Source organism: Macrosteles quadrilineatus, unplaced genomic scaffold (genome assembly GCF_028750875.1).
Source record: "Macrosteles quadrilineatus isolate MER2022 unplaced genomic scaffold, UCM_ALF_1.0 Scaffold_3__2_contigs__length_128488019, whole genome shotgun sequence".
Taxonomy (NCBI): domain Eukaryota; kingdom Metazoa; phylum Arthropoda; class Insecta; order Hemiptera; family Cicadellidae; genus Macrosteles; species Macrosteles quadrilineatus.
Window position 1 is genome coordinate 93,899,550 of NW_026542596.1, and position 277,705 is coordinate 94,177,254.

Below are 277,705 nucleotides of genomic sequence, written 5' to 3' on the forward strand. Positions count from 1 at the left end.
AACTGCCTAACTGTCAAAACTCCTAATTCTGCAAATAGGTCGTCAGTTGAATATCTAAAGTGTTTTTTAAAAGCAACTTTTAAAATTGTTTTCTGCATTACAAAAAGAGGCTGCAAGATAGTTTTGTAAGCACCACCAAAAGCAATAATTCCAAATGATAACAATGATTGAACGTATGCGTAGTAAGCAATTTTAATTTCTCGCTCTTCGAGAACATCACTAAGTTGTCTGAATGCATAAATGTATTTACGTAGTTTATTTTTTAGATATTCAACATGTTCCGACCACTTCATCCTTGAATCAAAAACAATACCAAGGTATTTATATGAGTCAACTCTTTCAATTTCGCTGCAAAAACACAAGTTGTTGAAATGACTTCCACAGACATGAATTGTTAGGTTTTCAAGTTTGTATTCGGTAGACTTACGTAATGAGATCGGCATGAATTTAGTTTTTGATATGTTGAGAGATAATATATTTTGGTCAAGCCATTTTTTAAGTAAAAATAGGTCTGATTCTGCCTTGTTTTTCACCTCCTCCCAGGATGTTCCAGTTACGAATAATAAAGTATCATCAGCAAATAAAATTAATTTTCCATTTGTTTGAATTTTAGAAATATTATTGATGTAAATGAGGAATAGAACAGGGCCAAGATTCGATCCCTGGACGACACCATACTCCACTGGTAGCACATCACTTGACACTTCACCAAGTGAGACAGTCTGTAGCCTATCAGAGAGGTAGCTGCTGAACCAAGCGAGCGAGGTGCCGCGCACCCCGACAAGCTCTAGTTTTTGCAACAAACGCTTTCTGTCTACTGAGTCAAATGCTTTTTTTAAGTCTAAGAATATTAACATACTTCGTTTATTGCTGTATACTGCTTCGTTTATGCTTTTATTGATATCAAATAACGCGTCAGATATATTTTTGTCACTCCTAAACCCATATTGATTTTCACTTAAAATGTTGCACTGGTGGAGGTAAGAAACAAGTTGGTCTTTAACAATTTTCTCTAAAATCTTAGCGATTACACTTAATAAAGATATCGGACGATAATTATTCATGTCTGTGAAATCATTAGATTTATGTAATGGAATAATTTTTGCTAACTTTAGCATGTTTGGGAATATACCAGATGCCAGGCTAAGATTGACAATGTGCAGGAGAGGAGCACATAGAGCGTGGATGTTTTCCTTAAGAACAAAGGCCGAGATGCCATCATGGCCAGGCGCAGACCCTCCGCGCAGACCCTGGACGTAATGTAATATGTCGGTGTGTAGTAATGTTCGTAAAGTTGTACTCGAAAAAATAACGATGTTTTAAGCCACAAGCAATATTCCTCAATTAAACAGCTGTTCAACAATACTGTGAAAACTGCAACGTTAAAACATGTGGTAATAACCTAAAAGTAATTTGTGTAGTAATTAAATAGGTCAAATTACCATTATGCCACAATGCCTAACTTAGTTAATAGCCACAGTTAGTAAAGGGCAAGACGAAGCCAGTTATATATTGCACGAGTAAAATGCGCATTTTCTTGGATTTTTTCAACCATATTAGTGCATATTATTTGCGTTATTTGTGGTAACACAAAGATTAGTTTAGAAAAATGGTTCTACGCTGGTCTCTTTGAAAACCTTGTTTTAAGTTTAAAATTGTAAACAAACTAGTTCAGTTAGCATTTTTTCATTATTGATAAAATGTCAGACCTCATTTAGAGGAGGGGCACGCACGCAACAGCATCACTTTAAGTACCCAGGGTCAGAGCCCCGAGGAATTTCGGGAACAGGAATCAAACAAAAACCTTCCACTATTTCCCAAGGTTTCGCCGTGATCAGATGAACAGTTTAATTTGTTACATAACTAAACAAGATGAAAACAGAACCAGAAAAGCCATGAATTGTTCGAACAAAAATCATATTTCCATATAATTTGTTGGGAGAGGGGATTTTTATTAATTTTAAGGTTGATTTTACTAAAAATCATGTGTGTTAGGCCGATGTTATAAACATTGTGAACGCAAATATTTTTGAAAGGGTTTGTACGTATTTAAAATAACTAGATGTCGTCCAGTGGTTGAAAACTCGAACAAAAATATGTTATTGTACACACTTCTCCAATTTCACCCCACGCTGTAAGTAAAACATTTGATTGGAATTTCTTCCATTTGTTTTGATTTTTGTTTATATTTCGTTGTTATTCCGTCACCCATAACCCCATCACCCATCACCCATTCCGTCATAGTAAACCATAAGCCCCATGTTAATTTTTTTAAATTTAAAATTAATTTTTTGAGATTACTTTTAGTCTTTTTTCATTTATAAAGGGATTCTGTACATCTACAGGAAAATATCTTTCTAACATGCGTAGATTTTCCCTGCAATGCACACGAGCTGAGAAAAAGGTTTTCAAGAAACACGCTTGCCCATTATACATGAAATAACTATAGTTTCCTCGAAGCAAAGCTCGCCCACCAGGTGTCGAGTGGCCAACACGGGCCAACACCACCTAGGAGGAAGATAACGCAATCAATAATATTTGCCGTCCATCGCACGGTGTACATTGACCGTCTGTTGATGTTTAAGGTCAGATTGCGAACACAAAACACACAAGACTAAGTAAGGACAAAACGCTTCCTGTCATTATCAAACAATACAAAACTGATCACACAATCTCTGGTTGATATTACACTGTAGTTCGTATACTTTTGGGTGGAAATTCAATCTGTGTACGACATTGTACAGTTCCACATTCTCATAATAGGTGTAAATGCATAACAGTACCAATAAAAAGTCACCGGTTCGATTCCGAGGATAGTACAGTATGTAGTTTGATGTTTTGAAACTGAACCCAGCTGTCCAAGATAATTTAATAAATTTACCTGACTAAATAAACAGCTGATCTTAGTCAGCAACAAAGCAACAAGTCTAGGCATCCTATCAATTATATTATTAGCACGATACATTCCAATTTATGAAAACACTTAAGGCCTTTAATGAAAAAGCTATGAAACAGCTTATTTAATGAAACAGCTGGTCAATGCAATTAACCATTTTTTGTGTTTGTTTATTTGCTCGAAAAAGATTTTTTGTGATGCTTTATTTAAATTGAGGAAATACATGGGTTATTTAGTAAGTATTTTTCTAGTATTCGTGGTAAGAGGGTTATGCTTGGTTAAAGAAAGGTAGTACACGTTTTTTAGAGTATTGCTCACAGTGTTAATTGTAATTTTTATAGTAAGCTACGTTTAAAGAGGTTTGACTAAAATTGAAGAATTGTGGTAAAACATATCATTTATGAAGCATCAATATTAAGTAATTGATGTTATTGCTACACTAAGGTATGTAGTCATATTCCTTTGGATCTATATCAATAGTAGGGCTTTGAAAGTAAGTAGGTTTACAAATTAAATGATAGAGTTGCTGTATTTTTAAACACACGTTAATTTTGTCAAATACGTCTATTACAATTTCAAAATATTATTCCAGTTTATGAAGCGTATTTTTACCAAGTCTCTAAGAATAGGTATGCTTCAACAACATATTAGATTTGTTTGTTTCTCAAGTCCTGATAAGCGCCTAATCTACGATGAACAAAAATCTACACTATTAATTACGACTTTTTACTACATTTTACTGCCCCTGCCTATTGTCAATTTTGTAGCACGCTGCTCTTTTGAAATCAGATAGGTTTTGTATTCTACTTTCACTCGACTCAGGTAATAGGGAAGATCGTAATACGAGTGAACAATACGACATACGCCCACCAGGGATCATTGATCAGGTTCTATCACATTTAACTACCATTGGAAACTGTAGGTCTAATTAGGCAATAGTGGGAAGCGGGGTTTTCAAAGTTTGAAAAATAAACGTATACTTCGGCCTATGTAGCATGTTGCAAATCATGAAATAAAAACAACTATACAGTTACTGAAGCCGAAAATTAATCTTAGAAGGCAAATAATATATGTTAGGGTAAATGTACTGATTTTCGTGATTATTGTTACCTAATAATGCTGAAATTCTGCTAAGAAAACAATAGGGAAATGTTATTCATTGGCATAATGCAAAACCATTTACGTTCAGTCGTTGTTTTCAAGACATGCTTATTCTTCTGCTCGTTTAAAACATTTCGTATTCGTATGTATATTTTGTTATTTCAAGTCATTCCAATATTAGCCAAGTCTCAATAATATGTTTTCAAAATGGATTAATGCATCTGCAATACTAAAACTGCTTTCAGAGTAAACTAAAGATTTTCCCCGAGCAAAGCTCGGTCCTCAGGTACTTGTAGTAATTTGAGCAGTTACTGTATAAAGTTCACGGGAGAGTAAAAAGCAATTACTCTCTGCATTACCTAACACAAGATGTTGCTGGTTTTGGCGGCAATGTAGTGTCAGCAAGCTGAGTAAGTTGTGGATTTGCACTGCAGAATGCGCTGATACACCACAACAATGAATGTAGGCCATTCGGTCAGGGCACTACAACATTACTGAACTCTACACCTCCACTGTAAATTTGATTTTTGGATTTATTTCATCTAATAGTTTATCAGTTATTATCATGAATCACTAAAACGTAATTTGTGATCTACTTCAATACGTTATTACGTAACAGTAATTAATAATTACGTGCTTATACTTAATTACGTATTGTATTTAAAATTACTTTTTGTGACTGAATTAGGATTAAAAGTTAAATTGAAGATGGCCAGTGTAGCTGGTCCACCTATGTTACAAAGACCAAACCAACTGTTCCTGATCATTGGGCTATAATGATCATGTTTCTTACCATCTCGCGAGTATTCGATTTAATTGCATTTATAAAACAGATGGTTAGTTTAGTACAACTACTTGCATTTTGTTTCTTTTTATTATAGTTTAATTCTCCGCGGGTTGCCTCGGAGCTCGAACTAACTATAAAATATGATACAAACACGTTTTGTGTCTCCTCACTCGTCTCAAACTTATTTGACCTCTTTTATACGCAGGTAGTTTAGTTTCGACTTACTTTTTGCAAACAAATGAGATCAATAAGAAAACAATAATGGGAGGTCCCAATTTGTTCAATCCAACAAACGGCACATTTTTAAGGGTAAAATCCTTAATATTCATAATAAATATTTACACTCTGTGTATAGTCAAGTATGATAACAGAAATTGGGAGGAACCACAAAATGTGCATTGAGATTTGAAAAAAAAAACCTGGAATACTAATTTGAATACTGTACTAGCAAACCTTAGACCACAGACAATTTCCTTAGACAATGCTTAGACCCTTGGATGGTATTTATAACATGAAAAGTGTACTAAAAAGTGCCGGAGGTATTTAAAAACGGATTTAAAATAGTAACCCCAATGAATTTGTTTCTATTAAAACAGTTTATTTCCTAGGTGAATCAGAAAGTAGTTCATAATAGCAACTTTAGGATTTCGTTTCAATATTTATCAAAATCTTAGTTTATTATTTATACGCAAACTACCAAAACGTTTTCAACGTTGTCTTTAAAACCCCGCTTACAGTCTTGACAGGCAATTAATTTTAAAATCAGATGATATTGACGTTTTTTGAAAATAAAGGAAAGTAGAATGTTTTTGTAGAGTGGAGCGCTTTCGATGACGTCACGTAACAATTGGGAGGGGGAGGGGGATGAATGACCACGTGACCTACAAAGCTTACTGGGGCAAGCACGTGCCTGCCTCTACCACCCCGGAACAGGAAGAAGAAGTTTTCATCCGAAGAGCAGTGCACTCTATATCTACAAATGTCAGTACATTACTGTACATTAATTTTCAGTCTAAAATAAACTTATTCGTTGTATGTAGGAGAATTAAAATTCGAAAATGCAGTATATGAGTGGTGGAATTTAATTTCTTTATTGTGTACGAATTTTTACAGCAATGATGCAGCACCAAAACTAAAGGGGTAAAAGTTAATGGAATTAGAATACTACGCTTCATTGGTTCTTTTGGTTGTTTTTTAATGTATTGAATGTATGAACTAACTTGGGTAAAATATGGATTAAGATTTGATACTAATGGAACTATTTCTTCCTCTTTATATCCTAGGAAAAATGATGCTTTCTTAAATATACGGCCATTGCATATTAAAAGTGTATTAAATAAACAGGCATTAATCTTTTAGGGTAGCGGAATTTTATCCCTCTGGAATTTTACCACCGGCCTCGAACTTTTGAGTTTATGGTACTTTATGGGGGTTTCTAATTATTAAAATGCTTGCATGATAGGGACTAACTGCAAACAATGCAATTTAAATGTTTTGACTATTTTCCTCCGTTATGATTTTACCCGCGAAACTCAAATCAGCCTAGCACAATTCATTAAAGTATTCATTGAGACTAGACTAATCAACTTAAATTCCCTGATTTCTCCCCCCCCCCCCCCCCGGGGAAATTTTTAGGCCAAAATATCTTTCGCCTAATCGCCTGTGTTACAGTTACCTCAAAAATACAAATCAACTAAGATGCTTTACTTTAAAGGTAATCTACTTAAATACCCTGACTCTACGCAGCATTATTTGAATCTCTAAATCAACTGCGTAAGCTATTCGTTTTTCCCTTTCGATACAGTGTACCCTACTATACTTCAAAAATACAGATTTTTTAATGTCATATTTTAAATTCTTTACTTGAAAAGTTTATCTACTTTAATTCCACGATTTTATCCTGGATTATTTTAACACTTAAATCAGTTTCAGAAGGGAGTAACTTATGTTTTATCTATGGTATCAGTTTCGCCTGTGTAAACTTTATCGCTGCCCCCTGTCAATAATATATTTCTAATATATTTACAAATTTTTAAATACCTCAAAATCCTTACATATATCCATTGTCTTTAAAGATAAAGTCAATGATATATCGTAGGCAATATACTTTCCCTGATATCAGAGTTATTTTTAGCCCAAATCAGTTTAGCCTGTGTAAACCGTTCGTTGTACCCTGTCAATACAGTTCACCCCCTACCCCCGCGGCCCCTTGCCCAGCCAGCATCAATGACTGCTAGGCACGTGCCTGCCCCAGATACCCTGGTCACGTGACCAACCATTCATGACGCCAGGAACAGCTCTGACGTCATACCGGGGGCTGTGCCTCCTTTATTGATAAAACCCTGTACAGGCTCACCCCTGTAACGCACTTCCTTTGATAAAAGTCGTTGATAAAAATTGTTCGGGAAACAGTAGTTTCACAATCAAGTTAATTGTTGAATTTACTTTGATAGGAATTAGGAATACAATGTTTTGACAACTAGCAGGGTAGTTGATAGTGCTCGCCTGGTAATCAAAAGGTCGCCGGTTCGATCCTGAGAGTAGTGTTTTGATGGTTCAAAACTGGACCCAGCTGTCCTTGATCATTGTGTTTTTAAATGGTCTTGGCTAATGAAACAGCTGATCTTAGTCAGTAACGAAGCTACACAAGGCATCTCACTCCATTCTACAATAAAAGAGATCGATGTTCTACACTCATCCTTCAATCATATTTGGGTTAAAATACGCACCTAAGTGGCGCCCCCATCCCAACTAGTAATTGCAATACAGATCTTGCAGTTTAAGCATTTCATCGTCCATTCACGATACCGTATGCGTTATGGAATTGTGAAGCAATATAGGTTAAAGGTGTGCGTTTAATTGGTTTTTTTACGCCTTTACTCTCATAAAACAATATACATGCATCTGCTTGCGTCCTCATCTTAAAATGCAAATTTGAACTTTTGATCGTTTGAATCAGTTAAGTTCAAGATGCTTTTTTACTCAATCAAAAATCATAAATTTGTTTAATTCTCGGATATGATACTTATTTAAACGCTTGCGGAGCAGCATGGTCCTCGAGTTTCAAGGTATTTTAAGTAACTAGATTTGACTATAACAACTAGTCATATATAAGCTAGTGCGGAATGTCTTGTCACCTCAATTGAAAGTTTTCAACACGAATGATCAGTTATTATTTACAAACAAACGAACATGGAATTGAATAAAACTAACATTCAACAGATGTATCAAATGTGTAGCAAAGATACATATTTGATATGTAAGAAAATTAGATGATGAGAACAACACAGCGTTTATTAAAAACATTTAACAAATTCTAGATATAATACAACAAAAAATTGAACAATTCATTCTTTCTAAATAAAATCCAGGCTTATATTTTCAAAGGTTGACCCGAGTGTAGATTTCATATCCATTCTCTCTACAGTACTTCGACAGCTTGAATTTCACTACGATTTCTCCAACAACAAAACAACGCTAGGCCTATCGTGTTTATATTATGTTAGACAGTTACCAATCTTAGTTAGCATGCACCAATGTTTTATAGCTTATTCTAAAGTATGCAATATGTAATACAACAGTAATACAATGTAAGTAGACACTTGCGTTACATCGTTGTGCAACAATGAAAACAGCTGATTTAAATCATTAAAATAAACCTAACAAAACACTAGCGCACGTAGTGGGTAAATGGAGAACTAATTGAGAGCGAAGGAAAGTAAATATAGTGCGAGGGAAAATCAGCTGATTGTTTTCCCTCGCTCTAAATTAGAGTATGGAAAACAACTACTTTCTTTGATATCAGTTGTTATCGAATGTAGTTACTTTCGGTAAGGAGAATAAAAAGGATGATAAAATAGTTATTTGTGCAACTAGTGAGAAAAGTGAGCAATTGACTCACTCGAGAGAAATCCTTACTCACGAGGAATGGTTTCTCGAGTGAGGCAATTGTACTTTGAACTCGAGTTGCACATTATACTTTTCCTACAGTTACCATAAAACAAATAAATTGGTGAAGAAACATAACCTATTTTTACACAGAAGTGAACTTTTAATATAACATTTAATGTGAAGTGACAAATACAACAGTACAACAGCTGACCAGCTGATTTACAGCCAGTGCTGCCAACGTATTTCACGCGCATACGACTTTGCCTGCATGTTACGCGCTCACTATTTCGTGCCTTCACGTTGCAAATCTGGAGTGAGACAAAGTAATTAGAGTGAGACAATATTAACATTGTCTCACTGATAAGCGAATTGGCCACTTTGCTTTCTCAAATCAGTGAGAGAACATGTACATTGTTAGGTAACTGTAGGAAAAGAACATTTCCTCATTCCTCGTTATAAAACCCAACACTCCTTCCGCCATCATTGGAGTGATACATTATCAATGTCCATATTGTTTACACCTACTTAGGTGCATAAGCATTGTTAAAAAGAGAGAATAACAATTGAATTTTATTTATAGTGTATTTTTCATTATAATCAATGTTTCTTTTTCTAATCAGTGTTTCTAGACACTACTAATTCCTTTAGAAAACGAAACTTACACTATTAGAAAAAAATATCTATTAAATAACATTAAATTGGTGAGTTAATTTTATCATGGGGGAGAGGAAGTTGTAACTAGAAGAATAACGATGACAACAACTATTCAATGGTGACGAAATCGCAGCCTTAAAGTATTAGAACAAGGTTCTTCAAAGCTCGTTATGAATAACAATTATTTGTGTGCCTTCAAAATGCACGAGGCAGCACGGAAAACACGACAGTGTAGGTAGTAGCGTTGCTTCAGTTGAAGGAGTAACAGATTTATAAAGACAGTTAATCTGATTAAGTTAGATGACACTGGACTGATTAGATTTTCTCTAAACTATTTCCTAAAATATTTCAAATTTGTTCTATATTTAAGTAACATTAGGTTTTACAAGAACTCGAGGTTTCTGCTGCAGAAACCTAAAAAGATGTGTTATCAGTGAGGTGTTAATAGCTCCGTAATAAACAATTTGGCCAAATTTGATCAAAATATATCCAAATTACAACCTATTCTTTATCTATATACTATTATAAAAAAGAGGTGGTTGCTGTATGTATGGGAAAAGTAAACGCGAAAAATACTGGTCGGATTGGGCTGAAATTTGGCATGATGATAGCTCACATTCCCGATTAACATATAGGCATATTCTTATTTCAAAAATCCTTTCAGGGCTCCGCCCCAGTGGCTCTGGAGTTTCCCATGTTAACCTTATGAGAAATGAAATTATTGAATCTTAACAGCTGTTTCAATTAAACAAGTTGGTTCTGTTCTGTGATGTTCAATAGCATTAAAGTTACAAGGATTACCAACAGGGTGCAGCACTAGCACTATTATTTCTTTTACATTTATGACAACAGCTAATTTGCAACCAAAAGGTGAGTGAGCGTAGCGAACGAACTTCAACCTGGAGGCGAGTGAGCGTAGCGAACGAGCTAACCTGAAGGCAAGTGAGCGCAGCGAACGAGCTCCAACCTAAAGGTGAGTGAGCGTAGCGAACGAGCTCCAACCTAAAGGTGAGTGAGCGTAGCGAACGAGCTCCAACCTAAGGGTGAGTGAGCGTAGCGAACAAACTTCAACCAGGACGTGATTGAGCCATGCGAACGAGATAATCTTGAAAATTAAGAAGTTAAACGGGGCAAAGCCCGCGGGTTACAGCTAGTTCTTTATAAAAATAACACGGGAAATTTAAACGTACTGCTTTTCTTTACTTCCTTGTAACCATTAAGCGCGCAGCAACACTTCAGTATTCTAAAATATTTGTTTTAAGCATTACAAAACTATTTGGAAAGAAATCGCAAAATGTTATGTGTTAAAGGTTAAAATGGGGAAAACTAATTTTACCAGATAAAGTCTTCCATTCAGTCGGTGTTGTTGTTGTTATATCAATACTAATGCATTCAACCCAACCCCTACGAAGAACGGGCACACAGCTAGTCTAAAAAAGGGAGTATGTTTTATCTATGTCTATACATAATTTCAATACATGCAATTGTACAATTGAAGTGTACAAAGTTTAAAACAGCTGACTTTTAAAGAGCGACTTTTGAGTTAAAAACCCACAACGCATGCATTTAAAAACGGTAGTTTTTACTGCAGCATGACGAAAAAAGAATTCCCCTAAAATACGTCGAATGATTACACACACACACACATTCCAACGCGTTCACGGATATCCTCGCATGTTAGAATTTCGTCGGTGAATCAAAATGAAAATAACGTGACTAGTGTGGAGTTACGTCATCAATGCCCATGACGTTGATATCATCAACTACAAACCATTCATGATTCTGCATGGTTGGTTGTCAATGTTATGCTTACTTTACCAATCACTCTAGGGTAACACACATCAGAACATTAGCCCACTATCCAGTAAAAAAACCTAAAACCTTGCCTTTAGAAGAATGATTTCCTTACAGTTCCAGGAAGCGAAGGCTGCGCTGGTGCGCTACTTGAGGACTTGAGCCTAGTTATAAGGACCTACCCCTGTGTCAGTTACGTCACACTTCTTGCTGCATTACTCCATAGCAATGACAATACATTTCACTGGTTAGGGCCGGTACACACACACCGACTTGGACGCATGTGAGTACGACTGTTCGTGTCATGCTGGCATACGACAAAGTCGTGTTACCTCACGACAGATGTCGTATCGGTATACGACTCAGCAAACACAACAGCGATCTCTGGCTTTAGGACTACAACCCAGGCATACAGGCATACAACCATGTATAAACAGAATGAATGTGTATGGAAAGTTTAGCCGTTGCTATGTAAAAAAACTTGTTTTGAAACACTTTGCAAAAATAAACAAGAATTTATGTAATGCCATTTATGTACATTTCATTATACATCCTTAATACGTCTAATTATATGTGTTATCAGTCAATAAGTTACCATTACAATAAGTTATTTTTGTAAATGTACATACAAAGGACTCTCTAGTTCAGCCACCTCGGGACCGGACCACCGGCCGGACTACAAAATGGCCGGACTATCCGGATGTACTGTCAACATTTATAATACCTCATGTAACGCATCACCTGTGGTTAAAAATCAACAAAGACGTTGTTTAGTGTTGAACTATTTGAAAAATTACAATCATTCACCTATTTTGAAGTAGCCTACATAAATTTAATAATACTTTATTTAACCTCTCACAACCGTTGCCATGATAACATCTTGGAAAACGTCTAAAATCGCAAAAAAAGTTGGTTTTTGATTTTTTGTAATTTAACAATTAAGTGTCGTAGACCAGTTTTAAATAGCTAAAAACCCAGCGTGGCGCCCCACAGTCGTGTCCCGAGACGCACTAGTGTGTATACACTGACGCGACAGCCGTATAACGCCATGTACCGCTACGACTCAAAACAGTCGCGAGCCCATACGACACGACTTGCCTGTCGGACCCCCAGTCGGTGTAGGGCGCGACTGGAAATTTGTCGTCCACGACTTTGACACCACTACGACTGCTGTCGCACTAGTGTGTATACCCCCATGCGACTTCCATTGCCTACCTTGTTTCTCTACTTGTCGTGCAGATATGCGATTTCTTGAGTCGTACTGGGGCACGACAAAAGTCGGTGTGTGTGTACCGGCCCTTACAAAAGGACGAAGGCATTTTTGTCAAAGATATTTTTCAGGTCCAGAAGAATATTTTGTCAGTAGTATAAGATTATGTACTGTATAAGATCCATCAATGGGAATTTAGATGATTTCAGTATTCCAAATATATTGTATTTGCATATAGTTATTTCTAATCTTTGTTACATGTCAGTCTTTATTAATACAGTCATGAGTGATGTATTTTTTCACTAGACTTTAACCCGGGATTGTGTTTCAAATTACTTCAGGCTAAGTCTAGAAAGTTGCGGCATAATCATTTAGATAACATCTATTGGCGATTGGCGGGATTTGAACCCGGTACCTTGGGGACCGAAAGCTCGCGCTAAACCAATCAGCACGTTCCACGGGCGTAATGAGATGCTTGTAAATGACTAACATTATTTCATTGAAATTATACGTACATTTCAAGAGTATCGATTACCGATTTCTGTAACCTAACGTATTGGACTCTTTCACAAACTCTTCTCTTTGAAAAATCATGTAAACCATCATCTTCATCTATATACTCAAAACAATAAGGGGTTTATCTTAAACGACCATTTCGCCCGTCTTTTTTAACAATGTTTACGATTTTAGGGTTATTTTTAGCTTAAGATCTAGCGGATTAAATGTAAAAGGGTATTGCATTATTTGTGTCTCGGGGAAAGAAGTTTAACTCTATTAAAATGCTCTATTAGTCCTCTCGTTCCATTTTAACCAATTATACATCTCAAAAATTATATCAAAATAAAGCTGTAAAATTCAATTCAAAGTATGAACATCAAGTAACCATTAACCATTTACACTTGCTGTAAACATTTCTGCACTTTATACGTTATAACATTGATTGATGAAATATTTGATCTGAGATGACGAGGCAAAGAATCACCGTTTCCTGACGCACTAACCATTCATTCTTATCAGTGTCGTTCAATCAAGGAAATAGCAGAGACAAAATGCTATCATAATTGTAGATATAGATAAAGAGATAGACTTTGAAACGTAGCTCGTTTCTATGACTCGATAGACGGATTTAGTTTGAATTGTACTATTGTGTTAAGTCTGTGACTATTGGTAGATTTATCAATAGACTAGACATTCTATTCCCATATAGCAAGTGCTAAGTTTTACAATTAATTATCAATCAATGAATTATCAATTATCAATTATTTAAGATGGGGACGCCACTATGTGCGTATTAACCCAAATATGAGTGAAGGATGAGTGTAGAATGAGTGGCGCGATCTTGTAGTCTTGTTAGTGACTAAGGCCGACATATTCCTTAGACACAGCTGTTAATTAATAGCCCATACAGCTAATGGCAACTAAGGGACCTACAGTTTATAGTGGAATCCGAACCACATTTTTCCTTGTAATTAACGAATTGGTCTAATTATCAGGGTAGTACTGCGGATAGTCGTAGTACTCACTAGAGGGGACGTTAATCCACACCAGGGAGCATCGCATCAACAGTGGAAATAAGTGTAGTTTGAGCCTCAAATGTAGTGGGTTGATGTCAGTTTACTGATTTGTGTCAAATTCAGTAATTTTTTCCTGAGCCAAGCTTAAACAAACCTATAATAAGCACTGTATCTTTAATTCCACATGAATTTTGAATGAATTGGGCAATAAAAGGGAATTTAGTCACAAAACTATGTTGTGATTTGTAAAAAAAGGTTATACACCCAGTTCATAAACATGGCATGTTTACTTCAGTATCCAATATATGTATATATATTCTGGTGATTCCGTGAAAACAACTAAGAAAACGAAAGTGACGATGCAGCATTTTTATGTACTCTCAATCAGATAGCACATTAGACAAACCCATTGGAATAAAATCCCTGACTTTTTCAATTTATTTATTACCACTACACAAAAAAGTTTAACACTCCTGAGTTGAATTATAACCTGAGTTTGCTAGAATTTCAAAGATTTAAATTTAAAATTTTTAAATTTAATTAAAATTCCACCCTAAATATTTTGAACCTCATTATTTACTCCACAGCCGATTCCCTTCAAATTTGTTCATCCTTCACATACTGCGTTTACCGGGTGCTATTCATCCCTCTCGCCCTTCGCGCCAAAACGGGTCCCATTTCCCGCCGGAACGGAAAGGATGTCGCTGTATGAATGGGCGGAGGAAACATAGAGTAGGCAAAGCTGTGAATGAGTCATTCATTATGGATTAGTGGCTCTGTATAGACCAGGACGAGTTGTCAACTTCCAGCGGAAGTGCGGGATCGATCCCGGATATACTTCCGGTCGCGGGAAACATATGAGTGGCCGGACTGTTGTGAGTGGTTCCGGCCAAGGTGCGAACTCGGACGTCTTTGACAGGTGGGGGGGGGGGGGGGAGAAGAGACGTTGAAAACGAGAAAAGAAAAACTTTGTCTTTAGCCGATTTTTCAACCGTATGAGCTTTTAATTTATTGGATAGATTTATCACTGCGAAATTAGACAGTTGGGTCTAAAGTAAATTTGTTTCGCCTCTTATGTGATCTTTATGGATATTTTTATAAATCGAGCTAATAACGGTATCCACTAAATCCTGGCACAGATACAGAATTAATTTACAGTATTACTGTTTCTCTGTCATACGGAGCAGTTCCATGACCATAGATAAATCAGCAATCAGTTAAAAATTTTGTAAAAATAGTGCCTTTAGCTTCCATAACAAATAAGATACTATCCATATCATAATGAATTTCCACAGTATTTTTAGTTCAACAATCTCATAAATAGAAAGCGTATTCCAAAGTACCAGTCACATAAAGTTTACTTCTACCATAGATGAAGTAATGCCTATAATTATATTATATTACTTGAATTAAATAACTTCATCTATGCTTCTACGCTTGAAATGTTAGTATAATCATCGACTATACACAGTGTAGACTTCATATCCAATGTAAAAATTTAAAGCAAAAAAACGTGGTGCAATCTATTGTGATGGTCTATCAACCAATGGCAATCTGTGTCACGTGTCAATAATTAATCAGCTGTTGGCATGGGTGTATATTTAATTATATAATTTATATAAGGTGGTTTTAAAGTTTTTTTTAAATATATGAATATACAGTACTTGAAAATTGTGTAGTTAATTATTTGTTAAGTGATAATTTACATGAACCGTTTATATTTGTTCTACTCCCTCTATGGATTTAATTTTATTGTAAATTAGCATTCAAAATTGTTTACTTGAAACGAAATGCTTCACGTAATTGATGCTATACGTTAGGAAAGGAGTTTTCCATTAGCAGTTGTATATTAGCATTATTACGAACATTCTCCGATCATTTCGATCATAAGAACTACGAACATTTGATAGATTTTGAAAACATTTCCAACCACTAGCCACTGCAAGTACTAAAGCCGTTGAAATAGACACAGGAAGCCGTTAAGGTCCTCGTATAATTGCAGTTTAATAAAATATTTCCGGGAGATCAGGGGAAATTTCCGTAGGGGTGTTGGTAGCAGTGGCAGTGAGTCCGATTCAACATTGATCGTCGTAGTCTTCTATCCTAGGCCTAAACATTTCTATGAGAATACAGTCGTGTTTGAGAAATAATAACACATATAACTGCCCAAGTCAACGATCAATAATTAAAAGTTGAAATTTTTATTTGACGCCTGATGACAATTTATGGACAACAGCATAAGTATTTAAAAATATACGATTATACATAGCACTTTAAATTTGCATATAAATTTTCCTTTAAAATCAATAATAACACAACAAAAGTTGTTAGGACATTTGACTCCAATAGTCAATGGTTAGGACTCTTTTTTTGTTTAAACAATATATTGCATTTAATTTCGTTTGGATACTAAAACGATATTGGTAGTGTGAATATTACGTATTAACAAAATGATTATGATACATAGTGAGTTTAGTAAAATATAAAAGTACTGTAGTTTTGTTTATATAGGTAGCAAAAATTTTAAAAAAACCAGAGTAAATGTAAAAATAGTATCACCCGGGTAGAACCATATGTCTCAAATTCTGTTTTATATTTTTAGTGATCATGTTTAACTGACTATTTAAAAACTCATATTATTTCTGAATCCAAACAATTGTCACTATCTTTTAATACAATTTTTAAGAAATTCGGTTCTCTTATAACCGAACAATTTTTTTTATGAACAAATCAACAAGAGAACTCACAATTTATTATGTACATCCATCAATAATTGGCATTCTAGAGATCATTTCCCAAGACAAAACTCAAAACTTTGGAACGAAAACGCAAACTGTTAAAACAAGGGGGGTAAAGAGGGGCCTGGCATGGAGGGGGGGGGGGGGGTATTGAGTCATCGGAAAGACAAGTTTGTTTATGACCAGTCTATAAACTGCCTATTTCTGGAATCTGAAGTCTAAATAAGCCGGAACATCTCTACCGTGTTCAACTATTCAACTACACTCGGCTCTGAAGTGTGTGAACTGCGTAAATGCTCATAAGTATTATTAGTTTTTTTATTTTAACATTTTGGCTATTACGTCATATTGTCCAAACAACAACTAATTAATAGTTATACGAATCGAATTTTTCAAATAATTAATTGGACGCCTCTCTAGTCCTTTGTTATTGTTTTTTTTTTGTTTTTTTTACGAAGGTCTCCTTGATAAAATATCAATGATTATTTACCTATTGAAAATATTTCAAGTAATTAATCGTCACATTTTATTTAAATACCCCCCACCGAAGCAAACCTGCAGACTAAGCGAATTTCCATTAGCCCGATTGGATTTTCAATTAAATCTATTTAAATATACAACGTTATGTTTAACAAGTACCTAGGTTTGCTGCTACAGGGAGGGTAATAAAGTGGGTTTTTCAGAAGAATATCAAATAGATTAGTGTAAAATAAGTTAATTTGCCAAGTCTGATCATATATCCGTAAACAAGCAAACTACAACACTTTATTATCCATAAGAATAGCATAGTAATTTTTAATTTACGATTTTTGAATTTTTCCGTGACCAATAACCGTAAAAAAGCCTTCAATATACTTAATTATTTGCTTTTAAGTTCTAAAAAATATTAATAAGAGAAATTAGGAATTCTTTGTTTCGAGGGTCAAAAATGAGAAAACCCAATTTTTACCCCATAATACCCCGTCCCATAGTCCGATCATGCTGGTTCGCGAACTCATTCAAGTTTTAGTTACTTCGCTATTAATTTGCTAAAAGGAACATTGAGCATGACCTGAAATCACGTTATCACGACAATCTGATGAGGAAACACGTAAACCTCGTTAGCATTATACCTGAGATTCAAAACAAATTGTCAATTTGTAGTAAAGACCAAAGACCACCAAGGTTTCTACATGAAAAAATCTGCGTTCCGTAGTTAAAAATTTTTTATATTGTATTTTAACATCGTAAAACTGTTTCCAACTATTTTGACTACCTTAATTTCCTATTTAGCATGGTCAGCTGTCTAAATACGTTTTATTTCATTAGCTAACAATGGGAAGCAAACTATTTTTTCTGAGCTTTAAGAACTTAGACAAACTATGATCTACAAATCCTCTTTTTAGTACTACAAATAAGCTCTCCGACATAATTTACTGTCATGACTTAAAACTAATTTAACACACAATTCGCATTTCAACCTGAACATTTCCCAGCTACTAAGGGATTGAACTATTGCAGTAGGGGATGGGGCACAGGCGATGCGCCGCTCATTCACAACGGCGGGGAAATTGGAGGGAGAGGTGACAGTTTGCGCGCGCCTCCGTGCCCCATTCACCCACAGCCATTCAGTTTAGTTTCCACTTCCCTAGAGCGCAGCCGATCGATCCGGGGTTGCTAGTCCGATTCTAGCTTCTGACTAGATTATTATCTCGTACAACAAATCAACGCTTGATTACCAAAACAATTTTTCACGTCTTGCGTGAAAATTTTGTGTGTGTGTGTTTTTTATGGACGTTTTTGAAATAGGGTATATGTTTAGTGAAAGCGATTTTCGTAGTTTTTATACGTTTTGATATTAGTTTTAGTGAAGTTTTATATAAATTTATATGTAAAGAGTTTCTGCGCCGGCGTGAAGTCGTCATGATTGACAGATCACGTTCATTCAATACCGCTGGAAAATCGTTCAAAACAACGCGGAACGATTTCGAGCTCAGGTCTGTAGCTTTTTGTTTACCTTTTGTTGTTTTGGATTAATTTTGCTATAAAATTGAGATGGTTGTTTTAAAACTATCGTTTTGTGGGAAATACTTACAGTTTAAGGAAAATTTCTTATTTTATAATGTATAAACTTATTTATTTTACTATGATTGTTGATTAGATTCTCATTGTGTTTAGTAATGCACTTCATCAATGTAATGCTTTAAGTAGCATTATTCATACCACATAATACGTTATACATAAGTACCACCTCAGAGTAAATGTAAAATAATAGTAATAATAAATTTACGAGTAATAATACATTCAAAGTATTTACTCTGTGCTACCACATATAACATGTATTCTTGGCCACGTATGCGGACATGTGAATCATTATATTCACGTAAAAAAAGATTTTGCAAAGAATTAAATTCAAGTTTGAAGGTGTAAAGTTTTAAGCACTGATTTTAATATGTTATTAGTTTGATTATTACTTGCACTCAACTTACAAGCGTAGATAAATTATGCAATGTATACAGATTGATTAAGCATTCCGTATGAATATGGTAAAAGCCGCTTGTATGGTTTATCCGTGTCAATACATTAATTATACATCTTTATACTTACTAGAGGTCGTCCAGTGGTCGAAAACTCGACCAAAAATATGTCATCTGATGTAATGTAGAGACTTCTCTATTTTCACCCACGCTGTAAATAAAACATGTGATAGGAGTTTCTTCCATTCATTTTTATTTTCTGTTTATATTTCGTTGTTATTTCGTCACTAGCATGGCCACCCATAAGGCCCATGTTAATTTTTTTTTCTAATTTAAAATTCCTGTTTTGTGCTTTTTTTATCCTATTTAAATTTATAAAGGGGTTCTGCACATCCACTGCAAAATATCTTTCTACAGTGCGTGTAGATTTTCCCTGCGGTGCACACGAGGTGAGAAAAAAGGTATGAAAGAAACATGCTTGCCTATTAATATTTAATAAATAGATTGTTTGTTAATTTTTACCTTTTTCCTTGATTTACTTTCAAAATATAACTCAAATACATTACATTCTACATGCAGTACCCAAAAACATACTCGGACAATAGCTCCTCCTCGTAAACTGGTTTAATTCAATAGAATGCATCACAAAATATTATGGCTTTGCAGGTGAAATTCTTTAGTAATCTAGTTGGGAATCTGGCAGGGTATAGTGTTTATTCCTTAACAAACCCATGCGTTATTTCACGATTATAGAAATTTAAAACTACGCAATTCAACCAGTAACGAAATTGTGTTACCTAGTGCGTTTAAAATTTTTTTTTATATAATGCGAAAATAATTATTACTTAATATTTTTTAAAGCTTTAGAATTAGGGTTTAGATGAATATCTAACAATTCATAAAGCATCAAACGTGTTAGAAGCCAGCCATCAAATTTGGAAATATGAATAGCTGAGTCCTTTAGAACAAGAGCTCATGAACAGGCAATAGAATTATGACTCAAATCATATGACTTGGTTAATATTGTTATGTACTATGTAAGTTGTTTTAGGTTTTATGATCTCTGCGCTAACATGTGATAAAAATGGACGCATGTAACCACGTTAGGGATATACTAGTACTACTCACATCTCTAGCCCTGACTACTCACAATGATAAAGCCTATTTCATTATACATGGTCATACTATTTATCTCAATCACCATAAACTATTCAACTACGCAACCTAAGTGTGGGATGGCAGCATTGGTAATGACTAAAACAGCTGATTGGCTACAAAGAGTAATTTAAAACCTCAACAATCAAATACAATTTTGTACCTACCTTAGCCACTGACTTTCATCAACAACTCATTGCATCTGTAAGAAACATATAAAAATGTGCTGCCGAAAAATATAATAGGTGTCAAAACCAAAATAAAAAATCTCAAGATTTTGCAAATGTTTGTGAACAAAATCAAGCACTTTATCTCCTTAGTCATATCCTCTCGAAGGCTACCAAAAAGATCATTTGAAGCAGGATGGTTTCTTGGTGTTGAGGATAATTTTCATCCATCAAATAAGGAGGCAATAAAAAAGTAGCATGCGATTTTACAGAAATCGAAACCAATTGATTTATGAAAAAAATCAATATGGCTCTAGTAATCTGATTAAAGTTAAGTTGAAAACATGATATTTTTGCGGCGATGAAGGCTCTTGAATCAGGAAGTCTTTCTGAGTTGTTTTTTTTTCGAATTAGGACACTACTTGTGATCTATAGATTTATACTGATTAATTAAAAGTTATACTCATCAGAATATTAGAGTAAGGCAACTGTATATTTTCTCTTGCCCTTTCCTTTGGAACAGAAAATAGTTTGTGGATATCTGGGTGTACCCGACCCTTTACCTTTACCTCATTTCGAGTCATGACAACATACTGTATTGTGTATTGTGTTGTTTCCCCAGTGCTCCGTTCTCGAACAATCTGGAGGTCGACGATTGGCTTACAACATATATAAATATAAGATTAATATACTGATACATACTTAACTAATTTATCACATTCACAAATAATAAATGTTTCAGCAGCATTCAGCACAGCACAGCATAAATCGTTACCAACTGACATTTCTATTTTTACTAAAGCTAAATTTTCCCCTTCGTGTGTACATGATCTTATAATGTTGTGTTTTGTGGTTTTTATGTAATCGACACAATAGCTTGTCCATAATGATTGTTGATCAACAGCCGTACATTTGATAACAGTTGTGTCTAAGGAATGTCGGCCTTAGTCACTAACAAGACTACAAGATCGCGCCACTCATCTTACACTCATCTTCATTCATACTTGGCTTAAAATACCTACATTGTATGGTCGCCATTGCATAAGAAAGTATTAAGTATTAATAGGATTAGGCCTAAAGCAAAATCCAATAAAAATCACAGAAAAACTTATTGTATGGAAGTATGAACTTACGCCAAATCTTAATAAAATTTAACATTTCGGAGATATGTAGTTCATAATAATATATTATTTCTACAAACGAAAATCCTTTTCGATAGGAAAAAAACGACATCTTGTATAATCATAAAAATACCAAACGTCAACATGTTGTAACAACTTAAAAGTGAACATTTCCAGCGACATTTTGCAAAAAGTATACCAGATGTTTTTCGAAGTAATTATATTGCATTGAAACAAGGCCACACCGTCAGCTGCTAAACTTAAAAAAAAACCTTGATTCCTGCTGAAAATCATAAACACAAAGTACAAGTACAGCTTTGATATTTGATTAAACTCAAAATGATCTACCTTTTTAACATAAGAACCATGAAAATACGTCAAGTTGTTGACTATATACAAATACAAAAAATAGTATCACATTTTATTATACTAGAAGTACGCTTATTCTGCACGTAACGGGAAGAGGAAACTAAGAATAAGCTCTATTAAAACCATTTTCTATTTTTTATGTACCTGTTTGTTTCTTTTATTTGTATATTTGAAAATATTTTTGGGCAAATATTTAGTAAGGTTTAGCATTATTTTCACTAAATTACTGAACATTAATAAAAACGAGCATTCTGGTTTGCTGCTTCGGTTGAAGTAGTAAAGTATTTTTATAGAAATCATAAGAGCGTACGGTAAAATACAATAAACTAACCTAAAAAAAATACACCACTAAGCAAGCAACCTACAACGGTTTTTTCCATTTTTTCATAAGAATAATGTGGACAATTTTTATTGGGAAGAGTTATTTCTACTGCATAATACCATAAAACTCCGTTCCCATAGCTAACACGCTGTTCAACATTCGTAAATTAGACCGACATTAGTAACAGTTTGTTTAATATCCGCTAGATAGCCCTTACATCGTCGTTCGCAATAGTACGTCTATTTACCGCTAGATGACACTACAGTGGAACTCTCAATCTATCGTAGTAGAGCTTATGTTATTAATAATTTAATATTGTATTAATTACACTAAACATACTTGACTTCAATCAAACAAATATTTAAGTTAATTGTTTCAAACCAATTCACAAAATTTGGGTATAAAACTGTGGGAGTACTGTAAATTAGTCGTTTTACTGTTTGACACTCACAGTGATCTTTGAGTATATCTTGCATCAAGTAGTCAAAACTAACATGTAAAAACTTATCTATTTATTGTCATTTGTCTCGTTCTTTTTTATTTTAAATATTTTAAAAGCCGAGAGTTGTACCTCATTCTGCTGAGGTTGACGATTGGCTTACAAGCACTTATTGTATTATAACTTAAGCCTATATTAGACTAGTAGAGTACACGTCCTTCGTACGGGGCTGGCTTAAGTGTAAAAAGCCTATTCCAGTGTTGATAGTCAAGCACTCAAGCTTTGTGTTTTCTCGAACCTATAGGCCTACAGTTCCTTTTCTTCACTCTGTTCTGTATCAATGTGTACAACACATCAAGTGGTCCCCAGATTGCAGTGATTGCACAGAGTTGCTTTGGATAAGTGTGGAGGAGATTATAGGTTAATATATCTTTCATTGAATCCAACCACCCAAGCAATGGCAGAGATTTCACAAAAACACTGAGCTGCTTCTTTTTTCAATCCGTAAATTGACTGTGTGTGTGGATTTGCCTGATGGCAAATTATACATTAATTAAACATCGTTCCTTGTATTTCCAATGGGTCATTGTTAAAAGAGGGTGTACCCGTTTATAGGCTCCTTATCAAGTCAATAAATAAGCCATGCACTTTTGCAAGTGCATTAATGTTCGTTGTACTGTTGAGTGTTGACTGAGCCAATATGTCAATGTAAACTGAAAAATTCTAATCCGCTGCTAGCACTGGTTTAGTGTTAAATTAAGTCGTCTATGCCTATACAGGAAGTCTCGTTCATCTAATGACTGGAAATTATGAGTCAGAAGAGAATTTCCGGACTGACTGAGTCAATCTTAGGCCTATCGTGTAACACGCAATACGCGTGTTGTTGTGAAATAGACTTGAACACGCACAACGGAACAATAATGTCATACAAACCGAGTGGTAAGGTAGGGGAGTACAGATGTTCTGGTGACGTCATTGGAGTGTTGAAGGGAAATGCAGTGTTTTGGTTGGACGTTGTGTACCATTGTACGTTACTCTGGTCTGGTGAGTTGGTACCGTCGAATGTTACCACTTATATGTTGCATATAGTTATTGAATTTTATATTATTTGTATAAGCCCACCGTGGGCAACGGTGTAGTAATATTTCTATCGGTACCTATTTTAAAAGAATCTAGCTAATTCTAGAAGCAAACATGTTCCACGATCTTTTAGTTCATAGTTTGTTAACACTGAAAAGCGGTTGGTTGAGCAAAGCATTTTATAAATCTTAAAACGTGATAACTGTTTCGAAGAATTACCTATGAATGAGGGCGGAAACAAGTTTAAAATATGTCAAAATGCTGTTAACATCGCTTTTTCACCGCACACCCTTTTAGTTTCAGACTGTTCAACATAGTAACCAACGCATTGGCAAAATCAATGATTTATTCTGTTATTGTAGATCGCCGAAAGCATTTTTCTACTGTTGTATGGTAAATATTTTGTTAAATTTGTCGGTATATAAGTGACATACCAAGACACTAATTGATAATAGTTATTCTCATCTTGCACTATATTGTTGTTCTTCTCTTTCCCAGAATACTGTATATTTGACATTTGAACCGTAATTAAAAAATGTTTGTTTAAGTACACATATGAGTATTCCTGCGCCAACACCATACTTATTCCTGCGGTTAACTCAAATCCAACTTGATTTTTGGCTTCACCAACAAATTGCCTCCAGACTCCTGTCCTCTATCCTCAGTCCTTCCATGAACACTTCTCCTCCAATTCTTTTTACATCTTCAGTAACTTGTTCTCTCCATCTTAATCTTGGTCTTCCTTCCTACACACCACACTTCTTATTGTTGCATCCTCCTTTATTCTTCTCGCATTACTGAGCCACCTAATTTCTGATGATTTATCATCCCATAATATTTTTATGGTCTGTGGGGATTTGCGAAATTGATCTATATAATGATCTAGGTAGGTAATGGATAGGATGAAGGGTAGTAGACTGAGTAGTCAAGGATGGAATAAGGATACAGAGATCAATCTTTAAGCACCAAAAAAGACTTTTAAGCCCAATATATCGGCCATCATAATTAAACAATGAAACATTAACTTAGAGCTATGCTAGCATAACTTAAAATTATAGGCTGAAAACATGTGCTGCATCTTTGAGACAAGATTTAACAGCTGATCTATAGCTATAGAGCGTTGGCAGGCCCATAGTAGTTGGTGAATAGCTCCCTGGCCCCTGGGCTGTAATTGGCTTGGGCTCCTCCTTCTCCTTATCTGGGGGTTTAAGGTCGGTCCTTCAGAATTTTTTTTAAATTAAAGTAGCTGAAAACAAGTCCTATCGCCATCTGGAGGTTAAAATACATATTGTAATTTGTGAGTTTGTATGTTTTTAAGCAAACAAAACAATATTTTGGAAATTTGGCGTCCCTAAATTTTGGCGCTCTTGGCTGTAGCCCCCCGTCGTCCCATTCAAAGTGGGGACACATACAGCTAGCTGTTCATTGAATTTACCTGTAATTTAAGTGCGGTACACACAGTGGTGTAGTAGTAAATTTTCCAATCCAGGAACGCTCAACATTGTGCAAAAATACAGACTGCTTACAAATATATATGTTCTTTAATTGGTAAAACCAGAGTGGGAACATTGCTTTCATGTGTTCCCGACCCGACTCACTACACCATTGGGTGGACAGCTCAGGTTAGAGACAACATTCAACATTGTAGATTTGAGGGCTCAATTCTGCCTTGGTTAGGTCTTCTGTGCGACTTAGTACTGTAGAGCTCCTTGAGTGAGACCCATCTAAAATAAACTGGATGGTGAATGGCGGGGTGGAAGTTAATTTAACATGTCGAATGAGTGGATGGATTCTTGTGAATTGCACCTTTGCTTTAGTTTTTTATTGTAAAATACTAAAAATTATTGTAAAATACATTACCAATTCACATTAAAATAAATAAATAATCCTTGGCCCAAATGTGAAATCTAAGTTATATGTTGCACATAGGTAGGCCTACAGTGTACCAAAATTGTATGTTTACCCTATACCTAAGGTCAATTATTCAGTAACAATCTTGGAGATAAGCTGCTTGTCTATGGCCAATTACTGAGATGTTAAGAGTTGCATCTCTTAATCTAATAGATCTGTATGTAGCCTATACTTTAACTATATAAGTAAGAAACTAACCTATGAAATCAGTGAATACCCATGTCTTGTATCAGGGTATGGCACTATACACCCTGCACTTTTCCACTTGCCAAAAAATGTATGATCAAGTTTCTTAGTTTCCGTTCCCTAACTCCTAACTGTATATTCTGGTGTTATATTTGAGTGATCCTGGGGCAATGTTATACATATTTGGTTTTAAAATCAACTAATTTCTATCTTGTATATTTATAAATCAATTGTTAGGATGTAAAAGAGGTCCCAAATATTGCTAAAAGTTAGTTGGTGGGTCTTAGGTCACAGACAATATAATACTTTAATGTTTCCATTGTCTGTGCTTAGGTCTTATAGATCAGATGAACACATGCTAATTCATCAAATTGAATGTAATAGGGATCGATTGTGTCATTCTGTTGAAACTTAGATACCATATTTTCCACCTCATTTTAATAGGCAAGCATGTTTCTTGAAAACCTTTTTTCACAGCTCGTGTGCATCACAGGGAAATTCTACGCATACTGTAAGACAGATAGTTTCCTGTAGATGTGCAGAATCCCTTTATAAAATAAAAGAAGCAATAAGATCAATAATAAGCACACAAAAAATAAATTAAAATTTGAAAATAATTATCATGGACCCTATTGGTTGCCATGCTGGTGACAAATTAAAAATTAACATGAAACATAAACAGAAAATAAAAACAAATTAAATAAATTCCAATCTTATGTTTTATTTTACAACGTGGGGTGAAAATAGGTAAGTTTTCATAATGCATATTTTTGGTCAAATTTTCGACCACTGGCCACTGGCCTACCTCTAGTTCTCAATATTCTGCCAGGAGCTGCATATAACATCCATCTCCTTGTAAGGAGAGGAATTAAACAATTTGAGAGTATAGCTTTGAAGTCTCTTGATCCTTATTAACAAGGCCATTGAATAAAGAGCATAAACAAATTTATTCTTTGAAAGAGACTGATTCTAGACCCAGTTCCACTTTTTATTGGATTAAATTTAATAATACTCAAACAACATGCTAGCTTCATTTGAATATTTAAAATAATATGGTTTCATCCATGCCCTACAGGTTTAAAATAATTCCAAAGGTATTTATTGATAAAAGTGTATTTAGTATGCAATAGTCAATGGCAAGCCTATATTTGGCCTTCATCTCCACACCTCATATTTTTTTTCTTTCTATAGCCAGTAAACCTACCATTTAATATATCTGGGTAGTTTTAGAGTAAGATAGTAAATAATATGGCCAATATGTACATTTTTCTTTTAGGCTTTCAAATGTATAGCCAAGACTCACAATAAGTGTAGTGATTTTTACAGTCCCCATTTAGCCCAACAAAACATTGTCATTGATGATTTTCAGATTTAGTAACCATTATTGTTTTATAGGCTAGTTTGATTTTTATGCTGTTTTGCCTGGATCTTGTTTACAATTACAAATTACCGCACTTATTTAGGTCGAACACCTCTAATGTCACTTTTATTATTTAAACTAGCTGTGTACCCGTTCTACGCACGGGGATCTTATAATATTCAGTTGAAACCTTCTTATATAACGAACAGCAGTTGGTTTGCATATTTTAAGATATGCTGGCCAAACTATTATACATAGCTTCATTTTATGTTGTTTTTTGTTGTTCCGGATCGGTATGACAATCAATAAAAGGTTAAATTACCTCTGTGTCTGCCGGTCGATCCTATAACGGTAGGCTTACTTTTATTTTTACTATCTGATCTCGTTTGCATGGCTCAATCACGTCCTGGTTGAAGTTCGTTCGCTACGCTCACTCACCTGTATGTTGGAGCTCGTTCGCTGCGCTCACTTTCCTTCAGGTTAGCTCGTTCGCTACGCTCACTTGCCTTCAGGTTAGCTCGTTCGCTACGCTCACTCGCCTCCAGGTTGCAAATTAGCTGTTGTCATAAATGTAAAAGAAATAATAGTGCTAGTGCTGCACCCTGTTGGTAATCCTTGTAACTTTAATGCTATTGAACATCACAGAACAGAACCAACTTGTTTAATTGAAACAGCTGTTAAGATTCAATAATTTCATTTCTCATAAGGTTAACATGGGCTTCCAGAAATTCCACGTCAAAAATCGACAAAAACTTGATTTTCAAGGGTTTACTGTTAAATATCTAACTGTCTCATATTCGATGAAATACGTCTAAAACCATCTCATATATGTATAGTATTTGGAAAATAAGTTTCAGGCGGGACAGTGCTATAGTTATTGAGGAGTAGTTGTAATAAAGTGCGTATTTTAGCGTTACCAAGAGAATGACAGATAGACAGACAGACAGACAGACAGACAGACAGACAGAAATTGAGATAAGGTTTGATTCGGTTTCTCTGACCTATGAAATGTAAAAATAACCAAAAAGTTCATTATTCTAAGCAATGTACAGACAAAACTCTAATTTTATTTATATAGATGGTACTGTCTAAACCATATGTTAATTTCATGTTGTGTTAGCCCTCCATATCACTGGTATAGTAAAAAATAATGATTTTTAATACATTTCTGTTTTTAGCCTACTACTGGGGGTCACTTTGACCTTTGACAGTATAAACCATTATTTTTTATGTTATTAGAATATAGGATTCAGAGGACCAACTACGTCCTTTCTTTTTATCCATATCGCTTTCTGTTCTATAAATATTCGTTCTTTTTACTCAAATTAAAATTAAAATAATGCAGTTTTTTCTACGATTTTTTACGACATTATTACAATTATGTACAATTAAATTAGGCATTTAGAAGTTTGAACAAAACATAAAAAATAAAAAATAAAACATTGCGGGTTTGCTCAACGACAACGTTGACTTCACCCTGTATAATTTTTAATTTACATAAGCCTATAATTTTTTGTTTGACATAAGCCTAATTAGGGGGAAATAATTAATTAGCTAATGATTATTTTAGTCTAGGCCTACTGCAAATTTTGATGTCTAATCCTTAACGCCTTATTTTTATTTGTTGTGTACTAATACTGTAAGTTACTAGTTTTTAAATCGAAATAATGAATAGGCCTACACGATTTTGTGATAAATTATAAATGTGTTGTATCCCTCTAATAATTAAAGTTCTCCCAATAATAACAAGTTTTATTTTAAAATCCACCCTGATAAACATAATAGCTATATACTGGGTTTATTTGTGTAAATTGTCATTAGCGTACAAAAATAATGTAATAATTTCGATGTATATTTTCAAAGATTTACTATGATTTTTGTGTTTTTGATTTGCGAGGCTGGCAGCAGTGTGGTCTAAGTCAATATGGCTGCACGGCATCCAATTCCCATCACGTTAAATTCGTGTCCCAGTGCTGCAAGTTGCATTTGGTGTATTTATTTGATTATATCCATAGTGTTTATTAAAGGTACTTTCACTTAGAGACTTATTTCGCATAATTTATCATTTTGTTACTCCTCACAAGTGTCATTTCTCATATATCCAAATTGCAAGGCTCTGGATCGATAATCGAGCTGAGCTAGTGGTCGGGCCCAAAAGTTTTTGAAAAGCTTAACTCCTTGGCCTATTAATTCTAAAAAATAAAATGATATGGCAAATAACCCTGTTTAGTATTGAAAATAACTTATTTTTTTAATCTTAAAAACTCTATTTTCGTCATGGTGGTCTTTAGTGTTGTTATTTATTTTTATCAAAAGTGGATTGATACAACTTGTACAGTTGTTTTTTAAGGGCCTGGATTTGACTAGGCCTAGGCTATCTTAACTTACAACCAAACTTAATCATTAACACAATTTAAACCTTCTTTATCTATTTAGATTTTTTTGGAGTACAGTTTCTTAACTGGGCTACGCTAATATCGATTGAAACTATCGAATTGAATATATTGATAAATAATCGATATTTTTAAATAGGCCTATAGGCTATCTATTATAAAATGAAACTATCATAACCTAACCTAACCAACCAAACTTGCTGATGGTGAAAAAATTGCATGAATGTTTACTAATCGAATCGATAGTTTCAATCGATATTAGCGTAGCCCAGTTAAGAAACTGTACCCTTTTTTTGTGTAGGCCTACCGTAGGATTAAACAACACAACATGAAGCTACCATTGACGTGCCCCCAAATTTTTAAATTCAAATTATGTGCTGTCGTGCCCTTACTAAACTCTAATTTTGTTGACCTAGGACCTGGTGTAATTAGCCAACACTTCTCTTTGATGAATCTTATAACTTGTTGTGTCTGTTACATTCCTTCTATTTTGTACTTCTCAGTGAAATATTTTATTTGAAAAATGCTACAGTTAAAACTATTTTTGACCCTAGTTAAGTTATAAGTTAGGGTAAATTACTTGGATCTAAGTGTCATTATAATTTTGGGGTAAGTTACAGTTTCTTAACTGGGCAATGCTAAGATTTGATTACCGGCAGCCTACTGTAGTAAATCTTCATGCAATTTTTTTCATTATCCAGCAAGTTTGGTTAAGTTAGTTAGCTCAGGTTATGACAGTTTAAGGGTACAGTTTCTTAACTGGCTATGCTAATATCGATTGAAACTATCAAATTGGAAATATTGATTAATAATCAATATTTTTAAATATATCTATTATAAAATTAAACTATCATAACCTAACCAACCAAACTTGCTGATGGTGAAAAAATCGCATGAAGGTTTACTAATCGAATCGATAGTTTCAATCAACATTAGCATAGCCCCTAGTTAAGAAACTGTACCCCAGTTTAATTTTATAATCGATACTTTCAAGTTATATCGGATACAGAAAAAGACATCCCATCTATATGGATCAGCCAATTTTGTACTAAAAACTAAAATGCAGTTTGTGTGAGCCAGTCACAGCGATTGCTCTAGTGTCTAAAACTATTTTGTATCTTATTTTTTGTTACTGACATACCGTAGTTAATGGGTCATAACAGTTGCTACCTAGGTATAGCTTATAATAAGTCACTCCATCAGTTTGACTTGGTAAAAACCATTGTGTAACCACTGTGTTGGTAGAAATCAGTAATTTATATCAGGAGCAATCTGTAGGTGGCTCACTTCAACTAAGGCAAATTTAACTTAATTATTTAAAAAACCTGGCGACAACTTTAACATGGGGATGGGATGTCTAGCTGTACCGTATTACTAGTCAAAGGTTATATTTAAATATATATAATTATTAATCAATATTTTCTATTCGATAAGTTTCAATCGATATTAGCATTAGATCAGTTAAGAAACTGTAGGTACCCTAAATTTGTCATAACTTAACTTAGCATGGTAATAAAAACTCCTCAAAAGTTTTGGCTCAAAACAAACAGCATTAAGTTAAGATATTTTGATTAGGGTATATATAATCCCTTATTTTTGCTAAAAAAAATTGGTGTAGGGTCAAAATCCTGGGTTCTGTTAAGTTACGGTACCGGTAGTTGCGAACCATTCCCTATTGGAGGACTGGATTGAAAATAGACTACCTAAGTTAAAAAGCCTAAGTTGTGTAGAATAGCCTAACGTTATATTCAGATACCGGTAACTTAGAAGGACTGATTACTTATGTTCTATTTAAAAAAATTAGTAGTGAATAGAAGGATGAGTTTAATTTATTTAACTTTATTTATTTTTATTTATTTATACATAAGTTAACCTGCCAAAGGCAAAACGATTTAAAAAGATTCAACAAAACATTTACAAACTAACAATAAATAAATAACAGTGTAACAATCAATAATTATAGCCTAAGTTACTAGCGTTAATGTCCTGGATACCTACGTGAGAGGAACACAGGTTTGGTTCCTGGCATTTCCACCAAACATAACCTAACTAAGTAGGCCTAACCTAGGCCTACTTAAAGAATTTGGACCGCTTTCCGTTTACTTAAGCTTAAAGCATTTATAAACAAATGAAATGTTACTCGCCTTGTTACCATTATCCAATAAAAGTAGTTTTTTAAGATAGGTTAGTACCGTACCGTATCTATCAACTACGGTATCAATTGAGCAATTAGTTAAACTAAGCCCTAGCAGATTTATTCAATAAAGTTATTAAGTTAGGGAAGTTCCTTCTTTTAGCGAATTTCCCATATAGGGAATAAGCTATTACCGTAGTACTTATGGTAAGACCTGGACCCGGGAGTGATTTACTTTTTTGTTTTGAGGTCCCCAGAGGCCAAAAACACCCTCTGTTCTAACTAATATATATATTATGTGTGTCCATTAGCGCGATAACTTAAGCAAAGATGATCAGATTTTGATGAAATTTGGTAGAAACGTGTAAACCAACGTCTATTCGAACGAGTTTGCTAACTTGCATGATCGGACTATGGAAACAGGGGTAAAATTTGGTTTTTCCCATTTTTGACTCTAAAAACATCAAATTTCACCATTTCTTTCCAGACCATTTTGTAGAGCTTAAAAAAAGAAATAATTTTGTATATTGAAGCGTTGTTGTATGTCTAACGGTTACGTAGATAATTTTAAAAACTTTAAATTTTAAAATTCTCATGTTACCCGTATTCTTATATGGAGAATAAATAAACTGTTGTACTTTGCTTGTTTATGGATATATTTTAATCAAATTTGGCAATTTTGTTTATTTCATACTAAGCTATCAACATTTCAATAAAAAAAAACTCACCTCATTACCTGAAGTAGCAGCAAACCTAGGCACTCATTAAAATTAATGTTATTTAAATAGGAAATAAAGGTACCGTACTTTCCTGTTAAAGGGAACATTCATTATTATCGATGATTTTTTTCTCGATATATCGATATTAACAAATTGAAACATATCAGCTGACAACTACGATAAATATTGTTCAGTACCAACAAACAATAATGAAATGAAACTGTTTAAAAAAAAAAAACCTAACATAACTAACCAAACTTGCTGTATGTTTAACTTGCCTTTTCTGTTATCAAAAGGAATTTTTAAATAGTAGAGCAAGTTTGGTTGGTTATGTTAGGTTAGCTTAGAACAGTTTCATTTCTTAATCAATATAATAGACTATTTTAGCCTAAACGAGATCAGTTGTCAATATGTAATGGATCGGTAAACAAAAATATCGATATATCGAACAAATCATCGATAATAATGAATGTTCCCTTTAACAGGATAGTACCGAAATAAATATGACAATTTTCAGGGTATATTTTAGGAGAAATCCAGCCAGGTAAATGGAAATTCGCTTAGTCTGCAGGTTTGCTGCTGCGGGGGTATTTAAATGTTTTTATTTGTTTAATCCACATGATTGATTTTGCGTTATTAAGCTGAATTTATAGCCTTCAACTACAAAAATTAAAATTAGGTAACTTGACTAAACCTTAGGCTAATTAAACTACCTGGTAAATGACTGAAAGCTACGGTACCAAAATCGTAGCCATAATTGGGAAACAGTTTTCTAACAATTTATGTTAAGTAAGTTAGTTGTAGTTCTAATTTGGTCTTTACTTTTAAGATAACCTAATGTTATAAGTTACCTAATCAAAGAAACAAATAGCTTGTTTCAATTCAGTATTATTTATTCCAGATTATGAATGCAAAGTGACATTGGCTAAGCGAAAGAAGCATCATGAAGAGTACGACAATCGGGCATGGCGCCCCGCTCTACCCTTCATAGGGGCTTCGTACTCTTACAATCTGATGGGGCAGGGTGGGGGCCACAGAGACTGGGATAGCACTCAGTTTCAGGATAAAGCGTTAGGTGAGTTTCTGCTACAGAAAATAATTTTTCTCACCTTTTCCGTGGAGAGAGTAGTTATTTTTGATGACAGCTGATAACTTATTAAAAAGAAAAAAAGTTTTTCCCAAGCTCTAATTTTCTGGCTCTCAATCATTTAGGCTAACTTAGATCTCATTTGCCCACTACGCGCACCAAATTTCTTTAGGTACCGTTAATAATTGAAATCTGCTGTTTGTACTGTTTAACCTAAATGTATGCAGAAACAGGCAAAGCTAGTTTTTGCTACATATTACATAGGCCTATAGCACGAGCACCGGAATCACCAAAATTGACTGTAACTATTTATATAGCAATGGTATACAACAAAAGTTATATAACAATTTTATATAGCAAAAGTTATATAGCAGGTTTAGCTGCATAGTGTAAACCCGGCTTTATTTTATATGTGATTATTCTTGCATAGTGATGACAAGTATAATTCATAGGTAACTTGTGAACTATCGAAAGTGATTTTCCAGCAATTGCTCCTATCCCCATCCACAGCTTCGCCTAATGTGAAACTCACTATCACATGCTCTTGAAATTTGATGTTTATTCAGCTTAGGCTCACACTTCTTTGGATGAAACTTGAACGTGCACCAAAAAATGCCGTTTTCGGTGCTTGTAATATTATTTCATCGGCAGTTCCCGAACTATGAGTCGTGGGAGCAATATCGGTGGGTTGCGGGAAGAGACTAAATATGATTTTTTTTACCGGAACTCGTAATTTTACATTACCATTTAACGGTATAGTGAGCACCAGAATAGTATGAAGGGGGTAGCAAGGAAAACTCAAAATATTTACAGTTTAACGTGATTGATGTGTCTTTAGCTTAAAACTAGGTCTTTTAAACACTGATTGTTTGGGATATTTTTATTCCCAATTTTTATGTCAATACCATTATTGCAATAGGCAAAGGGCCAACCAAGCCCATTTGTTTTTGCACCAATCTTAACAACGTGGAGATGATCGTAATGCCACCCCGAACAAAGGAGATGATTACTAACACTAAGTGATCGTGACCATTGGAGATGTTCAAATTATATGTAATTTTATAAAACCTCTATAACCCTTAAGCATTTTTAACAATCATGCATTAGACATGGTCTCAAATTATGGTAACATATGGTTAAACACAGTAGCTTAACCCAGTCAGACTAGATTAATAAGCTACAAGATCACAGACAATAAAAGATAAAAATTAAAGTAAAAAGTAGGCCTAGGTGGAACATACTAGATAAAAAAAATAAAACATCAAAACTTAACAACTTTACATAAAAATAGGATGTTCAACAAGCCAGTTATATACTAGATCTTTAACCGACTCAGGCAATGAAGGAAACCTGAAGGAAAGTGAGCGCAGCGAACGAGCTCCAACCTAAAGGTGAGTGAGCGTAGCGAACGAACTTCAAAAAGAACCGAAATTTCTTAAACCATGTCCTCACTCATAACTGCTATAAGCATTTGATACTTATATGCCAACCCCGTACGAAGGACGGGTACTCTGCTAGTACTATTATACAAAAGAGGTGGTTGCTGTATGTATGGGAAAAGTAAACGCGAAAAATACTGGTCGGATCGGGCTGAAATTCGGCATGATGATACATGATGATGCTCACATTCCCGATTAACATATAGGCATATTTTTATCCCAAAAATCCTTTCGGGCTCCGCCCCAGTGGCTCTGGAGTTTCCCATGTTAACCTTATGAGAAATGAAATTATTGAATCTTAACAGCTGTTTCAATTAAACAAGTTGGTTCTGTTCTGTGATGTTCAATAGCATTAAAGTTACAAGGATTACCAACAGGGTGCAGCACTAGCACTATTATTTCTTTTACATTTATGACAACAGCTAATTTGCAACCAAAAGGTGAGTGAGCGTAGCGAACGAACTTCAACCTGGAGGCAAGTGAGCGTAGCGAACGAGCTAACCTGAAGGCAAGTGAGCGTAGCGAACGAGCTAACCTGAAGGAAAGTGAGCGCAGCGAACGAGCTCCAACCTAAAGGTGAGTGAGCGTAGCGAACGAACTTCAACCAGGACGTGATTGAGCCATGCAAACGAGATCATCTTGAAAATTAAGAAGTTAAACGGGGCAAAGCTTGAGTATAATTGCAATAAGAATTTTATACTTATATTCCAACCCCGTACGAAGGACGGGTACTCTGCTAGTCTATACTATTATAATAAATAATAAATAATAGCCAAATTTAAAAAATCACTTTTTTTAAAAAAAATCATTAATTCACTGCCATATCCCCTTAATAAAGCAATGAAATATCCTATATTCTCAAAAAATCTCCTTTACAACAGGCTATGTAAACCATATTATTGCTCTTTTTTAAATTTTTCAAAACGTTGGTGTAAATATAACTAAAATTGCTTGCATAATTGATAGTAATGTTTGGTTTTCCAGATAATGTTTTCAAGATGGGGCGGAAGCGTGAAGAGTTGGGCACGCTGTGGAGTGGAGATACTGTATTACAAGAAGAATGGCATCCACATTGGCAGTTGCAAGTCTCGCTTATCGCCCTTGTTTGTGGTTTAGCACTCTTTCTTGTGGTGAGAACCTTTTAGCAAGTTTCCCTAAATCTATGTTTACCTTGTGCCTAGACACAGGATCTCTGCTCAAATTCATTTAGCCTAGTATATTAACCTTTATTAATAAGGATTTGAGTTCCCAAGTTGTTGGTATGGTATAGTTTTGATATGAATAATGACAGCGGTATTCTAGGACTGTTAAGATACCCCTTGTCCATTATGAATAACTTTTTATAGTTGCTGTTAGAATGAACCAAAGACCATTTTAACAGAGTCGACAGATTATTGAGGGTTAACTATAGGTGCAAACCTACCATTGTGTTCTGCGCATGATAATTTTTGTAGGAACTTTCTTGTAACTTAGCAAATTTGTTTTAGTAAATTTCTCTTCAGGAAAATAGCCTAGCTATCACTGCAGTCTAGTCAAGGACCAGCTGCATGCTACTGTTTCCTGTAGGTCCCTAGAAGCCTATATAGCACATTTTTTTAATGTTATTTAGTTGTGGAACAATTAATTGTGGTACAACAGCTGATTATTGGGAAGATGATCTGTACTCCAAAAATGTCTTTTTCCAAATATTATATAGGCCTAAAGAAAAATTGTGTTTCCATATGAGTTATCCCTCTTGTTATTTTTATTGTGAATAAGTTTTTGTTGATGGCCTCTTTATAGGAATAACCTTAAGAAATTTGGTCATGTACCCTCTTTAAACACACAAAAGTCTGAAAATGTTCTCCACACTTATCCATCAACTGGTGATGATTTCAATTGTAGTTGAACCCTTGAGATTGTGGAAATATAAGTACAGAACAGCAAACATACATGCCTTGTGGAAGTGTGAATTTTCTTTCACATCGTCATTGGCTATAATGACGAGACTTATTAACCAGCTAGGGCAGCCAAAGAATAATATAGAAACATGGCCCTCATGTCAGATTTAAAGTAGCTGGCTTGGTCGTGGCTGAGCTTGGTGGAGACCCTAACTTTCAGACAAACCTCATATAATAAGTTAAAAAAGGGCCCAGAATATACTACAATAATAAATAGCAAAATACACTCAGAGGGTTTTAACTCATCTTGCAATAGTATATTAATTGGAAAATTGGCTTTTTTAATTGTGTTATGTATGTTGAGATTCTACTTTATACTGACAAAGTGTTGTTTGTCAAGGTTCTGATCTGGTTGAAGAATCAAATGTCCTCATCATCTTCGACAGGAAGTGATAAAGTAGAGATTGGAGACGAAAGTTTGTCACATTCCGAGGGTCAGTGGATCTATCATCCAGTGATCAAACCAGTGACTACGGAGCAGTGTGAGATTCTGCCCATCATTCCTCATCCGCCGCATGGTAAACAAAACTTTTACATCTTTGATATTTGCTCAAGCTGTTTGACTTCACTTGTATTACGGTAATAGATAAATGGATTGAGGAGAGAATTTTATTAAGCTTTCATAACTCAGCTTCCTAATTATCAAACTGAACTAACTCACTGTTTAAAGCTAGCCCGCCATGAAGTATCTGAATTAAATATCTATTGTTGTAGGCCTACTTAATGAAAACAAAGTTATTACTCAAGCATAGTTTGAAAATTATATTCAAAACATATCAACTTATGGTGCAATGTTTTCCAGCTACCCGTGCCATTTTGCCTGAAGTAATGACTGCTCATAATTTAACCGAGGAGAAAAAAGAGCCGATTAGGATCAAGGCGAAGGGGCTTCTAGAACGGAGGGGCTCCAGTGCCAGCTTGACTATTGACCTTCTACACCCGAGTCAAGAGAACCTGAGTGTTACTCCCACCCGAGAGTGGTAAGATATTACAAGCTTAATTCTATCTTTGTTCTTTTTACGATTCAAAATAGAACAACATAGTGTGGCTCTAGGACGGTTTTATACTCTGAATGATGTAACCTGTTGGATCAGGCCAGAAAAGTTAGTTTTTTTGTTGTAATATCTACCCTATTATTTATTTTAGAGTTAGTAGCCTAAATATTTTACTACACCTATTAAAACGTCAAAATACACAACCTACTCTCAAAAAATACTCTGTTTGTCTGCTGAGTTTTAAACTAGATTCTCAGTTTCTCTTTATCTTGCTATACAAATTGTGTTGGCTGTAGCACTGCTGAAGAGTATTTGCTGTCAGTTGGTAACGTACTGAGTCGAGGACAGCTGAGGAACTGTTTGAAAGACGCGAGAGCTCTGCACAAGGAGTTCTGGGATCTTCCATTGAACCATCCGGAGAAGATAGAGATAACCGGCAGTAGTGCCAAAAATAGGTGAGTCAAGAAAACCAATGTCGTGTCGATAATAACATTTTAAATTTGATTTGATTTTGATATTTCTCATACGTACAGATTATGCCAATATATGAGTCCAGCATTACTTTCAAACCGTTGTACGTCTTGAAGCCATTTGTGATTGTTGGATTTTTGTTGCTAAGAATACCAGCAACAGTAATATTTAGAACAATGTTCCTTGTATTGACGTGTCTGTGTATTATTATGTCTTACATACTGTAAGCCTACTAATATCCATGTCCGCCAATACACCCATAGGATAATCAATGTAAACGTCTTATTTTTGTTCAGGGACTCAAGAGCTTTAATAAGTTTATAAGAGCTTTAATAAGTTCATAAAACAAGTTTAAAACGTGATAACTTCCCTATAGGCCTATGGTAACTTATAATTTTCAGTTTAAAATCGTAAGTATATTGTTTCATTAGGAAGAATAGTGTGAAATTAATTAAGTAAAAAGTAAATAAAATTTCCTATTAAGAAATAAAACCTATAATATGTTCTTGATTTCATAATTCATTCCCGTGCATATGTTAAAATTTTAATTTTTGTACCCCACATAGGCTTATTTGGTATGATATTATAAATTTAGGTAAATGAAATAGCATCACACACGAAAATAATAACAAAGGAGAAGCAAATATGTCAAAAACTACTCATAAATACGTTGATGTTTTACTACTCCTAAACACTTACATAAACCTATGCAGTGCTTGATTTGTAAAAATTGAGTTGACATGTGTAACATGTTAATAAGATTTGTACCTATTTATTACAATCTTCCTAAAAGAGAGGTACTGGAACTCTGTTCTGCCGCGTTACCACGCAAATCGAGCGCTGCTCCTATGGCTATTTATACCCAAGGTGGGATTTGGCCGCACCAACAACTGCTCTCCATCCCTCTCTATCTTCTGCTTGTTCCACTGCTGTCCCCACTTCTATAGTGTCCTCGGTGACATCATTCCACCTTCTCTTCTTGAGCCTTCCTAATGGTTGTTTCCCTTCAGGCTTTCCTATACTTGCTTCTTTTATTAGTAAGACCCTATCTCTCCCAAGTACGTGTGCTGTCCGCCTTTTTCTCCTTACTTTCACATGTGCCACTTACATCATAATTTTTAAACAGATACCTTGTATGTATGTTTCTCCATTCTCCATTTTCCTGTATTGTGCCAGGACTTTTTATTCCTTGATTTTGTTACTAGACTGCTAAGATGCATTTTATTTAAATTTCGCACACGATGTAAAACATTCTGGTTTAGTTGAATGATTACAAGTTTTGAAAATGATTGGTTTTCAGATTTAAAGTGATCTTTTGTCAAAAACATTTCAGAGATTTATATCCCAGGATTGAAAGTATTTAATTAAATCCGTCCCTGAAAACACACTTAAGTTGGTTTTTAAAACAAATTTCATCAATGTTTATAGGTATCGGACAATCATACCCAATGAGAACACAAGAGTTCATCTACCATTGGAACCACCCAGTGATCCTCTCTCTGGGTACATCAACGCCAATTATATTAGGGTAGGTTGTGTATGGTACTTCAATTGTGTAGGGTTTTTATAACAAAAGATACACTATTTTATTTTAATTTAAACATATAAATTTATCAGCATTACCTAAAAAAACTGCAAAATAATCTAATCTAAAAGTGTCAAAATTGCTTTTTCTGTCCTTGACTTAATAGCAAATCAGGTAACAGAGTAACCCAGCTTTTCATAATGAGATGTTGAGTGAAGGAGTTTCAAGTGTTTCAAACGATGAGCCACTGTGTAACTTAGGCTTACCTAATCGGCTCTAACCGTAGTAATGAAATTTACTTTTCCCTTCAATGAATTAAAAATTATTTAGAAGCTGTCCCTAAACCGATTGTTCAGCTGGTGATTGTAAGATGTGTTTTGCAGGGTTACGATGGGGAGGAGAAGGCATTCATAGCCACTCAAGGTCCGTTGACCAACACGGTGGTTGACTTCTGGCGGATGGTGTGGAGCGAACACTCGCCCGTCATTGTGATGATCACCAAGTTGATGGAGAAGTCACGCTCCAAGTGCGAGCTGTACTTCCCCATCGACCCCGGCGCAACGGAGACCTACGGAGACATATCTGTCACCGTGTCCTCCATCATTGTCAAGGATGGATATGTCATCCGTCATTTTATAATGCAGGTTATTATTGACTTTTGGCAAATGTCTTTAGGATGTATGTTTATTGTATTGATAACATTTATCCAATGTAGTTGTAATTAATCTTGGTAATTGTGTTTTTTGGCAAATCTTGAGGTTATTTAATATGTGAAAAAAAATGGAAACATCCCTTAATCTTTTTTTAGTAATAAGGTTTAGGCCTTTCTACATGTATATTGGTAATTTTCAATTAAAAGTTTCAATGCAAGGATAGATCTTGTGTTTTCTAAAACAAAATGTTGCTTGTATTAATTTCTTGTGCCTTATGCAACTAAATTTTACAAAGTTTTTAAAAGCAGCTTGCATTAAATATGTTAGCTTTTTAAATGTGATAAGTGTTGAATTACCATATTATTTTTATTCTTGAAAGTTTAATTTTGTTACAGAAAGAAGACGAAACCCAACGAGTAACACATTTCTGGTTTGACTCGTGGCCTGACCACAAAACTCCTGCCAATGCTCACTCGCTGCTCTGCCTGGCTAAGGATGTTGAGTCGTACAGGTTCAGAGACACTCAGAGAGGAAGTACCTCTTCCTGGCCACACTCGCCTAAACCTGTCAAGTCTGATGGTACAAAGCATGAAACTGATTTGCTTTCACCCTGTCCAGAAGCAGCAAGTCCTCAGTCCTTAAAGGAAACCAGTCCTGTTCTCAACTTTGGCCGGCTGGAATTTAAAGAAGATGAACCCGAGAAAGAATTGCGAAGTAGTCCTAAGAGTGGTGATGAAAATCTTATTGTTTTGGCTCAAGAAGATGTAACTGAGCCTGTCCAGATATCATTGAAGCCTACTGTTGAAGCTCTTAATCTGGAAATTTTTAAGGAAGTAGATGAAACCGCTTATAAGATTGTACCGGTTTTACCTGCAGATAAATTGAACAGTCCTACATTTTATGACAGGTCGTTATATTCTAATGACGATGTTTTTCAAGTAGGGTCTCTTCCACAAAAGAGTCCCATTCAGTCCCGGGTTCAGTTAGAAAACATACGTTCGAGATCGGTGGAAGCGCCTTCGAGTGGATCCTTGAAGTCGGATTCGAGTCAAGAAAAAAAATCCGCCCCTGGGGAGATTTTCGATTTTGAAAAACTGACAATCTGGCAAGACACTAATACGATGTCTACAGATGAACTGACTTCCTCCGAAGAGAGAAAAAAGTCTTCGGATATCAGTGAAAATTTACCTGAAAGCTTTGAGAAAAAATTCAAAGGAATCGGTTGTACGTCAAGTCCCAATTGGGCTTCGGAAGCGAGTCCTAATCTTACTCAGAGTTTTGACAAAAGCACATCTAAGCTGTCTGTTGACAGTCTTAGCTGGGGAGGGTTAGATGTAATGAGCCCTAACTTTTCAGAAAAAAGTCCAAACAGGACTCAGTCTTCAATAGAGAGCCCAGTGACTCACAGCTCTAGTGATAGCAAACGCTGGCCTAGGAGCTCAGACAGCAGCAAGCAGTGGACACGCAGCTCGCAAGGCAGCTCCGGCTGGGCGCAGAGCTCGGAGGATAGTCCTCGGTGGTTTGAGAAAGACGAAGAGTCGCACATACGAACACCAAGAGATTGGTTTGACAAGAGTCCGCTGTTGAGCAGGCGGTCGCGTGAAGGCTCGGTGAGTTTCCTGTGGAACGAGGTGCCTGCTGCGAGGGGCCCGGCCGCTGGTCCTGTCATAGTCCACTGCAGTGCTGGCATCGGACGGACAGGCTGCTTCATAGCTATCTGTGTGGGTGTCAACCAGCTGCTGGGTGAAAACAATGTTGATATACTGGGAATCGTCTGCCGGATGAGATATGACCGGTGAGCTTTTAAGGCTTTTTAGTCTAGAATTAGATTTATGCAAATTGTATACTTCATCATTTGCTTGATTTGTAATTTTTAATATGTTAAATAACTTAATACAATAAGTCGATTCCGGTGATAAATAGACTACATTTTTACTCTCTCTTTCATTATGAATGATTTAAGAAAAATCTTAAACTGTTAATTCTAACGGTTTAGGTTTGCAGGTTGATTGTAATTTATCATATATTCCGTTGTTGTTAATGCCATTGATAAAAACCTTTTATCCTCTACCTCACAGCTAACTCTTTAAGTATTTATTTTCATGGACAAAACTAATTTGCTTTTCAATATACATATTATATGTAAATACAATATTGCAATGTGCCTGTATTTAGTGCTTTGTGTTGTGTCAGTTGGAAAACCTGTCAGACATTTTGAATTCCGACTGTGACATCCTATTTTAAACTGTTGTTTTTGTAACTGCCATCTTGACCTACTTTTGAAGAAGCCTCTGAAAGAGGCGAAACAGACATCCCCTCAAAAACCCAAATATAGGGGGACCCAAAACTCAACTCGAAAATATTGACGCAATACTTTCTCCGTACAGGAAAGTGGAAAAATAATTAGTTTAATTTTGTTGTAAAAACTGGTGATGTGAGGAAACTATTACCTATGATTAGACTTAAAGCAGTTATATTCTTGAGTGTGGCAGATTGCGTGAAAATATAATAATAATATCTATGGTTCTTACCGTCAACGCAATCAGGGGTAATATTCCACTACGGCCGTTTCGGAGATGACTCCATCGTCAGGTGCGTAGTGGTACACTAAACTATAGTCTTGTCACATGTAACACAAATTGTCTTCATTTGCATTGCGTCAGGGGTTGAATAAATAATACACATATAAGCATGGGACGGACACACGAAAACATTTAGAGCGCGTGCACGGCTTGAAAACTGACGGTCGGTGTTACTTCGTTAATTCGTGTTACATGTGACAAGGCTATAGTTTAGTGTACCACTACGCACCTGACGATGGAGTCATCTCCGAAACGGCCGTAGTGGAATAATACCCCTGATTGCGTTGACGGTAAGAACCATAGATATTATTATTAAAGCAGTTGTTACTTGATGGTTGTGTTTTCCTTGTTCCAGTGGTGGCATGGTGCAGACAGCAGAGCAGTATGAGTTTATACACAGAGCTCTGGCATTGTTTGAGCGATCTCTGCCAGACCAGTCAGGTGAGTGAACCTACTCTGCTGCGGTATGAGAGTAGAACCCCCGGGCCGCAGTAGCGCCCTCCGCCACAATGCCACCACCGCATTACGTCATGTGGATACTTCATTTATCAAATGCTATTACGTTTCACAAAGGCTATTTGACTTTTTAAAGTTAAATTCTCCTTTGTTAGCGTAGCGCAATAGTAGCGAGTCTTACAGGATGTGACTCGATGGAATCGTTGGGATGTTTCCGTTACCTCTGACTGTCTAGTTACCTTGGTTCTTGCCTCACGTGACGTAAATGTCTGCGTACATACGGACACGTATGTATTTTGTAACTGATTGAAAACTGATGACGCTTATAATAATAAAACTCGTAGAATGTTAAGTGTGTAAATATGATGTATTGATTTTGGCAGTTTGACACAAGTTAAATATTATTTATCTTAGACGTTGTATTATGTATATTCTAAAATATGTTTTGTAATTAATATTTTTATATGTAAAATTTACATAGTTATTGTTTTGTACTGTTTTGTTTCCTTTTGTTTTAGTTCAATGTGACATTTATTTTCTAGTTAAGTTTATTTGGTTAGCTTTCTTAATTACTTAGAAGTATCATCTATTATGGAAGTCAACTGGTTTATTTTCTATCCTCTTTCAAAAGTAAAAAAAAATTCAAGTTGAATGGCATAATAAAACGTGAGATGTAAATTTACTGTTGTATGTATACTATACTTATAGTATGGCGCATATTAATATAGGCTACGCTCAGAATGTTCCTTAAACATGATATCCAATGAAATAAATTTTGAGTAAACTACTTAAAAATATAAACCGCTATGAATCGGTAAATTATTTAAAATAATAAATAAATTAGTAGAATCTTGTTTTAAAACTAATGGTAAGCAATCTTGTAAAATGATTTTACCAGGCTAACAAATTTTAATTTTAACAAATTTTAATGAAGTTGACAAAAACCAAAATAGTTCAAATCATGACAAGTTTTTAATGTCAAACTTTTGGGTTTTTTCCATATTGATAGTAATAAAATCATACCATACTTGTATGATATGTGTTAAATCTTTTTCAATGTGTGTTTTTTTACCATACATAATAAGAGCTCGTTTTCTTGGGTGCAAACTTCTTGGTCTAATATTGTTTTCTGTCATCTATTATTACTTTCTACTTAGTATTGACACAAACAGTAAGAGTTTACGGACAGTTTACCGATCCTGTTAAGTATAAACTGGCTGGGAAAATTTACATGGCAATTATACATGAACATTACAACCAGAATTATTTTAGGTGAAGAGCTCTTGTGAGAAGTGGAATAAAACGGTATAGGCCTAAACATACATATTTTGTAGTGTGGCCAAATGGTTTCAGGAAATATTTAACTTTTTGTGGATTTTGAAGTGAATAAGTAGATGAAGGAAGTAGATAGCACAAAATTAAAAGCTTGTTAGGTCGGGTGTCGGCATCGTATGAATCTAATCGTGGAATATTTAAAATTATTCAAGTTTTTCAATATCATAATGATAAAAATCAGTAATAACAAAAGCTGGAATACTCAAATTAATATATAAAAGATGTTTTTATCCTAATTAAAACAAGTTCATATTACTTTTAAGTAAGTCCTACAACAAACCTCAATTCATCTGTACCTCTACACTGAAATCAACATAATTGTGTAAATACATCCTGCTCGGTGTTTAACCTTAGACTGATGTCTTTAATTTATAACTTCCATTCCTTTTGTAAATGATGTACTTAATTTGACACTAAAACCCACATTGTATAGATTAATCGAGTTGTAGATAGTCCCGAGGTAATGTTTTATGTGTCTTTGCATTATTAGTTGAATTTTCAAAGTCTGATTCTACGTTTGTGTAGATCTCTTTTATAGTATAGAAATTTTGTAAAGAAAGTTTACGTATATTTTCAGTGCACAATGGGTGTACTCCCTATTTTTATGGTTACTATTACTATTAATTACGTCAGAATTTTTGTTATGTAATGATAGCGTTTTATGTGGAAATGGATTCAAACTAGATTAAAATCAATGTTAATTACTAAGTACTATGAACACCACGTAGCGTTAGAAAGTTAATGTAAGGCGCAAATTAACAGTAGTCGTGAATGGATGGTAGAACACCAATAACATTGTTACTTGTCCTATAGAGTTCTCATGTCACATCGGTAACTTGCACTCAAATTCTTTAGATCTTTCTGATTTAGGTTTGAGGTCCGAAAACTAGAGTATGTTGCTTTGTACATTTTGACTACTATTGCAATAGGAAAATCAAATCCCAGAAATATCTGAAGCGTGTGGTTAACAAATGGCAACAGAATCAAATGTGAAATGTTTGATCAAAAAGTCAATCAAACTTTTGTAATAACTTTTTTTACTGTTTTACAACATTTTTCCTGTGCTAAAAACCTACTCTTGCCCATTGGTTTATATTTTCTTACGTTATTATGGTGCATAACTCTCAATTGCTTGTAAAACCACTTTAATAAGTGTTTTAATTGAGCAGAATAAAAAATGTATTGCGTGTTTTTTTAGCAGAATATTATATTGGTTATTGATGGTTTGGAATATTCTGTAGGATAAAACTTGTATGAATGATCAACCAACTAATGAAACCTCATTATAATTTCAAGTTTATTTTTAAAATGCAGTAAAAGTAGCCGTATATAGTGTTATATTTTGAAAACTTCATCTAATGTTTTTGTATTATATACATTTTGTACTTATCACTCAAGATTTTTTTAGAGGTCAAAAGATTTGATATCTTATCACAGTTAAGTCCACTATGGATGGGCATCTTTGTTACATTGATTTTTGCTAACATGTTTCACTTGTGTTTTACTTTTGAGTGTGACATTTGGTAAAATTAAGTTTGAATTGAAGTAACAATATTTTGATGTGTATAAAAAATAATTCTGGTATTGACTTTTACACTCCTATGGCAATTTGTAATGACTATGACAAAAAAATTGAGAGTTAGCACTCTTTAGAACATAACAAATGCTACACATAGAGATGCTCTAAATTTGTTATATTAAAATTCAAATATTTATCACTAAGTTGTGGTATTCTTGGACTGATTGGATGGAGTTGAGTTGTGGGATAAGTGTAGCCTAGTTAAAAACTTTAACAACCAATCTCAGTTGTGCAATATACAAAAATGAATCCCTCTCAAACCACTATAACACTTTCTGTATAAAGAAATCAGTGTTATTGCATAGTACAAATTATATGTTATCTTATGAAATGTTAGGTTACCAAGGCAGATCAAAAGTTGAAAAAACTTGAGTCAACTTTTGTAATTTTGTTTATTGTGTTTTATTAATAAAATAATTTATGTACATCCAGTATCTTGCCAATCAATGAGAAATATATTGTTTTGTATCAAGCTCATTTGTATGCTATTTTATATCCTCCTCAAGTATAATCTTCCAATTTTGTTCACTTTTTTGTATGTGACCAAATTGATAGTCATTAAGGGGAAAAATTATATAACTAAAATTATAAATTGAAGTTGAACTAGATAGTCCAGCAAGTATATCTAGTAAAAATGTTAATTTCCATTTGCCTGGATTGATTTTTAATTATCTATATATTTAACTAGCTGTACCTGCGGGCTTTGCCCCGTTTAACTTCATAAGTGAGCTCTTTCGCATGGCTCAATCACGTTCTGGTTGAAGTTCGTTCACTACGCTCACTCACCTTTAGGTTGGAGCTCGTTCGCTGCGCTCACTTGCCTTCAGGTTAGCTCAATCGCTACGCTAACTCGCCTCCAGGTTGAAGTTCGTTCGCTACGCTCACCTTTTGGTTGCAGATTAGCTGTTGTCATAAATTTATAAAAAATAATAGTGCTGCACCCTGTTGGTAATCCTTGTATCTTTAATGCTATTGAACATCATAGAACAGAACCAACTTGTTTAATTGAAACAGCTGTTAAGATTCATTAATTCAATTTAAATATGAGTACTCATAAGGTTAACATGGGAAACTCCAGAGCCACTGGGGCGGAGCCCGAGAGTCCGATCAGAATAAAAACAACTTAGTTTTCCTAATTAATGCCTAAAGAATCAGTGTACCAAATTTCAGCCTCCTAGGTAAATGGGAAGTGGGAGAATTAGTGATGAGTGAGTGAGTCAGTCAGTCAGTGAGGGCTTTGCCTTTTATATATATAGATACGCTAGGAAAATTTTTGTCATAATTGTTTTAGAGCGGTGGTGCTACCGATCACCATGTCCAAGGTGTCGTTAGAAAGGTCTTAGCATGTAGTTTTGCCATCAAACAAAAAACTTGGGAATTTCATCAGGGCTCTGCCCCAGTGGCCTTCAAAGTTCCCATGTTATTCTTAGGGGGAAAATGTTTGTTTACATTTGAACAGATTAATACTTCGAAATTGACACTAATATTTGAAGCAGCTGGTTATACTAAAATTGGAGACATGTGCTATAAGGATCTTTTAAATATTAATACGTGAGGGCTGTTTTTTGTGAACAAAACTCCTGTTATTTCTGGATCAATTTTAACGTTCGAGGTGTCAAATAATTCGTAGTTTTGCATAACGGTTTTAAAATTTAAAAACTCTTACCCTTAAGGGCACGAGACGCTCTCAAAGGTCACATTTTCCCCATAACAATTACATTGAAATCAAATTTTAAAACATAAACAGCTGTATATAAAAAGAAACTCACCAGCTTTTTGGGAGTAAATATTGATGTTTGTAATATTTAGGAGGTTATAGACAAATCTAAACAGTCTATACGTAACAAATCTATACGTATGGGAAGAGTAGAGTAGAGGCCTGGTCTCACAGTAAGGAATCCAGATACACAATCACTTGGGGAGATGAATCATTTTTGCCAGTTATGCTAAACAACTTTTTGGAAGAAAAAAAAAACCATGAAGAATATGGACACTTCATGTTGTCACAGTGAAAAATTTGACAATGCTAAAATTATTTCACTAGTTAATAATAATAATAATAGTTAGAATAATAGTTTCTATATTATGGATAATGTAAAATTGGGACATTATCCATAATGTCATAAAATCTGACCTACCTAAAGTCAGATCAAATAAATACATGCAAGAAATGTTTACTGGTAATAGCTTTAAGCTGGGAAACATTTGTAAAAAACATTAAGAAATAAGGTTGCGTTCAAAAAATTCTGAAATATTTTTACAAGAAGCGTTTATTATTTCAAAGCGCTATTAAATAGCGTGAGTATTTCAATTAGTTACATAAGTATTTAGTCGGTTCTTTTAAACTCATCGAAAATTAAGACTGTTATTACTGTAGTTTTAAAATAACTTCTGTATAATACCGGTACTTGAAAATTGCTCGATTTCGAGCAACAGGTACACTAGTTAATCTATTAAATTAACATTTATGTTTAACGAGTACCTAGGTTAGCTGCCACAGGGAAACTAATAAAGTGTGTTTTTTTATTGAAATATCAATAGCTTAGTATGAAATAAATGAAAACGCCAAGTTTGATCAAAATTTATCCATAAACAAGCCAACTACAACATATTATAATCTCTATAAGAATATCATGAGAATTTTAAATTAACAATTTTTTGAATTTTCTCCGTTACTAATTATTGTACAAAACACTTTGATATACTAATTATTTGCTTTTTTAAGCTCTTTCAAAAGGTCTGGAGAAGAATTGATAAATTGTGTGTTTTAATGGTAAAAAATGAGAAAACCCCATAGAACCCCCCGTTCTAATTGTCCGATCATGCTGGTTCGCGAACTCATTCAAGTTCCCGCCTTACACCTTCACACCAAATGTTATTAAAATCGGACAAAAATTACTCAAATCGTGCAGATGGACACACACACACATATAAATTTGAACGAATGGTGTTTTTGGCCTCTGGGAACATCAAAATGAAAAAGTAAATCGGTCCCGGGCCTAGGTCTTACCACGAGACCTACGGTAATAGCTAGCCTACTTCCCTAGAGGGAAATTCGCTAATAAACGGAATCACCAAACAAGCAAACTGTCACACACTTTGTCTCTTTGTCTCATTAGCATGATAATCGTCCAATTTCAATTTCCTTAATTTCAAATTTCTCCAAAAAGGTGAATCGCTCGCTAGCTCAGTCGGTAGGGGTAGTGTCACGGCGGAATTCGAGCCCAAGGCAGCGATGTCGTGGGTTCGGATCCTGGTCACTGTTGCAAACATTTTACCAGTACAGTTCACCTTCTTACTGTATCGGTTCACCCCTTGCTTTGCTAGATACGTTCCACGCATGGGCAGTTAGTCTTTGTGGAAGGGCAAATGCAAGGTTAAAAGAGGCCGCCAACCTGTTTTTAACAAATAAAAGTTTTTGGACGTTTGTTTCTGAACAGAGGCGTTTTTCGATTTCGGAGGAAAACATATCTTATCTTCCCATCGATCTTCATCTTATGTTCGTGTTCAGATCGACCCTCGACGCAGTCACATATATGTTGTGTCATTCTTATCAAGAGTAAAATTTATAAAAGGTTTAATTTACCTGTTGCGTCAATTGATCCTTGTGTTATAAAACAACTACAGCTGTTTCGTGCTGCTAAGCGAGCACATCAGGATGGAAGAACGTTAAATTACAGATTTCTCATCCGTGATTGAGGTCGATCAGCACATTCAGGACACATAACTTGAAACGACATTTATTTAAGCACAGTATTTACAATGAAAAATTGGCCAAGTAGTCCGAACACGAGGTGCGTAACCGGTAGCATGATGAGTCCCACTGTCGGGTCCCAACTCCCGACACGGGTCAGTCATGACTCATCTACCGGTTATGCACCTATTGTGTTTGGACTACTTGGCCTAGTTTTTCATTGTAAATACTTAAATGTCGTTTTGTGTGTGTTTCGTGTTATATGTGTCCTAATGTGCTGAAGACCTCATTCACGGATGAGAAAACTGTAGTTTAACGTTCTTCCAACTGATAATGTGCTCGCTTAGCAGAACGAAACAGCTGTAGTTATTTTACAATCAGGGAAAACCTGGAAAAGTCAGGGAATTATGGAAAAAATCTGGAATTTCTCATTAAAGACTGCCTTTTTTATAGTATGCTACATTTTGCTCTAAACGTAGACGTGTACATTTACAACAGCAAACACTTTAATAAAACATTAAAATACATTAATCCCCCACGGACACCTCTTTGCAGTCAAAAGGTCAAATTCAAAGGTTCAAAGGTCTATTTTTTGTACGTTTTTGAACACCGTGTAAATAGGGATGAAAATAATTTAAAACTTTTTCCACTAAAATACTCAGGGCTCAAGGACCTTTAAATGAGGTATATCACGACACCGCACGACCCCCCTTTACATTTGAAAATTTCCCAAAACCACCCCACCCCCCAAAATCTGCCCTTTGATTTTTTTTTTTTTGAAAATAATTTAGTAGATTTTTTTAGGGTCAAAATAGGGGGTTCCAGTTGCAATTAGGTTTCCATTTGCTTTCATGTTGGAGTTATAGAAGCCGGCTGGGTGGTCTGAGACACCCTGTATAATATAATATCATAGACTAACGTTTTATCTATGGTAATATTTTTGCTGTGCTAATATCATAGATAAGACATAATGCTAATATGAATAGTTTGAATTGAAGGTAGGTAGCTTTATATTATTTTATACATATGAAGAGAAGATTTGAAAATTGGGTTATAACCCCGAAACAATAGTCATCGAAGACAATAGAGGACTGATTGACGACAGGTTAGTAACCTCATTTTATGTAGCTTTATAGTACAGTATAATATGTTCCTGATTCAGTGATTCGGATTCGTTTTGACTTACCCATTGCCTAACGGATGTTTACTTGGCCGTCTTTGATTTTATTATGACAGACACAAACACTGCCACCTAGAGCAGCAGAAGCAGAGAAACAGAAACATTATTAGAGGGCATTAGTTTGCTTCAGCTTCAGCTCTCAGCAGCAGATCAGATTCAACTGTGAAGGTCCATTATGGCATCTGCGGAGAAGATTGTATTTGGGTGAACCAGTTGTAAATGGCTCAATTAAGGGAAAAGTCCACTTTCTATCGAAAATGGGTGTGATTTAATTGTGATTGGTGTAAACTTACCTATGTTCTAAGAATAATATTTTGTTGTTTGTGTGCGAGTTGTGATCTAGACATCAACCATAATGCCTGGACTGATAGGAGTAAATGAATTTATCGAAGAAACAAGGGAGGACTACAACTCCCCTACGACATCTACGTTTGTCTCACGAATGGGACAATGTAGACAAACCATCACTACACTAGAAGAGGTAAGTTAGTTATTAGATTATTAAAGAATCACTTAAAACCCTTTTTGACCCAGAGAGCCAAACACAATATTGTTACTCCACCAAAGCCTTTGGTTGCACTTTAGTTTACGTCCTACATTTACTATTAGGCCTATACATTATACCAAAGAAAATAGAACCTTATATTCTGTGATTATACTGATAATAAAATTAAACTGTTAGTTAAACTACAGTAAATAAACCTAACCTTAGCCAAACTGCAGTAAGATAGCCTATGTGAGTAAATGTAGGACATAAACAAAAGTGCAACCCAGCTTTTTTTTATAGCCTTAACCACTAATTAATCTAAGCATGGGTAATTCCAGTAGGTAGGTTATCGTACGATCCTAGTGTAGAGCCTTTTCCACATCATATTAACCCTCCGAGTGTTAAGCGTCTCGTAATCGACGCACAACACACCCGCCGTGGTATTATGCGCAGGCCCACTTTTATAAACGGGCAGACTGGGCATATGCCCAGGGGTGCCGGTGGTCGGGGGGCGCCCGAGGGGCGCCCTGAATCACCGCCCGCACTAGGAAAAAATAGGTTTTATCAGCCAGGATTTCAAAAATAAAATGGGTGATTTCAACTTGTAGTTAAGTGGTTTTCCCTTATTACAAAAGTAAATAAAAACAACAAAATTGAAAATACTCGACCTTCAGGTTATACCTCATGTAACTTAGTCAGGGAAAGACAGGCAGCAGTGTGAACCGGGCGCACTCACTATACTGTACTATCAGAGGCAGGGCGGTAGGCCTGCATGGTGGAAGGAAAATACATAGGTGTGCTTTTCCCGTCATATGCTGACGTCACTCAGATTGCAAACACCATTTTACTATTTAGAAAACTATAAAAACAAAAACAATCAAATCAAAACAAATTTATACTTATATGGCATTACATCAGCTGATTTTTTGTTTGCAATTTGGGTGACGTCAGCAAATTACGGGAATAATAGCACGTAGGCCAGCTGTAGTCTACAGGCCTATGGTTGACGTGCCCCTCCTCTCCCTCCCAGTCCCACCCCCAAAAGTCACATATACATAAATACCAACTACTGCGCGGCGCCAGTCCAGTACGGTACAGTACTCCTCCCTCAGTAGTCAGTAGGTTGTGTTGGTGTTGTGCCTGATGCACAGTAGTCAAATCAGTCACAACACAACCTAAACTGTGCCAGTCACTAGTCACTGTTGACACTCACACTGCAGTTAGTGAACCAGTAATAAATAAATAGAAGTGTTGATACAATTCAGTAGGCCTATAAACAGTGAAAAATTACATAAAAAATCTAGTGGAGCCGAGAGCCGCAAGCGATTGGCTCAAAGAAAAAAAACTCAAGAAGCAGTTTTAAAGAAAGTGAAATGTATTAACCAGTATTTCCACTGATACGGAATTGAAACAAAACTGGTAAAACAACACGCTCATGTATAAATATATATATATGCATAGGCCTATAGTAGAACAACCATGGATAAAACATACTCCCTTAGTAGAATCTCGTTCAATACGTGTGTAATGAACTGCACACTGTACTGTACTGAACAGTAATCAAATTACTGCGTAGTGCATTAAGCTATTGGCGCAGGGCAAGAGGCATTCACATAGCAACTACCGTCAAGTTCATTGCACTCACCCCAACCCCCAACCCACCTGCTGTCGTCGAAACCTTTATAGTTATATATATATAAGGGGATGGGCACTGCTTTTGAGTTTGCCCAGGGCGCCACTGACCCTTAACGCGGCCCTGATTATGCGTCGCTTTTGCGACACACAAACATTGTTTACGGCGAAGGCTCTGGGACTGACTGAATCAGATTGAACTGGATCGAGATTGGTATCGTTGTTTTCAGCAGATTCTGAGCTTTCTCCTGATGTCTGTTTTTAGACGCTTTTCATTTTAGTTCCGAAAATATTGTAGCAGACAGATGACGTGCGTATTTGTAAACAACTTGGTTAACCTTGCACTGATGACTGAATGCGTTTTATGTATTACGTATTACGTTTCTCATTGTTTTAGTGTTAAAAATAAAAAGTAGTGATATAGGCCTACGTGCATTATAAGAAGATTTAGGTGATTTTGAAGGGCTGGTTGATGATCCTGAAGAAGTACTTAGGTAGTGATATTGATGCAAATTATCAGCCAGATTCCTACCTATGGTTAGGCTATGCATTCTTAGCTAACGCTAAATGTACGAAATCTGTTTTTCACCCATATTTGCAAACCTACTTCCTTATTATTATATTTTTGGAATCCTCATAAAATTTAGAACAAAGTGGTTTTTTTAAATTATTTGTAAGATTATAAATTATAAAAATTTATTGAGCGCAAACATATAATTTTTTCATTAAGCCTTTGAACTATTTTATAATTTTTGAGAAATGTTACCGTAACCCCACAAAAATTGTAGATAAATGTTTTTTGTAAAATAATGTTTTATAGGCCTATATTAGATTGAAGCCCATAATTTTCGAAACAAAATGATAAAACAGTATAGGCCTACTTAGTGTTTTTAAGTTTCTAAGATACATTTTAATAAAACCCTGCGATTGCGCAATAAATGGGCCGACATTAATACCATTACTATGGACACTTGGAGGGTTAATCTAAGCATGGGTAGCCTAATTCCAGGAGGTAGGTTATCGTACAATCCTAGGGTTGGTAGGTGCACCCTTTTTTGTGAGTTGACTCACAGTAGCATAAAACTCCTTTAAGAGGCTAGCCAGGTTTTCAGTAGGGTAACTTAAGTTATAAACCCTATAACTTCTAAAGCCTATGTAGGTATATTGCCCGGTACGTTAGTTTGTTATAGTAGTGACAATAGAGGGTAACTTAGGTATACATGAAAGGAAAATGTGTTCTTTAAGGCGATTTGAATAAAGTTGTAAAATGACTAAGATCAAAAAGGTTTGTGAGGCTTAAACGTTTTGTTAAATGACATGACCAATGCATGGTATATGTTATTTTGGTTAAATAAATGACTTATTGACTTATTGGCTTGTACTGTTCAAACAGCCTAAGTACCCACAACTTTTTCCATTACAGTAGGCTATCCTAAACAGTGGGTAAACAACTGACAAAAGCTAAAGCGATGTGGAGGGTGGGATCCATCAAATTAGTTGTTGTGACCCGACTCATTAGTGAGTCGGTGGCTCAGTTAGTAGCGTCGCGGACTTCAAGCCCAGGGCAGTAGTGTCGTGGGTTCGGATCCTGGTCACTCCTACAAACTTTTATCAGTACAGTTCACCTTTGTACTGTACTGGCTCACCCCTTGCTTTGCTGGATACGTTCCACGCACAGATCTGTAGGCCTAGTCTATGTGGACGGGCAAATGCAAGGTTAAAAAAGGCGGCCAACCTCTTTAAAATAAAAAAAAGTTAATGCAACAGCCTAAAAAAAATTAGACGTCTAACCAAAGAATAGGTAACATAGGCTAACTTAGATCAAAATTAAACCGATAGAGCTCATTTCGGAATAAGATTCAGTTGGTTTTTATTTGGGTATGTAAGGGAGGTATTTTTTTATACTGATTCGTTACATTAATTCAGCGCTTTGAAGTTAGCCTAGCCTAGGTTAAGATAGATTCTTGGTACATAGGTAAAGTTTAGGTTAACGGGGAAGCGGATTTTTAACCTCCTGGAATTTTACCCCCTGGGCAAACGTGACGTCACAAACCAGGGGGTAAAATTCCGGCCGCAAACTTTAGAGTTTCGCGACATCAGCTTGATGGATTAAATGCGGAATTAAACAATAATTTCACAGTTGTGAATTTAATCAGAACACATCAAATTATAAAAACCTAGAATGTATGGCCCGGATTTTTACCCCCTGGATTTTTACCCGCGGATTTTAACCCCTGGAATTTTACCCCCGGATTTTTACCCCCGGAATTTTACCCCCTGGCCAGATATATAAATTAGTGAGAATGATTACTTATCTTCATTCTATTTTAATTTAATAGTAAACATTTTGTTATTAAGTAGCCTATCTTAATTTATTTGTAACATTAACTAAACGATCAGGTTTTTAATTTTAATTTTGAGATTCGTGTATCAGGATTTGATCTTTGAAGCCAACTGTTGTTAATATGATCAAAATAAAACAGCGAATTCTGTTTACTTAGTTGAGATTACAAAATAAATAAATAAAGATAGCCTAGGCTACTAAATAATGAAATGTTTACAATTAATTAGAAACAGAAATAAGAAAATCAATTGTTCAATTTCTAAAATCGGCCAGGGGGTAAAGTTCTGGGGGTAAAAATCCGGGGGTAAAATTCCGGGGTTAAAAATCAGGCCCGTACATCTTCAGTTGTCTAAACGCTAGATATATAGACACGGGGTAAAATTCTGGTTTTTATCGCTAATCTAATTAATCATGCTCTTACTATTTTCATTAGACTTCCAAATCCGCAGGGGTAAAATTCCGGCCGCGAACAAACTTTTGGCCACTCAGGTTACTACGTCATAGTGGGTCAGCTTTGCCCAGGGGGTAAAATTCCAGGGGGATAAAATTCCGGCGGCCCAGTTAATGTAACCCTACAAGCTATCAATTTACCTGTAGGCGTAGGCCTACCTATGTTAAGTTACTGACGGTATCTCCAGACTTTATGATTGAAACAGTGGGTTAAGCTGAATAAATTACTTTTAAAGACCGAATCCCTCTTTTTAGCTTGCGCATGTATGTTAGGTATTCACTATTAAGGTTAGTGTAACAGAAAAATTCATACTAACTTAGTATGCCTATTTGAATAGTGATATCACGTAGGCCTAGTAATATTTAAATTTGCGTTAAAAACAATGGTAGGCCTACCTATAAGTTATATCTTAGACAAAAATAGTCTGTCAGCTGTGCTGCGGTTACCATAGGTTCTGTGGTAGTTACATGTAGGTTCATGTATTTACAGCCTACGGTACGCACTACGTAACTACACGGCGCTCCCAGCGGTGTGCGCCAGAATCTATGGTAACCACAGCATGGCTGGAAGTCTATTTAATTCTTTTTGTCTATGTTTATATGGATCCAGGCGGAATTTAACACTTTTACTTGGAGGCACCTAACTTGACTAGATCAATAATAACTTAGGGTAAGCCTACCCATTGTTTGGCAGTATAAATTTGACATAATGTTCAACTTACTTTTAAATATAGGTAACACAACTTCAATATTTAACAAAACTTGAGGCAAAAACTCTTGGGATTAGTTAGTTGTATCTTATTGTGGGCGGTAAGTAGTCTAGGAATAACTTAATTGGCGCTTATTTAGTCTCTTTGAACTAATAAAAAAAATAATTTAACAACTCCAAAATATGTTTTTAATGGTTTTTGGCAAAGTAATAAAGAGTTTGGAGATTGCCCAGATATTAAGGTAGGTTGTGTAGACCCTAAGCTATCATGGTTTCAAAACCCAAGACTAATTATGTTATGTTTCTTTCAGACTCTTGATTTGGACCGAGAATGTTTAATAAAAATGAAAAAGGCTGTAAAGGCAATACATTATTCAGGAAATTGTAAGTATTATAACCGAGCAAAATAATTCCATGTTACGCTTTTATCGTTGGGGTGTTTATAGATTCTTTTGATAATAGTTTTTAACAAACCAACAGGACTTTCATGAGACTAAATTAATAATTATTGTAATTTCATGACAAAATTAGCCTAACTTACTTCTCGGAATAGGTATCAAGAAGGTGCAAAAATTAAATTTGATTAACTTCATAATTTAAAACTACCCTACCTATGTTATCTTGCTTATTTTGTATTTTACAGTTATTGTGTAATAATGTATCATCATAATGTGTAAGAAGCCTATTTAAATATACTGTTTTTATTTACTTAAATGTTTGTAGCTGATTTCTAAGAAATTGCACTGATAGATTATTAATTCAAATGAAAATTCCAAAACTTAAAAAATACATGTAGCCTAGACCTATTTGTGAAGTGGGGTCTATGTTTATTAAAAACAAAATTCAAAGGTAGTTGGCCTATTGATTAAAAAACATAGGCTATCTAAGAATGTTGTCTAACTTAACACAAATTGAAACATTGTTGGCTTTAAATTAAATTTGTTCTTAAAATCAGATTTAAAATCTTGACTAAGTCATACATTCATTTAATAAATTTAAATATGTTGAAAGATTGAGAGCAAAAAAAATTAAAAACTTACATAAATAAACTTAAAGATTTTTTTCAATAGTAAAGCTAAAACTATTGTAGCCCCACAATAACACTAATTGGTAAAATCTAATCTTACTTTATAACCTAGTCAGTTAATCAGTGAAACAAGTTACTAAATGCCTTAAGTTTATAAAAAAGTTTACTGCCTATAATAATGAAGTAGTACTACTGTACATTGTTTTATCTACTTGACACTCTGTAGTAAACAAACTCTGGAAGTCCAAATAGATTCTTCTTATCAGTCAACTTGACACATAAATGACAATAGAAAGTAGACTATTGATTCATAGAATAGATAAGACAAAGATAACAACTCCTTAAACTGATTGTTTCAGAATTACTCATAGAGATAATTATTTAGAAAATGTCCTAATGATTGGAGATGCAGTTAGATTGTTAAAACAGCATTTACGTAATGTGGGCCAAACTCAATCATATTCTCAGTTTATTCCTTTTTGAAATGATAAACTAGGTTCTACTAGCCTACTTAGGCCCCAAAAATTAAAAGGCTCATTTGTGAAATAAAAAGATAATTTGTTGTAGCCTACACATTTAATAGGCCTACACTGATATATAGGGTCCATTGTAAAACAAAGCAAATCTGTGGTTTGAATTTTCTAAAAGTTTTATTTTAAATCTTGTCTCTTGAAAATGAGTTTTCTAAAGTAAGATAACAAGAAGTTTTCAATAACATAAAATTGTCAAATAAAAAGAGCAGGGAGGGCCAAAAGCCTGAATTTTATCAAGCTGGATACACGATGTTTGTAAGCTGATTCGAGCAATAATAGGTCTACTGATTTTTTAAATAACATATTTTTACTTGAAGATGAATTTGTACTAAACAACAAACTAATTTGAACTGCTCAACATCTTTTTGTAAACGTGAATAATTAGCTTTTGGGTGCTTAAATTTTCTTTGTGAGACTTAAGTTATGTCCAGCCGTTTGCTGGTGTATATTTTACACAAGGAAGTAGACATTTCCGCATCACTGTCTTCACTGGTCATATCACCTCATGCTTTATTCATTAGTTGAAAGTAAATGGGTCCCTTATCAGCTGTGCCTAGCCTTAGCTCTCAAGGTCATTCCTTATCCCCCTGTTGCCATCAATCACTGTTTTCCACCTAGTCATAGACAGTTTTTAAACTGATGTTTTTTTCTTCAGTTTTGTTTGCAATATTCAGGGAAAAAATCATAAACTATCCAAGCAATCGTCCAAAACCATTCTAAAATACTGATTGTTCCAAGAGTTAGTTAGATTTCCAAAATACTTAACTTTAAGTAGCCTATTACTTAAACTGGAATCTTTAGGAAGGAGAGTTGTAAAAGGTTAATAGGCCTAATGATAATGTTTTGGCCCTACACATGTAATTTACTACAAACCTTATTCCAGGTCCCAACATATTTTTTTCTGATAAATTATAGCAATTTTGGAACAGGTTTAGCTCGAGATGTAAGACTTTTTTGTTTATTTCACCAGTAAGTTTTACTTTATGTTTGAATATTTTATTTTTGAATAGTACAAACAAACAACTACTGGCTATGTTACTAGCTATGTTCTACTTACAACTTGTTGCGACTCAAAGATGCTGATATGATTGTTTTGTTGCAGTACATGTGGACAACGAGATGTACTTGGCTCGCGTGTTGGAGAGGCTTGGTGGGAACGCTCTCAGTAAAGACCAGGAACCAGATATAGGAGCTGCATTTCTTAAGTTCGCAGTCGTTCACAAAGAGCTCTCAGCTCTCATGAAAACACTTGTGAGTTAAAATAAAACTTGTACAACAGTTTATTTTTTAATCTCTACTTTTGGTAAGGTGTATTAAGTATTTTTCAATTTTTCTGTTGGATATATGTTTCAAGAAAAAAACCATTTACATTTTATAATTATCAATTAGTATATTCCAGTTTTAAACCTTCAACATGTTTGTGAAATCCATCGTCATTGCTGAACTGACTGCCTGAGTAGCTGAGTGGTTAAAGTGCTCGCCTAACAATCAAAAGAAAGGTTGCCGAATCGTTCCAGAGAAAATTTAGTAGCTTTTTGATGGTTCGAAACTGGACCCAGTTTTTCTGATCAATGGGCTTTAAATAAATGATCCTGAATGATGAAACAGCTGATCTCAGTCAGTAACAAAGCTACAGAGATCATCTCACACAATTCTACACTCATCCTTCACTCATATTTGGGTTAAAATACACACATAGATGGTGTCCTCATCACAATCAATGGATGGATGTTTATAAAATGTACATAGGCCTAATCTTTTGATTTTTGTGTTTTAGATGCAAAACGTGAACAACATCGTGATGTTTCCTGTAGACAGTCTTCTCAAAGGAGATCTGAGGGGTGTAAAGGGGGATTTGAAAAGGCCTTTTGATAGAGCATCTAAAGAGTTTGAAGCCAAGTATGTGAAGATTGAGAAAGAAAGGAAACAGCAAGCCAAAGAAGCGGGACTGATCCGTACTGAGCTGTCGGCTGCTGAAATTGCTGATGACATGGAGAAGGAGAGGCGGCTTTTTCAGCTCCAGATGAGCGAGGTAATTTGCTGTCTAATTATTTCATTTTTTAAATGTCTACAGCCTTTAAATGTGCTCATTAGAAAATGTAAATTAGACCACACATTATATTTTGTAAAAGTTTTCTCACCAAATGTAGAATGTTGTGTGTAAAAAATTGTAGCGATTTAACTTGTTTTGGTATGTGGTAAATAGTCGTAGATCATTCTAAAGGTTGAACGAAGGCATTTAATTAAATGAAGTGCATATAAATCGGGATGGACAGGATTGACTTTTTAGTTCAGGATAGGATTTTTATTTTCTTTCCTATTTTCGGGACGGGACTGGAAAGTCTTGAGTATTGCAGTTGAACCAAAAGAGACAAAACAAATCAATTTTTACCGTTTGTGGCTGTGATCTATAAAAACCAAAATATGGGTAAAAATTGACAGTCTTTGTTTAGTCACAGTTTTTTTGAAGTAGCACTTGAAAAACTAGTATGACCACTAGCATGGTGTGAACTAGCATGCTATTTGGTTCAGCATATATATTTTGTTAAAATAAGGTATTTTTACAGTGTCTTTATATGTAAGTTCTAGTAATTATTTCTTTAAACTACCAGAGTGATATAGGTAACAGCAAATTAAAAATCTGTTACAGTATCTTCTTAAAGTCAACGAAATCAAGACAAAAAAGAGTGTTGAATTGCTACAGCATCTAATAGAGTACTTTCACGCTCAAACCAAGTAAGTCAATTTATATTCTCTTTACAAGTCTATCAAATTGGTTTCTTTAGTTAAATTTTGTTTGTAGGTAATTATTTGGTTCTTTAATGTGGAAACCCTTAAAATTAAGTCTTTGCAGTATTTTATTTTGTAAATTTTTTACTATATTCATATTTTAATATTTATCTAGGTACTCTATCCTAATAATCATAGTTTGACATTTATTCCTTTGAAAAAATTGTGTTAGTGTCATCAACAAAGAGAGGGACGTTCTGAATAATTAACAGACAGTCAAAGACATATTTATGTCAAATCAAGAAACCCTCTTTGCTTAATTATAGGCTTGGTCTGCTGTCTTGTTATTACCTAAACTGTTGGTAATATTTTAACTGATTTTTAACAAATAAACTTCCCTAATAATACTTTTTGGATATGGAGACTTTAAACTACTGAAATCAATCCAAATTAATATTTGTTTGAGCAAGTATAAAATATCATGTGAAGAAATATTCATAGTTAACAACGGAGTTTGCTAACATTACTTATTTTCCACAGTTATTTTCAAGACGGGCTGAAAACCATTGAACACTTTGGAAGCTATGTGGCAGACCTGTCTACGAGGTTGCAGACTGTTCGTCAGAAGCAGGACGAGGAACGGAGACAGCTCAATGAGCTGAAGCAGCTCTTGCTGCGCAGCGCTCCGGGACTGGATAAAGAGGTGAGACGACTGAGTAACTCCAACCCTAACATATGGGATATCTGCTCTTGAGAAGGGACTAATCGCACTTAGAAAATACGCAAACCATTCATTCTTCTACATATCTCATAAGTCCTAGTAATCCCCTTACTTCTTGTGCCACATTTTCTACTCTCTAGTACGTGGCAGCTCAAGTGTTTGTTAGGATGATCAACTTTTTAACCAAGGAGGCTGGAATAGACCGAGTTTGAGATTTTAGTATAAAGAAGAAATAACTAATGTGATATTAAGATTGTCAAGGTTAATTTTCTTAATGTGAAAACAACAAAAAATGTGTCTCAAATCATACATTTTAAAGCCCTGAATTATTCTTTGTATTCCTATCTTTACTCTATTTCAACCGTAGCTTATGTTATTTTTATTGTTGTATCAAAACAAACTATGTAGGCCTAGTTGAATTGTTGTTTTTATTTACTTAAGGAAATTATACTACAACTTCCTGATGTTGTCACTTGTTATCTTTTATTGCTTCATGATAGTACAATATGATTATGATTGAGGGTAATCTAAATTGTAAACAGTGCTTCCCTCAATTGTCAAACAAATAAACACATTTAGTCAAAGGTCTTGTCTGTTAGAATTTGATGTTTGGTAACTTTAAATTTTTGTTATTTTGACACTTTGCAGTTATGTAAACTTGTCCCTAGTTAGCAGGGCTGTTAACCATAATATTTGTATTGAAATCATTACCGTAGTAGACTTAGGAAATGTAAATGTAGATTATAGTATTGTTTAATTTAGTAGATATCATAAAATGTCAAAAAATCAGTATTTATTCAGAAACACACTTAAGATACTTGTCTGTAAAAATGTCTTATAACCGGTAACCTTGATGTGTGATGTGCAGACGAGTGGGCACATGCCAGACAGAGGCACGGGCTACTCTCTACACCAACTGCAGGGAGACAAGCAGGCGGGGATGACGAGGACAGGCCACCTCATGAAGAAGTCAGAGGGCAAAATGAGGCGAGTGTGGCAGAAGCGACGTTGCGCAGTACAAGCGGAGGGATTCCTGGAGATCAGCCACGGAGACGAGACCAAACCCCCCACCAAGGTCAACCTGCTCACGTGTCAGATCAAGATGGTGCCAGACGACAAGCGTTGCTTCGACGTCCTCTCCTGTGAGTAGTGAATTCTAATACGTTTTTAATGCAAATTAAAGATGGACGGGTCTAGAATGTTTGAGAAATTGCTGCGATTAAAAAAATGTGGTTTGAGCAAAATTAACTTTGCTTGGAGACTTTTTTGAGATGAGATAAAAAAAACCTTTAGAAAGTCTATGCAATACAGGATCGCGTTGTTGTTGTGTTTCCTTATTGAATGTGTCTTATTTAATTTATTCTTTAGTATATGTAAATTTTTACTTTAAGTATGTTTTTTATTTAGGTTGAAGCAGAACCTTTGTGGATAAACAAAAATAGCGTATAAATGAATATCGGATAAATGAGGTTTTAGTGCTGTACTAAAATTCTTTTTTCTCTTATAGACTGTTTTTGGTGTTAGGTATATACAGTTAGTTGTGGTTTGCATTAGTTGTGGTTATAAATGTCTTATTTTCATTTATTTTTTTCTTATTGATTTTCATAACTATTAAAGTTCCTGTAAGCTTTTGTTAGTTAGTACACTCTTTTTGTATCGACCTTTGTAATAAATAATTAGTGATTGCACCTTTTTTGTTGTTGTTTATAGTTCTGTATTGTTATTTATTTACCATTGTAAAATTGCACAAAAGAATAATTCCCGATAGTAATGAGATCTATAATCATTTCTCAAATTATGATGAGAAAATAGAATCTCATCTTAATCTCGTCTCGATCCTAAATTCCAGTCTCACTCATCCCTAATGTAAATGTTGATAAAATTGGTTTCCTTAAGGTCTGTAGAGTGATTTTTCGTAAACATGATGTTGACTTGTTTTGTTGCAATAGCAGCATTGTCAAAGGTAATAATTAAAACGTCAAAATAAATAACTAAATGATTCTTTAAATGAACAAAGCAAGCATTATTGTAACTAATTGGTCCCATCAGCAACAATAGGACTGCCAACTGTCCAAAGCCTATGAAATGAATTGTTGTAATAGGTGAAATCATTTTTTGATTAATAGAAAATTATACCTTATTAAACGCACGTTTTAAAGGAAGCTAAACATTTTTTGACAAGGAATAACTTTAGCTACCTTTAATCTAGAATTCAGCTACCTTAGAAAGTTATAGTTTAGGGCTTACGGACACATAATTAAAGGTCAAATTACACTGATGTTTTGTCCAACTCATTGGGGGTAGATAGAAGAAAAAACTATTGTTAAGAGTTGAAACTTGCTTTCAGTTAATTATGACATTTTGACCAGGAAAAGCATATTGGAAAAGTCCAAAAATTTTAGTCACTGGTTCTATCACACATTTATTCTGTACACATTCCAAATATTTCTTTATTTGTACTTTTCAGAAGTATATATTTTGTGGGCCGAGTAAGCAGTTGAACTGATTAGTCTCTGTGGCGTCCTAAATATAGATCATAAAACCAGAACTTACAAAAATTAGAATCTAAAAGTTTATAGAATAGCCTACTGTTATAACTAAATATTGATTGCCCTCTATGAAATGGAAAACAAACATAAATAACAAATTAGTAAATCTTAACGGATTTATTGAAAAATTTGACCGAAAAAAATTATTCTTTGAGTGGTTAGTGTAAATAGTAAGATTATTATATTATTAAGAAAATACACGTCCAGATTACTAAAAAGCCAATGTTTTAATTTGGGAAAATTTATCTGAGGTCAAACTAAATCTGATATCTTCGGGCATTTGGGACCATTATACTGATATGAATGTCTGAACAATGACTTGTTTACTTTAGGTAATCGGAAAATGCCTTGATTGTTTTGTCTAGTGTTATACAAAAGATTGCTTGTCCCAGTATTTCCACTGCTTACATAGAAGAGTTTTAGTACCGTTGCCTTAAATGCTGAACCGGGAGTATCTTTAACTGAGAAAATAATGGGAAAGGGCTAGAGTTTATTACTTTTAGTTTTTATTTTTAAAAAACTATTTTGAGTAAACAGTAATTTTTCAATATAACTTTTGAGAGTTCTCCCCAGCATTGAATTGCATACTGGAGTCTTGCATCAACAAGAGCAAAATAAAGAGTTTGAAGTTTAAGAAGGTATTACAAATGGTTTTTATAAAATAGAAAATTCTTATAGTTTGTTTAATTTTTTTATGTAAGGTATTATAGGGAAATATCTTTGTCCCAGTTAAGATTTTCATCCAAAACTACTCCGAGATATCGAAAACAATGACCTTTTTAATTGATTTGCAAATGCATTAAATTAAATTATAATTTGAAGAATGATAAATTAGATTGTTTGGAAAGTTAAAACTATTCATTAGACTGAAATTTATGTATTTTGTCTTATCAACATTTACTTGCATTTTATTTCCTTTACACCAATCAATCAATAGCTTAAGATCTTCTTAAATGTAACAGTAAAGAGTGAAAATATCTTGTAAATTTATAATATTGTATATAAATATATTGTAATATTGTGGTAATATTGAACTGCTATTTCACAGACAATCGCACGTACCACTTCCAAGCGGAGGATGAGACAGACCAGCGAGCGTGGATGTCGGTGTTGATCAACTGTAGGGAGTCTGCGCTATACCGAGCGTTTGATGACGGTGGCAAAGCAACGGGCAGCTCCAGTGGTGCCAACCCTTCACTGCTGGAGCTGCAGCAAGCCATCATACGACACATACAGCGGCTGCCCAGCAACGACCACTGCTGCGATTGCAACTCTCAGAACGGTACGTCTAAATACGTTCACCTTAAACATAAACCATTCTCACTGTTCTTTTTTTAAGCAGGGTGCCAAACAGGTACTTTTAAATTAAAAGGCGCTATCAATGTTTCACATTGAAATAGTCTTTTGAGTCTTAGAATTTAGAAATATAATATTTGCTAAATATAGTCGCTAGTTTGTCAGTCAGGTGGACTGACTTCATACACTTTCATTCATGCAGGATTTAATAATTTTTTTTAATTCGTCCATTACATGTCTAAACATTTCATAGCCACCATTAATTGTTGCCACTTCCTAGTTAATTGCGTCCGTAAGATCTTATCTTGGTTTGGGATTTGTGAGTGTAGACGTCAAATTTGAAAACTCCTGAAAGAAAAAAATGCAAATATGCTCAAATCTAGTTCCTTGGGGCTGCTGAATATCACAAAAACAAGAAATAACCCTTTCCTTCCTATAACCGTAGTACACACCACGGCCATTAAATCCTGGGCAGAGTGCCCGGTCTTGTTGAAAATAAACATAGCATTACAGCAAGGAATTACCCCCCCCCCCCTCTTTAGACAATAACTGTTGGGGGTAGGCCTATACTATTAATTTAAAAAACGTCCGGTTTCTGTCAGTCACCCTGTATTTTTGTTGAAGTCAAGTGATTTTTAAAACTTGCTAAATTTACGACTTTTTCGGTAAATAAAAAAAACACTTAATTTTAGTTTATCACTTCCAACTTCCAGTTTACCTTGTAATTGAGGTTTTATTCTGCTATTTTAATTTGTAATAGCAGGGAGGGATATAATTACAAACTAAATTGTTATTTTAAAGAATGGAATGATTTGAAATTTGAACAAGTAGAACAGGCTAAATGTCAGCTTTGAACATTTTATCAAAAAAGATTCTATACTTGTCCAGACTTAAAATTTAGGTTTTACATTTGCATTGAACAGTCACCAGCCAGTTACATCTTTGTATATTACAAACATCGTAAAAATTTCAACAACACCAATTTGTAATCAGTTTTTGACTCTTGTTTCCTCCAGACACTACCTGGCTGAGTATCAACTTTGGTGTGGTGGTGTGCATCGAGTGTTCCGGGATACACCGGGACCTGGGAGTCCACATATCCCGGATACAAAGTCTCACTCTGGACCACATCGGCACCTCGCAGCTGCTATTGGCCCGTCACATGACCAATCATGTGTTCAACGACGTCATGGAGGCGAACCTCGACACAGATACCAAACCTAATCCTTCCAGCTCAATGTGAGTCATTCATAAGTTCTTTCTTGTTTATCTATATGTGATCCTATGCCATAGGCATTTTTAAATGTTTTTGCAGGGGAACAATCTATACCCTGATCTTGTATTTAAACTTGATCTTTTGGTTAGATACCATCTTTATAGGCCAATGACAATTGCATCTGGATCCAGAAACAATATTGAACAAATCTTCGGAATTGAACAAGCGACCTTCAGATTTGTAGGCAAACATTATTACCACTCACCTAGACAATTGTTGAGTATGATGGTACCATATAATGTAAAACTGTAGGACTACTTGGTTTTTTAAGGGATTATTACAAACATGTTTTCCTTTGTGGAAAACAAGTTTTTATGACGTTTCATAATCTGAAGTCTTTAGGTAAGGTTGTAAAAACGTAGAAGTATGTTTTGTGTGGACATGACCATTGTGTTTCCATACTCTATAGTTTTCTAACTCATTGTTGTGGTTTGCCCCTGAACTGGTAAGGCAAATATAGGCTGTATAGTTGTTTAATTTACCTTTATTTTCGCCCCACTTCAAATCTTGTAGTAAAGAACAACTATATTTGGATTGGGACAAAAATAAAGATAAATGAAACCACTCTGTGTTTTCTTTAAGCATTTTGTTTCTTGTTTTAACTATTATACAGTTCTCTGCATAGTTTTTCTTAGTGTTTTTCCACATTTGGAAAATCAAGGGTCCGTTTTTATAATTTTTAATAAGTACTTTCTCACCCAGAGCAGTAAGGACTTGTTCTTTTACTTATCATGATGGGAAAAGTCCACATTAATCTATCAAATACCTTTTAACTTACCCTTGCCAAAATTAAATTTAAAAAAAATTAATAGTTTTAATATTTAGTGATGTTTGACTGTTTGCATTAGAGTTTGTTTATTCTAGGGATGGTCAAGTCTCGAAATTTCGGGAAATTTTCAATCTCGTTACACGAGACGAGATTACTTTTTGGCCGAGATTTTTATCGAGACAAGAATAAAAAAAAAAAACCTGCAGAAAGTCAATGCAATACCCGCAATACAGGAGCGTGTGTAGTTGCGTTTCCTTTTCGAAGGCGTTCTTATTTAATTAATTCTTTTAATGTAAATATTACTTTAATTCTTTTAATGTAAATATTACTTTCATTATTTTAATAATATTACTTTAATAACATTTGAGAAGTTTTGTTAAGTGTAAGCAGTGTGAGGAATGTTTTATTACTATAAAAAAAGTCAAAACAAGTAACTATTTTATAAAAATTAATATTGCTTTTATTTTATGATTTATTTTATTTTAGGATAAGTTGAACTCTATCCTAACTGATATCACCATGTTTCCTAATCGTAGGCATTTTTAATAAGATAGGCGTGATTAATAAAAAAATGTTATGCTGATGTTATTTAATGAAAGATTGTAAATATTCTTGCCTATTATCATTATTTTAGTATTTAAACAGTCATCTAACAATGTTACAAAATCAGGTAAAAATTTCGAACATGCATTTCCCGTTGTGTATGAGAAGAGAAATCTCGTCTCAATCTCGTCTCGAAATTTTATGAGAAATAAAAAATCTCGTCTCGTCTCGTCTCGAACTAAAAATCCAATCTCGTCCATCCCTAGTTTATTCTCAAAATAAACCATTCTTATGTTTTTCAATTTTTTTTTTTTCATTTAATCTCTTTAAGTCCATTGATGTTACATAAGTTTCTGGTGGTCACCCTACTGTTTACCCTAAAGTGTCGACCCATTGATAAATTCAGTACCGTCTCTTGTTATTGAAATAAAATTGGAAATAAGGATGATGATTTGAAATGAGAATTTTTTTATTATTTTATAGACCATTGAAGAAGATTGATTTCTTAAATAACCTTTGTTGGAATACTTGGGTTAAAGATAAAGCTTTAAGTTTTAATATAAACTAAATTATTACCACCACCACAGTATGATATAACTTTTTTATTTCTCACTAATTTTATGCATTTCCACTTATCATGTGATGTCAACATCTCAACATTATCCCTCGACACTGATGTTTAGGGATGAGAGGTATTCATTCATCCGAGCCAAGTATCTGGAGAAGCGTTTTGTCAAGAAAACATGTTCAGACGAGCACGAGCTGTTGAGTGACCTCGAGCATGCTGTTAAGAACAACCATCTGCGGAATCTTCTTCAGGTCTTTGCGGAAGGAGCGGATCTTTCAGCACCTCTACCTTCTTCGGTAATTTAATTGTTATGCTGATATACAATTTATTTATTTAAATGTTATTTTGTTTACCATCCCAGTTATTTAACAGTTGTGGGGTGCGGCCTGTCTCGTGGGACTTTGGTCCTGGTCGCCCAGATCAAAACCCTCAAATCACCATTGCTTGAAGTTGTGTTAATGCCACAACTTAAGGGTCCTTCTAAGCTATCTAGATATAAAAAATGTTTTCTAGAAATAAACAAAAAATAAGATTCTCAAACAAGAACTTTCTTTCTGATAGAGAACTCCATTACCTGATAAAAATTGCTACAGTACTTGCATATGAGCGAAATTTGCATATAACAATAGAGAATTTGAAATATTTACTACAATTAATATATTAATATCTCCTGTACAAGTTGAGCAACAATTAAAAATGTTTTCCACCACAATTTTATCCATGTTAACCAAGAACACATTTTTACAAATATCTTATGTTAAACGTTTTTGAACTTAAAATTAATTTCTGTTCATGTACCATCGCAAAAGATTACCGTTCTAGTGCATAAAAAAAATTATACTTATTAGATGTTTTCACTGAAATATTGCTGTCACTTCCTCACGTTTTCAATCAATTTTTCTATAGCCGTATAAATTGTCTAGGATAGTGAAACAAGGTTTTAAAACACATAAGGGTTATTTTGAACTATTACGTTTACTTTTATTTATCATCTACATAATATTGTTACAGGACAGTGAAGAGACTGCTTTACATCTAGCAGTCATCAGAGAGATCGGCTTGTCTTTGTGTATTGTGGACTTTCTTGTCCAAAACATGAGATCAGCCGGGCTGGACAAAATAACTGCAGCTTCTGGAAGGTTAGTTCACCAAGTTTTTGGGTAAATAAATTCATTGTTTGTATTTGAAATATGTGGTTTTTAACTTTTACAAAAAGGTAATTCTTATTAAAGGTAAATATACAGCAAACCTAACACACTAGTAATGGAAGTAAAACTCAGTTTATTGAGAGGCATTTTAAATGTTCATAAATATCTAGGGACACAAATGTTTGACCAGAAGAACATCAATAATCCAGATCAATTGGGATCAAACCCCATCCTAATGATCAAATCATCCGGATTATCAAAATTTCTTTATAAAGGGCTATTCGAGTAAAAAGACAGTAAGAAATTTTATTTCTTACTATAGGCAAGTCCGGGTTTTTGATGTTCCAATTATCAACATTCTACTATCTAATTTTATTTTTTGTAAAAAATTATAATGAACTGTACCAGGACGTTATGATGTTACAATGTAATGTTGATGTGTTGAGTATTTGTTCAACACACATAAAGTAAGTTGCTGATAGTGACTGAGCCTACGCACAGGCTTTCAGCCCATAAGCTTATTTCCTGAATGTTCTTTGTACAACATGACTTTCTGTGGAACCATTGGTCATCCATTTAATTTATTTCTAAGTATATATTTTTTATGTTGTACAATTATCAGTCTTAGACTGGTTTGTTTTACTGGAGGTGTGTGTTTATTTTTTTCTCATTACTAATTTTTTTAAGTATATTTTATTTTGTTTGGTACAGAGACGGAGGGGGCAATACTGCACTGCATTTGTGTGCGATCCATGACAAGCCGGAGTGTATGAAGCTGCTGCTGCGTAGCGGAGCAGATCCAACACTGCGTAATGCTCAGGACAAGACACCACTGGACATTGCTACGGAGAAGGGACACCACACTTGCGAGGAGCTGGTCAGTGTGAATAGGGTTTGTGTTGTACTTTGTTTGATAATCGGTGGTGGGAGTTTTGGCTTCTTGGATACACACTAGTTGAGATTGTAGCCCCTACCATCAACTAAGTAGAACTTGTATTGGTTAGTTCTAGATTGTATAAGATAAACATGTTAATAAAACCATTTCATATTTCTGACATTTTATACCAGCTTGGCCCCTTATTTTTTCAGAATATTTGCCTATCTATAGGCATAATTTGTAGAATGCTACTCATCAAATTATTTCTTTGCATTCTAAGCACAAAATGTGATTTTTTTTTTACCAATTTTATGTTATTATTATAGACGTTGTTATATAAAATTAAACAAAATTTAAGGTAAAGAACATTGCTTTAAGTAGAACACTTTTAATTGTTTTTTAATCAGTAATTGAACACATAATAATAATTATGAGTGATTTAAGATGAGTTTTTATTTTAGTAAAGATTCAACTTTATTTATATATGAGCAATAGAAACTACCTTTGAAGGCAGTTTATGCTTAGGATTCTTCTTACAATACAGTCTATAAGTGTAAGTATTTTGAATACAATTATATATGTTTACAGTTGAGGCATGTTTCGGACCGACAAAAGTCACTTTTCGAGAACATCAACATTGACTGGAACCTGTCCCATGATGAAGGCTCAACTGACTTTGAAGGCTCAGATGACGAAACGGTCATTGAAGACAGAGTATGTACTTGCAATGATATGTTGTAGCTTTAGTTGGGACGATGTCGAAGTTGGACAAAGTTAAACTTGGACTACGTTAAAAGCAGACACCGCCTCAATCAGACAACGATAAAAGCAGACAACGACGAACATGGACACATTCAAATGTGTCCAAGCTTAACCTTGCACGCAAACGACGAACCTGGACACGTTTATAAGTTGTCCAGGGGTGGCGTTGCACGACACGACGAATCTGGACACATTCAAATGTGCCCAAGTTTAACGTTGCATGCAAACAACGAACCTGGACAAGTTTTTAAGTTGTCCAGGGGTGGCGTTGCACGACACGACGAAACTGGACACATTCAAAAGTGTCCAAGGGTAACGTTGCACGCAAACGACGAACCTGGACACTCTTAGTTTTTGAACAGACTGTACACCAGGCTCATCAAATTCTCAGTCTCGCTCGGTTGGTAAACTCTGAATGAGCTTCCTAAAACAGAAATGCCGTGAATACGCCTTATTGTTACAAGGCTTCTTTCTAACACACTGCTACTAATACACTGTGTTGTAGTGACTCATAGTCGCGAAACACATTGCACATTATAAATTCGGAAATTTAATTGCATGTTTATTTGGTCGTTGTAAATGTTTGCTGGATATTAATAAAAAATTAAAACCTATGGGACCTGGATACACCGTGTCCCAAATGGATGGTTCAAATCTACAGCTTTTGTTCAATATACGTGTTGCTAAGTGTCGTAGAAAAGTTAATTAAGGCTCATTTTAAAACTGCCATATTTAAGTGATTTTTAGTGCCCTTCAATAGTAATTAGCTGTCCATTGTTTTTGGCACGTTTGAATCTTCAAAACATACATTTGTAATATGGAGCAGCGGCTGAAATCAAAATTTTTAATGGTTTATAGAAACGAAATATGTGGAGTGTTTTTGTCTGGGGGTTTGTCCTTGGTTTTTCAATGATTGAACGTATCAGTCTTCAACCTCTAACATGGATAAACTAACAAAATGAAGCAAACAGATGCCTTAGATTTTAACGTTTTCGTGGCGAAACAACTGCAATAGAGCAGTCAAATTGTTATGGATTATTTAATTATGTGTAAATGGATCCTGCTCGACTAAACCTGTTTCACAATGTGCAGTCTATCGTATCCTACGATCACATATCGTACCTACATAGGTTGAAATAATAATTTTGATTCGTTTCAGGATTATTTGAAGAAAGCAGCAAAATAGCAGTGATACACAATAACAACATATCAGGCGTGTATTTGAGATCGTTAGTGAATCCACTACGGGTAATACTTTGCAAAACCGTTACGGAACTATAACTACCCCCGCCACAACGAACCTGCAGACTAATAGCTACTTTACTTTAGTCTGACTGTGTTGTCAATAAAATATCTCCTTAAAAATGAAATATTTATTCCCTATTACTATAACATTAGTTTAACAAGTTTTTATGTATGCTGCTACAGGGAAGGTGTTTTTATAGTTCAATGTTGACGGTATAGTATAAATAAATACATTTTCCAAATTTGATCAAATTTTGTTTATAAACAAGCAAACAACAACAGTTCACTTATTCTCCTTAAGAGTACTCTCCTAGGGCTCTGCCCTGCCTGCCTTAAAAGTTTCTACGTTATTCTTATGAATACGCTTAATATTGGAATTTTCAAATGTATAACGTAATTTATTTCATTATATCGTATAAATTTATACGAAAAGTAATTTGAAAATGATCAGGCTGCTGATCTATCGAAATTGTGTTTATTCATTCGTTGGTTCTTTTCATCCAGTATATCTATGGAACATATTCTCTCTCGTTGCGAATCACGGATATAGCACGGACGTAGGGGGTTAGGTGAAGGAAGTAATAAAGATGAGCAGTGTTGAGTGTGGGAATAATGTATCTGCAATGCTAAAATGCTATGGGAAGAGACTGTAGACTGTAGGTTAAAATGGTTACGAAGCACGAATCGATACATATTTTCGATATATGCAATCGTTTACAATAGAAATTTACAACTGAGTTGACAACAGCTGATTTTTACTCCATAGAGGCTAAAAATGATTCTTACTCCCTAAAGAGTAAAAATGCTACTTAAGACCCGCAACGCATGCATTAAAAACGACTGTTTTTATGTAGTATGACAAAAACAATATATTATGAACCCTTGATGATTCCGCTCAATTTTGTGGATGCTTCTGCAAACGCCACCTAGTAGTTTAAACCTACCATTGCCAAGTGGCCACCTCAGCATACAAAAGTGTCAGTCATGAAATGGCTAACAAAATACTAAAAGCTTTTTGGTTATTAGAATTTGTAAGAAAATTGTAGTGGAAAATATAAACTTAGTTCCAGATCATAACAGATGTTGCATTTGAGACTAAATCTAATTGGTAGAGGAAATCCGATGTTAAATATAGGCCAATAATCTATAAAATATGTGATTAACCGTTATAACATCAAGTCTTAAGGCCTATAATATGGTGCAGCTTTAAAAATGATAATACTGTAATGATACCATTTTTAAATGCAGAATTTTTATGTTGGTAATTTTTACTGTGTCAATAATGTGAGTTTATTTAGGCCTACAATGGTTTTCAATTACTTGAGATGAACGATATTCGAATGACTCGTTTTTGTGCAGTCACACAAAATGTGTGAAAATGTGCAAATAGCACCGATACTTTTTGAATAAACCTGAACTACTATTTATTTTTTATTAAGTCACGTTTGAAGATAGAAGCTACGTTTCATATTTGTTATGTATGGACAACATATAAAATATTTACCTTCTAATAAATAGAAATTCTGGTCTTAATACACACATTCCAATCAAAAATAGTTTTATGTGAAATGAAGAGGCTTGAAAACCAAACAGATATTTTGAAATAGTCGCCTGAAACTATATTAGGATTGACAACGTAAGACGTATATGTAATCTTATTAATACTGTCATGATTATTTAATTCATATTTAATCCATAATATCCGGAAAATTTATAATAATACTAAGCTATGAAAACAGAAAGAGTATAGTTCAACTGATCTGAAAGATTGGCGACGAACATGTATAATGCAAAACAAAAGCCTGAGGGATGTGTTTTCTTTATCCTGAAGCCGGTTCCAGACATGCGCCAGTCACCAAGCACGAAATATTAACGTTCAGCGATTTAGTTGTCTTGCTATTCACCGATTAAAAAGTAGACTTATACTACTGTAACCGAATTCCCAACTCCATTGATCAAAAGGGTGAAGCCCTTGGAAGCGCAAAATCAATGGTGGGATTCCGGCACAATATTGCTGAGGTGGAGGACCAACAATGACAACACAAGAGCTGGCTGGACACAAATATAATTTTATTCAATTCAATATATCTAGGAAAAATATAACAATACAACAATAAATAACAATAAACATTAGGCATTGCCCTAGCCAAGATAATAATAATTCAAGTTTTAAAAATATTTAAAAATTTCTTTAATAAAAATACAATTTAATTTAAAATTGAGAATCGAGTTAAGTTACATTAGGCCTAAGTGACATTTTGCAAAAGCATTTAGTATACTAACTCAAACAAATTTAAAACAAATTAGCTTAGGTGGCCACCTTATAAAAATCATTTAAAACAATTAATTTAATGCCTTTAGTCCTAGGCCTACATTAAAATAAATAATTTTTACATTTAAACGAACATGAAAAACATTTACACATATCAACAAATGTGGTCGCCTCGCAAAAATATATTCCAAGCGGTTAAAATTAACCGTCAAGGGCAAAAAAGGTTTTACCCTCAATCAAGGGGTGTGAAACAGAATTAAGAGAAAAGAATTTAAAATTTGAATAAAATATTAAGGATAAATTAAATTTAGAGAATGAAAGCCTAATTTGTTAAATTGCAGGTAAAAAGATTACAAGGTTTAGTTATATAAGTTAAATAAAAAAGTGCCTATGTTGAGTGAGATTTCTTCATGATGGATGAGACTCTCCGAATGGACTGGACTGACCTGACCGTAAAACCTCGCTGTTGTCCAGGTGGGTTAGCAGGGAGTAGAAGTGAGTCAAGGGCATGGTGGCCGCTCCCCAGACACGGCAGCACGGTGTTAGGCCGGAGTAACTGTAGTCCTAGCGGTGTAGGTGGGTGGTGCACAGGGAGTGGTATGGCGCAGTCCCATCAGAAATTAGTCCCACCGGAGAATGCTCATAAGGGTGCAGGTTCTAGCATTCTAAAGGTGGCAGGCCGCAGGTGGAGTCACCGACCCTGATACAAAGTATAGATCACTGACCTGGCCTAATTAGGGCTAACATGTCTCAGAGTCCATATATTCAGTTTGCACTAGGCCTGAATAAATCAAAAGGGCGTAAAACATTCTCTTTACCTGCAGTCAGCGACCACATTTTTACAAAAGCTGTTCTAGTGTCTAGCCTAATCAAACATGGTTTTCTAAAGAATAGTAACATGATCTCACATGAATAAAAGTGCATGAATGTGCTTGCTTACTATTCACAAGTTTAGGACAAACAAAATGGATATTTAAGTTATTATCTTGGCTAGGCTACTGTAATTGACCAGAGCAACAATTTAGGCTAGCAAAAGTTACTAGCACAAACAAAATTAGAACTAACCTAGAAACTTTTGACATGATTGGGTCCAGACCAGCTCACAGTTAAACACAGAAATTACACAAAATGACTCAAAAATTACACAAAAATGACGTTAACACTTTACTAACTTGGTCTTTTAACCTTAAACATGAAAATTGGCTCAACTTTTAATATCACTTGTACTGAACAAGTTAACTCAACGAGGCATGCACATTGTGTTATCTAGTGGACTCGAAACTCTCAGAAAACAGTACAAAACACATCAAAATGACTCTATAAAACATTTCTGAACGATAGTGAAACAGTGAAAATGAAACAAAATGAAATAAGCGAGGACTAGGCCTGGCGAATTCAGCTTACCCGTGGTATGAAAACTCTACTCGCAGAAATGCTCCATTCCGAGCAGTTGGAAACGGGTCTATGAAACTAAAAACTTCAGGGTTCACAAAAGAAAACTCTTCCGGAAGAAAACCCCGTAGCCTTGGAACAATCTCAAACCCAAAGTCTGACAAAACGGGAGCCACAAAATCACCCGAACGACGTCCAGCAGAACGCAGCCAGTAGCACCAACCACGCAACAAATTGAACAGTGCCGTTGAGCATTGAGCACATACACACGGCACACTACACACATGTGTTGTTTTCCGAGCAAGTGTTAGTTTTCCGTCCGTAGGGAATAGAAAATATTCGTTTACTTTTATTTATGCAAAAATACCGACTATGTGCAACACTACGTCACAGTGGTGGATAGTTGTACGAAAATGTAACCGTAAAATCTGAAAATAGCCAGCTTTATTACCTAAAACATATGGGATATTGAAGTGAATCCATCCACTAGGGTGACGTCATGAACCTTCAGCATGGCGTGTTTTTCTAGTGGGGCCTTGGTTGAAATCCCAAACAATGGACTTTGACAGGTAGAATGTACAGTCAGGTCCCAAAACAAGAGACTTAAGACAAATGTCCACATTCATCGTTGCACGACACGACGAAACTGGACACATTCAAATGTGTCCAAGTTTAACGTTGCACGCAAACGACGAACCTGGACACGTTTATAAGTTGTCCAGGGGTGGCGTTGCACGACACGACGAAACTGGACACATTCAAATGTGTCCAAGTTTAACGTTGCACGCAAACGACGAACCTGGACAGGTTTTTAAGTTGTCCAGGGGTGGCGTTGCACGACACGACGAAACTGGACACATTCAAATGTGTCCAAGCTTAACGTTGCACGCAAACGACGAACCTGGACACGTTTATAAGTTGTCCAAGGGTGGCGTTGCACGACACGACGAATCTGGACACATTCAAATGTGTCCAAGTTTAACGTTGCACGCAAACGACAACCCTGGAAACTTAATCTGTCCAACTTTAACGTTGTCCGCGTGTGTCGTTGTCCAAGTTCGGCGCGGTCCCCTTTAGTTTGATGAATGAAAATGGTGAAATATTTTGATCTGTTAAATGTATTTTATACTTGTTTTCAACTATTTAACCTAATGTAACACTTTCAGTTTACGATTCTTAGACTTATTCACTAATGGTTTTTACTATGCCTGAGCTAAATGGGAAAGAGTCTCACACAACACAAAATACTTAATTTTTTACTTGAAAATTTGAGTATTTTACCGTCACTTACATAATTTGGAACCTTGGAAGTGAGAAAATAAAAAATGCTTCTCAACTCAAATTTAAAGCTGTCAGTCAAAATGAAATATTAAAATACCTATATGTTAATAATGAACATGTTATTTGTGTTTCTTGTACCAGATGGACTCTTTTCTATCCTATTCAGGAAAGCTATCCTAGAAAAATCACAAATCCTATGTCTTTGTGCTCTTGGTTGAAACAACTTTTAACTCAAAATGACCAAATTGTCAATTGTTAATTATTTTGCTTTGTCTGGTACAGAACGGTTGTGTAACACCGGAGAGAAAACAGCCGTCTCGACCTCCAAGTTACACTGAGTCACCGGTCAATATGAGATCTCGCTCGTCTACTTGTGACTCGCTGAAGAGTAGCAGCTACCGGCAGCCCATGCCCCCACCTCCACCCCCGCAGAACAAGAAACCCCCCACCACGGCTGCATCAGGTATGTAGCTTTTATCATTATCTGTTGAGATAGGCATGGAACTAAGTGTATTTTAACCCAAATATGAGTGTAGAATGGAAAGAGATGCTTAGTGTACACCCTGTTACTGAATAAGACCAGATGTTTCTATATTGAGGTCCTTTTATTAATACCGCAATGATCAAAGACATACAGATCAAGTTTTGAACCATCAAAAAGTTTCTGGCTTTTCTCAGGATCAATCCAGCAAACTTTGATTTTCAGGCGAGGCACTATAACCACTCAGCTACCCAGCTATTTAGCACCCATTTTGCTGCCTCTTAAGTGTTCAAGGAAAGTACTTGTTTTTATCTTCATAGCACAAAATCATAAAAAGTAATTAAAATAATAATAAGTAATTAAAAGTAAGTAATGAAACTCATCATAAGGCTTTGAGTCTGAATGTATTGGTGAAATGGTATCACATGTACCTACATATGATTGAGATAATTAATCAGTAATCACTAATCATCCATTGTTTAATGTAATTATTTGTTTAGCTGCCAGCGTCGGTAGTCTAAAGAAGCGAGTGGCCCCGTTACCTCCAGCCAACTACGGAACTTTGCCCTCCAACCACAACCACAATAGGAGTCCCTCGGACCCTAACCCTGCCTACCACACTCTGAACCACCACAAGCGCAGCCCTTCTACAGACTCCTCCAGGCTCATACACCTTGGTAAGTTATCACTAACCTACTACACTCTGCATCCAAAACAGGACACTTAACCATACTCCACACTCGCCACTCGCTCCATAACCAAAACAGGATACATAGGTTCCTGATTCTGCTTACCATAACATTTAGCAGAGAGCTTTATATATTTAAATCAGTAACATACATCACAGTTAACAATACCTTGGTAACCTTTACCATTTTTTCCAGCTGGTGCCAAACTAGTCATTCCCCCTGGAGAAATTCCAACTCTCAAGTCAACCAATATGGAAAAACCTCCAGGTAAACGTTTTAAACGTAAAAGGTTTTAAATTATAGTTCAATATCTTCTTTGGCAAATAGCGATGTAAATAAATATCTGTCAGCCGAAATATTTTACCTATTCACCAAGCATCAGACTTTCCTACCAAGTTTTAGTTGTTTGATATAAAATCCTAACATTGGGAACATATATAAAAATTATATGTTGTATGTTATGTTTTTAAGGTCTCAAGCTGAAATATTTATAATATAGTTTTTCAACCAATATTAACAAGCGATATATTTAAAAGGTGGTATCCAGAGGCCTAGAGGTCCTCCCCCGCCTGCGCCTACATCTCTGCCGTCCTCCCGTCTGTCCAACGGCCAGTCCACGGAGAGTATCTCCTCCCTCATGTCTGACATTGAGTCCTCCGTAGCCCACAACAACCCCGTGCCTCCCCCACGCAAGGTAAACTTACTTGTGCTCACTCCTTTGTAGAAATTATTATACTTGTGATAAAGTGTAAAACAATGGTGCCCATACGAGTAATCAGATTATAAAATCATGAATGTTTACACATGGTGTCCGTTGGAAGAAAAGGTTAGTGATTTTAATGTTACAAAATTGTGAAAGTTAGGAGTCTTCTTCACCCCTGCAAAAACAATAAAAACATGCCTTGGACGTTGGACGTCCCTCGCTCCGGATGGCATGTGTAAAGATGTAATGTTAAAACTTTTTTCCCTTACAGATTAATGTTGGTTCTAGGGCCCTCATACATATCCAAGAAAATCAATAGTAAGTACAAAAAATAAAATACCCCCGCCACAGCAAACCTGCAGACTAAGCGAATTTCCATTTCCCTGAATGGATTTACACTAAAATGTCTCCTTAAAAATATCACATTTATTCCCTATTTAAAAAGAATCAGTTTAAAACATACTTAGGTTTGCTGCAACAGGGAGGGTAAAAGTGTTTTTTATGTAAAATGTTAATAGTTGGTAAGAAATAAAAACATTTTCCAAATTTGGGCAAAATATGTTAATAAACAAGCAAACTACAACAGTTTACTTATTCTCCATAAGAATAACATGGAAATTTTAAATTTACAATTTTTTGGAATTTTCTCCGTAAATATTAGGCGCATTATAACGCTTCAATATACTAAATTATTTGTTTTTTTAAGCTCTACAAAATAGTTTAGAAAGAAATTGCAAAATTTTATGTTTTTTGGGTCAAAAATGGGAAAAACCCATTTTTACCCCATAAAAGCCCCCATAAACCCCCGTTCCCATGGTCCGATCATGCTGGTTCGCGAACTCGTTCGAATAAACGTAGGTTTACACGTTTGTACCAAATTTCATCAAAATCGGATCATTTTTGCTCGAGTTATCGCGCTAACGGACACATATATAAATATATATATATATATATAAATATATATATATATAAAAATATATATATATATATATATGAATTTGAACGGATGGTGTTTTTGGCCTCTAGGGACCTCAAAACGAAAAAAAAAATCGGTCCTGGGTCCAGGTCTTACCATGAGTACTACGGTAATAGCTTATTCCCTATATGGGAAATTCGCTAAAAATAATCTAAAAATTAAATCTTTTACAAAAAATCTATTGTATACTTTTAAACACTGATAAAACTAATTATTTTTTCTTTTTTCAAGTTTATGATGCATAAGAGCTCTAATATAGGGATCCAACTACATTAAAACCAAATTTCAAGAAAATCTTTTGAAAAAAGGTGCCTGAAACGGGGGATGAAATTAACATGTTTAGTCGGAGGCTACTGCGCTACTAGCCTTTTACAAAACTTGGGTCAGGTGCCAGATGAATCACCGACGTGTTGATTTAGTAGTCAGGTGTTTACAATGTATTCAGGATGACACTTATAATGACCCCGCGCTACCCGCTTGTCCTCAACACCCTCCCCCCAAGGCCATATCCCCAAAACGCAACTATACCGAGGGTGATGAAGACTCTTAAATGCAGGGTTTTAAAATCTTAATCTTAAAGATTTAGTCTTGAATCAAAAAATAGTTTTCATTAAATAATATACAATATTAAAACTATTATAAAATATTGTCACTATAATTCACCTCCTTACTTGACTTGTTGACCAATTAAAAAAAATACTTGTAGTTGATATTTACTCTGTTTACGACAGAATTGCATAAGGTTTTGATCATCTCCTGTATTGCAGCAACACCTTAATTATTTCTCACCCGAAAAACCCCCAAACATTTTTTAAACTGTGAAAGAAAAACCAAAATAAAATTTACAAAAAATCCCTTTGTTTTCAGAACTTAAACATATTTATTCAGACTTTTACTTATCCTTTTAAATGAAAGCCTCGTGCTGTGTTAGTATATGCAAAAGCTTTTAAGTAGTGATGGGCCGATTCCAAAATTTCTCGATTCCGATTCCGATTCCGATTCTTAAATTTAAGATTCGAATCTCGATTCCGGACTCGATTCCGATTCCAAATTCAATTATGTTTTATGAATGTGTTTAAAATTGTGAAATCAGTACAAGCTTACCAAGCATGTTATCTATATGTAGAATTTAGAATGTCACACATTCAATACACATTTACAAGGTTATTGTAAAATACTAGCCATAGAATATTATAAAATAACTTTTATATGTACTATAAAAAATCATTCATTATCATTATAAAAAATCAGCCCCTATCCAATTCTTGATTTTTAATTTATATACAAACTAACCTAACCTTATACAAACTTCTAGGAGTAGGCCTAGTTGAAACAAAAACATAATTAATTATACAGCTTAAGCAATAGATCAATAATATTAATATTTGGTATCTGATCTACATTTAAGTCACACGATTCACAACAAAAGTAAGTAGAAAAAGTCAAAAAGGAAAAAAAACAGTGTTAGGTACATACATATTTGTTGGTTTATTATTAGTATTACAAAACAAAACACAATCAGTATATTACACTAAAACTGAATCAACACTTGTGTATGATATAAATAAGGAAAATCAAATCATTAAAATGGAGAAAAGATTAATAAATCTTTACAGTCCACCTAACTTACCTAATTTTAACATGAATCTTTACAGGTATACAAATCAAATCAATATTGGAAAGAAGTCTAGTTTCTTAATAAAATCAAATTCCTATATTTATTTTTGCACGCTCAATTCATTACCGTTGTTTGTACACCCTCCTAAAGTTCACGTCCGAAACTATTGTCGATTGTCCATTTGAAATAAAAAAAAAATAAAATATGAACATTATAAGCAAAATCAAAATGTATATCCAAGCATAGCCTACAAAAAAGAGTCTTGAAAGATTTAAGATTGAAACTCAGTACTCAATACGATTTGTTGATGTCGTCCGTACTGGAGCATTTAAGTATTTTTCACTTTATCAGTGTTGCCACTGTTGGCAGACAATAACGGAACCTGCAAAACTACTCTGCCTATCGGCCATTAAAATACCCAGTGTTCGAAGATTTACCCGTTGATTGCAACACTAAACAAGTTTATTTACAATTTCGCGCACTTGAACATTTATAGGTAGTTAAAACCTTCCAATTCACTGTACAAAATTATATTGCCAAGCCCAAGCCCAAGTCGCTTTTAGGCTATAGGACGCTCGCTCTAGTCTCGTTGAGTAGTGACGTTTCGGGACCGAATACGAAGTGTTTTGTTATACTTAATGAATGGTAGCTCAGCTCTGTTTAGGGATGAGCATCGATAGTAGATGTTTTCGCATCACCGATGTTTTTCTATAGATTTTCGTTGTTTTTCACATCGATGTTTTTGACCAAGTGTAATTGAGATATCGATGCTTTCCGTTACTGGAGAGTACAGAGACCAGACGAAAAATTGAAGAAAAAAATCTATGTCTTCGTCCCAAAAACATTGATGTTTTCACAACGATGTTATCGGTTACTGATAACATCGATGTAGCGATGCAATGATTCAGTTAGTAGCACCAATACTAGAAAAATACCGGTATGGATCATAAACATAAACAAATGACGTTGTTGGCCCGAATCCTCTACGAATAGCGTTGAACATATGTTTTGGCAGTTCAATTTAAGCAATGTGAAATAATGTGTATTTTCGGGCCAAAAATGTCATTTGTTTATGTTTATGATCCATACCGGTATTTTTCTACTTTTCTAGTATTCGTGGTTAGTAGCCTTGGTACCACTGGTTGATCTAAATCGATGCTCATCCCTTTCCTTGTATGTCTTGTGAGCTGTGACGCAATGCTTACTCGCTCCAGTCCAGTTTGCCCGAATCTCCAATTCCCATCTGTTAACTGTTTCTCATTGTATTGTAGGCTACTATCTGTATTGAGTTCGCATCTATTATTTTTGCAATACGCTCGCTCTAGTCTCGCTGAGTTAGTGACGATACGACCAGGACTTGTTGTTTGCTCAGAGTTGCAAGCAAATCATTAGCAATCTGAATTTATTTTGTTTCTTTGTTGCTTTATATGACGTTTATGGCTTATTTTAACCAATTTTATCAAAGAATCGAAGAGAGTCGGAATCGATCCCAAACCCACGGAGATTCGAATCGAATGCTCGATTCGATTCCGGCGGAATCGAGAGTATTTTGGAATCGAGAATCGGAATCGGCCCATCACTACTTTTAAGTATTTTCTGTGTTTTCACTCATTAAAATTCCACAAATCCAAACTGCTGTCTCTATATATTCAATGGTTTATTGTGAAATGGTTTATTGTGATTATATAAGAACTTATATTTTAATATTATTACAAAGTATTAAATCTGGAAAAAGAACTTAAAATATGTTTGTTCTGTTCCTGAATAGAAATTCTGTCCTATGGGTACCCCATAGGTTAATTTCATAAATGCAAAATGTCTTTAAAAGTCCTAAAATGGCAGATTAACGATAAATTAGATATAATTGATAAGGTTACTTGTAAACAAGTATAAACAAGCCATCGTTTTTCATTTCCGCCAACCCAACGTTCAATAACTCAATTTTTTTGGAACATTTGAGTCCATTGTACAATCTCTTTTTTCATAAAAATGCAAGAATTTTTGTTTAGAAATAATCTTATTACAGTAACTTGCCAAAACAACTTTAAATTGATAACTGCAAATATTTGTGTTATTTTATTTATTCAATAATATTTTAATATTTTTAATCCACTTCTTCATGATCACTTCCCATTTTGGGGTTTTTTGTAAAGGTAGTTTTTACAACCTATATAAATAAGAAATAAAGTATAACAATTTTTTTTTTACTGGGTTTTAAGTCAATTAAATTAAAAATTTTCAGAAAAAACCTGAATGCTCAAAACTCGAGAGTTATGCAGAAGAGAGTGAGGTAAACTTGCCTCCTGTTAGTGTTGTTGCATGGACCGTTCCCATCATGCTCAGTTGTTACTTTTGGTTCGGCATGGATCTGTAATCATCGTTTATTTGATTTTTAGATAGATATTAATATTTTTCAGCATTTCCATTTTCACAAATAAGTTAATTTTTCACGTTACATTTGCTTGTACTATTTTGTTTAATGATTTTTAATTAATTGATGGTGCTTATGACAGTGGTAATAATGTTTTGTGAGTTTTTAGTATTTTATCTTTTTGTATAAAATCATATTTTAGCTTAAACTAAAAGTTCTTACTTATTTGTTTTTAATTACTACTTACTTTTGGTTTGTTGAGTATTTTTACTGGTATTAACTTAAATAATACCAAAACGTATGCATTTACCCTAATGCTGATTTAAAAATTAAACAAATCATTAATGAGGCTTATTTTTTGCATCGCTTATTTAATTTTAATTTTAGACAGTGGTTTTAAGTTTCAATGTTTTATCATTCACCAAGTAATGTACGAAACATTATTTGAATTCATTATTTCTTTGAACCTTAAATTATTGTAATTGACTGATGAATGGACACAAAATTGAATTTATTTCTAAAATGATTTCTAAAATGTTGACTGCAGTAAGATACTGAATATGGTTCTTTGTGAAGCTGTAATATAATTTGATCTTGTATTATTGAATTTTATTGTTTCGATCATTTTTGGGAAAATAATAATCCTGATTTCCTCTAGCAAAATCAGAACCAGTCTTCTACTATATACAATAAAATCACTGTTAGAGTCAAGATATTAAACATCCAACTGTTTAAACGTAAGAACCTCCTCATAGTTTGCAATTGTTGTCTTATCTTATTTTCTCTTTGAGACAAAAACTTTACATTCTATATCTAAAGTTTTAAAAGGGCCAACTAGATATATTTTTACTTAAATTTTTAATGAGTTAACAACATAAGACCTTAGCTGCATGTCATAACTTTTAAATTTTTAAAGGAAACCGTATTACACCCGGTTGAGTCATCTGAACTTTTTACTGGATAACCTGTTTTAAAAATAACAGACTTTAACAAACTTTTAAAAAACCATTGAAAACTTTTATATTTTTAAGAACAAACAAGTTAAGGATAACACAACAACAAGTTAAGTTAAGGATTAAGAATTTTTTTAAGAGATTAAGTTCAACTAGCATGTCCTGAGGAGGTAACAATTCCAGGCCCCTGGGGCTAACTTTTGAATAAAAATATCTGAAACTATGATTATGAACAGGTGGTGCTGAGGCTAATAATCGACCAAAACAAATTTACTCATCCTAATTGAGGGTTTGATTAGGTCAAATAAACGCAACCCAATCTATGTAAAAGTCAAAGCGCAACCGTAATACAAATCAACTGCAATAAGAAGTTTCACATTGCCATACAATTAATAAATTGTTTTCTGCAGCCATACTTCTACTGCCCATTGGAGCAAACATTACAGCAGCCGAGTACAGTGACGCGACCTCCGAGGTGCAAAGCACTTTACGACTGTTCTGCGGACAACGAGGACGAATTGTCCTTCAAGGAGGGGGACATCATCCTCGTCACGTCTTCCAGCACCGAGGACGAGAACTGGATGGAAGGTGCGCTGGAGCGGGACCCGTCTGTCAAAGGGATGTTTCCGATCAGCTTCGTGTACATGCTGAACGACAGTTAGTCTGTTATTTGTTGAATCTTTATATAGTCTATAGTATTATTTATTTTTACCATAGCGTAAGGTATAGAATGTGATGTTACGATTTTTACTTTTTAACCCTCTATTGTGCTTTTTGCGTGCTTTATTTTTAGGTAAATACCTTCGGTGAACTAATGATTTTCATCATTACAAAGGCGAAACTGAGGAATGGGCTTTTATTATGTTATTACCACATATATTTTAATTCTCTCTAGTTGTGAAATTCTTCAGTTTTATGGGGAAAGGTAAGCTATATTGTTTGAGTAATGGCTGTAGTTAAGTTGATTGAAAGTAGGCCTATAAACCATTTTAACATGATGAATATAAACAGTTTATATTTTAATTAATTTTAAGAACTGGGCATTATTTTTTTATCTGAGCTATTTTTATGTTCTATTATTGTTTTATTTTATTGAGCAGACAAGATGATGCATGTTTGTGAAAACTTTTCAGAGGTTTTAACCAAAATTATGTGTTTTATATTATGATTGAGAAACAATGATTGAGAAACAATTTACTCCAACCCACCCATTTTGTCGATGCAAGGTTTTGTTTATGTGGTCAAGAGTCCTTAGAGCCTAGATGTTATAACTCATAAAACAATTACCAAAGTAGAAAGAAAATTTCTAAATCTCATAGTGCACTAGATATTTAAATTACAATCACTTTGGTAATTGAAAAAATATTTTGAGATGGTAAATAACTCTTCAGCGGCGGTTTGAAATGAACAAAATTAACATTGCTCTTAAGGCGGGCAAATTCTAGATGGCCGTTAGCCTCCATGGACACCCCTAGAAAACAACTACAAAACTACAATGACAATTTCTGATCTCACAGTGCACTAACAATCACTTTAGTATTAAAAAACATTTTTTATGATAAATAACCCTTCAACGGCTGTTTAAAATAATCCAAGATGGCCACTAGCCTCAAAGGACTCAGATGATTAAAGATGTTAATTTTTAAGAATAAATTAACACAAATTTATAGTAGAATAAAAAAATATAACAGTACTGAACTGTAGAGACTCGTATTGTTCCACTACCGGTACCCACCAATTTTGTTTAGGTCCTTTTTATATTATATCTTTCTCATATCAATCCTTATGTTGTTATTTTTATGTTCTTAATCATAGGAAATTGATTATTTGTTTGTTGGTAGCTGAAACTGATTGTTAAACCTTGGTTAATAAGGTTAGTTATTTTTATCAATATTTGTTTTTCTCTCTTTTAAGAACCTTATTTGCGTTTTAAAATATCTCCTCAACTGGATGTTAGCAAACCAATTATGTTTTTTTTTAATTTTCAAATTTTTAAAGTAAATTTTAAATCAGCTTGTAAAAGTAAGCGCTCTTAGTTTTAATTTTATATTTATGGTTTTTTACTACATTTATTTACTGGTGTTGTTTTATATTTTTTATATGTATGTAAACAATATTGCATTATTATATGGGGTGCTTAACTTAACCATACTGGAATTATTTGTTTATACTTATTTTTGATTAAGTTGGAATGTGCCCTCCTATTTACAAGTTTTAAAGAGAAGCTTTCAGCATAATGATAATAATGGTGTTTAATTTCATGAGCAGTTTGAGGAAAGGTATTTTCTATAGCTGAATTGATTTGTTTAAATATCCAAGCCTTTTAAAAGGACAAGTTGATAATTTGTACCAAAGTATTAAAATAATAATTGTATGTAGTCAGAACTGTCCCCTTTTTAATATTTTAAATTTTTAATGCTTTTTTGTAGAAAGTAAGAGCTATAGAGACAAATCATAGATATGAGCTTACAGTTGCAGAAAGGGTGATGAAATGTTTCTATCTTTTCCTCTTTTGAGGAATGGTGTTGTCCATAAACTTTTTTTTAGATTTTTGTTTTCAGTTTAAATAAAGCCATTGTATCTTAACTATTTCTGATTTTTCGCATGCTCCAATATTTATCTGAGTGAAACTTTTGTATACAGTTTTAGATGTTAGCTTTTAAAGTTACAAAATTATTGTATACAATAGCTGTATATTGATGTGTACAAACTGAATAGCCTATATGCCGTGTAATATATGTATGTCTGTTGTGATATGTAAATAGGTGCTTCGGCATTGCTAGTGTCTTGTCCAATCATACGAGTGGGATTTGTGTTACGTAGAGAGTCAGTATATTTATGTAGATAAAGACATTAATTATTTTTGTATTTGTTGAAATAATTATGTTGACAATTATATATTATTGCTGACGTATATAGATTTATTGTATTACAAATTAAATTTTCTCTGGTAAATGATAAATAGTGAACGCGGCAAATTTCTTCATAGTGCAGTTTTCAAAACAACAACTTTGTAGTTTGAATCAAATTTAATTAAAAATGTGTTAGAATCTGTTTTGCCGTCACAATTATGTCATATTGCACAATTTTGGCAAGTGCAAACGAATTATGGTTGCTATTGTAATGCGTATACATTTTATTAGCTTTTTTAGTTTGTTTTTCTTGCTAGTGTTCAAGGTCTAAAAATTAAATGTTTTTTTTATTGTTTATAGAAGTACTATCGTTTACGGTAGCTAAAACGAAGATCGTAGGCCTATGAATACCACGACTGTGTTAGTTGAGGCTAGAATTTTTTATCAAATCCTCTTTTAGTAGATTTTAATGAAATCCACCCAACTTCTCAGATTTGAATTCAAACTGTGATTGGATCATGACACTATTACCTACCTACCAAAGATTGTATACATCGTCAAGTGTATCTCAAATGTATATAACAAACCCAGTGTATATAAGTCCTTATATTCCCCAAACACTGTAGTGTTACCAGTATAACTAGCTTGTAGCTATATTTTGATATTATTTATTATAAATACTTAATAGATATTTTCTCTTAGATTTGTTGCGCTTGAACTAAACCGAGTAGTGTAGTGTTATGTGTACCACATACTTAATTGATTCTTGACAATTGTATCTTACGTAAGTTTAGGAGCCAAATGATCTGTTATACCTAAGCGTTTTCACAAAGTTATAGGCACAAAATATTTCTGTACGCACATATTTTGTTGTAGACTTGAGAGTTATTAATGTTTAAGTAAGATTTTTATTTATTTGAGCTTAACATTGATTTTATGTAGCTTGTAATTTAATTCTGCAAAATACTAGTCACGTTTCTGTTTTTGAGCTGAAAACTCTTATAATTTTTTTTCTACATCCATAAGCGTCCCATAATACTTTTACTCTGTCAATGGTATTTTTGTGCTTGAGATTTATACAGTTCTTATTATTGGCAATGCATTAAAAAGGTAAGGGTTCACTCTTAAGTTTATTGGTAGACATTTTATAGTTTTGGAAATTATTGCAGATATTTTTTAGATGTGACCCCTCATATCTATAAAATATCTGCAGTAGTACATTGTTGGTACTAAAACTTTTTATAATAATTTTTACTCCCCAGTAAAAAGTATCATACAAAGTTTTGGTTCAATGAGGTTTAAATTTTGATGGAAGCCAAGTAAAATCATGATTTTTTCCTGAGATATATTTCAGTTTTAAAAACAGAAAATTAAAATAGGTCATTTTCAAAATCCAAAAGGGCAATTTCCAGTGACGTGTTATTTTAACAATATAACATTTTAGTATACTTGCTAAGAAGATTATTTTAGTCCATAAAAATGCTGTATAAAATCCATTAGTTTGAGACAAGACCCTTTACTGTAACTTTCCTAAATGTTTACTTGTTTAAGAGAAAATATTTCTAATAAAAAAGAAACTGGACTAATGTATTTCAGAGGAAGAAATTTGGGCGAAACTTTGATATCCCACCCATCGTATAATGTAACTTAAAATTATCGAGTTAATCGATAACCAAACTTAGCCTAATCAAAACCGAACCTCTATATCGTTTGTAACGATTGATAACTATGATGGAGTGAATTAACGGTGAACTGTTCTTCAAAGAATATATAAATACCTTTGGACTTCACTTTTTCCTATAACTAATAGCAAAGCTTTCTGCTATACCTAGAATACAATTGTGGTACTGGTAAATGATATGAACCGAATATTTGATAACCAGATAGGTTAAATAACTGTTAATGAGCAGTGGATTTCTGCACATCTCTTAAATAACCTGCCATATTGTTATTCTAGGTAGTGTGGGCTTTTGATTATTATTCACTTTATAATCTTAAGTCTTCTAACCAAACACAGTTCTTCTGACTTATACCGTAGTTACCTACGAGACTGTTGTATGTTTAGAAAAATGGCTGTGCAGAGAAATATTGTGCACAAATTACGCTAAACTTATTGTTTTAACTTTTAAAATGTATCTTATTTCTATAAATTGTACTTTAGGATGGCTGGTCAGCAGGTTGATGAAAATCAGCCAGACCTAGTTCAGACTAGTAATGGTTTCTTAATACTGTATGCTGATAATATTAAAATAACTAATTGTTTATCCAAAAAGAACTGGCGAGATCTATATCGTTTTGAATAAAAGTACCTAAATCAAAGTCTCTCTTATTAATTTTTATTTAACCAAAGAATTGTCCATTATTCTACTCTGTTAACAGTTTCCCATCCTGTATCATAATTAGAATTCTAAATTTTACTCTGTAATAACAGTTACACTATGTTTACAAGATGCATGTTACGTTTGTAATATTAACAACTTGTGTCCATTTATAATCTTTAAACTTAAGTTGCACTCTAAATATGTTATAACAAGTGTCCAATAAAACAGTCTGTTTATTTTTTATTTATATGTTTGTTATTACTACCCAACGATATAAGATACAACTCTAGGAGTCTGTGGTACCACACCAAAGCACTCCTCCATTATAAAACACATCACTTTGGCTGAAGATGTATAACAAGTTATAAAAAAGCGTACAGAAAGTAAAAACTTAATAAATATGTCTTTATTTAATATTTTTACACTTACTGTTGACTCACAAGACATGCAAAATATGGATCGATTTTGATTAGACACTCCAATCGTCGTCAGACCCAATAGGCGAATCACATGTCTATTTGGTCTGATGATTGGAGTCTCCAGTCAAAATCGATCACCACTTGCCATGCCTTGTATCATAGTTATAGTTGATTTATAGGTTAATTATTATTCTGTAAACATTTTTCTTCAATGTCTTCAACATAGACTGGCTTGCATTTAGCAAATTTCCAATATGGGGAATACAGTGTTATCAAATTTCCCATAAAAGGGAATAAACTATTATGGTAGGTCTCATAGTGAGAACCCGGGACCGATTTACTTTTTTGTTTTGGGGTCCCCAGAGGCCAAAAACACCATCTGAACGATATAGCATATGTCTAGTAGCACGATAACTTGAACAAAATTGATCCGATTTTGATAACATTTGATACAAAAATGTGTAAATCTGTGTTTATTTGAAAGAGTTCACAAACCATCATTTTCACACTATGAGGTAAAACTTGTTCTTTCCAAATTCACACGATAAAAACATGAAACTTCCCCATTTCATTCCAAACAATTTTGTACAGATTAACCAAACAAACCATTCAGTACCTGTACCTATATTGAATCATTGTTATGCTTTTAAGGAGAAAATTACAAAAGCTAAATTTAAAGTTCCCATGTTTCTTTTGGAGAATAAGTAGGCTACACTGTTCCAGTTTAATTTTGAATGAACGTATTGTGATCAAATACGGAAAATGTATTTTTTTTTATTTAAAACTATTGACATTCCACTTGTAAAGCTCTCTGGCCTCTACACCTCTGAAGAGGTAAAAGAAACTTACAAAAACCTTTACCAAACAAAAATTTACTCCAAAGGGGGAAAATGTAGCTAGGGTAGAGTACTCACTAGATGGAGGACCTCTAGGATCGTGGAATAAGTGAACACCAGTGCAGTATAATACTAGTGATGGGATAACCGAATGGTTTCCATGACCGAATAATCAATCAGTTATTTTTTGCGTCAATCGGTTATTTTTAGTTGAATAAATCACCGAATCAATTTTAGTCATTATTCACTGTCACAAACCACAACTAATTTTTATCCTATGGGAAACTGAATGGCATTTAGTCTTTTAGCGTCAATCGGCGATTTTTAGTCGAACGAATCGCCGAATAAATTTTTGTTCCCTGATAATGTGACAAACTAAATAACTAAATCACCGAATCGCACGGTAAGACTAATTTAACCGAACCAGGATAAAATAACCGAATTAGTCTATTCAGCATCAATAACCGATTGATTCGGTTATTTTAATTCGGTGATTCCCGCCACTATATAATACTATGATTTAATAAGTCTAACTAAATGTGCACACATAAAATAAGTACATAAAATAAAGAGTTAATAAAGAGTAAATAATTGTTACACAGTGATATAATAATAATTGAGAATGGCAAAATCACAAACACAATTGAAATGATATGATTGAATATTTACACCCTATGTTTTGATTTTATAATCTGTATAATGATATGGAATGAAATATTTCCCTTGACACTTAAATGTATTTAAAATATAAGTTGTAAACACTTGCAATGTCCTATCCTAAATCTAAACCGATATTTACAGTTAGTTCATCCCTCTGATAATATACAGGGTGTTTTTTTAAAAACTTGCATCTTTATTTATGTAAAAACCGCAATAGATAGAAATATGCAGTTTGCGGGAATCATCTATTGACGTAGGGGGCCCAATTGTTTTGAATTCAACGTTACATTCACATTCCCCCCCCCTTTCCCCCCTGCCCCCAACTTATTTTTTTTTAATAGAAATCGGTTCATAAATTTGCGAGATATTCCCCCCCCCCCTCCTTCGCCGGAACTTGATTTTTTTTTAATAGCAAAGTACCCCTTGTGACATATCAAATGAAAGAGCATGAAAAAAGAAAATTTTTGGTGAAATTTATTTTTCATTTGATATGTCACAAGGGCGGGTACCTTGCTATTAAAAAACAAGTTATGGGTAGGGGAAAATGGGGGGGATTATCTCACAAATTCATAAGCCGATTTTAAATTTTTTTTCACCAAAAAATTTATTTTTTCATGCTCTTTCATTTGATATGTCACAAGGGGTACTTTGCTATTAAAAAAAAACAAGTTCCGTGGAAGGGGGGGGGGATTATCTCGCAAATTTATGAACCGATTTTTAATTTTTTTTCATCAAACATTTTCTTTTTTCATGCTCTTTCATTTGATATGTCACAAGGGGTATCTTGCTATTTAAAAAAAAATAAGTTGGGGGCAGGGGGGGGAATGTGAATGTAACGTTGAATTCAAAACAATTGGGCCCCCTACGTCAATAGATAATTCCCGCAAACTGCATATTTCTATCTATTGCGGTTTTTACATAAATAAAGATGCAAGTTTTTAAAAAAACACCCTGTATACTAACTAAACAAGCATTTAAAATACGTGTTTATGTGGTTAACACCCTAATTTTCAATTATCTACACATGTTTGAAATTGTCTTTATTATTATTATATACACGTCTATATTTGTATTCCAACTAACAGGTTTATTTATTTGGATTCGATTTGAATCCTGTTTTATTCAAACTTCAAATTGCTCTTGTTTAGGTTGACCCCTTTTAGTTTAATTGAGGGTTAGTATTTATATGAACCTTAACGTAATTCTACCTAATTCATTTACTCGATGTTTACCTCAATTTAATTTATCTTTCTTATAGTTTATTTATTTCATTTATATGTAGATTTTGTTATATTTTATGGAGTTTTCCCTCACCATTTAAGTTGTGCACACTATGACCAAATGAGTGAAGATATTTCGACATACCACAAGACGAGGCAGTTGGGCAACGATTGAAAAGTTCCCCGGGCGTTCATTTGGTGCGGGCGTAGACTCCGGGCACAGAAAACCAGAATGCCAACCGCATGGTAAAAACCATTAAGTGTTTTGAGAGAGCTTTGCCTGTCAATCGGTAGGCAGCGCCACCAGCGTTGCTATGCTAAGTGCATGGCAACGCTGGTGGCGCTGCCTACCGATTGACAGGCAAAGCTCTCTCAAAACACTTAATGGTTTTTACCATGCGGTTGGCATTCTGGGTTATAGTAGTATGTTTTCTGTGCTCCGGGGTTGCTCGCTCGAGACACAATGATCCAAGCGTAGTCCTTCCTCTCGTCGTCGGTCGCTCGTCCTATGGGCCGCCCTCTTCGGGTTGCTTTGGTCCTTGGTAGTGTGGTGGTGGCCTTTGGTCTTGAAGATAGCCGTGAGGTTGTTGTGTCCTCGTGATCTCGAGTCTGGTCGGGATCTTAACAGGTGCTTCAGACTATCCTGTTAAGTCACTGTCCCTACTCGATCCGGGACTCCCGACGGTTTCTTCTTTGAAGTGCCACTTCTTGAGACCGCTCCAAGACTGATGAACACTTTTCGTCTCCAATACCTCCTTTCCCTCCTTCGATGTTTGGTTCTTCCCCCGATGTCTTCGAGAAACGCCTACCCTCCAATCATCCGTGGAATATCTTCGATCATCGTCCTCATTGGCTTCTCCCCTCATGTCCAGCCTCCAGAGAGGGCGTGGTGCTGACCGTAAGTAAAATTTATTTCTTTATGCATGTATAGTTTCTTGGAATCGATGGGAACAATATTGTTTCTCGTCGACTGTTCCCATCGGTTACAATTTCTTCTACGTGCATTCCAGATCGAAATTCAATCTATGCCTTATGCCTGGCTTGTTCTCAGCCAGGTCTTTGCCCGTGAGAATGTGACTTGAACCTGAGATCTTGCGATCATCTTTACTTTTTATTTCTATGAGGGGTCAGCGAACGTTTTCTATTGTTCATGAGTTCGTAAAGAAAAATAATTTAATAAATTAAATTTAAAATTTCCATATGTTTATACACTTGTACTAATTTGTATTTGTACCTAAATCAATGTACTAAATTTATTTTTTCTTGTATTGACTTGTCTAATGGAAGTATTGTCAGTTTGGCCCAATAAATTACTTATTGATTATTTATTGACCTACATATAAAATTTGATTTTTGGATTTGATTTGAAGCTGTCGAAACTGAGTAAAAGCTACATGTGTACAGCTTTGCCTATGCTGTGTTTTCTTTTCGGTTTCTGTTTTCTTCTCTCTTCTCTTCTCTGTGTCTGTCTGTGCTTCACGATCACGATTTGGTCGAGCCTTGCATCATTCTTGTTTTAGGGAATGGGAAAATTAAGCATTTAAACCGATTTAAAAGTTTAGTTCAAATATTAATTATAGTTAAAACGCACATAACAAGTTTTTGTTGGTTGGAGTGTAACATATTTAGTCGAAAATGGCTCAATCTAAATTGAACGATATGGCGAATAAATTTGGAGGTAACCCCAAAGGCTTAGGGACCGGACTAAAAGTTCTTGCTGCAGCCGGCGCTGCCGTTTATGCTGTTAGTCAGTCAATGTTCACAGGTAATAAACCAATAATTTAAACTAGCCTATAACAGCCTGATTTGGTTTCCTGTAAAGTTAAAAAAATTCACTATTCCAAGGCTGAAAATTGTTACATCACAAGCCCTGTTGTGACCTAGCTGGGCTTACTTTCAATGTATGTCAGCTTATCTAGATACCCTACCAAATTGAATTTAGATCTTATTTAAACTTAGTTCATTTTTAGGGTACAGTTCCATTTTTACTTAAGTTAGGCCTACTTCAACAGGCTACTTAAGTTAGCCTACTTGTTCGAACTCTAGGCCTAGGCCTAGTCAATGTTCACAGGTAATAAACCAATAATTTAAACTAGCCTATAACAGCCTGATTTGGTTTCGAACCTGTAAAGTGAAAAAAATTCACTATTCCAAGGCTGAAAATTGTTTCATCACAAGCCCTGTTGTGACCTAGCTGGGCTTCCTTTCAATTTATGTCAGCTTATCTAGATACCCTACCAAATTGAATTTAGATCTTATTTAAACTTAGTTCATTTTTAGGGTACAGTTCCATTTTTACTTAAAAGTTAGGCCTACTTCAACAGGCTACTTAAGTTAGCCTACTTGTTCGAACTCTAGGCCTAGGCTATATCTTTAGTTAGTCAGGCTACTTCTACCGTATTGGCCTACCAAGGTTAGCCTATTAAGTAAGTTTACATATGTTAATAATACAGTAGGCCAGGACCTACCTAACTTATATGCAAACATGTTTAAAATAATTCTTTGTTTAACCCATTATTTCAAGCACAAAACAGTCTTTAGGTCTAAAGTTGGTAATTATATCGACCTCCGGACCTCACGCGAAATTAAAAATTTCTTTTTTCAAAATGGTCGAAATTTCACGCTGATTTCAAAAATGATTGTCGTTTTTTTCGGAAACGTCCCGTTTTCCCGGAAAATGGGAAAAACGGGAAAAATATTTTTTGCTCAAAACCCATGTTGTGGGTACTCAAATTATGCGGAATTTCCTCCTGGACAAGAATATGTAAATTTTATTACGATCGGACTACTATTAAGTAAAATATCACCGAAAAACGGGAAAACGGGGAATTTTTTTTTGCTCAAAACACATGTTGTGGGTACTCAAATTGTGCGGAATTTCATCCTGAACAAGAATATGTAGTTTTTATTACGATCGCTTTTAAGTAAAACATCACCGGACAGGTTAACTAACCTAACATAACCTAACTTAGGTTTAAATTAGGTTAGGATAGGTTAGTTTAGGTTAGGTTAGGATAGGTTAGTTTAGGTTAGGTTAGGGTAAGGTTAGGTTAAGTTAGGTTAGGTTAGGTTAGGTTAGGTTAAGTAAGGTTAGGTTAAGTTAGGTTAGGTTAAGTTAGGTTAGGTCAGGTTAACCCTAGCAGTGGCCAACCGTCGTCTGGTTACGGTATGACGTTGATGCTTAGAATGGCCAAAGTCGTCTGGTTACGGTATGGGCCGAAATTTTTTTAACGGTAAAAAAAACACTTACAATCAACTCAGATTAGAATAATATATATACCATTCGAAAGATCACATTCTGAACTTTCATTTGATTACATAAACAAACCCTGTAGAAGGTATATAACAATGTCACGACGATTAGAAATCAAATGAAATTTTGGCGCGGTACGACTTTTGCAGCCGACACTTGGGAACTGGCAAAACACGTCTTGTTTGGCATTACCCTGCTCGGGTAATTTTCGTCTTGGGATGTTGCGGGTGATACCACTGGATAGCCATTGATTTTATCTTCATTGTGGTAGTGATATTTATAACTAAATATTGATTGCACAATCGGTACGATTTTATGAAAACAGCTGTTTTCGAAATTTCTAACAAATGGCCAACAGTCGTCTGGTGACAGTATGGAAAATACGAATTATATACAGTGAAAGTTATTATTACTAGTCATATAGTATATCATTTTGAAGAGGAAGAAATTTAGATTCAGAGAGTGGCAGCCCTGCACTCAGGGTCATTTCTGTATGCTCGCATGTAGACAGTGATGTAGACGACGGAAGTGAGTCATTACTGCCACAGTCTGTCAGCTGTCTTGTATTGCCATTGTTTGTTTGTGTTGTTGCCGTAATAGTTTTATCCGCGATTTATTACTAAATATGTTATTAGTTCGTAGTGTTAGTGTAAGTGAAGTGTTGTGTGTGTGTGTATAACAGTTATCTTCATGCATAAATATTACTGAATTGTGTGGAATAGTGTTCATAAAAGGTTGTATTTTGTTAGCATCATGTCCTAAAATGACGATTCTGACATTCAGAGATTGTTGTACCTATATAATGATATACCTAAGGTGTTATACATTTTTATAAAGGTAAATGAATACACTACAACATGTTTATAATGGTTCGGGGGTAAACAATTTTGTAAACAAGTTATAGCCTATACTAAATAGGCCTACTACTGTAGGCTATTTTGTTAGCATCATGTCCAAAAATGACGATTCTGACATTCAGAGGGGTTATAATGATTTACCCAAGGTGTTATACATTTTTATAAAGGTAAATGAAGACACTACAACATGTTTATATTGGTTTGGGTGTAAAAATTTGGTAAAAAATTATATAGGCTACTAAATACTGTACACTCCATTTTCTCGAAATGCGCAAAAAATTCAAAACGTTCTCAAATTGATAGGCCTACATAATCATAGGTGAAAATAACTTTTTACCATCATACTTATGACTTTTTTGGATTCCTTACTTCATTGGCTTTACAAATATGTAGGCTACATATCATCAGCCTACATAATGTTTCACAACACAAGCAAACACTGTAGGCTATAGTTTACACTTATTTGCGGTTTTGCGGTTATTGTATTATTATGTCCCTATTACGTACCTACACAAAGAATATTTCTAACATGTTATACATTTTTATGTTGGTAATTGAATACACTACAAGATTATTATGTTGGTTTGAAGTAAAAAAATTTGGTACAAAAGTTGTATACTAAGTACTGTGAATTTTGTTTTTCGAGAAATCGCTAAAATATATAAACATTATTTTATATACGTATGTTTATAGGTAAAAAATTATTTTTACCATAAACTTTATGACTTTTTTTGATTCCTTACTTCATTAGCTTTACAAACATGTATATATCATTATTAGTATACACATGTATTATAGAACTTTTTACAACATAAACTAACACTGTACAGTTCTCAATTTTTTCGGTTCTCCGTTTGTCATTATATTTCGCCCCAAAAACTTATAAAAAAAAATATTTTCCTAACATGTTATATATTTCTATGTAGGGAATTAGATTTTCTACAAAATGTATATAATGAATTTCCCATAAAGAAATCCGTAGAAAAAAAATACCAAGGCCGCTTTTAAAATTTCAAAAAAAAAATTCAAATTTTTTTATTTTTTTCACTTTATCGATAAAATACACTGTCTAAATCATTATGATATTACTATTTCTAGATTCTCCTGTTCTTTCCGAACAAAATGAATATGAGGTTGGCTAGGTTTACTTGTACGGTTGAATTTTTACGAATTTTCAAAAAAAGGTCTGCAAAATCGCCAAAATGGGTTGGCCATTCCCCACTTCTAACATTGGCCACTGCTAGGGTTAAGTTAGGCTAGGTTAGGTTGGTTTAGGTTAGGTTAGGTTAAGTTTGGTTAGGTTAGGTTAGCTTCGGTTAGTTTACTTACAATACTTACCTATTCTAACCTAACCTAAACTAACCTATCCTAACCGATCGCTTTTAAGTAAAACATCACCGGACAGGTTAACTAACGTAACATAACCTAACTTAGGTTTAGATTAGGTTAGGTTAGGATAGGTTAGTTTAGGTTAGGTTAGGTTAAGTTAGATTATGTTAAGTTAGGTTAGGTTAAGTTAGGTTAGGTTAGGTTGGTTTAGGTTAGTTTACTTACAATACTCATGTTATTGATTAACTAACCCAACCCAACCTAACCTAACTTACGAACTTAGATTAGGTTAGGATAGGTTAGTTTAGGTTAGAATAAGTAAGTATTGTAAGTAAACTAACCTAAGCTAACCTAACCTAACCAAACTTAACGTAACCTAAACCAACCTAACCTAACCTAACTTAACCTAACTTAACCTGACCTAACCTAACTTAACCTAACCTAACCTAACTTAACCTAACCTTACTTAACCTAACCTAACCTAACCTAACTTAACCTAACCTTACTTAACCTAACCTAACCTAAACTAACCTATCCTAACCTAACCTAACCTAATTTAAACCTAAGTTAGGTTATGTTAGGTTAGTTAACCTGTCCGGTGATGTTTTACTTAAAAGCGATCGTAATAAAAACTACATATTCTTGTTCAGGATGAAATTCCGCACAATTTGAGTACCCACAACATGTGTTTTGAGCAAAAAAAAATTCCCCGTTTTCCCGTTTTTCGGTGATATTTTACTTAATAGTAGTCCGATCGTAATAAAATTTACATATTCTTGTCCAGGAGGAAATTCCGCATAATTTGAGTACCCACAACATGGGTTTTGAGCAAAAAATATTTTTCCCGTTTTTCCCATTTTCCGGGAAAACGGGACGTTTCCGAAAAAAACGACAATCATTTTTGAAATCAGCGTGAAATTTCGACCATTTTGAAAAAAGAAATTTTTAATTTCGCGTGAGGTCCGGAGGTCGATATAATTACCCTAAAGGTAATTTAAATTAACAAACCGGTTTACTACAACATTCACCTTCCTAATCTTAGCCTATCTAAGTTAGGCTAACTTTCTTCAAAACATTTTATGCAGCCAAAGACCCGCATAAAGTCAACCTTGAATGATTTTGGTCTTTGTTTACTTTGGAGGGTTCTAAGTTACCGAATTTTGAAACATTTTTGTGTTATTTCTGTGTCATATTAATTGTACCTGCAACTAAATCAACTTAAATTATTGAATCTAGTAGTTATTATTGCATGTAAGCGGCTTTGAAAGAAAAATGTATATAATAATATTCTGCATAAGTACCAATCAAACATATTTTGTAAAATGGCGATTGCCGTATGTACGAATAAATAAATAAATAAATAACTAAATAAACAAATAACTTATTTTTTCTTGGTTGGGTACTTTTTTAATTTATTTTTCCTCCAAAATTTATATAGGCCTAGGCCTAAAAAAATATTGCGTTTGTTTGCCCCAAAAATAATGTCTGGGGAACGGAGTAAGTTAACTTAAGTGTCTTAATAATTTAGTGCATTAGCCTACTGATCAAGTCAATGACTAGGAAGTGTGGAAGGAACTAATATTATAGAAATGATTGGAGTGTGTCAATAACGTGAAAACTACTTGACAAATTGAGCAGATTTTTTTCCATAAATAGAGCCAATATACTTAACTACAGGCTTTTGCTAATTGAGATAGACATCTTTAATTTTAATCGGTACTCTCCTAGGGCTCTACTAGCTTATTAAGTCCAATGTTGTTCTTCGAAGTAACCTTGAAAAGCCACTCGAAATGCCACCCAACCCGGTACGGCAATTAATACTTTTATTAGGTAATACTTAAGAAGTCAAACAGGGGCGAATTTCACAGGTAACAGCTATTGTGTGATCTTTAAAGTTAGGGCCTAGGCCTATTTTTTGAAAATCTTGCATCCCAGACTTAGCTACCTAATACTAAATGGTATTTTAATTTGAGTTGCTAAATTCCTACATAAGTATTATTTTAGCTATTTTAGATGAATTTAGCCTAAATACAATAAAAGGCCTTGAATAAATTCCCTAATATTTTTTATTTCCAGTTGAAGGTGGCCACAGAGCTATAATTTTCAATAGGATTGGTGGAGTCCAAAACGACATCTACACTGAGGGTCTGCACTTTAGAATTCCATGGTTCCAATATCCAATAATTTATGACATTAGGTAAGTTGACATTAACTTAAGTAAGTAATTAATAAACAAGCACCCTCCTTGTCACTGTGAAGCCTTCAGCCTAAGTAGCTCTAGGTGAAGACTAGGTTAAGTTGTTTGGGCCAAAGCAACTCACCCGGTAAGGGGTCATTGCGAGTTTGAATCCCGCCTGAGGTTCCTAGGGAGTTAATGTCTGAGCACAGGCATTATTATATTGGCATTCTCGAGATAGGCTCCTGGCACAAGCTGCCAGGAAAATCAAGAAAGTCTCCAGTGTGGCAAGGCAAGCCTATGCCTTTAAAAGGGAGGATATGTTATTATATGTTCTAGTGCACTACGGTAACACCAAACAACAGTTTTTATTTTTTGGAATGAGAAAACAAAGCTTAGCCATTAGGCGTTTTTAGTTTTGCATTATTTTAGTGTACGCCTTGTATTGCAAGCCTTTTCCCCTCATTTTTTTACTAGGTTAACTTTAAAAATGTGAGTTATGGCATATATAGTTTTAAAGGGAAAATTCTGAAGATTTAAAATAGGTACCTGGATGTCTAGTAGTCGGGAAAATGGAAAAGTCGAAAGTTGAATTTCCAAATGGTCTTAAAGTCGGGAATTTTCCATGATTTTGCCGCACTAGACAACGATCACGTTTCCGTGACTGTGCAAGATGACAATCATGTTTCCGTGACCGCGATAGAGCATGATGATGTCTACATGATGGGAGATGTTCATGATTAATCCGCGATAGCGCTAGTCGACGATAACGTTTTCGTGACCGCAGAAAAAATTATCATAATTTTGCGTGGTCGCATAAGACTTTGATGTTTACACAGCCACGGAGGATGTTCACAATTTTGTTGTGATTGTGGACGACGATGTTGACGTAACCGTGACCTTGGGAGTCAATGATGATGTCCACACTGCCGCGGGAAATGTTCATAATTTTGTAGTGATTGCAGACGACGATAATGCCATTTCCGAAACCGCGGGAGACGACAATGACGTTTCCGTGACCAAGGATAACGACGATAATGTGTACACGGCCGCGGCAGTCAACAATGAATGTCTTCACAGCTGCGGTAGATTTTCATGATTTTTCCGCAATCCTTACATAAAAACCTTCCCCAAGCACTAAGGAACACAACAAAAAAATAATCATGCAATTCGGTGCTCTCGTTCTCAAGTTATGGAATGCTGCACCATCAAAAAAAGGGATTAATTTTTATTTAAGTACATGAGCTGGAAAGTCCTGATTTTCATCATTAACTATTTAATAACCAATAAGGTACTTGATTACTAGATTGACCTTTGTACATGTTTATCCCTCAGGTCTAGGCCAAGGAAGATATCGTCACCCACTGGTTCCAAAGATCTGCAGATGGTTTCCATCGGACTGAGAGTGCTGTCACGACCCAACGCAACCAAGCTCCCTGACATGTACAGACAATTGGGTTTAGACTATGATGAGAAAGTGCTGCCTTCCATCTGCAATGAAGTCCTCAAGTCTGTCGTTGCCAAATTTAATGCATCTCAACTCATCACCATGAGACAGCAGGTGAGTTTTATTTTACTATAGGCCTACAATTGTAGCCAAACCTGTATACTTATGTGGCCTTAGGCCCTGTAGAAATTCCTGCATGATAATATACTTACATATAATTTAATGCATCTCATCAACTCATCACCATGAGACAGCAGGTGAGTTTTATTTTACCAAACTTGTATACACGTATGTGGCCTTGGGTTCTGTAGAAATTCCTGCATGATAATATTATAGTTAATTATAGTTTCAACAATATATTTTGATTTTTAGAGAACTTAAGTAGGGCTCAATGTGGCATAAGGCGTAGTGATTTGACAAAGCAAGACATTGAATCATTAGGGTATGTCTAGATGGTTTAGCTTAAAAAGCATTTTTAAATACAATATTAAGTGTTTGGTTGTAAAAAGTCATTCCTCCTAAGCAATTTTCAGGTACCGGTACCGTACCAAAATTTCATAAAATAATAATTTTTCTAAACTTAAGTTTGGAATCGGTACGGTAGATTTTTGGAATAGTGGTAGGTACTCAGGCTATTTATAGGATTGGATTAAAGTATTTTCATGATTTAAATGAAACTTCTAAGACCTCAACTGATCTGTGTGATGATTTATCAGGGAAGGATGGTTACACAATCATGGTAGAATCACATCGGCAAATTGTTTTTTAGCACATGATTATGCCACCGAGTTAAGGTTTTTGATATTTTGTCGTTTTGTGAGCCTACATTATTTAATGTTTCAGGTTTCGCTCAAAGTGAGGCAAGAACTGATAGAGAGAGCGCAAGACTTCAACATTATCCTTGATGATGTTTCTATTACTGAATTGAGTTTTGGAAAGGAATACACAGCTGCTGTTGAATCAAAACAGGTAATTTAACCACGTCCATTAAAAATAAAACAAACCCTTTTATGGGTTCTTTAAACTTGTACACAAAGTCTTTGAATACATGGGGCTATCATAAAATACTTGAACCTTGGACACAAAGTACGTCCACTAAGTAGTAGAACTACTTGGTGTTTCCCTTACCTAGTGATCAACTCTTTAGACTGACAATGGAAATAGTTCATGAGTATTTCAACCTTTTTAGTCCCACCAATGTTAATGTTACACCCTTTAAAAGTATGCACGAGAGTCATCCAAAGTAATTGGGACTGGACAATGCTGCTGATAACAAACTGTTAGAATTAGCCAAAAATTCTGTACAAGTTCATACAAAATTAGACTGTGGATGGCCATATATTGCTTCAAGGTTGAAGAAATCTGTGATTATCTATACAGGAATTTTGGTAACACCCGTGATTGGGTTCTTACAACAAAACAACCTTAAAATGGAACACCGCTAATGGTGCTTGGCAATTATTCCAAATTTCCAAAAATCACACGTGCAATTCCCAGTTTTCAAATCGGCTGGAAACCCTTGGGTATTTCAGAAAACTTAGCTATCCTGATTAGATCATGATTATCCAAATGATCGGATAAGCTGGACTGTGGTGTTCTTAAATCTTTGAAATTATTACACATTTAAATTTTAAGTACTTTCTATGAAACGAAACAAATTAAGTTGATATTTTTAGGTAGCTCAACAAGAGGCCCAGAGGGCAGTTTTCGTCGTAGAAAGAGCCAAGCAGGAGAAACAACAGAAAATCTTCCAAGCAGAAGGAGAGGCAGAAGCTGCCAAAATGATATCCTTTCTAATATACCATTCTTTTAGCGATTTTCCCAATAGGGAAGTAGTTATTACCGTAGGTAGCATGGTAAGACCTAGGCCCGGGACCGATTAACTTTTTCATTTTGATCTCCCCAGAGGCCAAAGACACCATTAGTCTAAATTAGAGAGAGAGAGAGTTATATATGTGTCCGTGAACACGATAACTTGAGTAATATTTGTCCGATCTTGATTAAATTTGGTTTAAAGGTGTAAGGCGGGGTAAACTTGAATGAGTTTGCGAACCAGCATGATTGGACCATGAGGGTTTTATGGAGTAAAAATTTGTTTTTCTCATTTTTGACCCTCAAAACATACAATCACGCCTAACTTATTAAAAATGCCTACGATTAGAAAACATAGTGATATCAGTTAGGATAGAGTTCGACTTATCCTAAAATAAAATAAATCATAAAATAAAAGCAATATTAATTTTTATAAAATAGTTACTTGTTTTGACTTTTTATAGTAATAAAACATTCCTCACACTGCTTACACTTAACAAAACTTCTCAAATGTTATTAAAGTAATATTATTTAAATAATTAAAGTAATATTTACATTTAAAGAATTAATTAAATAAGAACGCCTTCGCAAACAAAACGCAACTACAACACGCTCCTGTATTGCGGGTATTGCATTGACTTTCTGCTGGCGTTTTTAATTTTAATTTTTTTTTTTTTATTCTCGTCTTGATAAAAATCTCGGCCAAAAAGAAATCTCGTCTCGTGTAACGAGATTTAAAATTTCCCGAAAATTTCCCGAAATTTCGAGACTTGACCATCCCTAGTTTATGGATATATTTTGAGTTCATATTTCTTATCTAAATTAATTTGGCAAATTTATTCATTTTATACTAAGCTATCAATATTTTACTAAAAAAACACTTTATTAGTTTTCTTGTAGCAGCAAACTTAGGTACTCATTAAACCGACGTTGGTTCCAAGCGCGTGTTTGCATGTGAACGATCCCATTTGTTCCTAGGTTAGGTACTTGACTCACGCGCGTTTGTCAAACGCGGCGTCTAACGCCTTCATCAGAACAGGGTGTTACACATATAACACAAATAACACTATTTTTAACCGACTTCCCCACTACCAACAAAAGGAGGAGGTTCTCAATTTGTTTGTGGCGATGTTTTTTTTTTCTATGTATGTTCACCAATTTCTCTGCGATTCTTTTACCGATCAGTGTGGTTCCACCATCAAAATAACCAGGAGAGTTTCTATTTGGTACCTTATATATTATGTTTAAGTATAATATTTGTTTCGGTGAAAAATTCTGAAAACCTTAAATATTCAACATTTATTTTGTTTACATTTGTGCAGATTGTTTACATTTGTGCAGAGAAGGCAATAAATAATAATAACATTCCAACAGCTGTTAGTTGAAACCATTTAAATGAAGCTACAGACAATTCTTCTTGAAACAGTTGCTTCATATTGATCAATAAACTATTTCTTGCCATGGAGCCTAAATGAATTACATTGAGAAAAATGCATTTTGTTTTGGTTACTATAAAAAATGTATTTTAACGTTTGACCTGATTTGTGTATACAGTAGGGGTGTGCGAGTATTCGAACATCGAGCTTTTTCGAGCCGAATAGGACGCTATTCGGCTCGGCTCGTGATTTTCAAAAAGTTCGAAATGTTCGAGCCGAATACTTATTGAACTAGCAAATAAAAATTAAATTAATAAATAAGGAACTTTCATTTAAATTTACTCTCCTCCGTTTCATAATTGTGTCTTGATAAGCACGAACCTCAGCTCAGTCAAGACGCAATGATTATCGATCGTAATTTTGAGGAAACTACCACCTATCGCGTTGTCTTTCTAACACAACTATTCGTATCGTAATATACAACGCAGTGCGAGTGCGTGATTGGCTAAGTCGCTATGACGACACACGGTTGCCGTGGCAACCTACAGTGCGCACTGAGCACTGCGCCTTGTGTGGGAGGGGAGATTATACCAACAAACTATTTCAGGAATTCTATTTTGGGACGGGTGAAAGATAAGGAGGAAACAAAAAGTGGTCACGTGTGCAAATGTAGTGGGCGAGACAATAAGGCTGTAAACGAGTATCGTCGTCGTTGTTCCTTGTTTGTTTACTTTTTCAGATTCCTTATCAAACGCCCCTATCTGCTATCTCTCTCTCTCTCTAACAATGTACTGATTAAACAGATTGTGGTTGACGACTTTTCTACTTATAAGTTTCCCTGCGGTTATTTTAGTTCAATCAATCCCATAACCTTTCTAATGTTTATCAAAATAATTAATTAATATGTTTTGTATTTTATTTCCTTTAAACCAACCCCTATTTACCATCTGTATTTTATAGAATAAAATGTTTGTTTATAAAGTTTGACTGGCCACACAATTTTGTACCTATTTTATTTTGTATAAAGTAACAGTTACTTTGAGGATTTTATATATATAGGCCTATATATATATATCAATAAGTGGTGCGTGCTGTAATGAGTGCTTTTTATTATCAAAATAAGTAATGAGTTATTAATTTTTGATAGTACATGGGTCATTGAATACCATAATGTGATGTAGTTTCCTATTTGTATCTTGCAAATAATAATAATTGATAGTTAATTCTGGAAATGAAAAATAGTAATCGCATTCATAAACCTGTTGTCAAAACAGCAACGAGGGTGTGGGTGTAAGGGTTTATTGTTTCAGACGCAAGGGTGTTTCAAGGACAAAGTGTTGGGCCACCCGGATTGGGGGGGGAGGGGGGCGGTGAGACTGTGTGAAGGGGAGGAATCTGGTTTTGGCTATTTATTGATTAGTTCGCCGACCCTTCTAGATAACAAAATTGAGTGACAGTGTTAAATCATCGTGTTCTGCATTTCATTTCTTGTTTACTTTGTGTGTTATTCTATTAATTCTAGTGCTTTGGTCTATTTCCTCTATATGTCAATTATATATTTTTTAATATATAAGTAAAACTTGTCCCTCCACCTTTTTGGATCCAAACCAACCATGTTCTTTTTTTATTAATAGGATTCATAAAACTAAAATATTTTGTGCATGGAAAACAACAAGAATAATCACGTGTTTTTAAATTTATTTTGTATTTATTTATACAAAATAGAATTAAATATTCATAGTAGTTACAATATACATATGTAATCGACTTGCTAGTTGTTTTGTCGTCATTCAAGGTCGCGTTGCTGTTCTGTTATGAAAGACAATCTGATTGTCTCAGTCTGCACTGCATATCAGGCATTCAATTATCCTTTTATTTCTTGCATCTTCATTTAGTTTAGTTCAGTTCTTATTGTGATTATCTACTATTTTGATGTCTTGACAATTCTCAATGTTTTTAAACATATTAAAATAACATTGTGTTAATTTAAAAATTGACTGAACATTATTATTATTATGCACTTTTTTAAGAAAAAAAAGTTTAATAATTAAGACAAGGTTACAGGAAAAGCTCGGCTCGAAAAAGCTCGAGCTCGAACATTTTTTAAAAAGCTCGGCTCGGCTCGGCTTGAGGTTGAAAATCACTATTCGCACACCCCTAGTATACAGTAATTCTGTTTTTAGTATTGAATATTCTGACTTACAAAAACATATATGTTTCAGTGAATAGCTGTATGATATTGACAAATAAAGGTGTATTGTGAAAACCAAAGCATTCGTAAAACAGGTCTTAATATAAATCAAATACAATTATTCCTTACACGACCTAAGAAGTATGACAGTGCATAATCGTCAATTGTCTTAAAAGTGTTAAATATTTTAATTACTAAACATGCATTTGCAGATGTGGAATGTTTATTGATATTATCTACCCAGTTACTATATCATATCAATACTATTATGCCTGCTTCGGAAAGTCCTAGAGGAAGATGATTTGCAATTTCGACTATATCTTGATCAAACAAAACCACCTACATGGCTTGCACCACTTTTAGCTGAACCAATCTTTCATATACATATTTCATTTGCAGATATGGAATGCTTATTAATATTCTCTACCCAGTTACTATAACATATCAATACTATTATGCCTCCTTCGGAAAGTCCTAGAGGAAGATGATTTGCAATTTCGACTAGGCTATATCTTGAGCAAACAAAACCCCCTACATGACTTACACCACTTTTAGCTGAACCAATCTTTCATATAATACATATTTTTCAAAGGTACTATACGAAAGGTACTATGGTGTTAACGACCAATTTTCCACTTTTGAGAGATTTTTTAGTGCTGGTAGCTGAGGAATAACTTTCATATTGCTCCAAAAGGCTTGAGACGTTACTGTATTTCTTTTTATAATGTAGAAGTACACCGATTGCAGGAAACGATGATGTCTGACATTTCAATGTATCTATAGAAGACTATTAGTTTTTCATTAGGCCTAATGTAATGGACAAAACTCTTTCTTTCTTAAGGAATATCTAAAGATGTTTATTTTCATACCCATTGATTATGTAACCTGAACAGGTGACTCAAGCAGTTTCAAAATAATGATTGTTATGTGGAACTTTTGATTGTTTCAAACAGTTTTGCTTATCAAAAATCCTCAAGTAATTAATATATAAAAAATTATACAGTCACTAAAAATCATGAAATAATTTATTTTTGTAGCTGGATAACATAAATATATAAAAACACAATGAACTGTTTTGTTTATATATTAGGAAATAATTTCTTGTATTTTATGTTTACTTCAGAATAAATGCATTATAAAAATAACACGCACAAATGTTCTATATGAATAGGAAAATAATTTAGTTTGATATTATGTAGGGAAAAGAAGCTAGTTTAGTATTAAAACGTTACTTTTCCAAGTTAGAAACATTTAAATGCGTTATAATCTTTTCAAAGATACTCGTTAATACCACTATAATGCCGATCTCTGATTACGGTAATAAAATAACACTTAACGCATAACTATGAAAAAGACATGCAGATTAACACCTTTAGTTATAGATAGTCACCTGCAATATGGACACCCTCTTTCAATTTTGTATCAAAAATCATCATAGAGCCGCGCCGACTTAAAATACGTGAGCTTGCCTAATACAAAAGTGTACTTTATTGGAATTATTTCATTCTTTTTAGAGCGTTTGAAGTCGGTTGTATTTTTTTACAAAAATATATTATACTAAAGAGAAAATTCCAGCCCAAAAAAGTTCCCACTCTTACTTAAAAGGATATACCTACAACCTACAGTTTGAGGTGGATCATGTTCTAATTTACCATGGTATTAGCATTTAGCAGAAGGAGAATAGTCTTGAGGATGAACTGTAATAGGTAATAAATTGTGGTGGAAGGAGAGCTGTGTTTTTTTTAGTTGAGCCTAACTATCCTATCTTAGAGCAGAAGTTTATGGGATGTATATTCGGTAGGCTAACTTACCTATTTGGCAGCAAAACTGTAGTTCAATTAACTAAATTAAAGTTTTACATTATCCATGTAAGTTGACTTGTTCATTCAAGTCCCAAAAGAAAATGTAATTATATTTTGTTGTTAAAATAAAACCTCTTTTCTTCGACGGTTCTTGTATTCTTGTATGTTGTCAGCTAAGACAATGTATTTAAACATTTAAGTTTCCCTTAACTGCTATGCACTTGGGTCAGGCAGTCGGCATGAATCCTGGTTATCTCAAGCTGCGAAAGATCAGAGCTGCCCAGAGCATCGCACGAACTGTAAGTAATCAGAATATGGATTACAAATTATACAACTTTTAATTTGTTCTTGAATATGAAATGTTCAGTGTTTTAAACTTAACAATTTCCATATTTTTTGGTTTTATGTTAATTTTAATACTGTTTAGGTTGTTAATTTTTTATAACACTTCTTACACTAGGGCAGTGGCTATATTTTTAACTCCTGTAGGAATAAAATATATTTTTCCTACAGTCACCCTACAAAGTTGGCTTCCTTGTACTGTTTATAGTACAGAAAGCTGCTAATTGCTGCATATTTATATTTTGTCGTACAGTTTATACTTTGTAGTATGGTTTATACTTTGGCGCACATCAGGATTCCAGCGAAACAACACAAAACAGCTTGGTTCTATTATGCAGGTAATCCGTGTACGCTTGGAAATAGGTTGGCAACACTTAAAGATAATAATACTATGAACAGCTGATTGACTATTATAACTACGATTTAACATGTCATTTCTTGTTTATAGTTTCGGTATTTCTGAACTTTTCTTTTAAACATTTTTAAAACATTCCTACGATGTTAATGAACAAGAAAATACCTTTAAAGCATTTTTTCTAGGCGCGGAAACCACTTCAAATTACAAAAACATACGGAACTATTTTCTCAAGTCGTGGAGCACATTGCTTGCCGAGGAAAAAATAGCGGAGTGATACGGACCGGCGACTACTTTCTCTAGGGCACCTATTTGTGTTGCCAGCTGAACCTAAAAACGTGTTGTATAGTGTTTGAAAGGCTAATTATTTATATGCTTTATAGTGACTGTAGGAAAAATATAATGTGTAACATGAGTGCAAAAGGCGTTTGCTGCACTCGAGATCATTCCAAAGTAAACGTTGCTCTCGTGTGCAGCAAAGTGCCACTTTGCTCACTAGTTACACAAATAACTATTTTCCTACAGTAACCTGACAAAGTGGGCTTCTTTGCACAGATTATAGTACAGAAAGCGTTACTTTGGCACACAGTTTTTACTTTGATGTACACCAGTATTCCAATCAAACAACACAAAACAGCGTGCTTTTATTATGCACGTAATCCGTGTACGCTTGAAAATAAGTTAGCAACACTAAAAGATAAGACTATGATCACCTGGTGCAGCGTTTCCCATTTCGTTCCATGTTTGGATTTAACCTAACCTAAAAACGTGTTTTACAATGTTTGAAAGACTAATTAATTATATGATTTATAGTAACTGTACGACAAATATAATGTGTAACACGAGTGCAAACTGCCTTTGCCCACTAGTTTCACAAATAACTGTATTGTGTAGATTACTACACATTTAACACTTAAAATTTAGTTTGTTTAACAGCAGGGCTGTGCAAGAGTTTTATTGTTTTGACGGCTGACTCAACCTCTTTTATTTTATCACATTGTTTGTGTAGAAGAAGGCGGTGCTTAGTCAGTAACAAGGCTACACATGACTTCACTATTGTGATATAGTATTCAATATTGACTATTGAGTCTATTAAGTGCCTCGCTGTTTCTCTGTACGCTAAGCAATCAAGTCAGATAGGAGAACATATTGAATGGATCCATCAACATAAGGTTTTGTTTACAGATCGCCAACTCTCAGAACAAGGTATACCTCAGTGGTTCCGCCCTCATGCTGAACATCAGTGATCCCGCTTTCGACGACCTCAGTAATAAACTTAAAAGTAAGAAGTAATTTAAACACTATTCTCGTAGTTGTGTAAGTAGCAGTCAGTTATCAGTGCCTACAGTGAAACAGTGAACTGAAATTCCTTTGTTATTCACTCCTGATATCAAAGTCTGTTATCGGCCCTGTGCCATTGCGGGAGAGGTTCTGATTGAGTAATAATTATGTTGTTAGGGAAGTGTATTGTTCAATTTGTTTTATTTTGTTATGTATCCTCTGTTAATTGCATTTCATTTTCATAAGCTGCTGGTAGTTTGACAGAAATTTATATGAAGTTGTTAATAAACTGTATAATTCAATCACTGTTATTATTTATGTAGCTGCTCCTTATTCCAGTTCCAATGCATGTGTAATTTTGTTGATTTAATTTTGACTCTCTATGTTAAAAATGTCTAAAAGTAACATTGTAAAACTAAAAAGATGTGATGTCCTAAATTATCAACCAAATGTGTATAAGTTGATCAATTTTGGATCAATTAAACTTTCAAGTTTTTGTAAATGTTTATCTATGCCTTACTCTGTACACTAGGTCTATATATTTATTTTACAAAAAATATAAAAAAGTAAAGTCTCCTTGAATCAAATTTATTTGTATTTTCTAAAATTAATTCAGCCCACCTAATGCTGAGCTATAAGGAATAATTCATTCCGGTATGTTTTTTCGACAACCTAAGAATAACACTATAAGGAATACTTCCCCTTTTTCATTCGTTTGTTTGAAATATTTTTAGGATTGGTTCAGATTCGATATATTTTATAAAAATCAATAAGGCCTAAGTTTGTTGATGTGCCGAAATAAGACTTTTTCAATTAGAGCCACATTATGAATTTTAGGCAGGATACTACTAGGGGTCTGCAGGTTCCCAAAATTTGGAACAGGCTAGCAGTTGATTAACAATGTTTTTCTTGTTTTGTTGGATACTCATCACTAAATTAAAATTGCCTGTATACACAATTTAAAAAAAAGAAGGAAAAAAAAGTTGACTAACAGTCAACGTCCAAGTGTAACCAGAAATGACTAACAGTCAACGTCCAAGTGTAACCAGAAATAATTTTTGTTGTAACCAGAAATAATTTTTGGGCTAAGCTCTGGTCGTCTCATATATATATTACAAAAGTGTAAGCTGCTTGATTTTAGATTGCAGCACATGTTCAATGATTGCATGGTCAAAAATTCATGATTTTACCACAACCACAGTAATAACCCATGATTTTGCCACGACCACGAGAGATGTTCCTGATTTTTTCCCAACCACGGAAAATTTTTATGTACATTAGGCCTATTGTTTACAATATTTTTATTTAAAAAATATATTTTCATCATACTGTCCGGAAAGCAGCCATTTTTAATTCTCTGAATTGACAGCAAAATCATCATTTTGGGGTAACTTAAAATAGGAAACAAAAAAGTTATTGTACATTTTCGGTTTGCTAACCTAAAAATTGTTTCAGTGCATTATGAAACCTCTACTAATCACAGGATATCTAAAGATATATTTGCAAACAGAAATTTAAACATTTATGATGACTTTGTATGACCTAAAATTATGTGGTCTAATTTTGGAACGATTAGAAGGTTATTTACCCACTATGATGAAAACAGATCTTGATGCGGTGACGACTATACTCTCTATTTTAAAAGAATGGTTTTGATTAAATTTATCAATTTCTCCTGTGTGCATATTGTAAAGCCCATTTACATCTCAAATCTATTTTGAAATTGTACAATTTCAAACACTGTTAGGTTTGTTGAAATGGAGACCTAGGCTGACACTAGGTATAAAATTAACCAGGCGTAGTTTTTATAAGGAATAGTACTTGGCTTGGGAACAAAGACAGAACAGATTGAAAAGTTGTTGGACTGATCTTTAGTTTTTCCATTAGTACAGAAGAAATGGATACACAACTATCTTCCATAAAACAAAAGACGTGCAGGTTTTGCAGGCAACTTAAAGCACACAATTAATTTAATGTTTTACCCCTCTTTGGGGGCTTTCAAGAAGAAATTTTTTGAAAGTATTCAAAACAAATGTTTTAAAATAAGTTGTAAGTATTTTTCCGAGGCTTTTAAACTTGGTTTCCATCACTTCAGGCAATGTTTTAAGCATAACAAATTGTTATAAACTGAGACTTAATTTATCCTAGAATATTAAATGTTTAAAAATACTATAACATTAAACAAATATACATATATTGAGTAAATTCTGCTAACCAAATTGTTAAGATCGTAAATGGAGGTGAGTTTGGTTTCCAGGCCCTCGATCAAGCTATCCCCAGCACAGTTCTGGCCCTGACTCGGAGGAGACAGTCGCAGACACCGTACAACAAACTGCCGCTCAAATCGTCAACAGTCGCTCTTAACTTTAGGCTTTTTACAATCTTAGACGCATTTCTTAACACTAACTTATCAGAGGATAACAGTTCAATTGAATCGAAGGGCTTATCATTACTGTAAATTGGTAATAATTTTAACATTATCCAGATATACGCCAACATCACTGTGGATATTTTACGTATAGGTCCTAACCTATTTGATTTATTGGCTTTTTCATGATGGAATGGCCTCTGGATCGTCTGAATGAATTAATACAGGTTTAGATTACCTGTTTGCTGTCAAAACAATACTTAATGGTAGTACGATGACTACAGCTGTTTCCTGTTTTTTAAAGAAAGTACGAAACAGCTGTAATCGTCGTACTACAAGGATCATTTTGACAGCAAACAGGTAATCTAAACCTATTTTAGTATTGGCATTTGATCTGTACCATTTTAGATCAAGTAATATTAATTTTTATCTTTTTGGTTTAGCTTATTTGCCATATTTTTGTTTTGCTAAAAGCAGCTTTAGTGGATGCTATTCTCCCCTTCAAGCTATAACCCCCTTGTGTGCTATATTTTAAATAATTAAGTACTTCTCACAATTCTATCTTTCTTCCACTCTCTGTCTTAAATAATCTACTATCAATATTTTCAATGCCTTTCAAAATATTTTATTCAAATTTCTACAGTTTTATCTCTTCAACACTTGACTTTAATCATTCAGCTTTCTTCTTTTATATGTTCTCAAAAGTTTTGAACAATCTTTTTGACCTATGAAGTTCAACTTCATAAAAATATTTCTACCCAAAGCTTTTAATTGATTAATTACTGATTCATTTGTTTTATTGTTGCCAAAGCTAGAAGTGAATGTGGTTAGCTTTAATTTAATAAATCTTAGCATATCAGTGCTTTGCAATTAAAGTGGTGTAATGGCAGTAATTTAAAAATACTGTATGACCAAAGAACAGTGCTAGTTGTAACTTAAAAGAGATTTGTGTTTTGTGGTGTATGAGTCAACGTATTTAGTGAATGAATTATGAAACAATAAGAATTGTACTGTTAGAAATAATATATATGTGTACGAAAGTCATAAGACATTAAAATTATTTACAAAATGTATCTCCTCTTTGAATGTTGGACCCTTAAATTCCTACTTTTGTTGGATACATAACTTTTTTGTTGAAAATATTTTATTTAATCGTTGTTCTCTCCGATGTAGTTTAGTTTCTTTGTTTTGCTTTAATTAAAGAATTGCTTAAAAAACCAACATATTTATAAAATCAACACATTATTACTGTGAGTGAACATATAAAAATAATAAAAAGTCCACTTGTAATACCTATACATAGTTGGATTGGAGGGAGAGTTGCACAACGTCCAAATGTCACTAAGTCCAATGATATAAGTCAGTGTCAAGACGTTCAAAATATAGTTTTTGAGCTGTTTCACGATGTCCAAAAGTACAGTCACTGCAAGAAACATAGTCTTTCTACAAGCTTTCAACGTCATGGGATGGGTCGGCGTGCAACAGGGCACTTTATACTCTTAAAAACTTAACAGTAGTGTCTAAAGCCGCTGCCAGTTGCACAGTGTCCAATAGCTCAGCGCTGTTGCACTACGTCCAGAGCTCCTGCATACGGAGCAAGGTTATATTAGGCTAAGTTAGGTTAGGTTAGTATTTATTACAGACAGTGAAACAGTACTCACAGTGTGCAGGCACACTGGACGTAGAGGTACAGCGCTGTGCTATTGGACATCGTGCAACTATCTTTGGACGTGGTGCAACTGCTACTTTAATTTTATATTGTACGTGAAACAGCTCAAAATTTATATTTTGGACATCGTGACCCTGACTTATATCATTGGACGTTGTGCAATGCATATCCTAGTTGAAAAACCCTCGGAGCATATGAAGATATAGTTATTCCTATATTCACTATAAACTCATACTTTATAGGTGGCTCCAATGGCATTACAGAAGAAGAGAGAAAAACAGTTTTTACTGAATATATCCGACTCTTACAATCACAAGGTTTATTTATTTTGCAATATTAGTATAATTTGTATTTTTCACTCTGTATAACCACTCTGAGCCACACTCTTTTTTACACTTCTAAAAAGTCAGCTAGAAAAGTGAAACTAAAGTTTTGTGTCTCTTTCCATTACAAAATGGTGGATGTTTAAGCATTGTTTAAATGACTTAAGTATTTATTATTCCAAACGGAAAGCACGGTCCTTTTTTTTAAGTTCATTTTTAATGATAGTGAGTTTGTTATTTAAAATATTACTGGGGGCTTGAACAAAACTTTTCTCATTTTGATGAAATTTGGTATGTGGGGTCTAATCCATAGTATCTATCTAGGCGTTTTTTGAAAAGTTGATTGTTAATAGGTGTTTTTTATTCAAGAACCATAAAATAACAGAAAATGGGATTTACACAAAAACGGCTATAACGATTTTGATAAAAATTTACTGTGTTATTGTTCTCTTAAGCCTGAACAAACTTGCAGAACCAACTGTAAAGTTAATGGTTCAAAGTTTAATGCAATTTTTGTAATTTTCTCCTTAAAAAATCACAGTCACTCCCCTTAACTGTAGGATGTTACATTTTTTTCAGGATAATGGGAGAAAGTATGTGTTTGCAATGAATACAAACCCAGTATGTGTTTGCAATGAATACAAACCCTTTAAGAAGCACAATGCCTTTGTTAAAAATTCAGTCTGGGAACATTTGAATTTTGGATAGTTCCCTCGGCGATCGCTAGGTAGACTATCGCGGGTGCGGCCAAGTCAGCTGACTGAGTGAGAGAGTGAGACAAGGCTCTGCTTTGAGAGAGATATAGTAGCACGGCCGCACGAAGCTCAATTCAAGTGGTAAAATTCCAGTCTAACTATTCTTTTTAAGAATTTCACATCTTAAAGGGTTTTTTATTCATTGGTGTTAGTTTGCTGACACTGCTTATTTCATTTTTATTTGTAGTAAGTAGCTGCTCAATTGTTTCATGTAATTTGCCTTTGTGTGCCCAGTTAAGCTTACTTTTGGGATTTTCCGAGAGGTATAATTGAAATTTTATTTGGATTAGTATGGAAATCATGCAAAACAATTTTTTTAAGGTTTCATAATCATTCAATCCTAAAATATTGTAACTCTGACAAAATAAGAACACTTAATTTACTTAACTGTTACTAAGTTAACTTAAAATAAAACTTGTTTCAGGTAAATTTGTCTAAAGATAGCTTTCTGGTCCTGAACGAAGTAGCCATAACTATCAATGAGTAATATAGTGACAAAAAACCAATTCATGAAGAACTACGACAGCTGTTAAATGCTACAATGCCACATTAGTGCTCAAAATGTTTTAATTTTAAATCAATAAACGATTGATGAACACGTTTAAGGGTGTAGCATAGAGCACAAGAAGGCTGGTAAAGCCTGCTATCCTCTCAACAAATCCTGATGAACACGTTTGTTTTGTTATTAAAAAATGTATGAATGTGTTTCAAAACAATGTAGCACTTTTTACACGTTATTTTGTAAAATCTCATTTTTCAATGATAATTTTTAAACAGAGGTTACCAAGATAAATATTTATTTCTTTTTGTCTATGATTATACGCTCAATTTTGTATCTAACATAACAACTAAATGATAATATCCCGACCCATAAATTAAGTACACTTAAAAAAATGCAATTTTTCCTATAATAATTTCAACATCTTCACTTCTCGAAAGTGATATTAGAAGTAGCTTGGAGAAGATTTTCATACTTTGGGCCAAAATTATACATTGACCGTGTGTCAGCTTTTAAATCTTGGCTGAAAATGTGTATTGTATATAATTGTAAATAATTAATCTATTATTTGTGAATGGATTGATGGTAACCTATTTCATCACAAAGGTTAATGGCGAAACAAGTCACTGTTACTATATCACTAAGATGGTGTAACTTTTCCATCTACTTAACTTTGAAGAAATAATATCGATCAAGTTAATTAGACAAGCTAAATTATTGTAAGGATAGCTTATTGTGAACTATAGCACCCGTTACATCAAATTTCATGGTACCACATAAAACAAACTCCCTTTGTAGATTTCCCTTATGGATCAGCTGAAGACAATTAGTTCCATCCGGTGCACTGTAGAGGTTGTGGTTTACAATTTGTTCTTGATATTTCAGTGATTTAAAACATCATTTAACAAATAAAACTATCTAATCATAAACAATAACTCTTCCCCTAGTTATGCAACCTAACAGTAAAGCGCAAATCATTAAATTAACCCTAAAGTAATAGAAACATTTTATCAACAGTAGCGATAAGTGTCTCCAACTTGAACTAGATACGAAAAACGAGCTTCAAAATGTAAAATAAGATGAGAAGACTATTTGTGTTGGTTAGTCTATAATAGTACCAAAAGCTAAAGTAGGAAATAAAGTTTTGACAAAGGCGCACTCTGGGGGTAGCTCATTCAACTGTTTTCTATTTAAATAAAAAGTTGCTACAGCTGGTCCACATAGACTCCTGATGTCTACTTCAGTATCCAAATTGAACAGTAATGTTTTCAATCTTTATTTGCAAAATTAAAATCACATGTTTTTAAACAAACAAAACAAATACTTAAAATGTTCCTATATTTATAACCAAAAATGATCAGAACTGGTTCAGAAAGTGATTTCTTTGGTGTGCAGCAATACTGTAACTATCCAGAAGTTTCGAAAAATTTCAAAACCTGTTTACTGTCGGATGAAGAAGATCAGAGCTTTGACAGTTCGAGTGGGCTTCCAAGTTGCACTTTGGATGTTTCTGACACCCAAAGTCAACAGAGAGTGTCTCGTACTCGAGATGTTTCTCCCTCGCTTGGGAACTTTCTCAAACTGTCCCTAACATCGGAAGAGGATGAAGATACAACAGATGTAAGCATTTATCAAAGATTATGTTTTTTTAAACCATCTTACTTAAATTTCAACATGTGCACTTGGTTATCTAAGAATTGCCTTTGGTAGGTACTTGAAATCTGTAGTCAGACTAGCCTGAGAAGGCACTTGTGTCCTTTGTGTGGTTGAGGAAAGATTAATTATGGCGGAACATAACACAGTTTAACGCTGACATTGCCTCCTAATCGACAGCTACCTGAAACTTTGCCTTCCACAACTCGCAGCTAACCATCGATGTAACATTACTTCGATAATAGTAGAGCGTTTACCAATCTGCGAAGTGCCTTCTCAGTCTTGTCTGACTACAGTTGATTATCATCTAAATGAATTGAAACAGCTTTGTTAAAGTTCCATTACTACCCTGCAATAAAATGTATGACAATTTTTAATAGGTATTCAATTGTACCAGCCTTCTTTAGCCTCCACAAGATGGAAAATTTGTTTTTAAAAAAATTCAATTTTTAACCAAAATATGTTATTAATTTAAAAATTACAAAATAAAAACCATGTTTATTAGTTTTTAAATTAACCAAAGTTGTATGTGTATCCTCTTGTTGCTATTTCTCTCTTATTCGTTTGATTGTCCTTGATTGTTGGGCATTTAATAAAATGGTCCTCGTTAAAGAAACAGCTGATATTGGTCAGTAACAAAGCCATCATCTCAATTATTCAAAATACTCATCCTTCACATGTCTTACCTTAAATATGGGATGTTTATTTCATTATGTTGCAAAATGTATCCGTCTAATTGCAAATTCAGCCTTTTCAGTCAATTTTAACAGGTTGAGGACGATTCACATGATTCCATAGAGCAGATCTCCAACAAAGAAGAAAATGTTGATGAAGAATATCAGCCGATGGGTCAAAAGTATTTTGGAGACAAAACAAATTTAGACCCAGAAGGATGGATTAAGTATGCTTCGGATTCAGATCCTTGGAATGAAAATTTGTATTCACAATTTGCTGATGAAAATGGTGCTTTACGATATGGTATTTTAACACTTGAGGAGATTTCTAAGCGCTCAAGCAATCTTATTCAACTTCCTGACAACAAAGCATTTGTTTTCTCCAGACTTCATATAGATAAAATGGTAAATATGATAACTACTGATCCTGCACTTTCTTCCTTAAAGTTGAATGGAACTTTCTTTACACATCAATAAAAAATTATATTACTATAATATGTTATTATTAGTATACATTTCAGTAGCCATCAAAAAGTAGAAAAAGAAAAATCAATATTATTTCCAACACTTGATAACTTGTAATTGCACCTTAGTAATATGACAAATAAAGATACATTCCGCCATTTAAATATTCACCATTCAACAGTTACATTTCATAAATCAATTTAAAATAAACTAAATACGGATTTTTGCTTACTTTGATAGCAAGAGTAAAAAAATTTATTCCTATGGAAGATATTTTCCTCTGTAAACCTAAACATACTTCATGTTAAAAAAATAAACTCTAAAAAAATTAAGCTTAGATTTTTAAAATGACTGAGATACCTACCTGTATTTAACCTCATTCTGCCCATCCACAATTGGAATATCCAAATTTGGTTACAGAATCACTTATGTATCGGTACTTAACGGAATTTTAACAACTTCCTCTACATTTTTAATGCTGTTTCAGGACCTAGAAGACATATCTGTCATGTCAAACTGCAGATACTTTCTCTACATTGACATGTCTCATAATTTAATCAGTGACCTCAACGGATTAAATCATTGTAACTATCTTATGTATCTGAATGCATCTCACAACAAGATCAAGAAAGTGCTGGATTTTCAACCCCCTTGGTTCTTAACTCATGTAAATCTTTGCTGTAATGAGATTAAGGAAATCGGAACGGGAAATATTGCTGCCTTTTGGTCTCTGAAACATCTTGATCTTTCATATAATTTAATTGAGAAAATTGAAGGACTAGAGGGCTTGAGGTGAGATCCCTTTGATCACCAGTGGATATTAGTTGATCCAATTACACATGTAGTGACGTTTTTTACACACAATAGACAATAGACAAATATCTTTATTAGTAATTCATTCAAGAAATGCATTAGCATAAAAATTCAAAACTATAAAATCTTCTTGCTTTACAAAAATTGTTTAGCTTAGTTTTTGTGTTTTCCATTATCTTCTTAGGTTAAAAAGTCCTTGATTTTTTATTTTTCAAGTTCATTTTTCATTTTTTTCCATGTGTAGTGGGGGGGGGATTTAGAATCAATGTTTTCTTACTGAATTGTGTAGTGTGGTGGATGTGAAGACAGCAGTCTCTCAACCTCTGGTATGGTGGTACTTTGGAAATCCTGATTCCTAGAAAGATTTTGCTTATTTGTGTAAATTGCTAGTTCTTGGACATAAGAGTGATGGAATTGTTAAAATCTTGAGGGATTGAAGGCTTCTCTACAAATTTCTGAGGGGGCAAAGCCAGAAATTTTCCTGACAGCCTTCTTCTGAGCCACCAGGATTGGTTATGGTTTCCTGGTGCAGCACATTATGTCAGGCAAAGTTTTTAGCCATTTTCGTTGAGCTATCTTGGTCTACAAAGCTGTAATTGAAGGATTTGTTACTCACATAACAGAATTGGGGGTTAAAAAGTTAATCATTCATCATGAAATTTTTAAAAGTCAACGAATCCAATTTGTAAAGTCTAGGAGTTAAAATAATTTAAAGACATCAACTGTAAGTGTCTGAGTTTACTATAAAATTATTGAAAAATGAAAATATAAAACTTAAGCTGTAGATTTGTTATTGTGTTTTAAGAGTTGGAATTTTGTAAATATGTTATCTTGATGCTGCACCCTACGAACTAGATAATGTTTTAGATACTTGAAGCACCTCAACCTATCCCACAACTACATTCAACAAGTGGAAAATCTCCACTGCCCCAGTCTGCAAGAGCTAAACCTGTCTTATAACAGAATAACAGATATTGACAATGAAGACAAATGTATGGGAAGTTTGGAAAATCTGAGAGAACTCGATCTGGCTCACAACAATTTGACATCATTACATAATTTGGAGGTATAATTGAATTAATTATACATCATGTTTTTCGACTACCAAATATTCAGCTACATAGACTTAAGTTTCAAATACAAAATAATATTTTACTGGAATGAATATACATTACCGAATTCTTAATAACTCCACGGACATTACTTTAAATTTACCATTTTCAATCTCTCTGGTGTGCTGATATAAAACAATTCGGGTGCTTTCCTGTGTTCCTTTCTTCCCCGTCCCCTAAGTAAAAACTCTTCTGCTGTAGAGCATCTCCTTTTAACATTAAGTCCTTTTTATGATGTTTTTTTTATTCTAACTCCTATGTTTCCACCAATCACTCTCATGTTAGGAAAATCAAAGACGGTTTTATATTTTCCTACCGCCCAATAACTTATCTAAATGTTTTATTCAAGATCAAGTTTTTCAGAGGATGACCAAAAGGTGGTTTCATGGCAAAAATAACTTCCTTTGATTCAATAACTCTTTATCAACATCGATGAGTAATCCTGTTGGAAATAATCCTTTGTCAGACGGATTTCCAACTGGACCTTTACTGTTAAAAATCCTATGTCTTAACAATCTTTTCATCTGTAGCCCTTGAATTTCACTTGATACTAATTTGAGTAATTTAACTATAAGGAAATAACCCTGCCTAAGACTAAACTAATGATTTTTTTCAGAACTTAAAGTCTTTAAAGAGCCTGAATGTCAGTGAGAATAAGATAAAAGACTTTAATGAAATATATAAACTTGATGGATTGAAGAAGCTCAGAGAGATAAAGATGAGAGGCAATGGTGTATGTGCAAGACAGGGATACAGGGAGTTCCTGATATTTAAACTGTCTTCCTTAGAAGTACTTGATTCTGTTCCTGTTAATTTCCAAGAGAGAGTGAGTGTTTTGATTCCCTTAGACTCTTTAAGTTATACAATGGTCCTAGAATATCTACACTTTTTGATACCTGGTAAATAAACAAAAGAAGGCCTATTGAAATATTTTGGTTTTTGTTTTCTTGTCTAGGTAGCTTCAAGAATGCTTTGGGAACCAGATGTATTTACAAGAAAAACTCATTTACGTGCTAAATTAGAACTATGGAATCAGTTAGCGACACAAACAGTAGATATAACCACGACTCCGTATAATGACCCGCCAATTTCCTTGGTTGCTTTGGTTGGAACATTTGGAAGCAACAAAAAAGATATTGCAAAGAGTTTAGAAATGAAATTTCCAGACCAGGTTGGTATGATGTAAGAAACTGTTTGTTCTGATTTTGTTAAGGTCAATTTTGTTCAATTTTTACCATCAACTTTTTGCTTAGTATTATTTAAGCCCATAGCAGTCAACCATGTGTTAAGAACATTTCTTATAGTCAGTTTCATTTAGTACTAAAAGGAATTAAAAAGCTGTTTTAGTTTGAAAACATTTTTTATTGCTGTATTAAACCATTTACAGTTAGAGTAAATATAGACTGTCAAAGGAAGGTTCCGTGATGTGCCGCTAAAGCGTGCTCAGTGTTCAGTGTTCGTCGGTTCTCTGCCATCGCCGACTCACTGTCTCCTACCAGCACTACCACCCTTGCAAACAAAATGCTAGGTACCAACATATCAGACCCACTTTTCAATACCGTATGGGTAAAGTAAAAAAAATCTGAAATCCCGTAATTTTAACAGAAGAGCCAATTTTTTTTAAATCCCCAGAAATGTTTTAAACATGGAGAAATAACGGAACAAACTCCTACTTCCCGGATTCCGGGAATTCTCCAGAAGTTGGCAACCCTGGCTCCACATACCAACTTGTCATGGCAATGCTCGCTAGCGCTTGACGCTGCAGCGGTGTGTACCGAAACTGCCCGGCACTCCTAGCGGTGGACGCCAAAATATATGCTAACCGCAGCACTGCTTTCTGTCTATATTTAATTCTATTGTCTATGATTAAACTCTTTAATCCTTAAAACTATACTTATAAACTTTTTCAGTCCCTACCAAATTTTAATTCGAGTTTCTGTATAGCAACACACATTAAGTTCTATATTTTACATTTCAGCTTTATAGATGTAAACAAATTACAAACATACCTATACAAAACGATGATGATTACATGTCAGTTTCAATGGACTGTTTTAATAATTTGATCAAGGATGGTAAACTTTTATTTTACTACAAAGAAATTGGAGGTTTATTCGGAGTGGGTAAGTTAAGACTTTTGCATTATACAAATTTTTTAAGTTTAAGCCCACTTGAGATATAGCAAACAAAACACATCACAATAAAATATACACACAGTAGAACTTCAGTAGAACTATCCGAATCGCTAACAGAAAGAATAAAAAAAAATAAAAACCACAATTAATGAGAATTGTTATTAAAGAAGGCAGAAGCCGTGATCACGGTAAAATCCAAAACCTTTCCTTCGTCGTGTACACATAATCATCGTCTCCCGCAGTCACGGATACATCATCAACATTTTTCATGAATGCGGTTGATCGTTAAATATATCCCACAGTCGTGTAGACATTGTAGCTGGCTTATCTAAGACTTTAACAACTTTTTTTTATGATCGTCTCCTAATGTCATTCAAACATTGTTATCTTTTTGTGTGATCGCAGCAAAATCATAATCGTCTATCATTGACTATATACCATATCATGGTAAATAGTCATATATTTACAGTATATAGTCGATGGTTCTATAAAGTCCAACAGTAGATAATGGTCTGCGATCTCCTCAGTCTGCCCACACTTCAAGATGTAACCACTTTCAAATTTTCAAGCAGTGCAGAGGCTTCCTCAAGTGTTCATGATGTGGCAATCCTTACGACTGGTTTTAAATGCTTTCTGTTTAACCTTAGAACTTTTGAGTTTTATTAGTTAGAACATGTATATGTTTTATAGGTATCGACGAGCTCAGCAAATGCATAGCTGAAAATAAAATAGGAATAATAGAAACAACACTGGAAGGAGCTTTGGTACTGAGACACACAGCTTGTCGTCCGCACTTGGTCTTGTGTGTGGCAGAGGATACGAATAGTTACAAGGAGAAACTAAACACATTTTTCACTGAATCAAATCTGTGGAACAGGTTTAACTCATCCTTAAATAAATGTTTTGTTGGTTAGTATACTACCCTATATTATGTGAGAAATTCAGTGATGAAAATTGAAAACTTTGAAATAGCCTCTCTTTATACAACAAGTAATCTTGCATTACCAAAAATTTCAAAATATTTTAGTTTGCTATCTCTAACAACTAATAAAATTGTACTTTATTAAATTTTTTACAACTAAAAAAGTTTCAAAAAACTGATTGGAGGATTGTTTAGGAAAGGGGGAGGGAATGGTTTGGAGAGTTCTGATACCTACCACTGCTTTTTATCAGTACAGTCCACCCTTGTACGCTTGTCAGCTCACCCCTTGCTCTGAATGATATGTTCCACACACTCTCCTTTTACCCTTACTTGCCTATGTAGATGGGCAAATGTAAGGTTAAAAGAGGCCACTAACCAAATAGACTGCAGTTTTTCTGAGAAGTAACATATGAAACCATAGTGCCCCTTATAGAATTTTTGTACATTTATCATAATATATTTTTAAAATGGAAAAATTCATTAGAGAGATTACAGAAAGATGTTTTTCAATTAAACTCTCATTGTGAATTAATGATATGATTAATTATGATACAGTATATATAGGTTCCTTGACATTATTTAGATTCTGATTCCAGAAAATTAGGTTCAAGAAAGTTAAAGACATCTTTCAATATTATTATAACAACTGAGATCGCTTCAATAATCTTCTGACTCCTTTTTGAGTTAGAAGGTTGTGTGTCAGTTATTAATTATCAATTAATTCTATCTTCTAGACTCATTTGAAGATCTTGAAGGAAATGAAACATCTTCAGTTCAATTTGAAACAGCTGATGAATCTACAACAAAGTTTCCTACTTCAAATCTGAGTTACCAGTCTGTCCTAGTAAGTATAGTCTTTTAAATTTCTAGTGCGATAGTTAAGCCGGCTCCAAACATGCGCTATTCGCAAAGCACAAAATATTTTACGTTTGGCGATCTAGCTGTCTTGCAATTTGCCGATTAAAGAGTAGACGTCTAAACACATGTGTTGTTTTCCAAGCAACTGTTGGTTTCGGGTACAGCAAAAATATTCGTTCACTTTGATGTTTGTAAAAATACTGACAATGAGCGGGAAAACACGAGCACGAACATTTGCTGCTTGCCAAATAGATAATCACTTATCGACCGACACTCATGATTCGGCGAGTTGCTGCTCGGTGCTTAGCGAATGGCGCATGTCTGGAGCCGGCTTTAAATATTATGTAGGCTATAGGGTACTACTAATCTCTGTCTCCAGGCTTGCAATATTCACAGGCCAACAGATAATTTATGACTGGAGAATCAACTCATTTACTTTTTGACTTATTGAATTTTTGCTTCACAGGTTTCAGAGACAAACCTTTCGAGTCAGCAACGTACTACAAATCAGTCGCACTTATCTGATGTGAGAGCTACCACAAATTACCAAGGTATGGTTTAGATGGTTGTGTAATTAGTGCTAAAACAACTTTAGTGATAATTCAGGATCTTGTTTTGGAAGAGACCCAATTTTAAATTTATTTAGCCCCATGACCTTTTTTACAGTTTTTTTATAGCCAAACCTTTTTTTTACCTCATGATACAGAATCAAGTTAACACAACCTGAACTAAACATTTTCCAGATGATACAAGTGACGAGTTCAAGTGGGAGTGGACCTACGAGCCCAGTGTCGTCTACGATGTTGAGCCGAGCGAGAGCCACCAGAACATGCTCAGAGGTAGAGAGACGTTCGTACAGTACATGTTGCACCAACAGGACATGTATGTGGAGATGAACAATGCTCATCCTTCCTTGTTTGCCGCAACTGTAAGTCATTGACTGTATACTGAAGTAGATATCCCGAACCAGCTGTAGTCAATATTTTATTAAAATAGAACATTGTTGGATGAGCCAGTCACAGAGTGTACAGTCTGAAATCCTATTTCATCCTTAGTTTTTGTTGTGTAGTTAACGTTAGCTAATCCAGTACGTTGACCTTGATGGTGCTAAACTCCAAACGTCTTCTTAAAACAGCTGTTTTTAAATGTATTTCTGTTTTCCCTACTGTCAATAATAAGGTAAATAATGAGGCCTGCAAACACCTAACTCAGTGGAATGCACTAAATGCCAGAAACAATATAAAACTTAATCCTTCTTAGACCTTTAGACCAATACCGGATTATTACGATCTCTTATTATAGGGACAGGGTTTTTAATGAACTGTTATAGTTGTTGATGTGAAACAAACGGTTCTACAGTTTACCGTTAGTTGTCGTTTTAGTTTGGTATGGTAAAAAAAGTTTGAACTCGAATCTTGGCAGTGGACTCAATTCAACTTATGTTCATTATTAATCTTTACTGGCTACAATTTAATGCGATGAGAAATGTGATGTTTACAAATTTTCAAAGGTTTCACCTCCCCCTGCTGTTCTTATTACTGGAATGTTGATGAAACAGATTACCAATCATTCTTGTCTATATAAGCTTTATAGGTCTTTTTAGTCCAAAATTGTGCCAAACTTCAATCACTGTATTATTCAAAGCTGGCACGTTTCAATGCAACATTGCCGGAGTTTTTTGTCAAAAACATTAAAATTTACACATAAGACCTACATATACACGACACGGGACATTTAAACACAAGACAACATGATAGCGCTATCATGACACAGCCCCGTGGCGGTTGTAGCCAGTCTATCGTGTTGTCTCGCGTTTAAATGTCCCGTGGCCCGTGTCGTATATATGTAACGTCTTGCGTGTAAAATTTGATGTTTTTTGACGTGAAGCTCCTATGATGTTGCATTGTGAACATGTCAGCTTTGAATAATTATTGAAGTTGGACACAATTTTGGACAGACGGAGGTAAGCCTATAAAGTCATATACGTAGTCCAGGGGCTATCAAAATGAAAACTAATTATTCATGCAAAGATCCTGAACGTCTATGGTTTAAAAAAATCATATTGGGGATAACAGATTTTTTTTATTTAAGACTGGGGTTAAAAAGCATTAATTTATAAAATAAGTGATGAAACACTTTTCCTTACTGCACAATTAGAAGTGACTACTTTATAATGTGTAACTAATCAAATTTGAATTTTGAGGTTTATTCTGATGACGTTGAAAAAGCAGCAAAACAAGTTGGAAAAACTTGCTGTAACATTTATAACAAGAGAGGACAATTAATTAAATCTGAAACAATTCTTGACCAACCAGTTTGCAGGAACTATGTTGAAGCGAGAGTTGAATCTTTACTGAAGGACTTGGTCAATATCCCATCTTGTGTATAATGTACTTCTTCTTTAGTGGTGAAACTTGTATTCCACAGTCACAATAAAAATCTACGTTCAGATGAGTTATATACATAATTGTTTATCCATATCTACTGTTTTAAAGATAGAGATACAAAACTTTTGCTACAAAATTACTGGACAGAAAAAGAGTTAATATCATTTTAACTCATTATTCAGTGATACACTACTTCCTCGGGGGAAGGCCCGTTAAGAGTCAGAAGGAAATCTTAAATGTAAGCACATGTTGATGTGTGCATCAAATTAAAAGTTTTTGTTATTAAAATACAATGCCGCAAACCCGACTCCAAACAGACAACCGAATAAAAATTACAGCTCTTCAAAGATTTATTGGATTTGCAATGGTATTATTATACGCTACCTCCTCAGAGAGGCGCCCACTAAATCGGAAGAAAATAATAAATGTAAGCATAGGTCGACATGAACATCAAATTAAAGATCCTTAGTAAACAACACCGCAAATTTGACCCCAAGAGAACAACGGAGTAAAAATTACAGCCGTTGAAATATTCAAAATGGCAGACTCGAGAAATCTTTTAATTGCTGCCATCTTTGACTCGGTAGTCCATTTTAGTTTAAATGTGCGTCATTGTGTTTTACTAGTAAAGGCCTTTAGTTTGACCTACATATCAACCTATGCTTACATTTAAGACTCCTAGCAGGCCATCCCTCTAAGGGGTAAGCGTATCACTGAATAATGTGTTTAAAGGATTTTAATGTGCAGTAACTTTGTACCAGGTTTTGTAGCTCTATCTTGATTTTTTTTATTTTTTATTTACTGTTCCGGGACTTTTTGCTGTATAGCTCCTGGATTCTAATTTTCTTGGGTAATTGAGCTAAAATCCGTCTCTTAAAAAAATTCCTTTGAATGTAACTTGTGTATTGTTGTATTGTGGTGCCCGTCATATGTATTTATTAATTTTGATTCTTATATCTTTAACATGGTGATTCTTTGTCTTTATAGAGCAATACCAAGCACAAATAATGCAATGAGTGCCATGACAAAACATTTCAGTTTTAGAATGCTTTTTCTGTTTTATTAATTAATGTTGTACTTCACAAAACACCAGGTATAAAGGAAAACCAACAATAAAGTTATAAATTTAAGTATAAATTTATTATCAAGCTTAAATTACTTACAAAAATATGCCAACATTTTAAATATACAAAACAACGTACGTACTTAGTAAATAAGGTGTTTTTGTGATATGTCTTTTGTGCAACAACTTGTTACATATTTTGATCAAAGGAAAATGTGATTAACATTGTGGTTTATTGTTAGTGGTTGTACGTATTATTTTACCATATTAAATTTAAAAAAGTTATAATAAGTTACTTTGAAAGATAATATTAATAACATGAAATAGCTCATTTTGGTAGTTACAGTTTTTACTCCTTGACAAATAAACATACTAATTAATTGCAATTACAAATGTTTCTTTTGTTAAGAATTAAACTCAAGTAATTATTCATCTTTTGTAAATACAGATTATTAATTCAAAACCATCAAATGCAAAGTTAAAACAAATTGATTTTGTTATAATTTTAGGTAAACATAATTATATCTTATTTATTTTATTGATTCATATTTTGTTTATAAAAATGTCATTCATCATAAACAGAACAGGTAAAATTTTGCTGAAGCATTTAAAATTGTTATAACTTAAAACATTGTGTTTTAGTTCAGTATTAACTATAACTTACTTAATGTGAAAAATATTTCAAATTTTTTGACGTTGGTTATAATAGTAACAGTTATAGCTTAATAGTTCCATAACAATCTGGATATATATTTGGTCAAGCGCTTCATGAAAAATGTAAAGTACAACTTAGTATCATCACGTTTCATATATTTTATAAACACCACATTAATAACTACTAACAAAAAATAACATTTAATAAGCTGGTAAAGTAATTTGCACTCCACAAAGAAATCTTGGATTCCTCATTACGACTCAAAAATTTGTGTGATGTTGATAAATATAACAATTATGACTATAAATATAAATCTACCAGAAAATAACTCACTTTTGTAGATTTGAAACTAAAATTGAACAAATAACATAGAAGCCTACAGTAAATTTGTCTTGTGAAAATAGCAGAACAAAAACTAAAAGAAAGATGTATAGCTTTCTAAGCAGTTTTCAACAATGTAATAAAACTATTAAATCTTCATAACAACCTCAGATACAGCTTAACATATAAATATTTACATCTATGAACTATTTACAAAGGTTAATTTAATTAACAAAATAAATCAGTCAAGAGCAGGAAATAATCCGCTCAGTTGGTGTTGGTGTCGGGTAACAAACCAACATTTTCATTAAGGTCTGTCAATAACAATTCTTAGCTCTACTTGACTAGCTTAGCTGCTAGAAAGTGTTGTCCTAACGTCCATAATTACATTTATATATAAATATTACATATAAACACTGAAGGAATATTTTCAGTTATCACATTCGCCTAAACATTCTTTGTGCCGTTGTAGGTCTTTTGTAGGAATATGGGAGTCCGTGGTATGGAGTCAGGAAGTATCCCAACTTTGGCCTTGGTCCTCTGGATAGGAGCCGCTGGGTTGATCGTAATAGGTTTTCCCTGTTGGATCAAAGGAGTTTTACTTGTCGGACTAGCGCTTGTGTCAGCTGTGTTGTTATTTATTGAGTTTTTGTCTTCCTTTTTGCCTTTGGTTTCGGAAATCGGAATAATGGTTGGTAGTTCTTTCTCATTTTCATTTGAAATGAGCTTCTCTGTTTCACTGGACGGTGCTTTGTCAGGGTATTTGGAATTGTTTTTCTTTTCGTCTTCCAGTGGTTTCGGCAACAGTGATGCCATGTCTTGCATTTCAGTGTCGCGGTTTGACGGTTTGTCTTTTACAATTCTCGTTGTTCTTCTTTTCTTTGAGTTTCTGCACCTGTATACAGAGTACAGGATCAAACAAACTATTAGAACACCAACACAGAACATTACAACTTCTGCTCCAGCTACTTGTTTAATATTTCCATTCTCGTATGCAGTTATTGCTGAGATCTCTTTTGTATCTGAACTAGTGGTTGTTGGTTCTTCAGGTTCAATCACTGGAGTTACAACTACACTTGAATTTCTTTTGGTTTCATCATTTCCACTATATAAATCAGGAATTGTTGTTGGAGGAGGGATGGTGTCTTCAACGTCATCGTCTGGGATTGCAGGATCTTCTACATTAGTGCTATTGTTTGTTTCTGTTGTACTGGTAACATTTAGTGACCCTTCTTCATTATCTTCTATCTCTGTATTACTAAGGCCCGGTGTTTCTTCTGTGGACGGTACTTCATCTTCCGTTGTATCTTCTAAGTATGGCAAAACAGTTGATTCTTCTTCTGTGTAATTTGTCTCCTGCAAAGAATTGATTTCTGCATGAATCAGTCCTTCATTTTTCAAGTCGTCTGATTCTTTGTTTTCATCTTCGCTCAGTGTTTTGAACTCAACTGGTTTACTATAATTCATATTAACTGTTTCTTCTGCAACTAGATCAGTTTCAGTTTCTGGAGATGAACCACTTTCCTTTTCATCTTTGTTAGGAACATTTTCACTTTGAGACTCAGATACAACTTTGTCATCCTCAGTTTTACTACCTTCATCTGTTGATTCTTGATTTTCAATGTAACTTGCTGGTTCTGCAGCTTCAATTTTGCTGTCTGCATCGTCTAGTTTAACATCATCCACTTTGGTTTCTTCTTGGTTCTCCTTCTTATCGGTAATGCTTGATGTTCCGTCTTCGTCCCTCATCATTTCACCCATTGCTAATGTATCATCGTTCTGAAACAAAACTTCAGCATCTGAGTTTGAGTTAGGCTGAGGTTGGTCAGATTGTATGGGTTCTCCTTGGTACCCATTCTCATTTTCATAATAGTTTTCTCTCAACAATCTATTTTTGAACAAAGGGCTATAAATATAATGGTCCATCTCTTCCTTCCTCGCTTCAGCTAGGCACAAAGAATTCTCATCCACCTTGCTCCAACTCACCCCTTTGTATTGCGAAGGTAACGAACAGATCACATCATCCTCAAATATCACCCCTCGCCCAGAGAGCCAGTCTTGCAAATTCAGTAAAGAACAAGAACAATTGATTGGATTTCCTCCTAGTCCCAGTCTTCTCAGATTGGTCAAAGACGATATAACTTCTGTGGGAAAATTCACTATGAGATTGTTGGAAATGTCAATATACTTAAGACCCTTTGGAAGAGAATTGTACTTAATAGACTTCAGCAAATTCTTATCCAAAGATAGGTATTTTAGTCTCTTCAGCCCGTAGAACGCTACTCTTGGTATGTGCTCTAGTTTACAATCGCCTATGTCCAAATGTTGAAGAGAATTGGAGATCAAAAAGGGCACTTCAGGCAAAAACTGGATCGGATTTCCTCTCAGGATGAGAGTAGTAAGGCTGCTGAGATGTTGGAACACTGTGGGCTCTAACTCTTCAATCTGGTTGTAGGATAGGTCTACTTCAATCACACTCTTTGCTCCGTAGAAGGTCTTTTTGTGAATGTAGTAGATGGAGCAGTTTCTCATGTTGAGATATTTGAGGTGTCGCGCCATGTTGAACTGGCCATCCATCAGTTCTAGAGGGCTGCGTGACGGGAGAAGGGTGAGTGACTCTATCTTGCCACCAGTTGGAGGCAAGGTAGAGCAGTTGGCCACGTAGAGCCCTTGCTCGTAGCGGCAGGAGCAGTGGTTGGGACAAGCCTGCGTCAGCCATAACACGGACACCAGCACCAGCGCCAGTCTCCAACTGGATGTCTCCATCTCTGGCGGGTCCTGCAACAGAATCATCAGTGTTACTGGTGGCACTAGCAGAAGACCTATTGCTAGAGTTAGTAACAATGTACCCAGCACCAGCGAGAGCTGATGACCTAATAGATGCACAAGAAAGGGTAAGCAAGGTCACCCTTGCTATTTCACTAAAATAGACACAATAATAATTACGTAATAATAATTAAATTAAATAATTAAATAATAATTAATTAAATTAATTAATTAATTAATTAATTAATTATTATTAATTAAATAATAATTAAGTATCTGTATTATTCTTGACTGTTTGTTAAATTTGCAGGAAAACGTTATGCTTAAATTCGAGTAATTCTAGTTACATCTTAGAGTTGTATAAGGGTATTATGCTTTTGTACTTACAAAACTAATGGTAACAAATAGGTAATTAAAGTTTTGGTTGTTTAAAAAAATATTACTGAATAAGGAGGCGATGTAGGATTGTTAGCCAACCAAATAATTGCACAGCCATAATTTATTGCACCATATTTTTTGAATAAAAAATTTTACTGTCAACAAATATTTTACTAACTAAGATGGCTTTGTACATATTAGGTTGTTTGTCTGTGTGTGTGTGTGTGTTGTCACTTTTAAGGCAATTTATATGGTGAGAAACAGGAGCAGAAACGACAAAACGAGTTAGACGTTGGTTGTAGCCGTAAGAATCTGCAATCCTGATCTTTCCAAAAAAGGAAAATCACTTGCATATTTTACAGCTTTCATTTACTGCTTTTACAATAAATGAGGAATGTAGTTCAGTAACTATAGTCCATTAGGAACGTGTGACTATGTTTAAAGAGAAAGAGATGGAAATCAGGATGGTAAAATAATTTGTATCGGTAATTTTTTAAAATATTTTGACCATTTTAAATTTAAGAACCCTTAGAAGGATTTATTTTTGGGCGAGAAGTTAAGCATGATTGTATTGTTCTTTACATAATAATATTGAAATAAAACAAGGTTTATTTCTTAATTACTCTTTAAAGTCAATACTTTTTAATATTTTAGTAACACAATCAATACTTATATTAACCATTACGATTGCAAATGTATATGCCATCAGCACTGACAATTGTGAAAGACACTCTTGAAATGCTTCCCTCTAACAATAGCCTGAGGCTCTGAGTCTTGAGTCGCAGTAAACAAAGCATCATTGACATGCACGACGCCTGCCCCTCGTAGCAAGGCCTAGGGCACCCAATTGTGCTAAATATATGCCTGCCTGCACTGCAAACTACGTCCGCCTGCCTCTGCACGCGCGAGGGCCATCAAGTGACACTGATTGAGACTGCTTCCTAATCGAAGGCGTTTGCGCCCACTGGTCTTGTGGAGTGTACCATTGATTATACAATGGAACCTCGGTAAGGAGACGCTAGATAACAAGGCAAGTGTCATTTTCATATACACTTGATTTTATATTCCCCTTATCACATTTTGCAAACCTCTGTAACAATTTTCAACCTTGATAACAAGTCTTTAACGATCCACTTGAAAGACTTATCGAGTTTCTACTGTTCCACACACGATGGTATGTGTTTAGTCCATGGGTGTACTCAGAATGATTTTTCTTTTCCTAAGACGCTAGGCACGGATTACTTCAGGCTGGACCTAGGGGTTGCTGCATTATCACTTAGACAAAATGCATTGGTGATTTGGCAGGATTTGAACCCATAACCTTGGATCGAAGACCGGCGCTCTAATCACTAGATCAGCTTGGTCTCCCAAAGATTGATTAGAAGTATTATAAATTATGCTGCCCTTAAACCTTAACCGTCTTTGAACATGTTTACAAAAACAGTTTATATTTGGTAAAAATAAAACATTAAGGATTTTAAAATCCTCATATGTTGATGAGTTGGTATCATAAGTACAAGAAAAGAAAATTAAATCATTATGCTAAGTGGGTTGTGAAAGCAATACATTTTCTTGATTTAAAGGGTAAATATTTTGTTTATTGTGTATGAAATATGTCGGGGTGAATAGCTTTGAATATAAAAGCATGAGCAAAGTCTATTTCAGCAAACCCAACTTGATAAGAAATAAAGGAAAATACAGGGTTCGGTTTCATGTGTCATAAATAAGGATCATTAGATAACTGTCCAGGTAACTAGATTCAAATTCATTTATTGGCGAAAGGCTAAATAAGACAAAGGTACTAACACAATTGACTAAGTGTCTACTTTTATGGTCAATTTGACCTTAGAATCTCTGAGAAGTTCCTGTTCCCTAAATTTTCTCAATTCTCTTTGTCCTAAAAATTATCAACGTTTAAAACGTTACAAACAAATTTTTATCTCAGAAACATGCAATACAATAGTTATTTTAATAATTGTGTTTTTTTTTTGTACAAAAGGCTATAACAGTGATTTTCCCACTGAAGTAGTAAAGCTGGGTTTTCCTAGACGCGGAGTCGGCCAGCGGAGAGCGGACAACGGAGAGCGGAATTGAAATTAACATGGCATTCCGCTCCGCTGCTAGGAAAACAGTAACATTAAATTACCTAAGACAAGCTGAGTCCGCTCTCCGTTGTCCGCTCTCCGCTGGCCGACTCCGCGTCTAGGAAAACCCAGCTTTAGCCTGAATGTGTCTGAGAAGGACAAGTCAAGGCTCACACAAATTATGATTGATGTTATGGAACTGCAATCAACTGTTTCACAAGAAAAGAAGAAAGGGTTACAGTATAGAGGTTGTAGGTAATTAATTATTAACCATTTCCAATAGTTAAGAAGATTTTTTTTCAATTAAGAACATTGTGAATATAATTAATTAATAAATTGGCCTTATAGGTTGTGTTGATTAGGTGAAAGTATGAGTACATAATATGAAATTTGGTAACTGTTTACACATATACATATACAAAGAACTTTTCTTTTTGGTACTGCAAATGTTTTCCTTTTGTAAAAGATGTCGCTTGTTTAGACATAGGGTTTTATGTTGAGAATTGGGTAGACTTAAATGCACTAATGTTGACTAATGTTTTCTCTAACTTTAGAATAAATTTAACACTGTTTGTTTCTCTTGTTTATAAACTCTGAGGAGTAGCAACAGTTCTCATACATGAACGGATACATTGATTGGTTCGCTTTGTTAAAATATTTTTAAAGCTGGCGAAAGAGCAAAGAAACAGACTAGAAAGTAAAACACTCACACTGTACCTCACAACTATTTTCTACTGATACATAAGAATGAAAAGTCCCTAAGGGGTTATGTTTAGTCATTGGCTATGTACTATAGTCAATGATTTAATGTATCATGTTACGTGACCAAAGGGTGACATTTAATTTGTCTTACTTTGCAGTCACTAATAGTGAAAATATTTAAAATAGATTCTCTTACATATATTTTTATTTAATATATTTTGAAATATACTTTAACGTCTAGGATGTAAAGATATGCACTTTGTCAATTAATGCAGAGAATTTTGATCCGGTCACCTTGTCTCTCAATCTAGTAGAAGTAGAAGCAACTCATTGAATCAAGTACACTTTATCAACCCCTTCAATTAAGATTGTGCAAGTTCCAATCAGCTTAGTACTGCAGTCAACTTGGAACTGTTTGAAGGCGTTTGCTACATTGTTGCTGTACAGTACGAGTACATGATACAAATAATAATTTTCTAGTTTGTTGGTAGGATTTTATACATCAACCAATAATCGTCTTCAATTATAAAATTAATTTGAACATTAAGCTTGATCAAATTCAATGTTAATGCAGTTTTTAAATACGAAAAACATTTCCTCACCAATTATTAGTCCTGATGCGGAATTACAGTTAAAATTATTGAATATTTGAATTTTTTTTAGATTTTTCACTCAATATGTAAAAATACTCATGTAAGTAATACATTTATAAATGTAAATATTAGTCTGTGTTATGTATTTATTTATTGAAACCCATTAAGATTTCCGATGTTCTCGATATCTCGGCTGGGTCCACAAATTGTCGAGTTATCAAAGTTTTATCTATGGTTTTTCACAGTTCCAAAATGCAAGATGTATTTAAACTTATGAAGATTTGTGTAAGGGTCGCCTAAAATTGATTGCCTGGGTAGCCGAGTGGTTACAGGATATCTGTAGCCCTGGGTTACAGGTGACGAGCATTTTGTATATTGTCAGCATACACTTCAAATCGGATTACGGTATGTCATTGGGCCCGGGCTTAAGGTCGACGTTAAATAGTAACAAGACCAGGGTTTGGATCGTTCCCTTTTAAAAAAACGTCAATAAATGTGTGGCTTAGAAATATACAATTTAAAATTTTTGAAATGACAATTTATTTTATGAATTGTTACTGATAATCATCAATCATTTACTTAGACTTAGATTTTTATATTTTTAAAAGGGTGCTGGACTCTTTTTACCTCTTATGCCATGATTTTTTTCCGACCACTTAGTATGTTTGCTTCAAAAGGTGAATAGTTAGGTATGGTATATTGCTTATGTTAAAAGTTTCGTTGAATAATGGTACCATTGACTATACAACTACGTAGAGGATAGTCAATGACGATACTCATGAACTCTTCACCATCCAACGAAAATATATCAAATCTCAAACTTCCACTCCATGTCGTGACTGGAACACAACTTTTGACGTGAGCCTCACGCAGTGTTCTACCGGCGGCGGCGGCTAACAGCTGTCTCCGACTCGTCTACGTCAGTCACGCGGCGAGGCGGGAGAGACTCGGGCGACGCGTCAGGTGACGAGTGTAGTCTGCAATCAGCTGTGAGTTGAAGGTCACGTGACACGGCCTTGGGCCATCGATCCCGCGGACACACTCAGATTGTCCGCGAGATACTATACCGCGTGTGCCCGTGCGGTATAGTACAGAGACACGCCAACACAACACCTACAGCACGCGACTTGGCTGTGGTTTAATTTACCTCGTTTTCATGACCCAGTTTGATGGTTTAGTCTTGTTGGGATTTACCTTTGTTTACCTGAAATAGTAACAATACTAACAATCTTAGGCTGTAGATCGCCGAATAATGGACTTTGGAAACTACCACAAAGTTTATGCACAATAAGCTCCGGTTGACGAGCTAGGACTCTGAGTCGGTCCACCCTCTCACAATACAATTCAATTGATGGGGACGCAATTGGGCGTATTGTTGTATTTGCGTCCCAAATATAAATTGGCGAGTAGAATGGAGAAAGATGTTGCGTGTAGTTTTGTTACCGACTACGACGAGCTGTTTCATCAGCCAGGACCATTGACTAAAAGCACAAATTTCAACAATCGCTGGACCCAGTTTAGAACTATCAAAAAGCCATTGACTTTTCTCAGGAGGCAGCTTCCTTTTGGTTCTTGGGCTACTACTCTCAGCTATTCAGCTATTTTGTCGTGTTTACTGAGTGTGTTCAAGTGCACTATTGTCGACTAAATGTTTCTATCTTCTTTTACGGAAAATGTTACGGTTTGTTCTTTGGATGCAATTATCTTTCTTAATGACAATATTTCGTTTGGATACAACAGTTTTTAAGCTATGAAAGAAAAGGCAACAAAACACTAAAAACATGGTAATTGTGTATTATCCTGATCCACAAGGATGGTCAATCTATAAGGGGGATTCGTTTCTCGTTTAATCAACGGCTTGACCAGTAAATGCGTGAAGTACAGCTACGACATACTCACATTTCTGTGATATGCATTCAATTAAGCTTCTATACAAAACAGAACCAGTGCAACTGTATTTCAGCAGTTACACAATTATCTTCTCTGCATCAATCTTCCCCGCGAAGCACCGGTAAAACTACTAATTAACCATAAAGATTATGATCGATTTCTAACAACCATCATGATTAGATAAGGTGGCAAGTGGCGAGTAACAGATGTTAATTATCTGTAGGTGCAACTGGCAAGTGGGTTAGCTGGTAGCTGACATTCGCTCATGACGCAGAGAGAGCAGAGGAAATCTTGATCTAAACAATAAACCTACTTAACACCGCCGTGAGCCAAGCCTTGCACACCGCCACACCGTCGTACCGGGCTGTTATCTGATCCACTGATAAATTACAAGTTTAGTAGCTTCACAGACACATCGATACAGCATAACATTGAAACACACAAAGTCGTATGTCTTCACGTGTGATGAACTGTCGTAGCCTACGTGTAAATAGTGTGAACATATGTTAGTCCTCGTCTTTGGCTTGTTAAATGTGATGGTTTGAATCGTAAAACTAATTGATTAGAAGTCTCAAAATCCCCCAATAGGCACAACATTCCCCCAAATTACAACATTGCACTTTAAAAACACTCATTTGTGTGTCTTGTTTGAGACATCGATGTATAATAACTTATACATCGATGGTTTGAGATTGATAGTAACGAGAGTAACATTTTAACGTTCGTTCGCAAATGGTGTTGAACATCTATCTGCTTTACATAATCCTGATCTGATGTAAATTAGTTTAAATCCTAAAACTAATTTTAATCCACCAGCGACTATCGGTCTTTGCTATCTACAGGCATCCACTGATAAATTACAAGTTTAGAAGATGCACAATCGTCTTCTTCGCACATTAAAATATCTAAAATTAAAACATAAAATGGTGTTGTTCGCTTACTGTTTAAAAAGTGAGTAGTTATATTACACAGTCGGACATTACTTGTTCTCGTTAATTTTTTTGCATAATCCTCATGATACTACAGAATTTAAATACTATAACTAATTGTAGCTGAATTCAGAGCGGAATTTTTAATAAGCAGTCAGATTTTTCTGACTAAAATGAAATGTTGAAATAGTTTTACGGTATTAAACAGTTGATATTTTCTCATAAGGGGGTGAATTTTATACTGCACTCTTCGCTCTTTCTTTGCAACTCTCAGGACGATCAATGATTTATGGATATAGGTAGCCTTGTTTGGTAAAATTTGTTCACAAAGTTTTTGAAAACAATGAATGTTTAGTAAACATTAAAACCAACTCTGCGTATACATAACAGAAATCACCTTCTGTAAGGAGGATTATGTACGCACATTATATGGTTTCCTTAGCTAAAAACGCTAAAAACCACTAACTAATTATTTTTTTATTCAATGATTTATATGATATCAGTATTGACAGTATCATCAGTTTTATAATAGTCAATATTAACGCATATCCATGCCAAGCCAAAATACAAATGCATAGCAATAAACATTAAATCGTGTAAAACATATATTTTATAACAATTAATTCAACAACGAAACCATTCCGACCATATACGACTTCCCATAAAAAGTATGACTTCTACACACTACCATACACTTGCAGTTCAGGTCATGGGTGTTCTCTGCCAGCTTGTACATTTATTGCTGACTACAAGGCTGAGATAAGACCCTGGCTTGTAATATCTAGCCTGCTTATCTCTACAAGGCCGAAGATAGTTTCTATTGACCAGGCTATAAACTAATATTCACTAATCGCACCTCGTTTTGCACCTTTCCAATTCTAAAGTTCATTTATCGTTATTTCATTGTAAGTTTAGTTTATTGCTAAATTTGGTATAATGGTTTTCATTTATAAAATCGTTCGAGTGTTTAATTTCCCATACGATGAAGGAGGGGTCTTCAAGAAATCGTATATTTCATCACTGGGGCGTAAAGTGGTTCTTTTCGATCCGAGCTCAGGTTTTTATGAAAAATGAGCGAGGGTTGAAAAGACACTTATGCCCGTGTAATGAACTATATTTTTCGTCATACTACATCATTATTTATCAAACTAAGATTGAAAACGAAAATACTTTTCATGTAAAGATAACCTCTCAAAATGACATCCAGCTTGTTTTCAATATTTGCTAATGCAAATAAGCAGCTGTTCAGTAAGTGATTCGATAATTTCGTCTATTACTATTACATTATACTATCGATGTGTCGAACTACTAACAATAATGCAACAATAAGCTACAACCATAGATAAAATCATATAAAACATACTCCGTTAGTCTATGCTACAACCAATCAAATTATTCGATAATTTCGATGCATGCAATTGCTTACAATCAAAGTGTTCAACTGGTTACATCAGCTGATTTTTACTCCCTATGGAGTAAAAGAGCTACTTTAGACCCACAACTCGTGTATTACAATTTCTAAAATAAATGATAGATGTATAACTAATTCATACAGCAGACCTAAAGAACATAATTTATAGTTCTCGTTCACGTACTCTCTCCGTTCTCCCCGTCGTGAAGCACGGGTAACCCGTGTAAATTTAATTTCATATTCGTACAGTGGTTTTTGCTCAGCAAAAAAACTAAATTCACAATAGTATAGGTTGCATCCAGAATTGTATCTTGGCAATCTTTTCTGGCCACAACTCCCTAAATCACGTTCACTCCGAAACACTGGCTTGGGCTACACATGTGGGCGCGACACTCCCAATATTTGCTATATTTAGCCGCACACCGGCTATTAGCTATTGTTTAGCTGCATCTATCAAGGCCAGGTCTAGGCCGTAGCCGTACTGACCTCAACACTCGCACTCTCACTTGCTAACGTGTCCGTACATTAAACTGCCGCTTGATAATACATGAACGTTAATCTTGCCTTTCAGTACTTTCTAGACGGTGAATGTGTAATGTGAATGGGCGAGAATCTGTTGGTTCACTCGTTTGAAATTTAAATACACACATCTAATAATATGATGTGAATAATATGTTCTTTATTCTTATGATCCGTGTAGATGGACCATAGGAAAATTTTCAAAACTAACGTATCCATAAATATTTGTTAAAGAGCAAAACTAAAATCTCTGCAAAAGTCGAACATACAGGCATTGACTATTAGACATTCCATCCCCATGTTAAATTTGTAGCCAGGTTTTTTTATCAAAAATTTCGTAGTTGATGTGAGCCACCTACAGATTGCGCTGATCTAAATTACTAAATTTTGGTCGAGTACACAAACTTTTTTACCAAGTCAAACTTAGGGAATGACTTATGGTGAGCTATAGCAACTGCCATGACCCATAACCTGGTTAGCATAAAAAAATAAGGTATAAAACAGAATTTTAGCCACTAGCGCATTCTGTGACCAGCTCACACAACAACGTTCTTTTTTAGTATTAGTAAAACAATTGCTACAGCTGGTCCATATAGATGGGATGTCTACTTCTGTATCCAATAATAGTCAAAGATACAGGGCAATACTAAAATACATTTCAAATTACCTTGGTAAGCAGAACCATAGATAAAACATACTCGTTAGTCTATGGCAGAACCTCACAATCTGTTGGGTAGGTTCTGTTTATAAGCTTTTGGAATCAGCTGCTAATAGTTGTTTGTGAAAATTTTTTACATTTTGAAATTAGGTTAGACATTTATAAACAAAAGAGTTGTATTCGAAATCGGTTTGGAACCAAACTCCCAAAATTTTAAAAATTTGCCGTGATTGTGTACAATTATTTTATAAATTGTTTAGCTAGTCACATATTATGGAATCGGTTATTTTCAAGACGACATGAGTATAGTGAAAGCATGGTTACAAAAGAAGTTTCATTCCGTTAACATTGTCAACGGTGTTAAAGTTAAATCGTGAGTTTTGTGATTTTATGTAAATTACCGTGTTAACTATAGGGCGTGTTTTAATAAGGAAAAAAATTGTGTGTTTTGTTTTTAAATGTTCCTTAAAATAGAACAGTGATAATATTACATTGTATAGAGATACAAGACACTTGTGCTAATTACTTTTGATGGTTTCAAAAATTGAGACGATTACTTTTGTAACTCAAAATCATAATGTGATGTCAGATCCAGATGACGAGCTCATCAAAAAGTTGAGAGAATTGAAGATGAGAAAAGAATCTTTAGAAGAAAGGGTGGCCTATCTCGAAAACAAAGAAGATGCCTTGAAAGGATGTTTGTTAAATTCAATCGTAAGTTGTCGACGGCCAAGTGCTGGCTCCACATACAGCCAAGGACAGAAACTGAGTTCCCCAACTGGTGAACATTCCAAACTGAAACTGCAAGACTCTCTGATGTTTGTACGCGAGTGGATTAAGAGAACACGAAAGACATACGTTGACAAACCTGCGCACAAAAAGTTGAAAGTCACCTTGAACAAATGCATAATGTGGGCTTCCCATGCCAGTCCAGAAGAGGAAGATCGTATAATGCGAGCATTTATGATCGAAGCATTGAAACGATCTTACGAATGGGTGAAAGATTTTCAAACTAAAGACAGTGAGTATGTTATTAAATACGAATTAAAACTGCTATTCAAGTTTGCTGTTGAATGGACTTCTAAGAAGAACAGTGATGACGATCTAGTTGTGCAAACATTGGTAAGCTACATAATCCTAGCGAGCAACTGGACAAACCTTCTCACAGGGACAGACAGAAGCAGTAACATCAAGAGGGACTCAGTGGACGAAGAATCTTCAGACGACGATGAAACAAGTGAAGACAGGGAGATACAAGAAAGTATTGCAAGATCAAATCTTCAACGTTCCTTACAAGACATTTATGATTGGGTTAAATCAATTGATGTAAAAGCAGAGGAAAGAGCAATGCAACACGAACTTTTGGATATACTAATGTTTACGTTACAACACGCCAAACATGGTTCACAAGACGATTCAGTCATGAAGGATCTGTTGCAGGAAACTTTACTTGTTTCGCTAAGCTGGGTGATATCTGTCGACGAAGACGATACTGGCGAGATCAAGCAACAGCTGGTCGACTCTCTGATATTTGCCATTGACTGGGTGAGCAGCGATGATACCAGGGGGGATGATGAAGTTGTGACGACACTTCTACGACAGTCGCTCAAAACAGCCATTGAGTGGAAAGAGAGGATTGATACCCAAGAAGAAGATCAAGTAGAAGAGTAGATTTAGGAAGTAAGTTACCTAGGATTTTCTATAACATAACAGTAAAACTTGTAAATAAATCAGCGTGGATCACTAGAGTTGGCGTTGTTGGTACAGTGAACGTAATGATGTAGCTTTATGTTCTGGGCCAAGGATGTTGGATGGACCGAGTCATCCGAACTAATCATCCACAATAATTGGGACTGAAGGCTTAGTTTTCATATGTGACATTAGTAGCAACTCTAGATGTTGTAGCTGAAACTAGCTATTGATAATTGATAATTGATAGCTATGCAAAAACCCCTCTTCTCCAGAAAATAATTTCACCCTTACTCACCCCTTACTTACCCTTAATTCACTACATGTACTATTACCTAATAGGTGTCTAATAGAAGGTTTAGGTTGGTTCATGGAGTTTTTAAAGTATTTTATTTACTTTCCCAGTTGAAAGAAGTAGAAATATAAGCTACAGACATACTGTAGTCTGCAATTGTAGGCATACCTTTTTTAATAGCCTTTGTTCTTCCAGAGTTTAACTTCAGATTCTTCTTTTAGAAGAAATATGGCTACTAAACAAGGTAACTAAGCTGGCGACAAGGGTGGTACCATGTAGGCTACGTTATCAATAACGAAGATAAACATGGGCAACTTTATGTGGCTATAAGTCATGAAATGTTTTTAGAAAACACCAAAAACAATATCAGCTTATGAAATATGATAAAATATTTACAGAAAATTTTAATTATATCGAACTATTATATACGAGTACATCGTGAGTATTTCCATGAGTTACACACCGGTATTCTTTGAGTTGACTCTTTAAACTAATTTTAAATATGACTGTTATTCGCTTTGAAATAACTTCTGTAATATTTTGCAATTGCTCGAATTCGAGCAACATGTACACCAAAGTTACATAAATTAAATTTAAACTTTACGACCTCATAAGCAAACCCAAATCGTCACCCAAGTGAAGTTTTTTTTATATCCCAATACAGAATTCCATTTTATACCTTGATCTTTAACAGCAAACGTAAAAACGCTTGGTTAACGCATTTGTACATAGACTACATGGAATACACTCTGACATGCATGTTCCCAAACTTGGGACTCTCTTACACACCTAATGCGACCCAACCTTGTATTAGGTAGGAGATGTACGCTCCTGGTACACGTACCTTGCCACGTCATACCAGCAAGGTCTTGACTCATCTGGTAAACTGGTAAATGCCTTTTGTCGCTCCAGCAAAGCAACTCACACAATACACAGCTGACCGTCTGTTCGCCATAGTAGAGTTTGCAAGTGAGTTTTCATCTGTCTTTTCCACTGAATAGAACCAAAGCCTTGTTTGATTGTTTGGTTAGCCAAATAGTGTCTTCAAATCTGAAGGTTGATGGTTCAATCCCACCATATGCTATTTTTTAATATAATAAACCTCAGAGGTGTCAATTCTGATCTCAGATATTATTGCCATAACCATAAGGTTATCAGTTTTGGATATGGAACGAATGTTCCGCGCTAGATGGTAAAAAGTCTAGTAGTTGGTAAAGTTATAAAGTGCTAAAGGCGTAAACACACAAAATCCTACAAAAGCACAGTGGGAGCAATACTGACATGTGATGATCATGATACTTAATCTGTTCGTATAAGAGGCGATAGCCCAAATTTGTTTTGAAATTATAAATACTGTAGTCCAATTGTTCAACGATTAATCGAAAATGGGAAAAAAAACTTGTCGTGGGTGTATATAATATGGTGTATGCGATCCCTTTTGATTCAATGTAGTCACATGATATACCTTAGCTTCTTTTTAGTTCATTGATATTGGGTTAACTCTTGTGTTTTGTGTCCTAAAACGTCATTATGGAAGTAAATTAAGAATTTGTTAAAATCAGGTTGAATTGTGTCACCAAAATATTTTACTTCTTAAACTGCAGTTAAAACTAGAATACAAACACGATTTTAAAGACCAACGACCATTAAAGGAATAAAGTTTATATAGTTTGGCAAATATCCTAGATCCTATCTTGATCGATAGCTTTTGGGGCGCCGCGCTGGCGAATAACATTGAATTTGTTACAGTATTTGTCAAACTTGAAATATGGATTAGGATTGAGTTTTATTTTTTTGTTTACTAAACGTTTTTCGTGTGCGTTGTGTCTCCCATATATGCCATTTACTAACTAAACACTTTAATTTATTGCGTAGTCTTGTAGCAAAGCTATGAAGATTATTAACATTTCTAGATACAGTAGTTTCTGTTGGACGAGGAGTCTAAGAAGGTCTAAGATAGAGTGATAACGGTGGGGAGTGGATGCTCCGGTTATGGAACACTTGAGATGGAAAATGTCACAATCGATAAGCGGATTAGCGATCTTATAGTTAGGCGCTGATCCGCGTTATGTGATCTGATCATAACGTGATCAGACGATCTGATCAATGGGATCGGATCACTGATCACTGCCACGCCCGTGACGCAGTACTTATATTAATAATTGCAATGGATTAGTTCAAACTGTCGAAATTAGTGCTGCTAGAGTGGGGGTAATTATCTACAAAACATAACCTATTATAAGACTACAATTGTGCCTATTCCCATATAAATTGCTGTACATATAGTGGTGGTCTTTTATCGGAAAAGGTCAATATGTCTACTTAAGTATCTTAAAAGCATTTTTCTAACTCCAAGGACCCATACGGATATCATAACAGAAACTGTGTGGATCATAAACATAAACAGATTACGTTACTGGTCTGAATCTATTCTAAAAATAGTTTTGGGCGTTTTTTGACCGTTCCATTTAAATATTAATAGAAACATGTTTACTTTCAGGCCAGTAACGTAATTTGTGTTTATTATCCATACCGTTTCTATTCTAATATCCGTGGATCCATCTAGCTACCTCTGCGACAAGAAATGTATATAAATGTATAAATCAACCACCAAACTGACTTTTTACAGTAAACTATGTGGGAGAAACCCCCTTAACTAACATAGCACTCGCATGAAAAAAAAAACACAGAAGATCAACTACTGTTATGACAGATATATTACGTAAAGCATGTTTTTGGTTTAATATTAGAACATTAGACATATGTAGCAACCTTGTTTTACCCCCAGCGTTGAGTTAATCTAATCTGTCTTGACCTCACCCAATCAGAACACAAAAACACCAGACAGTCTAAACAATGATGTGGATTAATTAATTGAATCCAGTTCAGTAACCCGATAGTTTGAGTGGACTCTAATAACAGTTGAGTGTTTGGTTTTGGTTCAATCCATTTTTTGTGTCTGATAAAGCAGTGGAGAGGGCTTGGAGTTGAACTATCTTTAAGTGGCTGGATTACACAAGGCTTGGTATAGTTTAGTATAATAACTGCAATTCGATTTGAGAAAATGCTTTTTGATGGTTCGAAACTGGACCCAGCTGCTGTTCCTGAACATAGGGATTTTAATAAATGATTTTGGCTAATGAACAGCTGATCTTAGTCAGTAACAAAGCTATAGTTCGGCCGCTTAGAAAGCGACCTCCTCCAGCATTGGTTTAGCATTAGCGCGCAGGTCGTTTTCTAAGCGGCCGAACTATACACAGATCATCTCACACGATTATACACTCATCCTTCACTCATATGTGGGTTAAAATACGCACCTAGGTGGCGTCCACGTCTGAATTATTAATAATTAGTCAATGAGAATTGAGGTTCAGTACCGGTCGTCACACTTCTCTGTATGTATTTCCTGACGGTTGAGGGAGTGTGTTAGTAAATTGATATTAGCTTGAGAAACAGCTGATCGTAGTCAGTAACAAAACTGCAAATCTCACTCCATTCTGCAATAAACTAAATAACTATACTCTGTCCACAAAATGTAGGCAGTTTGAGGGAGGTCCCTCGCCACTTTTTTGTGCTTAATGATAAAGCAGCTTAATCAGCTGTTGAGCTATTATATTTACGGTAAGGGTTCAAGTAAAGCAGATAGATTTCTTCCCCTAAAACCGCCTAAATATGTTGAACGAAAAATAGTACATAAAGTACATTGTTGTCTTATACTCTGTTCACAAAATCTAGGCTGTTTTAAGGGAAGAAATCAATCCCCTCCACTTGATCCTACCTAAAACAATAGCTCAAAAGCTGAGATCTGTCAAATACCAATCAGCTGCAAGATATACATTCCGCAAAAAGTGGTGGGGGAACTTCTCCTCAAACCGCATACATTTTGAGAACGAACTATAGTGAATAATGAGGTGAAATGCAACTGATTGCATAACAGAGGCGGTATGTCCCTAGGCAATAAAATAAGCTATTATCTAAGCTGTGACTGCATTAGAAACCATGGCTTCTAAATTCACAAAACCTGTAACAAAACTTCTTTAAATAAATAAAAAAAATAAATAAAATGATATATGAAATTGAAACCCCATTTCCGCACTAAAAAAGCTGCTTTAAAGTGTTTCGAGTCCCTCAAAATTTCTTTGTCTTTTAAAACATACATATACAAAGAATCGTTAAGAACAATTGTACAGCACGCTGCACGTCAAAACATTGAACAAACGAATAGTTTTCCAAAACGTGACTTGTGAGACGAAACGTTAAAGTCTCTTTGGATTAAGACATTAGATACGGACATTCAGAAGCTGTTGGATTACGGAAACCAGAAGAAGCTCGTGGTATTGAATTATTTAAAGCCACTGTATGTAAAACCGGCACGAAGACGCTTCATGTTTAAAACAAAGCCAGACTTCTGTCAACCGTGGACCAATCGGGGACACCCGATCGGATCTATTCATAACCCATACATAGAGTAGCGAGCTATTCATGTCTCCATAGAGTAATAACGCACGTGCGCCGCAGAGTGTGGCGAGGTACAAATAAACAGTGTCGAACGTTTATATTAATGGGCAAACATTCGTGAATGTTATAGGTTTAGTTTCCGGTCACTCTGTTTAGTGTGTTTTACACAGCTGTTTTTAGGTTTAGTGCTGTGTATATTTGCGAACAAACAGCGAAGTCCATGAATGGGTCGTGAGTTTAGGATTGAAAGACAAATTTCAAATTAAGGTGGTATGGTTATGTAGTATTATTTATATTTGGATTTTGGTACTTAATTTGTAGTTACGTACATATTATAGTCAATGTATAATCAAAACAAAAGAAAATACCGATGTAAAGAGAACATAGATAGTGCATATTTCATTAGGTAATTCAGTATTCGTCGAGAGACTAAACAAGTAGTATTCCAAGTTAGTAAAAATGAAAAATGAAGATATCCATCGCTCCCCAACCTACTCATTAATTTTATAAAAATCCTTATCAATAAACCTAGGTTTTTTTTATATTTATATACCGCAATATTTGGACAATGGATATGTATCGGGTTCAACCTTTCTATTTTGGTAAAACTATAACTCGAAACGTATCAATGTATCGAATTTAGAACGGGTTTGAAAGTCCACCATCTTCACAATATTGGCCACTATCAGGAAGCTTTCGTAGAAAGTAATCCGATAAATGTTAAATTTTCCAAGATAGTTCTTCCTCCATTTTAAAATATTAAGTGCTGACATGCAACAGATAAACTTAAATATCTTATGTACGATCAAAGCATTTCGTATAAATATTACGGCCAATTACGTAAATCATTTCTATATTTCACACGTATTTTCCTACAGAAAAACTATTCAAGAGAAGAATAAAATAATGACTACGGTTGCATATTCCTAAAAGAGTTTCTCAGAACATCTTAAACCGCTTTCATAATCAGTGAGTCTAATGAAGTAATACCTTTACTTGGCTTTTATTTACATGAATGCTAGCGTAATCGATTATGGTAATTTCTGCGAAAGTAATTCAAGAAGCGTACAGAGTCAGAGTCGACGCATCGTAGTCAGCATTTTTAAAAGATAAAATTCCACTAGCTTGTCAAAATTATATGTACTGACTGTGGTCGAATGGTTTACATCACTGTATATTATCGGGAAACGCTTGTTTATTGTTGCGATTATGACAAATTATGATATCGTGATATGACAGTGCATCCACAGAATACAGTTGTGAGAGACAAGTATTTATGATGCATCTATTTGGAGTAATCGTAAGAGCGCGTACCTCAGATTTGGAGGTCTTGGTTCAAGTCTAGTCAAACACTAATAGATGATAATTTGATCAATCCGAGACCCAGTGGATCGGATTCCACCTTATTCTGTAAACAATAAATAGGACAAGTCTCTCGGACGATCTAAAACTTCTCAACATTAAGGAAATAATCCCAGTTAAAACACATACGAAGAAGTGAGTCATGAAGCACACAGCCTCAAAAACTTTAAACTCTGGATCAATTTTAAACAGATATCCGAGACCGGTAAATCATCTGTTTATCAGAGCGTATCCGAGGATACCAGTAGACAGATCCAAGGATATATTATCCAGTGACAGTGCTAAGTGTGAAGTAGGACGTGTAGTGGTGAGGCCCACATGCTGTGCTTGCTACGTGCTGTAGTACACATGTCTCACGTGCCTGTAGTCCTAAATTGGCTTGAGGCGTTACAGTTAAGGAACAAGGAAATCTGTACTGTTATAAATACTTGTTTGTCTTTTCCCCATACACTAACCATAGGGCCAATTGATAAGAAATTTCTAACAAAGATAGCGACCGTAACGAGGAGCGCATTAGACGTTTTTATTTTCCTAAGGCTTTTCCAAGATTTTAGTATTTTAGAGGTGAAATGTTCAGGAGTTAATACTGTTTATTCTCTACGAAATCTACCAGGGTATATCAATTCATTTGATTTGTATTCGTTATGTAAACAATTTACAAAATATCTAAACTTTAACCTGACAGAACTCTTAATAAAATTATTTATACGCTCTAGTATTACGTGTATGAATTTTACCACCATAAATAATTAGTCAAATTGTGATTCAATCATTAATGGTGGAACAGTAGTTTTTCCAACATTGGACAGCCTTCTTTTTAGTGTTTTCTCCCCATTTTGAAACACGGGTTAAGCTACCAAAATAAGTTGACGTACAAAAAATAATGCATTTCTAATTTTATATTGTATTTCTCCTCTAATTTAGAGGAGAGATTGGCACAATCGAGAGTTGATTATGTTTATAATTATACATAGATTACTTTAAAACACAGTAAAGACATGTTATTTACACCACACATGTCGTATTTTAGTGTCTGGACATTTAAATCATAACTTAACGTAACTATATAACGTACAGTTACTACGTTACCTAATGATACATTTATAGACACTCACTGAACAAAAATAGTCATCTGATCTTACTTTTCTGCCACACTAAATATATGACTCCAATTTAATTGTTTTAATACCCTACACCTAATCTTCCTCAATATCTTGCACTTCCTATAGTGACCTAAATTTTATCTTTAGCTACCAACACATCCCATACTATCAAGTTATATACTTAATTTAGAAAATCCTCACTTACATAGTTCTAAGTCACATTCATTTCGAACATTATAGTCACCTATCAGTAACACATTTGCATTGCCAACCTTTTTCTCTCATCCCTTCCATTTTTAGCTGTTTCAAATACTACTATAAAGTCAGGTCGATGACTACCTTGAACAGTTCTAATGCTATCTAGGTTTATTGTTCATGGGTTTATCTGCAGTCTTTGTAGCGATATGTTAGTCACTTATCTAGTCAGATAGTCATCGTCGTTTAGTCGCTCCATTATCTAGTCACTTTTAGTACTTTAAACCTTCTATTCATACTTTATCAAACTCATCCACTATCTGTACCTCGTACCTCGCGTTATCTAGATTCCTACTTATCAGTAACTCTTGGTACAGTCACCCAGTTTCAGTACATTGCACCTTGCTTTGTCATCCTTTATCCACTCACTGTGTTACACTTTGTACAGTATCTCATACATACTGTCTACGTACGTCTACGTACTCAGGTACTATCTACGTGCATACGTAGTCTTTGGCTGGATTTTAACTCTGATGTCGTATCTCTCAGGCTAGTAAGATACCAAATTATCACTTCTCTTGGTCTATTCACCAACTTTTAGAACCTTGCACCTTTTAATACCAAGGCAAAAATGTGGTTCGGATTCCACTAACACTGTAAGTCCCTTAGTTGCCATTAGCTGTATGAGCTATTGATTAACAGCTGTGTCTAAGGAATATGTCGGCCTACAAGACTACAAGATCACGCCACTCATCCTACACTCATTTCCATTCGTACTTGGCTTAAAATACCTACTTTGTACGGTCGCTATTTCAATGAAAATGTATTTTATAAAGTCATGTCTACTATATCTCTTTTACATTATCTAAGTATATCCAATGTTGTGGATATTTATCTTGGACCATCACCATGTACTTACTCTAACCTGGTCTAGTCACCATACTTTAATACATATCTTACACTACATATGATCTACATTACCACCAACGTACCCCCTTTTACTAGATGTTCAGTCTGGCCTCTACTCCCCCTATTTAGACACCAACTTTTCACTCTTGCCTGGTTTAGTCACCCACTTTTAGTACCTTATTACTACATATACCTTATCTACTAACCCAATATCTAGCAATTTGCACCTTGAATTACATACTATCCACACACCCAGTTTTACTAGACATTCGCCCTAGTCCCTTCTCCCACTATCTAGAGATAGCAACGTATCACTCTCGCGGGAGTCGCCCATGTTTAGTACCTTTTTCCTAATGATTTACCCACTCCTTCACTATACAACAATTTGTATAATGAATTACACATCATCTGCGTATAATTCCTCTTTTAAATATATTCGCCCTGGTCTCATATTTTACGTCACCAAATTTTAGAACCTTATTTTTCTACTCGTGCCTTATCTAAATATTCATCATCGGACCATTTCGTTAACTATCACAATTTTTTAGAGCTATAGATTATTAGCAATAGATGTGGTAGTGAATTAAACTTTAGTTATGTTACGATAGGTTAGAATAGAGCTAGAAAAACCAAACCTAACCTAACCACATTCCGCTAGTGGTAGTGAGACAAGGTCCTCACTATTACCACAGAAAACGTACTACTAGTACGTTTTCTGTGCTATTACCTCGTACGTTATACACTTGTAATTCTTTATAATTTCTCCCTCTCTTTTTCTACGTATATCCCCATGGTATCGTCTCTTTCAGTCTAGATAACTTCCAAACTATCAGTAACTTTGGTCTAGTCACCCACTTTCAGTTTCTTTGACTTAGTGCTCACACCCACTAAAACGTTTATTTTGGTACTAGCTGTACCCGCGGGCTTTGCCCCGTTTAACGTCATATTCGTATTTGCATGCCTCAATCACGTCCTGGTTGAAGTTCGTTCGCTACGCTCACTCACCTTTAGGTTGGAGCTTGTTCGCTGCGCTCACTTGCCTTCAGGTTGAAGTTCGTTCGCCCACTCACCTTTTGTTTGCAAATTAGCTGTTATAAATTTAAAAAAATTTAGAGTGCTGCACCCTGTTGTATATTCGTTTACTATAAAGGTATGCATTCAGGTCTCGTATCCCACTAAACCCACTTATCACTCCCCTAGTCTAGTCACCCAGTTCTATGAGGTATGGATATCATTACCCCCACCCCCGCCCCCCCACAGCAGCCCCTAATTCCCGCCAAGTCCCCAGACTCCCCGGGTGGCACGATCATCCTCTGTGATTTACTCCAAAAAAACCGAGCCTCGGCTGCTGGTATTATGATAATCGTGAATGCATTCCAAGCCTAAACCGACCCTACAATAGACGTTCCTTCACCAACAGACGTTAGAATTTATTTACGTTTGATTTGAATAATCCTATTGAATTAGTAAATTACTTCATCTACTGCTGAAATGAAATGTTAAGATAGTGTTTGGATGTGCAGTAGCCGTGTGTTGCATACTCTCACGAATTTATTGTATTTTTTTTGTATGCAGGTAGATAAAAGCAAATCTAATTGTATGTGAATGTGATCGGGTTTTTTTATTTTCTAACGGTTTATTTAGCTCTAGAATATTAAGATAATCAAGGGTTTTGATTAGTTCAAAACTTCTTATACTTGTAAATTACATACAAATAAGAGTATGCTTCGTAAGGTATTTTAGCAGATATATCTTTCAAGATTAACATGCAGCCTGCATTAAAACCTCAATAACACCCCTATCAATAGGAAGATTCCTATACATGAAAACTCTTCATATTCCTTTGAAATTGAGGCTGTACATGGAATGTATTTTATTTCGTTGTATTAAAATATTCGGCTAATGAGATCGAGATGCTACGCTGCATTTATATGTTACAGAATTTTTTACTCTTACCGCTAGTATTTTTATTTTACTCCTTCGTGCATAAATGTTAACATGATTTAAATGTTGAATCCTTATCAGAACCCTCGAATGGTTCAAATAAAACTATCAATAACAAATTAATAGAAAAGCTCATAAATTTTTAGCTTTGAATTGGGTTTGTCTAAAGGGATTTTTAAATAGAATGACAAGTATTGTGGTGACGTGATAATTTCGTGGCCTAAAGTATCACAGATCCACGGTCCACAATATCAAGTAGAACAAAATATAAGTCTCTAAAATTGTAGACCAACAAAAATTGGTCCTGCACTTCTATGTATTCTAACAACAAACTAATGATCAATTACCATAATTTATCTAGTTGAAACGGGAAGCCACCTAGCGTATTTTAATCCAAATGAGTGAAGGATGAGTGTAGAATGTTGAAAGATGATCTGTGTAGCTTTGTTACTGACTAAGATCAGCTGTTTCATTTGTCAGGGGGACAGCTCGACAGCTGGGTCCAGTTTTGAAACATCTAAAAGCTACTGAATTTTCGTGGTATCGAAGTTGTGACCTTTTAATTGTTAGGCGAGCACGTTAACCACTCAGTTACTCAGCAAGTTGCTATCCATGTTCATACGTGCCTTTGTAATTGTTTAAATATTATAAAAAATCTCCATTTCGGCAAAAATCTATCAAGTTTTAAAATATTTATTGAAATCAGAAACAAACATTACAACATTTTTAACCTCATACAAAGCTTATGTGGTTGGAAAGTGTTAATTAATTCACAATCAATAATATCGCGTGAGACCGAGCATTCTGGAACGATTTCAAAACATGTTGCAGCAAATCTCAACGTGAAATGGATTCATTAGACAATTACTGGAGGGAAATGTGTCGGCATCCGGGAAAAGTGTTGCCAAACAAACAGAAAATAATTAACAATTGATCCGCTGCTGCCAAGAAATTAGCTTGCCACTGCGAGTGCAAAGCCAACTTTTGCAACGGATAAACGACATTGTGTAGTAGATTTTTCGTCCGTGTTTAAAGACAGTGGAAAAACAGATTAAACAGTAGACCACCATCTACTCTTTGTTTTGTGGTACAGAATAATCACGAATAAAGAGAACACCTCGTTTAATGAGATATTTGGAAAAATAATCGATGCATGCGTTTCTACAACTTCAGTTGCCTGTTCAACAACTCATCATTTTTAAGAGGAAATATGGGGAAATTCTCTAACCCGTAGGCGTTTAAGCATTTAACCTAACCTACTGATCGATATAACTAGAAGGACAACACAAATTGACAACGTTAGTGTACATTGTTTGAGTAATACGATGATGTTCACCCAAGAAATAACATACATTTACTGAAAACATATTACTGTAACTGGAAGAAAAACATTTAGAAACGATTACTAAAAACGAAATATTAACCTATCTTTTAGTTGTCAATTTAAATCAATACTTCCATTTAAATAAGATCTGTTAAAATAGTTTTTTTTAATGAAATACCTTCATGAAATATACGTAATTTAACCGTCTTCTTACCAATATAAAATTTCAGTATTTCAATTTTCTAGAATTATTTTAAAACAAAGAAACTTGAGGCTGGAGGTTTTTGGGTTGCTTTATTTGTAGAGGTGACAGATGGGCGCCATGTTTACTTTGATATCACCTTATCATTATCTAGGGCAGGTCGATGAGGCTTATCAGCAATCAGTCGGCTTCCTCTAGCGCTATCAGCTGACTCACAACACCGAACAGCTGATAACAGGTAAACATACGCCTTGTCAGCACTGATAGATAGGTCATGACATCAGACAATGTTTCATCTGTATTTCGGTTGTTTTCTCACAATTCCACCTTCGTTTGTGGTTGGAAAGAAACACCGTAGTATTTGTTAGATTACAGTTTCTGTCTGTTCATCATTTTTGTCTTTTTGCGCAATTATTACGTTTGAGTTTTTATTTGATGGAATGCTCTAAACCCTGGTTTAGTTAAGTATACAAAACCTTTTGTCAGGTAACAATTATTTTCAATGTGGTTCCGATGTACCTAAGCCATGACTTTACAAATCATAAATGTAGAAAAAAATGTGTAAACATAATCCTCCAAATTTACCTTACAATATATACCTACATAATCTCAAATGGCTCTTTTGTATTCATATTTAGTAGAGTCACGTGTTTGGAAAACCATATTTTACAACAACATATCCTACTGAATGGACATGATAAGTAGTTTAAAGTGATTAGAAATACGTCATCCTTTCAAGACGTAAATGGTAGAAACAACACGTTCTGGTTAAGAATATTTGTATCTTTCAAAGAAGAATAATTACAGGTTTGTATTCAAAATGTACATTTTACTTAAAAGTCATATTAAAAATTAAAGTAAGTGTTTTTTTTTTCACTTAAGTAACAATTAATTAAACTTAGAAGTGAAAAGTGCTTGTCTTATTGTTTCCTTTATTTACGAAACACATTTATTTATTCCTGACAATGAAATACAAGACATCTATCAAAGAAAAGAAGAAAAAATATCATAATATCAAATATCTCAACATAAAAACACTTTGATGGTTATATTGAAACTCCTAAAACACAACTCGCTATGCATAAAGGAGTAATTTTGCCACGGAATGCACATACTTCAATAACAAGTGCTTGTTAATAAAGCTTTTGCAAGGCCTTGCGTGCCTCATCTGATAAAAACCAGGTCAAACAAGCCAATGAAGTAGCTTGGATGGATGGTTGTCCATGGAGTTATGGGGAATCAATGGGGATCCGACTCTTTGTGACGCTTCAATGACTCTTACTTGTGTTGAGAGTGATGAGAAGCCATTTTTCTTGTCGCTCATTTGATATGAAAGTAAAGTGGAGAAATACGTCCACGCTATGTGAACGAACCCAGCCAGTATAGTAGGTTCCAGGCAGTCATCTGGCGAAATAAAAACTAAGTTCACAAACTATACGTATATTCCGGTGTAAATTATAGGAGATAATTTAGAGAATATAGTTTAGCGACAACAAAAGAGTTTGCCATTGAAAATATAAGTACTGTACGTTAAGAAAATCTTTTTCGGATTTTGCTGAAATCATCGTTTCAGTTGACCCGAGTTCAAATCTAACCCATCACCACTTTTCATAAGTATTTTATTAATAATTTTAGTGTTTTGTATGACAATGCCCCAAAATATCTTTAAACCTATTACTTTAGGAAACAGAAAAGGCAAGTCTTTCTCAGAGTAAATGATTCTCTATTTACAAAGAAATATACAACATGTATTCAACTCAGCTTAAGTGACATTTCTTATCATAACGCTGTCCAATTCATTCCTTATTGCATCACCGAGGAACTCAATTATGTCAGTTTATTATCTAAGTTGTGACGCACGGTTTCAGGAACTGTCCGAAATAAATTGCATTGTTAAGAGGTTTTAGTTGTTCTGTAAAACGTTTAGCACAATTTGATGAAGCTACAGTTATGTACAATCGGTATGAATATATTCCATCAACAAAACTTAGCTAAAGTTTTGGAAATAAGTACAAAGAAATAAGGTTGTCTATGAAACTAGTAAGAGATATAAATTGCATCGAATTTAGTTTTGGCTTGGAAATTCTGGCGTGAAGCCATTATATGTATCCATTTATTCATTTTCCAATTATTTTTAAGTCAATAAGCCAAAATAACAAATAGTTTGACATTATGAGTGAAAAAGTCAACCGTGGCTGTTTTAAGACTTGGGTTGGGAAATAATTATTAAAAAATTTAAAAAAAAATTAAAAATAGAATATTCTATAGTATTTTTGGATCTTTAGATTTTTACAGCAACTAAATAGTTTCCAAAAATTTGGCCTCCAAACCAAATCCACTTTACGGCGCCAAACGGTCGAAAAATGACAGACAGAAATAGTTACAAAAGACAAAAGGCTTGGAATTATGAATAGTTTGGCCGTGGAAGAGACAAAAGCAGGATTTAGAAGTGAAAGAGCTTTTGTTGAATCTAGTACAAGGATAGATAACATCAGTGATGTACCAGGAAATAGTTGGGACTGGCTCTATAAACTGTTCAAGTTCAACTTTCCAAACACAATTATCTTATGTCGCGACAGTCAACTGTGTCCAGTCCAGTGGCGGGATTTGGTCTCGAATATGGGTATTTCGGGCTATTTTGGGGGTCAATGGGATAAAATGGGATTGTATAATCGTTTATCAGATGGGATTATGTCCCAAATATCGGGTATTTGGGGATTATGTGAGATGAAATGGGACTGTATAATCGTTTATCAAAAATAGGCTTTGGCCCTAATCCTAAATATGGAGTAATTTGGGATTCTGAGAGATCAAATGCTATTCTATACTCGTTAAACAGGTGGGATAGTGTCCCAAATATGGGATATTTTGGAAATCTTATGGTAAAATAATTTTTGAGATGTCCTAAAACCAACCATAAGTGGTTTACCTAAAAAATGCATAACATATAATTCGAAGAAAAATGGTTCATATTGGTGAACAGAGTTTGAGTGGCTTTTTTATGTCGTCTTTTGTTTTTTAGAATAGAATCGAGTGTAGGAGTTTTGCCAACGGGTATCAGGTAGAAAGGGTCCCCATCCATGAATTCCACATACTGCGGAGTTTTGCCAACGGTTGTGGGTTGAGCGAGAGCGATTACACGTGACCGTGAGAGTGGCTTCCGCTAGGGGTGGACACACCAGGCAGGATGCTGACTGTATTCAAAGTAATGGAGTTAGGGATGCACCTCTGACTGTGAAAGGAAATGTATTGAATTTTTAACCTAACCTAACCTAACCTAACCTAACCTAACCTAACCTAACCTAACCTAACCTAACCTAACCTAACCTAACCTAACCTAACCTAACCTAACCCACTGCGACAAGCGCATAACTGCCAAGCGTAGACAACCCTGACAATCGCTCTCCCTCCCTCCGGAGGTCACACTCTTTCTCCCACCACCACCGCTGGCAAATCTCCGCACCAAGAGGTGGCCGAAGGCACCCCCCCCATCTACCTGACACCCGTTGGCAAAACTCCGGTTCCCATAGAATCTTAAACCATCTTTTATAACGGGTTGATGAGGCTAGAGAATGAATATTCTCTGAGGCTAAATAAGAATGTACTTCTCCGGAAGCTTCAAGAAAACTTCAAAAAGATCATAGAACCAAAGTTTACTACTTGTTTTCGCAAAAGGTTTTGACAAGAAACGTTAGAAATGTAAGCGGGGTAATGGTAAACAAAATAAACGTAAACATTGTGTGGTTATTATTTTAATCAGTTTTTTTTTCAATGGTTTTCCTCTATCCCTGGAAATTGGACGAATCCCAAACTTGGAAGTATTGGCCGATGGATATAGGAGAAGCTAACAAATAAAACCATAGATGTGGTGGATCTATGGTCTATCCACAAAAACTAATACACAAATGTTTTTGTAACTTTAACTATGTCACCAGCTACAATAACAAATTTTACCAACGACATGCTATTTGGCTGATACAGTATACTTTAAATATATTATCAATGCTGCAGCAGGTTTTTGTGAGGATCTACTCGTTTATGTCACTAACAATCTTTACATTGAATCAGTCATATTTTTTAAACCCTTCTTGATAAATCCATTCACAACGTACTCGATATTTCCGTTGTTAAAAACTGCTTGAAATTATGTTTACAATAAACGATTGTATTTAAACCTAAAATATAATTGTGTGCAGATAATGAAAATATAAACTGTCAATGACAACAGGATTCGTCTTTACTCTTATTTCCCTATTGTATGGAAGCAGTATTGTTTTGGTCGAAATCGAGTTTTTAAGGAAATATTGGTTTTGGGTCCCTCTGGACCCAAAAAGGTGATTTTCAAAGTGATGTCTGTGTGAATGTCAGTATGAGTGTGTGGGTGTGTACAGAGCTACAGACTACCACTCCGTGTTTTTCAATTCTTAGAATTTAGTATTTTTAATAGTGATATAAATGAACCATAAATAACAATAAACACGATTTTTACAAAAAAATGATGATTTGGATTAAGTGTAGTATGTAATGGTCCTTTTAACTCTAAACAAAATGGTACACTCCCATATGCTGTAAAATTCCAGTTCAAAAGTTATTATAGCTTTGTGATTTTACTCATAAAATATCGTAGTTACTCCCCCTGCTAACACTATAAGGGTTTAGACAAGCTAATGGGAGAAATAATATCAGTTTACTGATACGGTTTATTTATCTTAGAATGAAAAAGAAACGCCAGTAAAAATTTAGAGTAATACATTTTATAATATGTGTTTAAATTGTGTAAGCTACTAACTTGTTCTGTGATTGTTTGAAGCTTGTAGTGCAGACGATAGCTGCATTGAGGTTACAAGTTATCAAATGACCTGCCCCAAGCTACACATTTATCATGACTGGACGTCACTAAATTAATTAATAAACCGAGCTACTCAGACTCCTCTTCATCTCTGTGTGATTTCTGTGCTTTACCCACCCCACTACTGTTGAAATAAGCTTACTTTTGGGTTTGATATCAAGATTTTAGCTACTTCACTTTTCAAAGTTTTGAATGTTAAAATATTTTCATTTAGTAATTCAACTTTTGTGTTAATATTTATTTAGTTCCATTTCATTTCATACGTACGATTCCCATGCAACTCAATAGGGTATGTATAGCAAAAATTAAGGATGACTGTAGAATGAATGACATCATAGCATTGTTGCTGACTGATCAGCTGATTTTTTTAGTCCGGCCGTTAAACGTCCAATGATCCAGGTCAGCTGGGTTAGGTTTGGTACCATCAAAAAGCTAATGACTTTTGTCAAGATTGAACCTGCAGTATTCTGATTTCTAGACAATAAATATATCCAATCAGATATCCAGCCACGTTTAATTAATTTTACCTACGGCCGTTTTTTGAAGTAGCCGTTTCAGTTCTTAGACTTGAAAAGATTCACATAACAGCATTGTTGTTTTACTTAACCAAACGCGTAACGGACCAATGCTGTTCAAGGATTGAGAGGGAAGAAGTAAAATACAATGCTTTGGACGTCAGCTTATCAGCTGTTTAGTTTAGAGCAATTTAATACTGTATTGTTAATGAGTGGTGCATTAGTTTTTGGTACAAGTATTCGTTGCAATACTGTCAGTGGCAATGAGAGGTTATAAACGAAAACATAACCTCTCTTAGACGTTATGAGTAGGTAGTTATTGTTAGTAATTAAAAAATGGTCGTAGGTAAAGTAGTGTAGGTACGCAACTCGCGTAAATATTCTTGCGTAAACTTCTACATCAAGCGGTATGTTATCACAAATCTATGGACAGGGTTTCGGAGCACCATCTGTTGTAACTTATCATCGCCTTGGTGACCAACTTGAACTCACACCTTTAGGCTTCAAGTTCCGGGTTCAATGCCCGCACAACACTTAATATACCACCCTTAAACATGCCCCATCAAATTTCTCCCACAGAATCAGCTCTATCCTTTTATTACCAATATAAGGACATAAGGTCGAGGATATAAAACTATACCGAGAGGGAAAGAAGAAGAACCACATTCGATCGCGTCTGGAGACAGTCGTGGGGATTCCGAGAAATTCAAATCCTCCATGGAACCAGTTTGGTTGACTCACAAATGCTTGTGGTCGATCTGCAGTCGGCGACTTTCATCTGTCCCTGTCATCCGACCGGATATCACGTAACGTCCGGATTATCGGGGGATTTGTGTCCAAGTGTAGTAGGACAAATCGTCCAAATAGGAATCTACATAAGTGGAACCTGATAGAATTGTAAACCTATTTAGATCTTTTATGCGTTATTGGATAAGGTCCGGTTTAGGAGGGTGTCTCACGAAACTAGAATTTAATAGAATAACTAGATCACTGTCTAACACCAAGACAAAGTTTTAACTGTCTGGTTAGCCGAGAAGTGTTCAAATCTGAAGGTCGCTAATTCGATTCCAAGATAATTTCTAGACCCAGATACCATTTGTAATTGGGTTATCAATTTATGAACAAGATGTTGACGGTTAAATGGTAACAATGAACCGTTCCCTTACAGAATAGTGAAATAAATGCCACAGGCTTACTCACAACTTACCAAACAGCAAAATGAAGACAACAGAAATTACACATGGCAGAAGGACACATCCACACGTACCTGGTACACCTAATACCCGGTAATTTACCAGCTGATCTAGCGAAATAATGTTCCGTGTTTTGCTGTGTTGCTTGCGTTTGGAAAATTGCTGTGTAGCAGCCGCGCAAGTAAACCTAACGCTTGCTTGATACTTTTAACTGACGTCTATAAATTTTCCATCCTTCGGTTATCTTGTCTGTTGAGCGATTAATATAACGAGCCTGATTAGTTGTTGAAATGTTGAGTTTAAGAACCGATTTGAAAAAATTAAATAAATTATTACATGAATTAGAGTTTGAACAATTTAAATTATTTTAAAGTAGAACATTTACAAATTGAATTTATATGAGCCCTAACAGGAAAGTCATGCAAAGGAAATTAATTTGATTATACAATATCAACACAATGTTAATACAAAATTGGAACAATGATGACATACAAAATTCCTACTACTATACTAGTTTCGCCTCAAATTGGACCGCGCAGCCAGCGAACTATGTTTAAAGATAGTTTCTCACCATTGCCCTTCTGTGTCCATTGCTTCCACACAGTTTTGAGTACTTAAACTCCAAAAGGTATTGGCAAGCGTATTCGAATACTTAAACTTTAAATACCCTAAAACGTATTATAATTTGACAGCAACCCATTAATAAGCCAATCAACAAAGAGCATTTACAAATCTACGCAACAACACATTATCATTTTCCTTCCATTTGGGCACGAGAAGAAATGTTGACTTGAAGACATCTTAAACGATACATCGATCTATTCACAAATTCGAATAATCGAATTTGTCACGAAAGTAATTTACTCCTGAAAAGTTTAACCTCATTTCTGAGTACACAAAATAGACAAACTTAGTGACAAACACTCAGGGCTCGCCAACTACACTCTCTGTCACTCTTCTAAACAAACACTTCAGATGGTCAAGATTGCCAAAACCAAATGTGTGGAAAACATTTCGCAACTCCATGTGTGCGAAGTGTGCATGGCACACGCCATTTGTACATTTAGATGGGACAAAGACAATGGAACAGGGAATAAGTACGATGTTGCGGTGTTGTATGTCTATAGATAAAACTTGGTTGTATAAATTTATTTCTGTTCATGGTGTGATTAGAAGTCAGGGGGATCAAATTTTTTTCCAATTCAATTAAATCAAATGGAAAATGTATTTCTTCAATTGAAAAGTGAAATTTGCTACAGTTTGTTTTATTTTGTAATCTGTCCCATGACCAATGTTAACCTTTCATGTCATGTGGATCCTTTTCACTTTTTCGAATTCTCAAGTTATATAAAATTATATATTAGCCTACCACAAAATAGAACTAGTTACGTAATTATACAGAAGAATGGCTTTTAATAAAATGAACGTCATTCTGCAACACAAAAGCAAATGTTCACGAAAACTAAATCCCCAAGAAGACAGGAAAATTTACAGGAAAATGGGGAGTTTATGGGTTTTTTAGCATTGACTCCGAAAAAAGTATTAGTTTTGGACTAAAATATTAAATGCCTAGTAGTTTGGAAAAGTGAAGAAGCAATCAAAAGAAAATTGTTCATACAAACCTTTACCACTTAAAAAAAAATTGTAATAGTATGTTTCAAATGGCTTTTCAATCCTAAGAAGTAAAAATTGCTATTAAATTACCAACATTAAGTATGAATTACTTTTCAGTAATTTAGTACCGCAATAGTGTGCGGAATGCAGAGTGTAAATTCTTTGCCAAATACAGGCGTTTGCGTTTCTACATAAATACCACAGTCGACGACCTCAACAGATTTTCCAGTTTATTTTAACACAGGTGAAAGCTCCGATGCTAAATACGTACATTCATGCAAAGGTATTTCGATCAATGATTAAAACCAACGGTGTGAACTCATTTTAAATGTTGTGCTTCTTTATAGCTTGAATTCGTACCTTGCTTAAGTTTTAAAGTGATCTTAAGATTGATTGTATTTTGTACACGCATATATATTCACTATTAAACAAAATCATTGTTTTTGGTTAACCTATTTTCACCCAGCCTATATAATGACGTGTTCTATGAGACTTTACACTCTTCAGTTCAACTTCAACCAGTATAAATAAAGAACCAAAGTATCAAAAGTGCAACGGATATTTTAGTACGAGCTAGTACTGGTTACTGTTAAAATAATTTTTCACCACACTATGATGTTTTTGGCTGTATTACATACTTTAATTGGTGGCTGAAAGTTACGTTTTGCTGGCCATGCCAGCTGTCATCGAAATTTGGGGACCGAGCAGGTTTTTACAGGCCGGGGCCGCAAAATCAGCTGTCCGCTTACTTACTTAAAACATGAATGCATTTTAAATACACAATCAAAATCCATAGCATTGCAATAGAATTGTGTTATTGTCGCCGTTGCGACTTCGTCTCGAACTTAAAAACTATCTCGAGCCGGCAAAACCTCATTTTCGGCCCTAGGTACGAAATATACTATTACTTGTATCGATGAAATGTAAATTTTCATTAGTCAGCTGTTTTATCCTGCTTTGACTAAAACCACAGATAACATACTACTGTTGCAATACTGTAGTAGTATGTTTTCTGAGGTAAAACACAGTACTGTATCAGGGCGAGTCGACGTCCTGAAGAGTGATTACGACAATCACCAGTACTGACTTTTAAATGCTCGGAATGCACACGATTACATATCGTATTCAAATACCATTGATCACGTATTTGAATCCGATTTTATGAAACTAGTTGTTCTGGCCGTGCTTCGCAACGGGGAGAGGACCCAGAGAAAATACATTGTGGTTCTTTTGTCCAATTTGAACTGCTGGACGATTAGATGTTTGTTGTTGATGTAAATCCGTTTCATTAATGTCTACTTCATACGGAAAAATACCCTACGGATAAATTATTTTTTACCTATTGTAAAAAATAGGTACACAAGTCGTAAGCTCCTTCCAAACAAAATGGTTCTTGTTTCACGTAATTTAATCATAAGAAACATTCGGATGCAACAACAAAATTAATGTGTTTTATAAAGAAATCTAAACTGATGTAAAAACTATTAGAAGACTCATAAACAGAATTAAAAACTCTGAACGCTAAAAGTGCATACCATCCCACATCATAAGAATAACGTACTGTCACTTTTCATGGTGCAATATGAAAAGTTTGTAGTAAGAATCAAAAGTGTTTAAATGTGAGAAACGGAAACAAAAATGTACATCTTCAATATTTTGAATGTGATTTGTGCACAACTCTTGAAGGTTGTGCCCTAGGAGAGGGTTTATTAAAAGGGAGTGTTTTTGTTTATCCTTATCAGCTTTATAAGATTTCCTCGAAGCTCCTCAAAATTCAGGTTTGGCGATGGAACATCAATCAAAGAGCAACCCGTTATCCGATAGCTTTTCAGACATTAGCAAAAAATTTGTTCCCAGTTTCGGCGGTCTACATCTGCCTAGTCCACAGTTGTGTAGTCAATGGTCCTATAAAACCGCGAGTACGCCATTGTTCGGTTACCCATTGTTCTAGGTAATGAATTGAATGACTGAGCTCTCATTCCAGTTTGGTTCACATGCCCATATTATACCACAGACATGCGGAACTAGAACTGCTCCTGACCTACAAGATTCACGTGGCCAAAACCAAAACTGCAAACTCGACTTGGACAGGTCTCGCATTGTTAAAAGTTTTCTGTTCATTATTTCTCTAGAGACGTAGTCTTGAGTTCCAAGAGGAAGAAAACAAGAATGCTGAACAAGTAACGAGCTATAGAGAGATATGTTTTTAGATAAATTAAAGTTCACTAAAGATAACACTGCAGCCAACTGCACAATAATTATTTTTCCTACAGTTAACCTATCAAAGAGGGCTTTCTTGCACTGATTACAGCACGCAAAGTAGCTGATTCCTGCAATTACTAACTTTCCCGCACTCATTTTACTTTCCCGCACTCCAGTATTTCAACCAAAATACACAACAAGTGTGATTGAATCCGGCACATTATACGTGTATGCTTGATAAGAAGTTGGCAACACTAAATCGATCAAATGGTATACCACTTTGCGCACTGATTACACTAATAACTATTCACACAACTGTAATTTTATACGTTGAGGTTTTCCACACTTGGTGTGGTATATAAAATAAATTGTTATTACCAATTAAGTTGGAGATATCGGGCGTATTTCAACCCAAATGAGGGATGGGTGAGTATAATGGACCGAGATGACTTTGTGCAATTTTGTATTGACTGCCAGCTGTTTCCTTTGCTAGACCATTTATAAAAATCCCAACGTATAAGGACAGCTGGGCCCAGTTTCCATCAATCAAAAATCTGTTTTTCGAGATCGATCGGCAACTTTTTGATTACAAGGCGAACATATAGGCATTCAGCTACCTAGCTAATTCGTTGGGAAACCACACTAAATTGGAAAACATTAGAGTGATATCAAACTTAGTATTTTACAACTTCATTGATAACGAAATACAAAACCTTTTGAGCTGAAAATTCAATCACGAATTGCGTACTAAAATCATTAGATCGCTTCTACAAGAAAGGCCTCCAGTGACTGCATTTCAATGCATACTATATTTTATTGTTCTCCAGCCGATATGAAATCTGCCCCAGCATAACAAATCACACCCAGCTGGTTAGGTCTAAGTCTTTATTTGTCTCGAGCAGCTGCTGTGGGGTTCTCGACGTCGCGATAAATTTGACTTTGCGCATTCATCATTCGAGCTTAGGCGTAACCAAGACAAATAAAAGGAGGCGGCTACAAACGAAAATTGTTTCATAAATTTGCAGGAAAAATTGTAGTTTAGTCTCTTATAGCACCGAAATTGATAAGCTCTAAAAGTCCCAAGTAGTTGAGTTTAATGCCAACACAAAAAGCTACTATGGCCATTTGGCACAAATAGCCTACTTTGTTAAACTTGACATTTTCTAATCTTGGCATATAGGGCAATATATTGCAAAACGAACTGCACAGCACCGTATAAATAATAAAGCTATAAATAGCACCATAGTAGGTGGATGAAAATGTGATTTTTCACTTATTTATTTTAATTTGAAATGAGTTGATAAGTGAAACGTACTTTTTTAGTAGTGTAGTCAATACACTGTGTAGGGAAAGTCCACAAACTAACATTAAAAATGATCAGCTAGTAGTTATCATACACATTATTACATACAGGGTGTTGAAAATGTCTGGAACCAACATTATATCTGGTAAGTGGTTAAAGAAAAACAACTGATATTTTGGGTACGGATATACTATGGTTTTACTTATCTTTTAGTGCCTTATGAAAATTTTTACCACTTAAGGGAACGTCCTGTGAAGGATGCAGTAAAAAGTTTTAATGGAAGCCTATGGTAAATGATACATCATTTTAAAGGCCATCTTTTTCTGAGTAAGGAGCCACAAGTTTCATCTCAAAAGGACCACCCTAGCAAAAATGGCGACTGTTTGAAATTTAAAAAAATCACATAGGGAACAGAATTTTTAAATTTCAAACAGTCGCCATTTTTGCTAGGGTGGTCCTTTTGAGATGAAACTTGTGGCTCCTTACTCAGAAAAAAATGGCCTTTAAAATTATGTATCATTTACCATAGGCTTCCATTAAAACTTTTTACTGCATCCTCCACAGGACGTTCCCTATAAGTGGTTTTTTAAAATTTCAAACAGTCGCCATTTTTGCTAGGGTGGTCCTTTTGAGATGAAACTTGTGGCTCCTTACTCAGAAAAAAATGGCCTTTAAAATGATGTATCATTTACCATAGGCTTCCATTAAAACTTTTTACTGCATCCTCCACAGGACGTTCCCTATAAGTGGTAAAAATTGTCATAAGGCACCAAAAGATAGGTAAAACCATAGTATATCCGTACACAAAATATCAGTTGTTTTTCTTTAACCACTCACCAGATATAATGTTGGTTCCAGACATTTTCAACACCCTGTATAATGGTAACTTTGAATGAAGGCCAGACAGACAGATGCCACCTCTTCTTTGCAATAGTATAGATAATGGTAATTGGATAGATAATGGTAACCATTTAATGAAAAAAATATGCAGCTCAAATCGTATTTTTATTTATTTTATTTTTTATATCAAACAACACGACAATTTTTAGTTGTATATTCAGCTATGTATACTAGAGTTCCAACTTGGTCACATACAAATTTAAAAAAATATGTATGCTCTATATTTTATCTATGAACGTCGTTTTTTGTACTCTATATATACAAGATACAGTATTTTAAAATATAATCATTTTTGCAGACATTTTCAAGCAACCTTGTACAAACAATTATTTAAACTAACCTGTTACACGCATAAGTGTGGTGTTTTGAATACAAAAACAGTGACAACTAATTAAAATACTAGAGAAGCATAGGCCACTTACTACACGCACTGTTACAATTTTAAATATTATAACAACATTTATTAATAAAATAATTACTATTAAAGCAAAACCACTTTCCAAAGGTTCTATATAGTTATTTTTCAAGCCCGTACAACACTAAAAACCCCTAATGTTGGTTAAGTCGCTCAGTACGTTCACAAAAACATTTATGTACGTTATTAACATTCCTGTATATTATAAAAAAAATATGCATAACTATACACACGTAATTGTGAATCAATAGGACAAAATAAATAACCCTTTAGGAATATAAAACCAAAAAACATACGTTCAAAATTGTTTAACAAAGAAATTGTATGTTATGAACCGGCTTTGGACGCCTCAAAGGGAACACGAGTCCAAAAATAGTTACACGAAACAAGGAAATAATTATATTAGACCGTATGAGGTTGAATGTGAAGGAGGAGCGACTTGTGTCAGCTGTCTAATTGGATCATCAGTGGTCATGTGTAGTGGAGTTATGAAAACATTGAGGTTAATACCTTAGCTAACTATGTGGATGGATATATCAGAGGTGAAACATACAAGAAACTGACTATAGTCGTAGTGAGGTGTAAGCCGTGGGAGTACTTAACTTAGGCACTGTATAAAGTTACTTTTTTTAACCACGAGTGTAGTGTAGTCATGTTAACATTGTGATTTATACCTTAGTAGATTCTGATTGTGTAGATTAAGGTACGTATCTCAGGTGAAACATAAAAGAATTTGACTATAGTCATTTGTAAGCTGTATGCGTATAACTACATAAGGTTGTTGGCATAGAGATAATTTAGTTGGTACAATACTATATTTTTGATGGTGTGACCTTAGCTAAGTGCATTAAATGAACACAGTCAAAACGTAGACAAACCTTACTATATTTATTTGTAGTCATATCTATTTTATCCGTTGACTCAAGGATAATAATATATGTGTGGAGGAGTTAGTTAAGGTATATCATACGTCATATAATTGACTAGATAGGAAAATGGGTAAAACATAGAATAATTTGACTATAGTGGTGGTCATATAAGCTGTATTTATTACTATGAAGACAATTAATTATTTCTTTACGTATATGTATACCTAAGAAATTATGTATGTGTGCTTTTTTTATACTTTGCGATTTACATTAAATTGTGGATTAACCATTGTACCAAATAAAATCATACCTCAATTACAGTGAATATTATCTTTTGAGTAGGCTACACGTATGGATATTGTTTTCGACGTGTTAAATACATTGGAAACATTAACTATACACACAGAAAATACTGAATATATAGACTGAACAGTTTCAAGTTAGTCTATTAACAGTTCATCCTACCCAATGTGGCAACATTCGACGAAATAACAAACAACAAGTTTACAGCCAAGCGTTGCTTGAATGCCTGAAGGACATAGGCCACCTAGGCGATTAGGTATTACCAAATTGTGGACGTCAAATCAAGACTATTATAGAACATAGTAAAAATAAACTGCGAAAGGGAGCAAAATTGAAAATCGCTTTCAAAAAAATTCTATTCAATTCAGATATTGGCAGCGACGCACTTGATGGTGTTTTTTGTAACCTACGTATTTAAGTAATTACGTAATTTTTAATGAAAATGTAGAATTTGTGTAGAATTAAGTGAGATATCCAGTCCAGCTTTGATACTGACAACAATTGATGCAGTAGTTAATTTTAGCCCAAGACCATTCAATAAAATCCCAATTAAATGGTTTCGTTTAAAACCTTCGAAAAACTTTAAATTTAACGGCCAAAACCCATACATTTTACACTGTAACATTAATATTACTGGTATCGTAAAACTGTATTGTGCCCTAGCCGGGCTATACAACCATCTATACGTACACTTGAAGAACAAAAATATTGAAAATAGGATGAACCAAAATAATTTGTAATTACTAACAATTCTGATACAACAATGATTTAGCAAGTTTTAAAGTAATTGAATAGTCAACAGATACTTAAGTGAACTTTAAACTGAAGATTGGAAGAGTTCATTTATCAGTGATAAGAAAATGGCAGATACAATAGGGAATACTTGATTTATTTGAGTTTAACCAGTATCTATTTAAGGCTAATGTAACGTTTTTCGCTTGAATTAAACCTTTCTGGGCGATCTAACTACCTCATTAACGTAGGGTATTATGTGGTTTAATTCATAACTTTAGGTTTACATTTAATATTAATAGATGTACTGTTAATAGATTTAATTACAATGAAAATGATTGGATTCTTCCCTAAAAAGTAGTTTTGGCAAGTTTAGTTATAGCTTTTGTATAACCAGAAATTTTCAAATTTATGAGCACGAAGATCATTTGATTAGACTGTTTTTATTTTTGTAAAATAATACTATAGATTCTACAAAACGTTTTCTCAATATTTTTTTAGTAACAACCACACAATGTTACGAAAATACTATTTAATCATTGTTAACATTAATTTACGGCCTTGCGGATTAAAGTACTGCGAATCCAATTTATTCATTATTCCCTTGTCTGTGATTAAACCAATTAAGTTAGAACGACTAATAAACTTAAAAACGTTTATTAAAAATTTACATTTAAATATATTAACATAACATTTGCTAAAATTAGAACATTGAAAATCAATATGAAAAAGTATACAATGCATATTAACTTCTATAAATATTTTAAAAACATGAACAACAATTCTGTTCTTCTACAAGTCGCTAAGAATCTATATTCATTAAATCAAGTCATATTATCATATAACCTAAAATATCTGTGTCGATGATTTTAAAAGGCGTGTATAATATTTCAAGGCTGTTATCAATATGCCACAATTGTATAGATTTAATAGGCCTGCCTCAATAAAATTTACTAACGTAAACAAACAAAAATACCCACAGTAAAATAATCAACATTTTCTATTAAATACTAAAATTGTCACTACAACCTAATTGTATGGTAAGGCTTCTGGAGAAAAAAGGTTCTTTTAAAAGTATACATCAAAATAAAGTGTATTTAACATGTAACTCACCAAAAATATGTTCGCCGGTAGATGTCAATCACGTGCACACATGCTACACACACACTGTCAACAATGGCGCACGCTGAACTGGCTCACTGGCTGAGCTGAATCTGGCTGCTGTACTGCTAGCTCCCCCCTCTCCCCACAACGCTCAGCACTTCGTCTGCAGGACTATCGCCGCCAAGCACAATGTGATCGTACGACACCTTTCACGATACAGTAATAAAATTCAAACTGTGTGTTAATTTTGTTAATTGAACAAAAAGTGAACGCCTCTGGTATATAAAGCATTTTAAGAGTATACTCTTTTAGTTTTAGTTTTATAAGGTAGAAATTATTTTGATACGTTGTGTGAACTGTAGAGTACTTAATGATTCGTTTAATACAGAGCCAATTAATACAGACTAATACAGTAACATTCTGTTGTAGCAATAGTAACTACTCATAGGGAAAATTTTGTATTTCCACCGTCTGTAGGTTTGCTGGCTATTCCTAAACTTTATACACAGAAAAAACATACTACTATAACCTGTGCTTTATATCAAAACAAGTTCAAAAAATTAGTTTTACTTTTATATCCAGCCTAGTATAAATAGCACGAATTGTGGGGGGTTGGGGGGTTGGGTAGGTTTAGGTATATCTACCGTTGTATCTTTACTAAAAACACTTTTCATGATTGTATGATGCATCATTGCACAGACAATTGAAAATTAATTTGTAGATAATTTAAATATTTCCATAGTACTGTATCTTGTTTGAGAAAAAGTAAACTATTGCACTTTACTTACTCATAAAATATTTACTTTAATTCAATAACATTTCACTACAATAAGTCATGTTTTCACCTAGCAGTAAGCAGTAAGCCCAAAGCCCATGTATAAACTTAGACATAAGAACAAACAAAAGAAGTAGAAGTTAAACTTTAAGGAAAAAAAAACAACTGAACAAATTAAAATTTGTAGTCAACATCTTTGTTACGACAGGGGTATTAGGAATTTCAGCCAATTACAGAATGTATAGTGGTTTAAAAACACATTTTTAAAAACAAAATGTTTTTTTTTTATAAAAAGAGTTAATATCTTGTAACAAATAATATGACCTAATAATGTGTACTGTAAATTCTTACTTTTAGCGAATTTCCCATATAGGGAATAAACCATAAACCATTTCGTACTACAGTACTACAAGAAATTGTAAGATAAATGGAAAAAAATATAAATATTTGAAATCAAATTTAAAGTAAATCAATCTCCTTGGAATCTTTTAAAAACTGATTTTTCATGTTAAATAATGTTATTTATTTGTTTTTTTATTTCGCTAAAAAATTAGATTTTTTATCAACATTAAACCGATAGAGATAGTAATCCGTTACTAATTCTGTAATTGATTGAAAATCGTTTTATAATTTTAAACAAATAATCATCACACTTCCCCAATTCTCTTGAAATAAAATCAAATAAACAATCCCATGTTTTGTTTTAGTTAACAGACTTACGTCGTAAAGTTATATTTGCAACATCAAAACATTAGTTGATTGGTGGTCGTACAATCGTCTGGTGCACTGACGCACTAGACATCGCCAGATGCACTTCCATAATCCCTGCATAGAGCTGCAGTTGCACTTTCTTACTTTCGCCATTCTCTGACAACCTGACACTTCCTATGTAATGTTGATTTATGTGTATGTTAATACAGTGGCAACACATCGACATAGTTAGTAATCTTAAAGAATCATTATAATGATTTAAGCACAAAATACATTACTTTTGTGATTTCCGTTCAAGAATATTTTTGTATTAAGCTTACACATGAGTCGAGTTGTACCAGACGAGATCAATGCTCTATTTTATCATACATTGTCTAAAGTGGGCGCCAGTTAATGTTTTAGCTATTTTCCATCTATCAATCATTTAATGTACCATCCTTGTTCCTTGTTCCATTCATATTATTCATGTTTCATTCTTTCTTTAATTAAGTTATTGCACTTCAAGCTAAATACAAATTTTATTCATGTAATAAACTTCAGTTGGGCTGCAATTAATATTGTATAATAATTAATATTGTATTATATAATATTGTATTAGACTTGGATGTATAAAAAATAGTTTTGTTAAAACCAAATAACACAGCTGTTTTAAACACGCCAGCTGTTGTTAATAATGCATCAGTCAGCTGGGATATTGACGATATAAAATTAAAGGTGTTATTACTTTTGTAAAATATATAATTTGTGGCAAAACAAACTATTCTTTGTAATATTTTATTCCGTGATAACTTGGAAGATGATGAAAAGGTTTCTAAAGGATTAAAATCAAGTTTCAAGATATTAAATTTGGATCTGTTTATACTAAGTTCTAATTTCAGCTGTAAATAAAGTAAACAATTGTTACAATTTCATCAGCTGTTTTATTGGACACTTTGTCTTCCTTGAAGTTTTAACCCAATCTAAAAGTTCGGTTGTTTCTGCAATATTCCCGTGCGTATTCGTTAAATTTTTTGTTTGTTTCATTTTCTTTATTGATATTTCTTTAGGTCGTAGAGAATGTTAGTAGAGAACACACGTGCAATTCCGTTTGTCAATCTCGCTAGCAAACCGTGTTTACGGGCGATTTTTTTATCTAGTGGCCTGCCCCATATATAGGCTACCGTAATGTACAGTATCGCTCAAAGATGAGTGTGGCCCCGGCCTTACCTACCTATTCAGAAAGATATCATGGAGGTAGCAATTTTGTAAAAAAGGATATATGCAGCAGACATATAGTGATATTTAATATATAGTCAATGCTACTGTACTATCAAAGCATTATGCCACAGACAATAGAATAGTCTGTGATAATACGCATTCAAAAAAACTAATTGAAACCAAGGCTTAGACCACTCTCTTACAAAATCATAAAAATCAAGATGTTATAGGATAAGACCCAAATAAAGAATTTAAATTACAATTTTTAATGAACGGAAACGGAAATCATGCGCAGCAAATTGCCGCAGTAATATTGGGCAAGTCAAAGATACCCTTGGATAACAATCCTGCAGAGCTTCACTCCGTAAACAAATGACGCCATTTATAGAGAACACCAGGAAATAGCAGAAGAGTAAGATATTTCCAATTGAATGCAGCCCGCCGTATGAATAATTTTAAATATGTTATGCAGTCTAATACAAAATTGGTAAACGCATGGACGGCAAACGCATAGCTACATGGAAATTAGTGGAATCATAAACAATACCGAGAACACATATTCATGGAAAAAATTGGAATCTGATATTCTTGGACAAAATTGGTAACTGGCGATCTTTATATTGAATTTTCGGAAATATATTGAGTTATTAACTTGGAAGGTTTTTAACAATGAAAGATCTAATTTCATAAAAACTGACACTCAAAACCAGTTAATCTTCTTTCCCTTTGACTAAAAGGTAAATACCAATGGGTAGGTTGGGTATCTCGTGTGGACATACTTTTGCTGTGACACAATCTGTACATACTATGCGATTTTAGATTATCTCCCTACAAGGCATAAGATTAATTTACTGTAGGATTATTCCAAGGTTGGTAAGCCTACGGTCACGATATTTTCACTCCACAGGTCACAATTAGGACAAGTACGGTCTGAAGTTTGAAACGTTCTCCCCTCCCGACTCTTCTGTCTGTTTATAACGTCCACTTCTAATCTCGGACGATAATTGGCTTTATGTTTAAAACCATTACCGGTCTAAACTAATTACAGTCACTTTGTAGTTAGCTGCACCCGAAATGTTTAAATCACACAACTATCTTCGGAGATTACCTACTAGGTAGTGTTGGTGCATTCTGTGAGGGAAGTTTGAACAATAACTACCATCTTTTGATGCAATAAAGATAGAAATCGTTAGCGACATCGAAATAACGGTAGGTCGGGTTTGAACGTTTGAAGCGTTGAAAGTAATAAGCTTGCTTGGGTCACATTCTTTTTTTTATTTAGGACGACGTGATTATCATATTTTAGTTAATACTGAGAACTTTTGTTTTTCAGATTCGTGAAATATATAGCCTGTTCTAGGGCTGCTTTGTAAAATCAATAAAAAAGACTAGTAGTAGACACGTTTGATCCAAAACTAATTAAAATATAATTATATTTTTGAGATCTTACGAGCCCATGAACACAGCTGTACATATCATTTTCATACAACATTGTTTTCGGAATTTGGAGCCATAAAATGAAAATTGCAACATTAGTTTATTTTAGGGACGCTATAGACTCTGGCCCGAGACAGTTTCCCACATTATTTTAGACTAGGTAATCACGACATTATCACGCATCTAGAAGTAATTGGGGATTAGCAGGATTTGAACCTGGAACTTCTAGGACCGAACCTCCACGTTCTAATGCTAGATCAGCTCGATCCACCAGGGTGAAAATGTTTTGAGGACAGTATTAGCAGCTTCTTTCCTAAAAATATTCTCCCTGATATTTTGATTACAAATTAGGTAATACAGTACACAAATTTCCCAAACCAAACTAATATCTCCATGATCACTCCAAGATGAATAATATTTACAACTTATAACGCCAGTTTGTGTTCGATTTAATTGCGTCAATAACTCACAGTTATCAAGCAGTCACTTAGCTCGCTGTTATCAAGCATGTCTAAGTGACGACGGAGTGAACCAAGCGACCGGTTTCTTTCATCATCGCAATATGTTCGATTTCCGAGTGACAAATTGACCGTCGCCACGTCCGCGTCGTCTTCTTCTTCGGTGGTCGTTGACTTCATCTAACTGAAGACTAATCCAATAGTCGCTACACTGTAACAAGTTTTTAGGATTAGGAAATGGCTAAATTTAATTGGAAAAGGCCTTCATATTTGAGCCGTAGTTGAGGAAAAGGCCGAAAAGGCGCGATTTTCATTTATGATGTAGATTAAACATACTCCCCATGGGAACTTTAAGACACCAAGAGCAATGGAAATCTATTAAACACTCGTTTAAACATGTTCTGTAGTTTTCTTTTGTTTATGTCCCACCTTCACATCCTAGGACGCTATGTTGTTGTCCTGAACTGTTTACAGATTACTTCAGGCTAGTCTAGAGGGTTGCTGCTTTCTCACATCGTTAAAATCTATTATTGAATTGTGGGATTTGAACCCGGGACCTCGGACTCCGAAGCCTCGAGCTCTACCACAAGACCAGCTTGTTCCCCAAACATTATGTGTATTACTTGAAGAACTATATAATAATGAAATACAAGTATTAAAAGGCATGCGGGTAATCCGAGCCTCACTACCTCATCTTCATTTCCTTATTTAATAAGTCGCCTCCTTACCTTATCTTATTGGGTACTAAAGTTGCCAGACGTAAAAAATATAAAATTATAAACAGCTTATTTACTTAAAACATATGGGATATGGTAGTGAATCTATCCAGAAGTGTGACGTCATGGATTCTACAGCATGACCTTTTTTCTAGTGGGGCCTTGCATAAGTACAAATTGACGAATTTGTAAATCTGTCTCTTTGACAGATGGCAAAAGAAAGATCAGAACTTTTGTAAATCTTATCTTATTGCTCATAATTAAAAAACCTAACGTAAAATAAAAAGTCTCAGTGCACTGTAAAAATTGTGGTTTCTTGGTTTCTTCTAGAATAGCTAAATTAAAACTGGAATCCTCGCCGTTCCTTGGGAAAAAGCAATCTCAAAAAACCATCTTGAGGGTGAAAAGAAAAGAGCACATAGATCGCTTGGTTCAATTACTTTCAAACATTATCTGAAGCATCGTGAATTTTGAATATTCATCGCCAACGAAGATAACACAGTTAACTGACAATTTGAAATCCAACACTGATATAACGGTGTCATGGCCAGGGGCAACGACAGGAAGAGTGCAATATGCAAAGTGGCGGGACACGTGATGGGGGCCGAGCTTGGCAAACACTCGGAGGTGTTTGTAATATTGTGTGATTACATTACGTTGGTTAGCTTGATCTATGAAAATGGATAAAACTAAACGTTTCGTTTCATAAGTTGTATCCAGTTTTTAGTTGAATTTAACCACCGACATGGTTAGCCGTTGAACATTAATGAATTCTGGTGAAAACGCCATAGTTCTAACCTTCTAATCAAACTGGAGAACAAATGGCTTCAACATGTGTTTTGGCTTAATGGAGAAGGTTTGGAAAATTTGGCTCAGGTAGTTCATATGTGTACTCTGATTTTAAAACTTATAAAGAATGCCTAACATCATGATCATGTTAAAATAAGTGTCTACTGTAAATAAACGTAAGAACTTAGTTATGTAGGCCGTTCACAGAATGCGCTAGGTCCAAAATTCTATTTTCTACCTTTTTTAAGGTTGCTGACCAAGTTGTTGGTCATAACAGTTTTTATAACTCACAATAAGTTCCATTTATTTGACTTTGTTAAAAAGATTGTGTATTCAACATAAATTAGTGATTTAGATCAGCGCAATCTGTCGGTGGCTCACATCAACTACGACGATTTTGATTAAAAATCTGGCTACAAATTTACCATAGGGGTGGAATGTCAAAGATTGACTATTGGATGTCAAAAGTTATAGGTTCATAACTCGTACTTCAGTATTTAAAGATAGGTTTTACCGAAATTATGTAACAAAATAAATCATTGTTGTTGTTTTTGAAGTGGGGATTCGCTCGTGCAAGCAAGGAGTTTGGAGATCATGGTAAAGAAACCTGTAATAAACAAATATACTTGATTGGAGACCATAAATCTAGGGAAATATACACTAGGTATCATGACTAACGAGTAAACCTTATCAAGGACAAGTGAAAACTTGTTTTAATGCCTATCAAACCGTTTGAAGATAACGCGTCCGTACTTTCTTCAATATTATTACATGAGGTAGTGATAAAACCCAGCATTAAACACGAGAATCTCGTTTTATAGTGATTCCATAGCTTAGAACATAAACATTAACTTTTAAACTCCTTTCTCTGTTTGGGATTAAATAAGGATAAACAAAATCCTTCTAAAGTAAACTAACAGAAAATTGAATTGTATCTATTTCTTGGCGAAACCCAATTGGAAACCTCGCCCAAAGACTAAATCGTTAAAAGTAGTTGAAAAACTCGTGTTGTTCAACAACATTTAACTTTTACGTTTTACTTTTAACTTTTTTTAGTAATTTTTAACAAAACTCTCTAACTACTATTTATTCGTACAAATTCTTTACAAAATCTTTATCGAAAGGTCCTACACCCCCCCACTGATGAGTATTCAATCGCCATCTAAAAATAATTAACGTATAGAAGAATTCGTTGCTACCCATTTGCTTGCAAAATCTGAGGAAATTACAGGTTTGTACAAGTAAACACACATACAACATATAGAACATTTACCCCAATACCTCCCTGGTTAACGGGTCAACTTGTATTCAAATCCACACAATGTTCCGCCAAGAACAACGCACTGTTTCCCAAACAAATGAGCGAATCTTAGGAAAGAATTGGTCAATTGTAACCCTAAAATGGGTGTGGGAGTTTTATTGGGGAAAGGAAAAAACGTAAGTGCAAGTGAATTTATATCTACACTCTGGACAACGGCGTGCGGCGCGGCGCTTTGTATGCGCCGACTGGCCACAAAAACGTCCTTAGAGCAGTAAAAACAAAAGGATGTTACAAGATCCTTTGTTTCCTGCGCCGAATGTGAATCTCGTATTTACCTGGAAGATAGCCGTGGCTGGAGAGGAACTTTCGACTTCTCCAGTAACTCTCAGCGTTGGTCGTCTCCCTTGTGCAGAACATCGAAAACTTGTCCACATCTTTTCTCTTTTCCTATTGAATCCAACTTAGATATTTCTACTCTCCTAATTTTCTCCTCTATTTATGAACTGTGTATCTTGGATATTCTACTCTCTACTCAACTTGAAAAAATTATGTTCCTGTTTTGTCTTTTTCCACTTGATATTCTCCTCACTTGAACATTTTGATTCCCATTTTTAGCCTTTTTTCCACTGAATAATTAGATTCTTTTTCACTTTGTTGCCTACCCAAATTGGATAATTTAACTCTGGTTCCTCTACTTGTCCTTGTTGTCTTTTCCCCATTCTATGCACCGTTGGAAGTTTAGTTCTTGTCCTCTCCATTTTGCTATTAGCGAATTTCCTATATAGGGAATAAGCTATTTTTTATTCCCTACAGCATTGTTACAGTATTTTCATTCTTGTTCCTCCTTTTTTGCCATTTCAAATGCCATTCAACGTGAATATTCCTATCGCCCTTTTTTACTATTTCCCATTAAATGGAACATGAATATGTTGATCATTGTTCGCCCGTATCACAATTCCACTAATATGAACTATTGTATTTACCTCAGCTTCCTGTAAATTATTGCATCTTATTTATTTACTTTCTACACACATCCTTCACTTGTGTGTCGACGGCATTTGAAGTTTGAGTGAGTCTTCCTAAAACCGATTTCGATTCGTGTTCACTTATTTGCCTTCACGACTTGGATAATTCGATTCTTGTCCACCACCCCTTTATTGTTTCTTATTCTACGCAGCATGAATTCTACGATTCTTGTCCCTCCTTTTAGCGAATTTCCCTATAGGGAAGTAGCTATTACCGTAGGTCTCATGGTAAGACTTAGGCCCGGGACCGATTTACTTTTTCATTTTGATGTCCCCAGAGGCCAAAAACACCATTCGTTCAAATTTTTATATATGTATATATATATATATATATATATATAGATTTATATATATATATGTGTCCGTGAACACGATAACTTGAGTAATTTTTATCCGATTTTGATGAAATTTGGTTTGAAGGTGTAAGGCGGGATAAACTTGAATGAGTTCGCGATCCAGCATGATCGGACCATAGGAACAGGGTTTTATGGGGTAAAAATTGGTTTTTCTCACTTTTGACCCTCAAAACACAAAATTTCCCAATTTTTCTCTAAACCTTCTTAAAGAGCTTAAAAACAAACAATTCAGTATATCAAAGTGTTTTTGTACGGTTATTGGTTACGGAGAAAACTAAAAAAATTGTAAATTTAAACTACCCATGTTATTCTTATGGAGAATATTGTAAAATGTTGTAGTTTGCTTGTTTATGGATATCTTTTGATCAAACTTGGCAAATATATTCATTTTCGACTAAGCAATAATTATTTTACTTAAAACACACACTCTATTAGTTTTCTTGTAGCAGCAAACCTAGGTACTCGTTAAACCTAATGTTATTTAAATAGATCGATTGAAAATCAATTCAGCCAAATGGAAATTCGCTTAGACGGCAGGTTTGCTGCGGCGGGGGTATTTTGCTAATTCATTCAACCTGAATATTTCGATTCTCCTTTCAACCTTTCTTGCCATTCTACTACTACTATTTTGTTATCCCAGTTGTATTTTATGTCATGTATCTTATTTATTCTACTCTTTCACTCTTTGACCGACGCTGACCAAAGATTGAATGAGTGATGAAACCGATCTCAACTGTAAGCAATACACAAACAATGATCACAGAGTGTATAGTGTATAGAGTTTCTGTGGTGAGGACTCTTTATTCTGTGGTTATATTGTCTGTATCCATCTCATCTTGTGGTCTAATGTGCAAGGTATAGCTGGGACAACATTGGAGCCTCATTGTATCATTTGGGTCAAAGCTCAATTTACAGTACAGTATCAGAATCACTCTTTTGAACATAATATGTTTCGTGATACAACATTTACTGATATGAACAGCTATAGAACAGGAAACTATGTGAATATCAGAGAATTCCTTAAATCTTACAAATTATATAGTGGAACCTTGATGACGAAACTCTCATGGGAATTATAAAAATTCAAGGTGATTTGAAAAATACACTTGTTATCAAAGAGTGACTTACTATTGAGGGTCTTCTTATCGAGGTTCCACTGTACTTGTTTAGGGCTAGCTTAATAAACCTTTCCTTAAGTTCATTTTAAGGATGCAATAATGCGTAAATTTTATTTTTATCGTCTTAAATAAGGTCAAACACCTATCTGTTGGATTGAAAAACAAAAAAAGTATTTTGAAACCCAGATAGACAGAAAAATAATGTATTTTCATCGGAAGGAACAAATTGACATACTGATATAACTAGCACAGCCAAACCTGGATATAACAAAATATGTTTCTCGTAACATTTTCGGGGACCTTTAATGATAATGAAGGTATTTTCAACTCACTGTCAGTAGATATTTTATTGGTTTACCCTTTTCTCCGTAAAATTGAGTAATAGGTATATATGTATTTTAAATAAAAATAAAACTAGTGATTCAAATACGTAACATTAAAATTGAAATTCGTCCTCTGAATACGAAATTACGTATATTTTACTTAACAAAAGAAAATTATTTACAAGTAATATATGATAACAAAAATCTGAAGACGACTGCCCACACCCACCAACGATGTTTCCTGGATTAAAAATGCTAGTCAGTTTTGCGTGATACTATAAAATAACCCTTAAGCGTCCATTGAAGAATCTCAAACAGTAAAACTTTACTGCCGCACCTTAAACAGACGCCTTGACATTTCATTGCCTATTCGGGAAAATAATCACATACAAAATATGACAGGCAATCAACATCAGGCCTGAAAACACTTTCATAATTTGTATTGTAAACATTTGTTTCTATATCGATTGTTTGTTTACTCTACTTTTAACAAATACTGAATCGTCTGTAAGGTCGAGTTCTAGTTTCTTCAGCTTGTAACGTTGATTTCGAAACCTTCGGGGAGTGATTTTTATTGTACTAAAATCGGAAGTGAAAATTTATAATCAAACACTTGATCCAAAAACGTCTTTCGTTGTCACCATCTAACCTGATCAATCAACAGGACAAATTCAAATTCAAATTCAAATTCAAATTCATTTATTTTCTCAAATTACAGTTTTGTATACAGCACAGAGTTGTTCGTATTTTTTAAACAACAAATTTAACCTATATACATATCTTAATAATTAAACATCTCGTATGCATATAGGCCTAACATATATATTTTACAAGAGTAAAGGATGTTTATAAAACATTGGTAAAATGAATATACCAACACATTTTATGATAACTGTACCAAATTCTGGTTAATTTATCATTACAATCTTTCCGCTGTACGAAACATTCTTCAAATTAATCAACAATGAGCGGAAATACTTCAGAAACCCATATTTGCTACTGCTGACGTCATAAACAGCTGACTAGAATATTTTAACACGTGGAAGCCAACGAAATCTAAGTGCGCATTTACAATATGCTGCGCAAGGTGTTCCCCAAGGCATTCCCTGAATGTCTCCGTCACTGTTCCCCGTATGACCGTTATATGGGGAAAGCCCTTGCTTTCACTTGGTCTCACACCTCATTATGTCCATGTGGTGGACTGATCAGCTGATCGTTAGGGAAAGAGGAAATGAGGGGAAGTTTTCCCCTCCGTCGTAGTTATAGCAGTTGTTTATGGTTTGCTTCTTATCTGTTTCAAGTTCCAGAGCCGGTGACAAAAAAGATACTTCGTACTCAAATTTGTGATAAAGATCCAATAAGTAGCCCCCAAACCTGTTTAAGACAAGCTAAGTTAGTCATTAAAATTTTTCAAATTCGGCAAGCGACTGATTTAAAATGTTAAGAAAAAACAGTTAACTCGTTACTTGGATGAATTGACATTGAATGTACTTGTACAAGAGTGATATGGTTGGAGTTTTTAGTGATTGGAGTTTTTCAGTCCATCCATTTGATTATTTTTCAATTGAATAATGAATAAATGATTACATTTCTTCAAAAAATTACAAAGTATATACAAATATAATATGGAAATATAACTGACCACTTTATCAAGTTGTGTGGTCAGTAGAGAAAATTATTAATAACCTAAAAATAAACATTAAATCAGAATAGCTCAACATAAAAAAATGACACCTGCTCTCTGTGATGTTTGACCATCATTTTCTTAATAAAGCTAAATACTTAAACTAAAAAATCAAAGAAAAAATACTTAATTTAAATGAGTATAAAAATTCCATTTAGATGAGGTATTTTCATGGACAACATCATGCATCATGCTATTTCCAAAATTTGGTTTTTAGCTCATGATCGTAAGGAAATTGTGATACATATTTTCAAAAATATTTTAAGGGGGTTTTTCAAGTCTGACTTAAGTATTGGGATTGACTTCTCAAGTATTCAACTTCAAAGTCACAGATTATTCTTCTAACAGGCCTACATGAATGGTAAAGGTCTTGTCATTTAGGACGGTGGGGGAGGATAAGGGAGAGGCTCCCTGTTTTAATAGGTACTAAATTAATCTTACGGCAATTATGAGATGACTGTACAGAATAAGGAAAGCATGGGTGGTGGGTAAAGGTTTCTTGTCTGCATACACATCCCGCTTCCCAATGTAATTGATACGATACAAGGTGTTTTTTTAACGCAACCCTAATTACAAGTACTGCGAGACATTATTTTAACGACAAAACCAGATTATGATGGCATCTCCGTATTCTTTTCTTCATTGCTGGTCAGCTGTTTTGCATTGTTGCATGGTTATCTATGAGTTTGGGCATTTGGGTGTAACTGGGAATATATCGTAAGTAGACTCAACGTGGTGTTCGCAAGCTCAAATATAGCTTTACATACAATACAATACATTGTAGTATGTATTGTAGGTCTTTATTTTGTTGTTACAATACATACTTTTCGAGCTTGCGAAAACACGTAAGTCTACCTACAATACATTCCCAACAACAATAAAAGACCATGCAAACCAGCTGATCGACAAAGAAGCAAATAAAACAGGGATACCAACCTGAGCTTGTTTTATCCATAAAATGTGTCTCAGGGTACTTTTAATTTTGGTTGCGAGAAAACATTTGCAAAACTTCCTCCACCAATGAGTGAGTGTCTCTTAACTCTGTGCTTCTACTTACTTGTGATGTCATCAAAAATTGCGTATCTCTCCTGACATAAAACTATTTTAAGTTGGTTGCAGCCGTAGTTGAATATTGTCTGAAAATAGAAAATATACCTAGACAAATCTATAATAGTGAGTGTCGAGAGAGGCGACAAACTTAGATTGCTTATCTTGGACTGACTGAAGGTTACCGTGGGTTAAAATTTCTGAGTGACTCATGTTTTAATGGGGTGATTATCTACAGTATCAACAGTTAATTATATCTGTTATCATTGCTTTACAACGTTTTTGGCAAGTGTATTATGAATAAAGACTTCAGAGATTTTTCGGCTCTTCTAAAATCCCTTGAATCTATGCCACAGTTAACCACCAAAGCTGGATGAGCTATGTTCCTGGTTCTGAAATATTCTATAGATAAGTCCTTTAACAGGATAAAAAATTAGTAGCGAAAATGTGCAAATGATAGATTGTTGTGTCCTCTGGAGCAAATTGTGTAATATTTAAGACCCAGCTCCAGGTTTCGTAATGTCGAGGTCGTTCTGAATATTTAGACCATTTAAAAGGATCCACAAATGAATGTCTCTCTAAAAGAGATTCTGGAGTCTCATCTCCTTCTTCTGAAAGCTCTTAAGAATATTTGTCTACTTTAAACTTATTAGCAACCATGATTTTTATGGTAATTACGAAAGGTTGTCTGAGTCGTTTCTTAAAATATGATACAAAAATTGAATGGTCTGCAGAAACATCAGTTCTGTCGCTAAAACGGCAAATCTCTCCAATTCCAGTTAACTCTGATTCATCTGAGTGGAGTCAAGGTAACCCACCTAAAGGGCAATCGGTCACTGAGTAACCCATTGTCACAGTCACATGACTAATCATGGGCCAGCCCGACTTGAATTTCCAGAAGTTGCATCCACCCATAACGGTTGCAATCGAGATCGATGGTTGTTATGAATAATATTGGTGAAAACTACTGATTCAGCTCTGCTCTTTGACTATGCAGTTAAACTATATTGCTGTCTTTTTTCGTTGTATACTTCGGTCATTGAAACGTCGTTATTGTTTTACGTGACCGTGTCAAGATCTTGAATACATCCCGCTGTCTTGAAGACATCATAATCGCGGAAAGAACATAATCATTTTTCATGATTTTCCCAAAATCATGAATATCTTCTCGATCTTGTACACATCATCATCTTCTCATGAAAACAGAGTAATCTTTTCCCGTGATTGCGGCCAAATATTGACTTCGGTCTTGTAGGCATCATCAACGTCACCTTTTTTCGCGATTGCGGTGTCAGTCGGACCTCAGCGCCCCCTGGACATCGATGCCTTCCCGCCAATTGAGGCAACTAAAATACCTGTAAATAATATTAATACTAAAAACAGACACGATTTTTTTCTTAATATCCTTGTCTTATTCCTTCCTGATGATTTAGTGTTGTTGAGTTCACTGAGGCATTTATAGAACTGGAGTCTTCTTATGTTTTGCGATCACTATTCCTAGACCGTGTCCGTAATAATACATTATTTCATAAGATCTCGCATAAAATGAGATTCTGTGTTTTACCATAAGGTTAGAAATTTGAGTTGTTCAGTTCCCTATGCCAGTTCTATTTATAGGACCTTTATGCGTCTTAGGTTTGAGACTTAATTACGCATCGCCACGTTACACTTACTATACAGACACACGCATATTAACTGTGACATTTTTATTCCAAGCAATTTTGGTTGGGATGAATCGCAAAACAAACCGTTTCCTCCTAAGCGCCAAGTCAACAAATGGCCGGCATCCTGCGCGTTTCATGAAGCCTCGAGCCAGGGTCACTTGATTGGTCTAATAGGGACGCGTCCTAACGCCTACCTCCTACGCGACAACGCCAAACATGTCGCATTTCTTTCTCTGTTATCTAAACAAACAAGCATCAGTACCTAACCTAACGCCTCCCTTCTATACGACAACACCAAACATGGAGCATTTCTTTCTCTGTTGTTCAGACAAACAAACTTTAGTAGGTACTCATCCTAACCTAATGTACATGATCACGCAAATAATGTTACATTTATTGTTCGGTTATTAAGACACGTAGGCCTACAATGGGATGAGCACACAGCAATTTTCGAAGGTCAATTCATCCCCAAAATGAGGAAAAGCTTGTTTTTAAGTCAGATACCTGGATGCTGCAAACAAGTTTTTCTTCGCTTTCCAACATCAAGGATTCCAAAAGTTATCTCTTTCCCCAGTTCCAACCACGTAGATTCCCTTCATCTAGGGCCAGCAACCACTGTGTGTATAGATGGAATATCCTTGTGATTATTTTTCACAATACATGCAAGAATCTGAGTCTCTTAAAGATTCTAGTAATCCCCAGTATATGTAAGCTCTGGATATTGCATTATGAACACTCACCATTTAATCTATTCACCCTTCGTCTTAGGTCTGGGTTGAGTAACTTGGTCCATTTTGCTCTGCCATTTATTCAGTGCCCACTCTTCAGCCACAAGTCAAAGTAGTGAATGTCTTTTCTCAGTTTCTGTTTCTCCTCGGTAATCATATCTACCGAGTAATCATACGCAGTGTGAGTTTCCCAAAAAACGAGCGAACCACTGAGCCAAGTCATCTTCTGACACTGGACCGTGGCCCTCCTTTTGTTTGGCTTCAGACTGCAGTCGTAATAAAAAAATACCATTCAAAACGTATTATTGAAGATGAGTTTATTGTCGGAACGGTGTGTGATATCATAAAATATTTATCGCTTGGACTTCTTTTCCTGTCTCCTGATCATTTGGGGATCTTCCGCAGCTCACAAGATAACTGATTCACTTTTCACACCATCCCACGCCAGAAATTCATTAACCAACTTTATTGATCCTGTTCTCTTCTCGCCCCATCATTCATGCCGAGGTTAGTATGCAGGAAACACAAGGTCCTTGACAATGACGTGTAGCGTGTAGGTCTACGCTGCACACAGCCTACATTGCTAGCCGTGGGCAGGCCTAACCTAACCTAACCTGCCATTCATTTGGTACTTGGCATTCACCTCACTGCTGCAACGCCACCGGCATCCTGTTGACATGCGTTATGACAATGAAGAAACTCCTGCGTTGTTACACATCACTTTGGTTCTTGGATCGATATTTTTTGCCGACAGTGATTGATCAGCAAAAAAGCGGTAAAATCACGGCGTGAACAAGCTTTGAACGTTCGTAACTAGACCCGCTTTACTCGAACATGTATGGCCTTTAAGAAATAAGTCAATTTATCATTTAAGACAGCGAGCGCTTAGTTAGGCATTTTATGAATGCAGAATAGTGTAGAATCGATTGGGAATCGCGTGAGACGACATGTTTCGTGTGTGCGTGTGTTATGTGTTGTTACTGATTGATCAGCTGCTTATTTCCAAAGGATTAAAAACAGCTGGGTATTTAAAAGACAATTTCTATGATGGTTTTAGGGGGGGCAATAGGCAACTCCATGAACCTCTTTTTCATGATAAAATCAGGAACGCTACAAAGCGAGCACCATAACCGCTCCAGCTAAATGCTAAATAGTCTACTGGTCATATTCATAATCAGTGCAGTACTGTAACACATATTCAACTTACATATAAGTTATCATTTACCTTCTACTTTAACCACTACCCAGAAAAACCCGCGATGTGTTGTAAGGTAATCAATTGAAATAATGCAGCACCATTTTATCTTGGTGCTACATCCGGCACTGTTTGACTCTTCTTCAACGAAGTCTACTTTTGTCTACTGTATTGATTTTTCGCTAACCATATAATTATGATGTGGTGGTCACAGTTATTCGCCAAGAATGTCATTTCTTCGCATATCACTGAAATCATAACCTTGTTTAAGTAAGTAATTCAATTCCTGTTCTGTTTCAGCCCACCCTTTGTTTTTACATATGTTCCATTCGTGATTCCTGGGTCATAACATTCGAGAGAAACCACCCCGCTTGAGAGATCCAAGTTGCAGCAGTTTTCATTGTAATGTTTGGTCAACCAATTAAAACTACGCAACGATTTGATGTTGCCTTTGTAGAACAACTGTAAATGTCATGTAGAAGTATACTAACAATCAACAGTTCAGTAATGACCAACAACACAGGGTCCTGACGGATGTAGGCGGACCCAGCAACAGGATAGAGGATTACAGGATGTTCCGTGAGATGTTGAGGAAGGAGTGATCCTTAACAGGACCTGTGTTTAGTCACGATCGGTTGCAGAGGTGGCAAATTGATGGGACAATAGGAGTCTCAATGGTCCTCCCTACAGTGGAAGTCACAGGAATCGATTCGGAACAGAAGTGGAGAAAAGGTCGTGGCAGATTTGATGGAGCGTGGAAGAGGTCTTGTTGAGAAAATAACAGTTCCATACAACTGTTACTCAGCTGTAACTTACTCATTGTTGTAGCTTGCCCCTGAACTGGTAAGACATGTGATATTTCTCGGCATGGTACGTGATTATGATGCAAGTAGCAAGTAGCATCGAAACTTTCATGTTACAAATATTTTTGAGCTGGGACGAAAATAAAAGGTAAATACAGAAAGTAACGCCTTATAATGTAGTGTAGTAAGGTTGGTAACCGTCCCTGAAATTTAGGCCAAAATATAGTGTAATAATATTAGTGTTATTATTCTAGAACGTAATCAATTGGTCGTCTGGATGGCGAGCGGTTTCGACACTCAGGGTGTCATTGTCAAGCCTTAAACAATGGCACTTAATGTAAACAGTAAGTTGATGAGTGTCGAAACCGGTCACCATCCAGACGACCAATGGATTACGTTGGCAACAAAAAGGTATTTAACTTCTAGAATAATATTGTTAAAAAATAATCCGGAGGCAACGCCTCAAAAATAATGTTAATGATTTTCAAAATCTTATTAAAAACTGTGTCGTCCCCAATTGCATAATGGATTGGAATGTTGAACTACCAGATTCTAAAACTGATGTGTTACTCCAACCACTACAACAGGTAAATACGGGGTCAAGGCTATAATTTCCAAACATTAAGACAATAATAGGTTTTATAACTGTGAATTTTGATTCCAAACAATATTATGTCCTTAGTTTCTGTGTTTTAACGCTGATTTATGTTTTTCTAAAGGAACATTCCAAACCCTGGTCTTGTTACTATCCAACGTCGACCGATAAAGTAGCACTAATTATTTCATACCCCTAGGATAAAGACAAATACTGTAAATGGGTCACTGATCGTATACCTTTGGGATTGAACAATCAGTACATATATTTTAAGGCAATCACATTAAACGTGTATATAGATTACATTTCGGGAAGGAATATTTCAATATTTACAATGGAAAACCGATTCCCTACCAGCTTCTCTACCCATAAAAGAGTATGGTTTAGTGTGTACCAACCACATGTAGTTTATGGCTCAGAATAACGCAGGGCTTTTATAGCTGAACCATAGGGAAAACTTCGGCGATTTGTGGAATTTTAACCAATGTCTTCAAGGCAAGAGGTGAGCTCTTTGCTAGACCAGATGCGGCCCATTGTCGCAATTACCACATTATAATTACCCCATGATGATGATTATCCAAGCTGCGTGCCGAGTGTCGGCTCAATTGGTATGCTAATACTAATATAAGACTAATTTCAGAATTATTCACTTAGTTCAATGCGATAATTGCTATGCAGTTGGGCCTCGTGCCATCAGGCTGGCGACGTCATCTCTTGAATGAAGATGTGTCAAGTTTTGGGAGATTCGGCCACTGTTGGCATTTATTATACACACACAGTAATACTTACATATTTTTAACATACCGCGTGTCAAAAAAAATGGATAAAAATTAAACTGGTATAGGCCTAAACACTTAATTATTTAAGATAAAAAGTTTAACTTTATAGGCCTATATATTTTTTCCCTTGATTCTCTAAGTTTTTTCCTGCTATGGTTTTATCACCATAGCAGCACTCTCTACAGTCCCTACACTGCGTTATTTGCTCGAAGAAAGTCAGTGTTCAAGCTCTGACCACACATTGTGGCGTATTTCATTAGATATTTGTGTTTGAGATTGATCTTTCACAAACCCCCAGACAAAATAATCACACCACAGATTGCGTCACTGAACCTTTCAAGTGCACCTCCATATTGCAACATGATGTTTTGAAAATTCAAATATACCAACAACAATGGAACAGCTGATTACTGTTGAAAGTTACTAAAAATGAAATTGAAGACACTAGCTTTAAAAATTAGCCACACTTGGTTACATACACATTCTTTCAAAATGTAAACATGGAACATTTGGAAGCCTGAGGGCGTAGCCCAAGGGAAATATGAAAATTAAATTAAATTAAATTAAATGATATAATATTGCATTTTCATCCATTTGTGAGCTATGTTTCAAGTTTCAAGTCTCTAGCTCATCGGGAAGTTATTATGAAATGCATTGCAAAATTTGTACCAGACAAGAAAGCGAGCTAACTACAAAAAAATTAAAAATTTGTTTATTTTAAAAAGGCGTGGTAAGATTACATTGAGCACAGAATAAATATTATGTGTGATTCAACGCCATTAGAATTTATTCAGGTTCTTTTGTGATAAAACTGTCCATATTCTGGTCATGTTTACATCTAATGCCGACCTTTTGTTAGAGCATTTGCCTATTTAGCAAACGTTCCTCTCTTGTACGTCTGTCTATTAAGATAGTAAACAACAATCAGCTGTTTGATTTTAATTTCATTGTTGTGTTTAGCAATGCTACCAACTTGAAAACCACACAACAAAAATCACCCTTTTAATTCAATCATAGTCTGGGAAGCCAAGTGGTTACAGTGTCATTGTCATTGGTGAATACTTCTGTGACAGCACTCGCCTTCAATTCTGAAGGCTGCTGGTTCGATTCCGAGTGATGTCGATTCCAACCCAAATTCCATTCGTCATTGGGCTATCAAATAATTATGGGTTTTTTAAACCGTAGTTCAGTTCGGGCAACTTATCGTACACTTCGTCCAATCTACCGCATAATCGTCCATCAGAGTCAGGTATTCGAGCTTTGGTGAATCGGTTGTGATGACTCGAAAGTCAATATTAGTCGAGTTATTGACGGTTGCTGAAAAGGGTGTTTGGAAATTATTGACTGCTAGATTATTGACTGGAGCCCATAATACAGGAATAATTTTTAACACTAATTTCATAACACTGTGGTTAAAATAAATGCATTTTTATATTAATACAATTTATTTTTCGTTGTTTTATTCCGTTTTTAAATTCGCACCACTAAAATACACCCTTCATATGAATTGTCTTGTACTCGCTGTAGTAACGGAACCAAATTCTGCCTAACGACACATCTACAAAACAGACGTTTACCGACCATCCGGTGTTTTACCGATGCTAATCATCCGACTGTTTACAATGATTGGCCATTGTCTCCCAGCGTCCCCTGCAATGGCACAATACCCGTGACAATGGCCTCACACAGCCAAATCAACCATTCAAATGGCAAAAGCTGCGAGATAGTTTAGTGTGTGTTCAGAGGTGTTCTCTGGATTGTGCCACACACGCCAACATGAGTGCATAAAACCATACTTTTGAATACGTCACATAGATGTAGACGTCATATGTTTATGGATCAGCTGATACCATTTTTTATAGGAAAAAAATAGTTGATTGGATGCTAGCAGAGTGTGTAAATGTCAAAAGTTATATTTGCACCTTTAACTTTTGACACTGTAATAGATGCTACATAAAAGATGCTTCACATTCTGTTCCTTTATCATTGGTTCATTAGTAATATGTGCTTATGAGTCCTTTATTTCCATGGACCTTATGTTTACGTCCTTTATCTTTGAATCAAAAGGTCACCGGTTCGATCCTGAGAAAATTCAGTAGCTTTTTGATGGTTCGAAACTGGACCCAGCTGTTCCTGATTATTGGGCATCAAATAAATGATCCTGACTAATGAAAATATCAGTAACAAAGCTACACAGGTCATCTACACCATTCTACACTCATCCTTCACTCATATTTGGGTTAAAATACGCACCTAGGTGGCGTCCCCATCTCAATGATTGATAATTGATAATTGATATTCTATGTCTCCATCAACTAGGTAAGAAACAAAAACTATGAAGAAAAAATCATTTTATTTTCGACTATGTCATAAAACGATAAAATAGAACTTCAATAGAAGCACATTCTATAAGAGGCTCTTTACTATTGGTGATCACAGATGTCAAGTATAGTAAACATGGGCAACATGGGCCATGGGGCTAGCCAACGATAGTGTCGCTAAATGTAATAGTTCCTGCATTTCTGTGGATACTACACCAACTAAGTATAGTATTCTCTTCAGTGTCGGAGAGTGTGAAGGCGTCAACCAATCAGCAGATACCAACAGTTTACCCAATATTTTCCATTGTAACAAAAATTGTTGAAAAAAAAATTTTTAGGTACCTTATTTCCTAGATGGGAAATTCGCTAAAACTGATAGAACTGTAAACAATTTCCCCTTTTTAATAGCATAATTCTTGTAAGATAATAACAAAGTTAAACGGTATCAGCAATCTGACACATACTTTCTCCCATTAGCTTGTCAACAACCTTTATCATGGGCAAGCTGGAGTAACAAAGGAGTAACTATGATATTTTATAGGGAAAATCACAAAAGTTGCAATCATTTTAACTTTTGAACCGTAATTGTTTCTGCAATGGCGGTTGCATTATTTTTGTTTAGAACTATAAGGACCATAACACAATAATTTTGATCAAACCTGGCTTTTTCCTAAAATCCGATATTTTGTAATTTTTTGGGGTTTTTATGGGAAATAACATAAGTTACAAAAACTTTTTAACCGTACTTCGGAAATGGGATCTGTGCTATTTTTTAAGATTTTAAGGACATGAGTTTAATCAAAACCGGCCTTTTTTTAATCCAATTTTTTTGTTTTTATGGAAAAATAACATAAGTTACGATAAATTTGGAACCGTAATTTTGACAGGAATGGAATTTGTATCATTTTGTTTAAAATTTAAAGGAATATAACGTACTAAATTTTATTAAAATCGTTTGGGCCGTTTTCGAGAAAATCCAATTTTCTGTTATTTTATGGGTTTTTATAGAAAAATCCCCAATAATAATTTTTTTTTATGAAAAAACGCCTGGAGATATAATGGATTAGTACCTACGTACCAAATTTCTTCAAAATTGGATGACAGGTGTGGTCTGTAGCTCTGTACACATCCACACACACAGACATACATCACTTAGAAAACCAATTTTTTGGGTTCTGGTGACCCAAAACGGATATATCCACTCAAAACTAAAACTCGAAAATTTTGACGAAACACCATGGGGCTAAGAATCCCACGATAGTGTCGCTAGATGTAATCGTTCCTGCATTTCCATGGATACTACACCAACTAAGTATAGCTGCCTATTCAGTGTCAAAGAGTGTGAAGGTGCCGACCACTCATCAGATACCCATTTCAATAGTTTGCTACATATTTAAACAGCTTGTTTGTTTCCTACATGGTAAATTCACTAAAACTGCTAGAACTGTGAAAATTGTAAAATTTCACATTTTTAATCACATAACTAATTAGGCCTAATAACATAAAAAATATAATTAATTTCTTTCATAGGCTAGTTATTTTCATCGATGTAGAGTTATTATACATCGATGGTTATTTTAAGATAAGAACAAAATTTATAAAATTTGCAAAAGAAATTCTCTTGATATCATATTCAAAGGAAACTTTTTACTGAATCATTAATTTAATTGTTGAGGTTTATTAGGTCAATTGTATTTTGTTATAGTCAATGATTTTTGTCAGTTGTATTTTAATTCAATTAACAAAATCCACTCTTGAGACTTTGTCCAATTGGTTGCATTGTTATAATTGAGCGGAGCGAAGCGAAGCTTTAAACTACACTCCTGCTTTTGTTTTACAAATACTCCTCCTGAACGGCTGAAGCGATCTGCATTAAATTTAGCACAGTCATGGAGTATGTCTTATCTATGGTTTTATCTATGGTCATAGTAACCAACCACGGGAAAGTATAAATCTGAAATGGTACAAATCGGACCACAGGGCTTTTCCCTATGTGAATTTAATGGGCCTTATGGGTCAATTGGTTGCCATGACGGTATTTGCAAGATAACAATAAAAAAGTAAACAAAAGTTGTAACATGTGTTTACAAATAAATCATCTAAACTAACACATTGCAAAATAGAGAACAAAAGGGAAGAACAATCGGATTGATACCGTTGAGCATTATTTGCTACAAAATGTATAACCAATAAGGATTATGCACCATATTGGCTTTTGTTACAAGTAGACATTTTTCATTTACGTGAACCAGACGTACAATTTACTTTGAATACAGCACATAGGGATTCCAAATTAATATGTGAACCTAATATATCATTAGCTTTGGATACAGCAATTAGACATTACATTAACGTGAACCAGATGCATTATTGACTTTAGATACTGGACGTATAGATATCCCATTTACAAGAAACAGAGACATTGACTTTGATACTACAAGTAGACATCCGATTTACGTGAACCAAATATATCATTAACTTTGGATAGGTACTGCAAGTAGACATTCCATTAGCTTGAACCAGACGAGCCATTGACTTTAGATTAGATACTGCAAGTAGACATGTAATTTATGAGAACCAGATGGACCATTGACTTTAGATACTGCAAGTAGACATTTCATTTACGTGAACCAAATTTGCCATTGACATTAGATACTTCAAGTAGACATTTAATTTATTAGAACCGAATGGACCATTGACTTCGGATACTGTAAGAAGACATCCCCTTTACATATAACACATTTGGGTTCTGCAAGTAGACATTCCATTATTTATGTGAATCATACGTACCATTGAATTAGGATTCGTTAAGGAGACATCTCATTACGTGAACCAAATGTACCATTGACTTTGGATACTGCAAGTAGACATTCCATTTACTTGAACCAAATGTGCCATTTGCATTGGATACATCAATAGACATTTAATTTATAAAAACAGAAAGACCATTGGATTTAGATACTGCAAGTAGACTAGACATCCCATTTACGTGATATAAATGCACCATTGACATTGGATACTGCAAAGAGACATCTCATTTACGTTAACCAAAAGGAGCATTGACTTTGGATACTGTAAGTATAATTCCCATTTACGTATAACAAATGTAGCATTACCTTTGGGTTCTGCAAGTAGACATTCCATGGTTTATGTGAACCAAACGTACCATTGAATAAGAGGATTCGACCAGGAGATGTTTCAATTACGTGAACTAGATTTAGCATTGACTCTGGATACAGCAAGTAGACATTCCATTTATATATAACAGACGTAGCATTGACTTAAAAAAATGATTAATATACTTGCTCCGCTCAATATTGCAAGCATACAACTGCATTGCACACCTAGTATGGAATTTGTCTTACTTATTCATCTTAATCAGTAATGCAAATTTTTAGGAGATTTTTGGGTTATTTTGGTTAAGTTGTTACTTCTTAGCCTAAAATGTCAGAAAACAAAACACCTTTTGGCAGACTTTCATTTCTAACATTTGGACCTAAACTGCGACTCACTTGAGCACCATTAAGTGAACCCTTGTTGTCTTTAGAGGTTTAATCTAGGAAATATTTTTATCATTTTGCAGCTAGAATTTCTTTTTAACTAGCACTTAATTTAAAAGAAACTTTTGCTAACAAGTGTGTTTACTGTGCCTGACCGCCTTTACTCCCCCATTAAAGTAAACAATTTAATTTGTGAGCTGAGAGATCAAGTAACTCTTTCTTTTCTTCTCAAGTGATATTGATTTTTACAAGGTTTTTGGACAATAAATTGAAACAAAATATTTATAAAATTTGTTGAAATTTTGTTAGCCTATGAAAAAAACTATTCATTACCAGGCAAAAAGTTGTCAAAAACTGAATAAAAATAAACATTATCTATTGAATTATGAAACTTTCATTTTCAAACTAACAACTTCCAGCACAGGAAGCTAATAAAAAAAATTATAACCTTCCAAAGTTGTCTTGTAGCAGTATTGAAGGTTTAAAGGTTTAGAATGTTGCATATAATAACTATTGGACTATGTTTATTATATTTAGTAATCTTTGACTTCCTTATGAGAATTCAAATGTTTTTGTTTTACATATGGTTTTCTGTTCTTCATTAATTATTCAGTAAATAAGTTTGACCAATTTAGTACATTATAAAAGTTTCTTCCAGTAAAGTATTCTTTTCATTTCATTCTATTTAACTTGTAACAATAGTATTTTATAACAGGTTATGGGCCCAGACACCCTTATATTGTGTGTTACAGGTTTTAAATAGAATAATTTATTGCTTGAGATCAAATCTTTAGTATGGAATTTGTTATGCAGAAAATGGAATTGCTGCATGGAAAAGACAACTGGGATGATTGGAAATATCTAATGCAAATTAGCCTTAAAGGAATCCCAAATGCATACGAAGCCATTTCTGGTAAAATGGAATTGCCAGAGAAACCTAAAGATGAAACACAAGCTGCAGAAATGAAAGAATACAAAATGAAGATGGATAAGTATAACAAAACACAGTCAGAGGTAATGTTTATGTTAGCATCTTCATTAAGTAAGGAAGTAAGAGCTCAGGTAAGAAACCTAGAAAAACCAGATGAGGTTTGGAAGGAGCTGCATAATCTATTTGCGGAAATAGAGGAAAATAAAGCCTGTGATATATGCTCTCAGTTCTTCACCTACAAATGGGATCAACACTTGGATATGGCTGGGAACCTATCTGCAATCAAGTCTTTATGGGTAAAGCTTCAAGAAGAAATTAAGAAAATTCAAGACAAGAAAGAAGATAGTTTACCTCAGATATTGTTGATTTGCAAGATTTTTGAAATCCTACCAGCAGAATATTCCAACTTTCAGACAACTTGGTTAATGATTCACAAGGATAAAGCGAGAAACCTTGACAATCTTACAAATTGGCTGTGTACAGAAGCAAGAAAGTTGACCTTAAAGGAAAAAGACAAAGAAGATACAGCTTTAATGGCGGTCAATAGATCTAAAGAAGGCAAAGGTAACAGAAGGCAAGTAGGTCTACAGAAAAACAATGATAAAAAGAAAAAGTTTCCATGCCACTATTGTCACAAGAAAGGACATTGGTTGCAAGAGTGTCAGAAATGGATAGCGGATGGAAAACCTGAAAGAAAACCTGAAAAGAAAAGCTTGGAAAAAGAATCCAAACAAGCAGCACTAACCTTATTAAGTAATTGTGTTTTTCAAACCCAGAATACTACCGCATCACATGATTGGTACGTGGACAGTGGTGCTACCAACCATGTTACACATTGTAGGGAAATGTTTACTGACTTTGAACAATTTGAGTTACCTCATGCAGTTACAATGGCAAATGGACAACAGACAAGTGCTATTGGTAGAGGAACAATTTGCATGGAAGCAAATTTGGATGGTATTTGGAATACAGTAAAGCTAACCAATGTATGGTATGTACCTGGTATTTTTGCAAACCTATTTTCAGTAACCGCTGCTCAAGATTTAAATGTAAATAGTAAATTTGTATCGACATCCAAGGATTGCACTTTGTTTGATAGAAATGGTAAACCACTCATCAAAGGACATCGAAGTCAAGGCGGAGGCTTGTTTAAATTAGCAGTAAGAAAATCAGTAGACCTCATGGCTGTTATGGAAGGAGTTCCAGCTGTTAATCAGTTGCAGTTACTTCATGAACGACTAGGACATCAAAGCAAAACTCATGTACAAGAGTTTGCAAGAAGAGAACTGAACCTTAATCTCAAGCTTGACAATGAGGTATGTGAAGGATGTGCTTATGGGAAAATGCACAGGACACAATTCAGAAGCAGAGATGAACACAGAGCTTCAGTACCTGGCGAAATCGTTCACTTTGATGTTTGTGGACCTTTCTTTGAGTCGATTGGAGGTTCAAAGTACTTTGTATTGTTCAAGGATGACTTTACTCGCTACCGCAGTGTTTATTTTATGAAGACAAAATCTCAAGTTGTAGAGAAGCTGAAGCAGTTTCTTGCAGAAGTCAAAGTCACAGGTCATGTAATATGTAAGTTGAGATGTGATGGAGGAGGTGAATTTGACAATGAAAGTATTAGACGAGTCCTTCAAGTGAATGGAATACAACAGTTGATCACAATGCTATACACACCACAACAGAATGGATCTGCAGAGAGAGAAAATCGGACCATAGTTGAATGTGCAAGGTCAATGATGCATGCTCACGGTGATCTGCCTCAAGGCTTGTGGGCCGAATTGATAAACACTGCATCCTATATTTTGAACAGAACTGCTAAGTCATCAGTTGCCGGAAAGACTCCATATGAATTATGGTTTAGAAAAAGACCTGCAATAGAACACTTACGAGTTATCGGGACAGATTGTTTTGTCCATATTCCAAAGCAGAGAAGACGTAAGTTTGACAAGAAAGCGATGAAATGCAAACTTATTGGATATGATGGTAATGATGGATATCGTCTCTGGAATTCATGGAAATGTACTGTCATTCGGTCCAGGGATGTAAAATTTTTGAAAGAGCCTATTAGTGAATCCATAGTAAATAGGCCTATATCTTCAGAAGAAAAAGTCCCCGATGAAGCAAAAGATGAGAACTGTTCAGCCCCTGTAGTAGAAAATGTCCCCATTCTCTTTCCTGAAGATGAATCGGAAGAAGATAAATTGACAGACGAGGAAGCAGAACAACATGAAGAAAACGTTGAGCAAACTCGCCAACTCCGAGATAGAGCTATGGTAAGGCAGCCCATTCGTTTTGAAGATTTTGCGATGAATGCCGTTATGGGGAACGCACATTATGAACCAAACACATTGAAAAAAAAAACTTTTTCATTCGAGAACAAGTGACAGCAGGAAACCTTGAAGTGAAGAAAATTGACACAAGTGAACAACTAGCAAGGTTGAAGGTTTCAAGACAGAAAATTGGACTGGCTTAACGTTCTTATGAAGTCTCTAAGGAAGCCTTGAGTAGGGGGAGTGTTGCATATAATAACTATTGGACTATGTTTATTATATTTAGTACTCTTTGACTTCCTTATGAGAATTCAAATGTTTTTGTTTTACATATGGTTTTCTGTTCTTCATTAATTATTCAGTAAATAAGTTTGACCAATTTAGTACATTATAAAAGTTTCTTCCAGTAAAGTATTCTTTTCATTTCATTCTATTTAACTTGTAACAATAGTATTTTATAACATAGAATGCATACAAATAGGCCTACTTTCAAACTGTACCAAAGGTTTTCACTGCATTAGACTAAAAACCTACAACATTCATCCTCTTTTGCATCCATTTATTTAAGTCAATGTAAATTAATTACAGTCTTCATAAATACATTTTACAAAAAATTATAGGTTTAAGGCAGTTTTATGATTCAACCAAGTCATTTTCTGAGGAAAATTAAATGAAGTGCTTGTGAATAATATAATACAAATTTAATTACACATGTTCAGAACATACTATACAATATCACTATAAATTATTTATTTCATTATTATGTACAAAAGAGTCACAAGTCTTCACACTAAAACACAAACCATTCGATTTACTTTAGTTGGGCCTCCTTCTTTTTGAGTTCAATGAGTTCTCGCTCACGCCTTAGTTCGAGTAATTGTGCTCTAATCTTTTCGTTAACTTCTTCCGACTCAGGAGGATAAAGTTCTCTTTTAGTTTTCACAACCCATTCTTCATAAAATTGAGGCTGGTTGAAGTAGTGAAAAGTAGCTAATGGGAAAGCCATGTAAAGCATCATTTTACCAACTTCCATCTTCCAACCCATTCTTCAGTGCTGTCTTCTGAAACAATAAAAGGAGTTCGTATTAAGACAGTTTTATTATAATTGTTTAAGTATTAATGGAACAGTGGGGGATAAGTCATTCACATTAGCATTCACTTTACTTTTGAGATAGAAACCCATTAATTACACAAGTGCATATTTTGAAGAGATTATGAATGCAAGATGAATGAACTACAGCCACGTTTATTATTAGCCACAGAGTGCCACAGTCTAAGAATAAGTTATATCAAAATTCATGTTTCAGGCCCTGAACTAATTTATTGAGACAATAATAGACTTTTACGTACCAATGTCAAATACTCCAAATACAGATCATATCGGATATCAAATATGTCGGATTACGGAACATATTTTTGTTTTTATTTAACAATAGCTAAAACGTGGCTGAAACGCATTGCACAACGTCCAATGATATAAGTCAGTGTCAGGACGTACAAAATAAAATTGTTGAGCTGTTTCATGACTCCTAATATAAAATATTTAACTGTTGCATGACGTCCATATTTTACTATGTCCAAAAGTACAGTAACTGAAATAAACATAGTCTTTCCACAAGCTCTGGACGTCATGAGATTGGTCGTCTAGAACAACACACTTTACACTCTTAATAATGAAGCAGTTGCACTATGTATAAAGCCACTGCCAGTTGCACGATGTCCAATAGCCAGCGCTGTCCCATGACGAGTACCTTAAATAGCATTATGGATACAAACAACATTAGTTCCTACTAAGTCAATGTCAAGCTCAAACAGACCATTCAAATATCTTAATGTCCCAAAATCTGATTTACTTATTTTTAATGTTTTTAGCCCAATATCATTGACAGATGGGGCTAGTTTTGGCATTTGAAACATAAAAAGCTACTTTCATGAGTTCTAACTGGCCGCCTTTCATGAGACTCTACCTCTACCAATAGGCCTAGAACTAATTGGTCTACTGGTTCCACTAATTACTATGCCTGCGAGAGAGAAAAAAGGTTCCTTTCCTTGAATATTTGATTAGGCCTAGTTTAGAGTACCGGTACAGTAGAACCCCGGTTAACCGAATTCGGGTTAACCAAAATGGTTCCATAAAATAATACAGGGCTAAAATATAAGTAGGCTAATACAAATGCTTTAGTAACTTCAGTTGTTTAGTTTAAAGTTTTTTCTAACCCATTGTAACATTTCTGTAGCTAAAATAATTGGTTATCCAAAACGGCTCTCCCCCTTTTAAGTTATTTTGGTTAACCGGGGTTCTACTGTACCGTAAGTAATTACTAATTGACAGCTTCAGATCTAGGTTTAAGTAATTTTGCATTATTTATGATTTTAATAAAGGTAGGCCTAATTAGCAATAACAGCGATCAGGAAAGACTTGCGGGTAAGAATTTCCAATCTGTGAACTACAGAAGTGATGTTATAAGGTTGCAGTTTGTCTTGTATGATTTGGTGCAGCTCTTTGTTCGTGTTATTCCACAATTGCTGGATTTTTTAACTCATAATTGAACATATAGACCTAGACCTATGAGTGAAAATTTAAAAACGTACGTTTTCATGTCCCTGGCCTTTTACTTCGTAGATACTGGATTTGTAGTTTATTATTATGTGTTTTAATATTTTTTTGAACGGGGGCAACATGTTACACACATTTATTTGGTTTTAAATAGGTTCTAGGTATTTTTTTTGTATTTTTAAAGTCTCGAAATTCACGACCATCACGTGTCCCTAGGGTACATTTTCCAACTTTCACGCTGTTTTTAGACTAATAATTCATGCCGAAATATATAAAGCCATATTTTTATGTCATCAATGGTTATTAAACTTACAAAAAAGGAGCATATTATAATTTTATTGTCATTACAAACTGACTACCATGACAAAATAAGTCTGTCCCTCGATTTGGCATCACGACCATTTGAGAAAAATTTTCAACTTTGGAGCACGACAGTGGCAAGCCTGGCGTCGATGGAGTCAGTTGGTTTTAGAGACTAGTTCGGGGTGTACGTCAGGATTTAGTGCCGGTCGTTTCGAGTTGAAAGGAGGAATTACAAGATTAATAAGTGTTTTTTTGTAATTTTGGTGTGTCCATGACCGTACGTAGTCATTCGATGAAGTAGACACGGTGTTAATTTTTGTTTATAAGATATTTCAATTGCTAGATTAACCTAGAAGTCCACTTTGTATCCTCGAACATGAGGTGCAGGGCTACCGCCAGAACAGAGCCAAATAACTCGTAATTTCACGACCAAAGTTTCACAACCATCGCGGGTTTTTTCACGACCAATCCAGCCTTATGGATTATAGTGTGTTTGGTCGTGACAATAACTTTAATATAATTGTAAATTGAACAGTTTAGTGCAATTGAAACACATATTTTTATTATAACTAAGAGGATAATTGAAGGATTGTTTAGAAAGATTTAGATTATTCCAGACAATTCACGACCGTACCGCTTGTCCCTGACCATCACGTTTATGATTTCTATCATAAAAATTTCAAAAATTAAATTATCGTCATATTTCAATGTTTTATACACAAAAGAAGCACACCTCTATACAAACATAACGATTTTTCGGGTCTCAGGTAAGTTTTTTCGGAGTTATACAAACTTAAAAAGATTTTATTGGCTTTTTCAATTTTTTGAGTTTTTTTATTTTTTTCTAGAAAGACCAAATATACCAAAAGCTCAGTTACCTTTTTATTGTATAATGGTCATAAAAGTAAATTAGTTTATAGCAAAACATAGTTATAAAAATAACATTAACTATTTTTAATATTCATTTTTAAAACATCCGTTATGGTCGTGACAGGATTTTGTGTTTTTTCCACTAAAGATGCTCTTTTAAAAAGAAACTACCAAACATATTGCGTTACCATGGACATTTTATGAAACTTCAAATGGTAATGAAATAAAAAAATAATAAAAGTTTTGAAAAAAGGGGAAAAAAATTTGCAAAGTGCTTTTCCTGAAAACGTACGTTTTTAAATTTTCACTCCTATACAGGAATTCCTAGCTCTACAATAATGTGTCAATTACAAATCTTCATGTAGGCCCTAAGTTATAGCAGCAAACCTAATAGAACCATAAATAAGTTAGTGTAGTTTTTCCTCGCAGCTTTTCATTTAAGGGGTGCTAAGAAACTTTTGTGACGAAAATATAAGTAAGTACCTACCTAACTTATGTAAAATTATTGTGGATGTAATATCTTGATGCTGCTGTGATTGCATGAGACTTTCATGAAACTCGCCACTTGTGCCGGAGCTGACAACATTGCTGTGATTTTAATATAAGTAAAACGGTTCTTATCAGTCAATTATTAGTAATAGAAATGAGTTAAAAAGTATGTAACTTAATGGTGAAAATTGTTTTTTTTATACAGTAAGTTACCTATACATTATGCAATTGTAGAGACAGTTTTTTAAAAATTGTACTTGTGAGTTGAGATTTGGAGATCATGTTGTAAAACTCTGGACAAAATCAAAAGTACTGTAAACAAAAAAATATAGTTTTTAGGTTGTTGGTGTAAACATTGGTTTTAAACGTGTTTTAAATAGTTATTTAATCAAGTAGTGACAGGAATAATATTTTGGAAGGTCCCACTGACAGACCCTAAAATAAATGGTTTTAGTAATAGTTTACATTGCTTACAATATTACTTACTTTGTTTTCAGCAGTTTAGTCTTAGTAAAAAAAACCAACGTCTTGTATCTTCAATGATTATTTATTACAAAGACGGTTTATGTTTTACAACATCATAACCTTAAAAAATAAAAATTATTTGACAAAGCGAAAGCAGAAAGCACGAATGCATAGAGAAACAGCTGTGTTCACCCTCTTTGTCATTTTTCGTCTGATTTTACTCACGTTTGCTACAGGTTCGGAGAAAACAGCTGAAACACTATCTTCGCTGAATTTAGAATTCACAGTTTTTTTTATAAAAAGTTAAATCATATTAATTTATTATTGGTGGTTTTATTAAAGCATCGATTAATCAATTATACTCTCTTCTCTTACATCTGTGCTCTTACAGGCTGAGAGTATATAAGTGCTCTAGTGCTTATAAAAGTAACTAGCTGGCCCGACAGACGTCGTCCTGTCATAATGTGGTTTTATGTCAAATGCTCATTCGTTTCAAGATGAGCTCGTTCGCATGGCTCAATCACGTCCTGGTTGAAGTTCTTTCGCTACGCTCACTCACCTTTAGGTTGGAGCTCGTTCGCTACGCTAACTCGCCTCCAGTTGAAGTTCGTTCGCTACGCTCACTCACCTTTTAGTTGCAAATTAGCTGTTGTCATAAATTTAAACAAGTTTATAGTACTGCACCCTGTTGGTAAACCTATTAACTTTTTTTAACTATTTTTGATGGTTTAGACCCAGCACCCAGCTGTCTTTGTGAAATGAACACAAGGTTTCTTTTAAAAATAACAATGCATCTTGAAGAAAGTTTGTTTTGCCTACACACTCCTGTAGATGATAACTAATGTATGCATTAATTAGTAACATAGACTAAGGGAGTATGTTTTATCTATGTTAGTAATTAAATACAAATTGAACTGATTGCAGCTTAGAAAAAAAAAAGTCTCTCCTGCGAAAGTAATTTCTTCCATTTGTTTTGATTTTCTGTTTATATTGAGTTGTTTTTGTCACCAGCATGGCAACTCGTAACTCCATGTTATTTTTTTTATCTTAATTTCATTTTTGTGCTTAATTTTTACGCAGAGGATACGCGTCCGGTAACCGGACGTGGATTAGGCGTCCGGCAGTTACTGTCATAACCTAACCTAACCAACCAAACTTGCTGATAATTAAAAAATCAAATGAAGGTTCAATTCTCTTCATAACATAAAATTATAAATGCCAAAAATTCTAACAAAAGATATACAGTTAAGAAGAAATTACATTCAAAGCAAAATCTGTGACAAAAAGTTAAAGGACCCGATGGATTTCGAACCAGGGACCTTTAGGATATCAGCCGAGCACTCTATCCACTACACCACGAACAACGCTGACCGATTATCGTATCGTTGTGGTAATGGCGTTCCGGGACCCCACAACCCGGTGACGTCACTACCGGACGTCTAATCCACGTCTGGTTACCGGACGCGTATCCTCTGTGTATTTTTTAGTCTATTTTAATTTATGAAAGGATTCTGCACATAAACAGGAAAGTACCTATTCCAAAAGTATGCGTGGATTTTCCTTGCGATACACACGAGCTGATAAAAAATGTTTTAAAGAAACATGCTTGCCTAAATTAATATTATACAGTTGTCAATACGTATTACAAATTTTGAGCATAAAGAATACTCTATGCATTGCAGCTGATTCCAATAAAAACAAAAGAACAATACAGAATATCTTTTTCTTGTTTGTGAAGTACGCATCGTCTGCTCCTGCTAATTATCTTTTTTGTCTATTGAGAATGAAGAGTGATCTTCTACTTTATCATTATCTTTACAAATATGTGAATTACTACTCTTGAATTATGAATGCTTCTCTTTATAAACTATTCTACACTTCAGTTTTATTCTGACTCCTTATTCGTCAGTCTTATCTTACTTTAAATTCACTGTGAAATGATATGTGCCAAATATGTGCTGTTCTAAAACCTTCAATGTGGGAGTCCTGAAATCGTTCTGGGTTGAAATTATTTTATGTACAATTTTAGTGTCAACTTGTTTTGAGAGTATATTCTGCAATGAATTTGAAAACAACTTATTTTTGGAACCCTATATGTGTGAAAACCACAGCTCTTCATGTGCACATCAGGTACCTAACTTAGTTCCTTTGGGCCACTAATATAAGACTTCATAGGCATACTCATCTCAAGATAGGCTTAACTTAGTTCAAAATTAATTTAGCTCCCTAATAAGTGTTCTTCTTTTCTAACTAATGTATTTATTTGCATCAAGATTCAATTTAATGCTATTTAGGCCTATGTTTCAAAATATGTTGAATTTAAATGGAAAAGTAATCAAGAGAAATGATATTTAACTTACTCAGTAGGTCAAAATGATTGTGCTGTTAAATATGCCTTGTATATTAGGCCCACAAAGGTAAGATAGCCTAGTTATTAGATTTATTATACGGACAGGAAATCAATGGTACCGTAACCAAGAAAAGTAATTAGTAGAAAAGTAAGTTAATGAGTTATGGGTAACTTAACCGTAATAAGAGAGATAAGTTTCACAATCGAATAACTTAACTTGAATCTCAACAGCTGTTGTTTTCTCTCTTTCGACCTTAAGCCAATATACAGTGGCATCTTATGAACTCAACAGCCACTTCTCTTTACCTTTTACCTGAATACTCATCATCAAGTGTTTGAATTTTGGGTATTGCTGTAGTTGCGTAGGGAATCGTTCTTTGTGTAGCCTATGTACATCACTGGTAACACGTAACACGTAATTTTTCTTGTAAAACCCTTCAAATTGTGAACATTAAACTGTACATTATTTAACAAAACATGAAAATGATTTAACGTACAGCTACCAATTCATATGTCTGCTTGCCTATTTTAAATTAGTCTATTTCAAAGTAGGGAGGCCTATCGATGGAAGAAAGGGTAGGGATGAAAAACTGCCTAATAGAATCTCCAGTCTATAGATCTCCAGAAAAATTCCAAAATACTTAAGTTCTGTGTGCTTTCACGGCTGCTTTTTTTAGAATCCATGGTGGTGGTTTTTGGCCACAACATCAGTTTGGATAACCGCAGACGCGGTTGATGCTGAAAACCACAGTATGGATTAAAAAAGAAGTTACACAATTGCATACAATATTTATAAAATGCAACTTCCAATTTCTTTTAAATGTAACTACTATGTTAATCTAAAATGTAAATAGTATGTTTTCATCTAATTAAAATTAAAAGCAAATAGACAAAATACCCAACTTATGGATACAAACGACATTATTTCCTCCCAAGTCAATGTCAAGCTCAAACAGACCATCCAAATATCTTAATGTCCCAAAATCTGATTTCATGTCAAGTTGTTCAAAGGAAATTGTAATTATGTACTGACAAAATATCTTAACCACATCTCAAACCGGGTCGCCGAAATTTTATACCCCTGGAATTTTACCCCCTGGGCAAAGCTGACGTAGTATGATGACGTAGTAACCTGAGTGGCCAAAAGTTTAGTCGTGGCCGGAATTTCACCCCCGCGGATTTGGAAGTCTAATGAAAATAGTCAGAGCGTGATTAATATGATTAGTAATAAAAACCGGAATTTTACCCCCTGTCCATATAACTAGCGTTTAGACAACTGAAGATGTAGGCTACGGGCCGGAATTTTACCCCCGGAATTTTACCCACTGGCTGGTTTTAGAAATTGAATGATTGATTTTCTTATTTCTGTTATTAATTAATTGTAAACATTTCATTATTTAGTACCCTACCTTTATTTATTTATTTTTGTAATCTCAACTAAGTAAACAGAATTCGCTGGTTTATTTTGATCATATTAACCAACAGTTGGCTTCAAAGATCAAATCCTAATACTCGAATCTCAAAATTAAAATTAATAACCTGTTTGATTAGTTAATGTTACAAATAAATTAAGATAGGCTACTTAATAATAAAATGTTTACTGTTAAAATTAAACTGAATGAAGATAATTAATCATTCTCACTAATTTATATATGGCCAGGGGGTAAAATTCCGGTGGTAAAAATCCGGGGGGTAAAATTCCGGGGGGTAAAAATCCGGGAGTAAAAATCCAGGGGTAAAAATCTGGGGGGTAAAATTCTGGGATAAAAATCCGGGCCGTACATTCTAGGTTTTTATAATTTGATGTGTTCTGATTAAATTCACAACCGTGAAAATATATGTTTAATTCCGCGTTTAATCTATCGAGCTGATGACGCGAAACTCAAAAGTTCACTTGTGACGTCACGTTTGCCCAGGGGGTGAAATTCCAGGGGGATAAAAATCCGCTACCCCCTCAAACCTTCAAGCATAAATAAAAAAAATCTATTTGAAATATAACCCCCTGTCTAAATTGTTCTGCTTAAAGTTTCATAAAAACTATTCGCAGTTTTAAAACTTTCTTGCTTATTCAAATAGCATTCTAGGTTGGATTTCTTTATACTAGGCCGACAACTTTTCCCCTGGCCCTAAACTATTTTAATTTTCATAGTTTTACTGGGAAATTCTCTCAAAGTTTTTTGGCCCCAGTTCAAACAGAATTACTGCAATCAAAAGATACTGGCTGTTTATAAAGTTTGATTTGGATTAAGTAGGTTAAGTAGGCGTTGCTCTTCAACCTCTGCCTACCATACAAAAACCAAGTATGTGAATGGATATCTTAAATTTTGTTTATGCTATTCCACATGGAAAGAAAGATAGATGTGATCAATTTAAAACTTAATGGTGGTGCATAATAACTGGAATACATTTATTAGAATACATTGACGTAAATTAACTTACATCTTTGTTGTTGTTTATGATTCTATTAAGAAATTAAGCAAATCACTTGCTTCGTGAGAGTAGTAGCCTATCTGGTAACATGCATTGTGTTTTGTTTCATTGTATTGTAATAATCTCTTAACTTGAGAAAGATAAATTTCACGAAAAGAAACATGTTTTCAGGTAGCATCAAATGACTCTGATGATTTCTGCAGGATCACTTACTTTCCTAGAGATTCTGAAGGTAAATTAACATTACTTTTGTCAGTTTCATCTTAAATTTTTTTTGTTTTATATTAGTAGGTAGCTAACTTGATTGCTTTTAAACATCCACGCTTAACAAAATATTATTTCTTTAAAATGACATAACTACAGGACTTTAGTACTAGCCTGGTCCCCGGATTGGGCTAGACTTCCGCAGAGAACCTACGGTATATTGATGAATAATGATATATATATCAAAACTTGCTTGGTTGGATATAATATCAATTAGGCCTAGGCCTATATAATTTTTTTCTACTGTAACCATCAATTTCAAAATTGGTTTGTTTACGTTTTGATTAATATTTAATAAAAAAATTATTAATATAAAAACATAAACACAATTTATTATATGAAAAGTAACAAAACAAGCAATAACCAAAACATAAAGTAATAATAAAAATATTAAGAAATATGAACTAAAAACCTAAAAACCATTTCTTCAATTTTTAATCTTAAATTTTTAAGTGGAAACTAAGGAATAAAAAGCTTTGTTAATGTGGTTTTTATTTATATCATCATAATATTAAAATCATTGCGATATTAATATTGAACCAGATAAATATCGATACCGTATATTTTGATATTTATCGTTATTCATCAGATAATATAGGTTCTCTGCGGGAATGTAGATTACCCGGGATTGTTTTAGAGCACCTTTAAAAAAAAGAAGTGCCACAGAATGTATTTTTTTCCAAAACCGGTTTCTGATTTAGGATTTTACTTGTCAACTAAACTTTTTTAGAATTTGAACTTGAACAACAAACAAGTTAGGCTATGACCAAACATGCAACTTTTTGCAAAACCCGCAAGACAATAGGTTTTAGATTGCTATGTATTCATGTTCGTCAACCACCTTTTCCAAATAAGTAGGCCTACCTAAGACACTTTTTTGCATGTTTTATCGAGTTTCATTCATTTTTGCTTAAATAAACTTATATTTTAGAACAGACATTAATTGTTGTTTAAAGCATGATACAACCTAACTGTATGAAACAGTTTTACTAACAACTGTCTTATTGTTTCAGCTTGTCAGTCTTCTGCCTTCAAAGGGGACAATGATATGGCAGAAGAGATCGGAGACATGAAAATCATATCTTACCTGATTACCGACACTGAAGATGGTCTTCCCATTACTGCATTTAACATTTCATTTACCAAAATAAAATGGTCAAGTAAGTCTAGCTAGGTCTAAGAAATATGGAATGTTTTAGAATGTATCTTTAGATCAGAAAAGTTAAGTATAAGTATTCTTCACTGGAAGTTACTACATACTTTTTACTCATTTTTGTGGCTACCCCTGAACTGGTAAGACTAATATTGTAGTGGTTTATTTACCCTTTATTTTTGTTCGAACCTCAGAATAGTTGTAAACTGTAACCAAGGTTTCGACGCTGGTTGCGTCATGATCTCATTGATATAATTGTTGAGAAAATTCTCAAAAAAACCCTGAAGTTGGTTCGTTGCCATCTTTGGATGATAGTAACGGAACATCATCATCGTCTTCGACGATTGCGGAAACATTTTGACAGTACATGCGGTAAAAAAATATGCCTGAGGGGGGTTGGTCTCCCGCCTTCGTCCCGCCCCCCCTTGATCCTCTACTTGAATTCCAGAGATATCGGCTTCAATGGTGGAGATTCTACTGAGATCTACGTTAATGAATGTTTGACCAGAGAACGCCGAAAACTATTGAAGGCAGCTAAAGAAGTGAAGAAGAATAAAGAATATAAGTATTTGTGGGTGCGGAATGGGCGAATCTTCATGCGGAAGACTGACAATACTCGCTACGTGATCGTCGATACCAAAGCTGACCTAGATAAACATGCCAGACTCCTTAACTCATGCGGCTCCTCGTCAGGCTCCTTTAGTTACGTTTCAGTTGTTGTGAATTCCTTTGCTATGGTTCACTATCAGTTTGAATACTTTTATGGTTTTACTAATTTTCTCAGATGGGATATATTTTTGGTTAAGGCATCAATGGGTGTTACTTTGTTTTCATTCTTCGATGTTAAGTAGTAGTACAGTAAACAGTGAAAGAAATGGGTATTGTGGTGTCATAAATAGCCGTAATAAATGTTTACAAATAGCTCATATGAATGTAGAAAATTTAAGTGTACACAAAGAATCCTTTTTCTCGATTGTAAATAACCATAAATTAGATATTATTGCTATATCTGAAACATTTTTGAAACCAGCTGTATCTTCGTTACCTTATAATTTAGAGGGATATAATTTTGTTAGAAATGATCGTGAAGGTAAAGAAGGGGGTGGAGTAGCTGTGTACATTAATACTTCGTTTAGTTTTAAAGTAATATCGTCCTCTCAACCCATGTATAGTAAAAAGCCAGAATATTTGATACTAGAGATTAATCATGGTTGGAAATTGTTGTTAGTTGTTGTATATAGACCTCCAAAGGCTGGTCAGCTTAATGAAATGTTTGACATAATAGCTAATTTAATACCATTGTATATGAATATCATGATATTAGGAGATTTCAACATTGATCTTAGTTCTGATAGACAATTTCATGACAAAACTCAGTTACAAAGACTAGTGAACATGTTAAACTTTAATATATTGCCTTTTCAACCAACTTATCATCTACCTCAGTCTGATACGTGGCTTGATCTGATTATTTGTAACGATGTAGGTAAAGTTAAAGATTATGGTCAGAAGGCCGCACCTGGTGTATCTTATCATGATATGATCTATGTAGCTATTGATTTAAAGGTAACTTTGGATAGTAAATGTTATAAGGTAATCCGAGATTTTAAAAATATTGATATAGATAGTCTTAGAGGTGAATGTAGAGAGATAGATTGGTTTGCGTTGTACCAAAATGATGTTTTAGACAATAAGGTTTCATGTTTTAATAGTAAAATTAATCAAATTTTTGATAAATATGTCCCACAAAGAAAAATATATCAGCGAAGACGTGCGTGCCCTTGGGTAAATAGTGATATAAAAGAACTTATGAAAGAAAGGGATGTATTGTATAAAAAGTATTTAAGGTCAAAAAATGTAAACATTTGGGAAAGCTATAGATTATTAAGGAATAGAATTAAGCGTATGATTAGAGATGAACGCAATAGACATTTAAATTCAATTCTTAGTCCTGATAAGACCAACAAGCAAATTTGGACAGCCCTAAAGACACATGGAACTGGTAAACAAGCTAATATTGTACAGGATCCAGTCGTAAACTTAGACGGTTTGAATACCTATTTTTGCGGGATTGAGAATCGAGTCAATAATAATCTTATCAATGAGTATACCACTCAATGGAGGGCAGATAGGGAATCTTTTGTTTTTGATAATATTACTGTAGATCAAATTTCACATGCTCTTAATCAGATATCATCGAATGCCGTTGGATCCGATGGCATTCATGTTAGATTTATAAAGTTGATATTTGATGATATTAAACATGTAGTGTGTCATATTTTCAATTACTCAATTTCTTGTTGTGTTTATCCTAGTGAGTGGAAAAAAGCTTTAATTGTGCCTTTGCCTAAAAATAAGAATCCGTTGCTATGTAAAGATTATCGTCCAATCAATATTTTATGTGTATTAGGAAAACTGTTGGACAAATTAGTGTACTCACAAATAAGAGATTTTGTAGATCGTAATAATATTATGTCTAGATACCAATCAGGTTACCGAAAGTTCTATAGTACCCAAACGGCTCTTATTAAAGTGACCGATGATATGAGAAAAGCAATAGATTGTAGACGTGTAACTGTACTTACGCTTTTAGATTTCAGTCGTGCTTTCGACTGTGTTAACCACGATTTGTTGTTGGCTATTTTAAAGTCATATAATTTTAATGTTAACTCAGTTAAATGGTTTGAATCCTATTTATCTAATAGATTGCAACAGATTAAAACTTGTAGTGGAAATGTATCACAGTGGATGTTGAACTCTGTAGGGGTTCCACAAGGTTCTACATTGTCTGCTTTGTTATTTAGTTTATATATAAACAGAATTAGTGATAATATAATGTTTTGCCAAACTATGCTATATGCAGATGATATGCAGTTGTACATACATTGTGAGCTAACTAAGATTAACGAATCTGTAAATAAGCTTAATGCTGATTTAGAAACTATTAACATGTGGTGTAGAGACCATGGTTTGAACTTGAATGTAGGTAAGTGTAAGTCAATGATTGTAGGAAATCAGAGGTTACTAAATTCAATTATATTAGAAAATATATCTCCTATTAAGATAAGCAATCAAGATTTAAGATTGGAGTCCGAAGTGGTTAATTTAGGTTTAAGAATATGCAGTAACCTATCATGGAGTAGCCAAGTAAATCATGTTGTTAAGACTATTTATAAACATCTGTACCAGTTTAGACGACTCAGGTTTCAACCCTCCTTTGATATAAGAAAAAAACTGATTTCTACTCTTGTATTCCCTGTGATTGATTATGCTATTGTGTCATACTGTGATATTAATAATGAACTAACTAATGAGTTACAAAAGGCACAGAACGCTTGTATTCGGTACATATTTAGAATGAGGTATGACGAACACGTTACACCTTTTTATAAGAGATTGGGTTGGCTCAAAGTAAAAGAAAGAAGAGAGTTAAGAGTTTTGAGTTTAGCATTTAAAATAATTAAATACTCTAAGCCTGAATACTTAAATGAATACTATCGAACATTGCATAACGTTCATCAAAGGACGACTAGATTTGGACAGGAAATCTTACAATTTCCCATTCATAGGACTCAAACATACACAAATTCATTTGTTGTGACGTCAATAAGACTTTTGAATGGACTAGACAATAGTATTAAAAGTTTAGAATCAGAAAACAGTTTTACAAAAAAGGTAAAAATGTTAATGCTGAATCGATACTAGTTAAGAACAAAACAATCTGTAAAGTAGAACATTAACTGAAACGATATTTTCTTTTTATTAAGTGTTGTATTATTTAGAAAGTAAAGGGAAGAATACTTTAATTTTATTTTTAAATAAGAATATAGTATAATATGTTATATTTGTGTTTTCTATAAATAGTGGTTAAACCTAAACAGTTTGTAATTAGAAAAAAACATTGTAAAATTGTGGAGCCTGTCCTGGCGGAAGAGTGGACCTTCGGTCTAAGCCAGGGCAGGATAAATAAATAAATTATCAAATTATCAAATTACTGGTCGACGATGTAAGTGCCTAGTGGAGGTGAAAGTTGACGGGATATTGGGTCCTTTATGAGTTGTACCGCTAATCCAGTAGGCTTTGCAACTTTTGATTTATCCTTTGTCTGTTGTCTGTATCCACTGATAACTTGTTTGGTATAGTACTGTTAATAATAATTTAGTCTTTGGTCCGAAAGAACGCCCAGAACTGTTTTGCGTACATTAATTCAGGCTAGTCTTAGAGTGTTGTTTGTAGCATTATCACATAGATGAAATCCATTAGTGATTGGTGGGATTTGAACCCGGGACCTCGGGCACTGAAACCCGACGCTCTACCTCTAGACCAGCTCCCTGTTTTTATATAATAAGATAAATAAACAAACCTAAAAAAAGACTTGGTAGTTGAATCAGTATAAAAACAACACTCAAAAGGTTGAGTCACTATTTTGGAATTTCACACCTCCTCATTATATTCCTAGTTTATAAATGTTCAAAAAACCATGGTTATTAAATTATGAGTAATTGAGTCAATTTAATGCCACCTCACTACAACCAATGCCACTACAACCAGATCTACATTGCAGCGGATTTCAATGTTGATATTTTAAGAACCTGTAACTTACCGAACCATAGAAATTTGTTCTTAGATTTAATTAGTATGTATGGTTTTAATGCAAACTTTTGTTCTCCGACTAGGATTACTCAAAAGTCAGTCACGTGTATTGATAACATTTTAACTAGTGATTTTTTAGAATTGAATTCCCAAATTAAGAGATCCAAAATGAATATGGAATTAGGTGTCTCAGACCATAGGGCTCTTTTTATAGATATTTCAAATAGTAATGCCAAACTGCATAAAAGAATAAGTAAGAAGAGATTATTTTCAAATAAAAATAAGTTAATGTTCTACAAATGCATTTCTGAAACTCACTGGAACATAAAGCCATCTCAGGATGCACAGACAAATTTCAATTGTTTCTTCAATCAATTGTTGGTTCATTTTGATCACTGTGCTTTCCACCAAAATTTTTTTCTAGTAGGTTGCATAAGAATACAAGTAAAGGCTGGGTGACTAAAGGTATCATTGTATCAAGTAAACGTAAAAGAGAATTATGTGTAATTTCTAACACTAATAAGGATGTGAATTTTCAAAACTATTACAGAAATTACAGAAAAATATTTAAAGCTGTTTGTGATAGAGCCCGTAAAATGTTGAACTGTAAGGTAATAACCACAGCTGAAAACAGGAGCCAAGCAGTGTGGACTGTTGTCAAGTCTGAACTTGGTGTCTTGAGATCTAAAGATATGGACTTTCCTGATTTGTGTGTCAGAGATAAGCTGATAACTCATGGTCAGGCTATTTCCAACTTTCTCAATGTAAAGTTTGCAAACACCTCTAAGGATATTAACTGCATACCTTGTTTGGATACTGCATCCAAGTTAGTAAATAATTTTATGATTAATCAAAGAAATAATTTCAAATTCAGACATGTATCTGTATCAGAAATTAAAACTACGATTAAAAAATTAAAAAATAAAAAATCTGTAGGATGGGATGGGATTTCAGTTGAAATAATAAAAAATATTATGAACTTTATAGCGGAGCCACTGTGTCTGATTTTAAATCAATGTTTTGATGAAGGAATTTTTCCATACCAATTAAAAAATGCTGAACTGAAACCACTTTTCAAAAAAGGTTCAGTAGAAAACCCAGAAAACTATCGTCCGGTGTCAATTTTACCATCTCTATCTAAAATTTTTGAAAAAATAGCATATGAACAAATGTACTCTTTTTTTGAAAACAATGATCTGTTTACAGATAATCAATTTGGCTTTAGATTGGAAAAAAACACAATATCAGCTGTCTCTGATTTCATAGATCGAGTGTCGGAGGGCTTGGATGAATCTCAGAGTACTGCAGCAGTGTTCTGCGATCTTTCCAAGGCGTTCGATTGTGTGAACCATAATGTATTAAGCAATAAACTTAAATATTATAACTTCTCTGATCTGGCGCTGTCTTGGATACAATCTTATTTAAGAAACAGGCAACAAAGAACTGTCATTAAGAAAAATGGTAGAAATTTCATTTCAAAATGGCAAACCATCAATTGTGGTGTACCCCAAGGATCAATTTTAGGTCCCTTGTTATTTTTAATATTCATTAACGATGTACCTAACAATGTATCATCAAACCTAATATTATATGCTGATGACACTACAGCCATAGTAAAAGCAAAAGATGTACATTCTCTTAGATTAGAACTTGATCAATCAATTGTAGACTTAACTAACTGGTTTGCGGCAAATGGTTTAAAACTTAATAATGCTAAAACACATATTATGCAATTCCAAACACTACAAAATAAGCAAAACATAATTTTTGAATTACCGTACAAAAATGATATTTTAGCTTTTGTTGAACAAATATTGATAAAAATTTGACATGGAAACTTCACATTGAAATACTAGCTAAAAGATTACATACAGCTTGTTTCCAGATGTATGTTTTAAGAAACATAATTGATTCTAAAACAAAGCTGATAGTTTATTATGCAATATTTTTTTCCATTATGCAATATGGTATTGAGTTATGGGGCTCAACATCATATGCCTCAACAATTTTTAAGGTACAAAAGAAGTTTTTAAGAATCTTATCATTTACACACAAAAAAAGTCATGTAAACCGCTTTTTTAAACATATGGAATTTTAACAATGCCTTCACTTTACATTTATAAAATTCTGGTATACTTTAAGAGTAATCCACAATTATTTATAAAAAATCAATTTATTCATCACTACCCAACACGTTCAAAAAATAATTTGCAGTATCCAAGACATCGGCTATGTGTTTACGAAAGATCACCGTACTATATGAGTCTGAGGCTTTACAACGGTTTACCTGCTCATTTTAAAAACATCAATAATATTATAAAGTTTAAGAAAGAATTCAAATTATTCCTTATAAAAAAGAAATACTATACAATAGAAGAGTATTTAAATGATTGTTTTTAAAAAAGTGACTAGTTTAATTTTAATTTTAATTCTTAGATTTAGTTTTTCATTTTTGTTAGCTAAGAAATGACAATGTCATCTGTTTCACCAGCTTTGCTGGAAATGTGAAATGTTTTATGACAATAAAGTGATATTATTATTATTATTATTATTAATGCACTTTTCCTTACAGAAGCCAGGATAAGATTCGTGAGAAAGTCGATGGGAAGGGATGAGCTGGCTCCGCTACCAGAGGCTTGTCGTGAGTTTGAGATGCCGAGTCGGCATGCAGACGACGCAGTGCTCTACTTCGACTGTCTTTGGTCTGACAGATCGTACGAAGGACAAATCTACCAGTTCCAGTACATTGCCACTCCTTGGTTTGGAAACCCCCAAGCTTTCAACTATGCGTTTTTCGTCCCTAATGGACGACGGAGAAGTAAGTAGTTGTATATATAGTATGTATTTTTATGTGTGTTCTATATCATTTTCTCCAACTTAATGCCTAAAAAAACTGCGTCATCTTTTGAAGTTGTTTTTATGTAGCGGTGAACTATAAAGTCTTATAGATGACAAGCAAAATAACCAGTTTGTACCCAAGGACTTTCAGAAGAAACCTTCAGGTTAGGCTAAACTATTTGTAAAGCCGTGTTTGACGTAAGGCCAGTACAGACAAGTAAGTAGGTTACCTACCTTTGTTAGGCCTACCTGAGGCAGGTGACTCGCTCGCCTACTGGTTTCTTGTAAACGCAGCTTTACAGCTAAGGTATTGGAATATCACATTGGCTTTATCAACAGCTGTTTTGTTCCTACGGCTATTTTAATTTATCTACGAGTTAGTGATTCAAGTTATAAGGGCTAAGTAAAAGCAAGAATTCCTTACATTATTTGAGGTAAGACTAAGACTACCCAATTATGTTGCAGTGCCTACAGTTCACATGGCCGACTACCAACTGTTCATGGTGGTTGATGTTTCTGCTCTTCCGGTCATACGATTGCGAATTCAAGTCGCTCCTCCACATTACAATATAACTAGGTAAATACATTCTTTTAAACATTGTGTAATTGATCATAACCTCTGTTTAAACGCCATTACTAAATAATAAATGATCAAAATCTAAACAACTGGAAGGTTTGTTTTTGGTAATTCTGAAAGTGTTTTTGACATTATGCCGTGCTGGCTTGCTTTATTATCTGTATGTTTTAAGATTCTTGAGGAGGACCACCAACTGGCGATAACAGCACCAGTGGCGACATTTTTACTGAAGTCTTTTGCTTACACTAAAACTATTCCATATAATGTGGGTTTTATGTGCCCACAGTGTAGTCACTTTCTGCATTTTCATGCGTTTTATGGATCAATTTTTTTTTAATTTGTTGACTCAATGATTTTTATAGTCGAAGTTGCTAAAGTAGTTAAAAAAGCGGAAGAAAAAAGTTAAATCAAAGCTTTGCAGAGGCCGATGTTTTTAGAATGAATCGTGATACTAAAACTGTCAAGAATGTTACATTGTTAACTTTTAATGGAGCACAGTATATTCCTGACCTACCACGATGATGAGTGGCTAAGTGACCGTGGATATAAAATCATGGATAATGCAAACCTAACCTAAAATTCCTGTGAAACAACTAAGATTGACTTTGAACCTATAGTCAATACTTAATAACAGGTTTAGGTAATAATGAAACGTTTTAAATGCAAGAGATAATTACCTTTTAACTTTGTTTCACACACTTCAAACAAACAATACTGAGGTAAACAATGCCAACTTTATATTCTGCCTGGAAGATGATGGGCCCTTACGTTAAAACCTTGGTTGTCATAACGTACATTTAACTTGCACAATATATTTATTTTTTTGTGTGGTTAATTCTTTCGGGATGGGAGTCCACTATATGTTTGTATTTGTTGCAGGTACCGTGTCCACTTGTGGCGCAGTTCCCGCCAGCCCGACGGCAACTCCTGGGTCGTCCACTCAGAGATTCTAACCACTCCTCCCAACACCCCCGTGGACACCGTGCTCACCGTAGAGTATGACTCTGAGTACAAACCGGGAGTGTACAACTTTACAGCTCTGCCCCTGCACTCCCATTGCACCGAGCACAACCCTTGCACTTTGTCTAGGGCACCCGAGGTGCTGATAGGTATGTGACCGAATGTTGTGCAGCTTGTGGTGTGGTTTTTAAGGTTTTCCCCCCAGAAAGTATGGAGACTTACACGTATACACTTCACATACACATACACCTTCCGACCGTTTACCACCTATTTTAGCGAATTTCCCTATAGGGAAGTAGCTATTAGCGAATTTCCCTATAGGGAAGTAGCTATTACCGTAGGTGGCACGGAAAGACCTAGACCCGGGACCGATTTACTTTTTCATTTTGATGTCCCCAGAGGCCAAAAACACCATTCGTTCAAAATTTTATATATGTATATATATAGACTTATATATATATATATATATATATATATATATATATATAAAAGCATTATTAAAAACTAAGTACCCTTTTTTAAATTCATTTTATTTAACAACGACTAGTTTCGACGATTATGCCATAGTCATGTTGTTTTTATATCTAACAAATACAATAAACATTTTATCTAAATAATAAATACAATCATATGATTTCATAGGTTTTGATGACTAGATTTCTTCTGTTTTAAATGGACTTGTAAATATTCCTATGTCCACTGAAAACTTTAACAAAGAAAAAAATACTATTATATTTGGCAGTGAAAAATGGATACAATCCATCTATAATTGAAAACATGATTAAGAAGAAATTTAAGAGAAAACTTCAAACACAAGGAACTACTTCAGGAACAGAAAACAAAAAGAGAAAAGAATTTATTTGTATACCGTACAATACCAAAATTAATAAAGCCCTAAGAAAAACTTTCAACCGTTCAAATGTAATAATCAGTTATAAAACAAAAAATAATGCTTTTCAAATGATCAATAACAAAATTTCAAAAGAAAATATAGCTAACCAAAATCAAGACAATATAAGAAAATCAGGTATTTATGAAATCAAATGTTCTAATTGTGATAAATCCTACATTGGGCAAACAAGTCGAACTTTCGAAAAACGGTTCAAAGAACATATTCAAGCATTAAGATCAGGAAACCGCACAACAATGAAATCTAATTTTGCAGAACATTTAATACAAACAGACCATGAATACAAAAGCATCCACGAAAATTTAAAAATCCTTGAATATGAAAAAGACAAATCAAAATTACATGTTAAAGAAGATTTTTACATTTACAAAAACTATAAACAACACCCAGAAAATTTACTAAACACAATGAACATCAACAAATGCAATCCAATATTTGAAAAAATCCTACAGTTAAATTAAGAGAGAAAATTATTATATATAGTATAAAGACCATTTAAAACAGAAGAAATCTAGTCATCAAAACCTATGAAATCATATGATTGTATTTATTATTTAGATAAAATGTTTATTGTATTTGTTAGATATAAAAACAACATGACTATGGCATAATCGTCGAAACTAGTCGTTGTTAAATAAAATGAATTTAAAAAAGGGTACTTAGTTTTTAATAATGCTTTTATATATCAAAATAGTAGCCCTAATCACTACAGTTTTCTTAATATATATATATACGTCCGTGAACGCGATAACTTGAGTAATTTTAGTCCGATTTTGATGAAATTTGGTTTAAAGGTGTAAAGCGGGATAAACTTGAATGAGTTCGCGAACCAGCACGATCGGACCATGGGAACGGGGCTTTACGGGGGGTTTTATGGGGTAAAAATTGGTTTTTCTCACTTTTGACCCTCAAAACACAAAATTTTCCGATTTCTCTTTAGACCTTTTTAAAGAACTTAACACGTTCACTGCTAATGACGCACTTGTGCGTCATAAGTATATTAGCAGATATATAATACATGATGTATATAATTACATAATATATTTTAATCCACAATTTATAGTATAAAATTTATTTAATTAAAGATATATTGTCACTCAATTAACATGATCATGTTAATGTTTATGTTTTTTAGCCATTTATAAAAGTATTACATATCATTAGCAGTGAATGTGTTAAAAAAACAAATAATTTAGTATATAAAAGCATTTTTGTTCGATTGTAAGTAACGGAGAAAATTAAAAAATTGTAAATTTAAAATTCCCATGTTATTCTTATGGAGAATATTGTCAAATGTTGTAGTTTGCTTGTTTATGGATATATTATGATCAAACTTGGCAAATTTATTTATTTTGTACTAAGCTATCAATATTTTACTCAAAAACACACTTTATTAGTTTCCTTGTAGCAGCAAACCTAGGTACTTGTTAAACCTAATGTTATTAAAATATATTTAACTGAAAATTAATTCAGACAAATGGAAATTCGCTTAGTCGGCAGGTTTGCTGCGGTGGGGGTATTATAAGTCAGTATAGAATTTCTGTAGTAATGTTAGTAGGGATGGACGAGATTGGATTTTTAGTTCGAGACGAGATTGAGACGGGATTTCCCTTCTCATACATAACCGGAAATGCACGTCTGACATTTTAACCTGATGTTGTAACATTGTAAAATACCTACTGATTTATGACAGATGACTGGTTAACTACAAAAATAATAATAATAGGTAGGAATATTTCAAATTTGTTATAAAAGATGTATAAAAAACCTTATTAAAAATAACTATTACGCATAGGAAACATGGTGATATCAGTTAGGATAGATGGTTCAACATTGAAAAATACAATATTTATCAGTCTGAAACATCAGTTTTACTAGTTAAGTATTAAATTACGATCGTAATACCAAATTTATCAGTCTAAAATTTCAGTCCTACTAGTCAAGTGACAATTTTTCAGTCTTGTGTTATTTTTAGAATGATTTTGGAGCGACTTCGCTATGTTTACAGTAGTAAAACATGTCTTACACTGCTTACACTTAACAAAACTTCTCATCATTTACAATGTCAATACAAAAAATTATAAAACAGTTAAAGCAATATTTACATGTACAACCTAATAATGTTTAATAATGTTTAATAACATTATTTGCATGTAGAATTAATTAAATAAGAACACATTCACAAAGGAAACGTAACAACAACGTGCTAATGTATTGCATTGCATTGACTTTCTGAAAGTGTTTTTAACTGTTTTTTTGTTGTTTTTTATAATCTCTTCTCAAAAAAATCTTGATCAAAATAACATATTGTGCTGTAGAACAAGATTTAGAATTTCCCGAAAATTTCTCAAAATTTTGAGATCTGTCCACCCCTAATTGTTAGTTTACTGTTGTATAAATATACACAAGAACATTCTTTCTTGTTGAATGAGTGTGTGGTAAGAGTTTTAGAAATAACTATGTTGGTGAGAGGTCAGGTTATCAAAGAGACTGAGGTCCAGACCTTGTTTAATGACAGTGTGATTTTCATAGTTCAAATGTTGCAGCCTGTAAGCCTAACCTTGTTTCTAAAACAGTTCTGTTCAGGCTTCTAACACAATACAGTAGAACCCCTCATATCCGACCTCAGAATAACCGACTCCTCGGGATATCTGACCTAGTGTCTGCCGTCTACTTGTTCTGTGGGCGATAACACTGAGCGTGATAGGTTAACCGAAAAGCCGATGGTGGGTGTTGACGTGATCACGGCAGAAAATCGCCACTGTGGCCGATAACGGGTGTTGCCCTGTTGTTGCCGCCGTTGCGAAGACAATTACCGATTTTGGCCGTTCCAACCTTGCCCTGGTCCCGTCATGGTTGGATATGAGGGATCCTACTGTAAAGAGATTCAAAAGCTATTTTAAAGTAGAATTGATTCAAAATTTAATTTGTATCTTATATTCACAATTTCATATGTGTTCTCTGATTAATCACATGTACATGGAAGTAATTAAGGCTGGCTTACTCTTTTAAGTGTATCTCAATTTAGGATATTTATATTTATTATTTTTTTCTTTATTTTTGATGCTCTTAAACCAACCTGGAAAGTGCTACATAAACTTGTAAGTGTTTTGAAAATGTGTACGGCATTGCTGCAACCTTCCTTAACCACTTTATGCAATTTTTACGTCCTTGCGCTTTACTTTTTTGTTGATATCTACCTACAGAGGAAGGATTTGAATACAGCAACTATATGGTAGACTTCCCAAACCACAAGAATTAATTACTGACTGCTGTTCATGCTTGGCACTACAAGCAATATTATTCTCATTGATTGTTAACGGGTACTATGGACAGTACCGAGATGCTGTGCTGATTTCTCGTGAGGCTTGTTCAAATACATTTTTGCTTACTGCCTTAAACAAAAAACATGTGCCTCAGGTAAACAGGGGTTTATTATGAGATTCAAAGTTTCAATTTCAAATCCAGACAAGAATTTTGAACCTGAATATAAGATTTTTTGAATTGTGTCGACTTTGAGAGAGTGTTAAAATAAACCAAATTACAACCATCTTGTCCTCTAAGAATGTGTTTCTCTAAAGTGTAATGGTGTTTGACAGTCGCCAGTCCTGAGATGCCGCTTCTCATCGGCATCGTGGGTACAGTCATCCTCATCCCTGTCTTCCTCACTGCGTACTTCATCTGGAGAAGGTCTTGTGCACAGAAACCAACTGGTAAGTCACAAAAGAAACTTTTATTTCAAATAGCAGAGTAGCAAGTCGCTGCCTTGGGTCCAAAGTCTCCTACTAACTGAGCCACCGACTCACCAAAAAAATAGTGCCTCACATAAAATTATTGAATCCCAGTGCATAGACCTAGTTGCATATATAAGGTCCCAGAATGTAATATGCGCCTCATTGTTCCATATTTTGGACAACAGCGGCTTCCATTACTATTCAAATGTATGCGGAGCTCCTGCATAGCCTACAGCTTGAGCATTTATTTAAGCGCTTAAACAACTCTTCCAACTGAGCCACCGACTCACCATGGGTGGTACGATAGTTGATGTGAGCCACTGAAAGATTGTGCTGATCTAAATTACAAATTTATGTCAAACACATTTTTACCAAGTCAAACTGACAGAACGACTTATTATGAGCAATACAACTGTTATGACCAATCAACTATGTCAGCAACAAAAGATAAGGTAGAAAATATAATTTTATACACTGCCGCATTCTGTGACTGGCTCACACAACTATGTTCTTTTTTAGTACAAATAGGTGACAGCTGGTCCATATAGACGGAGAAGACTACTTTAGTATCCAATAGTTGATGCCAACACTTACTCAAACACTTAAACACATATAAGGGTAGGGAAACACATTTAACCGTTATTACTTTGATTCCAGGTGATGAACCGAGACTGCCCCCCAAAGTATTGCTGATATACAACCACAACTATCCCCAGCACGTAGACGAGATGATAGAATTCCATCATTAACCATTATTACTTTGATTCCAGGTGATGAACCGAGACTGCCCCCCAAAGTATTGCTGATATACAACCACAACTATCCCCAGCACGTAGACGAGATGATAGAATTCCATCATTATCTCAAGAAGTCTTGTCATCTGGACCCTCTCTTTGACCTGTTTGCAATACCCAACACTGAAACTAAGGTATTAGACTACTAAAATAGAATTAATTGTTGGTTGAATAGATTACTAAAGAGACTCCTGAATTGATTGGTAAACCAATTTGTATAGATAACCCTCATTAAAGTGTGCAACCACCTTCAATTTTAAATCTAATAGTTGCCATACTTACATACTGCCATAGCCACTTTTACCCAAGCTGGTACTTGGCCTCGCCAACACGTCACCAATTCTCTCGGACCCCAGAATCTTCCTCTACAAATCTCATTGTTTCCATATCTTCCGGACTTGATCCCACCACCTGGCCTGGTTTTCCTAATGATGGTACTAATGATGGTACTAATCCTAAAGATGGTACTAATGGGATATCCGAGGGGAAGGAGGGCTCCTTCCCCTCGGTTATCCCATTAGTACCATCTTCAACAAGCTCTCCTCATTTCTCCTCAAGATATAGTTGACCCACCTTAGCCCTCTGCTTTTGGCCTCCCCTACAAATATTGGGGTTTCGTAATAATTCTCGTAATTCTTTGTTGTGGTGGTTTCTCCATACTCCATCTTCACACACTGGACCATATATAGCTCTTTGTTTGAAGTTCATTGTTGGTGATGGTGAGTTAATGTTGTTCAAAGGTTTATTGCGGACATTTTCCATCACGATTGTAAAAAACAATACACAACGTTTCGGGATCTGGAATCTGATCCCGTCCTCAGGTGAAAAAACTTAACTAACACATTACAACTAACAATACACAAACGCCCAACCTAAGTTGGAATACACTACAGAAGGTAGCAGTCAAAAATATGCACTGTATAGCAGTCAAGTCATGATACAACATGGAAATAATAACCAATCACAAAACACTAAAATCTATAAAAGGTTTAACGTAAAAAGCTCACACAATGGAACACTAATAGCACCGTTCGCAATGACTCCACCAATGAGACTCTTATAATGACACTTTTATAGATTACTAGCTGACCCGGCGAACTTCGTATCGCCTAAGTTATAGGTTTCCCCTAAGACAGACCGATGGAAAGAAAGTACCGTTACGTTTAATTTTCAAGATGATCTCGTTCGCATCGCTCAATCACGTCCTGGTTGAAGTTCGTTCGCTACGCTCACTCACCTTTGGGTTGGAGCTCGTTCGCTACGCTCACTCACCTTTAGGTTGGAGCTCGTTCGCTGCGCTCACTTGCCTTCAGGTTAGCTCGTTCGCTACGCTAACTCGCCTCCAGGTTGAAGTTCGTTCGCTACGCTCACTCACCTTTGGGTTGGAGCTCGTTCGCTACGCTCACTCACCTTTAGGTTGGAGCTCGTTCGCTGCGCTCACTTGCCTTCAGGTTAGCTCGTTCGCTACGCTAACTCGCCTCCAGGTTGAAGTTCGTTCGCTACGCTCACTCGACTTTTGGTTGCAAATTAGCTGTTGTCATAAATGTAAAAGAAATAATAGTGCTGCACCCTGTTGGTAATCCTTGTAACTTTAATGCTATTGAACATCATAGAACAGAACCAACTTGTTTAATTGAAACAGCTGTTAAGATTCATTAATTCCATTTCTCATAAGGTTAACATGGGAAACTCCGGAGCCCTTTTAAGAATTTCGAAACGGGAAATAGTTTACGTCCGATTCGCATACCTACAGAATTTACACACCAAATTTCATAACGATCGGTGAAGTCGTTCCGGAGGAGTTTGCAGACAAACACTGTGACACGAGAATTTTATATATTAGATAGTGTTTTGTGATTGGTTATTATTTGCATGTTGTATCATGACTTGACTGCTATACAGTGCATATTTTTGACTGCTACCTTCTGTAGTGTATTCCAACTTAGGTTGGGCGTTTGTGTATTGTTAGTTGTAATGTGTTAGTTAAGTTTTTTCACCTGAGGACGGGATCAGATTCCAGATCCTGAAACGTTGTGTATTGTTTTTTACAATCGTGATGGAAAATGTCCGCAATAAACCTTTGAACAACATATATAGCTCTTAGAACATTATTCTCAAATAATCTTATTTTCCGTGTTCTTGCTAAAGATCCAATTTTTCCCTCCATACTAAAGTACTGGTCTAATTATTGATTTGTAAATTTGATTTTTTGTTTTCCTTGGTAAAAAGCTTTAATTTAATTAGTTTTCCACATGCATACCAACTTTTTTGCTTAATTTATCCTATTATATATCTTTCATATTTTATCTGATAATACAACACCTAGATATCTTAAATCGTTAACTCTTTGGAATTCGTGGATGTTGATTTTGAAAAAACGGCATTACAGTATTTCCATCTTTTCCCATACCATAGTTGCCATGAACTTTAAAGCCTCATTCCAGTCTTCAACTCTCAAGATTTTGAGAAAACAGTCTAAACGCTAGTTTTTTTGTCTATGCAGGACCCGACTCGGTGGTACATGAAGGCATTTAACGAGGCAGACTTCATCTTGGTGTTTGCATCACCAGCAGGACCTCAGGGGGCTCAGCCCCACAAGCTCAACACTTACCTCCACCTGGACAGGATCGCTCTGAAGCAGCTGCAGTACAGACTGGCACTGCCACGGCCGAGGTGTCCAGCCGTCAGTGTACAGCTGACTGGCTGCTCCTGGGACACTCTGCCTGACGAGGCCAAGGCTCTCTCCAGGTAAGTCACTATCTGACATCAGCACCATGTACTTACATCCCTCACTACTACTTTAGTGATGTTCCTGTCACTTAACCAATGATCAGAATTTTGGCGTTATCGTGGAAAATCATGTCAATGTCTGCAGAAGATGTTCATGGTTTCGCCGCAGTCGTGGAAGACGATGATGATGATCTGATGATCTTGTGACCGCCAGTGATATTCAGTGGTTTGCTGGAATCCCGGAAGACTATGGTGAAGTTTCCGTGACCAATGGGGATATTCAGGATTTTGATTACACCACCGCCAGAGAAGATCAAAATTTTGCCACTATTGTAGAAGGAGATGATAATGTCTATTTGACTGCAGGAGATGTTTAATATTTTGCCGAGACTGTGGAAAACGAAAATTTCCACATGACAGCAGGAGACATTCAGGATTTTACTGCTGTCACAGGAAACAAAGGTAATTTTCTGTTACCCCCGAGAATATTCCGGAATTTTCTGCGATCGTAGAGGACGATGATGATGTTCACGCGCAGATGATATTCAGGATTTCACAGCGATCGAGATTACGAGCGAGGGAGATGATTTCAATATTACCTAAAGCTCGGATTGATAAAAAATTTCAGGCTGTTACTCCTCTAGTTATTATACATTTTCTTTTGCGATTTTAATTTACTTTTGATATGGTATGTATTTCATGTGTTTAGAAGGATTTTAATTCAAATTGGCTGGTTAGAATTTTGGATTGCTGGTTTTAATTTTTTTTACCAGATTCAATTAGAATTGGTGTTAAATTTAAACTAGCTCACTTGACCATTCTTTGTGCTCGTTGGAGACCCTATATAACAGAAAATACAACTAACTCGTATACACAAAGCTACAGTACAATCTCTACGTGTCCATTTCAAAATCCTACTAACTCTGTGATGTTTCCAGATACGCTCTTCCCCGAGACCTGGACCCGCTGTTGGTGTTCCTAGGTACAGCGCCTATGTGTGACCACGGAGAGTCACTGTTGGCCGCGCTCAGCAACGCTCCCAAACAGAACCCTCCCTCGGCGTTCCCTCTGTTCAACCCCTGCACTACTGCCGTGCGGGACGGGTCGGCCATCACGCTGCTGGGCGAAGGCTCCAAGGACATCTCTGTGGAGTGCTGATACCTCTGCCGTCTGTCGACATAGTGCCTGCGGCCGCGGAATAGTAGACTGTAGCTTAGCGTAGGTTGGAGTCTGCGGTACAAGATAAGTGGGCATAGATTATTTTTTACAAATACGATTTAGCCTAACTTGTTTACCCTATTTCTTTTCTGAAAGATGGTTTCCTTCATTCTCATTTCTGTAGTGTACCATGAAAGATGAGGATGAGTTTTTTGTTGTTTAAATTTGACCAGTAGAATTATTATTCATGTTTGTTTTTCAAAGAATCAGGAAAATATGGATTAGTTGTGGAATTTTCAAACAGTTTTTTTTTAGTACTAGGGACTTAAGTTTTAAGCCTACCTTTGCTCAAAAATTGGATTATAAACCAGGTTACTGATGTTTTAGCCAACAACAAACTCCTATTGAGACATGATCTCATAGTTGTAACTTTCCTAAGTAATTGGGCTAAAAACAAGACTATAGATTTTTGAAGCCAACAACAAAAGCGTTTTGAGACATGATCTCTTTGATGATTCCCTGTCTCAATTTTCTGCTCTTTGTTTGGATTAGTGTATCCTAAAACTGGTCATTAACAGATTATCCTCACAATTTATTTTTAACTGGGTCATATCATAGACAAAAATAGTTAAATAGACCGTCAGCCGTGCTGCAATTATCATAGGTTCTGGCGTCCACCCCTGGGAGCGCCGTGTATTTACGTAGCATGTACGCCATAACTAAACGGTGCTCCCAGCGGTGGACGCCAGAACCTGTACTAATCACAGCACGGCTGACGGTCTATATTTCATTCTTTTGTCTATTGTCACATACACAGTAGTTGTAATTGATTGGTAATCTGGTGTTTTAAGCAACCCCGATACCTGTCAGTTCCGTAACCATCAGTATTCTGAGAGCTAGCTTCAACACCAACCTGTCTTCTACCGCAACTCTTGTAGTGGTTGTGAAAGGCAATGTTAGTCGTAGTCCTGCCTTTCTTAGTGCCAGGTTTTTATAAGACGAGCAAGGCTAATTGAGATATGTCCGTGGATTGTAATTCCATTTCTCTCCAGTCATTAGTTTAGGGGATTAGACATTACATACATAACCAGATTATATCTCGTCGGATTAGGAGTTTTAGGTATTTTAGGGAACTTCCATGACAAGTCTATTCGTCCTGTTTAACGATATTTATTTAACAATTATACTCTAACCAAATACTCTAAGGAAAGATTTCTCTTCATAGTGTAGGAGAATTAGATTCATTAGCAATAGTAGTTTTACATTTATAATATTTAACGTACACATTCCAAAACCAGCTGCTTTTTGTTACCGATTGTTGAATAATGTATGAAGAGAGTACAAGCAAAAATAGAATACTTTAGGATGTTTCTTCCATGACACAAACTTACGAGTATATATTTTGTAATTCTACTTTATTTAATTTTTAAAGACCAATTGCAAGAAAATTTACCGTTGTTACCTGAACAATATGCACATCAATCTATTTCATTTATTGAATACTTTTAAATTTGTTGTGTGATTATTTATGTGTTTCTGTTATTTTATGGTGTAAATATTTGTTGTATTCACACCTTTCGCTCCAAAAAAGCACAGTTTATTAGTTTAGGGAATAATTAATTTAGGGTAGTTATTTGATTTAATAAAAAAAAAAATATTACGTTTACCATATTACCAGTATTATTTGCAATATTTGATTTCTATGGCATTTAATTAGCAGTTAGGTACTTCAATGTTCCTTTTTGTATTATAAAGTTTTATATTATATTTTGGTACTTGATTAAGTAATATATTAGATATTTATTTGACAACTTTAAATCTATTATTGTTGGAAGTTTTTAATTGTTATTATATTTTGTATGGTTTATGCTTTAAAGTATTGCTAATACAGTAAATACTCAGTAATTAAACTAGTGTAAATATTATTTGTAACCATTTTGTCAAAAATTGAATTGAATTTACATAAGATATTCTGTAACAACTTTACAAACCCCTGATTGCATTATGTATAGTTTAAGAACTTCAGACCTTGTATTCACACCCAAAAATTGAAGTCGTGAAACTCAAATAAAAGGACAAAAAATTATACAAACCAATGCAAATAACTGTTTTCCTTAATGTTGTTTGCTTTGCGGAAAATTAGTTTTGTTGCGGTGTGGGGTAATTCATTACATATTGTAATGTGTACCGATTGAGTCCTACAAGGCGGCTAGTCTATCGTATTGTCGTACTGATCTGTGAGCGATAAGTCATCTGATAAGCGCCACGGTTTTGTACACTTTATTCTTAAAAAATCTATCCCAATTTATTTCTATTGTACTCCAACCTCTGCTATACAGGGTGAGTTTAAAATACCTTCCCCCCCTACTTTTTGAAACAGCATAAGTTAGAATGTTTAAACTCCACACATCTTTGTTAGACCTAAATATCTTGTTTTTTCATGGGTTCATTGACTCTCCATCTCTAATGGGGGACGGTCCAGGAGGAGTAAGCCGAGATACTAAAATATAAGCATAGGTTGAAATGTACATCAAAGTTAAGGTCTCTGTTAGAATACAATGCCGCAAACTGGACCTCAAATGGACAACTGAGTCAAAAATGGCAGCTGTTCAAAGTTTTCTATAATCTGCCATTTTGAATCTTTAAACGGCTACCATTTTTTACTCAGTTGTTCTTTTGAGCTCAAATTTGCGGCAATGTATTCTGCTAATAAAACCTTTAATTTGATGTGCATATCGACCTATGCTTACGTTTATGATTTTCTTCCGTCTTCTAGCGGCGCCCCACAGTATAATAAGCATTGCAAATTCAAGGAATCTTTGAATAGCTGTCATTTTTGACTCGGTTGTTCATTTGAGGTCCAGTTTGTGGCATTGGTTTTAGTTCAACAAGACCTTTAATTTGATGTACATGTCAAATTAAGACATGCTTACATATAAGAATCTCGGCATACTCCTTGGGGACCGTCCCTCAATGGAGATGGAGAGTCAATGAACTCATGAAAAACAAGATATTTATGTCTAACAAAGATGTGCGAAGTTCAAACATTCAAACTTAAAAAAAGGGGGAAGGGACTTTAAACCCACCCTCTATATTATAACATCAAAAGGTTGAACTATTGAGATTTTACTGTATGTATTAATTTATTAGTTTTTAACAAATATTATATTTCTATAACTTCAAACTAGGACACACTTAAATATTTTGGCTGTAAGATTCCAAATGCTATGTTATATATTTGGGGTGTTAAAACTAACTTTACCTGCAGCCTACCATTTTTTTAAAGGCTGTTATTTTTTAGTGTTGATGTGTATTTTTATTTTTGTATAATTTTGTTATTGTGTTCCTATGTTTATTACAAATTAGGTTTATAATACTGATATATTGTTTTCAGTATTATTATTGTAAGTTTGCCAAGTAATTTTATGTTCTGCTTCAATATACACAAAGATAGAGATATTAATTTTGGTAATTTTTATTTTGGCTAAAATTTGTCCTAGGTTAATCCATAAAATCAAATAGAAAGTTTCTGATAAGAAAACTTGTTAAGCTGCTCTGTACAATATTTTTAAAGTCTTTCCAAATCGTATTACACGGCTCGTTGACAAAAATATTTCTGTACTTTGATTCAATACAATTACTACCAGTGCCTGAAAAAAATTATACATATTTATATATAAAAACCAAACAATAAAACAGACTTTCGAGTCAAGTTAAATTTAAACAAGGTGTCCTTTTGAAATTATCAAGTAATACAAGAATTAACTGATTCATAGTGTAAGTTTAAGTGTAATACCTTTTTTTCACAAGCGAAAATAATTTTACAGTTGATTAAGAAAGGTTCTCTAAAGTGTAAACAGTGTGTTGATTTAGCAAAGTGTGTTTGAGAAACCTAGACGGCCTATAAATGTATATAAAATTTGTAAATATTTATAAATAGACGTTGTTACAAGCTGTTGTTACCTGTTACCGTGTTAAAAAATAGTGTTGCTCATGGGTGGAATAATGTTTGCTCATTATTATGTTTTTAGAGTTTACAATTTCTTTTTATAGGGGAGTTTATATTAATGTTGCGATGGTAAAATGTATACCTCAAAAGTTAAGTGTGGAATTACTTTGTGGAAAAACTGAGTTACAGTTTGTTTCTGTAAACAGTTGATTGTTTGGAATAAATTTAGATATTTAAATACAAATATTACATGTCATAATTGATTGTGCTGTGCCCATATTTTGTAAAAAATACCTAACGTAATTTATGAACTTATACAGGGTTGTCTTGACCTAACGTCCCTAACCCCTAATTTATGAAATTACTACTTATAAACTTGTTTAACCCTTTTTAAATTACTAAACAACATAACATTTTAATTTACTGTCAATTATATGATTTATACCATAATTGTCGTAAGTATAACTTTTTTTGTGTGTGTGAAGGCTGAAAAATGTATTCAAATACCTCACAAATGATACACTTTTGGCTAATAATGCAATTTTAAAATTTAAAAAAATGTTTGTTATGGGTTTGTGAAATAGTTTTTTAGTGTTTAACACAATGTCCGGACCACCCTGTATTTACAGTATTTAAAAATGGTTAAACAAAGACATTGGAACAATAATTTGAAACTTTATAACGCTTTTAAATGTACAGATAATACATTTCAGAGTTATAGAGTTAAGGGATTAAAGAAGTTTAGTATGTTGAATTGATTGGTTCATTGGAAGTAAGTAGGAAATTCATCATTGGGTAAAAATATTCTTGAGATTCACACATATTGTTCTTGTAGTAAATATGTCACTAAAAGTAAAATATTTTGTTCCATTTTGTCTCAGGCTAAAGAATAAAAACAAGAATTATTCGTTCCTCAAATAAAACAAACCACATCATAACCAGTAAACTGATATTTCCTGAAAAAAGCTTGGTTTCAGAGTTCTTAGATTTTTTATCAAATTTAAAAACATAATGTTTTAAACAAGATTATAGCACATTTCTATGCGCTTGGGAGTAAGTTTTTTTTTTTTTAAATCAATAATTAATATCATGTTGAACTAAGGATACTGTTGACAGTATGATGATAAACTGTTAGTCTTAAAGTTGCTTAATCTTTTAGCATGTTTTGTCTAGTCCATGAATTAGTTACTAGGGTTAGGGTTTTTATTAGTGTTAACGATTGTAGAAGTTCATATTCCGTCCTTCCGGACAAAATTGTTTTTGTAGGTTTACATTTTTTTGTCAGAATGTAGGATATTATCAGTTTTAAGGAAGACAGTAATGGCTCTCATAATAATATTTATTCAGAAAAAACTGTTAAGTATACTGGAATAAAAAATAATTTTTGGATTAAGCTTTGTATAATTTTGTATATAATATATATATATACTACCGGTAGTATGTTTGATTTTAGATGGTGTCAAAATCACATCTACATGTCTAATTGTATCTCGTCTGTATGTTCATCATGACAGAAAAAAAATCTAGGGGAAAAAACAGTGAAAATTCCTTAACAATGGTAAATATTTAAATAAGTAGAAGGAAAAGTCTCAATCTCTGTTGTTAATTAAAAACCAGTTTCATAATGTAGATTATGCTTGCCTGGTAATCAAAGGGTCGCCCGTTCAATCCTGAGAAAAGTGTGTAGCTTTTTGATGATTCAAAACTGGACCCAGCTGTACTTGATCATTGGGCTTTCAATAAATGGTCCTGACTAATGAAAAAGCTGGTCTTGGTCGACAAAGCCACACAAGGCATCACATTCCATTCTGCACTCATCATCCATTCACATTTGGGTTAAAATACGCACATAGATGGTGTTCCCATCTCATATGGTAATAATAATGATAATAAATTCAAAATTTCCCTCAAATGATTGGTATTGGTGTTCCCAATCGTTGATACTTGTGTTTCCGTATTTACGTTTCTTAGCTTGATAACTTAGAACAGAATATGTACTTCAATGGTTTGCGTGTTTACGATTAGTTCTTCTGACAATTCTTTTTTAAAATCCCAAACAGAATAATCACAAACTGAGCAAAATATACAACTTATATATAAAAATTTAAATTTTGATTGAAATACTTAAGAACATTACTGTTTTCTAAATTAAATTGATATTCAATTTATTAGGTTAGTGTTTGTCCATAGTTTACAGTGTTAGGTATATAGATAATAGTATTTAGAATTAATTAGGGAAGGTACTTCATTAAAAACAGTTTTTCCATTGTTGAGTGTTTGTGTTTATTGATTGGTTTTGTGTTTTGATTAAACATGAAAAGCGGTAGCAATTCCAAAATTTGGTTAAAAATGTAAAGCGTATAGTGGGGGAAATGGCTTTTAACAGTCTCAAATATTCAACACTTAGCATAAGTGATGTTGATTTATTAGTGTTACAAATGATTCTGTTAGAAACTATAACTACTGTACCCTTGAACTATTTGGTCAATAAGGTGAAAATGTCGATATCTTGATAATATCACAAACTGTCTCATTGGTAGGCTAAATAACTAGTAAGCTGTAAAATAAAGGAAACATTTTTGTATTAAAGTGTAGTAATAAAATGGACATTATAAACATCGGCTTTGCTTTGCACAAATGCTCAATGTCGCTACTGACCAAAAGACTGTGTGTGTAGGCCTGTAAATAGCATGCTTCGTCCATTGCTTCTTGTCCGTTCGTTAGTTGCTGATTATGTTGAAGCACCATGTCGTAAAATGGAGACAAAATAGCTTGGAAATTGTGATATTTTCAACTTGTATTGCTTTTGCTAAAACAATGTAATGTTATTGATATTTTTAATATTGTTGTTGAATATCTTGTGTTATTAAACATATTGACTTGTTAGCCATGTGATTATTCAACCTGAATTTCTCGTGTTTGAAATTATCACAGCATAACTCATTCCACACTATATTGGACTATCTGTCCGGTTAAGAACAGTCCAGTTTCACACGTGTCTGTTTCTTTTACATTACATGGTTTCTCATATTGGGAGATGAATGTGTGTTGTTTACAATGTCAAAATAAACATAAACAGTGTCCAACTGACAAGCCAGATTTTAAACAATAACCAGTGCAACAGCTGATCTAATTGCACTGGCTGATGAGCTCTGGTTTGAAAAAAAAACATGCGCCACTGTGTGACAACCGTTCTATTCAGTGGCAGTGGACGAGATTGCGCTAGTGTAAAAAATTCTTTTTTCTACATTTTTTTTTTATTAGCGAGATAGTTGATGTTACATAACAGATGCTTTAGCTTACAATAAGTCATCCTATCTTGAAATGCCATTTATTAATTTTTAAGTAGAGCTAGCAAATTTAGCAAATTATTGTTGGATTTAGTTGGTTATGGGGTTTAATATCTTCCAAATGCTTTGAATTTTTCTTGACAGTAAGATTATTTGGTTGTAATATTAAAATATGTATTGTAACATGTCTCTTTGTGTGTAGTTAGCTATATTGTATTCATTAACTGACTATGCTAATTTTAGCAGTTTTATGACATTGTCAATAATTTGTATAAATTCACAAGACAATAAACATTTAATTCTATCAGTTTGAATTGATAAAAAATTCGGCATATTCATCTGATATAAGTAGTTTGTGTCATTGCCATTTGTCGTCGGTTCACTTCAACTATGTCCATTTTGAGCGTTTGAAAACAACCAAAATCAGCATAATTTCTGTTTTGCCTCCTGATCAGAATATAAATTAATACTAGACGTTAAAATACAGTACCTTAATCCGTCAATGTGATCATGTCACCGATGAGCGGCGACCGGTTTCAACCCAGCAATGGGGTCATCCTCTGGTGAATAAAGGACATAGAATTACTCCTTTCTTAGAAGAGGAAGAGTAGAAAAAAAAAGTTGTCAAAGAGACGACTTTTTTTGTGTATAATAAGAGGTCGTCAAAAAGTCTATAAATATGAAACGAACACTTAAACACATTTTTACACAAACACGTGTGGCCACAAATCGACTGCGCGGCGGACGCACAGAAATACATAGTTTTGACGACCTCTTCAGAGTAATTCTATGTCCTATCCTCAGCAAGGATACACATTATACACAAAAAAAGTCGTCTCTTTGACAACTTTCTTTTCTACTCTTCCTCTTCTAAGAAAGGAGTAATTCTATGTCCTTTCTTCGCCAGAGGATGATCCCATTGCTGGGTTGAAACTGGTCGCCGCTCATCGGTGACATTATCACATTGACGGATTAAGGTATTTTAACCTCTAGTATCAAATCAGCATTTGAGACCAGGAGTCTCCGTCAGAAGCTTAATTGTGTTAATTTTAATTATAAAACCGGCAAAAAATTTAACAAGGGAATGAATTGTATAGTTCTAGCCATGAGTAAAGCAAGTATCTTAAACTTATGTTACCTTAAACAGCCAATAAGGAATTAAAAACTCAACTGAAGAAAATGTTTAAGTTTATTTTGATGATATAAATAACATGATATGGACTAATTCGATATGTACAAATATGAATTTACAAGTATCTATGAGCACTGTCACAACATACATGAGCTTACAACTTTGACAAGTAAAAAGATATAAACATAAGAAATCTTAACTAATACAGATCACAATAAATCAAAGTTGTAACTCTTAATTATGTAATATGCAAGGTACACAATTAATATAAGTTAAAGTGAGGATGGTCCAAACCAATATAATAGTTTGGCCAATTTGTCACAATATAAATATAAACCACAGTTAAAATTTTTTTATAAAACTTGTATTTATAATATTTCTGATTTCCTGAGTAGGTTATTGGACAAAAATTAACAAACAAAGAAAGATTTTAATTTAATTCATTAAAATCTTGAGCAAAAATACAAAAACCAATACTTTCTCAAACGGAGTTGGTTTATGTATTTTTCCAACAGTTGTGAACCCAAGGCCAAAATTTTCCCCTCCCCTAAACCACTATGTACCTGAGAAAGGAAAACAAATGTTTGAAAATAGTCTTAGGCTCCATGTTCTGATTCAGAATAGCCTAGTTTCTGTTGATAATATTTTACATTTTCCCATACATTCAAAATGTTGAAAACATTTTTAAATTCTGTACAAAAAACTATTTCATGTTAACCAAATGTGGCACCGGAAGACCTTAGTAACGACAGTAATGTAAAACATGTATGAATGCAGCATTTTACAAAGCAGAATTAAGGGTTTCCCAAATAAATTTGTACGATATATCACAAAAACTATAAGATATTTAAAAAATACAATGAATCATTTGGATGTTACAATCATTTTTCTTCACTCACACAACATAAGTTAATGTTCCAATCATTGGTTTTCGAATACTGAAGTAGATAGATATCTCGTCTATGTTGTCCAGCTGCAGCTAATTTTTCATCCAAATTCAACATAGTTAAACGAGCCACTCACATAATGTGCCATTGTCAAAATTCTATTTTCTACCATAGTTTTTGAGACTATGATAGGTTATATGACATTTTAAAGCTGATATAGTGTACAAGAGGTCATCCTTGTAGTTTTTGTGAGGATGACAAAATTTTACAGTAACAAGTTGACATCAACACTCTACAATTCATACGTCGTTGGCTCAATTTAACTCATTAGAATGGGATTGTTCTATCTATGATCTACCTACAGTCACTGAAATTCAGTTACACAGCACAAGTTTATCTTACAATCGAGACAATTGGGAATTGAGCATGTTTCACCAGCAGTCTTTTTCATCGCTGCCGTCACTGCACTCCATGAAGCCATTGCAGATCCGAGCGGAAGGCAAACACTCTCCGAGGGGACAGCGGTGTCCGTTGCAGGTGGTGTTGCGCCGGGGCGTCAGTGCGTCACCTGCTGACATGCTGGAGTGGACCCATGAAATGTAGTTGGCCACCTTGGTATACACTCCAGGCCTGTTTGCTCTAGCACAGCCGTATCCGTTGCTCGTCACTCCCATCAAAGACCAATGACCATCGTTCTCCTGTGGGATGAACAAGAAGTAAGTATTGCCATTGACACACCATACAACACTAGTAGTGTTATATAGTCAATGGTAGTGCTGAGTTAATTGTATTACAGAGGAATTATTGATGTTCCTCATTAATGTTAATGGTTTTAAATTACGTGAACAAAGTGGTTGGTAACCAATTCAACAATTAATTGTTTGGAACGATTCTAATATTACTTATGACAAACGGTTCTTGAGTGTAGAACTTTTCAGCTCCGTGTACTCTAAAAAACCTCGCTGAGCTTATCAAGTTTTCAGTCTAAAACTGACCAGAAGAAAGAACTTGAAGAAAAAACTACTGATCGGATCTGTAACCTTTAATTAATTGGTAAGAAGAAAGGACATAAAATAATTTCTTTGTATTCCATGAGATATTTCCAGTGAGGAACTAATACAGCAGAAAAGAATTATATGATAAAGAATCCATTATCCAGTAAAACTCCTTACTATGCAAACAAGAACGCTTGAAGTTTATACTTTCAAACCCAAGGGAGGGGTTGAAAGGAAACAATAAATTTAAAAAGATCAAACTGAAAACTTATCATTGTTATGACTTTAATTGCAACCCCCTACTTTGTTCTTTTGTACTCTCGATAACACTGAAACCTTTTATCAACTAAGCTAACTTTATTTTCTCTGTTCCGAGCATACCTGACACATGAGCGGTCCACCAGAGTCTCCCAAACACGCGTCTCTTCCTCCACGATCGTAACCAGCACAGAACATGTTCTCCGTCACTTTGTACAGAGGCAAGAACAACGTCCGCTTCCGACATTCCGACGTAGATATCACCGGCAACTGGACCTCTTGCAGTGTGTCCGCTGGAATAGACAGATTACGAAATCGTAAGTATAAGGTTACCATACAAATTTGTACTTTAAAAGATTGGTGTCTGTATAGTGTAGTTTAAACATTTAAAAATGACTACTTGTATATGCAATACAACGGTTGTATATATACAACTGGTTAATTCTAAATGTTCTAGTAAATGTTCTAAATTATTAGTATCATTTTATATTTTCAAATAAAGGCACATCAGGCTAAAAAAAGAGTTTCCAAGGGATGGTTTCGCTATAGCAATCCTCTGCTTGTGATAAAAAGTAAGGCTTTATATACAAGATGGAATGAGTTACACCATTATTTTTACACTTATCTGCCAAACAACCTTTAAAGTAACACAAAACTTCAGTAGTTATATTCTTATATTAATGTTTTCATTTTGGTTTAGACAAATGAAAAGTAAAAGATTAAATATTAACTTAACCATTAATAAATCGTATTAAGGTTCTGGCAATAAAAGAACCAAATACTAAAAATAGAGTATTGTACAGTCAAACTACTAATGTTGGGTACGTCCATCAAATAATTTAAATTATTATTCTGTAAAATTATGCAGCCTACCAATTTCATGTGTCTGGGTTTAAATATCAGAAAGCTTTAAAGAAAAATCAAACTTACGGAAAATCCGGCCGACTTCAAATAGCTGTCCCCATCCGATGACGGTGCACATGGTGCCGTCGCTCGGAGCTACGTTAGGTTGCGGCAGACAGATTGGACGAACGTAGTCAGTTAGTGTGACTGGCTCGCGCAGCTGCAGCAGAGAGATGTCGTTGATGAAGCCAGCGTCCACGTAGTGAGGGTGTAGCAAGATACGAGACACAACCCTAAGCTGCTCGTATGGTGAGGGGAGGTTGGTACCTCTGCGTAGCGCTCCTAGCCGAGCCACCCAGTGGTCGTCAAGCGCACTGGTGACATTTATAGGTTAGGTACATTAAAGGTACAGTAAAGCCACAAATGTATAGGGTCCAAAAAAGAGTATTAGTTGATCGGGCATGTATAATGAATTTTTAGTAGAGCCATTGACACAGATGAATATGAGCCTTTCATAAAGTTTACACCTTTTGAAATTCTAATCCTCCATTAGCTTTTCATTTTATGACGCTTTAGTTTCAAACCGGTTTTTCTTTCAGCTAGAAATGATTAGAAAGTATCTAATGTACCTATAAGAAAGAAAATTGAAATTCCCATCAGCATTCTCTGTCGACACATTAACTCATAATTTTATTCCCAAAACTGCTTACAACTTAAATATAGTCCAGGCGCTAAACGGGTTGAGTATGCACTGAAAGTCTGACAAAATTTGACTTTTGATTATTGTTGGGGACATCTAGTAGATGAAAAAAATCGATGATGTCGCATTTCTAGGGTGGTCACAACTCGGGGGGGAGGGGGGGAAGTTGCGCGGGTCATCGGTTTACGTTTCCGCGTCTAACTCACAAACGGTTAATGATAGAAAGATGAATTAAGCGTCTATCTACGCCTAAATATATTGTCTTTTAAAAAGGTTATTACAACCTTTCTTCTATCTCTTATACTTTAGGCGCTAATCAACATTTATTGCAAAAAATAAAATTTAAAAATACTTAAAAATGAAATATCGGAAATATTGCGCTTGTTTAGGGCATGTTACAAACTATTTATGGTTAGAAAAACTGACAAGTAGTACAAGAACACCAAGTTTAAAGAAATCCGTGCAAAAACAACAGAGCTACGTTGATTTTAGTAAGAGTAAACGTGGAAAATACGTAGTAGTACCGAGGCGCGCATGGACGGTACGTAGCCCACAGTCGATATAGGTTTGATGTTGTAAGTGACTATGGGGAAGCTGAATTTTTCTATGCTGTTAGACCATGTTGAGATGAGCATTTTCCCAAAAGTCCCCACTCCTACCACTTTGTGCTTTCCTCTACCCCCCCCCTTTTAGATAAATTTACAGTCTCTTAGAAATTAAGCTATAACTTTAAAACGGGTAAGGTTAATAACGCAATATTTTATTAATCATTTTGCGTTACGATAATCTACAAAAAGAATTATTAGATGAATAAATGATGAAGAAGATAGATAATGAAGAAGAAGAAAATGTGTTCATTGTAATAAAGTATCAATACAGTGTTTTTTTTTATTTAAATGCAAAGAACAATGGTCAAAGACCGTCTGTTTTGTGTTAGACACACTGATTTTTAAAAATTTTAAAACCGTTAAAAAAAAATGCCATGAATCACATACAATTATTCATAAAATAAACTGATTTGCACTACAGAACATACACAAATAGCACTACATACTAATAAAGATCATATAACAAATGAATGAATAGTAAAATTTAAATGTAGCCTACTGAGAATCTGAATTTTTTCCTACAAACAGTTAATAATTCATAAAACAAACCTGTTATTTTTATAATTTACTTTGATTGATACTTAACAAACAATATTTTATAAATTTTTTAAATTACATAGATTTTTCCAATTTTTGTATCGATATCTCAATTCTTAAATTTAATAATTATACTCCATTATCAATTCCCACCCTTTACTCCACGCCTCTTTAAGATAATTTCCAAGTGCCCGCCAATCTTTGCCATTTAAAAATTCAAAAAACTCATATTCATTTAAATATAACTTGTTAGACCAAAATTGACGTATCTTTTTTTAAATTGGAGATTCTGCTATAAAAGGGTACACGTTTCATCCCGGTTGAGATTACATAGTGAACATACACAAATTTTATTTTCCATATAGAGTTAACTTTTTATTAGACGACCCCTTTTAATTGTAAAAAATGTTTTTAGGGATGGTTACGAATAAAAAAAATATATCCACAATTTTCCAATATGGCCAACAACTTTGTTATTTCTTATGGAATACGCTGTATTTTAGTATTCTTTTACAATTTAAAAGCTATTTTCTTATTCGTGACATTTTTTCTCTAAACCTACCCCATTCAGGAGTTACAGCGTGTTATATCTAAAAGAAAGGCTTGTGGTGTACATTCGGCATCCTGCCTGTAGCTCATAAACGAGTTAGTTTGAGAGAGAAAGTGCAAAGAATAAATAAGTCATATATAAAACCTCGTTAAAAAAAATTATATAAAATACGTTAAAAAATACTGATTTTGTTGTTTTAAAAATGGCCACCATTTTCAAAAATGCTTGCTTACTTTGATATTGGAACAATTTATTTTATGGTTTTTTTAATGTAGATGTGATTTGAAAACTTGTTTATTCTTTGTATTTCCGCTCTTAAACTTACGTTTATGAGCTGTGAGGATGCAGGATGTACTCACAAACCATTTCTTTTTCGATGTAACTCCTAAACAAGTAGCTTTAGAGAAACATGTCAAGAGGTTTAAAAGTTGTGCGTTTACATTCTAAAACAATCATAAAATACAGGGTATTCCATAGGACTAACAAAGTTATCAGCCATATTGGAAAATGGCGAACATATTTTTAAAATTCGAAACCACTAAAAAAACATCTTAAAATAAAGGGTAGTGTCCCATAAGAAGTTAACTCTATATCTCATAATAAAAAAGTTATCTATTGGTTCACTTTAGGTGAGACACCCTGTATAATAAAATGAGGCTCTGGCGTACAGCAGCAAATGCACGATATTCATTCATATGTATCCACTACAGTGTGTATATGTACTGAATGAGCTACATAACGTTAATATAATCTATATAAAGCGGCAAATTCAAAAACGAAAACCATAATATACGTAATTTTTTTCATTGTTGCGGTGCACAAAAAAGCCTGAGTCCTGTAAAATCAATATACTGTACTATCTATAACTACTATATGCAAACAAACTGTTAATAACTATGTATCATTTTAAAATGTCAACTATGCACCCCAAATTTTGTATCAAACATTTTGTTGTGCGACCTCGTATAAAAAATCTACAAAGAAAAGTTTCATAAATTAATCCGTAAAAAATGTTTTTTTATGTTTATGATATTTTTTAACTATGAATATTTAGGATACCATGGTAAACACTTTTTGTAGAATATCGTAACGCAAAATGATTAATAAAAGATTGCGTTATTATCCTTACCCGTTTTAAAGTTATAGCTTAATTTCTAAGAGACTGTAAATTTATCTAAAAGGGGGGGGGGGTAGAGGAAAGCACAAAGTGGTAGGAGTGGGGACTTTTGGGAAAATGCTCATCTCAACATGGTCTAACAGCATAGAAAAATTCAGCTTCCCCATAGTCACTTACAACATCAAACCTATATCGACTGTGGGCTACGTACCGTCCATGCGCGCCTCGGTACTACTACGTATTTTCCACGTTTACTCTTACTAAAATCAACGTAGCTCTGTTGTTTTTGCACGGATTTCTTTAAACTTGGTGTTGTTGTACTATTTGTCAGTTTTTCTAACCATAAATAGTTTGTAACATGCCCTAAACAAGCGCAATATTTCCGATATTTCATTTTTAAGTATTTTTAAATTTTATTTTTTGCAATAAATGTTGATTAGCGCCTAAAGTATAAGAGATAGAAGAAAGGTTGTAATAACCTTTTTAAAAGACAATATATTTAGGCGTAGATAGACGCTTAATTCATCTTTCTATCATTAACCGTTTGTGAGTTAGACGCGGAAACGTAAACCGATGACCCGCGCAACTTCCCCCCCTCCCCCCCGAGTTGTGACCACCCTAGAAATGCGACATCATCGATTTTTTTCATCTACTAGATGTCCCCAACAATAATCAAAAGTCAAATTTTGTCAGACTTTCAGTGCATACTCAACCCGTTTAGCGCCTGGACTAATATGGGAATTCACAACAGTCTATTTTTGGTCAAAGGATTCTACAACCTTTAGGTATTTTTTAGTGAATCAAAGTTCACTCCAACACTAAAAACATTATGTACCACTCTGAAATCATACAGGTCTACTACAAATTGCTGATGTACCTTGTTACAATGATAACATTTCCGAATATGTCTGTTCTATACTGCTATAGTATGTTCAAGAGGTTTGAGTAGAAAAAGCTACTAAGTAGAAACCTAGACACCCCCTTAAGAGAAGCGATTCTTTTCTAAGCAAAAAACAGGGTTATTTCACCTGAACAGTATCTCGTGCGCTCAGTATTCAGGGAATCAAATCTTCTAGGTGTTAAAACTACTCTTTAAAGGCAATTACTTTAAAAACACTCAATTGCATTCCGTCCAAAACTCACTGGTAGAAGCAGTGGCCGGCGCTGAGCAGCCAGCGGTCTGAGATGAGCGTTGCACCGCACTGGAACTCTCCTTCCTTGTACAGGGCGGCCAGCCAAGGCCACGACCCAGGGCCAGCATTACCCCCACCTACGATCCTGGAGTGGCGGGACCCTCCTCTCTTGGATCTGTTAGGAGTAAAAAGAGTTCAGAGAATCTGAGTGGAAACTGCAGGGAGAAGAAAGGACTAAGCAAGATATCAGGATGAGAATGACGGTGAGGAGGGAAATCAGAGAAGAAAGAAAGATCTAAGAAAGATTAAGAATAATGGTGTAGAACAGGGGAAGAATACTGGAGTGGAACCTAAGGGAATATATCTTGATGAGGAGACAGAGGAATTAGAGAAGAAAGAAGGACTTGGGGGGAGATTAAGAGTATAGCACAAAAAGAGTGGGGTAGAGGGTATTTGTTACAGCCCTATGTTCCCTTCAGGTTAGAAGAAATAGGTACAGTAGACTCTCAGTAATCCAGCAAATATAGGATCGTGATACTGTTGGATAAGTGAAAATGCCAGATTACTGGAATGTAATCATTAAAAGCACTTAAAATGCACAAAACAAGAGTTTTCTCGTACCAAAACAATTAATATAAGTAGGAATGGGTTGATTATCGATACCACCGATACTTGGACGTTGGTATCCGTATCGGAAAAATCATCAAAAGTCGATACCAATACCCGACATGTCTGTAATGATCGTGCGATTGGAAAAAGTGCTCACACTTATTTTGCCATTGGAAACATGAAAAAGGATACTAACAACCCAACTTTTCATTCAATTCAAGATTTCGCTTTTAATTGTTTAGCTGCAGATGTGATCACATTATTTAATATTGTGTACCATTTTATTGAAAAATTACTTAACTAATCATAATTTATACCAACTTCAGTATCTCAGGTGCAAATTGTCGTTTATCATTTACTTAGTCCCCAGAGTAAAATGTCTTGTATAAAATTAAAATATTTTATTTCCTAGAAGCCACATAAGTAAGTAAATCTCCAATAAAGAACTATTATAAAATTGTAAAAGCGTGAAATAGTTTGAAGGACTCACCTCTCCCATGGTCTGTGAGCCTGTGGTCTCACTCCACATTCCAGACTGCCACAAGAGACATGAACCACCTTCCTTTGAGAACAGGTTGTGTTGCCAAATGTTAGGCCTAACCTGTTGACAAAACTACAGTATTACGTTTAAAACAATAAAATAACATGGTAAAAAACTGTGTTTTTTGTTTGTAGAAACTACCACACTTTGTAGTTAATTTTAACACTTGCGCGATAGCAAAACATTGTGAAAAATATAAATAATATTACATTAACAACAAAAAAACTATTGGTAAAGTTATTAATTTCTTATAAATCTCATATGAAGGTGTTTGTTAGGTCGTTACACCACTATTCCTTACCTGGACTGGATTGCAGCTGAATCTTTGGAGTATGTCAGTTCGTAGAATTTGTTTGCATGAACTCCCTCGGTGGTTGTGTCATTGATATGTTCGATCCCCTCAAAAGTTCTAAAAACATTATTTAAATGATTAAGGAAATGTATATATCCTCTTTTATCCTATGCTAGTTTATTTGTTCATTCTAATGCATAAAATATACATTTATTTTTTCTAGTCCTTGCCACCCTAACTTGAGGCAGCCCAAAGCCGCACTAGATATACCACTTGCGGCCTTGGGCTGCCTCAAGTTAGGGTGGCGAGGACTATCAATGCCAGATTAATTTTTACACATACACCAATGACGGTTGACAAATATTGAAAAAATTCCAAAAATCAAAGCAGTTTCTCTTGTGTTAAATTCCAAGTTGTTCTATCAATTCAACAACATATTTTAGCTTAATAACATACTAAAATAGTAAATTAAAAAATAACAAATAATTTACCAAATAAAAACTAAATTGTTATGAATTATTTTATTTGACTTGGTCTTACATTTCTCTGGCACTTGTGATTTTTAATTCAATAAACAAAAACAACATCTCATTAATGAGGGTACAGTCTCAAGAAACTTTGTTTATGATTTTTGTTAATACCTTTGAAATTGAGCCGTAATAAACAAAAGGACGAGTACCTGAATGTCATTGTCTTGCACACAACACGACCCAAATCTTCCAGCGTCCATCGCGATTTGAAAATTGAGTTTAAATCATCAAAGTTCTGGGTGCACAGTTTGCCCCACTGACCTTCTTTCCTGATCATCAGGGTTCCTGGAATGAACAAAGACATGTTTTAACGTGAATAGTTGTAATAATAATATGCAAATTTAATTACACATGTTAAGGTGTTAAGGTGTAAGGTGTTAAGGGGTTTTACATGCAGTTCAAAAAACCTTTTTTACAACTTTTGTTTTTAAATAACAGCTTTTTATTGACAACTAACTTGTGATAACGGGTTAAAGTAGAAAACCTCGTCTTGGTCTATGAAAAATCCAGCGTTCTGATTAAATTGGATCTTAAACTATTCATTTTCAGGTGTTTGATTTCCCTGTCAATTCGATATAACTAACCCACAAATGTGGCTTGGGACTTCAGCAAATACAATCTTCTTGTCAGACTTAAACATTGTGGAGGTTTTGATATTGTTCTTATTTAAATTTAATTTATTGAGAATATAATTTAAACCCGAAACTCACTACTCAGACAATTCTATTGAGATTCCGTCCTTCACGCCATCATTCCATCCCATTCATAAAACACCACCATTTATTAGGTTCGTTATTATAGTCTGTTCATAGCAATTAGAATTTTGCCATTTTAAAACAGAGACAAGATAAAAGCTCTTTGAAAGTTTAAAATTCCAACCCAGCAAATTATAGTCAGGCATCAATTTAATAACCAGGCTGTACTACTTGATGTAGACTCAGTTTTAGTTGATCACAATGCTTTACAATATCATTCTATTTCTATTTTCACTTAACTTTTGTTTATTTTTTAAACATACATTTATATTGTGACATCTTAATAAAAATGATCCATCGTAAATAATCTCAACGATCTGTCCAAAATTGCATTACAAACTTACAATACAACAATCAATTTACCTGAGGTGTGATACTTAATGTTGTCAGCCTGAGATATATCCGGGGCGATGGACACACAGTTCTTCTCATCGTCTCCGTTAGGACAATCCGGATGTCCGTTGCACACTCGCTCCTGGTCAATACAGACACGAGAGTTGCTGCAGACGTACTGACCACTCGTACACCAATCTGTGCAAACGTATCAGATGGATTAGAAATACTTATCATAAGGGTGATTGACAAAGAGGTACAACTCTGATTGCATTGTTCAGAATTTAAGATTTTTTTAAGTAAATGTAGAGCACAAGTTTAACAGGGTAGCCAAGTTTACAGCCTTTTGTTTTGTTGATTAGGAAGGTGGAAATTTTCAAATTTAGCTACTTATTTTTTGTGATTTTAAAGACAGTCTGAGTTTTAAAGGTTCATAGTAATATTGATGGCTAGTTTTTAAATGGCTTAGAGCTCATAAAATTTAAATGATGGATAAGTTGAATGATTATAAATAGGAACCGTCACAGATTTTATTACTTGCTGTTAGTTTTGACAGAACTATCACTTGCTTCACTGATGTTTAATCAGTCGAATAACCTACTTCTTTTGACTCAAGACCTCAATCGGAAGTTGACTAAAATTATGAGACGCCTTGAAACCAAATAAAAACTTGCATTTAACTCTTATCTTACCACAATTGTTTTCGTCAGAGAAATCCCAGCAGTCTACAACACCGTCGCATATTTTTCTCGTCAAGTATTGAGCTCGTAAGAAGTCTGCGCAGGAACAGTTTTTCTCATCAGTTCCATCGGCACAGTCAACCAGATGATTGCATCTTGATAGAGAGCTGATACATTCTCCACTACCACATCTCATCTTTGTGTTTCCAGTACATTCTACAAATTATACATAAAAACTGAAATTGATGCATTACTATCTTCACTAAAAATCTTCAAAACTAGGAGGATATGCAAGAATTTGTATACATTTAGAACAATGTTTGTGTGATCCCCTGATATTTTATTATATATTTCGACCTTTCTTTTTGATCACTTTTACATTACTTAAGTTTTGTCTGATTTGTTTCATGCTGCTTTTAAACCAATTGTACAACGTATCTTTATTAGAAATGTTGAAAGTATCTTTATGATAAATTAAATCTGTTAGTTTCGTCCGATATTAAAGTTTAATCATTAGTACAGTAAAATACTAACCTACAGTTTGATTCCTTGTGCTGTTTGATTTTGTAAGTTCATTATTGGTTGGAGAACTAGATGCCTTGTTGTACACCTTTGTTAACATCAGGAAACCATCCTTGTTCAATTTGTAGTTTGGCGAAGTTTTGTTGGACGCTTCACTGTTTCCATTTTTCACATAGCTATTCGATAAACCCAATCCTTGAGAATTCAGTGAACTTTTATTCTGGTGTTTCAAGTAGTAAAAAATTAAATCTGGTTTCATATCTACAAGAGATGAATTTTTGAACAAATTATTTTTACTATCTGCTGTATTTTGGCCAAACTTCCTATTCAGTGCAATACTGGGGTCATCATTTTCACTAAGATTTTGGTTTTGAAAGTCGGTAATTTTAAGATCTTGCTCTAAGGGTGAGTCCACAAGATCCGCACTATCTGGCGATGTGAGATTGTAAATAATTTTTTCAAGAACATCTTGGATTTTTACATCCTTCAATTTTACAATGCCTTCTTGACTATGGGAGATAACTTTTGAATTGTTCCTATCTTCATTCATTTTTCCATCAACAGAGACTTCATCAATGTTTCCTTTCAAATCTATCTTTAAGGGAACTCCACCAATCAGGAATGTTGGAGACATTTTTGACTGACGATTATTTCTAAAAGTCATTTCTGTAGGGTTTGGTTCTATTTTAACATATTTTTCATGGTGTAAACTGCCTGAAGGATTAGTTTCTTTAGGATTGTTTTGATACAGTGACACAGTCTCCAAATGTTCTGTGCTTGGATTTGCAAGTTGAATGTACGTCAGATCTTCAGGCTGTGTACTGGTCTCAGAGTCTTCGGAGGGTTCAGTGTTACTAGATGTCTTGAATTGATCTTTTATGTTCACCTCCCTTTCTATCGCTGTTGAAGCCTCAGTATGGATTTCAATGGCGGTTTCGTAAAATACTGTTGTGTTGGTTTCTCCATCAATTTGTTCAGTGCTTGTTGAAACATTTGTGTTTGAGTTTTCATCAACTGACCCAGAGTTAACCTTTACTGCTAATTTACGGTGTATGATTTTTGGCATGTCTTGTATTACTTCAATTAGTCTATCACCTATCTCAGAAGATGAGGTTGGTGAAGGGCGAGGGCGTATTTGTTTTTTCATATCCAAGTTGGATCGGGCAGGTAACAGTGTCACTGTGTCATCATCTGCTTTGGGATTCAATGATTTTAAACTGTAGGATCTTAGCAGTGCATCCAAATTATGAAATTGCTGAATTATCGGGAGATCAGGAAGTATTCCACTCGAGGGTGAAACATTTTCTCTTAGTTCACTGCCATCCTTATGCTTGATAAAAATATTACGAAATTGTTCATAGTGGTTTTTCTCGTTGTTCTCATCCTCTGTGTTTAGAACAAATGACACTTTGTTGTCTGACCGTGGACCAAATGTTTCCTTACCGATGCTGCTCACTGGTCTTATGGGATAAGACAAACTCGAACTACTTACTGGGTTAGCAAGGTTCAAATACTGTTTTTGTGTATTTTCCTCTTTTACAAGATTTGGTTTGGAAGGGATGGACGACGCAAGGTCATCAGGATCCAAAACCACTTCAACCACTCCGACGCCTCCTGAACTGTAGTCCTCAGTCACAAGTGGCCTTCTCTCTGGATATCTCGTGAAGTTCTCAGGCAGGACGGGTTTCCACGGTTCTTCCACCCCTTGGAATATGTAAGGCAGTAAAGTTATGAGATCGGTTTCATCCTGACTTAAAGTTGGCTCTATTATTTCAGGAATGGCTGTCGAAGTTGATTCTACTCTAGCTTTGTGCTTCAGCAAGGCGTGCAGTGCTGGACTATGTTGATAAAAATCAATCGATGATGTTACATTATTTCTAGAATTTTTGTTAATAGTTTGGCTTGTTTGATGTTCTTGACTAGAAGATTTCTGAGTTGTTTGCGATGATTTTTTCGTTTGATCAGGCTCAGACAGTTTGAATGAACCGCCAATTACCCCTTCGGTTGTGGATGTTGTCTTTGGTATTTGGGGTTGACTAACAGGAGGGTTTGTGTAGTGTGAAGTTATTATTTTTGGAGGACTTTTTCTTAAGAGTCCGTTGTGTATTTCTAGACTTTGATTTTTGTTTTCTTGGTCACCCAGCATCTGAGATTGACTTGCATTTTCTCCTACTCCTGAAACAAAGTAAATGTATGCTTACATAAACTTTTTAGGTTCAATAATGAAGTTTGCTAAGCATACCTAAACAGTTTTACTGTGACAAATCTTTAAGTGTAATGCATTAAAACTCTGAAATAAAATTTGGGAATTTTTAAGGAATTTTTTTTTGAATTTTTAAATTTTTAAGACGTACATGTTTTAAAGTTACCTCTGCTAAAACAATCTCCATCTGTCAATCTGTCTGTTGTGCTCAAAGAATTGGGATCACATCATTTGTCCGAGTTTTCAACTGTCCGAGTTTGTTAAAAATTACAAAATATTTAAAAAATCAGTTGTCCGAGTTTTGATAAATAACTTATAATAATTAGATAAATCAACTGTCCGAGTTTATTAAATTATTTAAAAAATAAAGAAATATCAAGTGTCCGAGTTTTCAACTGTCCGAGTATGGTTTAAATAATAATAATACAGGTTAAACCAACTGGCCAAGTTTTCATTTGTCCAAGTTTTTAAATTATTTTAAAAAATATCAAAATATCAACTGTGCGAGTTTTCAACTGTCCGAGTAGGGTCAACATCAAATTGTGACACTGTGCGCCGAGTCTAGCATGTCTAAGGCGCCTGGTCAGAAGCCGATGTAAACCTCTTCTGCGAAGGAGTCAGGCACTGTGCGAGCCGCGGAGAGCCCCTCGCGTCGACTTAAGAAAAATTATATTATTTTTATTATTAGACTAATTTTACAAATTTTAATTATAAAACTAAACTGTCATCACCTAACACAACCAATCAAACTTGCTGATAACATCAAATACCCCCGCCGCAGCTAACTTGCAGACAAAGTGAATTTCAACTTGTCTGATATCGGGGAAGGTAAACAGTGATTTGACCATACGTCAATACTGTAGTATAGGATGAAATAAATAAAATTTCCAAATTTGATCAACATATATCCAAACAAGAAAACTAAAACAGTTTTCATCTTCTCCATAAGAATAACATGAGAATTTTAAATTTGCATTTTTTTTTTTTACTCTATAACCATTAGGCATAAAACAATGCTTCAATATACTAAATTATTTCTTTTTTTAGTTCTACAAAATGGTTGTGAAATATATTCCAAAGGGAGACGGTCAGAGGGTCCCAGCCTCAAAATCTACCTAAAAATCCTTTGCCTGCTTTGGTGAGCGTTGCCACAGGGTCCCAGGCCGACCCCTCATTAATCCTGGGACCCTCAGACCGCAGTCGCCTGGAAAGGATTAGGTTCGGGTTTGATAAATGTTGGAACGGGGTGGCGTATTTCTATCTTTCACGATCAACTTAGTAAATTTAGTCACTATTTATTTAACAAAGAATTGTCACTTAAAATTTTAAAACGTTCCATATCTGTTGTTTGCACTGGTTATGTTCTCATTACTCCCTAATTCTGCCATGCCAAATTCAATACAATTATTTTCAATACAGAAAAATGCACCAAATAGGCCCAATTCGTAGAGGCGCGTTTTGAAAGGTTTCAAATGCATATGTGTAGTGTGATATATTCATTTAAAGATCTAATCACCCCAATCATTTTGGTGCTAATAAAAATAAATTGTCTCTATCAGTATTTACAGGGTGGACCAAAACGTTTATAAAAGGACTTTGAAGTCAAATACCGTATAACTACTGAACGAAACAGCACCAAATTTATTATCAAGCACATTTTTAGCTACTCTTTAAGACAACTTGCAGTAAGGGCATTTTGTGTTAATTTTTAATTTTGAAAAATCTCCAACTTTAAGATTAAAAAGAGGTTGAACACTCTACATTCTCAAATACCAAGGTATGACAAATTTTATAGTTAAAGACCTTTAAAAAATATTTTTATTCAAGTAGTCTTTGTAATATTAACTACTACCTAATTTACTTTTTAGTATAAATGCATGTATAATATATCTACCCTAAGCAAGCTAAGTTGTAGGCCTACCTATAAATTAGGCTATAGCAATTATAACTTTTAACACATCTTTTAAATATAATTAACTATACGAACATTTAAAAATAACTGAATTATTTCTCATGATTGTATTCAAACAATAAATCCGGTAGCCTTAATGTTTATTCAGGAAAATGCCATCAATACCTAGTACTGGGAAAGGTGATGAAAATACCTATTGTAGAATGTTGTTTGGTCCGTTTATAACAAAGTATTCGACTTATTGTTGAATTCAAGCTAATTCAGAAACATAGGTCAGCACATGGAAAGGTAAATTGAATTTGAGTGAACAATGCAAAAACAAGCTCCGTTAATCCGTTAGAATTTCTTAGATTCCAGTATTTAGGTGACTCGGCGTTCACATTTTTACGCATATGATCGTGTTTCACCTCAAAATATAGAAGTGTTCTATTCATTTGCCAGAAAGAAATAGAACTAGAAAACGATGTTGATTTAAGTATCGGACGATATCGAAGCATGAACAGTCCTAAACAGATCCGAGGTATGGTAACTTCATTTTTGTTAGTTTTTACGTACTTGATTAGCATGCCCACAGCAGACCCCTTTAGATCTTTGTATGATATTATTGTGTAGATATAGTACAGTGTGTCAGTTGTTACATTGGTCTTTTATTTATAGTTGATTGTTTATTTTTCTCTTTTGCATTTTTCCAGTCGTTTAATAGATTTTCATTGGAAGATAGATTTAAATCTCAATGAAGTTATTAATTAGCTATTTCAACAAGGCTAATTAAAATACATAAACCAAAGATATATTCCTTGAAACTAGTAGTACATCGAGTTTTACCTCCATAGTAAATTGTGCAAATTTATTATGCAACTGAAACGCAAAATAATTTATTTCCAACAGTAACCCCACATGTGGGGTATTTCAGTGACCTGCGCTTTAATCCTCTCTTGGCTGGAGTTGCCAGAGAGTCCCATCGCTAATGAGGGGTAACCCTGGGACCCTCTGACCGCACTCGCTCAAATATTTTACGACCGACCCTTGTCTGGGTAACCCTGGGACCCTCTGACCTACAACCTATTCCAAAATGTTATGTTTTTAGGGTCAAAAATGGGAAAAACCCATTTTTACCCCATAAACCCCCGTTCCCATTGTCTGGTCAAAAACACTGTTTACCTTCCCTGTAGCAGCAAACCTAAGCACTCGCTTATTTATGGAAATATTTTAGTAAATATGTAATCAGGCAAGTTGAAATTTGCTTCGTCTGCAGGTTTGCTGTGGCGGGGGTATTTTATATTATCAGTAAGTTTGGTTGGTTGTGTTAGGTGATGACAGTTTAATTTTATAATTAAAAATTTTAAAATTAGTCTTATGAAAAAATTAATATAATTTTTCTTAAGTCGACGTGAGGGGCTCTCGCGGCTCGCACAATGCCTGCTGACTCTTCGCAGAACATCGGCTTCTGACCAGGCGCCTTAGACACGCTAGTCTCGGCGCGCAGTGTCACATTTGATGTTGACCCTACTCGGACAGTTGAAATTTCGGACAGTTGATTTATCTCATTATTATTAGTTATTAATCAAAACTCGGACAACTGATTTTTATAATATTTTGTAATTTTTAACAAACTCGGACAGTTGAAAACTCGGACAAATGAACCTCACCCAAAGAATTGATTACAGATAACTTCTCATTGACTTTTTTAAGCAAATAAATCTTATGAAACAGATTTATTGCACTGAATCAATAATAGATACCAAAATTACAGTAGAACCCCGGTTAACCGAAATAAGGGGGGGAGAGCTGTTTCGGATTTTACTACAGTCAACAATATTCCGCTATTGTTCTATGTTATAGTAGTTTTTATAAAATCTAACACGTCTACTCTTACAACTAATGGCGAGTGTACAAAGAACTTACGTTTTAGAAATACTTGTGACTTGTCCACTTTGAAGTTCTTTAAAGGAGATGCCCCCGGGAGTCTTTGCAACAGAATTGCTTTAATTTGCTCTTCTACTGGGGTGGGTTTCCTATAAATACAACAACAAAATATAACCAATACCGTTAGTTTTGAACTTTTTATATGTTTGCACATATTTATCATGTCCTTCAGTTATGGACTATAGATTGATTATCTACAACACAAACCAGAGCTCAGATTTTGAGACTAAAATGAGATTATAATGGAGATTTTAGCTCTGCTTCTAACTAAGAAATAGATTATAACTTTTATTAAAATCTGAATGATCTAGGATACCAAAAAGTTAATGCTTAAACTATGAAAAAAGCGTGCAAACTTGGTAATATTTGTACTAGCTACCCACCATGTATGCTTTATATATATTTGAAATAACCTGACATTTAAGATATGTAATGTTTATTTTGTTATTAGATTAGGGGGTTGAAGTAGGCCTATTAAAAGAACTTGTATGTGAGTCTTATGGTTGGGATATTTGACTTCAATACAATCAAGATGAGTTTTTTCCGTGGTTTACAACAAAATTTGAGGGGTTAAATTGTGTTTTACATTTTTGTGGCTTTGATTTTAAGTTCTTTTGAGCATTTATGCTTAATATTATGTTAGAAGTTTTCCAGTTTTCTTTTTGTACTATCTAACCCTGAGGGTCAACATTAAATGAAAATAGACAAAAGAAAAGCATTAAACTCACCGAGGTATTTTCCGCCTGTCCAGAATGAGTCTGAAAAATACAATTACACTTCCATTCTTGAAGCCCAGAATGTTGCACTGTTTTATAGCAGAGCTGAATTCAGTTCTTCTGAATATGCTCTCTATCTGGAACAAAAACTCAGTAACAGAATTTGATGACATACAAATTTGAAATTAGTTGAACTATTAAAATATATTCTTCTGTCTGACAAAATAAATATGAATTATAGGTTCCTAAAAGGTGGCAATCAAAATTTAAAAAAATATTCCTTAGGATAATTAATATTTAGTAAATTTACTTTTGGTAGATTTTAACATTGCTGGAAAAAGAAAGTAACAATTTTACCATACCCTACCAATTTTGTAAAAAATATCTTCTTCGACTGAAGTACGGTATCAGATTAAACTAAACCTTTAACCTTTGACATTCAACTGTAACTTCTAGCTCATTGCTTGAATAAAAGTGTTTGAAACAGCCCTCGAAGTGAAGTGGCATCTTCACTTGAAACTTACGTATTCCTTTTCATGTATTACAACGCAACAGAAATGTATGAGAGCAAAATTAAAATAACACTTTTAGAAACTTGCCATTGATTTGTAGATCTGAGATTTTCTCTGGAAGAGTGGACTTGAATGGTCCATCAGAGAGATGTTGTACGTATCACCGCCCACCACCCTGAAGCTGCCGTCAAGCACCAAAACTAAAAGAAGATAAATCAAAATCAGCTCTATGCGGGGTTCTATTATTGTTATTATTATTGTTTGAGAAATGCCTTAGGAAATTATCGGGGCAATCTCAATCATTTTTACTATAGGCCTTCTGCTAACAATGTGAGCACAAACACATTTGTGTGAACAACTTCGTTATTAGTACAGTTTTTGTTATTTCAACCAAAGATTGTAGTGTAAAACATCTCATAAAATTTCAAAGATATGTTTACGCTTTCACATACAAGAAGATAAACATTAATTTTGTTATGTTATGCATTCTGATTTCTGATTTGTCACATGTTATCGTTATCATTACCAGTCTCAATAGAAGTAGAAGAATCATTAACTCTAGTTACCAAATAAAAAATCATTGTGACAGTAAAAAAATTGGAAAAAAAATATAAAGATTATCACTTTTTATATGTAAAACAAAACATTCTTTGTTGTTGGTTTAATGTCATTTTACAAACAGTGTTTGAAGATAAATTATTTGACTAAACAGTTAAATTATTCTGTGAAATAAAAATTGCAGTAGATAAGGAATAGATAAGGTTAAAATAAAAATGCTTACTTACTTTGAGACACCTCCAGCCTCAGTGCTGAAAATAAAAATATAAATTTTTAATCATGTTAATCTATAGGCTACTTTAAAATAGTTACAATATAACTACTGTATTTGTGTATTAAGAGCGCAAAATACGCCATTGCCGCTCCAGAAAGGTTATGTTTGATTTTTTAAGGTTATGTTATTTGCTCACTAGTTGTTAACAAACGTACCGCATCCGCATCTGCGGATGTGATTGGTGAAGAAACTACAACTGTGAAATCAGCTGATTTAGCAAGCGGGAATGATGCATTCCTGCTCTAGGGCAATAAGTTGTTTGCGTAGGTACTGTTTACAGGTATGGGCAATGTGATAATTTTCATGCAGTTGTGGAAAAAATATTATTTAATACCTACCTACTACCACTGACTATGGATATGGCGGACTATCATGAAGTTGAAAACTCCAAAATGCACTTAAGTATCCAAAAAATAAGCAATGGCAGTACTGTACTTCAAAATACACAATTCACAAACAACATAGAGATGGCTGAAAAATGATTGCTAAACTTATAAATATATATTTTTTTCATTTAAAAAGTATTATTAGTTAAAAATTCTTAATTTATTTACTTTAATTTTTTTGCTGTAACCCTAGTACTTTATTGACAAAATGATTAGGGGCGATACACATTTAGAACATTCTCATGTGTTTCAAAATGATAACCTTTATTGACAAGACCTAAGCGGTTCAGAACTTAACATCTTACATTTTGAAGGGTCCAAAAATTATTTGTAAAGTGATTAAAATATCCAATGCTCACCTCCCATGTAGATGGCCAGCCCAGCGATGACCATCACAGCCAATATGATGACAAAGACTAGGACAGCAGCGAGCACACTGCACCACCGCCTCTTGCTGGGCCCTCCCCTCGGGTGGTACATGCCCAGGGGGGTGGCTGTCCTAGGGTCATGCCAGGGAGTCCATGAGGAGCACTCTGTGTAAGTAGGTTGGGGCTGGTACTGGCTGTAGTAGTTGTGGTTTTGTCTCTGCAACAGTTAACAATATTTTGTAAATTTCATTAGTGATTTCAGAGTTTTATAAAGCGGGTTGTTTATAACAGGTAGATGTAATTTGCGCTTTGAAGGGGGGGGGGGGAGTTTATCAACCAGTATTTATTTAGGTGAAAGTTTGGTTACGGAGGAGGATTTGTTTAAAATTATTTTCTAGTGAGTCAAAGTTAATTAATTGTTGAAATTAAAAGATTATTAATCTATTACAGTATAAGTTTACCTGGATTTTCACTCATTTTAACAGATAACGTTTGTCAGGCCATTTTTCAATTAATCACCAAGCAATACGTTACTGTATATCTATTTAAATTTCAGATTAAAACCGTAAAAATCCTATTTATTTTTATTGTTATAAATGCATATAAAATTGTTCCAGATTTTATAATTCCCTCCCGTTTACAAACAGTACAACGCAAATCAAGCCAAATGTTCCATTTGTTCAAAAGTATTTTCATCTAGATTATTCTTAGACTCAACACGGTAATCGTATACACAACAATGTACTGTAGATGCAGTACATCAACTCCAACCGCCCAATTTTGTTCTTGTTCTGCAAGCAAGATTGCAATCTCAGTTCAAAAACCTCATACGGAATACTGTTCGGGCACTCGAGCGGTAATGAATATAACAGTACCGGTCATGACGTACGCCGCTCCCGCGATGACAGATAGGCGGCGTGCGGCGTTCTGTCACATATGTGCCGGCTACTGCAGCGTTCATCTTACTTTGGGCTTTGAATTTATACGGGCGTGCTTCACTTACGGTTTGCAAGACACGTAAGATCAATATCACTGTATTTGTGATCTACTCTAATACCAAATTGTGACTAAAATACGATCTGGAGATTACAAAAAATCAATGTCTTTAGTGGTGCCGCCATGGTGGCCTAGTGCGCAAAGGCCCTAGGGCGCTTGTATTAATAATAGGATGGGTACGTAAAATATACGTGGCAAAACAGATAGTGCCCACAGCATGTAACATGTAGCCACTCAGGGTCCATAATAGTTTTAGGTGAGATAATATTACTCTTCTGAAGAAAAAAAAACTTGTGAGTTGTAATGATGAACAAAAGTTGTCTCGTCTGTGGTAGGCCTAGTATATAAAATATTAAAGATATAGTACAAATCTGAAGATTTTTATTGAGCACTACTCAAAAAAGCCAACTCATTGATTTTTGGAACATGAAAGTCCAACCAATATAAAATAAAAATATGTATTGATAAAGAACACAATATAAAAGAATAAATTTTTATGTGTCACTGACTGATAACTTGGCAAACTTTAGATTTCATTATGCTTAGTGGCCCAGGATCACTTATAGAATAAAATGGTTTATATTACCTGTCCGTCAGTGATCCTATTGTTGTCGTCTTATGCGACCGGTTTCAAGATTAAAATCCCATCATCAGGCTGTTAAAAATGTCATGTCACTCAAATTGACATTTTTAACAGCCTGATTATGGGATTTTAATCCTGAAACCGGTCGCATAAGACGACAACAATAGGATCACTGACGGACAGGTAATATAAACCATTTTAAACTTTAGATATCGTAACGATAGAGAACAACACCATCTTCCAATTTTTATTCGTAATAATTGTAGACAATCACTTTAGTTTTCGCCTTCAATATTCCAAGTGAAAGATGATGAATTGGTCGGAAAGAGAATTAATTGAAAGCACGAACCTTTTAACTGGTTCTAAAAGTTTCAAAACGTGATTACCGATAGTACCAAACAGTTTTAAGTGTTGCTAGTTGCTTTCTCTATTGAAGTGGAACCAAATCAGTAGAGCGAAACAAATACATCTCTCTACATACTTCTTGTCAACACAAACCGATTGTACCAATGCTTTGTATTGCTCAATATATTTTGCGTGTTCAAACTCGGGAAGCAAAGATGAGATCAAGGAAGCAGCCATCCTGTGTCGCAGGACATAGAGTAACATCCGACAGTGCAGCGTCCTGATCCTGATCCTTGTTATTACCTCATGTCCTGGCCTTGACTCGTCCTGCGCCCTGCGTACTGCACGCTGACACTGTGGCTGCGCTCATGGCACTGGCCGAATAAAATAGTGCGTTTGCGCACTGATCACTTGCATAAGGATACATTGATAGTTGTATGCCTAGTTAGAAGCTTGTTTATAACCTACATTTTTTACGATTGATTATTATTTTAAATTGTACTCATGGTTTAGAAGAGAGAATGTGATGGTCTTTTTCAGAAGAGGGACTATTTCAACTGTGGAAACCCCACAGTTTAGGTTATGTTAAAAAGACCCAAATGTGACATTGCTTCATACAGTATTGGATCTACTGATGGACCGAGTATGAACGGGTGTGGTACACGAAGTTAAATTTTATTGACTACTAGTTGTAACCCGCGGGCTTTGGCTTTGCCCCGTTTAACTTCTTAATTTTCAAGATGATCTCGTTCGCATGGCTCAATTACGTCCTGGTTGAAGTTCGTTCGCTACGCTCACTCACCTTTAGGCTGGAGCTCGTTCGCTACGCTCACTCACCTTTAGGTTGGAGCTCGTTTGCTGCGCTCACTTGCCTTCAGGTTAGCTCGTTCGCTACGCTCACTTGCCTTCAGGTTAGCTCGTTCGCTACGCTAACTCGCCTCCAGGTTGAAGTTCGTTCGCTACGCTCACTCACCTTTTCGTTGCAAATTAGCTGTTGTCATAAATGTAAAAGAAATAATAGTGCTGCACCCTGTTGGTAATCCTTGTAACTTTAATGCTATTGAACATCATAGAACAGAACCAACTTGTTTAATTGAAACAGCTGTTAAGATTCATTAATTCCATTTCTCATAAGGTTAACATGGGAAACTCCAGAGCCACTGGGGCGGAGCCGATTGGACGGATCACGAAATTGATGGTGTATAAACCTATTCCATGAAATTATACACGTATGTACCAAGTTTCGTGGCAATCGGTCCAGCGGTGTCTGAGTTTATCACTGCCAAACAAATATATATATATATACAAACATCCTCTTTTATACTTATAGATGTAAGATCTTCATTGTTCGAGTTTTCTAAACGCTCCGTGAATCGTTCAAAACAATAAAGACGTAAACATGCATCCGATGTACACAAAGAGTTAAATTGTTTATAGACGCTTTAAGTTATAAATCGTATAGGACATTCTATTATAGGACCTTAACTAGTAGTCAGCAATATCAGAAACAAAAACCAATTTCGTTTTAACGAGTGTAACGTATTAATGTTCAAATAAATTCGCTCAAAGTCTACCACGTACAGTATTTATCGAAGAAAAGATATTGGACTTTGGAATCTGATGTTTTTGAAACTCATAGGCAAATGAACAATTACTACGTAGAATGTATTATAAAATCTTATGATCGGGTTTGCATTTTAAGCTCTTAGGTTACAAACTTTCATTCTTAGAAAATAGCGATCTCTTTTGGAGAGACAAGGGCTACATTCTCTATACTCTATAATCTAGATGAAAAATTTCCATAAAACTGTACTTCAATATTTATGTAGTTATAAATAAATCACTGGTGACCCAGATAAAATGAGACCCCTTTATTGAAAACATTCTATGTGTATAAAATTGTTAATGCACGAATAACTTTTTGTAATGTATTATTTACTCCTTGTAGGCATCCAATTTTCCGAGTATACGGCTGTACTGTAGGATATAATGAAGACAACATTACTAAGTTGACAATGTGTAGATTAACGTGTACAATAACTAAATCAGACGAAACGGTTAGTAATAGGATTTAAAACGTATTACATTCCCAACGCATTCTCAGTATGATGACGAGAAATACGGGAACTTTATAGTGCTTACCATACAAAGAGTAACACCAACAAAGAATACAACATCCGTAACTAATTACATAAAGATGAGAAAAGAATGAAAGGGAGAGATGTGTTCCTCTCTTCTTCGACGCGTATAGTCCGTTACACGACCCTCTGATGTCATTTCGTGCTAAATGTCAGCAAATTAAACGACACGCGAACTACAGACATTAATGACGTGTTTGCTGCAGATGAGAAGTTCCCACGGCTGAACTACAGTAAATATCACAACTCCGCGCAGGTGGCAATGACCACCTGCGAGCGCTGCGAGTCATTCGGAGAAGAGACGCTTAAAACACATTTGCATCGGATGACATAGGCTGTACCAGTACAAGTCCGTGATGTACAACATCATGGCTGACGTAGGCTACTGGTACATCAGCCATAAAATTTGAAAATTTTAAGGTTACAAAAAAATTTACCATCCATACAAATTGCTGTATTAACTTATTTACACCTCACTCATTAATTTATTTTGCAACACTAATTTTTTCCGCACTAGTGTTTTGCCGCACTCCAGTATTCCAAACAGTACACAAAACAGTGTGCTTTTGTTAAACACGTAATACGTGTAGGACCTACACTTGAAAATAAGTTGGCAACACTTACAAGATATTACGACTACGATCAGCTGGTGCAGTTAATCCCATTTCGTTCAACGCTTGGATTTAACCTAACCTAAAACGTGTTGAAAGACTAATTATTTCTATGCTGTATAATAGTAACTGTAGGAAAAATATAATGTGTAAAATGAGCGCAAAATGCCACTTCGCAAACTAGTTAAGTTAGCCTACACAAATAACTATTTCATGTAAAGAAAATCTCTAAAAACCACTTTCAGTTTTCAATTCTGCTATTGCTATTGTAAATATGCGTCTTTATACTTTTTTATACTTTATACTTTTCAATCAAATGGCGACCATACAAAGTAGGTATTTTAAGCCAAGTATGGATGGAGATGAGTGTAGGATGAGTGGCGCGATCTTGTAGTCTTGTTAATGACTAAAGCCGACATATTCATTAGACATAGCTGTTAATTAATAAGCTATACAGTTAATGGCAACTAAGCGACCTACAGTTTGTAGTGGATTTCGAACAACGTTTTTGCCTTGGTATATACGAATTAGTGTAATTATCAGGATAGTACTGCGGATAGTCGTAGTACTCACTCGTGCGGACGATAATCCACACCAGGGAGTATCACATCCACAGTGCATGCCTATAAATATCCACAATTCGTGACCTCCTAGTAGTTGGATTACAGGACGACGCCACCCGTACCAGTCGATTGTATAATTTGGATAATCTCAATCCATTCTTCTAGACTCACCCAACACTCATTTTCAGCTTAAAATCTGCATCAAAGTGCAAGTCGATGTTTTTAAAGCATTGAATTGAATTAAATTATGAAAGTAGGTCTGATCTATGCCAGTAGATGTAGATGTTTGAAGCGGATTAAAGTGATTGGTTCATCGGTTTGAAATTAGTTTGTTCTGTCATTATGTAGATGGGAACGTCTTCATGTTTTTTTTTCTGATTACAAACAAATCAGACGTGTTTGTGGTTTGTACAACTAATTAGTTTGGTCTAAACCAGTCTACACAAACTACCATCCTGCTTGCATTCGTGAGGTCCATGAACTGGTTTTTATATTGTTCGTAATCAACTGGTTGTCTGCTAAGGATAATATGCTCGTTTAGAAAAGCTTTCAACACCATTACACTGATATTATCAATTTAATTTTAAACTTGTTAATCCTTTAGGCCTATAATAACATTGTAGTTATAATAACGGTTAGTATATGTATTTTTCAGCAAACCTTGAATCCTAGCTACGATAGTACATCCCACGGATAGTTCTAAATAATGTTTTAACCGAGCTTTTAAAAACTATAGGTCAATGGTCAATGAACTTCATCTATTCAAATAAGGTTTTGTGAATGTGTACTATAACAAAAAGTGTATTCTGTTTCAACCACCCCAGTAATGCAGTTCCTTCCGGTTTAGCCCTTACTTGGAAATCCATTAGTAATTCCATTTGTTGCAGTATCAGTTTGCAAACGAAATTCCGACTAAAAAAATCTCCTTAAACTATTTTCACCAAAAATTAGAAAACTGTGGCATAGCTCAGCAAAAAACATTTCGGATTAAATCTCTAGGTACTCTTCATAAACCAGATTTAGCTGTTGAAACCCCTAAATGTCCCTGGATATATTTAAATAGAGGGATGAATTAGTGTGAAAATGTCAACATTTAAGTAATAGGTGAGTCATCTCTGTTATAAAATTGAATACCGAAGTTCCCGCATTCTTGCTGTACCCAAAAAGTGTCCCGTTAGATGAATTGGTTTTTCATAAATATAGTAAAAAATTCCCCATCGCTCTAAAACTGGTGACATCACTGTGGCTATATTGGTGATTGGAAGAGACTGCTCGGTCAGTTAGGCAAGGCGTTCAGGTGTAAAACCAACACTAAAAACGCGACCACGGTTGAGAGACTCGTCTTAGACAAGGGACGCTTGGATTCACTTTCCTCTTGTAAAGTTTTAGTAATATTAAGTATTGGATATATTTACAGACAAGGGAATAAGTGGATACTACCTAAAATAATACGGTTCATGTTTAAATGGAGAATGGCTATACTCTTTATAATGTAACCTATCTCCTGACCCGGGTGTACCAGGGGACTGGCCAATGGTGAGACTCGTTTGACCTAAGAGAACGGTCTGGAGACAGGTTTCATCATACAGAGTATAGGTTTTGTGAGGTCTTATGGACGTTGAGTTGAGCCTCTATGGACCGCATAGGAAATTAGCATCTCTGCTTTACTGGAGAATTGGTTGGTCTGCATAACGCATAGGCAGGGCCTCAGATGACTTTCGGCCTTAGATTAAGCTTAGTGGAGGCAATGGACAAGGAGTATCAAAACTTTGAAAAAATGTTAAAATTGTTTGCAATAACTTCAAGTTTGTATAATAACCTATCACTTAATCATCCCTCAAGTGGAGTGACTTAGTATGCGAGTATTTTAAGCTGGATGTGAATGCAGAGTCCTAAGGAAGACGATCAATGTAGCTGTGAGGTGTAAGTGTTCAAGATATTTTAATCTTTTAGTCCAGTTTAAATGTTGATCTTTACACCTCGACGAGCCCTGTGATAACTCTACTTGATCCTCCTGTAAAAATGTGAATCCCTTATTACATTTTGACCAAACCGATTCTTATCTGAAGTATAGTTTTCAATCGTTTATTTCCTAGAGCAGTTCTGGTGTGATTATTTATTTTCATCGTTCTTAACGTGATGTGATCGTGACATTTCAGTGATGTTGATCCCATTTGAGGCTGTTCTAAGATAATCTTCACCCTGTATTATTCCCCAATTTAATCCAGCTCAATTCAGAGTACCACTATGAACGTCCGATGATGGACGAGATACCGTTTGTCCAATCGGTTTAGAATACGACAACACAATTTTGATCGTACAATCTAGATTATGAGGGCAAATGGGGCAGGACTCCCACGGCAGGATCAAAGGACACTTCGTACACAATGGGACCGCGGTCCGGCACTAATGTGAGGTCCTGCGCCACTGACACGGTCCTGCCACCAGCCACAGGACACAGCACTCTCGTATGGGACATGTTGAAAACGCCATAGCATATTGTGGAAATATAGTTATACCCTTAGCAACATAGGAATGCCGCTGAAAAATGTACTTTACCCGGCATTCAGGGGCACATATTGCTAAGGGTGTAATATATCAAATGATAAGGGTGCACGGGCAGATCTATTGGTTATATGGCAGGACTTCGGTCCTTGTGAACGTGGTTCAATACCTCAAATCACTGAACTTTGTGATAATGTTGTGGTTTGGAATCATCTACGTTTGAATTTGACAAGGAAAAACTGAGCGAAGCCTATTACAGTATGAGAATCGAATCTCTACGTCATGGTTGACAACAATTTCAGAAACAAATGATTATCGTACTCATTTTTAGTATCAAGTTCTCCAATGACCAATACAGAATGATATTCGCTTGAAACGTTTCCCCTAAATATTAATATGATTTCTGTAAAGAAATGTGTTTTTCTCTCTCAATAAGTCACAGTTTGTCATAGAATGTGTTACGTATGAAATTAGAACAAATCACTTTCAAATCAATTACAAATATAAAAAAAATCAAGCGCATATTCTTACATAGGTGAATGTATGGTTATGCAAACATGCAGATTAATAGCAATTGATGAGTTAAGTTAACTGTAATTCCTAATGGTCCTTTAATGTAATCCAAAATTATTGTTTTGTTTCCAGGTTTGTATGCTGTGCTTTGTTTGATACAATCTAGCATTTTAAGAAAATAATAATTTAAATCATTAGTAATTGTCAGGGTTTAAACTCGTTTCTCCAAGCTAGAAGTATTGGTAACTACTACAGCAGCCACGTCCTCACTGTAAGAACGGTTAACGACACGAGTAGAAAATTTAAGTTACAAGCCTAGGCGAGTGCCTTAAAAACTTCTAGTTCTACTGTCAATCCCCCACTATTACACTTAAAATTGAACATCTGTTTCAGTAAAATACAATTCTAGTACACCGTTTTGCTTTATTTTCGAGAGGTTTTCAAAGCATTTTTTGTACTGCTTAAATGTCAAAAACTAATAAATCACCTTGGTTACCTTATATAATACTAGCTGAACCCGCGGGCTTTGCCCCGTTTAACTTCACAAGTGAGCTCGTTCGCATGACTAAATCACGTCCTGGTTGAAGTTCGTTCGCTACGCTCACTCACTTTTAGGTTGGAGCTCGTTCGCTCCGCTCACTTGCCTTCAGGTTAGCTCGTTCGCTACGCTATCTCGCTTCCAGGTTGAAGTTCGTTCGCTACGCTCACTCACCTTTTGGTTGCAAATTGGCTGTAGTCATAAATTTAAAAAAATAATAGTACTGCACCCTGTTGGTAATCCTTGTAACTTTAATGCTATTGAACATCATAGACCGGAACCAGCTTGTTTAATTGAAACAGCTGTTAAGAAATCTATATATTAATTTGAAACTGTTTTTCTTTGTCATAGCTAAATTGAGAGAACGGCTGGGCGTAGAAACTCGGTAGAGGTGTCTAAAGAAAGGTCTTGGTATGTAGATGAGCCATCAAAAGAGAAACGTGGTAAATTCCCTTGGGGCTCTGCCCCAGTGGCCTTTGAATTCCCATCCCATGTTATTCTTATGGAGGAAAAACTGGGTTTTTGTCCCAGCTAATTTGAGAGAACGGCTGGGCGTAGAAACTTGGTAGGGGTCTCTAAAGAAAGGTCTTGGTCTATAGATGAGCCATCAAAAGAGAACCGAGGTAAATTCTCTTGGGGCTCTGCCCCAGAGCACAGATAATATAACCCCTGGGTTATATTATCTGTGCCCAGAGGCATTTAAAGTCCCCTCAGCAGATTTGTTTACATTATGACCATATGTCTAATTTTACATTACTTTTTAATGAAACAGCTGTTAATATTTAAATTGTGATTTACTGCATTTGTCAAAATGAAGTATTTGCAAAGTATCTGATTTTAAAATCAATTTTCTTCTGCATCGTGTCGTGTTTTGCAATATAATGTTGTAATGTTGTAATGTTATAATGTGCAATCCAAATCAGTGGAAAATCCTAATAACTTATCACAGTAACTCTTAAAATTATTTCTTATGGAGTTAACTTAAATATATTGTGTGGGTTGGTTTCTGCCTTTTTTTACCACTTCTTGGAGATTGTACGTAGGTGTGTTGCACGTAAATGATATTCTTTGGCGTATTGCATCCGTAGACGATACTTGGGTTGGTGTAATTATTACAATGGAAAAAAGCGAGAAATCCTGGATAATTTGATATAAGTTAGGCCTACTAAAAATTAAACTGAATTAAAATAAATAGAAATAATGTTTTTTTTCATTTTTAATTGTTATTATAGAGAACCTAATGGGGCTATGAGTGGGAAACATTTGTAGAAAACTCTAAACAACAAGATCAGCTTTTGAAAAAAAGATAAGATATTTATTGCAAACAATTTTGATTATATCTAACTGTTGTGTACATCGTGAGTATTTCCATAATCTTTGACTCGACTTTTATAAAGTCATCGGAAATTATGACCGTTATTCGTTTTAAAATAACGCCTGTAATGATTCGAAATTGCTCGAATTCGAGCAACAGGTACACTAGTTCCTTTTAAATATGAAAATTCATAAGGTTAACATGGAAAACTCTAGAACCACTGGGGCGGAGCCCGAAAGCCCGATCAGAATAAAAACTACTTAGTTTTCCTATTTAATGCCCAAAGAATCGGTGTACCGAATTTCAGCCTCCTAGGTAAATGGGAAGTGGGAGAATTAGTGATGAGTCAGTGAGTGAGTGAGTCAGTCAGTCAGTGAGAGCTTTGCCTTTTATATATTTAGAAGAGTGTAAATACAAATAAAAGTCGCTACACATGCTGCAATACAATACTCTTTGTTTAGATCTACTTCTTTATTATGCAGCTCAGACGCTGTGGGGTACGGAGGTATACGACAACAATGGACTCAATCAGCTGTTTTCACACCATTGTTTAGTAACCTTGTCATTTGTCTTCCGTCTCCCACGATGAAAAGGTAGTAAGCCTGCATACTCTTTAAGATACCGAGACAAATTCAATGTTTAAATATGATAAATGTTTAGGTATTTTGAAATGCATATCGTTTGTCTTGTATCACACATATGTTCTAACCTTGGTGAAATAACAATTATGAGAGTGAATGTCAAGTTAACTCTATGTTAATTTTATTTATGTTTATTTTTTACTTATGTATTAAATCTATATTTATGTTTATGTATTCTCAGACCGAATTTGAGGATAATTTGATGCTACACAAAAAAATATATTATATGCTATTTTGTAACTGGTCACACAATTTGAAAAGTGACAAGTATAAATTTCTCAAGGATTTTAATTAATGTATGCTGTGTTTTATGCTATGGGAAATAAATTTATTTATTTAGTTTGGTCATCAATTAAGTCATCTCAGAAATAACATGATCTGTATTCTTCCACTTGTGACATTTTCACTCAAAATATAGATAAATAATGGACGTTTTGGGGGGCTTTGCGATGTAGTTGTGTTTGATACAGTATGCTAAATAAGCTCTATTTAATTGGTATCATGAGAAAAGTTCTAGAATTGCAATTATAGTGTATTGTGTGTTTGTGAATCATACATTATTGTGTATTCTTTGAAAAGTGTAATACTCAACAAATAACGAACTCGCTTTATTTGTTAAGTGTTACCTCCTCAACAAATCGGAATTGTTGTTGTTCCTTATATTCATAAGGAAAATATCTTTAGGATTGTTTATGATGGAATGGCATTGTGGTCAAAAAAATTAAGTTGAGTTTGGGATTTTTGATTTCGTTTATTATTTTGTTTCAGCGTTTATTTTCTCTCAGATGATCAAATATTGGAATGTTTTGGAGGTTGTGGAATGAAAAAAATTAGGTTTGTATACTAAACATACTCAATTTAAGCTGTGTTATGGCTAATATGACCTAACGGTAGTTTATTTAAATGTGCAATTGTTGTACAATAGTTAATTTAAATAATAAACATACAGGTGTAGCATCAATTAACAATGGCATTGAAAGAGAGCGGTACTTTTATTCGTGGTGGTGTGAGATCAAAGGAGATTTTAAGTGACAAAGTGAAGGATAAGTTTACTAGTTAAGTTTTCCCCCTAATGGCCTATGGAATGATGTTTTAGGGACTCGTGAAATGGTATAGAATTGTGCGTATACGATTATATTATGTATCAAACAAACAAGTTGAACCGTGTTACGACAAAAGTATTCAAATCACTTTATTATCAACTGTACGTTCCTAATACATGATAATAATAAGCAATCAGGAACTGCTTAAATAAAGAGTATTTTCTAGAATTTTTGGGAAGTGTGGGACATTCTTTACTACTGTTTGTGTATCATGTACATTTTAGGATAGTTCGTATTTTGTCTCGATTAGAGGGCCGATTGATGAAACAGTTTAGAGCTGGATGGAAGCTATGAATGGTTTCCCGGTACTTTCGTATTTCGTATCAAACCGACCACGCCGATAAGTCGACTTCCAAATAAGATTTTTATTTTTAAAAATCTTCCTAACCTAACCTACTCTAACTTGCACTACCCATTGTTAGATTAGGTTATAATTATTAGGTGTGGTCGGTATACGTAAGTACCGGATTGCCTTTCGTCCAATCATCATCGTCAATATATCATTACTTACGGTATATCGATAGACACCACAGACCACAGTGATAGGCTCAGCTGAGTGTGAACGTGTGTCTGTTATTGCTGAGTTCCCGTTATATTCAACAACGGAGCTGTCAGGAGCGTAGACGCAAGAGACGCAACGTACTCTCAACACTGCCTTCCTCTCGGCGCTCGCTATACGGGCTTTGTTTGGGTAGGACTGTTGACACAGTTTCGTCGACATAGTTTGCTCCTTGACACTGGTACATGTTTATAGAAACCGCATTGCATTACTAAATAGAGCCAGTGAAAAAATATTCACTCAATGAAAAAATAAAATAAACAATGACCGTGTAGATACAAAGTTTTTATTAGTTTGTGGGTTATTATGTCACATTGTTTGAAGGCCTTTCAAGGTCTTTCTTCTTTTCTTCCTTTTCTCTGGACTGTTGTGTAAAGTGATTCAGATGATGAATTCTACATACATTTTGCATAAACTTTTATATTTATTCGTAAACACGAAAAACCCTTAGAGCCTTAGTGTCATTAAATTGATTTAAACCATGGTATGAATTAGCTAATTTTTTTTTCAAATATCGTTGATACATTTTCTAAAGTACATTGAACTAAATTACGTTTTTATTTCTCCCTCGTTTATTTTTATTTAGTTGGATTCTGGTATAGTTTTAGTTTCAAAGTTAGTCCATGCATCGTAAAATAATTATTAAATATGAATGCACAAAAATGCAATACAATACAAATTAAATGTTTTTTGGTTTTTTTTATTTATGCTACTGTACCAGTGTACCATATGAAGTATACAAACGTGTCAAATATTTTGTACGTTACAAGGTAAAAATCTATTATAGTTTTTGTTGTGTTATTTTGAAAAAAGTTTTAAAACTAATTCCCAAAAGGTGTAGATTATTTCAAAAGGCAAACGCTATATTGGTAATGTTAAATCTCATTATGTCAACACAAGGTAAAAACTAACTGTATATTCGGGTCTAGGACCTTCAAGTCATTCACACAGGAGGTCTGACAATATAATATGCATCACGTTTGTCCGGAAACGACCCTGAGCTAAGAATGAATACTAATATAACATCACTCGTGAGAATGCAGAGACATCAGCTGTCTTCGTCGGATCACAGTTTTGGTACAAGAATGCATCATGTCCATTGTCTGTCGAAGACATCTTATCTTGTATCTTAAAAACTTGCCAGATAGCCTGACCATACTGGACCGAATTACACGCGGGTTGTACCAAAAGAAAGTTTATAAGTCCTCTATGTGCAGGTTTTATTTGTATTTTGAGAATATTTATGATAATTGGGTCAAAAATGGAAATTCAACTATCCTTATGGAGATTTAACATGGGCCAAAGTTTTAAGCTTAAGACAGACTCCCCAGCGCTGAGTCACCCTGACTATACTATTGGACCGATTTACAAAACTTGCAAAACTTCTGACAGATAGCCTGACCATACTGGACCGATTTACACGCGGGTTGTACCAAAAGAAGGGTCATCGGTTCTATATGTGCAGGTTTTTTTTGTATTTTGAGAATATTTATGTTAATTGGGTCAAAAATGGAAATTCAACTATCCTTATGGAGATTTAACATGGGCCAAAGTTTTAAGCTTACGACAGACACCCCAGCGACCACAGAATTAAAATTCTATGGTCGCTGAGTCACCCTGACTATACTATTGGACCGATTTACAAAACTTGCAAAACTTCTGACAGATAGCCTGACCATACTGGACCGATTTACACGCGGGTTGTACCAAAAGAAGGGTCATCGGTTCTATATGTGCAGGTTTTTTTTGTATTTTGAGAATATTTATGTTAATTGGGTCAAAAATGGAAATTAACTTTTCTTATGGAGATTAAACATGGGGATAATATATATATTAATAGCCAAGCTCAAGCATGTTTATTGAAACCATTTTTTCGCAGCTCGTGTGTGTTGCAGGGAAAATCTACACATATTGTTGGAAAGATATTTTTCTGTAGATGTGCAGCCTTAATAAATTAAAATAGGCTCAAAAATAAGCACAAACAAAGAATAAAAAATAATAAATAACGTGGGCCGTATGGGTTGCCATGCTGGTGACGAAATAACAACGTAATATAAACAGAAAATCAAAACAAATGAAAGAAATTCCAATCACATGTTTTATTTATATACAGCGTGTGGTGAAAATAGAGAAGTCGAGTCTTCGACTTGACTTTTTTGGTCGAGTTTCGACCTTTAGTTAACATACGCTACATTATTAATTACGCAATGCATTCTTCCCAATGAACAATGAATTAAATATTTTAATTTAATTTACAAGAGTTTTTTCTGCTCTTTAAAAAATAAACTCATATTGTAGTTTTTCTTTCAAACATGGGGGATAATGTTAAAAAAGTGTGTACTCAAGCTTTTAAACAGTATTATAAATTTATTGATTATGCTTAAAATACTTAAACGTTCAAAAATGCCTACATACCAGTAACGTATCGATTGTTTATGTATCTAAAGTAGTTTGACATTTCTGAAAACATCCCGACAAAATAATTATCACATGAATAATATTTGTAAATAAAGACTAAACGAACATTTAAGAATGTTGCTATTTAGTTATGAGTGCATGTCGTACTTTTCAAATATTTCAAACGATTAGGATAACCAAGGTACAAAATTTCAATAGAGTAACGTAACATGAATGTTATGACACTCGATGACTTATTCGAGACACTTTAATTAGGCCTATTTCTTGCTGACTTAAATGTGGATTTGTAATAATAGAAAATATAATAGCACGCATACCATACTGTAATTACAGTAATCGTGGGGTAAATAATGGATTTCTAATTTAAAAATCAAACATAATCGAACACTTTTCTCGAAATTTAACTTATAAACTATTTTTATCGCCAGGATATAATGTTTTTTTCCAATACAGCTCAGTATTTGAAAGAGTTTATGTTGTTTTACCAACTTTACTACACGAATAAGCATAACAAAGACAGGCATTTGAGTAGGAAACGAAAAACGAAATTCATTTTTCAATTTTGTCTAACCAGTTTTCACTCACTTTTGATAAGTAACTAATAAATAATGTAATTTTGAAGTCACACACATAAAAAGGTTAACATTACCCTTACATTGGAACGAACTATTTTCATTTACCTTTAGGTAAGAAACGGAGTAATATTGAGTTTTGAAATCGCAATGCTGATAGAAACCTTACCATATTGTCTAAGGCTAGCTTTATCTTAAATAGTCTCTAACATTAAGCAATTATAAGATGCAATTTTCATTAGGTAGGTAAGCGCATTATGTGAAACTATCTCATAATAAACATTATGCTACAGAAGCGACGAGCGGAAGCCTCTATTTCACGAAGGTCTTAGGTTCGTTTGCACCTCGTTTGCTCGTTATACCTAACTACTTCCTCTATCTCGGGTTTTGTGGGTTGATAACACGAATGGTTGCCCTCAACTTGATAAGTTTCGAGGCACCGCTAGTTAAAGTGGGTCGGGGAAAACATAGGGGTGTCCTTTGTCGAAACAAACATTTCAATTTTCTTAAAGTCGTATTTTGTAAAAAAAATTTAAAGTTATTATTTTTCATTTTACACTGAATTGAGTTTGAATTAATTGTACTTTATGGCGTGTTTGGTCGTGTTAATTGGGGTTTAATTAATTTAAAACAAGGAAAACAAGAGTACGAAATATACTTTGAATTACACAGCAAAGTACGTATACTCCTCAAACTGTGTCTTGCTGATCGGACTTTGTATGATCTAATGAAAATGAACGTTTTTGTCGCTTTCTCCCTACATTTATTTGTTATTCGAGTATAATAATTAACAAGGAAATATCAAAGCACAGCCTTACATGGTGCATACTCAAGGTTTACAAGTAATTCAATTTATGTATTTGTATGAATTGTAAGTTAGTTAGTATGTCTTACCCGTTGAGTTTTGCATTTTGTAAGAATATAGAAATATTTTTGTCATTTTAAAAATGGAGATGTATTTGAAATTGTGGACAGTTAAACACAACTCAAATTTTGTATGTTAGTTTGTTTACACAAACACATATTATTTCTGAATAAAATATAAAATACGTATTTTATATAATACGTATCTTATATTATATTATACTTACTTAAAATATAAAATAAGAATATCTTCATTCTGACCTACCTATTGTATTACCTATTATTATTATTACCTATTATTTTAAGCAAGATTAGTTACATACACGATCTAATATTGTTCCACGTTAACCATACCCCCTGCACTAAGCAAATACCGGTAACGTAAATCATTTAAGAATACACAATCTTTTATGAATATTTTTGTATGTTTTTATTTGATTATTTTCAATCTCCTTTACTCTTGTAATTAGTCTCTTAGTTTTAAATGGGCAAATTCGTTATTTTTAAGAATAACACTGCATATCCTTGGTAGATAGTTCATTCAACGTTAGCTCATTTTAATCTGATAATATAGTTACTAAAATTATCTGTCTCTAACATTGTAAGATTATAATAATTTTCAGTTCGCATTATAAAATGTGAATATTTATTAGAACATATTTTACTGTAAACATCACTATTATTTCAATTTAAAATCTGGGTAAAACAATCACGTTGGTTGAAAAAATGTTTTACAGTAGAACCTCAAAAGTAAGAGTAACCAATGTATTTTAATCCCTTCGATAATCGGATCTACTCCCAACAATAGAGTATTTTATTATGAAAATCCCCAATATTAGGGACACCTTAGACAAATAATTTTGTTATCTCAATGATACTGTACTGTATAAGTAGAACTTCATTAACTGTCCATATTCTGAAAGCCAAATTCTATTTCAACAATTCAATTTACAAGTCCAATCACTACCACAAGCACAATATAGTTTTAATCACATAAGTACGTAAGTTACATTAATTCGCTATGTTTCTCACTGTTAAATGAGGCAGACTTCGTTGCAAGAGAAACGGTTCGAGCCCTAACAAATCCGCAAAAATTGAAAGGGTTACAAGGCTTTCTAATTTAAAAGGGTTTGATTCCTACATACACAATACATAGATTACTAAAGAGTAAAAGCACTTGTAAACTCACCTGGTAGTACCTCGGTGGTCTATGATGAGCGTCCATGTCCTCCGCTCCTCACGACTCCAGAAGTGGCATTGAACTTGGAGCGTCTCTCGTGCTTCCTTCCTTCCACACTCATTATCCCCTCCTCCCCCTCCCTTTACCTCTATCCTCTTCCTCCACTCCACTCTCCCTACCACTTATCACGTTTGTTTTGTTCCCGTCCATCAACGCACATCTTGAATGCTGAATACTTCTTTGTTGCCAGCTTGAATGGCTGCAGAAGTTGCGTGCGCTACGTCTCATTGATGGGAATTGATTTTTGTTATACCCAGCTGATCAGCCGATCAGCTGATCATTATTTACAGTATTATTATTGTTTATGTTTTTAATTTACAGTTTTGTTTATAAATTTTCAATAAAATGAGTTCATTTTATTATATGAAAAATATGAAAATATTCTATTCGTTTATTAAAACACAACAAAGGGCGACGAGTGAAAGAAATTATATCAGAAAACTTAAACATCAGGGGAGCACTAAAATGACAAATTACAAGAACTTTACACCTGTTAAGAAGCAGGGGTTTATCTATGATTCTCCTGGCAGATTAACTAGAGCAGAGGAAGCTTGGCATAAATTCATGTTACTACATGAAGATTGAAGATTGTAGATGAAAATGCCTTTGAATGAGAACAGGCCTACAGAGCTGATGTAGAAGAGGTATTAGGGTAAGAGCATTATTACAGCCATTCTTTACAAAAACAAAACTGTAAATTCAAAACATAAACAATTATCCTACTAATATTATAAATGAGAAATTTTGGATGTATGGATGTATGTTTGTGACAAGTGAACGCGAAAAATACTGGTCGGATTGGGCTGAAATTTGGCATGATGATAACTCACATTACCGATTAACATATAGGCATATTCTTATTTCAAAAATCCTTTCGGGCTCCGCCCCAGTGGCTCTGGAGTTTCCCATGTTAACCTTATGAGAAATGAAATTATTGAATCTTAACAGCTGTTTCAATTAAACAAGTTGGTTCTGTTCTGTGATGTTCAATAGCATTAAAGTTACAAAAATTACCAACAGGGTGCAGCACTATTATTTCTTTTACATTTATGACAACATTTAATTTGCAACCAAAAGGTGAGTGAGCGTAGCGAACGAACTTCAACCTGGAGGCGAGTTAGCGTAGCGAACGAGCTAACCTGAAGGCAAGTGAGCGCAGCGAACGAGCTCCAACCTAAAGGTGAGTGAGCGTAGCGAACAAACTTCAACCACGACGTGATTGAGCCATGCGAACGAGATAATCTTGAAAATTAAGAAGTTAAACGGGGCAAAGCCCGCGGGTTACAGCTAGTAATAAAATAATCATTAGCTGACCAGCTGGTATAACACTGTTCATAATTATTTTGACTTTTTAGCCTTTGTCTTTTTCATCTTTGACTTATACCATGCTTAAACAGATGTATTGGATCTTATATCGAATGGTCAATGATTTATTCAAGTTATAGAATCAGTTTTGGAATACAAATGGAGGTACATTAGTTGAATTGAATTGCTGAGGTGTCTGCTGATGTTGATTATTTTGTCAAATTAGCCAAGGTCACAATCACCAACGTCGATCAACTCACCTAAAAAGGCAAAATCTTGTAAACTATTTCATATTTTTTTAGTCATAACTATTATAGTATACCAAACACTAAGGGATAAAAATAATTAGCAGATTAGTCCAATTTTTGCATTACAAGCGCTTACTCAGTGTGGCTCACCACTACTCTATATTTGAATAAGAATGAATGCATGCTTTATTATTCAGTACAAAGTTTTGGATGCAAATTATGCAAAAAGCAAAGTTATGACAAAATATCCAGTTCGGCTAGTGCCTGTGGTTGGGGATCGAGTCTATCTTATGGATTTAAAACAATAGGATTACATTTA

The 277,705-nt window shown here is 34.6% G+C and overlaps 9 protein-coding genes and 1 long non-coding RNA gene across 15 annotated transcripts; 7 read left to right on the top strand and 3 right to left on the bottom strand.

Moving 5' to 3' along the window:
- The first annotated feature begins 29,075 nt into the window (after positions 1–29,075).
- Positions 29,076–46,936, top strand: LOC128990066 (uncharacterized). Its single transcript, XM_054412296.1, has 10 exons — positions 29,076–29,178; positions 33,299–33,472; positions 35,908–36,053; positions 37,204–37,381; positions 37,666–37,843; positions 38,155–38,313; positions 39,758–39,857; positions 40,238–40,498; positions 40,903–42,302; positions 43,445–46,936. Exons 1-10 carry the CDS (start codon positions 29,076–29,078, stop codon positions 43,536–43,538), a joined length of 2,793 nt encoding a protein of 930 aa, XP_054268271.1. The 3' UTR covers positions 43,539–46,936.
- A 4,554-nt stretch (positions 46,937–51,490) lies between these two features.
- LOC128988790 (arfGAP with SH3 domain, ANK repeat and PH domain-containing protein-like) lies at positions 51,491–91,151 on the top strand. 4 transcript variants are annotated; one of them, XM_054410428.1, is made up of 19 exons: positions 51,491–51,814; positions 57,267–57,339; positions 59,618–59,766; positions 60,293–60,547; positions 61,166–61,251; positions 61,786–61,948; positions 62,835–63,108; positions 65,564–65,797; positions 66,828–67,050; positions 69,083–69,263; positions 69,979–70,106; positions 70,827–71,007; positions 71,581–71,706; positions 78,227–78,407; positions 78,926–79,102; positions 79,310–79,381; positions 79,651–79,808; positions 84,654–84,701; positions 86,146–91,151. In XM_054410428.1, exons 1-19 carry the CDS (start codon positions 51,689–51,691, stop codon positions 86,395–86,397), a joined length of 3,087 nt encoding a protein of 1,028 aa, XP_054266403.1. In that variant the 5' UTR covers positions 51,491–51,688; the 3' UTR covers positions 86,398–91,151. The 4 variants fall into 4 exon arrangements, with proteins under 4 accessions (XP_054266403.1, XP_054266404.1, XP_054266405.1 ...); XM_054410429.1 differs by having other exon boundaries at positions 70,827–70,992; XM_054410430.1 differs by lacking the exon at positions 84,654–84,701.
- Positions 91,152–95,513: 4,362 nt separating this feature from the next.
- Positions 95,514–117,975, top strand: LOC128990075 (prohibitin-2-like). 3 transcript variants are annotated; one of them, XM_054412306.1, is made up of 9 exons: positions 95,514–95,808; positions 101,559–101,679; positions 102,994–103,219; positions 103,949–104,074; positions 104,782–104,889; positions 110,508–110,585; positions 112,169–112,265; positions 116,544–116,618; positions 117,804–117,975. In XM_054412306.1, exons 1-9 carry the CDS (start codon positions 95,679–95,681, stop codon positions 117,815–117,817), a joined length of 975 nt encoding a protein of 324 aa, XP_054268281.1. In that variant the 5' UTR covers positions 95,514–95,678; the 3' UTR covers positions 117,818–117,975. The 3 variants fall into 3 exon arrangements, with proteins under 3 accessions (XP_054268281.1, XP_054268282.1, XP_054268280.1); XM_054412307.1 differs by lacking the exon at positions 116,544–116,618; XM_054412305.1 differs by lacking the exons at positions 116,544–116,618; positions 117,804–117,975 and adding an exon at positions 114,522–115,705.
- Positions 117,976–119,231: 1,256 nt separating this feature from the next.
- On the top strand, positions 119,232–123,781 carry LOC128989376 (leucine-rich repeat-containing protein 23-like). The gene is made up of 6 exons (XM_054411265.1): positions 119,232–119,498; positions 120,302–120,610; positions 121,158–121,462; positions 122,351–122,549; positions 123,212–123,421; positions 123,551–123,781. The coding sequence occupies exons 1-6, from the start codon at positions 119,232–119,234 to the stop codon at positions 123,779–123,781; spliced, it is 1,521 nt and encodes a 506-aa protein (XP_054267240.1).
- Positions 123,782–124,576: 795 nt separating this feature from the next.
- Positions 124,577–128,906, top strand: LOC128988346 (uncharacterized). Its single transcript, XM_054409553.1, has 6 exons — positions 124,577–124,718; positions 125,421–125,639; positions 126,387–126,496; positions 126,977–127,061; positions 127,254–127,438; positions 128,714–128,906. Exons 1-6 carry the CDS (start codon positions 124,628–124,630, stop codon positions 128,897–128,899), a joined length of 876 nt encoding a protein of 291 aa, XP_054265528.1. The 5' UTR covers positions 124,577–124,627; the 3' UTR covers positions 128,900–128,906.
- Positions 128,907–130,508: 1,602 nt separating this feature from the next.
- Positions 130,509–172,451, bottom strand: LOC128990327 (protein windpipe-like). Its single transcript, XM_054412659.1, has 2 exons — positions 172,356–172,451; positions 130,509–133,714 (listed from the first exon to the last, which is right to left on the bottom strand). Exon 2 carries the CDS (start codon positions 133,700–133,702, stop codon positions 131,384–131,386), a length of 2,319 nt encoding a protein of 772 aa, XP_054268634.1. The 5' UTR covers positions 133,703–133,714; positions 172,356–172,451; the 3' UTR covers positions 130,509–131,383.
- A 28,273-nt stretch (positions 172,452–200,724) lies between these two features.
- LOC128990721 (uncharacterized) lies at positions 200,725–204,869 on the bottom strand. The gene is made up of 2 exons (XR_008490558.1): positions 204,744–204,869; positions 200,725–201,099 (listed from the first exon to the last, which is right to left on the bottom strand). It is a non-coding gene; the product is annotated as an uncharacterized LOC128990721 (long non-coding RNA).
- A 1,649-nt stretch (positions 204,870–206,518) lies between these two features.
- On the top strand, positions 206,519–225,280 carry LOC128989378 (uncharacterized). The gene is made up of 8 exons (XM_054411266.1): positions 206,519–206,852; positions 209,674–209,734; positions 210,780–210,926; positions 218,085–218,330; positions 218,816–218,927; positions 219,807–220,036; positions 224,397–224,510; positions 225,189–225,280. The coding sequence occupies exons 1-8, from the start codon at positions 206,676–206,678 to the stop codon at positions 225,278–225,280; spliced, it is 1,179 nt and encodes a 392-aa protein (XP_054267241.1). The 5' UTR covers positions 206,519–206,675.
- Positions 225,281–225,315: 35 nt separating this feature from the next.
- On the top strand, positions 225,316–229,825 carry LOC128991155 (uncharacterized). The gene is made up of 3 exons (XM_054413923.1): positions 225,316–225,459; positions 227,829–228,073; positions 228,994–229,825. Exons 1-3 carry the CDS (start codon positions 225,373–225,375, stop codon positions 229,211–229,213), a joined length of 552 nt encoding a protein of 183 aa, XP_054269898.1. The 5' UTR covers positions 225,316–225,372; the 3' UTR covers positions 229,214–229,825.
- An 8,183-nt stretch (positions 229,826–238,008) lies between these two features.
- Positions 238,009–258,441, bottom strand: LOC128989379 (uncharacterized). Its single transcript, XM_054411267.1, has 15 exons — positions 258,321–258,441; positions 257,529–257,552; positions 256,831–256,943; positions 256,244–256,368; positions 255,495–255,604; positions 249,487–251,649; positions 248,965–249,168; positions 248,303–248,470; positions 247,334–247,469; positions 246,664–246,771; positions 246,312–246,422; positions 245,223–245,387; positions 240,655–240,941; positions 239,848–240,017; positions 238,009–239,169 (listed from the first exon to the last, which is right to left on the bottom strand). Exons 1-15 carry the CDS (start codon positions 258,439–258,441, stop codon positions 238,903–238,905), a joined length of 4,272 nt encoding a protein of 1,423 aa, XP_054267242.1. The 3' UTR covers positions 238,009–238,902.
- Between the last annotated feature and the right edge of the window lie 19,264 nt (positions 258,442–277,705).

Bases quoted from the DNA above. Each gene is read 5' to 3' on its own strand.
- LOC128990066 (XM_054412296.1), top strand. From the start codon at position 29,076: ATGGCTGCACGGCATCCAATTCCCATCACGTTAAATTCGTGTCCCAGT. The intron at 33,473-35,907 runs GTGAGTTTCTGC...TTGGTTTTCCAG, and splicing joins GTTTCAGGATAAAGCGTTAG to ATAATGTTTTCAAGATGGGG. The intron at 40,499-40,902 runs GTTATTATTGAC...ATTTTGTTACAG, and splicing joins TCCGTCATTTTATAATGCAG to AAAGAAGACGAAACCCAACG.
- LOC128988790 (XM_054410428.1), top strand. From the start codon at position 51,689: ATGCCTGGACTGATAGGAGTAAATGAATTTATCGAAGAAACAAGGGAG. The intron at 71,008-71,580 runs GTTTGTGTTGTA...ATATGTTTACAG, and splicing joins AGCTGGTCAGTGTGAATAGG to TTGAGGCATGTTTCGGACCG. The intron at 79,382-79,650 runs GTAAACGTTTTA...TATATTTAAAAG, and splicing joins CAATATGGAAAAACCTCCAG to GTGGTATCCAGAGGCCTAGA.
- LOC128990075 (XM_054412305.1), top strand. From the start codon at position 95,679: ATGGCTCAATCTAAATTGAACGATATGGCGAATAAATTTGGAGGTAAC. The intron at 95,809-101,558 runs GTAATAAACCAA...TTTTATTTCCAG, and splicing joins TAGTCAGTCAATGTTCACAG to TTGAAGGTGGCCACAGAGCT. The intron at 112,266-114,521 runs GTAAGAAGTAAT...TTTGGTTTCCAG, and splicing joins CCTCAGTAATAAACTTAAAA to GCCCTCGATCAAGCTATCCC.
- LOC128989376 (XM_054411265.1), top strand. From the start codon at position 119,232: ATGATCAGAACTGGTTCAGAAAGTGATTTCTTTGGTGTGCAGCAATAC. The intron at 120,611-121,157 runs GTAAATATGATA...ATGCTGTTTCAG, and splicing joins GACTTCATATAGATAAAATG to GACCTAGAAGACATATCTGT. The intron at 123,422-123,550 runs GTGAGTGTTTTG...TTTCTTGTCTAG, and splicing joins CTGTTAATTTCCAAGAGAGA to GTAGCTTCAAGAATGCTTTG.
- LOC128988346 (XM_054409553.1), top strand. From the start codon at position 124,628: ATGTCAGTTTCAATGGACTGTTTTAATAATTTGATCAAGGATGGTAAA. The intron at 126,497-126,976 runs GTAAGTATAGTC...TTTGCTTCACAG, and splicing joins TGAGTTACCAGTCTGTCCTA to GTTTCAGAGACAAACCTTTC. The intron at 127,439-128,713 runs GTAAGTCATTGA...TTGAATTTTGAG, and splicing joins CTTCCTTGTTTGCCGCAACT to GTTTATTCTGATGACGTTGA.
- LOC128990327 (XM_054412659.1), bottom strand. From the start codon at position 133,702: ATGGAGACATCCAGTTGGAGACTGGCGCTGGTGCTGGTGTCCGTGTTA.
- LOC128989378 (XM_054411266.1), top strand. From the start codon at position 206,676: ATGTGCTGTTCTAAAACCTTCAATGTGGGAGTCCTGAAATCGTTCTGG. The intron at 210,927-218,084 runs GTAAGTCTAGCT...TTTTCCTTACAG, and splicing joins TACCAAAATAAAATGGTCAA to AAGCCAGGATAAGATTCGTG. The intron at 224,511-225,188 runs GTAAGTCACAAA...CTTTGATTCCAG, and splicing joins TTGTGCACAGAAACCAACTG to GTGATGAACCGAGACTGCCC.
- LOC128991155 (XM_054413923.1), top strand. From the start codon at position 225,373: ATGATAGAATTCCATCATTATCTCAAGAAGTCTTGTCATCTGGACCCT. The intron at 225,460-227,828 runs GTATTAGACTAC...TTGTCTATGCAG, and splicing joins TACCCAACACTGAAACTAAG to GACCCGACTCGGTGGTACAT. The intron at 228,074-228,993 runs GTAAGTCACTAT...TGATGTTTCCAG, and splicing joins GAGGCCAAGGCTCTCTCCAG to ATACGCTCTTCCCCGAGACC.
- LOC128989379 (XM_054411267.1), bottom strand. From the start codon at position 258,441: ATGTACCACCCGAGGGGAGGGCCCAGCAAGAGGCGGTGGTGCAGTGTG. The intron at 246,772-247,333 runs GTACTCGTCCTT...TAATGTTTTTAG, and splicing joins TGCAAGACAATGACATTCAG to AACTTTTGAGGGGATCGAAC. The intron at 239,170-239,847 runs GTATGCTCGGAA...TTCATCCCACAG, and splicing joins GTGGACCGCTCATGTGTCAG to GAGAACGATGGTCATTGGTC.